The sequence below is a fragment of the Physella acuta genome, unplaced genomic scaffold, assembly GCF_028476545.2.
Source record: "Physella acuta isolate Inbredline_101_S28 unplaced genomic scaffold, ASM2847654v3 ptg001115l, whole genome shotgun sequence".
Taxonomy (NCBI): domain Eukaryota; kingdom Metazoa; phylum Mollusca; class Gastropoda; family Physidae; genus Physella; species Physella acuta.
In genome coordinates, this window is record NW_026732632.1 from 1 (window position 1) to 254,392 (window position 254,392).

The window sequence follows — 254,392 nt, forward strand, 5'->3', positions numbered from 1 at the left end:
ATGCGATCATTTAAAATACATTTTACTCAGCAGACATTTGTAAGCTGGTGTGTTCGTCACGTGACCTTGACCTACGCGCTAAAATAAAGTTTACGGTTTTAACGGTTAGAGAAAAAACGCCAGTTTCCAAACACCGTGGGGAGGGGGGGGGGGGTGGGGTGACGAACAAGCAGTCGGCGATGCTGCGCTAATTGCTGTGATTTCACATCGCTTCCAGCCCCCCCCCCCCCCCCCCCACCAGCAGGCCCACCGACTTAATTACCTTGAAAGGTTACGTCTAAATACCAGCACTTGGCTGAACGTGGCGAAAACAAATGTTTTCAGCCGATTGGAGAAATTCTACATTCACGTCAAAATGCTGGCAACTGTACAACATCTTGGTTCATCATCAAGTGCTGGTCAGTGACTTGTCCACGTGACATAGCCACGCGAGTCTACGTGACATAGTCACGTGTGTCTACGTGACATGATCACGAGCACCAAGCACAGCCGTGTGAACTGTGTGAAAGCAACAATTGATTACACACAAAAAAAACCTAACAGTTTTTTTTACCAATGTCTCACTACTTAAAGCCGTCGTTGTTGTATTTTTTATTGAAATCATCCTCATGATCTTTTTCTGTATATGCCTAAGACACATGGGGCAGATGAAGTAGAGTTCATGTTTCGATGACCTCAGCAGACAAAGGGATAGTATGATCAGCACTATGCCCGGCCGTCTTTACTCCCCTGCGTTAGGTACTCATCAGAAATAGGTGGGCTCAGGTACGTTCTATAGATTGAACCCGGATTCGAACTCGAGACTTTCATGTTAGCAGTCTAGAGTTCTACCGCTAGGCCACTTTCTAATAGCAACATAAAAAGATGTTAGCTGGTTCGTGGCTTAAAGTTTATAGATTGATCAAACTTTGATCATTTAAAAAATGTGCCTTTAATTTTAGTTTTAGAAACATACGCAGGCCTACAGTTTAGTATGATAAAAAAAAAAGTTTAAAATAAAAATAATTAAATAAATTCAAATAATTTTTCCTGAAGCTCCAATTTTTTTTTATAAATTCAGACACGTGATCGTCTGTCCACACTCTCCCGCCCGCCCCCCCCCCCCCCCCTGTGTCTGCCACCCAACTCTCTCCATTAGTGAGTTAAGCTCCCCAGCATAAGGAAATAGAGCCACGTATGATTGATTGCTCAGCACAGTAATATCTCTAGCAATAATATTTATCAATTAACGATCCGAGCCGCATTACCCACGGGGAGGAGGGGGGGGGGGGTGATCATTCATTCATGGAGGATATGTGCTGAACGTGGTCAGGTGATTTTGGCACACGGGCGGGTGTTGATTGTAATCAATTAATTGCTGGCTTAGTGTGAGGTTAATTGGTCGTTTTACGTCACCGTATGTGGTGGTGTGTGTATACATCCACATGTGGTGGTGTCGATTTCAACCTGCTTTTCTTTTTGGATTTTCTTCCATAGCCTTTGTCCAACCTAAAACAAGCTGATTTTGGAGTTTTCTCTCCTTAATGGGTCGCTGTCCGGGGGTTTGAACTCCGGACTTTTGGGGTTAGCAACAACGAGCTCTCTTGCCCACCACGTCGACCCCTAATTAGTTTTCCAGATGAGTTAGTTGTTCAGTAAACTCGTTTCTCTGTCAGTTTCTGAAATAGCCGCATAATAGGCTATTGGAGTGGGCGTTATAAAGTCTATAGTCTTTCAGTGAGTTTGTATAATATCTAGTTGAATACTCGTAGGTCAGTGTGTCGAGGGCTGATCGAGGGCGTCATTAGCGTGAGTTAGTTATTGCGTGAGAGCGTCATTAGCGTGAGTTAGTTAGTGCGTGAAGTCGTGTGCGTGTGGAGCATGAACCCAATTATACATGTGCGTGATGAATGTATAGTTGTGTTAACATTTCTGATTGGCTGAAACAAAAGCTTTTGGTTGTCCGGGTTGTCCAACCTTGAGGTTGTCAGGACAATCACTCATACGGGGAATAACTGTTCAGTATATTGGGGGGGGGGGGGGGGGGCTGAGAGACATTATGTCTTGCTGGCAGGAACCATTTCCGGTTGCTTATCCGGTTGGAAACAGTTGATTGGATGATCGTCGGCCAATAAAAAAAAACGGCGATGCCAGTATAAAAACATCAAAAGATCTTTTTCTTCATTTCCGTTGCGAGATATTCATCTATTCTTATTTTTAATTAATCCTTTATTTTTTATTTTTTTTTTCAATTTAAATTTTTAAAATTTTTCTAAAAGCGGCACAAACCAAAGTTTTATTTGGATGGAATGGGTTGCGGTAATGTTTACATTTTGATAATGCTAACCTTGCTCGGCGTAAATCGATAACACCAACAGATCGATAATGTGTTCTACTGGACTCGATAAGTTAACTACTCATTGGTTGGTTGGTCAATGATTGTCCAGATAACTTAACTACTCATTGGTTGGTTGGTCAATGATTGTCCAGATAACTTAACTACTCATTGGTTGGTTGGTCAATGATTGTCCAGATAACTTAACTACTCATTGGTTGGTTGGTCAGTGATTGTCCAGATAACTTAACTACTCATTGGCTGGTGGTCAACCCACCCCCCGCCCCCCCTCCCCCCCCCCCCCCCCCCCCCCCCCCCCCCCCCCCCCCCCCCCCCCCCCCCCCCCCCCCCCCCCCCCCCCCCCCCCCCCCCCCCCCCCCCCCCCCCCCCCCCCCCCCCCCCCCCCCCCACCCCCACCCTGCTCTACAAACGTGTCGTCAAACCCAATAAAAAGACCTGGGCAATACCACAGAAACATATCGATCCCACAGATAACCGGTTTACCTGGACAAACACCTGAGTGCGCATGTAACCGTTTCCTCCTGCCTCAACATTCCCGCGGTTACAGCAGACACAGGAACCTGTCGGCTGCTTCCCTGATCAACTGACCTTGACCGACGTGTTTCTCTTGTCTCCGTGAAATTACGACAAACATTTCTTCCGTCATTAATTATGACCGATCGATGAAAAATCGATTATAGTTTGTAATCGATACTGAGGGTTTATTTCTCTTGACGCGACTCGTGAGTTGGGCGAAAACTAGGTCATCACAGCCGGCTCGGTTTTCTAAATACATCTCTCGTCTGCTGGTTGGTACCTGGTGGTACCGATTTGTTATCGATCACTCGGGTATACAGTGGACACGGCTCTAGAAATACCTATCTGGAGATGTTGATTTCATGGTTTAATGGAGCCATCTTGTGACGAGTGAATGTGTTCTATTTATAGACATCGGGAATTCGCAGCGTTTGACGGGGATGTTTTAAATCGGGACGTCGTGGAAAAATTCCAGAGATGAAATATTTCTGACATGTGGATGTTTCTTCTTGTGATGTGGATGAGTGGATGTTTAGTGCAATAAGGTTTAGAGTACATTGTGATGTTTTGGCTGTATAATGATGTTAATTACGTGGATAACCTGTGATTACTGTGGACTATGTAGACTTAGTATTCCCCCCGCCCCTACTGAAACGTTCAGTTTTGTAGATTAACTCACCTATTACTGTAGTCATACATAGTCTGTGTGTTTACGTTAGACAAGTCACTAAGTCTATGTGTCTAAGCAAGACCAGTGACTAACTTAGTCAATGTGTCGACACTAGACAAGTGACTAAGTTAGTCAGGAAGCCTACACAAAGTGTGTGACCAACCTAGTATATCTGTCCGACTTTTGAAGACGCCCCCCCCCCCCCCGACTTCCCCACTTATCTCCGATATCCCATAATATCCTACCCATCTGGCCAAACCCTTGTGGCCTGGTCACCTTGTTTGCACAGGTCAAATTTGTCACGGACCTTCCGTCATGGTCACCCAGTGTCCATTCAATCTTACCTGCCTCAGGTAAACATTGTCTTTAGTAAAGTACGTATCTCTCAGTCCGTCCACTACACCGTCATTGTGTTGTAAGTCTCGAGGTGGTTCGTGGAATATTCTAGTGCATCGTGCTGCGGTTTTCTGACACTGTGGTGTGGTTGGATAGGAAGATTTAACAATTGCAGGGGACTTAACTCTATTTAAATGATTGCATTGTCGAGTCGAGAATGATGGATTTAAGACAGAGAAATTTGCTTTTTCTAGGTTTGTATTCTTTTAAAGATTTGTGGGTTTTTTTCCCTTCTAAGTTTACCCTAGTGGTAGCTATAGAAACGGCGTTAATCTCCATAATGTAACAACTCGTCACTCGAGTAAGTCTCACATATTTCGAGCTGTCCCAAAAACACACCTCAAATCTCGGGAAATACCGGCTTTATCACGCGATGTTTTAACGCACGATCATTCAATGTTAACATCAACCCGTTGTTTTTTAACAGTTAACATCATCATCATCACCGTTAACAATGTGTTAAAACATTTTATTCTTCAGAGCAACTGAAGAAAGCCAAGACGATTAAAACTGGACCTGACCTTGACCGTCGTGTGGGCGTTTCAAATAGCGTCAGGTCAGCCCTCACGGCTCACAGTGAGGATTCGAACCCCGCCCTAAGCCACTACAGTCACAGTAGCTACGACCGGACCTTAGGCCACCACGACAAAGGCTTGACCACCAAGCCTGCCACTTCACCCTCTCTACCTCATCAAGGTCTTCGCTCCTCCGTCCACTCTGACGCTGCCTTAACGCATGGAAGTTATGAAGATGGCTACACCCCCAAAACTGATGGCTCGATCCCCAAGACTGACCCCCTCATAGACGAGTCATCCCGGGTCCTTGAGGAGGTGAGGGCGCGACTGGAGAACAGACGGGCCAGTTTTAACCCGGACGTCAAGATTTCGCTGTCGTCTGCACACTCAGATGGTCAACCGGAAGTGACGCCAAGCTCCGTCTTCACGCCAAGAAGCGATGGAGTCTTCCGGTTCCCTGACTCGGCAGCGGGTTCTAGACCCTCCGTGTCCGACACCACGAGACGCGAATCTCTGGGGTCGGAAAAATACCGGGAGAGTCGGCAGCAGATTCTAGAATCATCTGGTTACGTCAAGAGACAATCACTGACCCCAGACACCGTGAGACAATCCCTGACCCCAGATACGATCAGACAATCACTCAATCATGATAACGTCAGACAATCATCGCCCCAAAACTCCCCACAGCCTGTAGAAAGTTTTAAAAAGACGTCCATCATGACGTCACAGCAGGAAAACCACACAACCGGAAACGATGAGCGAATGTCTGTCGACAGAACAAGACAACACGACGACCGCCTCGGTCTGACCCAGCATCATACCAACTCACTCGTGCAAGTAGACAACAAGGGCAGTTACTCTGCTCACAAAGACACCAACGGTAAATTACTTGCGTCAGACTTCAACGATTTCTCTAAGCTCACAACGGAGGTGAGGTCAGATCAAGTAGAGCTAACCAGACCATCAGCTGACGAGATTAGGCTAGGTCTGGGTTTGAGCGCCGTCACGCCTCAGAGAAGTTCAGAGCCGATGAGGTCAGTGCAACTCATCCATGCTATTACCGACAACTTTTCTAAAATGGGAAATTACCTGGACAAAATGGAGGGGCAGGTGGAGGGCTCTAGAGTCACGAGAACTCAGAGTTTACACTCGCATGTAAGACACGAGTTGCCTCCCTCTGTAGACCTCAGGACTGACGTCACTGTTCACAGTACTAAAGAGGCTATATCAGATCTTTCTGGCAACCAACACACTGGGGAGGTAGTTCAAGGTCATATGTCTGTACTTCCGGCAATGACAGCTCCCCCTGAGTGTCAAGACATCTCAAAGCTAGCGATAGAATCAGAGCAAAGTGACGTAAGCAGTGACGTAGATTACCGAGACCCTGGCGAGGGTTTAGTTCCAGAAACCGATTCTCCCACTGAAACAGTCGAACCAAAAACCACGTTGTCCAGAGGTCGTCCGGTTGGCCGGAGTCTGACCGAGTCCCGGCTGTCCCGCCCGGACAGGTTCCGGCCCGACTTCACCGTCCTGGACAAGATAGACGAGACCAGCGAGTCGTCCAAACCAGGGGCGCCGCGAGCCCGCCGGGTCGCCGTGGCCATGCCGGGGGTGGAGTCGACACTTGAGACCGAGTTCAACAGCAGGACCGGTGATACTGGCGACAGGACCGGTCAGGCATCTAGCGAGGTGACCGGTCACCATGACGAGCTGACCGGTCACCCTGACGAGCTGACCAGTCACCCTGACGAGCCGGCCCCCAGCCCGTGGCACCATGACTACTCCATCCACCAGGCGGAAGCCGCTGACCAGCTGGCTGACCTAGACTCCAGAAAGCCCGTCAACCAGGAGGCGCTGGCCGCCCGACGGATGCGCTTCTCCGCCCCGGTGTACGGGCTGAGCCCCAACCTGCAGCTGTTGGACGCCGCAGCAGACGACACCCAGCCCAAACGTCGCCACTCCGAGATCTACAACAAGATGGAGGCGGCCAGGATCGAGCAGGCGTTCAGCAGTCTGCTGGACGACCTGGACAAGATCAGCAACTCGGAGGGCACCGTGTCGGACATTGACCTCAGCGATAACGACGACATTCTGGCCCTCAGTGACGGCTCGTCTGGCTCGTGCGCCAGCACGCCGCACCGTCCTAAACAGACATCTACGTCACTTCCGACAGGAAACGAGTCACCAATGAAGAACTCGCATCACGATGTTGTTCCATCTGAGGACATTGACGTCACGGATTCTATATTTAACCTCGACCAACTAGCTGTAACAACAGTTCTAGATTCTACCCCACGTGATCACCAGGATACCCAAAAACAAGCCGTGACCCCGGAAGTAACCCTGAAGCCGACTTCAATGACCGACACAGTGCCGAGTGGCGACATTGTGGTCAGTTTGGAGGATACCTTCACTGGACATTCTGTTAAGGTAAACATTTTTTTTTTCTTTATTTCTTGATCTTCCTAACTTTTTATTTTAGCTGATCTTATCAAAGTTTTAAATTTTTAGACATGTTTTTAAAAAATCGTATGCTTGTTCTAGATCATACGGCCGTTCACAACCAGTTAATTTAAAGTTACAGTAACGGTACTGTAAAGTTACTGTTACGTTACTGTAAGAACAATGTATGTTATTCTGGCCTCGTTTAGCTCTCTATACTGCATCTTTGCTAGTTAAATCGTATCGAATGACGGTAACTGACATATGAGAGGGCAGAAATGACCCAGGAGAGGTAAGACCTGTAAAGTCAAGGTCATCCCACATACCAGAGCACGAGCCACACCTGACCATGACCCACACCTGGGTGAACGACTCTCTGGTTACCTGGACGTCAGGGACATGTCTATTTCCTGACCCAGTCCCTCGTATCGTCATGTGGCACCAGCTGGAGTTGAACTGACCAGCGGTCAACTAGGAAGATTACACCCATGTTTTGACACGCTTACTACTACTGTCACCTCAGTTGTCTGCATGCCTCTTACAGCCACTACTCAAACATCCAAATGTGTCTAGCCGTTTAACACTTTAATAAAACAATATTTGTCGTGCGACCTGCAATCATTCATACGTGTCTACACAATTTATGATGGTAACTGGTTGATGTGGGTCTACACAATTTATGATGGTAACTGGTTGATGTGGGTCTACACAATTTATGATGGTAACTGGTTGATGTGGGTCTACACAATTTATGATGGTAACTGATTGATGTGGGTCTACACAATTTATGATGGTAACTGGTTGATGTGGGTCTACACAATTTATGATGGTAACTGGTTGATGTGGGTCTACACAATTTATGATGGTAACTGGTTGATGTGGGTCTACACAATTTATGATGGTAACTGGTTGATGTGGGTCTACACAATTTATGATGGTAACTGATTGATGTGGGTCTACACAATTTATGATGGTAACTGGTTGATGTGGGTCTACACAATTTATGATGGTAACTGATTGATGTGGGTCTACACAATTTATGATGGTAACTGGTTGATGTGGGTCTACACAATTTATGATGGTAACTGATTGATGTGGGTCTACACAATTTATGATGGTAACTGGTTGATGTGGGTCTACACAATTTATGATGGTAACTGGTTGATGTGGGTCTACACAATTTATGATGGTAACTGATTGATGTGGGTCTACACAATTTATGATGGTAACTAGTTGATGTGGGTCTACACAATTTATGATGTTAACTGGTTGATGTGGGTCTACACAATTTATGATGGTAACTGGTTGATGTGGGTCTACACAATTTATGATGGTAACTGGTTGATGTGGGTCTACACAATTTATGATGGTAACTGATTGATGTGGGTCTACACAATTTATGATGGTAACTGGTTGATGTGGGTCTACACAATTTATGATGGTAACTGGTTGATGTGGGTCTACACAATTTATGATGGTAACTGGTTGATGTGGGTCTACACAATTTATGATGGTAACTGGTTGATGTGGGTCTACACAATTTATGATGGTAACTGGTTGATGTGGGTCTACACAATTTATGATGGTAACTGGTTGATGTGGGTCTACACAATTTATGATGGTAACTGATTGATGTGGGTCTACACAATTTATGATGGTAACTGGTTGCGATCAAAATATTGATTCACAATTTTAGATCCGAGCCTAGCCGAGGGCCGGGTGAAGATAACGAGTCTTGGTATAACCCACCCCGCCCGTGCAAACAACGTTGTTAGAGATAGCAGTAATCTCTACTCTAACCGATAAACTGGCAATTTGTCAATTGGAACATTACACATGTCCGTCTATTTCAACAGCTCATCTGTCATAGTGAACATTTCGCCTATCTGTCAAATGCACAGCTCATTTGTCCGTCAAATTGACCATTTCGTATGTCCGTCAAATTGACCATTTCGTCTGTCTGTCAAATTGACCATTTCGTCTGTCTGTCAAATTGACCATTTCGTCTGTCTGTCAAATTGACCATTTCGTCTGTCTGTCAAATTGACCATTTCGTCTGTCTGTCAAATTGACCATTTCGTCTGTCTGTCAAATTGACCATTTCGTCTGTCTGTCAAATTGACCATTTCGTCTGTCTGTCAAATTGACCATTTCGTCTGTCTGTCAAATTGACCATTTCGTCTGTCTGTCAAATTGACCATTTCGTCTGTCCGTCAACTTGAACAATGTCTTATCCTCCACACTAACCTCAAGCAGACGTCAAGCAAAAGTTGAAGGCCCTAACTGGTGGTTACAACGGTAGCTAGCGGCTAACTGGTGGTTACAACGGTAGCTAGCGGCTAACTGGTGGTTACAACGGTAGCTAGCGGCTAACTGGTGGTTACAGCGGTAGCTAGCGGCTAACTGGTAGTTACAGCGGTAGCTAGCGGCTGATCTCGTATTGACAGGTTGGGACCTGTTGTCTGCGCCTCAGTGAACACCGACAGTTTGACGACAACACCCCCACCCCCATCCTCAGTCCCCTATGACAAGGTGAACTCAATAGTGCACAGACGATAAATCTTAATGATGTTGGACCCTAATGTAGGACCTTAATGTAGGACCTTAATACACTGCCTACAGGCGCTACATTCGTGCAAAATGTGCAAGTAGGTGAACCTGAACAGCACCAAGCTAAAAAATTAAATAGATTTTTTTTTTTTAAGATGTTATATACATTCTGATAAGCAGAATATGTTTTGCTAACACGTGTTTTAAAACTACCACAACACATCTCCATTTCATAAACCTAATCTAACTAAATATAGCCATACTCCGTGAAACACATGTAGTGTTTACGTTTATGTTTTTGTCAAGAGTTGAAAGGTCAAGTTATGACGTACTACCCACCTACACTGTGTATAATAAGGGAAGTAACTTATGAACTACTTGAGACTATTAGTTCCCCTAACGATACATCACAACTCAAGTGCTAGCTTCGCCAAAGTTCTCATGACCGTGTAATGAATGAAACAAGTTCATTCAACAAAATCTACCAGCCCATTGGATCATTTCCCCATACATTTCTTAACCTTTCTTAGTCTTGCTAATAGTTAGTCTTAGCTTAGGGTTAGTCGGAATCGCGACGGATTCATGTCTCTAACATGGTAACTAAGTGACGCTATTCTGCCCTAATTAATGAGCCTATACCATTCTGTATTGTTGTGTAGAGCTATACTCTAGTTGTTGTATTGTTGTATCAAACTATACAACTGTTGTATTTATTGTCGCAACGTTTAAATTATTTGAAATATGTTCAATTAGTGCGTAATTTAACAGACCCCATCCCATGGTTTATTACAAATTTAGAATGCTAATTGAGTAAGGTTACGTTTTTTTTAATTCCCCCATCTCCCCCCCCCCATTATTTCTTCGTATATTTTCCCCTCTCCTCCCTCACCCCTCTCCCTCCCTTCTCCTCCCTCCCCTAATTAGAATGACTGAGCAGAAAAACTCCCCCCCCCCCCACGTACATACTGTTGGCTCCACGGAAATATATCTCTGTCCCATTACAAACTGTTGACCCGCTAGATAAGGAAGGGGGGGGGGGGTTGTGTCGTCTGTCAAGTGTGTGTGTGTGGGGGGGGGGGGGTGTCGTCTGTCAAGTGTGTCCAGGCCGACCTACAAGCCAACAACCCGAATGTGAAGTCTTGCATTAAATCTTAGAGGTCAGGGGTCACCGCGTTTCTACTCTAATTATTTACCGAGGGCAGAGGGGTGTTTCTATCATGTTAGGTCTGGTTAGTGGCAGCTTAAGGTCTCTGGTTAGTGGCAGTTTAAGGTCTCTGGTTAGTGGCAGTTTAAGGTCTCTGGTTAGTGGCAGCTTAAGGTCTCTGGTTAGTGGCAGCTTAAGGTCTCTGGTTAGTGGCAGTTTAAGGTCTCTGGTCAGTGGCAGTTTAAGGTCTCTGGTTAGTGGCAGTTTAAGGTCTCTGGTTAGTGGCAGTATAAGGTCTCTGGTTAGTGGCAGTTTAAGGTCTCTGGTTAGTGGCAGTTTAAGGTCTCTGGTTAGTGGCAGTTTAAGGTCTCTGGTTAGTGGCAGCTTAAGGTCTCTGGTTAGTGGCAGCTTAAGGTCTCTGGTTAGTGGCAGTTTAAGGTCTCTGGTCAGTGGCAGTTTAAGGTCTCTGGTTAGTGGCAGTTTAAGGTCTCTGGTTAGTGGCAGTATAAGGTCTCTGGTTAGTGGCAGTTTAAGGGCTCTGGTTAGTGGCAGCTTAAGGTCTCTGGTTAGTGGCAGCTTAAGGTCTCTGGTTAGTGGCAGTTTAAGGTCTCTGGTTAGTGGCAGTTTAAGGTCTCTGGTTAGTGGCCGTCTAAGGTCTCTGGTTAGTAGCCGTCTAAGGTCTCTGGTCAGTGGCAGTTTAAGGTCTCTGGTTAGTGGCAGCTTAAGGTCTCTGGTTAGTGGCAGCTTAAGGTCTCTGGTTAGTGGCAGCTTAAGGTCTCTGGTTAGTGGCAGTTTAAGGTCTCTGGTTAGTGGCAGTTTAAGGTCTCTGGTTAGTGGCCGTCTAAGGTCTCTGGTTAGTGGCCGTCTAAGGTCTCTGGTTAGTGGCTGTCTAAGGTCAGTCAGACAGGTCTCTGGTTAGTGGCAGTTTAAGGTCTCTGGTTAGTGGCAGCTTAAGGTCTCTGGTTAGTGGCAGTTTAAGGTCTCTGGTTAGTGGCCGTCTAAGGTCTCTGGTTAGTGGCCGTCTAAGGTCTCTGGTTAGTGGCTGTCTAAGGTCAGTCAGACAGGTCTCTGGTTAGTGGCTGTCTAAGGTCAGTTGGTCAGGTGTATGATGTAAGTTTGTCTCTAGTCGGACAGTAGCTGTCTACCTGAAGAAGGTAAGGTTGTTTTAACCCTAATTTGACCCTTAACTTGCAATTAAACATTTGTTTCGTTACATGATTTTTTGATTCCTAACATGACAACCCGCATCCCATTCAATAAATTCAACTTTTGACTGGTGACGTCTGCGTGCAAATAGTTGAACGTGGTGTGTGTGTGTTGGGGGGGGGGGTGCAGCTGACAAACTGTGGTAAATAAACCACTGGTCTCTCGCTGGACACCTGTCCGGATATTTTAACGACTGTAATTATAACACTAACCAGAGCCCTATCACTGACCCTAACACCAACGTCCACCACTGTTCCTGATATTGATTCTACATTTAAAAGTTGATATAACTGATGGATCGACTTAATTGGGGCGCTGGTTGGGGGGGGGGGGTGTGCCCCGAGACTTGTACACCGACAAAGGACTCCCATCACAAAGCTCCCAGACCATAAAACTTGCTTCTAAGTCAACTATATAGTAAAACATTCTTTTTCAGCTTTTCATATTCTAGTTTTTTTTATCCGCCAAAAACGCACACGACTGTCAAAATTGGTTTATGCAAATTAAATTAAACTCCACATCCCGGGCAGACGATCTGACGTCTGCACCAAAAACCGGCAGTTTGTTTTTACCGTAAGATGACGGGACCTGTAGCGCCACCTAGTGGGAGCTCAGTGGGACGTCTATTATGGTGGGGATGGGGGGGGGGGGGTCTGTTGTGGTGGTTTTTTTAACAGTGTAACAATTTTTACTAACATGGGGGGGGGGGGCAAACAGATTGTCACAGATCCAGAGGAGTCACAAAATCCATGAAGATACAGTTTTGACGTCACGTGGTATAGGGGAGTCACATTGTATGGAGTCATGGAGCTAAAGGAGTCACAGTTTAAATAGTAAGATTCAAATTTTTAAAAATATTACTTCTGTAACAGTTATCATTCGACTCATCTAGTTTTTTATTAGTGCTTTAGACGGGGGAAAAATTCAGAGACTCCGTTGGGGGGAGGGGGGGGGGGTTTAAACCGACAGTCATAATCAAGTGAACCCCTAACCCTTAATTACACCAGATTGAACCTATGTCACTTTTAAGGTGTGATTGAACCTATGTCACCCTTCTGGTGTGATTGAACCTATGTCACCCTTCAGGTGAGATTGAACCTATGTCACCCTTCAGGTGAGATTGAACCTATGTCACCCTTCAGGTGAGATTGAACCTATGTCACCTTTAAGGTGTGATTGAACCTATATCACTTTTCAGGTGTGATTGAACCTATATCACCTTTCAGGTGTGATTGAACCTATATCACCTTTCAGGTGTGATTGAACCTATGTCACCCTCCAGGTGTGCCGTATCTTCTGGCATATTTTCTCCCACCCCCACACCATCAGCAGACGTGACCCTAACAACATCTGAACGGACCCGACGACACAACGATCCCCCTCCCGTACCTCGTTAGTCTGCTATCTGCTGTGTCGTCGTTATCAGTTACCTGAGGGGGGGGGGGATCTAGGGGTTAGGCGCGAACGTTGCTGATGGGGGCCTGCTGGGGGTGAAGGTCACCGGGGTCAAGTTTACAGCTAGTGTAGATGCTTCCTGCAACTGTAAGACCTCTAAAAAAATTTGTCCCCCGTCGCTACGAACCAAACTATACCATCACAAATACATTTCACGCATGACTGACCAGATATTGTTACATACCGGTGACAAGATTTTCAACTGTCAAGTTGTTTTTTTTTAAACCGCCGTATGTGAAATTCGGTTACATTTTTAAAAACTAAAACATCCAACTGGGGATGTGTTTACCTACTTTTTTGAAGTGACGAGGAGGGGGGGGGGGGGAGTAGATTATTCGGCGAATAGTTTTAAGGTGCGGGCACTCGGCCTCTCACCTCACAATGTTAGCGTCGACCATCCTCGCGTAGGATGGCAGTAGTGGGACGTAACTCTCGCATACAGTGACGTACAAGTTATCTCACCCAAACACATGTGATGTAAACACGGATTATCTCTGCGGACATTTCATCTCAGCGACGACGTGGTGAGTTAAACACTGAGATCTAATCATTACTAACGGTCGTGCTTAATAAAAATATTTGTGTGTGTGAGAATGTATAGATTAATACGTGTATTCAGTATCGTTACGTTTGGCTGATAGAACCTTGTTAAACAGAGACATTAAAACCTTATGTTCTGGCCAGCGCATGACAATAATAATTAAAACATTTAATTAAATATTTAATTACCATACGACCGCCTGCATATTTATCCGTGTTACAGCTAATTAGAATCTATTAATTACAGCTTTGAAGTTACCTAATGTAGTAATTTACAATCATCAGACTAATTAAGGCCACGTTTTAAATAGCATTGGTTGTCATCTTAAATTGGTTGTTGTTGTTTTTATACGCCAGATGTTGAGTTAGACCGACTAACCGGCCTACCTTGTGTGTCTTCGCTGTTATAGACGGTCGTATCAAGCGGGTTCTATTACATACAGCTATGTTATAAAACTATGTTACACATCAGAGCTACATTAAGACATAACGTTAGCCTCAAGGTTTGTGTTAAAACTGAGGTTACGTTTGGTGCCTGTGTCTGTTTACTTACGGTTATCACGTGTTCTAATAAGCTGACCTGGTTATAACGTACGATATTAAGATTGGCCGATATTTTACAATGAACCGAAATATTTAAGTTACTTAACTGTCCATTAACTGACCAGCGAAAATAAACACCAGAAATCGCAGTGATGTATTACATAAATTGATTATAACTTTTCTCGTGCCTATGTTATTAGGATGTGGTTTAGAGTATATGTAAGCATTATGTAGAATTAGTAAAGGGTTGACGTAGTAAGTTGGACGTATTAGGTTGGACGTATTAGGTTTGCGGTATTAGGTTGGATGTATAAGGTTGGTGGACGTATTATTTTTGACGTATTAGGTTTGACGTAACTGTAGTGTGTTGGCAGGTGCTAGCACACCGTTGTATATGCCGCTGCTGTCACCCCCTCTCACGCCCCCACACCTCCCACCCACAAGATTAGATAAGCCAGGAACTCACGTCGATGAGGTCTGAATGTACCAATCGACCCTGGTCAGTTTAGAACGTTAGCGGCCATTCGTGTAACAGTTCGTGTCACCAGGTGGCGCTCAGTGTAACAGTAACATTTCATCAGAGTTTTTACACCCGATAAGAAAATTCGACGCAAAAAAATGGTTGAATGACTTCATTGATATACTGCCAGACGAAGCCACGCCCACATTTCATTCATGCCGCGGCCGGGTATCATGTGACCAATTGACCTCTGGGCCGACTAGAGCCCGGCCTGGGATGATACAGCACGCCACGAGGGGAGCTTTGATACACCCGGCCCTGACATCCAACTCGTGAATCAAAAGCCCTCGACATCGCCGCGGACAAGATTGACATTGTAACCCAACGCTGGTGTTTTGTGGCGTGTTGTTCAATGAACAGATTCATCAACTGCCTACCATACAGTCGTCTGAAATATCAGCAGATCTAACAGGTGTGTTCATGTCGTTCTCGCCTACCTGTCTTAACGTAACGTGGCTTCGTTAAAATCATTACATGTTTTTTTTTTCGCAAGACTAACGACCACGTAATAGTACCCCCCCCCCCCCCCCCCCCACCCAAAAAAACCGCCACTGCAACTGCGACATCAAAATTTGTAATGAAAAGCAAAACATTCGTGCTTGCATGGTATGACCTGGTGTTGATAAATGAGGTGACGTCTGCCAAAGTCCCCACACCAACCACCACCGCCAGAGAACTTCCCCACACCAACCACCACCGCCATACGGGTACACCTGGTTAGGTGTGGGTTAACCGGTTAGGGCAGGTGGTTAGACGTCATGGTACGAGGAGCTACCTGTAGGAAGATTAATTAATTAATACACTAATTGCCACTTTTTTTTTAACCCACTTAAAACTTTTAATAGTTGTTAATTCAAATAGAATTCTACGTCTGTTATTTATTTAAATGTGTGTTATACCATACTAATTCGTGTGGAATGTTTAACGTATTTAAAACACATAGAATCCCAAACTAAAAAGAATATCCATCTATAAAAGACATGCACGTTTGATCGTTGAATGATTGTAAGCTTATGTTTTTTTTTTGTTTTTTTTTTTTACCCAATAATCGAATACAGCTTAACTAGGCTGTAGTTGGTGGACATTTCCGTTGTCCAGTCGTGTCCAGGAGATTGCCGTTGTCCAGTCGTGTCCAGGAGATTTTTGTGATCTAAGAGATGCTCCTTGCCCGTGTCCCGCTACTGACAGTTGTAGGCCTAAGATCCACACATCACACGGAAACAATCTATGTCGGCTCACACGCTGAGATGGGCGTGGCACATGTAGACAGTGCCGGGACATGACCCAGGGGTACAAACAACATGTGTGGTGGATCTATTGAAAGACCGAGCTTTGTGCGTGGGGCCTTGGCTGGACAAGGTCTGAAGGTTCATGGTAGGCTGGTTATAACCAAGTGTTCAGTTGGTATATTGTAAAAAAAAAAAAGATAAATGTTTATGTACTTTATATTCATCTTTACCTAATTCTTTTTTTATATAACTAATTGTACTAATTAATTAACATATTAACGAGCCGAGTTGTGCCACTTGGCTGCAGAGGCGTAGCGACCCCTCCCGGCGCCCGGGGCGAACATTCAGTTTGGCGCCCCCCATATATATATATATATATATATGTATATATATATATATATGTATATATATATATATATATATATATATATATGTATATATATATATATATATATATATATATATATATATATATATATATACATATGCGTGTGTTTGTGTGTGCGACAGTCTGGAAAAAAATTAACAATTACGCTTATTATCGTTCCCTAAAATTTCACTGGACGCCAATTAAATTCCCCATAAGACGCCGAAACAAATAAAAAGTAGAAAATCAAAAGAGCTTAGAACAGTGGGCTCCATCGAACCCGAGAGGTCCGGTAATTCAGTCTCAGGGCTTTCGCGGAGGTCAAGACAGACACCCGGCTCATAAGATTCACGATCGGATTTTGTCGGTGTGGACGATACAACTATTAAAAAGTGTTCGATGATTGAAACTGGTAGGGTTTGGTACTCCAAAAAGTTAAGAACCACTGCTTTCGAGTGTATTTTGTAGAAGGTGCAAGCCTTATTTGGTCTACTTTTGGTCGTGTCTTCAGAACAATGTCGATAATAGTAGGCCAATATTGCAATTTTGAATTATCAGTTAGGTTGAACAAAGTAATAATCAGTACAATATACTAATTTTCTTCTCTCTTAACATTTTGGCAAAGAGTGTCGCTTCCCATCCACCCGCATCGGATAGCGATACAAGAATCTATTATATTTATTTCTCTTTAATGCAGTGATCCAGGCAAGATGTAATGCAATCAAGTAAAAGTATCTGATCTATCACGATGAAGTTGAGAGAATCGTAAGAATCGTACAAAGAACTATTCGCGCTATTACTTAGCAAAACTGGGTAGTGAAATCGTACATTAAGTGTTAATACAATACATTTCTTTTCTAAGTGTTAAAAGAGTTATCTAGCAACCGATCCAGTACAAATCCTGCGGGTTTTTTTTTTTTTGTGAAAAGGCACCCCACCATCTTGGACAAAAATGGTAGAGCGGATTCTTAAACGTCACTAACTTTTTTTTATGTTACACAATCGTAAAATACGCTTTAGTTCAATGGGTTTCTTTTCTGAGTGATATCGGTTATTTATTCCTTAATCCGGTGTGAATTTTTCCGATTTTAGTCTTCGAAAAAGCGCCCCCCCCCCATCTAGGAAAGCTGGAAAGCGGTTTTTCCGGTCACGGTTTCTTAAAGATATACGTTTTACAGTTACACAATCAAGGTAGAAAACAGTTAAATCAGTATGCAAAGGCTCTCAGCCGTTAAATTTTTTTACTTTGACTGTTTATAATTCAAAACTGCAGCTTAAAATGAGCTTTTAATTATTTTTTTCTACCCCTTTTGGCGCCCCCCGTAGGGTCGGCGCCCGGGGCGGCCGCCCTCCCCGCCCTCCCCTAGCTACGCCTCTGCTTGGCTGGTCAGCTCACTAGAAGCCTAACTACAACATACACCCATACACACGTATTTTTTCATGTCACACAAACCTAACCTGTCTGTTTATATGACACAAACAGACGGTGTCGTATTAAATTAATTCCCAGTACATTTTCCCACGGTGTCTGCTTGATTTAGTCATGTTCATTTGGCAGTTGGATATTTTGTTTTGGAAAGGGAGCTGACAGGTTTTAAAGCATTACATTTTAGACAAAAACCTGGAACAACATAGGTTTCAAACTGGCAAACAGACCGAAGACATAATTAGCCACAACGCGACATTGTAAAAGAAAGAAAAAAAATCGGCTGTACAAAAATCATGGATTGTTTTGTTTTTTTTTGGCTTCTCTTGTAAACGAAAACCTGGCCACTTCAAAAAAATCCCTTTGAAGATTATTCAAACCCTTGAGTTATCTTCCCTTGAAGGAAAGAGTTGTTTCGGTATCTATCAGGGGTATACACTGGCCGTCTGCTTATATAAGACCCCCCCCCCCCCCCCACACACACACACAAAGAGGTTCTCAGACTTTATCTCTCTAGCGAACAATTTTGATTTGATGAGGGGATCTGTACAATATAAAACTAGCACCAGTAAAATTAATTCTTTGTTTTATTATGTGTGTGTGTGTGGGGGGGGGGTATAGCACTGGATTTCTTCCACAAAAACTACTAACATTAGCCTTCTTTTGTCGAAATGAAATTAACTTTCAATTGAAACTTCAACATCAAGACCGGGTGAGTTTTATCCATACATACAAAACATTCGGCGTATGTGACATACCACCCTCCCCCCACTTCTACACATAAACACGTGAAAAGTTTAACCGACATATGCCACACTCATGTCAACCTATGTATGGCTAGCCTATTCAGGTTCTTACATGAGAATAATTTTTATTGTTGGATTAAAAACAATCAAACCTGAACCACTTTCGTAGAATGTAGATCTTTTTTAAACTTCGCACTGACAGTTGTGTTTATCTGTCATTGTTTTGTCAGTCTTTTGTCATGCGCGCCTGCCCTCTGTCTGTCATTCAACAAACTTTTGTTGGACGCCGTCTGTCATTCAACAAACTTTTGTTGGACGCCGTCTGTCATTAATAAAAAAAACTGAACCCAGATGTTGTATCCAAACGTCCACAGCAAGAGGTCGCTGGATCAAATCTCCCCGTACCCTGGGCCGCGACCCAACCGTCACCAAGATCAGGTCACCAACAGTCACCAAGATCAGGTCATTAACAAAACCATCCATCACGTGACACGGGAAAACCATCACCTTTTCTGTCAGACGATTAACTTAATCCTTGGACAAACTGGGCTATAAATCTCGTGGTATCTCGTTGTTTCTATAAATCTCTTGGTATCTCGTTGTTTCTATAAATCTCTTGGTATCTCGTTGTTTCTATAAATCTCGTGGTATCTCGTTGTTTCTATAAATCTCGTGGTATCTCGTTGTTTCTATAAATCTCGTGGTATCTCGTTGTTTCTATAAATCTCGTGGTATCTCGTTGTTTCTATAAATCTCGTGGTATCTCGCAGCGAATATTTCTAAAATATGTTTTAAAAATAATTAGTTTACTAAACAAAATTTTATTTTTGCTGGAAATATTCTTCTACATTATGTTTGTGTTTTGTATATAAAAAAATGCACTCATTTTACATACGTTTTTTTAAATTCTTATTTAGGAAACCAATTAATCTTTAAAATTATTTTTGTCTAACCTTGATTCAAGATTAGAAGAAAAAAAAACTAATTTATTTTGGGTATTATCTCCCCAGGAGGATGTAGAGTTAACACCTGTCGTCTCACCTGGTTCAAGTTTACCGTCACCTGTTGCCCAACACTCAGGTGAGTCTTGTAAACTCTGGACGTGCAGACATACGTCTGCTACACACCTCAGCTGTATTGAAGCTTAGAGGTAACCTAACAATCGATACTTAATCTCTCTCTCCCCCCCCCCCCCCTCCCGGACATTACTTTGGTAAATACAGGTTCAATCCTTTCAAATATATATATTAAGAAGATCAATAATAATGGTTGGGTTATTTTAATTTTTTCATTTTTGTCTTCAAGTCTCTCAAAGAAAAGACCACCTGTAATAAAAACATGTCAATCTGAAAGACCCTAATCCAATGTCCTGGTCAATAATTTCATTTTATCTTACAACAGTCTCAGCAGTTGACCACACGTCGACAATGACGGGCGAAAACTCCATCGAGCCGGGATCGAAAACAATGGACACCGACGCGGAAGTCATCAACAACAACAACATTGTCATGAAGTCAACCTCCACCCTACAACTTGTCACCGCGCCCCAACCCACGCCCCACCCCGCGCCTGGGGTGCGCACCTTCCACGTGAACAAGGAGGAGGACGGGACCATCACGATGCAGGCCGGTGCGGCTGACGAGAACCAGAACCGCGTCATCACGGTGCGCACCAAAAAACAGCGCACGCCCAGTAACGCGGACGAGGAACTAAAAGACAAGATCGTCAAGAAGACGATGGTGTCCCCGGGGGGTGCCGTGATTGAAGAGACGGGCGTCGTCCACACCAAGAAGAGGATCACCTCCAGGGGCTCTAACTACTTCACACGGAGGGAGTACACGACACGGACCCGGAGGGACAAGGAGGGGGGCGAGACGGTGGAGCATGACGTCACTGTGGAGACGGATAACAAGTCGGTCAGTCAAGGTCAGTCGTGGGGCGACAAGGTCGTCACTCGGGTCAACCTAGAGGATGCTAAAACTGTCAATGGATTATCGTCCGTGCAGTCTGTGGATGATCTCCCTTTCGCTGATGAGGAAGACACACCCGCTGAAGCCATTCCTAGACCGGAAGTAGCCAGCTCCAATAAACAGCTACACCTTACAGGTAAGCCAAAACTGTTGTCTTTATAGATTATTATTAGATTTTCTATTATCATTATATCAATTTTTTGTTCCTTTAATAGTTTCAAATTTCATACGGACTAATATATTGTCATATTTTTCTTATATGTCTGTCCCTTGGTTCAGAAGCTTTTTATTATTGAGTACTTTAGTTATTATGTCGGTACTTTCATTTCATGAACTTGTGCGCCGACTCAGCCATAATTAGTACATGTCCTAGTATTGAGAAGTGAGAAGACTAAATTCTAGACTAAATAAAAAAGACCACTTCTCCTGTCAAACCTGACCCCCTTGAGTTAAATGTGTTCAAAAAGTTAGAACGAGCATTGCAAATCTCCAGATCTCTTGACCTCCCTGTAGTCTCTAGTCCTGTCGATTGTAACTACAGTTCAATCGATTTTCTCTCATTCTTCATCGAATCTAACTCAAAATCTAAATTATATTCTGTATGAGCATATGATTTGAAAGTTTGATCTAGCTAACTCAGCAGAACTGGTGCACACAACATTACCAAGCCGGTAGTTGTGTAAACAATCTTTGGTTTTGTTGATGTCCAGAACAAAAACTTTGAGAAGGAAGTCACAGGGTTGGTCTGGCCCTAATCCCTGACCACGTCTGGACATCACGTCCACCTTTTGGTCTGATCCTTTGCTTATTTAAACTCTCCGTCATCCTACAGGGGTTGACATGGTCTAGGGTAGTCTTCTGTGCTAGTCTGTCCTTGGATTATCTACTATTTCACGATTGCGTCCCATTAATATCAATCTGTTTACAATCGCAAATAATTGTTTTACGTCAATTTCAAACGTTTTGTGTTCAGTGTAGTAGAGTTTTAGAATAGGAATGTAATTATTCAATGGACTAGCTGTAGGCAAGTTAAATATAGTCGTGGGTTGTCGAACCTGTTTCAAAAACTGCCATCAAAGGAATGCAAGTCGGGACCTATATTTTTATGTGACACCTCATGATGAGTAATTCTAAATTTGTGAGTGTGTTCCATGTCACGCTTCTCTCCCCTGTGATGCAGGTAACAACAGGTACTGTCCCATTTACACTACCCATTTAAGTAATGGCCGTTTGTAATAACATTACATCGCAGGTCTGCTGTTGGTAGTTTTACTAAATCTGCCACCCCCCCCCCCCCTCACCACATCCGTGTACCCAAAAGTTAAAGTGTACTTAGCCTTAATGGGATCAACCATTATGTAAAAAAAGGTGAAGCATCTATGTTGAGTTGACCTTTAATTTAAACCCAGCGAAACCTTTTCCAAATTTACACAAGACGTCCCGCCGTGCAGTTTTCATAAACTTCTGTTTGAAGTTGACTTAACATAATTACCCCCCCCCCCCTCTCTCTACTACCTGCCCCGGGGACCTAAAGCTCCATCTTTACCCAAGCTCCGTGCCCACACAATCTACACATAGCCCCAGTGTTGATACACGATTTTAATTTTCGTTATGCAATCAGTTTTATTTGTTCGTCTTTTGTTACATAAGTGATGATTTTTATCGCTGTCGTCTCTCTGTAGATCTACGGGTAATTTAAATTTGTGATTGTCGGAAATGTAAAATATTGTGTTTGACGGAGTTAAATTAGCTTTTCATGGCGCAGTTATAAATGTGAGGCAAGGTCTTGCTTGATGTAGCACACTGTTATATATAATTATCTGCCCTTGTTGTTTGCTAAATGTCTGAATATATTATGCCTCATTTGCCCTACCACAGATCTGATTTTTTTTCTATGTCCTGATGTTATATTATGCCCTAAGTTATATTCTTTTGTCTAATGTGTTATCCTTAAGTCCTGTCCTTTTATATGTCCTGGATCATATTATGTTATGTCCTATTCTCAAGTCCTGAGTCCTGTTCTTTTGTCCTAAGTTCTATTCTGATGTCCTATGTCCTTTCTGTTCGTCCCTTGCTCTGTTCTTGTAAGTCCTATTCTTAAGTCCTAAGTCCTATTCTTGTCCCGAGTCCTACTACCACAGCTCATATTACTTCCACAGGACCGCCGGAAGTATCCCAAGCCCTGAAGGACATGGACGCCCTAGAGGGGCGCCAGGTCGTCCTGGAGTGCCGCATCAAATTCCCCGACACGCCCCACATAATCTGGTTCAAGGACGGTCAGGAGCTCACAGAGGCTGACCTTTACATTGGCCGCTACGACGAGCTGACCGGCAGGGCCACGCTGACCATTCCAGACGCCACCACCTTCGACACCGCCCTGTACACCTGTGTGGGTCAGAACCAGGTGGGGGAGGCAAGGACACAGTGTAGAGTCGTCATCAAAAGTAGGTGCAGGGGGGTGATGTCATCAAAAGTAGGTACAGGGGGGTTCATGTCATCAACTGTTGGTACAGGGGGATCATGTCATCAACTGTTGGTACAGGGGGATCATGTCATCAACTGTTGGTACAGGGGGTCATCAAAAGTAGGTACAGGGGTCATGTCATCAACTGTTGGTACAGGGGGGTCATGTCATCAACTGTTGGTACAGGGGGATCATGTCATCAACTGTTGGTACAGGGGGGTCATGTCATCAAAAGTAGGTACAGGGGGTCATCAAAAGTAGGTACAGGGGGGTCATGTCATCAAAAGTAGGTACAGGGGGGTCATGTCATCAAAAGTAGGTACAGGGGGTCATCAAAAGTAGGTACAGGGGGTCATGTCATCAAAAGTAGGTACAGGGGGGTCATGTCATCAAAAGTAGGTACAGGGGGGTCATGTCATCAAAAGTAGGTGCAGAGGGTCATGTCATCAAAAGTAGGTGTTGGGGGGGGGGTCATGTCATCAAAAGTAGGTGCAGGGGGGTCATGTAATCAAAAGTAGGTGCAGGGAGGTCATGTCATCAAAAGTAGGTGCTGGGGGGGGGTCATGTCATCAAAAGTAGGTGCAGGGGGGTCATGTCATCAAAAGTAGGTGCAGGGGGGTCATGTCATCAAAAGTAGGTGCAGGGGGGTCATGTCATCAAAAGTAGGTGCAGGGGGGTCATGTCATCAAAAGTAGGTACAGGAGGGGTCATGTCATTAAAATTAGGTACAGGGGTCATGTCATTAAAATTAGGTACAGGGGTCATGTCATCAACTGTTGGTACAGGGGGGTCTTGTCATCAAAAGTAGGTGCAGGGGGGTCATGTCATTAAAAGTAGGTTCAGGGGGGTCTTGTCATCAAAAGTAGGTACAGGGGGGGTCATGTCATCAAAAGTAGGTGCTGGGGGGTCATGTCATCAAAAGTAGGTACAGGGGGGGTCATGTCATCAAAAGTAGGTGCAGGGGGTCATGTCATCAAAAGTAGGTACAGGGGGGTCATGTCATCAAAAGTAGGTGCTGGGGGGTCATGTCATCAAATGTAGGTGCTGGGGGGGTCATGTCATCAAAAGTAGGTACAGGGGGGTCATGTAATCAAAGTAGGTACAGGGGTCATGTCATCAAAAGTAGGTTCAGGGGGGGTCTTGTCATTAAAAGTAGGTACAGGGGTCATGTCATCAAAAGTAGGTTCAGGGGGGGTCATGTCATCAAAATTAGGTACAGGGGTCATGTCATCAACTGTTGGTACAGGGGGGTCATGTCATCAAAAGTGGGTACAGGGGGTCATGTCATCTAAAGTAGATTCTGGGGGGTCATGTCATCAAATGTAGGTGCTGGGGGGGTCATGTCATCAAAAGTAGGTACAGGGGGGGGTCATGTAATCAAAGTAGGTACAGGGGTCATGTCATCAAAAGTAGGTTCAGGGGGGGTCTTGTCATTATAAAAGTAGGTACATGTGGGGATCATGTCATCAAAAGTAGGTATAGGGGGTCATGTCAAAGTAGGTATAGGGGGGTCATGTCATCAAAATTAGGTACAGGGGTCATGTCATCAACTGTTGGTACAGGGGGGTCATGTCATCAAAAGTGGGTACAAGGGGTCATGTCATCTAAAGTAGGTGCAGGGGGGTCATGTTATCAAAAGTAGGTACAGGGGTCATGTAATCAAAAGTAGGTACAGGTGATCATGTCATTAAATGTTGGTGCGGGGGGTCATGTCATCAAAAGCAGGTACTGGGGGTCATGTCTTTAATTTTAAGCAAAGTAGGGGTTGTGTCAACATAAAAGTTAAATGTATTTAAACATAAGTTGAGGTGTGTGGTAGTTAGAGAGGGGGGGGGGGGGGCAAGTCATCAATAGTAGATAGATAGTCATGAGCTATGTCATTAAAATTAGGTTGATATAAAACACGAGAGGTTATGTCATAAAAATCAAGTATACCGAAGGGGGCCCATGTCAATAAGAAAGTTAGTTGAGGGTAGTGGGGGGTCATGTCACCATGAGAAGACACTTGTAGTTAGAAGACAGGTAACGGGAGGTACCGCTACAGGAGAGGTTGGAAGGGAGGTAACCGATGGCACGTCGAGTGGTGTAGTTGTGAGATGTAACAAAAACTCGACCACTCATCGCGGCTTTTTTTTTTTCTCACCCCCTCCCCCCCCCCCCCCCCCATATTCATGCCTATCCCTAGTTTCATGCCTGTCTGGTCGTGTTAAATCATATCATCTATTAATTAGCCTGAATCAACCAGCGACCTTGGAGGTTGTGAAGTGAATGAAAAAAAGGGGGGTGGGAGGGTGGTTGGGTGGCGGTAGCTAGTGTTGAGTCCTTTCAAATGTAAATTTTGAATGTCTAAATTTAGACCACAAATGTGTGTTTAATTAATTAAAAGAAAAAACATACCACGTGACGCCCGTCAAGATTTACCCGCTCTTTAGCAGACGCCTGTTTGCCATGCATGACTCAATCAAACGACCAGAGATTAAAACTCAAACACGATTTCAGGACCTCTGGTCGCATGACAGCAAATTACACAGCTAAAAATTACTTCGGAATTTCCCCTAACCACTGTTTGACGAATTTAAACAGATCAAGTTTTTAAAGAAAAAAACTGCTAATTCATTTTCAGCTATTTTGGTTAAAATTTAATGTCTACGTTTTTCCAAAGAGGTCTGAAATTAGACCACCCCTCCATTACATACCTCCAATTTTCACCTGTAGTTTTACATAAACAAATTGCCGTCATCACCTCTTACTTTACCGACCCTTTCCACCCCCACCCCTTTACCAGCCCCTAATCCCAGTGCTCACATACTCAGCTCTCTCCCCCCCCCCCCCCACCCACCCACCCCCTTTAGCAGCCCCTAATCCCAGTGCTTACATAGCTCTACTCCACCCAGGGAGGCCGGACAACGTACCTGTCTTCGAGAGGGGCCTGTGTGACGTCACCGTGGCCGAGGGCAACTCTGTCCTGCTGTCGTGTCACGTGACGGGGGCCACCAGCGTGACCTGGCAGAAGAATGGCGTGCCCCAGAAGCACTCGCAGGATGCCAGACAGAGCTTCGACGGGCGCGAGGCTCGGCTGGAGATGAGTGACGTGTACGTTGATGACGCGGGGCTGTACTCGTGTCTGGCCCAGAACGAGGCTGGGGTTCAAACCTCGTCGTGCGAGCTTATTGTCAAGGGTAGGTCAAGCTCAAGGTCATTGTCAGAGTTGCCACTCTCTTTTAGAATACGGAAGTTTTTGGTGTAGGTCGTGGTTTACTGGAGGGGGGGGGGTATCATTGTCAAACTGATAAACGGGTTTAAGTACTAGAACGCCATATAAGGAGGAATTTGATAAAGATAAGTACGTGTGAAAAGGAATGTCTAGGAATTTTTTTTACTAATGAAAAAACAACCAACCCAGTTTCCACTGGGTAGGTTTTACGATGATGCTGACATAAAAATGGACCATTAATTTTTATGTTAGGTGGCTTGTATTTTAGGAACATAACTCATTTAAAAAGATAAACAAATACAGTATAAGTTACTTCCCCTGTCTAGTTATTTATAAATTAAACATCAAGACTCCCTGATTTCCCTATCTACCAGCCAGTGGATCTGAGAGTACAGTGGTCCCCATGTTCTTGACCAAGCTGACCAACGCCACCGTGTATGACGGGGAGAGTCTGATCTTGGAATGTGAGGTCGTAGGGTCACCTGAACCCAACGTCTTCTGGTTGAAGGACGGCAAAGACCTTCCACAGGACCTAAGCTTCAGGTAAAGACCTTCCACTAAGCTTCAGGTAAAGACCTTCCACTAAGCTTCAGGTAAAGACCTTCCACTAAGCTTCGGGTAAAGACCTTCCACTAAGCTTCAGGTAAAGACCTTCCACTAAGCTTCAGGTAAAGACCTTCCACTAAGCTTCAGGTAAAGACCTTCCACTAAGCTTCGGGTAAAGACCTTCCACTAAGCTTCAGGTAAAGACCTTCCACTAAGCTTCAGGTAAAGACCTTCCACTAAGCTTCAGGTAAAGACCTTCCACTAAGCTTCAGGTAAAGACCTTCCACTAAGCTTCAGGTAAAGACCTTCCATTAAGCTTCAGGTAAAGACCTTCCACTAAGCTTCAGGTAAAGACCTTCCACTAAGCTTCAGGTAAAGACCTTCCACTAAGCTTCAGGTAAAGACCTTCCACTAAGCTTCAGGTAAAGACCTTCCACTAAGCTTCAGGTAAAGACCTTCCACAGGACCTAAGCTTCAGGTTGGCTAGGAGTTTTCTTTTAGACTTTTATTTGATTTTAGACCTGTACTGAAAACAAAATGGCATATTAAAATAATACATACGCTTGCTGATTGGTGTAACTATTTTTTTTAAATCCAAAAAAAAATTATTTGGATACATTAGGGATAAAACAGTCCTGATTGGTTAATTTTATTTTTAGCACCGCCTACGATGGACGCCAGGCCAACCTTGACCTTACAGGTCTGAGAGCAGAGGACGCTGGGAGGTACACGTGCGTGGCCGAGAATTCTGGGGGCAAGGTCACACAGGACGTTTTTGTCACAGTTCAAGGTCAATATTTGTTTTGTCTCTGCCGTCTTTTAAAATGACTTAAAATTATATGGTTGCTATTCCATTTTCAAAAGCAAATAGAACAGATTCTTCTGTAACAAAAACCACAGTCTGACATTTAAGGTATTGATTTGAATATGCACGATACAGCTTTCCCTGGCAATGATCGTAGTCCAAATCTCAGTTTGTAAAGGATGACAATGTTTTGGTCAGCCCAGGTAATCAAATGTCCAACTCTGTAGAACTTTGGCCTTGGATATATATGTAAGATACACATTTAAAAGACTCGTTAATTTGGCTCTGGCTGTCTTATGTAATTTTTGTTACAGTTCACGATGTAACACATCAGAATTAAAGTGTGCATTGATTTTGTCTAACTGTGTTCCTACAGTGACCACACCCCCAAGTTTCACCTGTAGCTTACAGGACGTCACCACGACCCCAGGGAAGGGTGTGCTGCTCAGGTGTGAGGTGTCAGGTGTTCCCCAGCCAACGGTGGCCTGGAAGAAAAACGGGGCCATGCTGGGGATGACCAACAATTACATTCACTCCTACAACAACGGGGTGGCCAGACTAGAGGTGTTGGCCACTGGGGTAGAAGATTCTGGAAGATACGAGTGTGTGGCCAGAAATGTGGTTGGCGAGAGGTCGTGTGGCTGTGTGCTTACAGTTCAAGGTGAGGATGTGATCACATTACTGCAGTGGTCCTCATTTTGTGGTTACCTTAGCACCCATCAACTCTCTAACTTGTGCATGCTGTACATCAATACTTTTATAAGTTAAATAGGCCTACGTTTCACTTTTAGTGATTTTTTTTTCAAAATTGCAATAATATAAGAAAAAATGTTCGGTAATATACCTGTACATCTATATATATCTAAAAGATAAAAGCGGGTAATTAATAATTAAATGACCCCCCTAATTTCTACCAGCTCTCAAGGCTGTGGAAACCAGAGCACCTCAGGAGGAACAGGTGACAGTGGCGCCCCCACAGGTGAGGAGGGTCTTCAAGAAACTCTCCGACCCAACACCTGTGTCCATCATCTCATCCATGCTGCAGAAGGCGGAGACAAAACCTGCAGATGTCACATCAACCCTGCCCAGACCTGCAGGTCTCATATCAACCCTGCCCAGACCTGCAGATGTCATATCAACCCTGCACAAACCTGCAGATGTCACAGCAACCCTGCACAAACCTGCAGATGTCACATCAACCCTGCCCAGACCTGCAGATGTCACATCAACCCTGCACAAACCTGCAGATGTCACAGCAACCCTGCACAAACCTGCAGATGTCACATCAACCCTGCCCAGACCTGCAGATGTCACATCAACCCTGCACAAACCTGCAGATGTCACAGCAACCCTGCACAAACCTGCAGATGTCACATCAACCCTGCCCAGACCTGCAGATGTCACATCAACCCTGCCCAGACCTGCAGATGTCACATCAACCCTGCCCAAACCTGCAGATGTCACGTCAACCCTGCACAAACCTGTAGATGTCACATCAACCCTGCACAAACCTGCAGATGTCACACCAGACCTGCCCAGGGCAGAACCCAAACCTGCAGACATCATCACATCCGTCCTTAAGAGGGCGTCCACTGTCCAAAGGTCGCACACATTTACCCCAGGCTCCAGAACATTCCAGCAGAGCACTGTAGAGGTCAGCAGGGAAAAGGTGGATAACTCTGGTCTACAACAGCCGGAGAGAATTGTCGCCCCACAACCTGTCGGCGTCGTCAGGACGACCACTTCCATGACAACCCAGTCAACAACAGCTCGCGACACATCTGGGGCCGATAACCGGGTCCTCGCTAGTGCTGCTAGTCTGGAACTTAAAAAACACGAGGCCCCGCCTGTGTCCTTGACCTTCAGCCCGAGCCCGGCACCGAGGGCGACAAATCTGTCGAGATCTGTGTCCTTGCACGTGGTTAGAACCAGCGCCACGTCACCAGAGAACAGCTCGCCCGGCGTCAAACCGGGCAAGTCGCCATCAAGGGAGAGCATCGCCAAAGCAGGTTCCCTTGAAGTGATTACAGAGTCAGTGCCCTTGCATCTGATCCCCGGGTACCGGTCCGTCTCGCCCCACTTTCTTACCTCCCCTGACAAACATCTATCCAGCAGTGACAGCAACATTGGTCAAGCTCCGGTCACCCGACTGGACGCCTCACACAGTCAGACATTGTCCGGATCTTCTTCCTCGTCCTCTGTGGATAACACGTCATCTAGTTCCTCATCTTATAAACAGTTGTCTACCTCATCGTCACACCTCACAACCACAGCATCAACAGCATCACCATCCTTGAGGTCATACAACAACACAGACGATAATACGTCAACAGCATCCACGAGAGTTGAAAGCACCGTCACGTCTACCTCATCCTCTCTAAGGATAGACAATACGCCAACAGCATCTTCAACGGTACACAACAACACATCCACAGCATCACCCAGCACACAGACTGAGCACAGCAACACGCCCGTGACCAAACTGTCCAGGGTTGGTCAGCTCCAGCGCCAGTTCCTGCAGAATGACCAGGCGGCGTCCAGAGACCAGCAGACGACAGGGGTGGGGGTCAGGAGGTGGCACTCCCTGCCTCCCCAGGAGTCCAGGCCAACGGTCATCAAGGTAAGGCTGGGGTGCTGTAAACATGGGCTCTCACGATAGTTGTGGTTCTATACAGTCGGTGGGTGGGTGGGTGTGTAAAATAGGGGTCAACGCTCTCTCGTCTACCGCCTGCCTTTGGTGGTCGAGTCGGTAAAGCTCATGGTTGCTTAACCGAAAAGTCTCGAGTTCGAACAAGGCAGATGAGGCTGGGGACAGCCACTCTTCTAGGAGAGACAACTCCAAAATCAAACAACTGCTGCTTTGTAGTTTGTTCTTGGTTGGACAAAGGCTATGAAAGTAAATCCAAAAAGAAAAGCAGGCTCAAATCGGAGTCAATGGCCTCAATGGCGCATAACCATGAAATTAAAACATGAACCAAACACAGACACAAATTTACACACAACTTACATCCTTAGGTAAAAACTTACGCACAAACCAAATGTACTGTACATCCAAACATGCATACAAACATTCCAAACCTCAGCTTAACTTCACCAAGCGCAGGCAAACCATCAATCCAACATGTCTTGCCGTCCGCTATAAAATCGCTGGCAGATTTAGTATGGATAAAGTTTTATTAAAGCACGACTTACAGGTAGCAATACACTAGTGGACATTGATCGGAGTCAGGGGTCATTTTGTCCAAGTTCACTTAGCCATATGTCTGACTGCCTGGTCGCATTGAGTCCGATCTATCGGAGACGTATAATGAAAATAAAACGTTCAAAGTAAAAGCCAGTTTTTGCCTCTGTTTAAAAAAAACCACCATCTCATACATTCAGGTATTCCATACTTGACCTGTCCCGTGTTAAAATGTTTACCTGCCGGCCTCATGTTTACCTGGCTTGCAATACCTGTGTACAGGTAATTCTTGCGTAACCCGTGTGTTGAGAGGTGTTCCGGCCTGACTATCCCTCAAATTATTTTTTTTTAATTTGAAAAACCTCCCGTATAATTTTAAAACAAATTCTTTTCTCTAAGATGAATCCCTGATTACCTTGTTTATCATTTTGGTACGTGCTGTGGTCGGTATGACCCTTTGTTGGTCAGTCCATAAGTCTGTTTGTCTGTCATATGGACCGCTAGTCTGCTATAGTCCAACTGTGTAGTTTGAAGTTTTTAGCTCACTCAGTTCACCTAACACGTTTATCAACATCCAAAGGAGCTCACAAACATGGTGCTTTAAAAACATAAATTCCATACAACACAGTGCCGACACCTCACCCCTACACATACACCTCACCCCACCCTAGACATACAATAGATATACGCCACCCTGTACCGACACCACCTACAGATACACATCATATACCCCACCCTTTACCTACACCCCCCCCCCTATACCAACACCCCCCCCCCCTAGAGATACACACATTAAGTCCCACGCACGTACACAATAGAGAACTTTAAAATAGGTCGCCGACTGTTTCTGTTTGTAAAATGAGAACCCAACGCCCCCACACCACCTCCCCACACCACCAACGCCCCCACACCACCTCCCCCACACGAGTACCTCCCCCACACCACCACCTCCCCCACACCACCACCGCCAGAAACAAGGCGCACACTCTGGAATAGGAATTGCCTGCTATAATTAGACATTCCAAAGTTGTGATTCCCACCGGGGCTACACGATTAACAAAAGTTTCAAAATAACGAAACAATTTCAGCGGTGAAGTGGTTAGAAACAAATTGTCTCGTAATTCTCTGGGCGAGTCACGTGTTGGACTGTTGATCTACTGTAACAACTGGCGGTGTTCTGCCTTAGGTGGGGCTCTGGTTTAGTTGGGGCTCTGGTTTAATTGGGGGTCTAAATTAGTTGGGCTCTGAATTAGTTGGGCTCTGGTGTAGGTGGCGCTCTGAATTAGATGGCGGTGTTATGTCATTGATGGGGCTCTGATATAGGTGAGTTTGCTGGTAAAGCTAATTGGTGAGTTCTATACAATGACAGCTAACTGGTCAGTGACTAAATGTTGCACACCTCAGTCACCACCCAGAGATCACCAGTCTCACAGGTGACAGCCTGATGTCAATTTGAATATCGGGTTTTGACATCTGTAAGGTGTGACATTTGGTCGTGAGATGTGACATTTGGTCACGAGGTGTGACATTTCGTCACGAGGTGTGACATTTGGTCGAGCCCTAGACGAGCATGTCGGACCCCTTGTCTGCTTGCTGCCAGTATATCTAAAGACAGAAACGAGAATGCCAGACCTGGCTAATTAACGGGGTCATCCCATAGCTAATTACAACGTCATCCTTCATCTAAGCACAACAATTTTAAAAAGTATGTAGGGTTTCATTGCTTTACGAAAACTGTACGCGAGATCCTCTAGGTTTTTTTAGCGTAGGGGAGGGAGGTGGAGAGTAGAGTTCAATCTGCTCGTGTATCTTTTTTTTTTACTTCTGGAAGCTTCTAGAAATAGAAAACAGCATGAACCGGTTGTTTCCCTTTCCAGCTACCTGTTGGTTACCTGTTGGTTACCTGTTGGTTACCTAGGAAACTGCCAAGACGGCGATTGTATTAGCTCCCTATATTTTGCTAAAAAAAAAAAATTTTCCTTGAGAAAAAATCTGTACGCTACGAATATAAGTGAACGATTTTTAGCCTTGTTATTGTCGTAGTTAACCTACTTACTCAACTTCCGGTACCAGCTGGTATATCAACTTCCGGTACCAGCTGGTATATCAACTTCCTGTACCAGCTGGTATATCAACTTCCGATACCAGCTGGTATATCAACTTCCTGTACCAGCTGGTATATCAACTTCCGGTACCAGCTGGTATATCAACTTCCGGTACCCGCTGGTATATCAACTTCCGGTACCAGCTGGTATATCAACTTCCTGTACCAGCTGGTATATCAACTTCCGGTACCCGCTGGTATATCAACTTCCGGTACCAGCTGGTATATCAACTTCCTGTACCAGCTGGTATATCAACTTCCGGTACCAGCTGGTATATCAACTTCCGGTACCAGCTGGTATATCAACTTCCGGTACCAGCTGGTATATCAACTTCCGGTACCAGCTGGTATATCAACTTCCGGTACCAGCTGGTATATCAACTTCCGGTAGCAGATGGTATACATCCCTGGTTAGACCCCAGACTTCCTGTCTATAGAATAAATAAATAAAATTTATTTTTTGGGGTGTTAAAACAACAACATGTTCAGATTAGGATGCGTGTGTCATTACGATGTTTGTAAACTAAATACAAAATATTGTTGTATCTTATATTTTTTGTAGCGATTTTAACATTACATTAGACCTCGTCTCATTAAATATCTTACTTAGTGGCATTGGCCTCAGGGATTCAGTATCAAACATCTTTTCGGCTCCGTTCATATAGTTTCGGCTTCTCCCAGATCTTCACGGCTCGTCCTACATTATTGCGGCTCCTCACATATTTTTTTTCGTCCCCTCTCATAATATTTTGGTACCTCCCACATCTCGGCTCCTCCCACATAATTACATCTCCTCCCACATCTTTTTCCCACTCCCTCAATATATTGGCTCCTCTCACGTCTTCTCTGCTCCTCCCACGTCTTCTCGGCCCCTCTCACATGGTCAAGGGCTCTGCTTCTGTACCATCGCCATAGCGGCCCCTAAATCCCCACGACTTCCCTCTCCTACACGTCTCCGTCCGTACAAGATCTCCCACAAAAACAAAAAACGACTGGCACCAAGCGTTGCATGCCGAGATGGGGTTTTCCCGAAAAGTTGCCACCACAAAGGTTTGTTGTACGTGGCTAGAGACTCGATGATATCAGCTATTTCAACACATTATCCACTTCCGCTAGACAAACAACTCGCCTCTTGTGGGGCCCTGCACGTCATCTTGTGGACATTAGACGTGACGTAGGGCTGACATAAAACATGACGTATTTTAAGGGCGCCTGACGTCAAATGAGCTAAAGGTCAAAGGGTAATTGGCATAAGAATATGGGGGGTCATCATAAAACATACTTGACATGTGTAAGTGTCCCAGACTCGACCACTAGCTCACCACACTGGACCACTAGTCAGCTTACCCTGAGTCCCACCCACACCAATGTTGAACTGCACACACACACACATACACACACACACAACCACCACCACCACCAGCAACTTTAAAACATCGCCAACGAATTCAGCGCAAACCTTCTCGGCCAACATTTCTGTCATGCACTGAAATGTTTGCTAAACAAACACATTTCTTACTCACCAATCTGAAAACACATGTTTGCAGTTAAAGTAAACATTTCACACACCATTTGAATCGACTGCATGCACACGTCAGACTTCTGCTGAAAGCTTCAATCTTTTCATACAAAATTTAATTGAAAAAAAAAGTTTTCTTACATACCCGTGTCTACTTAAGACGATTGATGAGTAAGCCACAATGTTGTTGACTGGTTTAAACCTTGGCTCTGTGCTCATTAATTTTTTTCGCGTGGTGTTTGATTTCTATTTTTAGATTGAATTCAGTCAACATTTGAGCGGATTTTAGTTTGCTTTCTCGTCTTTTGATAGAGTGGGGTAACGTTAGTGGTTGGGTAGGGACGGTAGGGGTCTTATGGGGTCAGAGGAAGGGCGGGGGCAGCAGGGGTCTTATGGGGTAAGTGGAAGGTTGGGGACAGCAGGGGTCTTATTATGGGGTTAATGGAAGGGTTGTAAAAGTAGAGGTGTTAACATTGAAGTCGTTGGATAGATTTTTAAATTATTGGTGATTACATAGGGGTCAGTGAAAGGGGTCTTATAGCAGTAAATTAAATCAGACTTGCACTTTCCTGGATCAAACCCGTGCAACTAACCTAGCATTACCTGGTCCAACCTTTACCTGGACAAACTTTCACCTGTAGGAATCTTCCCCCCCCCCCACCCCCTACCAAACCAGATCCCCTCAGACGTCATCGTCCGCCATGTTCAGCCCATCCCATAATACCCATCTCGTTTACCTTTCCAATTTTATGTCACCTGACATTGTTATAGCCCCACCCCAGCCCCCACCCCAGCCCCCACCCCATCCCAGCCCCCACCCCACCCCAGCCCCCACCCCACCACAAACCCCAGCAGCACGCCCAGCAGACGCGTGTGGAGCCACATGGACTCGATCACACGACGGTTGGTATGGCGAGATATCCCACACACTGCTGCCCTAATTTATGATCTTTAATAGGAATATTTACCTCCGAAATTACCCTCTCATCCCCGAATACCCTTATCGTTTTGTCTTTAGGCCCCCTTGGATTATCTCCCTTCTTTCAGCCACCTTCTATTATCTCCCCTTGAATTTGTTGAGGCTGAGCCAAGTCTTTTGGCACGTTGAGTACTTCCAGTGGTTCTCAAGTTCTCAAACTTCGCCAAGCTACCTAAGTTTACCCAGTTACCTTTTTTCTTAGTCATTTTTTTTCTAGGTGATATATATTCAAATATAGTGTAACAAATTAATGCAGCTAACAACCCTTAAATGGTTGTAGAAACAACCATTTTACAATCACAACCTAGTAAATCTACTATTATTTAACACTAGTCGTCAACACGTCTGACTACTCACGATGTGGTATATGTTAGTACAGAATTACTTTACAGAAAACAATTTTTAAGTGTTTTAAATTTGGTGTTTAATGGAATATAACCAGACCCCTTTAAAATCCCCTGAGGTGGATTCGTTCCTAGAACTGTGGCTCCTGGTTATAAAACTTGCAGAGGTCGACGCTAATGTTTGTAGACAAGCGAGGTAAACATTGAGCGGGAAAAAATCAACTTCATTAACTTTTATTTTTTTCCTGCAAGCAAAATTATCTTCAGAATTCTTTTGTTGTAGTGATTTTCTGTGCATTTTTTCAAGCTGTTGCTGTTTATTACATACATTTTTACCTCGTAAAAGTCTTCACGCTATTCTTAATTCTGTCCAAAACCTAACTGTGAAGTCTAAAGTCTATAAAAAACCTAACGACCTAGTCCAAAATCTACCTAAAACTTGACAATAAAGTCTATCCAATATCTCATAAGAAAGTCTAAAACAACCCAAACCCTAAAAGTAAAGTCTAAAGTCCACCCACGATCTTACAACGGTCTAAAACCTAGACAAAAACAACAAAGTTTAAAATCTACTCAAAACCTCATTGAAAGCCTAAACCAAACTTTGTGTCGGCAGCATTAATCTCTCGCGCAGGTATTTTCTCCTATAGATAATGTCGGGGTGAGTTTATCCACACCGATCAGGCTCACTGTGAACAGGATGTGGTTACCTCCCCCCCTCCCCGCCCCCAATACTCACGGAGCTGCTTCATGCAGTCAATACAAACCTCGTGTGTCACGTGACTCAGCCTTCTGGTAACTGTGTCTCCATCTTCAGCTACAAACAGATCAAAACATCCATCTTGTGCCGAGACACGGCAACAGTAACTCTACCTCAGCTACAAACAGATCAAAACATCCATCTTATGCCGAGACAAGGTTACAGTAACTCTACTTCAGCTACAAACATCAATCACATAGCCTCACCGTACATCATATATTTAATTGTCTTGCTCTCACCCCTTGCCTATATCACATCTATATGTTATGTGCTTGAATACATCACGTCATTGATTTCTAGATTACCCAAATTTAAACTTGTTTACTAGAGTTTTGGGCCCTGCACCTCTACAACACCTGGAGCTCACGAGACAGTACGACCTCCACTTCTCGAGAGTTCCAATTTATGACGAGCTTTAGCCCTCCCCCTGGATCACCTTTGATTCTCATCTTGCTGTCTGTAGCTTCCTTGTTTCCACCTTAAGGCAGACGTTAAATACAATTTATCTGGCTGATTACAAGATGAAAACGTCTCGCCGATAGGGTTCAAAAGTTGATTTTTCTCGCGGCCACGTCACCGATCTTGTCTTACACAAAAAGATTTATGGCAACTTTTTTTCTGGTTATCTCAAGCCTACGCAATCAGTGGATAGTTGAGGTTCTAGCCTGGTTCTGTAGGCACGGTCCTTCTTGCTAAGGTACGCGTAGCCTAGCCTTACTGGAGTTGACATAGCTTTGTCCAGCTAGCCTGACCTGACCAGCTTTGTCCAGCTAGTTTGCTAGACCCAGTAGAAATGACCACAAAGTTTTCTCCCTTTCCCATCCACTCTCCAACTATCGTCCTTCCCATCATACCCTGCTGTTACTTCCTCTCTTGTCGCCTACCGTGTTCCCTTTTTTCTACTCTAGTAGAAGGGGAACTAATCAGATTAAAATATACACTATCTAAACGGGTTTTTTTTTTTCGTTCTTTCTCTCTAAGGGGGGGGGGGGGGGTCTGTAAGATATTTCCCTAGAGAGCGGGGGGGTGGGTTAGGGGTAGGGGGTTCTGTAAGAGAGTTACTTAAAGAGCAAATAAAAATAAATGCCCAGTACTTTAAACACAGCTAACCTATAACCTTCATTCAAACTTTGACCCCCCCCCCCCCCCCCCGATTGTAGGAAAAAAAGTCACAGGAAAAAAAAACACAGGAAAAAAAAACACAGAAAAAAAGTCACAGGAAAAAAAGTCACAGGAAAAAAAGTCACAGGAAAAAAAGTCACAAATATATATTTGCATGATATTTGTTAATACTTTTATGTATTAAATATTTAGAGAGTGCAAATTAACTTAGGAATAATGAAATGTGATGTAATGTGTCTAGGCTTTATACGCATAGAAATTTTTATAATTCATCTAAAAATATTTATTATGAAGTATGTAGATTGTAATTATTTTAAACTTAAGATTAGTAGCATTTAATAGAATGCTCCAAAGTCCACGTTTTTCATCTTGTTTTTTTTTTTTAAATACCAATATTAAATTACCGTGAAATGGTAAGTTCATCTGACTTGCTGCCCTCAACTCATGGCAACAATAGTTATGATTAGTTCAACCACCTTTACTGCCCACATTTATCACGCTCATTACATAACAAAACTTAGGATCAAAACAGAAAGCCGACAAGGTTCAAAGGCTGTCGATGACGCATAACGTCAACAACACAAAATATGTTCGGACAATGCCTACTGAGGAGAGGCCGACCAGAGAATAGCCTACGCCAAAATGTGCCTAAATTTCTTTTATAATTAACTTTTCAACCGCGTATTTAACTAAATACATAACACATGTTGAGATTGTTGTGTTAATCATCTTAGAGTAATTTTATTTACAATTGTTATAAATCATAATGCTTTTAGCGTCTATAAATAATTTATGCTATAAAAAAATACAACCCACAACAATAAACATACAAAATTTTACAATTCTTAACAAATTAATAAAAATATTTCTAAAAAGATTTTTGTGATTTTTTTTCTGTGACTTTATTTCTGTGACTTTTTTTCCGATAAAGTTTTTCCACTGTGACTTTTTTTCTGTGACTTTTTTTCCTAGCAAAAACTGTGACTTTTTTTCTGTGTTTTTTTTTCCTGTGACTTTTTTTCCGTTTACCCCCCCCCCCCCCCCCCCCCCGCCCTGCTCACAGAGCCCACCCGCCACCTCTATACTCACGTACTTTACCGTTTAGAAAAACGTGTTTACCACGATATCTCCTCCAACTTCACCAGTAAAATGTGTGCACGGTCGCCCTTCGTTTTTTCCTCTTCTTGCCCAAACTTCACGTTTAACTGTAATTTTCTTCGTTTTTATCCTCGGTCGTTAGGTTCCCCCCCCTTCCCCGTCCGTTAAAGTTTACCTCCCCCACCCCACGGAAACGTGCGTGTTTACCTGAAAGCTCCACCGTGAGCAGAAAACGGAGAAAATCTTGGAGCGTTTTTCATCAGACCAGCAGGTAAGTGTGAGTATCCCGTACCTAGATAGGCCGCTGTGGCTCACCTGCGTGCTGCAGTCGAGATTAGCGCCACGCGTTCATCCCCCGACCTTCTTTACTTAGTTTCGGTGCCGCATTTTTCACTTTTAAAAAAAAAATTCTGAGAGTGAAATAACGAGAGCGTGTTCCGTCTGGAAACTTCACTCAAGGAAATATCTTCACTCAGTTTGGGCTCGGGATTATAGGAGTCACTCGTTACCATTCCAAGAGCCGCTTCCCCTTTATTGTCTCCCTTGTGTGATCCTTTATATTTTTTCGTACTTTTGGGTAAGTAGATATACTCTCTATTGCGCTATTTTTAGATGTGTGTCTGGTTTAATTAACTTTGTATCCCCGTGTTGCCTCTCTTGATCAAGTTTTAATCAAGTGGATACGACAGATGTAATACTGGTGATATATAGGCGCGTTAACCAACGGGTCGTTTGACTAGTATTGTTAAAAAACCATGGTTGTAAGCTTGATTTTCCTTTTGACTCTGGTGGGTGAAAGTTTCGTGTGATCTACGTCAATATGTGCATTTTAAATCAATCTAACAAGTGAACTAGAGTTTAGTCCCTTGGTCTCCGTGACTGGATGAGTTAAGTACAGGTAACATAGAAAATCACGTGTTATCGCTTTACGTTAGATAAGGGTTAGCTGGGTATCGATACTTAACCCCGTCTAGCTCGCTAGTCCAAGTACTGAACATCAACTCTGAACGATACCAAGTTTAATAAGTGCTATCCTCTCTGTAAGCCAACACAGTTGGTTTGCATTGAGGGTAGTTTACTGAGTACTGAGCTAGCTGGCACTGAGTTTTAGACCCGAGCATCCAGACAGCCAATAGTGACGTTTTAATCTTGGCACACGGCTCCTGCACTAAGCACCCATATTAGCACCTGCACTAGCATCAACCCAGTTTGCATCGACCCACTGCACCTACCGTTAGCACCATGCACAAACACCCAACAATTGCACCTATTTTTAGCACCCTGCACACACCCCCTAGAAGACACACCTCAACATTTCCTGTAAAAGCAATCATTACCTCAGCCAGCGGACTGTAAATATCAAAGGGAAGCTATTATTGTTCCTCCGCCGTTGTCTCCCTTACACCTTATGCACGTCTAAGCTGGCTCATGAAGACGATTCCTGCCCAAACTCCGCTGCCAAATTCCTGTGTGAGCGGATATTTGTTTTCTTTCTCGGGTGTTAGTGCTCATCCAGGTGGGTTGGCCCAGCTTGTTAGAATATTTGATCATGAAATTATGGGATATTTGAACAAGAGGAACGTGGAAGACAAGATATTTAGTTTGACCGATGTTGAGATACTACACGATTTCGTTACATTGGGTGGAGGTGGTGGATGGGTGGAGTGTAATGGGGATGTCTGGTGGATGTTTTCTTTTTGACCGGACAGATGCTGATGATGCAGGTTGTGTTATCTGATGGCGTAGTACACACTCCTTCACGCTACACACGGGGGTGTCAGCGGTCGTTTATGTACGGGTCATTACACCCTGGCGTGATGTCAAAGTGGGCGCAGTTGTAAGCATCATGGCGTCTACGTGACGTCACGGATTACGTCAGCGATTGCGTTTAATGAACAGCTGAGCTTAAGACGAGGGTTTTTTCTTGTGTCGCTCAAGTAGTGTGTGACCTTTTGATCAGTTTAGACAATAGGTCTTTTTCTTCTGCTGACTGCTTTGTTAGCTCACTAGCTTTTTTCAGCTTTGTATATATATTGCATATGCATCATGTATATATATATATATATATATATATATATATATATATATATATATATATATATATATATATATATATATATATATATATATATATATATACATATATATATACATATGTATATATATATATGTATATACATATGTATATATATATATACATATATATATATATATATGTATATACATATGTGGATGGATATATGGATGGTTGGATGGATAGATAGATAGATGAGAAACTAAACTGAATGCATATGTGGTTAGTTTCCCCCAATTTCCGCCCGTTAGTTGAGTTACGAAGGGGGGGGGGTAGATTTGAGCTCACCAAAGTTTGTTTGTTTCACATTTTGAATGTTTGTTTCCAGTCTTAATATCCGTGTGTTTGAACACATGAGGTCGCGGCATTTAGCAAAGGTCGGCGGGGGGGGGGGAGGAGGAAGGAGGCAGTAGAGTAGGTAAATGATGTAAAAACAAAGCTCGCGAGATACGTGGCCCAACAATAATCTCGGCACTGGGGATACACCACTCAATGGACGAGAGATAGGCGAGGGTTTATTTACCAGCACTTGAGAACAGCAGGGTTGGTTTTTTTTTTTTGGGGGGGGGGTAGATTTTCTTTTAGTTGATTTCTTGTCTGATTCCATTGATAATGTTGTAGTACGTCATGGGGGGGGGGAGGATACTTCTGGCCTGATGGTGGAGGTTAAACATACTGAAGGTGTAGATAGTTGCGAGGGGGGGGGGGAGACTATGGCATTATGGGCAAGTGGGGGGAGGGGGAGACTATGGCATTGGGTTGATGAAAATGTCCACATGGTAAATTACAAGAAAAATATTTTTAATACTGTTCTACTCGTGGCTGTATCTATGAACTGTTATGGCTCTCGTCTTTAGAAGTTTATAACTTTGTTTTGGTAAGCCAGTCTACACTCTACGGTTGAAAGTATCGATACTTGAGTATATTAGTACACTGAGTAAGGTGCAGCGTCCAAATAAAGAACCGTGGGAGATATTTTTAAAGTCAGTATCGATATTAAATATTACGTTTACATACAAAACTACCATCTGTTACATCTTCATAACTCGCTTAACTTGATGTAATAAAGTAGACTTAGGATGAAAGTGTATGACCTTACAGAACTAAATGTAACAAAGTAGACAGGATGAAAATGTATGACCTTACAGAACTAAATGTAACAAAGTAGACTTAGGATGAAAGTGTCTGACCTTACAGAACTAAATGTAACAAAGTAGATTTAGGATGAAAGTGTCTGACCTTACAGAACTAAATGTAACAAAGTAGACTTAGGATGAAAGTGTATGACCTTACAGGCAGGAGTTGTGTACTGTAGGCGTGTGTGTTGCTGTGTGTGTTGCTGTGTGTGTTGCTGTGTGTGTTCGTGCTCAGATTCTACATCAACCAAATACGCTGTCTTTACGCGACGCTTTAGAAAATATTTTAAATGTAAGCTTAACCTAAAGAGTAAGGTGTAAAGTGAAGTCTGTTTACATTATAGCTTCTAAATTGTTTCCCATCGCTAGGACCCACCCCCACCCTCCGGAAAACTTGATGACGTCATGTAAAAAGTCCAACAGCTCCGTGTTGGTGCTGTCCTCTAGCAGAACCCAACTTTCCCGCGCCTGTCGTCCCCCCCCCCCCTCCTATCGCCTGTGTTTGTAAACAAGTTGCCCTATATCTCGCGTCAGTCTAGTTGGGTTCTGTACCCGCTAACCTTTGGGAGTAGAGTGGTCCTAACTGGCCAGCCGGCACCTGGTGTGGTCTGGATCTGCTGATGGCCTGTAAATCTGGCCAGCCGGCACCTGGTGTGGTCTGGATCTACTGATGGCCTGTAAATCTGGCCAGCCGGCACCTGGTGTGGTCTGGGTCTGCTGATGGCCTGTAAATCTGGCCAGCCGGCACCTGGTGTGGTCTGGATCTACTGATGGCCTGTAAATCTGGCCAGCCGGCACCTGGTGTGGTCTGGATCTACTGATGGCCTGTAAATCTGACCAGCCGGCACATGGTGTGGTCTGGATCTACTGATGGCCTGTAAATCTGGCCAGCCGGCACCTGGTGTGGTCTGGATCTGCTGATGGCCTGTAAATCTGGCCAGCCGGCACCTGGTGTGGTCTGGATCTGCTGATGGCCTGTAAATCTGGCCATTTGTTGTGGAACACGTTAAACACTTTCTCTTTGGATGATTCCAGAGTATCATGTTTTTGTTGAGTTGGCTTGTAACGTTTTAATGTTTCCAATAATTTTTGTTCAAGTTTTTTTGTAATGTGAATGTGTGGTAGAGCTTCAGGTAGAGCTACTACTACCACCACTACCCCGACTGCTACTACTACCACCACTACTAATATTACCACCACTACTACTACAACTACCACCACTACTACCACAACCTCCCCCTCCCCCTTTTGATGCCGTCACGTGACCTAGAGTTTTGAAAACAAACGAATCATTGTGGGTCCCCCAGCTCCCCAGGTAGAGAGGGGTGGGGTGGGGGGGAAGTGGGAACCAGCTGTGAGCTCTGACCCCAGTCCTGCTCGTGCACACACCGACTCTGGTGAGTAGTGCCGCTCTCTGCTGACTCGACGGCTGGGATCTGGGAACGTTAGTGGTGATACGTGGATCTCAGTGGTGATACGTGGATCTCAGTGGTGATACGTGGATCTCAGTGGTGATACGTGGGTCTCAGTGGTGATACGTGGATCTCAGTGGTGATACTTGGATCTCAGTGGGGATACGTGGATCTCAGTGGTGATACTTGGATCTCAGTGGTGATACTTGGGATAGGATCAGTCGATCTCAGTGGTGATACTTGGCATAGGATCAGTGGATCTCAGTGGTGATACTTGGATCTCAGTGGTGATACTTGGATCTCAGTGGTGATACTTGGATCTCAGTGGTGATACTTGGGATATGATCCCGTTGTTTTTATTTCCTTGAACCCACCATGGATCTACATAAGTAGTTTTTGTTAAATCGCAGTGAGTAAAGGTGTGTATACATTCTAGTTGTGAGATATCTAAGGAGGTTTAACCTTACAATGAATCGATCAGAGAATTGTTCTTGTCACCGTATATGACTTGACAATGTCACTGTCAATACCGTCCTGACATGTCAAGTTTTGGTGATCTCTACATTTACAGAAGTCACTGACTCAGACCTTCTAGCACGAGTTTCTCTTCTAGCCTCTATACTTTTCCTTTGTTCAACTCTTAACGTCTTCACTTTAAACCTAGAGCTGCTCGCGTTTGGAGCTGTGAACATTGTTAGTCACGTGACGGGCCCTGGTGTCTGATAGAACTTGTTAGCAGACGACACAGTCAGCCATCTTGTCAGCAAACTGTCACAATATTGAAGGAGCCAGTGGTCCCCATGTAGTTCACTAAGTACCCGTGTCCTGTTATGAACTCGAGGTTCTCACATTGTGGTCTGTGTCGTAGACTAGCCATTACACCTGGAGGGTTGAGGTAGAACACCTTAGTGTGGAGTACAATGAATGACCTAGTCTTTACACCTGATGGTAGACCACCTCAGTGTGGAGTACAATGAATTACTTAGTCTTTACACCTGGTGGTAGAACACCTTAGTGTGGAGTACAATGAATGACCTAGTCTTTACAGCTGATGGTAGAACACCTTAGTGTGGAGTACAATGAATGACCTAGTCTTTACACCTGATGGTAGAACACCTTAGTGTGGAGTACAATGAATGACCTAGTCTTTACAGCTGATGGTAGAACACCTTAGCGTGGAGTACAATGAATGACCTAGTCTTTACAGCTGATTATGGAACACCTTAGCGTGGAGTACAATGAATGACCAACTTTGTAAACGTCAGTTTTAAACCGTGTCGTGGCTACAGTTGTCTGCTTTACCAGACATTCTGTCTATGTTGACATTAGCAACAAAATGGCGCGGGTCTGTAGTAAATGGTGAGCGGTAGAAAGGTGTGCTGTGCTGGTATTGTGAGCGGTAGAAAGGTGTGCTGTGCTGGTACAACACACCCTACACGTGCGCTTGTGTGTAGCGCGAGTGAGTTCAGGTTAGATACAGCTGTGGGGAGAAGACGATCCTAGCACTTTCTTTACGTGTGTGTATATTATTTAATCATGTCTTTCTGAGTAACTTTCTTTACAATGTGTTTATAGTTTATATTATTTAATCAACCCATGTCTTTTTGAGTAACTTTGTTTACAACGTGTGTATATTATTTAATTAACTCGTGTCTTCCTGAGCGTGTTTAAATATACCCAGCCATTTGGTGAAACTTCTGACGTCACAGCTCATTACGTGTTGTTTACATTTGTTTAATTGGCCGGTATGATCCTTAGGCTGGGAATAATGCCGTGTTTATGTGTTCAGTTTAAACACTCAGTTGATGATGTTTGACATTTAATCGTGTACAAACACACACACTTACATACAAAAACACATACACATACATGCACGTTGATTCTATGGCGTGTTCTGTTGTTGTTTTGTGTGTCTAAGAATTTTTTTAGTGTTAGTGTTAGGATTTATTGATGTGGGTTGTGGTTCAAGTTTAGAGTTAATTACTATAAATATCTATGCCGATATAATCTCGTATTATTGATGTAATTACGCTTAATCTTCCAGTACAATTTCTATTGATAATCTTAATCCTATCAAGAAGACACGCGGTCAATTGCCGGACACTAGATTTTGAAATAGTTGTGTGTGTCCAGTTAATTCATTCCACAGCTTAACTCACTCCGTCATTTTTTGGGTTACATGTCATTTTTGTGACATCTATACGTGTACAAACCAATGACATTGCCACCTATATGACATGACATAGTGACATCCATGGTACCCAGGTAAAGACCTATCATAACAATTTTATTTCATTTTTCAGAGGGATAAGTCCGCCCTCCCCGCCCCTAAATTACCCACAATGCCTTCATATGATGACATCACAGATGAGGAGGAACTCCACAAGTTGGTGAGTTCATTTAGTTGTCATTTGGTTGTCATTTGGTTGTCGTTTGGTTGTCATTTGGTTGTCATTTGGTTGTCGTTTTACTTAACTAGATTGTCATGTAGTTGTCAGTTTGTGTTTTTTATTAGATTCCTACAAGCCTATAAACAAACATACATACACAAGTACGTGCAAAAATACACACTCATAATACCCAAACATTATACATAGATCACAAAGAGGTTACTAAATATATTTCGTGTCGTTGTTATAAGAAGGTGGGGGGGGGGGGGGGTGGCCTAGGTGAACAGGTCATTTGACCCACATCTTACAACATCCGGGCATCGTTTCTTGTTTCTCTTTTAGCCGTGTCCAGGTTTGTTATCACACCCACCCAGCTTGACCTGCGACCTTGAACTTGTGTGCACACAAGGGTGGATTATTTATTTAATGTGTCTGGACACCCCGATACAGTCCGTTATGAAGGTGTCATGGTGTTTTGAGTGTAGGTGTCTCTCCTGCTCCAGCCAGGATACAGACCGTTATAAGGGTGTCACTGTCCGGACACCCCGATACCGATATAAGGGTGTCATGGTGTTGTAGGTGTACATTGTACTGCCGCACACCCCTCTACAGTCCGTTATAAGGGTGTCATGGTGTTGTGAGTGTACATTGTACTGCCGCACACCCCGATACAGACCGTTATGAAGGTGTCATGGTGTTGTGAGTGTACATTGTACTGTCCGGACACCCCGATACAGACCGTTAGAAAGGTGTCATGGTGTTGTGAGTGTAGCTTTCTCTCCTGCTCCCACCAGTTGTTTGTTGCCTGGATCTCGCATGTGTTTGTACACCAAAGTTTATCATTACAAAAACTCAACCCGATATCTCAAGTTTTCAGCTGCGCAAGCAAGCCGAATCTATTTTTAGATTCGTTCCAGTTTTCTTCATGTTCCTCCACAACAACAAAAATATTTAATATTTTTTTTTACGTTTATTTTATTTTGTTTCAATTCTTTTTAAGGAGTTCTCAATGTTTACTTACATTTTACTTCGAGGCTTAATTCTTGTATATTTACTTGACAAAAAAACTGATGCGTCTAATACCTTGCAGTTGCGACACCTGAAGGTTTACTAGATTTATCTTTAATTACCTACCTGCTATGAGTTGCCTCCCCTCAGACGTCGGATTATTTCCCCTCATTACCTACCATCACTTATTCCTCTTAGATTTGAGCTGAACTGCGTTCAAATATGCACCTGCTTCTAGTGTGAGTAATTCAAAGTGTCAAACTAATTTGATTTAAAATAAGTGAAATTACCGTAGATCAAATTTTAAAGGGATTACGGTTACAGCTGCCGGTAAACTAATCCAACTATTTATATTAAAAAGCTTGAAAGCTACTTCATCATTATGTCTGTAAAAATCAGTTGTGTAATCAACAAAAAGAATGGCGCTGTTATAATGGTGAGGGGGGATGATAAGTCCGCCACATAAAAATGTGTAATGATTATTTTAGCTTTCATCCGTTTTATGATACGTTTTACTACAGTTATTAATTCCAGGTGTCAAAATAATTTAATTAAAACAGCAGAAATAAGGATGGATGAAATTTTAAAAGTATTAAGGTTCTTGGTATGTGCATGAAATTAATGGGCAACGGAGCAATCCTTGTGTCGTGGGTAGGGATAGTTTGGATAGATTTAGTTCAGTTTTTGTCAGTGCATCTCATATATTAGCCTACACTACTAGTATATAGCTTGTGAGTACACCTGATATAGTAGCCTACACTACCAGTATATAGGTTAGTGCACCTCATATAGTAGCCTACACTACCAGTATATAGCTTGTGAGTACACCTGATATAGTAGCCTACACTACCAGTATATAGGTTGTTAGTGCACCTCATATAGTAGCCTACACTACTAGTATATAGGTTAGTGCACGTCATATAGTAGCCTACACTACTAGTATATAGCTTGTTAGTGCACCTCATATAGTAGCCTACACTACCAGTATATAGGAAAGTGCACCTCATATAGTAGCCTACACTACTAGTATATAGCTTGTTAGTGCACCTGATATTGTAGCCTACACTACTAGTATATAGCTTGTTAGTACACCTGATATAGTAGCCTACACTACCAGTATATAGGTTGTTAGTGCACCTCATATAGTAGCCTACACTACCAGTATATAGGTTAGTGCACGTCATATAGTAGCCTACACTACTAGTATATAGCTTGTTAGTGCACCTGATATAGTAGCCTACACTACTAGTATATAGCTTGTTAGTGCACCTCATATAGTAGCCTACACTACTAGTATATAGCTTGTTTGTGCACCTGATATAGTAGCCTACACTACTAGTATATAGCTTGTTAGTGCACCTCATATAGTAGCCTACACTACTAGTATATAGCTTGTTAGTGCACCTCATATAGTAGCCTACACTACTAGTATATAGCTTGTTAGTGCACCTCATATAGTAGCCTACACTACTAGTATATAGCTTGTTAGTGCACCTCATATAGTAGCCTACACTACTACTATATAGCTTGTTAGTGCACCTCATATAGTAGCCTACACTACTAGTATATAGGTTAGTGCACGTCATATAGTAGCCTACACTACTAGTATATAGCTTGTTAGTGCACCTCATATATTAGCCTACACTACCAGTATATAGGAAAGTGCACCTCATATAGTAGCCTACACTACTAGTATATAGCTTGTTAGTGCACCTGATATAGTAGCCTACACTACTAGTATATAGGTTGTTAGTGCACCTGATATAGTAGCCTACACTACTAGTATATAGCTTGTTAGTACACCTGATATAGTAGCCTACACTACCAGTATATAGGTTGTTAGTGCACCTCATATAGTAGCCTACACTACCAGTATATAGGTTAGTGCACGTCATATAGTAGCCTACACTACTAGTATATAGGTTAGTGCACCTCATATAGTAGCCTACACTACTAGTATATAGGTTGTTAGTGCACCTGATATAGTAGCCTACACTACCAGTATATAGCTTGTCAGTGCACCTCATATAGTAGCCTACACTACTAGTATATAGGAAAGTGCACCTCATATAGTAGCCTACACTACCAGTATATAGGTTAGTGCACGTCATATAGTAGCCTACACTACTAGTATATAGGTTAGTGCACGTCATATAGTAGCCTACACTACTAGTATATAGGTTAGTGCACGTCATATAGTAGCCTACAATACCAGTATATAGCTTGTCAGTGCATATAGTAGCCTACAATACCAGTATATAGCTTGTCAGTGATCTTCATACAGTAGCCTACAATACTAGTATATAGCTTGTGAGTGCATATAGTAGCCTACACTACCAATATATAGCTTGTTAGTGCACCTCATATAGTAGCCTACAATACTAGTGTACAGCTTGTCAGTGATCTTCATACAGTAGCCTACACTACCAGTATACAGCTTGTTAGTGCACCTCATAAGGTGGATAGATTCGGTGTATTACACCTCATAATTACATGCTAGCGTACATTACAGACATACTTTAAGTATATAAGATGTATAGCAGGTATAGCGGAAAACATTAGAGGTTAAGACATAGACACCGATCCAATCTAACAGTTTAATCTGAACAAACAAAAAAACTTCTTTACAGTCGTGGTTAAAATCTAAACACTTTAGGTCGTTAAAACTGAAGTTCAAACGTCGTTGCTGACTAGTTTATGTTGACTAGAGAAAAAACTAATTCGTATTTCAAGCATCAAAGAGCAGCTTTTTTTAATGTGCTCAAGTTACTTGCGGTGAGCAGTATTCAATCCTCTGATACCCCCCTCCCCCGGACCCCACCCCTATGTGTGCCAGCTTACCTTTTCAACGTGTGCTTACCTGTTCCTTGAATTCCTGGCCGATGGCGTGTTTTGTTGAAAGCATTGTGTGCATGTCGCAATGTTAGACGAGCGTGGGAATACACCGGTGGGGTAGTACTCACTTCTGCTAGCTCTCTGGCTGGGCTAGAACAACACGACTGGGGAGGGGGAGGGGGTCTCTTGTCAGGAGCATCGGGGGGGGGGGGGGGTAGAATTGACGATAACTTCACCGAGTCACAGGCGGTGCAAGATGGTGCGGCTTAGTAGAACCGACGGCGGTGCGCAGATATCAGTGTAAACCATTGACGGCGGTGCGCAAATGTCAGTGTGATCCATTGTCGGTGGTGCGCAAATGTCAGTGTGAACCATTGTCGGCGGTGCGCAGATATCAGTGTAAACCATTGACGGCGGTGCGCAAATGTCAGTGAGAACCATTGACGGCGGTGCGCAAATGTCTACATGTAGCATTGTCGTCACATCGAGCCTGTCCTAAACCTGTACAAGAACCCAGACGTCAACCCAAACGTTTGCTAAGTAACAGTTTTAGGTTAGATGCTCCTCGTCACCAGCGGACTTTAGTACTAACGAGTACATACATGTTTACATAGTACACATAGACTATATATATATATATATATATATATATATATATATATATATATATATATATATATATATATATATATACATTAACACATAGATATATAAGTATTTATACATCTGTTTACTTATATAAACAAGAAGTTTGTTTATGAAATTTATAGGATAGTAAATTGCGTATTAAAAATAGGAATAAACTGTTATTTTTCTGTTATTTTATTATTTGTCGTGAACTTAACGTGCAGACAGCATTTTATTCCGAAATATTTGTTGTTTTTTTAGAACTATAGATTTTACTATGAACGCCTGTGATTAAAATACCAGCCTGGAGCTCGCTATGTGAAGAGACATTAATAGGCTGCGCATATAAACAAACTAACCAAAAAAAAATTATGCTAGTTCTATTTCATTGGAGATGTTAACGGGCGAGTTAGGTGGGGGGGGGGGGGGAGAATTAATTTGAGAATCTCTAGAGTGCAGCGGGGAAAAGGGAATCCATTTTTAGCTGCCAGGTAAAGATGAGCAGACTCAGCCTAAATAAAAATGTAATGTTGCCAATTAGGCTTTGTGTGTTATACAAAAACTAAGAAATAACATTATTTATTTAGTTCACGGATAGCTCATTCTTATGTAAAGTAGCTAAGTCCACATCTTGTACTATTTTTCCTATAACATATAATCAATGTGTCTATAATTCACTCAACTACGCATCATAATGTTTTTTTAAAATGCTAAACAAATGGATGTCTCAGTACACCCAAGAGTTAGATCTTGTCTACAAAACAATATCATTCATTGTTGGCTTCACTTTTTATAACCTTTTCATTTGTGACCTTTTACTCTGAATATGTGCCAGTAACGTTCCGAAGGGATTCTCTGTGGGCTTTAGTAGGGGTTCTATATGGGCTTTAGTAGGGGTTCTATGTGGGCTTTAGTAGGGGTTCTATGTGGGCTTTAGTAGGGGTTCTCTGTGGGCTTTTTTTATGGGGGGGGGGGGGTAGAATATGGCCTTTTGGGTGAAACTACATGGGCTTTTGTCAGGATTCTAAGTGGGTTTTTGTAGGAATACTATATGCGATTTTGTGGTTAATATTTGTGTAGAAATAATGCTATGCATTATAAACCTAGACCTAGAGCTTATGATGTATCAGATCAGACTTGGGCGACACAAAATTTGTGGGCATTAAAAAACGTGAGTTGATGATATTTGGGTACCCTCCACAAGTAACGTAACAAGCAGGCAACTTTCCGCTAGGTGCCAGAGTAAGTTACTTCCATCATTACTGCTGTGTGTCAGAGTAAGTTACTCCCGTCATTCCCGGCGTCAGCTAGACGAGCTAGAACACAATTAACGAGTACCCCTAGCCCCAGGTAGTAGCAAAAAGGTGTTGACCTCTCGGGGTGTATGTCACGTGGTGCTGGTGTATCGGGGATGCCGGGAATTCCTGCTAGTGATGTATGGGGCTTTTCTTGTCACACTCACACATACACTATGCACTCATAACGTCATACTCTCTTCCACGCACACTCAATCGCTCACATGTAGGTGACGCTCATATAGGGCGTACATGTGTGTTTGCATATATATATATATATATATATATATATATATATATATATATATATATATATATATATATATATATATATATATATATATGTTTATATCTTACATCTTCGTATACCTTAATGCATATTATATACACAACACACGTATTAATGGGTGTGTATATGTGTGTAGCAGTGTGTACTCGTATATGTAGTTGTGATGACAAGCGTTAGTAAGGACACGACGTATAATGACGCTACTTCAGAGGCGTAGCGACCCTTCCCGGCGCCCGGGGACAAACTTCAAACTTTCAATCTGGCGCCCCCCTTGGGAGCAAATTTTTTATTTGCACCCCCCCCCCCCCCCCACTCAAACTTTCGATTTACACCCCCTTCAAACTTTATATTTGCACCCCCCCCCCCTTAAACTATTTATAATGCAAAAATGCAGCTAAAATGACATTTTAATTTGTTTCTCCAACCCATTTTGGCGCCCCTTAAGGTCGGCACCCGGGGACATATGTACCTCCCCCCCCCCCCCTCGCTACGCATCTGCGCTACATCCCTATTTTGTTTAGGTGATACCTTTCATCATTTTAAATCAAAGTGACGTTTGTGCTCACGCGAAAGTTGTGTTTTTTTATACACCTATCTCCTTGTGAATCCAATAAGACGCTAAGATAATTTAAACTATTTTAATTGGCTGATAGCTTAGTGTAGTTTAGTGAGCCGCTTAATCTACCCTGACACGCATCTTCTCTGGTACCCGTCACATTAACAGGATTCGTTTTTAGAATTTCTCAGAGTCGCATTCTTTAACTTCACAGAAAATTATTTTGTAAGGCGGCTTCCATTGGTGATCTCTCGCTACAGTTAGTGTGTCTATAACAGTAAATTATCATCGGTATAAATGTTCATTAAATGAGTGTCATTGTCACAGTCTCTGTTATCATAAATCTGAGGGTTGTCACTATTCACAGATGAACAGCACAGAAGATTTTGAGGAGCGAAAAAAGATCAGGTCGAGATTACGAGAAATCCGAGATAAACAAAGGGGTAATTACTCTTTCAATTTAAAATTACAAGTAAAAATTCATGATTGTGTCCCCGAAGATATTTTGTTTTAAATAAGATTCATAGCTTAAAAGTTATCTTTTTTTTAAATTGTTATTTATTTGTTTGTGTGTGTGTGTTATTGATTTTTTTTTATTTCTTTGTAGAACAAATAATTTTCTCTAATTTCCAAAATGGCGTATTATACAGGCAACTTCATTTTAGTATTTTACAAATCTGTAAGGCATTTTAAATCAGGATATATGTTGATTTAATGGAAAGTCTATATGCTTTTGATTTTATTCATCCAAAAAGGAAATTTTAAATAAATGATTAACCAGATTAAAAATTGATTAAATATCAAATGCAAAAGGCCAAAACTAACTGAAGTTTTAATATGTTTTTTCAACAGAGGACTATGAAGCCAAACGTAAACAGAGGGAGGCAGAGGCTGAAGATTTGGTAAAGAAAAAGTTTGAGAAGGCTGAGGAAGAAAAGAAGAAAAAGATGGAGGCTTACAAGCAGCAGGCACCCACACATGAGAGAGAGAGCAAATACCATGAGATTTCACAAAGTCTGATTACAGACAAACACAAGTTAGTAGATCACAGACACAAAGTCTGATTACAGACAAACACAAAGTCTTATCACAGACAAACATAAAGTCTTATCACAGACAAACACAAGTTAGTAGATCACAGACAAATGCAAGTTAGTAGATTACAGACAAACACAAAGTCTGATTACAGACAAACACAAGTTAGTAGTAAAAACACAGACAAAATCAAGTTAATAGTACAAACACAAAGTCTGACAACAGACATACACAAGTTCAAACACAACTTAGATCAAACTATAGAAAACATATAAAATCATTGTAGAAAAACAATTGCCTGATGCTATCTATGGTTAAAAAAAAAAGAGATGATCTTTTAAAAAACAAATAGGTTTATGTGTTCACATTTAACAAGAAGCTTTTCTAAAATAAGCTGTGGTAGACCTACTCAATTTCTTTTTCTTCAAAAAATGAACACTTTTTGCACAAGTATTATGGTCTGCGCTTGACTTTATTTAAAAAATAAATGCAATAAAGATAGTTGTATTTTGTGAATTTTAATTCACTTACACTTTAAATTTACTTGTCTTAGTGAAAGTTGACCTAAAGTAATTTTCCTTCACTGAAGAGTTCCTTTTTAACCCCAGGGCAGCAGAGGATGAGAAAGCTGCCAAGTTGGCCGTCTACTCCCACATAGCTGAGAGCACAGGGCCAGGTGGGGAGAAGACCGTCACTAAAACCACAACCACATCTTCTTCAGAGAAAACTCCAGGTGATCACATCTACTTCTTTACACTTCTATTTTTATAATCAATGGTTTAACTAGGTCAAACTATTTAAACTTTGGTTTAAAATATCCATGTTCATTAAACTGCTGATACAAATATATTTAAAACTTTGAAGAAAATCGTTTTCTCAATATAAATATTTGTTTATATCTTTTTATATGATGAATTTTTTGAAACTGAGATAGATAATTATACAGAGTGAAGGCAAATCAGGTTATTATTGTAGTTATTTATGTAAAGTACTGGTCTGTCTGGTGATGTTTGTTTGTCCAGTCACATCCAGCTGATTTAACCTTTTCTCTGTGAGCAGGTGGGACTAGGACTACCACAACAACAACCAAAACTGAGACGTCGACAAAAAGTTTTGGTGGCACATCTTACGGCAAACCAGCAGGTAAAATCTATAGGCTTTTGCATGTTCCTCCAACTTAATACAGCTGTAAACACAGCATTAAAACAACTTCAAAAACAGCTGCAAAAACAGCATCGAAACAGCTGTACAACAAAAATAAAAATGGCTATTAAGCCCAATTTAGAAACAAATGACAAACTACTTAATATTTGTGGATTATATAGAGGTGACATTACAGTAAAGGTTTGTTTTAAATGTCATACAACCAATGTACAAGTGACATTGTGGTATACATCAAGGTAAATTGCCTTCTGAGTAAAACATGGTTTTTTATAGAATATTTTTGTGACACAAGATTAAATCAGATTCTGAGATTTTCAGAGAAAAAAATGCTGCCATTAAAAATCACATGTCTCTAACTGAATGAATAACTTGATGTGTTGTATGTGTTTGTGTGGGGTTGACCAGCTAGGTAGTGGTTTCTTGTGTGGTTTCTTGTGTGGGGTTGACCAGCTAGGTAGTGGTTTCTTGTGGTGTGTCTTGTGGTGTGTCTTTTGTTTACACCTAACAGCATGACATGTTTCTAAGATACCAGGAACAGAAGCCAAAGTCAGAGATGGAAAAAAAATTTAACGTTGGAATACTAGGGTCATAGGTTTTCCCATTTTAAATTTATTTAAAAAACATGAAAGTCTTATTAAATAAATTTCAAGAAATTAACAAAACAAATCATTTTGACTAAGTTTTTTTTTAGTAACAACAAAGGAAACATTATCTAAGTCCTTTGCGTTTCTTATTTTAAAAAAAGATTTTAAAATATAATTGAAAAAGAAATTTTGAGAAACTTTAAATCTTTAGACTTTGACTTATCCTGCAGTATATTCTCGTCCCATAATTTGTGCTCTCCTGCTTCAAACTTAACATGCTAAACTATATCATGTCTATCATCATTGTAATCTTCATATGTCATCATCACCATCATTGTGATCACCATGATCATCACAGAGGAGACAGCTCAAGAGCTAACCCAAAGGTTAATGAGTGCGTCAGGGCCTGGCGTCTCAGGTCGTATCACTGTAAAGACAGAGTCCTGGAACAGTGCAGATGGGAAGGTGCAAAAATCTGAAAAAATGCAAACATGGGGAGGTAGTTTCTTTTTTCTCTCAAACTTTTCCAACTCTTCCTAGCAACTGTTTCACACTATAATATATTCATCTCAATTAACATATGATAACCCAGTAATACAATTATTACCCAGAAACCATTAATGAATCATAATTGATACTTATTAACTAATAATATCACCCAAAATTTGATAAATCGTTTGCTAGTTGGATTCAAAAAATTGAAGAGGGGGGAAAAGGTTGTAAAATTTTCTTATGACAAAATTTTGTGATGAAAAGTCCTGGTGTGTCTATCTGGTCATGAGTGCCCTGACCAGTGGCTACTCACAGAAGGTGTTTATGTCACCTAGACCTGTGGAAATATTTCCATGGCTACATTTGTTAACTCATCCATATCAACACAAGTGTTTGATTCATCTGAAATATCTTTTTCCCCATTGGTTTGAATTTTTCTGCACTAACCCAAGCGCTGCATGACCTATCTTGAAAGTCCCCCTCATCCTGAAATTATTTGGTGATAGCTACTATTTTATGTTTTGGGTGAATTAATCTTTGAATGATGCAATTCCTGAATGTATAGAAATTAAAAACTAAATTTAGCTGCATGGACTAATTTTCTAGTAGCATATCTGTTTCCACAAAGTGAAGATTTCTGTATTGAAATGTGTTCCAGCCAAACCTCAGAGTGCCATGGCAGCCTTCAAACAGATGGATAACGCCAACGCCCCCGCTGGTGGAGTCAAGCCTAAGTATGACCTATTTTATTTCATGTTGTCTGCTATACCTAATGTAAACACATGAGTTCTTAAAATAGGTTTATTTTATTTGAAACTTCTTTTAGTATACTAAGCTCAGAGGTAATTTTTAATTGTGTGTTTGAGTTAAGATAAGCAAAGGTGGTGGATGTAAGAGGCGTTAAAGTTAAGTTTTGAGCTCCAGTTCATATCATTAATTCTAATTTGTGTACAAAGTTCTCCTATACAAAGCTAATTTAAATATGACATTCTTTTAACTCAGCAATTTGTTTCTAGCTCAGATGTAACATGCCATTCAAATGTTTCTAGAAATTGTGGGATGGGAGGGTCAGATGTTTGTGTCATGTGACAATAATAATATGTCATGTGACAATAATGAGCGTGTTTAAAAATTGCTTTCCAATTTCCAGTGTTTTCAAACAAGTCCATTTTGATAGGTAATTGTTGTGTTAACCAAACTTGCTTTACCCATACACATGTACTTCATTCTATGATACTCAATGCTCTAAATACTTTTGTATTTTAACATGTATGAGACAAATTCTTCTATCAATAACAACATATCTATGAAGTCACATACACAAATTCTTCTATCTATAACAACATATCTTTGAAGTCACATACATAAATTCTTCTATCTGTAACAACATATCTATGAAGTCACATACATAAATTCTTCTATCTATAACAACATTTCTATGAAGTCACATAGAAGTCATATATATAAATCATGTCTATTGTCATATTTCTAACACAGCTTTAACTTGCCTATAAAGCCTCTAGTCTACAAGGTATAAGTGTCTATATACCCCCCCCCCAAATTATAAGTGTAAGGTTAACAATATATTTGTTTTCAGCATAGATATTGAGACAGTGCATGTTATATTACAGTTGTCTTCACTGCTTTGTGTTTCAAGAACGCCAAACATTTTAGGAACTATCAATTGTAAAAGAAACTATGCTTCAAAAATTAATAATTACATTAAAAAATAATATTTTATGGCGCATCTAACAAGAAAGATATATAAAACATATCCCAACAATATAATGCCACCATATGGCTCTGCTGATGTATCATTTTAACCCTCTACAGTCCAGCATAGAAGGAGAAAAATAATTTTGTTCTAAAAAGAGTAAACTTTATTTTATTACTATTGGCTATAAAAAACAATGTTGGCTCATCAACATTAGGATATGTATGGTCTATAAACATATGCACATAAATGTGTGTGTTTATGTATGCATATACACCTGCATTTATTTATAATTCTAATGCCAAAACCCTCAGTATAATCAAGTAAGCTTTACTGCCTTATTTATTAAAAGAATTTAAATTTGGCTTCTTTAATTGCTATATTTTATTATAATACATTTTGGGAAAAATTTATATTATTAAAACACTCTAGTTTTTAAAAAGTTAAATTATATTTTTTGTACTAAGGCTAAAATTATGAAACTCACAGCTGTTGAATATTGGGCATCTTTAAGAGGTAAAAGTAAGAATGGTAATATGTCTTAATCTAACCATACTAAGCTCGTAATTTATTTTAAGTGTAAAGAAACTAGACACTCTCTTTAGGTTTTTTGTGTAAACTGTTTGAATACACTACCATTACCATGTTCTAATAGCTTTAAAAAAAATGCAACACTTTAAATGTTATAGTTTACTAAAGATTTTATTTTCATTTTATATTTTTAATATTCAATTTTTTTAAACAAAGTTTTTCTACATTTAGTTTAGTATGCAGGAAAAGTTTCCATTTAAAAATATTGATGTTCTCTCCCCTTAGTGGCCTTGTTACAGTTTCCCTTGTGAAGAGAGCGGCCACTACAATGAAACGTAATGTAGTAGAAATTAAGGAAGAAATTCTCAATTTCTGCCGAGCTAACACTGCAGAATATGAGGTAGACATTTATAAAACCTGGGAACCTTTGCTTTTATATTAGCACTAATTTCTTCAGAAAAATATACCTTTGAACATATGAATTTGAAACTTACATTTTATTTCACAACTGCTTTGGGAATAGTAAGTCAAACTAAAAGTTCAAAGGTTAATTTTCCTGAATTTTTCTCAAATTTCAGTTTCTAGCCAACTTGGATCTTCAACCTACAGAAACGTCTCTGTTCATTCAGCTTGCATAATAAATGATTCTGTAATGATTAATTTATATATTCTTGCACTATTTTCTTCCCCCCATCTCCTTGCACATCTAACTCTCCCGCCCCCATCATCCAGAGCTGCACTGGCACGCAGCCCCTCTGCTATCAAACAAGTTCTCTTGGACTGGACCAAGGCCATGACTAGAGAGTATCCGGTAAATCTACAACACACAAAATGGCTGTTGTTTATTCCTCATGTATCCACTACTAACACAAATAAATAAATCTGCATGTAACTGGTTTCTTGCTTATACCCATCTAACATACAGGCGTGTTGTCATATTAATAGACCTGGGCTCAACTCTTGACTTAAACTAGCTAATGCTAGCTGCTACACTACTATCTATATCATTTTTTAAAATTAATGTTCTTTTCTTAAAGACAATCCCATATAAAATTAAAATTCATTCAAATAATGCCTCTTCTTATGTTATCGTACAAACATATTTTATTCTGGCTCTTCTTAAAAAGCAACAAATTTGTGATCTAAATGTGTTAAATAGAAACTTCAAAATATCAGCTTAAAAATAATCTGAATTTATTTACTGAATAAATTATGGAGAAGGGTGTGAAAGCCTTGCATGCTATTGTTATACACATTAAATTTAAAAAAAAAAAAAAAAAGTTTTATATTTATTTTCTGTATTTGCATGAAGAAAGAATTTACATTGGTTTAAGCTGAAGGCTATAAAATAGATGAAAAACTAAAAAAGCATGACATAGCTATCCATGAATTTGTTTTCTGTATGTTGATTGTTAAATATTCTGATAGAGAGTAAACATGTCTCTTAGATGCAGTGTTGCTTGCTCTTCAAAATTTTTATTTTTTTCTTCACAAAATTATAAGAACTTGGGAAAGAAAAAACTCAATTATAATGTACTTTTATACCTTTAATTTTTATCTCTTAACTAAACATAATTTTTAATTTAAATAAGATTAACTAGGGGTATTTGGTTTAACAATGAAAGAGTAGTTGTTATTAGTGAGAAGATTTTTAAAAAATTAACCAGTTTTGTTTAAATTAAAAACAGTTTGAAACTTGCCAGATTTGAAGTAACTTAACATTGGTAATGGGAAATAATGCATTCTTGAGTCATTTTATGTTTGTGCTTTACAATTTTATTTTTGAAATTGTTGTTTGTTCCTTTGCTAAGCTAGTTATAAAGACATGATAGTTTGTATTTTATTTAAGTTTTAATTTCTTTTTTTGATTTGCTTAATGTAATGTGTGATTTTAAACCTTTCCTGAATGTATTATATTAATAATATTCGTAATATCTCATTTAAAGATTGCAAGCTAAATATTAAGTAGTATTTAAAGCTATTTGTCTATTCAAATTAGTATTAGTATAAACGTAACTAAAGTTTGATTCTTAAAATTGCATAAGTAAATATTGAAAATAATTTGTTATTTTGCCCACATTTAAAATGAGCAATCACAATATTTTATATTTTTGTTTTGAACATCATTCAACAAAAGTATAACTGTTACAAAAAGTTGAGATTGAATGTTCAAATATTTTGCTGACAGAATGTTGAGATCACCAACTTTTCCTCAAGTTGGAACAATGGAATGGCCTTCTGTGCTCTCATTCATCATTTCTTCCCCAATGCTTTTGATTTCTCTGCATTGGATCCCACCAAGAGAAGATATAACTTCACACTGGCCTTTGACACTGCTGAGTAAGATCAACATTTCATTTACATTTCTTTTATTTAGCTAGTTTTACAGATCTTTTTCTGGCAATTTAATAAAAAAAATTTAAGTTTCTATTTATCTAATATTTAATTGTTTAATTATTCTATTAAATATTTCATTGCTGACTTGTTGACTGCTGTTCAATAACACATCATTAAAATAAAATAAATGTTTTGATTCAATTAGTACAATTAAAAAGTACCAATCTAATTTCAATGTTGAAGTTTATTTTTTGTACCTGTATTTTAAAATACATCAATTAATTTTGTCGCACTATTTATCAATCCAATTGAGTTCCCTCATGTGTTATTATTTTATTGAACTTCAGAAAAGAAGCTGACATTGCTCCCTTGTTAGATGTGGATGACATGGTGAAAATGAAAAACCCGGATTGGAAGTGTGTGTTTACCTATGTCCAAAGCATCTACCGCCATTTGAAAGACCATGAGAAAAACAAAACAGCTGCTGTTGAGCAGTAAATTGTTAGAATAGTATATTTATGATCAGGGCACTAGAGAAAAAGTTTCATTATTCATGTAGAATTGGTTAGCATTTATTTCTAGAATTTACCTCGTCAAAACCTATATTTAAGGGTTTGCTATTTTTTTTAAATAAAACTATGGAACCAAATATTTATTTTGAGTTCTTTTGTGCAAAAAATTGTGTCAAGACTGCATTAATATAGCCCAGTGATATTTACTTTATCTGTGTGTGAAAAAGAATTGGCATATACTCTCATTTGTTACTTAACAAGTGATTAGATATTTTTATTTTTCCATATTTTTATTTCACCTGGATAGGCTTAGGTTTTGTATCCCATGAGTTAGAATGATCATGAATTTTCTCACCAGTATAACACAGCATTAAGATCTGCAACACTCAGCATTATTCCAGGAGAAAAATTCATCCTGTGTAGAGCCGCTAGAATATTAAATAAGGTCCTCATTTGCAAGTTGTATATCGTCTGTTACATGTATAATTATATTAATATTTATGCTTATAATTTGTTGTAACTTTTGTACATACAAGTTTTCATTTTTTGCAAGCTAAATGCATAAAATACATAACAGTAATTTTGAAAGATTTTTTTCAGAGGAAGAATATATGTGGTTGACTTTTGTTTGTATATGGTTGATCAGATCAAACTCTTTGATGCCTTGCACTGAAAGCTTTAAGAAATGATGCTGGTTTGGCCAACTATGAGATCTGGAAACTTGCAGTAACAGGTCCATAAGTTGGTTTTAATTCGATGGGTAATGGCTGAAAGTAACTATTTTTTAATAGGCTTTTATGTTATGCAATAAAAAAATATTTTGACTATTTCTTAAACTGCATTGTTTTAAGAAGATCATTTTAATGTCCTAAATGAAAATTTGTTTATATCTGAAAGGCTGTGACAGAGAATAACTTACTTTGTTTTTCTTATCTTCTACTAAATAACTTGCAACCAAAATTATCCTGTCTATACACTGAACTTGTTGGAGAATGTGCATCTATGAATGTCTAAAAATATAACTTGTACTATAGCAGCCTTTAACATTGCTTTATGTAAATAATAAATTTAAAAGAGAGTTGTTGATATATCTTAGAGATTTGTTTTTGACAAATACTCTTGTTTTTTTTAATCTACTGACATACTCTGGCAATATAAATGAGAAGATCTGTTGTGGAGAGATTAGCTAGTGCAGCTTGTCTACTAAGTTGTGTGTTAACTGTAGCTTGATCACTGGATTATGCAACTTCTTGTTTGTAAACTCAGTTTCCTGTGATAGATTAGTTTATGGTGTGACACCACTTTAGGTCAGAGTAGGAATAAAACACCAGCGTCTAATATAGACCAGTTAAAATATCTTTGCTAAGACTGATGTGTCATTATTTGTATGCAGGTGTTTTTCAGTCATGAATTACCAAAACTCACGACATCAATGGCCTAAAGAGGGCGCCATGTTCTCTGTAACAATTGTAAAAAAAAAATATTATTTTATTTCAAATGTTTATTTAGCTATTTTATATTTCTTGCTATTTGTGCATGTTGACAAATAACACTTTCAAGATTTGTGAGCTTTAGTGTCAATCAGTTGATACACGTATTTTTTAACCATTTTTATTTCTTTGGTGCTTTATTTCTACACTTTAAAAATTGCATTAATAATTGGACAAAAATGTTTTGATAAAGTCTTCTTACTCATGTAACTTAAAGAAAGAAAACAAAGGTCAAAATTTTATTGCACTGCAAAAACTATTATTTCAAGGTTTAATAATAATTTGAAATGCTACCATCTTGTGAGGGCAAACACTAATTGATTATATATCATCAATGCAGCCATCCATTATAAAAATATTTATGCACAAAAATATGACCTGTTCTAATAAAAGCATATTGTAAAATATCCATTAACTAATTAGAATAAATTAGATGCAATAATTAGCCATTTTATACTGTGTAATTCACATGTAGTTTAGGGTTTGCCTGTGCAACAATTATTTGTTTTTAATTTAATAATTAACTTGGTGTAGTGGCACAAACTGCACTCTGTTCACCTTATTCTCTAGCAACTTGAGTTGTCTATCTTTACTAAAATGTGACACCATGACAATACCATCACCTCATGAGATTGACTATAGTCATGTGACTGTTCACCTTATTCTCTAGCAACTTGAGTTGTCTATCTTTACTAAAATGTGACACTGACAATACCATCACCTCATGAGATGGACTATTGCCATGTGACACCTCTAGAGTGACAGCTCTATCATCTGAAATTATTTTATAAGTTTCTGTGATTTTATCTCCAAAAAATATAATTTTTTTTATATTTATCTGGAAAAAAAATGTATTTGGCCAATCAAATAGGATGTAGTATTTAACAGTTGTAAGATTAAGAAAAAAATTTAGGCAAATTAAATAGGCTGTTGTAAATAACAGTTGTAATATCAGGAAAAAAACTGTTTTCAAGCCAAGTTAATTCAACTTTTGTCTGTCTTTCGTTACTATAATAAACTTACATTTTAAGATTTTATTTTGTGTTGTTTTGTTTTTAAATGTGAAACTTAAGTTTTATTTTATAGATATTTTTTTCTTGTGTGCTTTAATAAAACATCAAAGAATTCTTATATTTAATTATAAAAACAAATACTGTTAATCAGTGATATTTTATTTGACAGAATCATATCAATAAGCTCAATCAAAGACAACAAACTGTTGGACGGTGAAACTTGACACAAAATTTTCCATTAACTATCAGACATAAACCATCTTCGGCATACACAAAGTTTAATCATGTAGCCCAATTAACAAATACACTATGGACTGTAAAGTGGTGCTCATCATATAGCTGAATGTTAACTTTAAACAGGCAATAACATTTAGCTGACATTTAACAGACAATCATGCAAGCAGCACAACTTCTATGCAATAATATATCACAGAAAATATTTGAAGTAGAAATGTTATGTCATATGATCATATTGTATGAAATCAGAACAAAACATGGTTCACACATCAGATAGTTACCACTCAGACCCATACATGTTATGTTATAGGATCATATTGTATCAAATCAGAACAAAACATGGTTCACACATCAGATAGTTACCACTCAGACCCATACATGTTATGTCATATGATCATGTTGCATCAAATTAGAACAAAACATTTCACACAGATAGTTACCACTCAGACCCATACATGCTATGTTATATGATCATATTGTATCAAATCAGAACAAAACATTTCACACATCAGATAGTTACCACTCAGACCCATACAGAGATATGTGGACCATTGCTTCGTAGACATGAGGAGATGATGACTTAAACCATCAGACACATGTGTAAACTTTGAGTTCCTTCTACATAGTTCTGGTCTGGTCACAGATGTGATTAAATCGTCTGAAAACAGATATAATTAGCATGAACCATTTCACCTAAAACCTTGATTGGTGCCAGCGATAACACCTTAGTCTATGGACATCACAGGTGAGGTAACACCGTAGTCTATGGACATCACAGGTGAGGTAACACCTTAGTCTATGGACATCACAGGTGAGGTAACACCTTAGTCTATGGACATCACAGGTGAGGTAACACCTTAGTCTATGGACATCACAAGTGAGGTAACACCTTAGTCTATGGACATCACAGGTGAGGTAACACCTTAGTCTATGGACATCACATGTGAGGTAACACCTTAGTCTATGGACATCACAGGTGAGGTAACACCTTAGTCTATGGACATCACAAGTGAGGTAACACCTTAGTCTATGGACATCACAAGTGAGGCAACACCTTAGTCTATGGACATCACAAGTGAGGCAACACCTTAGTCTATGGACAACACAGGTGTAATAAAATATTTACCTGGCATGCTCAGGCTTGTTGCGCTGTGTTCTACAGTTTTTACCCCAGTAACAGTTTGGCCTTGACCTCACTTCAGCTGAAAAGTTTTAAAATGTAACAACCCAGTTCAAACTTTCTTAACAATTGTAAGTGCTTAGACAACAATGTAACAACCCAGTTCCAACTTTCTTAACAAATGTGTCAAATGCAATGTGTACCTGGTAACTCATCATTTGGAATGTTTTTTCTGTAGTAATAAGCCAAATCTTTGAAGTTTCTCAGCCCACAAGCATAACAAACAGGCGTATTGATTCCTCTTTTGGACATGAGGTCGGCCTGATCTACACAAAGACACAACAGACAATCAACTTGGTCAAATACATATCACACCATCAAGTATTTCAGACACATGACATCATCAGTTTGACCTAAGACTCATCACACCATTATCTTAATCTAAGACACTTCACATCAACTATTTAAGACACATCACATCAACTATTTAAGACACATCACACCATCAACTATGTAAGACACATCACATCAACTATTTAAGACACTTCACCCAACAGTACCATAACACTGTACCCTGCCATTAAAAACGTTGACTTTCCCTGACACCCAATATGCAGTTGCAGCAGTAAAAAAATCTTACTTGTACAGACAAACTCTCCTGCCACCATCTTAGAAAGACAGTCAGCTAACACTGCCTTTACAGACAAGCCTCTTCCCTCTAGATAATTCTATCACAGGAAATAATTTAATTAATTATGACAGCTGCATAAATAATGAAGCAGTCTAAGATTGTAAACATGAATTCATCAAAGGCTATTCCTAAATAATTATTTGTTTCTTCAACTAAAAAAAGCATGTTTTTCTAGTTATTAAGCTACTTATTTTTAATACTTGTTATGGAAATTTTCTTTAAAAGTTAGATATTTTAAAGTAACATATTGCTGATGTGGATAGCAAAGATAGGGTTAAAGTTAGAGTGGGCATTGATTTCTGACCTTAAAGATCTCAGACTCGAACTGGTTATCAAGAATTAACGATGTCAGGCACTTCTTCCCAAAATTCATATCTGCATAAAATAACATCTGCATTTAATTGTAGCACACAGGAAATGATGTCAGCTGAATAGTTTATAAAAAACATGAATTATTTACCTTTGAATTTTCCAATACATCCATTACAATCTACTTTACGACAGCCCCAGTAGGCGTGGCAGAAAGCCCTGTAACAAACTGAACCTAAACAAAAACAAAGCAATCTTCATCAATGCTAGTCTTAAAGCGAACAATATTTTTTTAAAATGTGATTAAAATTGTATTTTAGATAGGAATGTAATGATTTATAGAAATGTTCAAGAAACGTGTGAGTGGTTACATTGCTGAGGGGGCAGCAGTCCGTCTGCCCTTCTGTCTGGCATGGGGAGCATACAACACAAACACAGCACATGGTTGCCCCCTGGTGGACATGTGTAGTCTGGTGCAGCTGGCATTGTTTTCACATCTGGGTCAGCAGCAGCCGTTTGGCCTGGAAAGTTTTTTAACACTTTTGTTTTAAAAACCATCTTTGTTATTGACTTGTAACAAAGTTTACAGTATAAGATGGGTGTGCTGATATTAAAAACTTGACAATGTAATTACCACTGGTTGAAGGTTGAGCATCTGTGGTTGCTGCCCCTGGACCAGGGTTTGCTGTTGGTGGTGGAGCTAGCAAAGGGAAATAAATTACTTTGACATATTAAATCTAAAAATATATTTCTGAAATACAAAATTTGTTTATATCATATACTAGTTTGTATTGTCAATTTAAAATTATCAATCGGATAAAGTTTGTTTAGTTCATTATAGCATATAAATAAAATGTTAAAAGAAGGGTTAAGTGGGTTTTTTTAAATGGATTACCTCCCATAATACCCAAATCCTGGCCAGCAAGAGGATCAACATAATCTGGACACTGTCTGCAAATAGGTCGGGCAGCTCTGAAAAACAAGTTGTTTTTTTTTAAATTCCAAACAATCATTTGACTAGAGAGCATTCTTAATAATAATTAACGTTTTATGCAAATAATACTTAAATTAATTGAATATGGTACAAGCAATTATTTTGTATGAGGAGGTAATTAACCCAAAGTATGCTAGGATTTCTGGGTATGTGTAACAAGGCAGCAAATTTTAACCAAGGACAGAGTTTTTCCAGCTCCTCTGGTAAATAAATGCTGAAACAAACAAAATGTGTTCATAAAAAGTTGTATCACCTATTGATAGCTGTTCCAAAAAATGGTGTTCCAAGTCCAAATACCAAACCACCAGGGTTAAAAGCTGGAACAGGGGGGTTAAAAATTCCTCCCCCAGCCCCCAAGAAGAGACCAGCTCCTGCACCAAAGTTGTCTCCCCCAGGTGTTCTGTCATCCTCATCCTCATCACTATCACCCTCACTATAGTCATCATCATCTGATATTCTCTCCCTCAGTAATTTGGTTGGGTACAGCTGAAAATACATAGTAGACTTTAAAATAGTCTCATATGCTGGCTAAAATAATAATATTAAAAAAAGATAAATTGTTAGATAGTAATTTAAAATTGAGCTTTTCATTGATGTTTAAAAATGGTTAAAACAAAGAGAAGTTTTCCACATGACAAGTTTGTGTCTAGATTTGAAGAAATCAGACCCACCATATCTCTGGTGATTTTGTTCTTGTCATTCAGCATTTCTATCTCATCTTCTGGCCGGCGCTTCTCTACAAATTAAATTTCACACAATAGGCTAAATTATCACATCAATTTTAGAACTGAACACTAGTTTGTTACACAACAAAAATGAGATTTAAAATGTTATTTATTGTAAAAATGTCTTAAAAGATAACCACATGTTGGTACAGTGGTTTTTTAAATTTCTAAAATTTTTACTTCTTTACAGCACTGACTTACTGGAGCCCAATTCAATGTTTACATCATACATATTGCAAGCTATTCTCCTCAAATGTCTTACATCACACATAACAATTTTCCTCAAATGACTTATACCACACTTATAACAAGCAAGTACCTGGTTTAACTTTAAGGTAAGCTTCCACTAGATTATTAACAATATGGTTCTTGTTGATGCGTTCTACCTTCATACGACACTGGAGAAAAACATATGGGACAACATATCAATAAAAATTGCTAACCACTTTACAAGGGAAATAACAACTTTAAGTAAAATAAATCTATTATTTATTTAGCTCTCGTCAAGGCTTTTTAGCATTTTAATTAATTGTATTTCATGTTTTCATAAAAGAAACAATGATTCTTTTAATTTTTAAAAAAAAATATTTTTTTTTTATAAAATTGATATTATTTATTATCCTTATCAGTGCTAGTATTTCTTTTATTTGTAGTTGGCAAACGACGACTAAACGTCAAAAATTCAAATCACTACCACTGTAGTAACTTAAAAGTAAAGTTCCCTTTTCAAAGATGACAGTCCATAGGGCAGGTGAAGTAGAAAGTGTAGAAACTTACCGACGGACATTCATCAGACTTTTCCATCCACTCTGAATAACATCCAGAACAAAAGGAATGCATACAGGGCTGAAGACTAAATAACAAAAACAAGAATAAACATAAGGAATAACTAAAGGCAAGAGATGAAGACTAAATTACAAAAACAAGAATAAACATAAGGAATAACTAAAGGCAAGAGCTGACGACTAAATAACAAAAAAAAGAATTTAAATAAGGAATAACTAAAGGCAAGAGCTGACGACTAAATAACAAAAACAAGAATAACATGAAAGGTTCAACGAGTTTAAACCACATAGATAAAAATTAAATTAATTACCAATCATTTAATTTTTAGTAATAATATAAATGTCATGTTTTAATTTAATTAAAGTCCTCAAATTCAAAACAAATTGTTAATTTGTTTTTTTAGTTTGCTGATGAACATTTATCTGGAAACATGTTCACAATTTTTTGTCAGATTTTAAAAGATTATCTTCCATGTTAGTGGGACTTGTTTTATTTTGCCATCAATAGTCTGTCAATGGTTACATATAAGTATATTTCTCTGAACAAATGTAAATCCCTAAAGTAAGAAAATCTGAACCTACTGTCTTCAAAAAAAAAAAAGAAGTCAGGACCTAATGTCTTGTAAGAAAAGTCAGGACCTAATGTCTTGTAAGAAAAGTCAGGACCTTATGTCTTGTAAGAAAAGTCAGGACCTAATGTCTTGTAAGAAAAGTCAGGACCTTATGTCTTGTAAGAAAAGTCAGGACCTAATGTCTTGTAAGAAAAGTCAGGACCTTATGTCTTGTAAGAAAAGTCAGGACCTAATGTCTTGTAAGAAAAGTCAGGACCTAATGTCTTGTAAGAAAAGTCAGGACCTAATGTCTTGTAAGAAAAGTCAGGACCTAATGTCTTGTAAGAAAAGTCAGGACCTAATGTCTTGTAAGAAAAGTCAGGACCTAATGTCTTGTAAGAAAAGTCAGGACCTACTGTCTTGTAAGAAAAGTCAGGACCTTATGTCTTGTAAGAAAAGTCAGGACCTAATGTCTTGTAAGAAAAGTCAGGACCTAATGTCTTGTAAGAGAAGTCAGGACCTTATGTCTTGTAAGAGAAGTCAGGACCTAATGTCTTGTAAGAAAAGTCAGGACCTTATGTCTTGTAAGAGAAGTCAGGACCTACTGTCTTGTGTATCTCACCTGATGCAGTCATGAAGAAGCCCTTGACAAATGATACACAAAAGAGTCTCTGCTATAGCATCTTCTGAGGAGTCCGCTGATGTGGAAGCTGCCGCTGGTTTGAGTTTAAGATCATCTTCTGGTGCTGTGGCAACAGTTCCTGTCTGTTTACTTTCAGCAACTGATTCTGTTTTTTCTTGCTTCTCTACTACAACAGTGTCTTTACTTTTATTGTCTGTATCAGAAGCTGTTTTATTTAAAGGAAAAAAAAATAGATAAAAAAACTTTTTTTTTAAATAAGTGGTGTAAAGCTATGAAATGAATACATTTAAAGTGATTGGAAAAAATATAAATTATTCTAATCCAATATTTCACATAAAACTTGATCTTTTTTGTTTTATTTAAGAATTACCTATTTTAAACAATAACACAATAAAAGATGCAAATATCAAAGACTAAACACAATTTTAATGAGAGGTAATATAAGAGGAGAAACCTATTGTTGCTGGTGATTCCCCAGGCAAATCATGTTTGGCTTTTTTAAAAGCTATGTAAGTTATCTCCCTTGACCTCTGTTTGGAAGAGAAATTATTGATGAAAGAAATGTATTGACAGTAATTTTTAGGCAATAATTTCACTCAATTTTAAGAAGATAATTTTTTTTTAAGAAATAAAACATTTGAAAAATTAAAATGAACCTTTTTTTTCTTTACTGGGGAAGGACTTGAAACTTCATTAATTGCATCATCTATAAAGAATGGAAAAAATTAGTTTGTCATAAGTGTTTTAAAATGATTGTCAGTAATAATTTTAAATGTACAGTACTTTTTTATGTTGTTTTTTTCTACTGTTGTTTTCTACTGTTGTTTTTTTTTAATTAGATTTTTAACCTGTTTTTTTCCTACTATTTATTTAAATTTTATTTTAAGTTTTACAGTTCATTATTTTTATCACCTGATAGAATTTTTCATTGTTAATTTTACTATCATCTAAGCCATGTGTAGCATAAACTAATATCCAAACTGACCAGCCAAAGTCAGGTCGGCCTCTCCACATGTATACGAGTATTCCTGGGTGTCATCAGTGTCTGAGCTGGCTTCAGCTCTAAGGGACTCCATGTCTTGGAACATGTAGCCAATATCTGCAAACAAACTTGTTTTTTTAAACAGTATATAAATTAACAATTACTTCTTAGACTTCAAAAACTTAACCTTTATTATAACATTATATTTTGGATTTTTATTTTTTCTCCACTGAACTTACCAAATTTTGTATCACTCTTTTTATGCACTATATATATTTCATCCCCATGGTGAATTTCTTTTCGCTAGACAAATTAAAACAAGGTAACATAGGTTTTTATTTTATTTAAGTTCCTTCTTAAAACAGTCTAAGGAGGTTAGTAGGCCTATTTGATTACCTCAGCTTCTCGGATATTACAAACATTTCACTAAAGAATTTAAACACAAAAATTTTGCAAACAAATATTTCAGAAAGTCAGAATATTCTCTCAAATAAACTAAAAAAAAACATTATTTTTTTTTAATAGTGAAAATATTAATTGAAAATTTGCAGAGGATATGTTCAACACTTGAGCATTTGTATAAACATATGGACTACCCAGAATTCTATGAGCTAAAAAAGAAATAGTGCACTGAAAAATGTCTTACTTCCCCTTTTGTCAGTTTAATTTTGTTGTTAAGGAGGGTGCCATTGGTACTGCAAACAAGAGAAAAAGTATGCAAATCTTGTTTTTGTTCATTAGTTTTTTAATTGTTTTAATTGTTACATGTTCATGCATGTGCTAGACAAAAAAATTCCACAAACATTTTACAAATTACCTTGTATCATAAAGCCACACTTTTCCATTAAGATCTTTTTCAATATAGCAATGAACACCGGAGACAAGTTTATTGCCTGTGTGAGGCAAGTCACAATCTACAATTGTATAAATATTTTAAGAATTAATAAGGTCATTAAAATGGTTTTCAAGCAGAAAACAGATAAGACAGTACATATTTTTATTACACAATACAATAAAAATAATTAAAGATGTCCAAATACAGTTTAAGATTTATAAAATCTAGCCAAAATACTGATACAATTTCAATCCTCAAAATAAGAATTACTGATGAGGATATATTGATGTTTTATTAATATTAATGGCAATGTGTAAAATATGTTGTTAATGGTAAGTTCATGATATGTTAATGATGATGGAGACTTTTGTTTTTGTGTCAGGAAAATCCCATTCACTATTCTTTAAGACCTAACTGTTTGTTTGTACAGTGAGGAAAGCAGATCTACCATTCTTTACAATGTAAGATATGTGCCAGTAAATTTGCCATTGAAACTTTATTGACCAAGAAGCAGATAGGCCTATAGATCATAATAATATAATATATCATAATGAAGTATAGAATCTATTTCACAAACCATTATTTCTGCCAATAGTAAAACGGTTGAGGTAAATTGGAATAGCAGAGGATTCCAACTCCGTCAGTGATACCAGCTGTGCCCAGGCTGTCAAATCTTTTGTTCTGGCATCCATTTTATGTCAGATGCCAATCATGCTGAGAACAAAGATTAATTAGTTGTATTTATAGATTTTATATGAATGTTTCACATATATCTGACTATTTGTAGAGGTAGATAGAGTGTAGATCTCATTCTTTCTTACACTTAATTACACTACAGTAAAAAATATATTTAATGTTTTAGATTTTTAGGCTTATTGTAGGCGAATAAATAAAATATGTTTAAATTGTTTAGTATTGGGAATTTGGGGGGGGGGGGGGTGGCAAAGAATGGTGAGAAGGGCTAGAGCAGGCTAGAGTCTATAATATTCTATATTCTATACTATACTATATCGAGTCTATAATAATAATTATAGGCCTATAAGTTATCAATAACATTGGCAAAACACTGACCTATGAGCTATGACTAAAAAAGTAAACAGGTTCAAAATTGGCAAAATTTTAAAATTGTATGTGTTTTACAGTTTCCAACTAGAATCTACATCTAGGCAATATCATGATTCAGTAAACTATCGTTTTAGGTACGCTAATTCTGGCGAGGCTAGTAATGTGAAAAAAAGTTGTCTCATTGTTAAGGCTTTAATAGATGTATATTGTGATATATTTGTGTCAAATATTATAGATAAATGAATAATCAACCAAAATCAATGGCTAAATATATCAACATAGGCTAGAAATTAACATTAAACAGCAGTGTTTGCGAGCAAGATTTGCTATATATAAAATCTGTACATTAGAGTAGATTCCCCTGAATCCTGCACTATAATTTTATTAAAAAATGTATACAAGATATCTGCTAAAGTTAATGAGTTTGGTTGCATCTGATGAAAACATCGCTAGTCTTTATTTATTACTGAAAAGTTTAAATACAATTTTTTTTTAAAACAGGTACATGAATAAAACTTAAAAACATTTTTGTAACTTTCAAAACATAAAACCTTTTTAAAAATGTGAAACAATTACTAAAATTTAATGAGTCACCTTTTTTTCACATTACAAGTCTCAGCCAATTTTACGTGCCTAAAATGATAGATTACCAATGTTTCTTGCTAGATCTATGTTGTCTAATAATCTATATATAAAATTCTCTTCTTGGAGACCATAGAAAACACCAAGCTGTAAGCCCGCACCTTACCATCCCCACCCCTACATGGTCTGGTGAGCTGTGGTTCACGCTAAATGTTTACAATCATAGAGCCGGGTTTAGTGATTGCTATTAGGGGCTGATAATTTAGTTTGAAACTATTTTAAACTTAGGGGAGGTAACTAAGAGGAGGCTGCTTTCACTGGGGTGGGGGTGGGGTAGGGGTAAGGAGGGGGTGGGGGTTATCATCCTTAACGAGCTACTGATAGTGTTTTAAAGCAAATATGGTTAATTGCAATCATCCACAATTTTATAGAATCTAAATCTTTTAAAAACAAATTAGAGGGGCCAAAATATCTATTAAAATTATTACTTAAATTAATAAATAGTAGGGGGCCTAAATATAGAATAGATTTTTTAGTGATTCTAGTTGGACTAAAACAAAAAATAAAATAGCGACCAAAAAATAGCCTAATGGCCTAATCATTAGGCCACTTTTTGGTCGTTATTTGAATGTCAAGAGTACACTGTACAGTTACAGAGTAGGGTACTCATTAACATTAGTGATCATTAGAGAGGGCTGAGTACTATACTATAAAATATAATATTTAATATAGATCTATGAGTAATGATTCATTACTAAATACTAATGATTCAATGAATGACGAATTCCGAAAAATGAATCTTTAATAAAGGATGCTCCTGATTAAGCCAAAGTGTTTGTGTACGATCAACTTTGATTAAGATTCTACTAGACTCTAGATCTAGACTTCTAGATATGATTTAAATCTAGATCTAGATCTAGATCTAGTATTTAGATCTCTGAAAAGTGAAATGTAGTCGGATTCTGATCTAGATCTAGAGTCTAGATCTAGATTTGGCTGATTTAGAACTAGAATCTAGCTCTAGGGTAAAATTAAAAATAGAATATTTGTTATTTTCCGTTTACTATTTTTAAATCTAACTCTACTCTCTAGAGTTTAGCTAGGCTAACTGCCCGGCTGAGATTCTAGATCTATTCTAGTATTCTAGATCTCCTACGCCCGTTAAAAATTCTGAATGCCCTGTTTAAATTAAATATCCATTTATATTATATAGATATAGGCCTACTTTTATAGCCTAACATTTTTTTTAAATAAGTTACTGTAGGCCTACACACAAATCCTTTTCATTTTTCCGATTATGTTTTTTTTTTCTTTCATCGTTCCATGTTTTGTAAAACGAAATTATAGTTTTTGATAAGTTGTCCCCTAGTAAAGACAAAATGGCTTCAAGAGCTAGAGCTCTCAATCTCGCCCTCCAAACTTACAGAAGATTCTACTCTGCTAAGGCTGCGGCAGGAAGTCACGGTGGTTCGTGATAATTTATTTTGAATTAGTTGTTGTGTTTAAAAAACATTAGAAACTCCTTTTTTTTACCAACGCACATAGAATCTAGATCTACATTTTGAAGAGCTGGCTGAGGTTTTGGCTTTGGACTGGCCTACGTGACAGATTTTATAACATTAGGTTGTCTTATTACAATTTTTTAATTAAAATTTTCTGTCACTTATCATATATCATTACAAACCATATCACTTACTGGTTAATTTGAGACCAAATTTAATGGTCTAGCTTAATTAGTAGGTTAAATTATGGATTTTTTAAAATAAAATATTCTGTTATTTCAAATACACCATTAAGTTCCTTACCCCTTAAGAGAACATTTGACACCACATTTAAATATCTAGCTTACTCGGTTGACGAGAAAAGAGAGAATTTGAAAATTAATCAAAATTGAAAATGAATGACAAAACAGCGTTCTTGGCATAACATGATGTCGTCGACTTGTGTACACGAGCTTTTAATTCCCGCCATGGTAATTGCGTCAGCTTAGGTAATTTACTCACCGGAAAATAACAAAAAGCAACTGGTTGATAATAAAACTAGATCTAGTTATTTTATTATTTATTAAATTCTACTCTACATGTTATTCATACCATTTTATGAAGTAATGAACACCTGCATAAATCAAATGACCATAATAAATATTTTTATTTCAAATTCTAATTTTAAATAATAAATAATAAATATGCTTAAAATAATATGATAGTAACAGTTATGATCGTTTATAAATACAAATACATTTTACACTCAATTCACATTATATTGAGTCAACAGTGTGGCAGCTGAGGTTCATACATGGTATTTTTTTTTTTTACATTACATTTTTTTTCATCTTGAAAACATGACGTATGTGATTTTTTTTAAAAATCTCCAAACATCGTCACTCGCGTGATTGCTTGCTTACGTTTACTATCCTGTGGAAGAAAAATCCCACCACGGTCGCGGGTCACCGTGAGTTCAGCAGGCCTATAGTACACGTCATAGCATGAACACGCGTACACGAGATGGTCGGTGTCTTCACTTCTCTCTCTCTTCCCCCCCCCCCCTCCCTCTAGCCAATTGAAAAACAGACCTACTTCCCTACTTCTGGTCATTTTTTTTTAAAGTTCGGTCATTTTTTTTTTAAGTTCACATATCAGGCATGCAAGACAGCCAGCCAGTGGCGTAGCGAGGTCGGGTGTCACCCGGTGCGGCACTTAATGGTGTCAGCCCCCCCCCCCCCCAAAGGCGATTTGCACCCCCCCTCAAGTTTTCGATTTGCACCGCCCCCCCTCAAACTTTCGATTTGCACCCACCCCCTCTAACTTTCGATTTGCACCCCCCCCCCCCCCTGCAGCCAGCTGTATTAAAAAGTATTTTTTAAACTAGATCTACGTCTAGCTTAAAAAAAATAAATAAACGCTTAAAATGCCCGTAAACAGATTATTTAGCGCCAAAAAAAAAAAAAAAAAAGGCCGCTGAACGAGCATTTTTTAAAATACGCAGCAATGAAAAGGGCTAACGGCCGATCAATTAAGTCTAAAAAACGCCCGTAATTAGGCCTAGCTCTGAAAAAGGCCACTGAACGAGCATCACTAATTATATAAACGAATAGGCCACGCAGCGTTGACGAGGTTAACCACCGGTCACGAATTAAATTCAATGCAGCTACTGTCGGCCCACAGTGAAGAAAAAATCAATATACTAATAAAATTACTAATACAAAAATAATTTCCATAATTTTACTTTTTCTGCACACGCTACAATTGAATTATAATTAAAATACTAGACTTAACAGTTCATTCCGCAAAAAAACAAAAACGAGTTGTTTCTGTGAGGTAACTAGCGTAACAATGACGTCACGATAGTAAACAAAGCGGACAGAAATGTCTGCATGGGTACCTCATATGGAAATTCGATATAAAATAGGCGAATCAACATAACTGTAATTACTCATTATAAATATCTCAATTATATATTACTACTTCTGTGCCGGGGGGTTTCGACCGAGTGCTGGGCCGTTTAAAGCGACAGTTCAGTTTTTCCCAAGAGTACTCGACAAGAATAGCATGTATTAATTAAAACCACATATCTGGCTATTTTTTCGGCCATTTTCAGGCATGGCGTCCATTTATATAGCATGTCTCATTAAAATAATGATGAGAATTAGCGAGATTAGCAGTTTTTTCATTTGTCGTGTATAGGACCCCTAAAATAAACGTAAAAACCGTCAGAAAACGACGCGTGACGTTTCAGGGTCAGAGGTCAATCCAGCCATATAAGCAACAATCCGGCCTATTAATTAGGGGCCGAGAAAACAAACAAAAACAAAATGACCTAAAGTATTAACATCTTAAAATGCGAAACTCTTTTTCGCCATCAAAAGATATCAAAAAGTTACGTTGGTTTGTGTTTTCCATTCGTAGCATGATGTCATAGCAATTACGACAACATTGGGTATTTTAGTTACCAAAAAAAACCAAAACATTTTGTTAGAAATAAAACTTTATATTCATTATGTTTATTAAGGAAATATCAGACATATTTATTATAAATTCTATGTACAATGTACAATTTTAAGACATTAGGCATTCCATGATGAATTGAACAATCAATACCCATGAAGATGACAATAAAATTAATATCCAAAACTAAAAATAGATCTGACAGAAATCTAGATCTAGTCCTTCTAACTGTAACGACAATACAGTATTATTAGGTAAGATGATAAATGAACTTTTTTTTAACTTTCAAATTAAATACTCTATAATTAGTATTATCTTCTGTAGTAGCATTAGGTTAGGCGAAGTTTTCTTTTTTTTTTTTTTTTTTTTTTTTTTTTTTACCAGCTATGCGTAGTAAATCTACAGTCCTGTAAGCTTGCGTGAACTTAAAATGACCCTAAGTTGATTTACAATTTGCTTGGTTTATGAGGGGAGGGGTGGGATTGCCCACCGACGATCTCTAACAGCAATAGTTAATGCTGTGACGTATGTATGGTAGGCCTGCTGAACTCACGGTGAACCCTCGACCGTGTCAACATTTTTCTCCCGCAGACAAGAAAATGTAAGCAGTCGATCTCGCGAGCGATGCGAGCGACGATGTTTGGAAAATTTTGAATAATTATTTTTTAAAATATTATTTCGTTCAAAAAAATTTTTTTTGAAAAACAAAGAAAAGAAAACCGCTCGTGGCATTTCCCATGTGAAACAATAAAATAACGCACAACTGATTTACGTCGGATTCGAACTCGGAGATTCTAGGTCACCTACCGCACCGTTCTGTTTACTCTGCCACACACCACGATGTATTGGAAAATAAAATATTAGACATTTTGTATCAAAATATTTCTAAAACTAAAAGGAAATAATTACTACTTCATTTATTGATATCATTCTACGTAGTAACTGAGTAACTGCGTAAATTTTACACACAATTCCTATATTTTTAACTAACACAACAGCATTAACGAGGTTGACCAAGTCTAAAAATAAAAAAAATTGCCAGTAGGCCTAATTACATCTAGCACAAAAAGGCTCGGAATGAGCATTGTTTAAAATACAATACTAAGGCCTAATTAAAAACTACATATAATTTCATATAAATTATACAGTCGGGTAGGCCACGAAGTATTAATATTAACAAGGTTAATGACCGGTCACGAATTATGTTCAATGAAACTAACAGTGCAGTCGGCCTACTTGGCTTGCAGTGAAGAAAAAAAATCAATATACTTATAAAATTACTAATACTTTAATACAATAATAATGCCCACAATTTCTGCACATGCTAAAACTGAATTATAATTAAAATACTAGACTTAACAGTGCATTCCGCAAAAAACAAAAATTAGTTGTTTCTATCTGACAACTAGCGTAACAATGGCGTAACGTTGCTAAAAATAGCAGCGGCATGGTATTTCTATGGGGAATTGGATTTTGGCAGAAGGGAAGCAGCATCATTGTAATTAATCATGGTAAATATCTCAAATATATATTTAACTAGGAGCTGTCGAGCGCTGATGCCCGGAGGTCGGTCGTTTTTCGTTGCAGTTCAGTTCCTAATGAGAGTGCTCCATAAGAAATGCTTGTATTAATTATTACTACATATCTCGCAAATGTTTCTGGCATTTAAGCCATAGTATCCATTTCCTTAGCATTTCGCATTAAAATAGTGATGAGATATTGCTAGATTAGCAGTTTTTTCATTTTTTGTATATAGGACCCCCCAAAAACACTTAAAATGCGAAAACTAAAAGAGCATGACGTTTCAGGGTCAGGTTCTGACTTCCGGTTTTGGTAAGGAGATCGACTAATAACATTGAGCGGAAAAAAAGAATAAACATTGTCATTTCTGTGTAACTTTCTATCATTTTAAAAATTTTCTTATTGAAATATTCCACATTTAGATCTATCTTTTTCTATAATTTTTATACCGGTGTCCGATAATCATGGAATCTTCTTGGAAAAAGGGGTGTTAGGTTACTGGCAGTTAGCCTTAGCTAACACAAGGCTGGCTAATGTCAATGCTAACCCGTAGTTTTTCTTACTAAATCTAGAATTTACCCAAATTTCAAACTAAACATGACTACTGAATGATGGACATCCATATTTAATATTTAATCCATTAGGCACTAATTTTGAAGTTTTTAGTTCGTTTTAAACTAAATTAGGGCCTACTTAATTTAATATTTATTGACACTCACATGCACAACACACCTCTCCATGACAACTCTTTTTACGCTTGAAGCTAAAGAAAACCACAAATTCTGTTAGACTTTTTAAGTGGCCATGCACAAGAGTTCCTCACTAGTGATCACCAAATAGTGGTCACATGGTGTTTTTTTTTCTGGCTGGTCTTATAAAAAAACGGTTGACAATATTTGATTTATTTTTTCATAGACTGATAAAACTAATAATGCTTTACTGTGGTAATCAATTTTGTAATATGGAAATCAATATTTTAAAATTTCTAGTATTTTTATTGAAACCAACTTTTGAATTTAGCCTCCGTTCTCCAAACCAAATTTTAAAATGCTTTTCTGGCATATCTAACCCTGCCACCTATGGTATGTTGTTATGACATGGAAATCCCGCCATTTTGCGCATGGTAAACATTTTTAAAACTAATTAGTAGAAGGTCTCTGGAATTTGGCCGAAAAATCGTTGGAAGTCAAGCGTCCGGTCCAGACGCCTTATTGTTAGCAACCGACCGAACCTCCAAGCTAGTGTGTAATGCTACTAACCGGGCCTGTCCCTAAACCCAACCCTGGTCCTACCATATGCCTAACCTTAATTTCTAACCATAAAATTAGTCATGATTACAATACTACTAACAACCCAACACATCTATTTTAAGGAAGAGTCTTTTATCGGAAATTGGTATCTAAAATCATATGCCGGTTTAATGACACAATATCATGGCTGTTGAAAAAAAAACAGAGGATGAGCTTTAAAAAACGCGATGTTTTTGTCCACGGAAAACATGTTTGTTGGAGATAGCTGAGGAACTTTGCCCAGAAAATTCAAAACAATTGGAAAAAGAAGCTTTGGGTGCAAATAGCATTGCCTGCTGTGTTGTAGACATGAGTTTTCACGAGTTTTGAATTGCAATGGATTAGTCGCTGGGCAGCTGTTCCACCTCTCAACTGCTTGTGTTCAATAGAATTGTGGATGAAGACATGAACATAACACAAGAGCTGGCTTCCCTGCATAACATGTATGGCACTGTTACCGGAGAGATATATTCAATGAGTTAAAAAACATTTGCTGATTATAACTTGGACTGCACTGACCTGACTGTTGATGGAGAAAAGTGGTACATGAGTGGCATAAAGAAAGGCTTTGTTGGACAAGCAAATGAGGAAAGTATTCTACAACCAATGTTCCTGCACTGTATCATTCACCAGCAAGCTTTGTGTGCTAAATTTTTGGCTGACAGTCCAACAACGTGACCCACTTTCAGCAGTGCAAGGTCTTTATGGCTGAAGCAACAGCTGAGTTCCCCACGTCATTTCCATGCAAGATCATCAAAGACCTCCAGCTGCAGTTTCAGTGGTGGTTTTCTGACTTGGAAACTGTCCCCCGAACTGATATTTGATAGTTAATGCAGCCCTCGGGCTGAAAAGACCCCTGATCTATGAGATGGGTAAACCTGAGCAATAAATGTATTTTAAAAAAGTCTTGTTGATCTAAATGGAAGTTTTAAGAAAAAATATTCAAGGACCAAACATTGTCACCAGCATGATTGCTACTCGGGTTTTCTTTTTAGCAGGAGAGATCAGCAGCTCTATAGCATTTAGTATTGTATGAACAATTGCCTTTTTTCTCATGTACTTGAGTTCAGCTTTCATTTTCTAAAGCTCTATTGCACTGGAAGTGCCATACCTTACTCAGTTATACAAAGTTTAGGGGAGCTTGCTCCTGCTCTCAAGTTTACTGATTAAACTACTTGTAAATTATAATCAGGGTTGTGTTGTAATTCATCACTGTTTAACAACTTTCTCTCATTAGTGTTTGATGTTTCATAAAAATAAAAAGTAGCAGCGATATTACTATTACTTTCCTTAAATTTTAAATATATTCATTTTCTTTTAAAAGCACATATGTCCATAGTAGTTCCAAACAAATTAGAATTCTTGTTTTAAAAGTTGTATTATGCAATAATATTTTTCTGATTTTTTTTTTGTTAAAAGATTGGCATTGTCCTCAGGAATCAGTATCCCAAATACCATGATCTTGTGAGTGGACTAACCTTATTTTTTGCTTCAGTCTTCTCTATTATTCATTCATGTTTATCGTTACAGAGTCTGCAAGTACATGGAAAAAAGCTTTTATCTTTGGTGGAGTTCCAACTGTAATCTTGGTGTACTACAATGCTTTTTATCTGATGCCACAACATCCTGAGAGGCCAGAATTTGTAGCCTACCCCCATTTACGCATAAGGAACAAGGCAGGTTTTACTTGTCCTCACAAAGCTTTCATGAAACTTTGTCATATGACAGGTTATATTTTAACAGTGACTTATCTATTTTAATTTTTGTGTCTGTTCATCAGGGTTTTCCTTGGGGAGATGGAGAACATTCATTATTCCACAACAAATACTACAATGCAACTACTCAAGGTTACGATGAGGGATCAGAGGAGCTACACCCAGGAAAACACCACCACTAATTTGTTAAAGTTGCTGATACCTGTGGATGGTTGTAATCTTTAGATGTATTTCCATTTAGAAAATTATGAATAAACTAATTTTTTTTTGTACTTTGAATTTCTTTGCTCAAGTAATGATGTATGTCAAATTTTCCAGTAAGGTATGACTGCTCATGTGGGTATAGTATAACAGTTTTGGCAAATTAGGTCATTCACCTAAAAAGTGGTTTAAAAGAAGAACAAAAAAAATTTCTTGTGTTCACTCATTGCTGAATAAAATCTTGTTCAAGTGGGAAAGGCAGAAATCACTTTTTTACATGTGAAAATAATTTTCCTTGGGGTTCAATAAAACCTAAAAAATATATAGGTTAAAGAACTTGAGTCAATCTCTCATTTGCAAAGCAAGATGAGGTTAAGACAAGCACATCAATAATGACGCTTGAGGAAAACAATCTCAAAATTGTTTACCAGTTTTACTTTCTCGTATAAAGTCTTGTAATCATGCAAAAAAAAAAGATTTTTACAAATCTCTGCGTTTTACACCTCACTGATACGGTTAAACATAAGCAATCTTGTCTGTGTGTAAACACGATAACTTGAGTACCGTTTCAGCTAGGTTGATGAAATTTCATATATAAGTATTTCATCAAAATCGTAGATCTGTATCAACTTTTGAGCGATTTCCGATAACCGGAAGTGGTACTTTTTCTACTTTGAATTTTTCAAAAGCCTATAACTTGAGTACCATTTCAGATAGATAAATGAAATTTCACATGTAAGTGGAAGATCTAATTCTCTACCTTCTTTCAAATTTTGAGTAATTTCCGCTATTTTCGTTTTCTCAAAAAAAGCATGTAAATTTATAAAGTACTAATAATATTGCGCACTATTATGCACATTTTGTTTTGGCGTTCGCTTGGTGCGCAATTCTTTTTTCTATGAGATTCTATTCTATTTTTAGAAGTTTAAGTAATTAAAAATCATGTCTATATTTCAAGTTATATAAGAATATTTGAGAAAGTTTAGGGGAGATCACTCCCGGTTTATTTTTTTTTAAGAATATTTCCCCATAATCTAGGACTTTAAAGTATAGAATCCTCAAGACCTAGTGATCCATTGGCAAATAAAGCACAGTTCATGTTTCGTAACCTCAGCATATGAAAGATTTGCTCAGCTACCTTTACTTTCTCAATGAGTTCGGTGACAGACTTGGTCCCAGTTTCACCTCCAGCAGTCAAGCACTCTATTGCTTAGGCCACACTGTCCTAGACCCCAGTATTTTTCTATAAAATTGATGTTAGTATAATTATGCTTACATCAATTAATTTTTTTCTGCTGGCCAGAACAAAAAAAAAACTAAGCAAAATTTAACAATTTATTTATTAATAAAAACAACATACAACTGAGTTCAAAAGGTACAAGTGATACATTTCAATTTGCTTACATAACATTCAAACTAGCAAATAATTGCTGATTATATAACATTGATGTCTACTATTACGCAGAGAGTACAATATATACAAGTTTATACAACATTCTAAAGATGTGGGTGACATAAATTTGCAACTTCCATTTGGTCCCAATGATATTTACAAGAAAATGTGGCTTAATGTTTTGTGTTTCTAGTCCTCATGGCATAGGGTGATGCTTTCTGAGCTGCCCCTTGTGCAGAGTCTGGCTGACTAGTTTGTGTAACAACTGTTGCCATAGCAGCAGGAGTAGGCACATTTTGGGCAATGACTTGGGTTGAGGATGTCACATCAATTGCTGGTGTGGCAGCTTGAACCTACATTGAACAGATATTTGTGATATTTTTAACTATTGCCCAAATAAATTAATGCAATCAACTGCAGCAAACTTTGAGATGAGCAAACAAAATTACCTGAACTGCTGAAATAGTTGCTGTTACTGAAGTTGGTGTGGAGGCAGGGACAAGGCTGATTTGTGTGGGTGTCTGAGACCGAGAGGTTGATGGTAGAGTTGTTGCGGTGGGTCTAAGAGTTGCAGCAACAAGACTTGCAGGCAATGTCACTGTAGTTTGTTGTTGAGGCTGTTGTGATGTGGACTGTGATTGGACAGTGCTAGGAGTCACCTGTAAATATGATGTTCCTTGTGCACTCGTGACCTGTTGCACCTGAAAAGTTTTCATTTAAAACATTTTTAACCGCAATTTCACTTGCCTGAAAATTACCACTTATCGACCTAGGTTAAACTCACTGGTTTCTATTTTAGGGGAAGCACATAATATTCTGTCTTGACATTTTCTCATTGATAATGATAATTGTATTTTGTTCAAATTGACAATCATACGCAAAGTCTTTATTCATAAAATCTTTACACTTTACCCTCATACCTCTTAAAAAAGAGTTAGGAAACATTTTTGGGTCTAATTAAAAAACAAACTTATTACCTGTACTGTCTGTATGTTCTGAGGCAAGCCAGAAACAGATTTCTGTCCAGGTTGAACTGAATGGACCTGAATTCCTGAAGTTCCGCCATCAAGAGAAGTGATTGTTGCAGTTTTAACAGCACCTTGGCCAGCTAGACCCAAGTTACCAGTGGAGCTAACATGAGTGACTGTTATAGGTGTACCAGCAGCAATGGTCTGATTACCAGACTGGAGTGAAACCTGTAAAAATGGTAACATACCATCAGTTGTAAAGCTGAAAACTGATACTAAAACACAATAGGATAGCAAGACCTGATCATCAACACAATATATTTTCTTGTCTATCAATCAACATTTTTACTTATCATATTAAAAGGAACAATGTTTATTATTCATATTAATAGTTAAACAAGTTTAAAAAACCCATGCAACATCTGCAATAAATACATGCATGCATTACCTTGGCTACAACTTGCTGTATGGGCTGGCCCCCAGCTTGAGACACCTGTGTTATTATAGTAGGTTGTGCGCCATGAGTTATGAGCTGCTTGTTTACAAGACCAATTTGATGGAGGATTTGGTTGCCAGCCAGGACAGTATTCAACTTTGTATGTTGGTTGATCAGTAAAGGTATTTGCTGCCCTGGTTTCCCAGTAGCTAATCCTAAAAAAAATTTCTTATTTTCAGCATCTGGGTAAATTCTGCAGTTATCTAACAATAAAAATGATTAGTAATGTAGGCTACCTGCTACTTTTTGCTGGGCACCAACTTTGCGCTGTTGTTGTTGAAGAAGCTGCATGCGTTGTTGCTGAATCTGACTGACTGTTGTTGCTCGGGATGCAGCTAAAAGAATTTAATCTATTCAGTTTCTAAAAAAAAATTTTTTTGGAAATGATGCAGCAAACAGAAATAAAAGCTTTATTTCAAGAAGTTGCGACGCTTAACTTAGGACTGGGATACTGAAAAATGCAATGCAGTCAGAGAGACAGGGTTAAATACCTATTAAAATGTACAAATAAATCTAAATTCAGTTTACCAACTACAGTTCTTTGGGTGGCCACATTAATGGCAGTGACAGGAATAGTCACAGGAACAGTGACAGCAGGAGATGCTGACACCGACTTGACTAAAGCAACAGGTGTTTGTGATGGACTTGCACCTGTTGGGTTAATGGTAGCCACCTGACCTTGCACAATTTGGGCTGTTTGAAGCTGGAACAAGGAATAAGATGTAGACTTTAGATGTACATACTTGATGTACAGTTAACTTCAAATGTGACACAAAAAACAATCATGACATGTTTATGATTAGACTATTTATTACTTTTAACATTTTAATAAATAATTTAGTTTTATTACTCAACATGGAGTAGTTTCTATAGTTAAAATAAAGGATTAAAAATTGAAAGGATGAAAAAAGCTTAGATTATGTGTAGGAGATTTAATTTAAAAAAGAAAACAAAATTTTTTTGGGAATAAAACCTAAATTTTTCCAATTTTGTCCATTCACACCTGTTTTCCTTGCTGAGTTTGTATTTGTGTCCTCATTCTGAGAGCTTGAAGCTGCTCATCTGTCATTTTAGGTATGGTCGCAGTTGCACGCAATAGCCCTTGCTTTGACAGGATAGACTGTTCACATTAAGAAAATTCTTAATATATTTTTTAAAATATCACGGATAAAAACGTAACAGAATTTAAAATTGATGAAATAATATAAATGAAAATTTGATCTGTTCCATGAAAAATATATAAACTTACGTGTCCTCTAAATGGTACTAATAACTGTTGTGTAATAACTTTAGGATGTTGTTTAATTTGCTGTGCTCTGAGTTGGTCAGTGGTCAGTAACTTCTGGCCACGTATTTGCTGTGTGCCTGTTGCTGCCTGAGCACGAATGATAGACTGATTTTGTTGGCGCAATATGTTTATTTGTTGAGGGGTTAAATTGCGGGTCTGAACAAGTTGAGGCTGAAGAGTTGTAGCTGCAGATTATAATAAAAGTAATTAAACCATGTGAAAATCTAAAATCTATAAACAGCTAAAACCAACACATTTTAGAACACAACCCACCAGTAGCAGTTAATGCAGCCAGTTTCTGACCAGCAGCCAAGCTTGAGGCTACAGTAGTCTGCAGGGCAGACCTAGCAGCTGCAGCCTGAGCTGCCACTGTGACTGCTGTTGAAGTGACACCTGTTACACCTAGATCTTGCATGGTTATGGTAGGTGTACCTGCCACTGCTGGCCGCTGCCCACGAATTGTTGGAGTTAGATTTGCAGAAACAGCCTGTGGTTTCAAAATCATAATATTTGAAGAATAGCAAACAATGCTTAAATATTGAATCTTGGGAGTTTAGAATTATGAAACTTAAGCTAAGTGGTTAGAAATTTATATGTATTAAAAAACAGGGTAATGTGTTCTTACAATAGTAGATGGTAAAGAGGCTTGAGACATCCGTTTGTTGATCGCAGCAAAAGGGCCAGATTGCAATCCTGCATTGACAATGATGTTACCAGCAGCAGCCCCAAGTGTTCTGGCGATAGAAACAGCTGTCAAACCTGGACCAACTGTAGCAACTTTTGGAACTTGACCTGCCTATGGTGATAGAAAATTTTTTTTTTTAAAAACATGTATAAGACCAATCCATTGGAAAACAAGTTTGCATAGAGTAATTTAAATGTGATGTTATTAACATGAAGGAATACATTAGCAAAGTACTTAACAAAAGCTTAGTTTGTTCTGAAACTAGAAGTATCTGAATTTTACTTACTATAATTGTAGTTGGTGTAACAGAAACAATGGATGAGAGTTGCTGACCCTGGATTGCTGGAGTTACCCCAGTGGCAACAATGGCAGCTTGGACTGGCCTCTGAGCAGCAACTGTTGCATCTTGAGCTGCAGCATTCTGTGGACAATTTATTCCAGTTATATTTTGCTTTAAGGGCTTGTAAAAGAATGAAACTAAGCAGAAAGAAACTTACTGCTGAAGCAGCCTGTGCTTGTGCTGCTGCTGCTTGTTGCTGCTTCTTTTTATCCAGGGCTATTCTCTCTGCACGTTTTGCTGCAAGTTGACTAGGCAACATGGGGCTGTCATAGTTGATACCATTATCTGCCAATATGGCTGCATGCTTGGTTGGTTTTGCTGCTGGGTTAACTATGGTTTGTCTCATGGCAGCTGGTCTTTTAGTACCAATTTCTGTCATAGCAGCAAAGCGAATGTCAAACAGCTGAGAAAAGTTTTTCAAGCCTTCTTGTGAGTACAGCTGTTCAGTCCTCAGTGGTCTTGTATTTTTTGACTGTTAAAATTTGTAACAATTCATCTTTAAATTGGACTAAGTAAACATATCTGTATTTAAGTGTCAGAATATTAATAAAATCAATGCTGATTATAATGCTGTGATTTCAGATTTTTTTCTAATCAAACTATTCATAAAGACTGAAGTATTAAATAATCATCATTACATCACTGCATTTATAATTTGCATAGTCTTAGAAGTATGCATAATTTTAAACTGGTTTCATTAAAATTACTTCACTTTAGCTGCAAAAATGTAACTGACAACAATAAAAAGCATAGCCTGGATAGTTTATGATACATCTTTGTAGAAAGAGCAAGTGAGAAAGCTGTTAAGACTTATGACAGTTGTGCTGGGATGGAGTGTTCGTTAATAACATACAATTATTTAATTTAGATGGGGCTGGTCCAAGCTAATACTTTCTTTTCAAGAGATTTATGTGATTCAAAGTTATTCTGTGTTTTTAAAGAGGTCTATGTTAGTTTGTCTCTCTAGAGTTGTACATTATCACAACATACCTGGGCTGTAGTGTATGACAGCTGATGCAGTGATTCAGAATACTTTGTAATCACAGAAATCAGAAAGACTGAAGTATTGAGTGAATCATCATGACAACACTGCTCAGAACAAACACTACTCATCATGCAGCGGTTAATTAAGAAACTCACCTTATAAATACTTTTGGGTGTTTTCTTCTGTTTTAAATTGTAGAGTATCTTGCCATCTTCTCGTGGTAACACAACATACTCATATTGGTATCTGCAATGTTTAGCTGCACGGAAAATACGGCCTACCACACTGACAAAGTCAGAAACAAAATCCCAATTCACTATTTGTGCTGGATTGTCAATCAGCAAGTCAGGGTTCAGCTTTTGTATGTGTTGCACAGCCTAAAAGTAAAAAATTGGTTTAAATAAAACATGTCCAGTAAACAATACTGTGGACATATCTGGTCTAAATAGCAGTAAAGTTTTACCTCTAACAGTGCCCATTCTTCATGAACCAGCCATTCTGGATAATTGGGATCTGGTTCTGGTTTGGCAACAACGGGAGTGGGAGGGGGTGGTTGTTGCTGCTGTTGCTGCTGACCCAAAGGTGCCCTGCCTGGCATTATTTTTGTTGATACCTGCTTGGTGAATATTAAATGAAAGTACAGCTATATGACAAATGGTCCAACTCTCTTATCATCATTATGTCTAGCTAATAAAGTCTGTTAATAATATTTTATGGACCTCAGTAAACAAATTACATATTTAATTTGCGATATTATGGTGGCACTCTATATATTATGTATTTTGTTTACTCAATTTTTTTGCTATTACATTAGTGATCAGAGGTCTAACAAGTAAATTACCATTATTAACAGTCTTTTGGTGTATTTGTAAGTTACTTAAGAAATTAACATCAATCTTTGTTATACTAAAAAAAACTTAAGATTAAAAAACAATAAACCAGTCATGATTAAATTTATCTCACTTGCAAATTTTGTCTTAATCTCTGCATCTTGGCATCTCTTCTTTGCTTCATGACCACTTCTTTTGGTTTATCAAATAAAGATCTCGGTACTCTAGGCTGTTCTTCTTTACGCTGTTTCTGTTTGCGAGCTATAGCAAAATAATTTTCTTTTAGCTTAACTTGTGATAAGAAAATAATGTAAGTAGCTTTTCTAACCATGTAGATTTATATAAATTTTTAAAAATACTGACTAGTGATTGCTTCTGTCTTTGGTTTCTTGTGTGCTTTGGGCACATAAACAGGTGGCAATGTTTGTTCTGGCATGACACGTGGCTCATATAAGAATGATAAGGTCTCATCCATGTAAATATCATTATCATCTTGTGGGGGAGTTGGAGGACACCACATCTATTGAAGGCACAACCATATCAATAAAACATCAAACCCAGTGTTTGGTCTAAAATAAACTTCCACAAACTAGTACAATAATACGTGTTAAGACCGTGCAGGCTCATACAGCTTGTGAAGGCAGTGACTGCTTCTATAAGAACAGCTAAGTCATTCATACCAACAATATCTTAAAGTTATCTCAAAATTATTAAACAATAAATGTCCTCATTTTTCACTAGCTTATTTCAAAATAACTTACGGGCATTTCAGCTCCATCAAAACCAGAGACGAACATCTGGGAGTGAAAAAAAAATATTCTGATAAAAAATAACCTACCCCTTTGAGGAAAAAAGAATATGATTACAGTCACTATAGATGGTTTTACTCATTAACTTCGCACAACTACTCAACGAGTAGTGAAGTACTTTTCAGCTATCAAAAAAAAAGTTACATGGTGGTGTATCAACATTTTGAATTGGAAAAGGGTATGTTGTATCTTTTATACAGTTTTTTTTTATTGAGGAACATCATATACTGGTTCGTAACTTAGTGATTTAAGTGTTTCTCCAATTATTAAATATTAGGAGGTACAACTTGCAATTTTTAAAACATTTCATTAGGGCCTAATAAGTTTTTAACCACAACTTAGATCTTCCAAAAGAGCTTTTTTCCAGTTTACTTTTGCAAGTGAATTCCTTATGATAAAGAAATTTCTTGCAACTTCCCATTTAAAACTTGAGTTAGCGACAGTAAATACTCCAGAACTGATCTGTTTTGCATTTGCCATTAATGGTTACAAAATTTTTTTATTTTAAAAAAAAAGAATTCATCATAAGATATGATAGACTGCATCTCATATCTGGTGATGTGTGCCATTCATTAGGTAATGGTGCCTCATAAAATATAGATTAAAGACCTAGCCTTAATTTCCGTTTCTTAAAAAATTAGCATTTCTGATGGCAGAATGAATGATGCACATCACCAACATGAGAGCAAAATTTTATTTTATTTAACTGAGAATTTTTTAGAGTGATAAGAGGAACTGTGGTCAAGCTTGACACCATTACCTATCTTTCAAAGTAGTCTGAAGGACACACAACACAACAAGATATCAAAATGCAAACAATCATAATCCACTGTTTTAAAATATAATCCATTTTATTGAGGTCATAAAGTAACAAAAATGTGTATCTAACAACAAGCAAATAATCAAATTTACATACAATATATTACAGCTGAAAACCTGACTGATGGATGGGGGGGGGGGGGGAGAGACAAAAAGTTTAAATGATTAATTTGATCATTACAATTTTTGCCCTTATAAAAACCCACTAGCAAATGGGGGAATTTTTTTTTAAAGTTGAATTTACATGCAAAAAAACCAAGTCACAATAGAACAAAATAAATGAAATGATTACCAATCTCATTTTCTGAACAAAAGTTTCATAAGTTGTCCACAGTACTAACACTTGAACAATAAAAATCTTGTAAATGTGTAATCAAGAAAAGGAAACTAAAAAGTGTTTTGTCATTAAGAAAAGGGAAAAAAATTATTGATCATAGTTCTTCATGAACAAAATGTTTTTTTAAATTCTGTAGACAGTATCTGAGAACAATATTTTAAGGACACCAACAAAGATGCAAATTTTTTACATTTAAAAATTACAATTTCTTTAGTCTAAAAAATACAATTTGCGTTTTTTAATTACATATATTAAGTTTTGTTCTAAATAACCAAGATACTGAAAACCAGTTGATAGATATGTCAAGGTTATCACTTTATCGGTTGCCCCAATAATAAAAACATTGAAAAGTGACTTTGGCCCCTCTATCTTGCTTTACATGAGTTTTAAAAGTTACAGCACCATTTTTGATTGTTGACATTTTCAAATATATTTACACCTGAGAAAAAATTATCTTAGTCAAATTACTAGGAGACAAAAAAAAACTATGTCCCATCTTTTTTTGCAACACCATTTACATTAGGATTTGGTTGATGTGGTTGCTGTGTTGGCTGAGCAGTCTTTGGAAGTTGGGGCTGAAGTGCTTTCTGAACTTGGGGTTGTTGCATTACTGTAGCCCCTGAGGGCACCTGGGCTAAAAGATGTACCCTTGCAGTTTGTAATGATTGGCCAGGAATTGTTTGCACTAGAGATATGGGAACTGTTTGTGAAGTAACTGGCAAGTTACCAGGAGCAGGATTTCTTGCCCTAGGAGTTATTAAAACATAACCTGGTTGCCCAGCCACCTGAGCTAAGGATGTGTGTAGGATTTGTGGAGACCTAACAGGTAATGTTAGCCCTGTATTAGTCTTAATAATGTTTACAGCATATGGTATTGAGCTTAAACTTTGAAGGGTAATAGGAGAAGTCAATCTAGTTGTATTTAAAACCGCCCTACCTCCACCTGCAGTATTGGTAAGTAAAGTGGCACCTCCAGCTGGTATTAATGTTTGACCACCACTAGCATTAATTACAGTAGGTACTAAAGTAATATTTGACACAGCACCTCCTACATTTGCTGCACAAGGTTTAGGTGCAGCAGAAACTACAACAGAAGGTTGACCAGCAACTCCAGTGGTTATAAATCTAGTTCCAGCATTAACTAAAGAAACTGAATTGATAACTGTAGCACCACGGAGTTGATTTATAACAGGTGTAGCAGAAACCACTGGGCTAACATGCCTGATTGTTGGCGTGAAAGTAACATTTCCCCTAGAGGTATTAGCAGTAAAGAGTTGAAATATATTTCTATCTGGCGTCAACTGGATTTTACCAGCATTAACTGATGATGTGGGATTTGATGTAAATATTGTTGTTGCAGGAATGGTATTATATGTAGAAGTTGTATTTGTTGTATATAGAGTAATGGGATTACTAACAGCAGTAATTGTAGTTGTGTTTATAGTTACAGGTTGACTAATAGGTTGTTGAAGGGCAGATTGAAGAGGCTTTTGAACTGGGGGCTTTGACTGTGCTACTATAACTGGAGAGTGTACAGCAGCTTTACGAGTGCGAATTACAAGATTAGGATTTGACCAAGGTGGGGGAATATTGGGATCTGAAGGACTTTTGGGAGTTGCTGGTTTAGTGGGCAATCTTGCTGGTGGACTGCTTAAAACATTTGTGACAGGTACTGTGATAGAGGGTGTTGGAGGTGTAATTAAAGCTGTGTTATTGGGTGAAACAATAATGTGAGCTGCTTGTTGTGCCTGAACTTTAAGTAAAGCATTTCTGGCTTGAGTTGTCATTTTACTATTAATGTTAGAAAGTGATGGGCTATGTCCATTTTGTAGCAATTTAGGAGTATTAAGGACAACAGTTTCTTTCTTTTCTTGATTTGTATCAACATTTTCTACAGGAACTATTTTTCTAGGTCTACCTCTACGTATAGGCTGTCCTAAACTGTTTAGTCTAACTGGTTTCTGATTTACATTTGGATTGCTCACACCTTTTTTCCTACCCCGTTTTTTAGGAACATTTTGGCCTTTTGGTGTATCATTTGACAATTTTTCTGATTTTTTAATCCCTAAATTAATTTTTCCAACCCCAGATTTTGTTTCAGGGTTTAAAGTATGACTAGGAGATTTTTGGGGTGAACCACTGGCTTTTCTTCCTCCAGTTACTTTGCCACTAAAGCTGTCTTCTAAATCTGACCCAGATAAGGATGCTTTGCTACTAGTTTTAGGTTTGGGCTTTATCTTTAAAGGCTTCCTCCCTTTCTTCACCTGTGACTCATCCTTAGAGTAGATGTAGAGCATTTCATCTTCTTCTAATTCTGCTCTTCTTTCCTCTTCTTCTTTCAAAGCTTTCAACCTCGCCAACTCCCAGTCCTTCTTAGAATTCTCAATATCTTCCTATAAAAACAAGATAAAAATCTAATAAAAATGTGATCTAAATGAAACCAATAATTTAAAAAATTGTACAGCAATATGGAAATTAAATTTTAACTGCCAAGTGAAAATTCAAGGCTACTGATAATATAAACAGGGTTTGAAATCTAATATTCAAATTACTAGCAGTACAAGCAGACATGCCTACTACTGGCAACCAAAAGTAGGAACAGTGATATCTAAAAAGAGGAATTTGAACCCAAAAATTGGAACATGCAATCAGATGCTACTGTACTAAGTCGAAATTTTTTTAAAAATATGCTTAAGTCTAATGACATGTACACAGTAGCATACATATAAGCATAGGTAAGCGTCTAGTTATATATAACTAGTCTCTAGGCTGCATCTAAATACTGCTTAATGCCAGCTTATATTTTTAATAAAAAAGCTAACCAGTAACCTGAGGACCCCCCCAATAAAAAACCATAGCTTATACATAACTGATTTAATTATTCCTACTTCAGTACTTTTCTATATTCTAGGTCATATGAACAAAAAAATGCTGAATGCTTTATATGTAATATAAAATATTAAGTTGACAGTTAAGACCTACCTAGCTAAAGTCCTATTTACATCTTAGTAACTGTTAGTAAGTTACAAGATTGAAGATAGTATAGATTTAATATCTAACCTAGATATGAGAGTGTTAGTCATGATTTTATTGTATTTTTTCTCCCTGCAAGTTATGTAAGGCATAATTTAAATCTACAATTCAATTGCAAATAACAAAAAAAAAAAAACATCCAGAAGCTAGCTTGTCCACATTATCTATTAGAAAATCTAATATTAGATTATACTCATTGTAAATATTGCAAGTAAACAAGGAAATGCAAACTTTTGCCAAAAGGGAGATAATCCCTTTTCCAAACAAAAGCTAGATGGCAGAACAGGACAATTCCACTTTTGGTAAGATGGTAGGCTTGTCTGTACCAGCATTTAAACAAGAAAAAATAATTTAAGTGTAGCACAAAAATTTAGCAAATACCTCAGCTATTTTTAGCTCTTCTGCGGTCTCTGGTTCCATCTGAGCTTCCATAACTGTTACAGCGTAACGTTCTATTGGTGTTAGCTGAAGGCAAAAGTTGCGTGTTATCCATAAATTAAATAAGTCATAAAATATACTTTTGACACAGAAAGCAAATTTGGTTACAAATCAGTCATAAAGTATGCTTTTTTACAAAGAAAGCAAATTTAATTACAATGCTATTTCATTTTACAAGAAGAATAACAAATTATAACTCGCAACTTACTAATCTTTTGACAAAAAAAGATGGAAATTTTTTTTTGGACCAGAACTCATGATTTTACCAATTTTTTAAGGCAGTTAAAGCAGTCCCACACTATTACTGTACTAATTAATTGTTTAATAGAGCTAATATTTTAGAAAAAAGAATAGGGTATTTTAATCAATTGCTGTTACAATTTATTAAAACAGTCTCCTAAAAACAAAATAACCGCTAAATTCAGCTTCTAGCATTACTTTTTAAAATGCAATAATATGTGGTCACAATATCTGACCACCATATGTGACGTCATTTATGGAAGACACCTCATTAAAAATAGTCCGCATCTTATTTTCTTATTCCACAAACAAGACAAGCTTGGAGTCAGGTTGAGTTACATGAGTTTTTAAATCAGTAGGCCTATAGCATGTCATAGCAGTTAGGGCAGTCCAACCTAAACATAGCTATTTGAGATCAACGTGAGGTCACAAGAGCCACCATTGTAACAAAGAAAGTCGGTAAGTCTAGTCCTCAGTCACCTTTTGCAAGGATTTCAATATTATTTGAGATTGCGAAGTAAAATAATTAGAAGCTGAGAGAAATGGTAGATTAGAGTTAAAATTCTGGTAGATTAGGCTATAGTCAGAATACATCGCAAGCAAGATTCATGGTAAAGAAACCAGGCTTGGGTGATACAAGTTTATAATTTTAGATAGCTTTTCCCCATGTTTTTGATAAATATTCAACTTAAATTTCGTGGAAAATTTGGACTAAAAAAATTTGTGTTTTGAAAAAAATTAGGAAATCTGCAAAGATTTTGAATCTTGACCTACAATTTTACTTATGTATCGCACCGTCAGACCTAGAGCATATTTGATTGTCCGTTTGAATTAAGTACTGTAATACTCAATTTTAATAGGAATATGTGGAATGCGTGTGTGACCTGTTTCCGTATAAGTCATTTCCGTTATTTTTTTCTGAATTTTTTTTTTTAAACTTCCTAACAATTGAAATAAATTGAAAAATCGGTGGAAAAATTTAGAAAACAAAATGAGCGGCGGAAATTGCAGCTGAAACGGAAAAATTGGATTTCCACTAAAAATTGGAAAATCACATCCCTGCTAAAAATATATTGTTTCAATTAAAATAAATCTAACTAAAAAATCTTATGCATGTACCTCTTTGTCTATCATTGCCAGTTCAATCTCAACCCTAGATACTTCTTCCTCTTCTTTTCTAATGTCAGCTTCTCTCTCATCCCATGGAATGTTTTCATCAAATTCAGCCAATTCAGCTTTTTGTTCTGCTTGGACTTGAGTGGCAGCAAGTGCATCCGTCTCATCCTCTGCTTTGCACAGCGCCTTAATAGGCAAATGATGTCTGTTAGTTTGTGAACTTTATTTGGTAGCAAGAAACATTTGGTTCTGAACTAAATGATTATTCCTTGTGTACAATTAATTACAAACTAATTGCAAAAGAAGTACAAAATTTAATGTGACAGTGAATCATTAAAAATGTTCAACCTAAGGATTTACCTGCTCAAACTGTGATAACATGGCTGCTTCTTTTTTGCTTTCTTCCCTTTCACGTTTTTCCTCATTTTCCCTTTCTTGTTTTAAAGCAGCTAGCTTTGCCTCTCTGTCTTTCTCCTTTGCTTCCTTTTCTCTTTCTTTATCTTCAACAAGTGATTCAAGACCAGAAGGTTCAGCAAACAGGTCAGTTATTGTTTGCTAAAAGAGAAAATTTATTTTTCTAAAACATTTAGTAACTATTTTTTTTAAAATTAAATCATTTAAAATTTTTAACTAAAAGGTGTTAGTTGTTCCAGGATTCCATACTGATATATGAACAGCTAGAGTTTATAAACAATTATTTTCTGTACCCTTTATAAATACCTGTGTATGAAAATAATCTCAACACAGCTGTTCTTACAGGGTAAAAAAGGACAAAACTTTTTAAAAAAATTAAAAAGCTGATAAAATATCACCTCTTTGAAAAATGCTGTTGTGAAATTTCCTCCCTCAATAGCCAAATCCCCAAGTAATCTTTTTTGATTTGCTTTCTTGAGAATATTTTCTTCTACTGTCATTTCACTAACAAGTCTGAAATGTTAACAGTAATTTTAAGTACATTGATCAAAATGTTTTATTATAGTCCTGATATTTAGGAAATTCAATTTCTAAGTTACACAGAATTAATGCTAATAAATGTTTGTAGTTATTGTAAAATTGCTTAACTGAAGACAAAATGTACCTGTAAATGTGAACATCTCTTGTCTGACCAATCCTATGACATCTGTCTTGAGCTTGAGCATCCATAGTTGGATTCCAATCACTGTCATAAAATACTACTGTATCTGCACCAGTAAGATTAACACCTATTCCTCCAGATCTAGTGGAAAGTATGAAGCAGAATATGCGAGGATCTGCATTGAAGCGGTCCATAAGATACTGAAAATATACAAGACATTTTCTCAATCAGGACTGCCGGAAAATTGTTGAATGCTAAGAAAGTTTAGTTTACAAATCTAAATCATTAGGTGCATCGTTAATTGATGAAAAATTAGTAGCACGGTTAAACTGCCAGAAATAGAGCACGAAGTGAATAATAATTTAAAGCTCTCAATTCCAGATTTGATACTGCTGTGGTGGATTAGTTTTTAAAAATGCATACCAAAATAAAAAATGCATACCTAAATAAAAAATGCATACCTAATTAAAAATGCATAAGTAAATAAAAAATGCATAAGTAAATAAAAAATGCATACCTAAATAAAAAATGCATACCTAAATAAAAAATGCATACCCAAATAAAGAATGCACTTTGTGTTTGTATCTGAGATTCTCAAAGTTGTAAAAAAAACTATTTCTACAACCCTATCATCAAAGACTTTGTTATATGGCTAAGGTCACAAGAAGTCACAAACTAGGTGACTGACTTTTGGTAATTAGCCCAAGAGAATACAACTGTTACCATGTATATTATAATGTGTTAGCAATGTAAAGGGATAAAATAGTTTACAGAAAGTTATGTATCTCAGATTCTCAAAATTGTAAAAAATTACATTTACAACTCTATCATCAAAGACTTTGTTATATGGCTAAGGTCACAAGAAGTCACAAACTAGGTGACTGACTTTTGGTAATTAGCCCAAAAGAATACAACTGTTACCATGTGTCAAACAACAATGTAAAGGGATAAATTAGTTTACTGAAAGTTATGTATCTTGGATTCTCAAAATTGTAAAAAATTACATTTACAACTCTATCATCAAAGACTTTGTTATATGGCTAAGGTCACAAGAAGTCACAAACTAGGTGACTGACTTTTGGTAATTAGCCCAAAAGAATACAACTGTTACCATGTGTCAAACAACAATGTAAAGGGATAAATTAGTTTACTGAAAGTTATGTATCTCGGATTCTCAAAATTGTAAAAAATGACATTTACAACTCTATCATGCAAGACTTATTATATGGCTATGGTCACAAGCAGTCACATGAAGTAAATGACTGATTTTGGTAAATAGCCAAAGAGAACAAAATATAATTTATGGGCAACATAAAGGAATATTCCAGTCATAATATTTCTATAGAATTAGGATGACAATACTTCTTTAATAAAAATGGGATGTCTAACTACTATATAAAAATCATGATGCATTGAATAAATACTACATGACATAAATACAAACATAATGGTTTTAAAGATGTGGTACAACATTCAGAATATTTAGAAAATTAAGATTGATTTAAAGGTGGTACAGCTCAATATTTTTTTGCAGTAATCTTTGTAATATATTATCAAACTAAAGTAGTCATGCCTATTAAGATTTAGGTTTAGTTGTTTAATGTGTTTACTCTGGAGAACTATTTTTTCCACTGTTTGGGTTTTTTTTATAGGAGACACCTTACTGTACATAATGAATATATGCAGTAATAAATGTGAAGAATTGAAGTTATGTATCTGAGATTCTCAAAGTTGTAAACAAAAAAAAACCGTACAACCCTTTAATCAAAGATGTTAATATCTGGCTAAGGTCACAAGCAGTCACATGAAGTTGGTGACTGATTTTGGTAATTAGCCAATGGAATATGTACTCTATCTAAAAACTTTCCTCAACTCTTTAATTTTTTAATTGCACAACCACATTATGAATTCATTATAAGAATGATAGCTTCCAAGACATACTTTGGAACGTGTTCATGTATTATAAAATATATTTCTGCCATGTAAACAATTTTTGCAATAATTTTAAAATGTGAAAAAGTTCTTTATCAACAAAATGATTAATTCAATAACTGAAGTCACAATGGCAGCTCTAGCTATCCCAGTGGATCATTTAAATGAACTAATTATCAAGATGTCTCAACCTTAGAGTAATGCAATAAACATAATATTCTCTAAGTTTGAATAATTAAAAGGTAGAATAGAAAACGATTGCTCTATCTAATAATGCAATTAAATGTTAGGGCTCAACATAAACTTAATGTATCTGAGATTCTCAAAGTTGTAACTATAGACCTTACAACCCTTTAATCAAAGAACTTAATATTTGGCTAAGGTCACAAGCAGTCACATGAAGGAGGTGACTGATTTTGGTAATTAGCCAAAACTATTCCACATTAGGTATGCAACATATTTATATATAATTGGGGAAATTAATGTTTAGCTTAAGCACAAAGAAATTAAAACTTGAGTCCATCCAGCCCCTACATGTAAAAACTTGCTCCCACTACCTATCAAAACTTGCCATTGAATATACTAATTCAATAATGTGCAGTCTATGGTGTACCTTGCAATGCTTACAAATTATAAAAGGTATGTTAAAAATAGCTAGGCTCGGTAATTATTTACATTATTTTTAAAGGGCCTTAACTAGACCTAGCTGCCATAATTTTCCCTATCTCAGATCAGGTACCCCAGAAGAGCTGGACGGACTAAGGGGTTGACTAAGGGATGGTTTATGGCCTCTAGCCTGTAAACCAATCTCAAGACGGGTTAGCAGTCACGGACTGCTGCTCAACTAAACAAAATAACCTTTTTAAAAAATTGTGAGCAGTATATAATTTGTATAACAATTTTAATCAAATGTGTCTGAAGTTCTCAAAGTTGTAGAAAAGGAATTCTACAACCCTATCATTAAAGACTTTACTGTTTGGCTAATAATGCATGTTATCACACAATAAAGGTGACAAACTTGAGTAACTAGCCACAATAAGTAAAATTCACATTCACAATTTTATTATTTGATTAACAATAATGTATTATACAAACCTGTCTTTGTTCCACTTTTGTAGTTCCATCAAGCCTCAAATATCTATGTCCATGAAAATTAAGAAATGATTCTAAAACATCTAGCATTTTCGTCATCTGAGTAAATATTAGAACACGATGTTGACCAGATTTTAACTGTCGTAGCAAAAGATCTAATGTCTGCAGTTTTCCTGTTGAAATAAAGAGGGCACAAAAAATAAAACATGTAACCTTTCTAACTTAAAAATGCATTTTAAATATCTGGGTCAAAAAATCATTACCGCAATCATATTGAATAAGCCTAAGCTCTGGGAATGTAACCATTGTCCTTGATTGAATGGGATGTAAATTGGCAGACTTTTCAACTATAACTGGTCTAAGTTTTGCTTCCATCCAGTTCATCTTTGATAAATGTGATGGATCTGGACAAGAAACTCTCAGGGACACAGCAGGGGAGATCACAGTCGGTGTCACAAAAACAAACCTTAGGAAATAATTTTGTAACTCAGTATTGATATTTTTTTTTTATAAAAACAATGTAAAATTTTAATTGAAAAGATAAAATTGTTAATTGTTCCAGGATTCTAAACTATAAAAATATAGTAAGAGTTTTTTAAACAATTTTTTTTTTTACCCTTTATAAAGATCTATGTCTGGTAAGCATTGACCAAACACAGTTGTTCTAAAGGGGAGGGGGATATTGCAGAGTGTCATTGCCTTCTGACAGTGGCTTATCATACATAATAAAAAAAAAAAATTAACTTGTTATGCCATTGAAAGCATTTTAAGGCTAAGATAAAAAAAATTGCTAATTACCTTGAAAGAACATCTGTCAATTCTGAAAGCCATTCTTCAGGAGAATTAACTATTTGCTTTAAATGTGAACATTCTCTCCAAAAAACATCAGGATAATTGTGATTTATTAAACGATTCTGTGCAAATAAGCAATCAACATATCCATGCTTTCGCCAAACATCACATGCCAAATTGGTCACACAACTAGATGGGTGAGGTGTAGAGCAATTTCCAGCATCTAGGCTTTTCACACAGTTTACAGTGTCGTGTGTGTCTGGTCCATAAACTGGAAATCTATCACATCTTGATTGATTCAATCTTGACATGAGAGCTAAAATATGTTGCCTACGTTCCTCTTTTTTGCGATACAAGGATTCCTGACCAATGAAAATGAAGTGGGGCAATAAATACTAGATTAAAATAACTTATTTTTTTATAACAAATATACAAGTAATTTGCAAAATTATATAATTATAACATGAAAACTACATACCAAGAAAAGTTCAGACTTTTTCATTGGCTTTTTGGGTACTAGTTTTATGGGTTGACTATCTGTTTTGAGATTAGTGCTAGGAATCACAGCTGTTTGAGGAGGATCTATAATAGAAATTAATTTGTTTCAACTAAGTAGCAATAGGGAGGAAAGCAAAAGCAATTAAAAAAGAATTAATGTCATGAAGTGAATAAAACCTGCAAATCCTAATGTAAAAGTCATTTTAAAGTCTAGAAAGTCATTAGGCAATAAAATACCAATGTCTAGATTGAGATAACTAAGTATTGTGGTTAAAACTTACTGAGAGGGCTTAAAGGTTTAACATCACCAGCAGATATAACAAATGGTGACACTCTCATAACTGGTTTCTGTTGTGAATGAACTGTTGACAGCTTCAATAGAGAAACATTAGTATTACTTGTGGTGGACAAAGGTGTTGAAGATAATGCTGAAGTTGTGGTTACTGAAGAAAGTGATGAAGAAGAGGTAATGCTGGCTGTTGTAAGAATTTGATGGCCTGTTGATGTTTGCACAAGTTGCAGAACACCACCTGGAGATGAAAGTTTCATACATTTTAAAAATAAATGTAGTTTCTTCATTTGCTTACCTATTTCTGATTTACTTAAAAAATGTTAAAGAAAGAAAAATAGAACCACACAAGTTTTAAAAACAATTTAGCTATTCAATCAACTTTTGCAATACAACAAGTCAGAGCTTTATTAAGTGCCAATGTAATAAATTGTCCTGCAGAAAGCAAATGTATTGAGTCTGAAAACTGAATCATTTACCACAAGATTGGTCAACCTTGTTCTATGAAGGAACAATGCCAGGCCAAACAAAATGTCTAACAATTCACAATACCTACAACTTACTTTGCAGCTGAGAAGAAATTAATTTTGCCTGGGCAATAGCTGCAGATGTGGATGATGATGAAATGGAAGACAATGGCAAGATGATAGGAGGGCCTGATCCATTTGGATTAGGTATCAAAATAGTTTGTTGAGTTGAGGATGAAGATGGTGGTAACAGCAGCTTTATACTATTAACAGTTGCTGAGGAGGAAATGGGAGACACTGCAATAATAAAAATCTTCACATTGTCAAGTGACAATGTGAAATGCGACACATTGAGATATAAATAGGACTAATTCTCTTTGAATAAAAAAAAAAAATCCCAAATAACCTAATGTAATTAAATTACTCAGAAAAACTATCTGAAAACCATGATTGCATCAGAGAATTTGAAGCAACAAAGAAGGGGACCCATAAACCAGATGAATAAAGTGCACAAGATGGAGCAAAAAAAGTTCTTACTAGGAGTTGATTGCACTGTTGTGATTGCTGTCTTAGCTGGAGATGCAGTATCTGACAGTGTGCTAGCAGATGTGATTGTTGTTGAAAGTCTAGCCATCTGTAATAGTTTTGAAGTGGGTCTTTAAAACTATATTATAAAGCTATACATAACAATTTTGCAATACTAAATTATGTTGGATATAAATTATTTAAATAAAAGTTAAATCAACGGGAACTAAATTTGTACTAAATGTAGGAGTATATATGCATTGTAATTGTACCTGTGGGGCCAAAGAAGGAAATGTTTTAATGTTTTTTAAAGTTCCAAGTGGTAGACGAGTTGGGGGATCAGCCAGATTGTCAACTTCTTGTATCATTTTTCCAGTGGCTTTTAGCTGTTTTACCCTTTGAGCAACAAATGCTGGAAGATCACATTCCATTTCTGCCAAGTTAGGGTACAGCGAATATAAATCGATATCCTGAAATAAATTACTTTATTAGATAAAGAGTAACAGAGTAGCAGCCTTACATAAAAATGTTTCTAGTAGTACTTATTGCTTATTTCATTTTTTGTTTGATAGAAACAAAAGTACATATAATGGATAAAAAATTATGTTACTAACATTGTGTTGAAAATGTGTATCAGTCATTGGGTAGCTGGTTTTGTGCATTAACAGCCAAACCAGTCATACATCTGAGTTATGTTTTAGACTTAGGGGCACCAGCAATATAATAAAATATAAAGCTAATGACTCTAAGCCTCAACGCACAACAATAAATTTTACTCAACACCAAATCAAATGAATGTCTTACCCGTAATGGATCATACTCCAAAATTCTTGTGACTAAAGATGCTGTACTGTAAACAATACCTTCCATCTTAAATGGTGAGACAATAGGTCGAGGATCGAACAGATCTGGATGATTACATACCTTCCTTAGTTGCATTAGTATGTTTATAACACTCATAAAATGACCAGTAGCTAATGTTTCTTTAGTCCTGGTAAGAAAGAAAAATTCATAAATTATTGTAATTGCTTTTAAGATTGTGTAAATCAAGGATTTCAGCATCCCAATTACATGCTAAACAATAACTGCTATAAGGACATCTTATTTTGTGACATAAAATCATAAAGAAATCTTTGTCTCTTAGATAAGTATCTTACTTTGTCTGTGACATGAAATCATCATAAAGAAATCTTTGTCTCTTAGATAATCTACACATGACAACATGCTCAAACTTCTGAGGCATCTGCTTCTCTACTTCATTTTTTAAACGTCTTAGAAGAAAAGGCCTCAAAACCTGAAATAAAGAAATCAATCAAGAATTAACCTGCTAAAATAAAACAAAAAAATTTATATTTAAAAGTATGATACAAACCTTGTGCAAGCGTCGCACCAGACTCTCATTATATTCTTGACTACCCTCAATCATTCCAGTAAGAGGATTTGAAAACCATTCTTTGAATTCAGAATGGGACTGGAACACATTAGGCATAAGAAAATGCATTAATGACCACAATTCCATGAGCGAATTTTGAAGTGGAGTTCCTGTTAACAACAGACGCCGCTGACTTGAAAAATTGAGCAGCATTTGCCAGCGCTGTGACTTGAAATTTTTTATGTTTTGGGCCTAAATGAAATATATAAAAAATAAATTTTTTAAAATTTCGCATATCCTGGGAACATTTAAAAAAAAAAAAATTAAGTTAATATTTGCTAGAATTTTAAAGTGTATACACAACATTTTGAACCAATGTTTCAGAAACCCACCTCATCTAATATAAAATATTTCCATTTTTTTCTCCGGAATGCTTGATGATCCTGAACCACAAGTTTATAAGAGGTAATACATACATGGAATGCATTTGTTTTCGTCCAGCCCTATATTTCAGAAGATAAAAAGTAACTGTTAACAAATGTTAAAACAATTCTTGTTGAAATGTAATGAAAAATCAAATCGATGTAAATCACCTGTCTTTTGAGCTTTCTTTCTTTAATACTGCCATAGTATGTAAGAATTTTAAAAGCTGGACACCATTTCTTGAACTCCATTTCCCAATTCAACATAACACTAGTAGGTACAACAATAAGATGTGGTCCCCAAATCCCTGTAAATCAAACACTCTTAAGTTACAGCAGTCAACTTTTTCTTTGAAAATGATTTAACTACTAAGCTTAAAAATCAGCAAGATATATAACAGAAAAATAATGCTAATGTATGTGTAGTTGCAAAGTTATTATTAACAATACTAACCTTTGTCACAGGCTAAATGTGCTAACATAGCAATGGTTTGAATAGTTTTTCCTAATCCCATTTCATCAGCTAGAATTCCATTCAACCTTTTATCATGCATGGTAGCTAACCAGTCCAAGCCAACATGCTGATATTCTCTCAATGTATGTTTCAACAAAAAAGGCACTTTAGTTTTCACCTTAAAATAAAGTTAAAAGAAATTTACCAATGTTTAAATTTGAAATGTCAATGCACAAGCAACAATTTAGCAAGTACCCTTAAAAAATTAAATACCTCTGTTGTTTCCAGTGTGTAGCCTTTGGGCTGTAAGCTTTGGGCAGCAGCTGCAATATCATTAAACTCTTTCCCAGGACCTTCAGTACTGCATTCAATAGCCTAAAATTTTTAAATGTTGAAAAAAATTCATTCTTTTTAAAAGCTCTAAATTTTCCAACTGGAAAATAACATATTCTGAAGACCAGGACCTTCAGAAGCTAGTTTTTAGCAAGGTAAGAAAATTACGTAAATGATGTAGTTAATATATGCAGCAGATTCTAAATTTTGAAATCATACATACCTGAGTTTTTTCTTCCTCCTTTACTAAAAATTCTAAACCAAAATCTTCCTTCTTTACAGGGTCTTCATTTTCATTAGCTTTCTCTTGTACCATTTCTTCTTCCTCTTCAGCTGAGGACTCCTTTTCAGACTCTAAAATATTAAAATTTGTATTTGATAATAATTTAAGCATTTAGATCATGAAGGAACTAAGCTTTAGTATTTTAAGTTTTAGATGACAAACAAGCTTACCTGTAATATCCTCATCACTATCTCCACTACTTTCTTCATCTTCTGATGATTCCTCTGGAACTTTCAAATCTTCTTCATATGCACCAGAATATTTTTTAAGTAGTTCTTCAACACTCATTTCACCTGAAATCATTGTGTAAACAATTTAACAAACAGTCAGACATAAAAAATGTTTTCAAACATTTAACATACATTAAAACAAACCTTCAGCTTTCAGATCATCCAATTCAACAGTATAATCTTTCTTCTCATGAGTTTCTTGTTCTTCAATTGTTTCTTCTACATCGTCTTCATCTTCATCTTCAATATTGAAATCAGTGTCTTGCTCCTAAAACAAATTTAAAAATTCCAATAAAAATGTAAATGACAAGGTACAAAATGAATGTTCCAAAATATTAAAAGCTGTTTTAAAAAGAGCAAGAAAACACTTTTCTGAAAGCATAATCCAAGATCCTTTTTGCACACTAGTAACAAAGGTCCAAACTGGATCCAAAACTAAGGTCTGACATATTTTCTAAATTTAAAAGCTAATGGTGAAATAAAGTGTTCTAAAAATGACGAAAATCAGCATAAATTTCTAAACTAACTTTTGGCACTGTAAGAACAATGCTCAACAGGTGAATAAAACGCAAAAACTGTGGCAAGTTATTTTCTAATCCTTTAGAATAAAAATTATGAACCTAAGAACAAAATAAAAAGTTCCAGAAAGATACTTTCTTGAAAACAGGACTAGTAAACATTTCTGATATATACTGTAAGAGACTTTTAGCACCATAGTAACAGTCAAAATGGTGACTCTAAAGCTCTAAAAATATGTTTGGCATAACAAAAATGTAATGTTTCTGAAATAACATTGTGATCTCAAAAAGCAGATCAGGATCATTATGTATATTACTAGAAGTTAATTTAAGAGACTTTTAGCACCAAAGTAAAACAAGTCAAAATGGTGACTCTAAAGCTCTAAAAATATGTCTGACATAACTTCAAAGGATAACAAAAATGTAATGTTTCTGAAATAACATTGTGATCTCAAAAAGCAGATCAGGATCATTATGTATATTACTGGAAGTTAATTTAAGAGACTTTTAGCACCAAAGTAAAACAAGTCAAAATGGTGACTCTAAAGCTCTAAAAATATGTTTGGCATAACAAAAATGTAATGTTTCTGAAATAACAATGTGATCTAAAAAAGCAGATCAGGATCATTATGTATATTACTAGAAGTTAATTTAAGAGACTTTTAGCACCAAAGTAAAACAAGTCAAAATGGTGACTCTAAAGCTCTAAAAATATGCAGGGGTGCCACTCATTTTTTAAGTGAATCCTGAAAATGAATCCCAAAATTTTACCAATCCTGAAACTAAAATTTGAAATTTTTGAAACCCTGAAACTTAATTCCGCGCGGAATTTCAAAATAAAATGGACTGTTATTTCATTATTTTTTTAGACATTTGATTCATATATTATTATGTTCAATTTACATGTCTTTAAAATGGATTTATTTTCTTTGTAACAAGCTTCAAATAAAAATTAATCTTTAAAGGATTGTGCTTACAACAAAATTAGTTTACAATGTTACTCCCATCTCTAGGCCTACCCCATAATGTGCTATTGTAGAACTCCCCCCCCCCCCCCCAACCCCCAGACAGCTTTTATAACATAACTATTTAATTTTCCTAGCTTGAGTTAAAATGTGTAGTCAGCCAACTGTTAAGTAACAAATATTTTGCTAACCTCTACGTCTTGTTGTTGAATAATAAGCCCACTATATGCAGACCTCTAATAAGATTGTCACTGTATTAAAATACAGGGTTGACTTACTGTAGCTATTCAAGGCTTTAATTATTAACAGCCACAACAAAAACCTTAAACCCTTTTTTCCCAATCAACACCAATGGGGTCATCCATAAATGATGTCACGCTTTTTTGACGATTTTTACCTCCCACCTCACCTCGGTCACATATCGTCACAAAAAGCCAGACCCCGCCCTCTAAAATGACGTCACACCTCAACCTACACCCCCCCCCTAAAAATTGCAGTCGAATTTTTCTAAAAATACGATATTTTTCCAAAAATCTTGTCTGACCTCTGTCAACATAGAGTATTTTAATCAATTCCTATTACACTTTATTGAAACAATATTCTAAAACGCGAAATAACGGCTAAAATTAGTTTTCTAACATAGCTTTTCGATAATGCAAAAGTGTGATGTCACACCATCTGAACCCCTCCCCCTCATGACGAAATTACGGACCCCCTCCCCCTACGAGTGTGACGTCATTTATGAACGACCCCAATGCCCCCACCTTTGATATACATGATGACGTGAAGAAATATTGTGGAAGTTTTAAGTTCATATCGCGGAATAACAGAATTAAGTTAATTTTAAAAATAATTTTAGAAGTAACTACGCAAGTAATACTCATGTCAGAGATGTAGCCGCCCGACTAAGTGAAAAGCTGTTTTTTTTACAAGCGGTTGGGAGGGGGCAGTGATAGCGGCTATTTTCAAGGTTGTTTAAACATTTCAATGACGTTTTACCAAAGTAAAAAAAAAAAAATTAGATGTAGACCCTGCTAGATCGTGTAACTAAATTATAGCAGGCCTACATATTTTTTTTTACTGATATAAAACGATGCAGATCTAAAAAAAATTTCTTGAATTAAAAATAACCACGTTAAAATTAAACAGCGCTTGTACTTGTAGAACTGCCTTGACCGAGAGACACGACTCAGACTGTGCTTGCGTGTTCTCGTGACGTAGGTCTTACGGTCAGCGCGACCTTGAAGAAGCGGGTACGAGGTGGTAAAAAGTGACGGTAAAGTTGAGTGAAAACAGCACAGTTCTATTTCATACATAAAATAGTCCTCCAAATAGATTTTTTCTTTTCTTTTTGTAATACCAAATACAAAAAAAAAAAAAAAAAAAAACTTTTTTCGGAGCAAAATCTTTGTTTTTTTAAAAGACGATCGGCGATGCTAGTGAGCTAGATCTAGTAATTGTAGAATTTAGTTGTTTTATTACACAGCCTAGCGGTATCCCATTGATGACATCACGTAAATAATACGAGTTTTACCCCCAACCCATATCGTCATAAAAAATAGCCAGACAGCCACACCACGAATGACATCAAAAAGTTTCGTTTACAGCCTCACCCATCTGATACAGCTGATTTTTATTTGGTCCTTGGCGCACGCGTGAGATTGTTGCTGACGTCATTTACTATTCTTTTTTTTTCGGAAAAGGCTATTAGCGGGAGTGTTGATGATAAAAACAATTTTTACAATACCAAAATTTTCAAGCTTAAAACGATCAAAATTTTTTTTTAAACTGCAAACCCGGAAATTTTCAAACTCAAATCTTGCGAATCCGGAAAGGGAAAAAAATATGATTCTCGAATCCGGAAATCCGGGATATCCCGGAAAAGTGGCACCCCTGAATATGTTTGACATAACAAAAGGATAACAAAAATGTAATGTTTCTGAAACAACATTGTGATCTCAAAAAGCAGATCAGGATCATTATGTATATTACAGGAAGTTAATTTAAGAGACTTTTAGCACCAAAGTAAAACAAGTCAAAATGGTGACTCTAAAGCTCTAAAAATATGTCTGACATAACTTCAAAGGATAACAAAAATGTAATGTTTCTGAAATAACATTGTGATCTCAAAAAGCAGTTCAGGATCATTATGTATATTACTGGATGTTAATTTAAGAGACTTTTAAGCACCAAAGTAAAACAAATCTAAAGCTCTATATATGCAAAATGCTTCTTTTGCCCAATAAAAGAAAATGCCTCTCCAAGGTGTGTACTTGGGTATCAGATGAAGGTTGCCCATGCATTAATATTGTCTCTTTACAGTATAGTCAGAAATTCTAAGTATTACATTTGTCAAGTTTTTAGAAACCCCTACAACACATTTTCAATTAATAAAGGTGAATAAGAAATAAAGATATGTGTAAGAATGTTTTTTTTTTGTCAATATTTGTTATGTATTTATATATTATAATAAATCTTGACTTTCAGCATCATAGTTTTAGGATGGTTGAAAATTTTTTACATTTCGAGTATCCCGCATTCGGCAGTAAAATTGTTACGCTCTTAGTTAAATATTTAGTTTAGATTAAGTTTCTAAAATAAATCTTAAGTGTTTGAAAAAGACTAAAATGTTACAATACTGTGGACCATTGTTTTATTTATCTCAGAATTCTAAAATAACACCAGTTTAAAAACAAGTGTCTCAAAAATGATATTTTGATCTCAAAAACAAAACAGGATCAGTTTGCATTTCTGAAAGTAATATAAGAGACTTTTAGCACCATAATAACAAAGGTCAAAATGGTGACTCTAAAGCTCTATTAAAACTCATTTACATTTAAGTAGGTAATAGCCATACTTACTTTTTACCATACAGTCAGCCCCTAAATGTCCAGATATTTTGTCATGTACACAAAAAAGCCACTTAGTTGGAATTATTTGGCTAATTCAGAGAAGCGAGAAGAGGATACAAACTATTAAATAAAGCAAGTCAGTACTCCATACCTTAGAACCAATAGACTCTTCACTACTTTCATAATCAAAAGGAATTTGACTTGATGGCTCATCTAGCATCTCCTTAGGTAAAGTTTTCAAAAGCTCTTCCAATGGTAGTTCACTCTCTTTTTGCAGTTCTTCAACTTCCCTCTTAGTAGCATTCTAGAAAGACAATTAGCTACCAATAAACTATTTTTTACTATTAAAAAAAAAAATTCCTAAACAAATTAGTCTGAATGAATAAGGCAAGCCAAACACAGTAAAATGCATACTTCATCTAAGCCAGATTCTATTTCTTCTCTTTCAATTGTTTCCTCATCATCACTAGCTGTACCAACTGGTTGAAATTCTGAAAGTAACAAAATAGTTTAATATCTAGACCAAATTTTAAAAATTCATAATACATTATGCACCAGTTAATTTAAAAATAATCTAATCTTTTCATAACATACCATCCCCACTGTCAATTGAAAACTCTACATCTGAGGATGTTCTGCTACCTTCAGCTTTCTGTAAACCTTCCGTTAACCAAGATGAATATTTCTCAGTTTGGTCAACAATAAAACTAAGATGGAGATCAAGTGCTTTTTTTTTCTTTTCTTCAAGCCTCTGGGTCTGTTTGTATTGTACAACCTTAAAAACAAAAAGTTATGTTATTTGATGCACCAAGCCTAGTCATGGCAATATTGGACTATTCAAAAAGATGAACAAAAATACCTTCTCTATATTTGTCCAAAACTCTTTAACCATCTTTGCCATCTGGCTAGCTATTTTTTTAAGTTTGATGGCCTCTTCTTTCTCTGCCCTCATTTCTTTTTGTTCTTGTTCCCTGAAGTGATTTGAAACCATCCTTGCAAGCTAAATAAAACAAAACAGAATTAGTCATTTAGCATAGACCAAAAAGACATTAAAAATACAAAATTAACTTTACAAGTTGTACAAATATTTATCAACTACTAGTACTAGGTACACCTAACGAATTTTTCAAATCAGACACACAACCTTTCTGCAAAGTACTAATGATTTTATTAATGTGGGTACCAATTCTATGTCTATAGGACAATTGGAAAAAAGTTATGCGCTTAAGAAACTGGTTTTACACTTTGCTGCCCTATTAGGACCTGACTTAAGCAACAATTATCTCAAACCTAGACAATTTTTTTAGAACAGGTATAACGTGCCTAACTTATACCGTGTCTTAATCCTACTTCGTTTTCAAAATATTTTCAATTGCATCCACAACAATCACCTTCATATCAATTTAAAGAGGAAAACCACCTAAGTATATAAATTAAAATAAGTTAAATGACTCAATGAGAAAATAAGGGGGGGGGGGGGGGGGGGGGGGGGGGGGGAAATTAAGCCATAACACAGCTTCAAGTCTGTATTTTAAAATTGACAAAAAAATTACTAAAATAAAACTGATATGTAAAAAGGTTATTTATTTGTAACTAAAGTTAATGTACATTTAAAAAGGAATATGCTTGGTAAAATAATTTATTAAGAGTTGAAAAACATTAATAAAAATGCACCATTTCTTAATTAAATTCTGGCAAAATGTAGCAGTAAGGACCTATTTTTTGACAAAATTACGCTCAGTGATGTGGCAATGTTTTTCAAGCTACAAAAACATGTATTCTTCCTTTACCAATATAAAAACAAAAAACTTATTGAAGAGCTGAAGTTAATACCATTTTTATTAGTATAGGCTAATTTTTTATAAAATAACTAAGTGGTGGAATAAAATAACTAAGTGGTGGGAAGTAGTGAAAAGGTAACGAAAATTAGCAGAGACCTCTATTTTTGGCAGTTTGGAGTATCTTCTAGTACAAACAGATAGTAAAAAAAAAAAAATAGCTTCCTTCTCAATGGACAAATGTCAAGATTAAATTTTCCTAATTGAAATGTATTTTCTCACATAGAATGTTAATTTTTTAATATAAAATTTAATACATTTTCTCTATCTTGATCAAATAAATCATTACTTGAAAAAATAAATGTGAAGAGCATTCAATTAAAATTATTAAATATATATATAGAATATACATGCAGTAGGTTTAAAAATAAATGGGAGTAAGTTAATAAAAATTATAAGAAAAAACTATGACAAAAATGTGAGAAATGTTAAGATGGCGATAAAAGTACCTTTTTGGATGCAGCCTTCTTCCATTTCCTTTCCTGAATAAAATCTGCAGCTAACCATGTCATTTCTTCCAATAAATAATCCCAGTGAGCCTTTTGTCGTGGTGGCTCTTGAACCCTTGGCAGCCTTTTAGCAGACCAAAGACCTTCTTTCCTCAGTTCATTTACTCGCTGCAATACTTGTGCTTCCTTGTTTGAAAAATAAAATGTGGAGAATTGTTCATGCATATAAAAACCAATATACAAATTTAGGTTCACAAAAATCTAATGTCAAGCTGTCATTTACAAATGGGTATTGACCCCTCAGTTCAACAACAGCATTATAATGTAGCCACATGGTAATTGAAAGATAATATGCCATAGCTTCCAGAATGAGTTAGTGGCATTTTTAAAATTAAGGGTTTTTTAAATATGTAGTAAACAAATAGGCTACCTGTTTGGCTCTTTCTACTATGACATCTTGAGATCCCCCCGTAACACTTTCGTAAACAGAAGATATAGACTGTTGTCTGGACCTACTTGGTGATACACTTGTAGTTTTCTGGTTCTTTGCAGATAGTGATTGCCTAGTAAAGAGAATAAATTTATTACAAGCTAAATATACAAATACACTGCAACGGAAAAAGCAGGTAAGATAAGGCAAGAAAAAAATGTTGTCATCACTCATTCAAAAAATACTAAAGCATTTTCAAAACAAGCACATGAACTTTAATCTAAGGTTGGTGTTTAAGGCAACATTTGATAAAACAAAAGCATCTCGGTAACCAACCCATAATATTTATACCTATATTACTTGTGTAATATTCAGACTACAATTAAGTTAAGCTTCGCACTTAAAAATATGAATTTTAGGTTTAATTTTACATAGACTTGCATATTTCAGACATACCCCGATGAAATACCAGACTTCAATATCTGTGCACTTGGTTTTATATCAATCATTTTAGTCAAATGATGCTGAAGCTCTGAAGATGAAGTCATTGGTAATGATGTGCTGGCCAGATTCACAGCTGTTGTTGATGAATTTACAGCTGTGGAAATTTTTTACGGTAATACTGTTATCAATGCACAATACAAAAATTGGAAATGGACAGACATAACATTCGCACTAATAATTTTATTAGCAATAATAAACCTGACACTTAAGGGTGAAAAGCAACAGCTATTGAACTAGATTCATGCATATAGATTTTTCTGAAACATCTCGAAAATAAAAAGAACTCTCAATTAGTCATGATTGTTAATTAGCCAATAAACAAAAAATAAAAATAAACTCAAGCTATTTTGGCAGTAAAAACAAAGCTGGAAAAAAAAAAACTGCTTAAAGCTGCATTTGACTCGTATTTTGAAGTTAATAAAAATGAACCAAATAAAAAAGATAGGAACTTGGTGACCATGCTAACAGTAAAACAACAAAGAAGCTAAATCAGGCAGTTAAAAGAAATAATTCCTAAATACAACATCTATCATATAAATGAGCAAATTAAAATTAACAAAATGAACACAGCCAGAAGTGCCAAAATTGTAAAGACCCTCGATACCCTTGACATAGGCAGTGAGCTGCCTAAGAAAGTCATCAATTCCCGAGGCGTGATTACCCAGCAAGCTAGGGTTAGTGTTGGTGAAAGATGAAAAAGAGGCAAGGGACTCGCTACTACCTTGCTGATTCAAGGCTGATACTGATGGTGGAAGCGTAGTGGATATGGCCACTGGGGTGGCTAGTGGAACATTACTGCCTACACTGGTCAGCACCTTAACCTGCAGAAAGAAAACTTACCATTTAGAAAAACCAAAACTAGACTAAAAATACTGCATAAAATTGTATTTTCATAATTTATCCTTACCTCGTCATTGATTCTCTTCTCTAACAACTCATCATCATCATCACTATCAAGTTTGCTACCCTCTAGAAAGTTAAGCAAAGGCTGAGTTGGCCGCTTTTTCCATGTATGGAACTCTGTTATATTTCCCCCACCTTGTAAATAAAAAAGTTCTGTTAAGTGCTCCCTGTACCTTCCTTTTATTTCTTGCATAAGACGCCTTTTGTGTGAGCAAACAGAGGACCTAAATTCATCTACTTCTTTATTAGGAGCAGGCTTCTGTTCAAGTTTAATTTTTTTGGGAGAAGGTCCTGTTGAGGTGGGTGAATCTGACCGCTGTGGCAAGGTGAATAGTTTTAAATCACTACTCATCGTTACTATATTGGTGTTTGAATTTGAAGATGGTAAAGATGTTGCTATCATCATAGCACCAGCGACAGAATTATTTCTTTTCTGACCTGCACCAGTGGGTGACTGTTGCAAGGCACTCATACTTAAATTCTGTTTAGTATTCTGGTTGGAAACATGGTTGGCAGGACTTGCTGTGGCCAAGTGATGGATAGTACTGCCACTGCTTGACACTGAGCCAGACTGAAGCTTATGTTGAAGAAGCCTAGCTGTTTGCTGTTGTTCAATAGCAGCAGCAGTCCCGGGATTTGATGTAACAAATGTGAGAGGGGTGCCTGAAGTCTGCAAGAATTGCACACCTGGTGCAGACACTGTCGATAAGCCAACAATACCTGAAACAAATATCAAAATTAATGTATTCTGGTAACAGATGTATTAACATTTGTTCAATGCATGCTTCTTGATTACAAAAAATGTGAATGTCACTTATCCTACTTATAAAATATGCACACCTGTTGGCAATTGGTGAATCAGATTTATAGTTTGAGGTGACACCAAACGGGTATTAGACAGAGATGCATTAGAGATTAGTAATGGCTTATCTGTAGTTGAGCTATTCCTTGGTAAGGTGAAGGTGACTGTGGTAGGATACAATCCCCCAGACAGTACAGCTATAAAGAATTAAAAACTTGTTACATAACATTTAGCCTAGCCTATACTTAGTAATTAGGCCTAATGATCTATTGTAATTTTATCATATTTATTTAAACAAATGATTTTCCTTCTTTAAAAAAGTAACTAGCATTATTCTCTCAAATTTAGAAATGAATCTAAATATACTCACTAGTTGGCTGATCTGTACTTAATGCACTGTCAGATGTTACCACTGAAGGAAAGACTGCAACATTCTGCTGATCACTTGTTGCAGGAAAATTCTGAACAACCTGTTTATCAGCATTACTTTTCTGCATCTTAAATCTTCACCTAAAAATGTAAAAATTAATATTTAAAAGAAAATGTTTTTATAATGACCAGCTGAATAAATTAGCTAACAAGTGGTTAAGTATAGTAACTGCTAATAAAATTGTAGACAATTCTGCACTAAATAGATATAGACTAGTCTAGATCCTAATTCAATCATGCCCTGGTGAAGTCTAGATCTAGAAATCTTAAGGAATGATGGCAGAAATTTTACTCCGAACATTTTTTTTTCAGTTTTCTCTCCTCTTGGGTAGTCTTGGGCCTTGGGGAACATTGTGATCAATGCTGCTATTAGATCTAGTAGGCCTACATCTTAATTCAATCATGTCCTGGTGAAGTCTGATGATCTTAGGCTTTAGGGCAGATGGCAGTAATTCTCCTTGGGAACAATTTTTTTCAATTTTTCTTCAGTCTCTTGAGTAGTCTAGTCTTGGGGTACACTCCCTTATTCATTGATTGTTCAAAGTAGATCTAGAAGCCACAAATGACTTTTTGCCAATTCCAAAAAAAAATTGTAGACCAAAATAAAGATTATGAGTAGATTCTAGATCTATCACTCGCCAAGAGGGGTAACTAGAGTCTAGATGTAGAATATTAGATCTAGAATCTAGAAATCTAGATCTGCCAAGCCAACGTCAACGTGCGCAATGTGGCCCATTCGATGATGATACGACCTGTCCTTTATGATTAATCTTTTTAAAATAAAAACTACTGAAATCATGGTCGCAATACAACTGGATCAAGTCCAGGTCTTGAGGCGGATACCTAAGCTGAAAAGTGCACTATTATTTTCTGATAGAAAGTTCCATGACTGTAATTTATAACGTTTCTTTCTCCCCATCTTCTCAGTAGCGTTCTCTGGATCTGCTGATAGTGGACACGGCGTGAACGATAAAAACCCTCGCGTCTTTCTATATTCTTGTGCGCATATCTTGTGCGCATTGCAATGATGAGGAATATATAGGACCGCCATTTTGATTGATAATTTTTCTACGGCTTACCTGAAATTTTTTACAAATTTCTCTCACATTTGTCGTCCATCATGGCCAAAAAGCCCAGTTCCAACCGAACCAGATATTTAACTGGACATTTTAACCGTGCGTGCACAGTGGCGGATAAGAAAAATCGTCAAAATCTAAAAAATTGTGCCTTCTAATGCTCAACGGTTCCTCACGACATAAGTTATGTCTAGCCGCAATGCACGTACGCATGCGCCTATTGCTACTTCTCGGAGTCTCCCATGATAGCTTAACGATTGGCTGGTTATTTTGGTATTTCATTCCCATTGACTTGGTGGATTACAAAGCGGAAGCAGCATGGATACTTCACTGGTGAAGAAAATTGTAAAAAAAACAAAACTAATCATTAAAGACAACAGCAATGCAAACAAGATAATGGATATATTAAAATACACACAGGTATCCTTATATTTAAAGAAAAAAAAAACTAGATATTGGAGATCTAGATAATGTCTAATATAATAGCTTGAGAAGTTAGTGACAAGGCCTAAGAATAAGATTGGTTATCTTAAGAAGAAGATTTAAGACCTCAGTAGCCAGAGTACTTAAACTTGGATTGGAACTGATGTCATGATTGATATTTGATAATAAATTGATATTAAATAATATTGATTTAATAGAAAAAAAACATTTTACTAGTGCCTAGGTAGATTATATATTTTATTTAAGTTATAATCATAATCATTTAATGATTCTAACTTTCTAACTATTATAGATAGATACTCTACAGATAACTAGATCTAGCAGCTAGCTGCTAGCAGATTCATTAGGGCCTACTAATTTTAAATTTAATATTAATTATAATTACTATAAGTATATTTAGCCTATATATTTAGTATATATGGCCTATCATAGTATAGGCCTAGATCTAGTTCCTTACTCATTTATTAAATTATTAGCTGCCTTTTTAGTTTTTAGTGAACTTGGCCTGTTTATAATAATAGGGCCTAATTATATTAATTAGCTTAGGGCCTAATTGATAGCCTCTGATAGCAATTTGATAATTTTAATTTGATAGACTTTAAAAATGCAACTAAAAGTAAATGCTTTCCCTTTTTTTCTTCTACAGTGTAAAAATATTCAAGTAATCTGTCTAGCCTGCAAGTCATTGGCAGAGATATTTTCCCATTATATTTCGACCAAAGCTATTTTGAACACTTCAAAAATAACTGCAGCTGAAGAGGGTAAGTTATTTTCACTTAAATTAGCAGTTACAGGCCATTGCATACAATTATTTTACCTCTCTTTTTTATTGTATCAATGATTGTTTCTACAGATTTAAGTAAAGAAGATCAATTTTCAACTTGGCTTAAAGAGCAGTTTGGAACTACTTGTGATGTTTTGTGTGAATTTTTATCTCATAAAAATGTTGAAGTTCAGGTAATAGCTTATAGGCCTAAAATATTTATTAATAACCATTTGTGCTAGGCACATATTACTGTATTATATAGTGCCCTATATTATATGATTTTTTCACATATTTTTGGTTATGGTTCTTCTCTAATAGCCATGCCCTTAGCTTGACAATAATAATACTTAAATCCATAAGCTTAAGTGTTAAGTTTGGTTTGGAGTTGAAATATCTTTTAAGCAATGATTGTAGATATTTGTATTAGTGTTAATAACTGATAGAGAGTGAAAGCAGATTTTTTTCCACACCATTCTTTATATTATAGGAATCTTCTTTGGCAGCAATTGTTACACTACTTCAAAGTTTATTTGAGTGCAATTGTGATGATATCAGTGGACATTTAATTGGAGTAAGTATGTGCTAACACTGAGAATAAATAACTTGGTGTTTTCCTTTCGCAGTTTTATAACTAAAAACCATTTACATAAAGCAGAGGACTATATTTTGATAGTTTCATTAAACTGTTTTTTTTTCTTCAAGAATTTGATTACTCAACTGTTGAGTGAGGATGAAGATCGGTCAGCCATAATAAATTGCTTACCATCAGATGTATCGCATTGGGAAAAAGGAACAAAATTTTCCTCAGCCTGTTTGACGCATATAAAAAACCAGATAAAGCATAACAATGAGGTGAACCTACTATTGTTTATTTTGTTGCCCATTATTTTTTGTTAGTTATTTGTGCATTATAATAAAGTTTAGATTGTAAATTAAATCTATCATTTTTGTTCTTTAGCTACACACGAATGTATTTTTATTCAACTGCTGGAGGTTGATTAAAAAAGTTGCTTCATATAACATGGGTATGTATGGTTGAGTTATCAAAAAAAAAAACTTTTCTGTCTGCTCTTTAGTAATTCGAGAAAGGGATACTTAAGTTATAGTATATTAAACCTGAGTCATTACAAAATTTGAATTAGATTTTGAAATTCTATTCACAGATAATTCAACATCTCGTCAGCTTACTGGAGTAATATGCAATTTCTTATCTTACAAGGTAATGGTTCCTCTTCCAAAAATACTAGTGTTTTTTATTACCTTTTGACAGGCACTTTAAATAAGAATTAAAACAATTATTGCAGTAGAAATAAACCTTACAGTCTAGCTTTCATATTTTTCCAGTCCTCAGTTTCTTACTCTCATTGTCAATTGCTTTGTAGATTCTATTCCCTCAAACTGGGATGCTGAAAATGTTTTTCTATTGCCATAAAAATTCATTTTAAAAAGTAATGTATTTTCAGATACCTACTGAATTATATAGGGATATTCTAACTGGTATATCGCCTATAATGGAGAAGATGTCTACGCCACAGAGGCTGACAGATTTTTTGTCACATTCATTTGATATTGGTAACTAGTTGTGTTTTTTATAGCTTTGTTCGTTTAGATCAGGGGTCTCCGAACTTTTCAGTCCGAGGGCGGCATTAACAATCAAATTTCAGTTCGGGGGCCAGTTTCTTCCAGTCATGTCTTTGATTTTTCTTGGCAAAGTTCCTCAGCCATCACCAACACACAATTTTTCCTTGGACTAAAAGATCTCCGCGGGCCGGGTGAGAGGACTTCGAGGGCCGCATCCGGCCCGCGGGCCGTAGTTTGGAGACCCCTGGTTTAGATTAAATAGATAGTTGTAAAGGTTTAACATCTTTATACATTGATTTCTTTAAATTAACATGTTGAAATGATGTTTCTGTGAGCTTGTTGATCATGCTCTTTAATTAAAATATCCATTGAGACCAGTCAGTCTGAAGATGAAGTAGAGTTCAATCTTTTTTCTTTTACCCATGCATACGAAGAGATTCTGACTAGTATAAAGCCTGGGATTCTTCACTCTCTGAGACATTGGTCAGACTCCCTGGTTTAGCACCTATATACTGGGACCAGTAAACTCTTTAATGACCCAAATTTACAGCACAATTTTTTTATCTTTTTTATTTTATTGCTTTTTTTTTGTGATTTCACTGTTGTGTACATAAAAATATGTGTGTGAAATGTAGTGCACTAATTTGTTGGTCAATTTATTTGCTTTTTTTTTAAATTGTAGGTGGGGCTATCAGTTTGATGAGCTTGCATGGGCTTTTCATCCTAATGCATAAGCATAATCTGTGAGTATTATTTGTAACATACACATTAAACCAATTTTGCAAATTTAGGTATAAATTATAAATATACAGTAAGACACCTATTGTAGACCATCTTCAAAATAGACAAGTTGCTGGTCATGTTTGGCAGGGTAGTTCAGTGTTGGTGATAATAAGCATTAAGGGCCACTTGAATTCAATCTATTATTTATGGAGTAATCTGCATAAGTCTCAATATTTATTATTTAGAGATATGTAAATGAATAAAAATTTAATTTTTCATGTAATTTTCCAGGGACTACCCAGATTTTTATAACAAACTCTACTCAATGTTTGAACCTCAAGTGTTCAGTGCCAAATACAAAGCCAGATTTTTCCATTTAGCAGATACATTTTTATCATCAACGTATGCCACCCTTTGTTTTTTATATATTTAGGTTATAACAATAAGCTGTTGACCATATTTAGATTCAATTTACTATGCCTAGTATATTAAAGATGCATAAATAGAATAACTGTAAATTTGCTCCATATGTAATTTTTTTCTTTTTTTAATTGGAGGGAACTAATTTTTTTTTGCTTTACATTTTGTTGTAGGCATCTTCCCTCATACTTGGTGGCAGCATTTGTAAAACGTCTGGCAAGATTATCTTTACATGCTCCAGCGTCTGCTGTATATATTATTATACCATTTATCTTCAACTTAATAAATCGCCACCCAGCTTTAAATGTCATGCTGGGTAGATCAGATGGTCCCACAGGTAAGTCAAACAGCCAAGGAGTCACTGTTAAATTAGTGATGGTCAGTTCCACCTTCTGGGACTTTATACTACAAAATAATTTTAGAGTTCTCACAAATAAATAACTTTGTTGATGTGCACTCTCTGCTCCATTTTCAGAACTTGATAGTGATCCCTATATGCCTGATGAAAAAGATCCATGTAAATGCAATGCCTTAGAAAGCTGTTTGTGGGAGTTACAAGTAAGTATAACAAGTTCTGTATGTTTACAGAAGTACAAAACATATTGCAAGTCAATGAAAAATGTTGAATTTGTTATCAAAGTTAAACCATTTTGTTTCATGGTGGTTGACATGCTAGTTAAATCAGGATTTAAAGCTACAGCTTATATTTTTAAGGAACCCACTTGTGTATGAAGAATGAATTTATATATATATATATAATTTTTAAAAGTTAAATTCTATTTAAATAGATATGTTCTTGCATTAAATTATCCACTATATAAACATGATGTACTGAGACAAGAATTTTAAAGCCGTTAAATTCTATTTAAATAGATATGTTCTTGCATTAAATTATCCACTATATAAACATGATGTACTGAGACAAGAATTTTAAAGCTTTCAAAACTTGCAGGTATTAGAGAGACATTATGATCCAGATTTGTCATTGAAAGCCAGCAAAAGAAAGACTGAAACAGAGACAGATTTGTCAACTTTATTAGAAGCAACATCTACTGATGTAAGTACCTTTTTTACATAAAGTACTGACTCGTCTTTAGACCTAGTGATCCATTGGGCTGATGAAGTAGAGTTAATAACTTTGCATTTATAGCTATTTTTTTTTATGGAACAAATTAGAAAGAAAACTAAATGAAAAATTTTTAGCTCAAATATATTTATTGCTTAATTATCTTTAGGTCTTTCCTATATTTATACATTTTTAAGTTAAAAGAGAATTTTACCATTCCACAGATAATTGGAGCATATGGAAAAAAGATAAAGAAAGACAATGTTCCAATAAATTTTATGAAGATTGGTGGATTATATTTATCAGATGGTTTTGTTTTATAAATCATTGACTAGAAATAAATAATTTACTTTTACTTCTGTTTACGAGTTGTTGATATTCAAAATCTTTAGGAATAAAAATTTTAAACAAGAATTTTGATAGTAAATTTTGTAAGCTTTTAAAAGATACTAACAATTCAACAAATATTTTAAATCATTTAATAATAAATATGTTCAATATAGTCATTATGTACATTTTTAAAATTAGCTTCAGATGTATTAAAGAAGTAAGATAAGTATATTTACACCACATGATAGAATATTGGACATTCTTTTTTTAAGTATTTTAGCTCTTTAACACAAGTTCATACAAACTTTCCCAAGATAAAACTAGTTTGCATAGCATATTTGTTTACTGGATGAATAAAATGAAATGTACTAATTGTAAAACTGTTACGTACACTATGCCACGTACACTAAACAGTTTGATGTTGAACAATCAAAAATGTTAAAAAAAACACTTGTTAATTATGATATGCTAATAAATCACATGAAAGATGGCTGGTAAGAATGAAATCAATATATATTTCAGTAAAAATAAACTTTTAAAAAAAATAAATCAACATTATTTCACTCAATTTTAAGCAAAAAGACATTTTAAGGATGCAATAAAGTAGGCAATATTGGAAAAGACTGCACTAAGATGCTCCAGATTTGACAACATCTTTGGTACCAACTTTTGCTGGTGGATCCACCGTCATTGAGAACCCTAGTATTTCATTTATAAGAATCTCGGCATTGATATCAAATGGTAGCGCATCATGGATAAAGTGCCCATACTCTTCTGATGTCTCTACATGATCCTCTTCAGCTGATCCACCTTCTTTATTGAATCCTAGCAGAGTAGTCAGGTGGTCTGTTAGCTCTTCCTCTGTCATGTGCTCACCTAAAATAATGTCAGCAGTTATGATTTAGTTGTATTAGAAGACTTGCTCAAATTCTCTAGACATTTTATATCTTAACGTCAGGAAAATAGGTGGTAAAAACTAAAACCAAAAACCTTTTCTCTCAAGCATCTGAAGGAAATCTCCTCGCTCTATCATTCCTCCTTTCCCCAGTTCCACAGATTCAGCCAAGGTTTCAAAAGCCCACAGCAGCTTTTCAGCAGATAAACCAAAGGCTGGCCGGTGGTTCACGTACACTGTTAGCAGCAATAATAACAAGTCAGATTTATTAAGAATTTAATCAATTAGAAAGTCGTTTTTTTTACAAAAAACTTTTGATTGAATATATGCAAACACCAGAGAAGGTACTCACATTTTATAAACCCCCCAAGGTCAATGTCCTCTTGGTAGTGACCCAGATTGACATATTCATCATATTTGATTTCATTAAGCATGTCTTCAATCTGAAAAGTTAAAAAAAACTTTATTCAAAAAATAATTGAAGAAAATAAAGTACTACATTACTGGTGGTTACTGGGACTACTAGTCAGGCACACAGTTTGAACAGAATGTTTGCTTTAGTATTACTCTGATGCTAAAAAAAAATGTTCTTTACATTTACAGTTTAGCTTCAAATATTATTTCTAAGTTAAAAATTATATTACAAAGTTAAGTAAAATTTGACCACAGATCATTCAAAATAATGTGGATTGCTCTGAAAATAAATAATAATATTGGAATAAAAAAAAGTAGTCACCTCTTGTTCAGAGGGATAAAACCCCATGGCTCTCATGATATATGGCACCTCAGTGAGTGGCACTCTGTTGCTGATTTGTCTTGTATCCAGACAATTTATACCTTGGCTATTAGAAATTTTAAAATGTTACAGTACTTATTGTGATAAATTTAAGAAATATTCACTCATTATATTCTGTTCTCAAAATTTTGCAGAATAGTTCTATTGAATTGATAAAATTAAAGCAAATAAACAACTTTTTAAGGTAGGGGGTTATTATAACAAGAAAATGTGAATTATTTTTGAAGAGTACAAATTAGCAAAATAATATATAGTATGAAAACATACTATTAATGTTGCAGTCACGATACATTGTAAAGTAAAAATGAGAGAGTAACAGTGAGGCTACTATGGATAATAACAGACAATATAACTAATACAACAGATCTAAATTTAATATCAACTGGATCTGCTTCAGCAGAAGAGCCATAGAAAAATCCAAACCATGTAAGAGCAGTACATTTTGCAATAATTTGTATTGATAGAAGTCACGCTGAACAGCAGCTAGTAAACAGTCTGAGTTGATTGATAGATGCCACATGGAACAAATACTTACTGTCTGAGTTGAGCATAGTAAAATAAATCTTCTAGTTCTGCAAATAGTTCTCCATCTCTTCCTCCCTCTAGCAACCCATAGAATGGGACCAGATCTTCTCCTCCAAGTTTAGCCTGGGCACTCAAGGCCCTTATGTTTGTAAAAAAAATAGTTTTAGATATCATTTTAGAAAATAAAATAAAGGACTTAAATATTTTCAAATTAAAACCCAGGACTAAATATTTTTAAGAGCATTGTATTTTTCTAAAAATAGATATAGCAGTAGAGCGCTAATCTGCTGACCAAAAAGTCTCAAGTTTGAATCTGATTTCAAGTCAGTAGAACATCCCTGGAAAGCAAAGGATGCTGGGCATAGTGCTGACAACACTATCCCTTCATAAGTTGACATCTCTGTAACAAATGAACTCTACTTCCTCTGTCCCATGTGTCTTGCACACAAGATTTTTCTAACAGATTTTGAGTAAATATTTTTAACTACAGGGACTTACGCAATGTTTATTTCCCACATGTGAACTGCAAAATCTGGTCCACCAGCTGTAAACAAATATGCTCCATCAAAACTACAAGTCAAGTTGGAAACCTGCAAAGAGAAAATTTATATATAAGAATTAAATCATATATATATATATATATATATATATATATATATATATATATATATATATATATATATATATATATATATATATATATATATATATATATATATATATATATATATATATATATATATATATATATATATATATATATATATATATATATATATATATATATATATATATATATATATATATATATATGTAAACAAAACTCCTAATATATAAAAATGTTGACTAACTCCACTTGGATGTGCAATGAGAGCCATAGCAAGGTGTGGATTGCCAGTTGCTGGCAAAAAATGCAGTCCAATTTTATCATCTGTGATGTATGCAAGGAATCTGTTTTTGGTTTCATCTTTGTCAGTTGGGACAACCATCATTCTGTAAAAAAACATGAAATGTGTTGTTCATTCTTTATGAGGATAAATTGATAATTTGGTTCTTTTAACTACAATTAAGAGCTATAGATATAACCTTACATTGTGTTAGATTTATATAACGGATGTTATATCAATAATTAAAACTTAAAGTTGTGGCTCTATTAACTACAGCTCATTTTATTTTCATATTTTAAACCTTGTTAAAAAAAATCAAAGGTTTGAAATGTGGTTGTTTTTAATCCAAAGCTAGTTTTTGCCTAGATGCAATGAAGCTCTAAAGATGATCTTTAAAAAAATTTCTAACATACAGTTTTTAAGAAAAAAATGTTATATAATAAGTTAATACTTTCTGATAGGAGATCCATATGTTGGTCCTAATACTACTTTTCTGCACATCTTGGTTGTACTGTTGTAGCATTTAAACTTGTACTGTTCACAAAAATATTTGGGGAAAAAACATTTATTATAATACAAATTTAACTCAACTTAGAAAGATTCTTTCATATTTATATTACAGGTATTTATGCTATGGTTGCAAAATTGACAAAAAACGATTTTTTCCATGTCACCAACAATGATGGAAGAATTTTTGTCAGTTTGTTGATGTCCATTAACCATCGGTTGGGAATGGATTTTGTCTTACAGTCATAAGTTAGAGATAAGTTTAGGTTTTAAACATCTTACTTTTTAATATACATAGTTGATGTATATGCCTGCTTACCTGATCATTTGCTGTAAGGAAAAACTGTTCTTTAGTGATAGGGGGATATTTTGTCATGCATTGAGGAATAGCAGCTTGTTCTATTCTATCAAATGCACATGGTACAACTTTGTTAGTCTTTCCATGGTGGAAAAGATCATACTCAATCTGCAAAAAACATAATAATAATAGTTATGTTTTCATAACCCGCAAACTCCATAATTTGTGAAACATTAATTAGCTAATTTAAAAGTATGTATGAATGGTTCTCTAAAAAATAACAATAGTTTCTACTTGAATACTTTTTAATATATTACACTAAACATTTTTGTCAAGGAAATTTTCTCCAGATTCTTACCAACATTCTGTCTTCTCCAAGTGATAATAGCTTAGGCATATTAGTGTCTAAGTGTATTTCAAAAAGTAAATCTTTTATAGGTTTGTAGTGAGATCTGTATCTTCCATGCCAAATGTAAGGACTTCGCATTTCCTTGCGCTGGCGTTTGTATACAGTAATTGTAAAACCAGCATCCTGGACACAATAGAAATTTTAACTGTTTTAAAATTGTAGGTCCTATACAGAAATATGGTACAATAAAATGTAAGCCTCTGTGTTTGATTTATTGTTTTACAGTCGTTAAAAATAAAATAATTGAGTTTTCAATGATAACTTTTTCTGTGAATTGACCTAGGTTTGGAAAACTCCTATAATTAACAACTAATTATTGAAATATTTTTACATTACTAAAAACATCAATCAATCTATTTCTGTATTTCTAAAACAAAACAGTAGGGCCTACTACATTCATTGGCTATCATATTTTTACAAGTTAAATTACGATTCTTACAGCAGTTGCCATGAACATGGAGTTGTGGCTGAAAGCTATGTGGGTGATAGCATCTCTGGCATACTTGAAGGGTTCTTTTAGCTGATCTAGCAATGCCACAGAGTCAACAAGAAAGAGGGCGCCATTTGTACATCCAATTGCTGAAGGGAATATAAATGTGCTCTTGTTATACCAGAGTGTTTTTTTTTAAAAATCACACCACATTACCATTAATACATTATTATATGTATAAAATTTTGTTGTATAAGATTATGTAAAAGTATTCATGGTTAAGTAAATTAATTTTATATTTACAACAAAAACACATTTTCATTTAGCAAAACTAGTTTTACTAGTTTAAATTGTAAAATAAGAATTTTTGATACAGCTCACTCTAAAAACTCCAAATTTTATACTGCAAACATATTACTGAAGTTAAGATAAAATAAGAAGCATTTTATTTGGCAATATCACTATTGTATATAACAGTGATGTGTTGTCCATGGACTCTCAATATTGAATACTAAATTTTGGCTAATTGGTATGTAACACACCCCCAGACCATCGACGTGTTGGAAAATTTCCAATTGGAAATCCCTCTAAACGCTACTGATATATCAGCTACAAAACTAGTAGACTTTTGATCAAGGAAATACTAGGTGAAAAAAATTATAAATTTAGTTTTATTTTTAAAATATATGATGTAACATTTCTATATGCTGGCATACACCATATTCCATTATCACCTACCAATGTTGAATCCTTTAGGATCAAATGTGCAACACTGAATATGTGACTTTTCAAATATTTTTGATGCTACAACTTCTCTGTGGGAAAGTAAAAAGAACAATTATTGAAAAGTTACAGAAAAATATTTCTTAAATTAATATTTTAAAAAGTTGGCAATAATTTTCTGTTTTTAAATAATTGTTCAGAATCCCCTTACTTTGTTCTATAATTCCATAGCTTAAGTAGACCTGAGTAGCTTCCTATGGCCACAATAGGCCTGAAAAATAAATCAGGAGTTTAAAAGATAAGAATAAACAAACCAAAACAAAATGTAAAGAATATAATTCAGACCAATGGTATAAATATATAACTATGATTTGTTCTCCAACTGTTATATAAATTGTTAAAAAGAAGTTCACCAAATCAATTTTTTAAAATATTTCAAACAGAAATTAAGCCAAAGGTTAAGAACACAAGAAGAAAAGTTGTTCATAACAAATTATACAGATTTTCTAAAAATGTTCTTACATATTTTACTATCATCTTTAAATTTAAGACACTTACAATTTTGGGTGAGCAGCTAATGCATGTACAGCTGCATCATGCTCCCTATGAATTATCTAAACAAAAAAATGGAATTGTTACATGTATCACTGAAATACTGTAAAGTAAAATTATCAATTGTGCATTGCACTATGAATATATTTACAGAAGTTTATTGGACATTAACAATTAGATGTAGCGATTGTTATATTTAATCTTGCTAGAGTTAAATAATGGAAAAAAAAACACAATTTTTGTAACTAAAATGTATTTAATAATGACTTTTAAAATAAATCTGGAGAAAGTATATGAGAAAGTAAAAATGAATAATAATTAAAGTCTATTCAAGGAAATAAGTAAATACAATAACAATTTACCTTTAATTTACTTCCATCTGTGTTAATACTGCAGTAAATGGCTATAGCTGTTCCTACTATAAAATCTCTAATGACAAAAGGTTTTGCCTGTTTTGTTGCATCTGATGGATATTTACTTCCTTCTGTTGCCCTATTATAAAATTATTAAAAAAAAGAAAACTATTAAATAAAAAGTTATTTTTTAATAACAGAATACTACTTCATGTGTGTTAGTGTGCATCAGGCAGTTTTAACTAATGCAATCACTTACACTGGAACAAAATCTGGCATATGAGCAAAGGAGATTGATGTGCAAGAACCTGAGTGGAATTCTTGATACCTAAAAAATATACAAAGAGTTTTTAATTTGTATAAAATAGAAAATAGAAAATGAATTTATGAGTTACATATCATGAAAATCCTTACCAGTATATCAGACGCAGGCCTTGGTCATAAAATTTTATATGTCCTGCAGTGTCACCAATCACAATATAGCTGTGAAAATCAATTAAGTCAATATCATGGACAATATTTTTAGGCTTACAGAAAAAAAAATTTCAAATTTAAATTTAAGTGTGAGTCGTAGTATTCTAATAGAATATAGCATATAGAATTTTAGACCTCAACTCACAACTGCTAAGTATCCTAAGTTACCTGCTTTACACTTACTTATCAGTATTGGTCAACACATTAATTCCCTTGTCATGAACTTTAATAATCTTAAGTGGTTTTTTATCAGCACTTTGGTTTACATCCATGACTGAAAATATTAATAAATAATTTTAGCACTGATTTAAAAAAAAACTAATTTTTTACATCATTCTCTAAACTGTATTCCATTCAAATTTAAGATTCAATAAAAAATTTTTTTGGACTGAAAATTGAAAGTAGAATGTTTTAAATTAAAAATTTAAGATAACACATGCCTCTTTTGAATCGTCAAACAAAATATGTAGATATACAAAGAAGTGTTATTTTAAAAATAATTTCTTTTGTATTTACAATATTTCTTGTTGTTTTTTTTTATCAATTTATTCTAAAGTTTATAATTATAACTTAAAAGAACCATAATTTTTCAGTTGAGATATATAAAAAGACATATATATTGTGAGGGTTAAACCTCCATCTCCCCATTAGATATTCCCCTAGCTACACAACTGTAAATTTTATGCACAGCGTAAGGGTTATTGTTCTTGAGAACCCTACGTGGAGAATAGGTACAAAGCATTTTATACACATAAAATATTTTTAACCTCCTCTCCCCCTATAAACTTTTTTTATTTTTTAGAGGGATGTACCCCAAAGCAATTCCCTAGATTAGCCTATGACAAAAATGAAAATAAAAAACAAATTTAAAAATTCCAAATTGGAACAGAAACAGACTACAAATGTCGAACAAATGAACAGACAGAAACTGAAAAGAAACAATGGACAATTTTACTAGGCAGGCCTGTCCATACATCTATCTCTGGTCTGACGTACACTATATTTCAAAATTGAAATATAATCACATTTTAAAGCAAGTTAGACCTATGATAACAAATATACTAAATAAATTAAATTAATTGATAACCAGATTTAAAATATTTAAATTTTTTATGAAGACAAACTTTTAGATAAAGGTCTGTTGTTATCCCATACAACAAGATTGCCAATTGAGGTAGCTGTAAGGGCCCTAGCAATCCCAATCTGGAACATGGACTGGCTGTATCGGCCCACTGGTTTATTAAAATCCTCATCAGAGAGTGGTGGAGCATAATATTTTATACTGTTGTCCTCCTGTGGAAAATATTAATAAAAACACTTTAGCTTAGTCAACTTTCTAAAATACAAGGTATATTACTTTTCAAATTACTCTGCATAGCTAGGTTTTATAAAAGCATTCAGTCAGTAAAGTATTTCTTGAAAACATACATAGTGGTCTAGGCTTACACTTTGGTTTAAATGATATTTTATAAACTATTTTTATTGTTTCTTCCACTATACATACATTTCTCTTAAAAAGAATCATCAAATCAACCACTACAATGTATTAAAATTGTGTTTTAAAATAAATTTTAAGAGCTACACTTTAACATACATATTGGTAATCAATGGGTTAAAATAAAAAAATTAACAAAGCAACAAAGAGCAAGATAAGCTATGTAAAGTGTAACATATTGGGATTTGTGAGGTCAGGGGAACTCACTCTTCTTGTATTAGTTATATTTATAATGTTGTTATTGAGTGATGTCCCTTGTATTTATCTATCATTGCTCCTCTTCCGGTTAACAAATAAAGATGGCTACATGCTGATGGCTTCTGTCTCCGTTGTTGAATACCTAATCCATTATATCTGGCGACGAGGATAGATAATCCACTAGAAAGAGCACCTACTTACGCAAAAAAGAGGTTTGCTAGAGCATATTAGCTAAGTATTTCTAGAATAATGGCGCTGTATGGCCAAATAAAAGAATTTGATTCGAATGATGAAATCATTCAGGATTACCTAGATAGGTTAAGCTTTTACCTTGAAGCAAACAACGTGACGATAGAAGCCAAAAAGAGAGCTGTTTTGTTAACAGTCATAGGGCCTCAACAATTTAGGCTACTAAAGGACTTATGCGCACCAGCTAGTCTAACTACCAAGAGCTTTAACGAGCTGAGCAAACTGCTAACAGACCACCATGCGCCTGTACCATCAAAGTTTCTATGTAGAGCTAGATTTGACGGTAGGACTCGTCAACCAAACGAGTCAATATCAGAATATGTTGCTGCTTTACGTCATTTAAGTAGATTCTGTGAATTCGGAGACACGCTGTCTGACAGACTATGTGAAAAGTTTGTGACAGGTGTAAACAGTCCTGATGTTCAAAGAAAGTTGCTGCTCGAGTCAGATCTAACATTAGAAAAAGCAATACAACTAGCAACTTCATTCCAGCAGTCATCAGATGCGGCAAAATCTCTAACGCCTTCAGGGATCCATGCAGTAAACAGCAGGTTAGTCAATAAACACCAACCCCATCAGAGCATTCCAACTTATGCTAAACAGCCTGCACGTTTAAAGCCTAGATCTAAATCTAGTAATAATTATCAAAAATGTCATCGATGCAAAGGTCCCCATGCATCTCATCGGTGCAAGTTCAAGTTAGCAACTTGTTATAAGTGCGGTAAGCAAGGTCACATTGCCAAGGCCTGCTTTGCAAAGTCTTCGTCTGTTGCTAAATCTAGCCAGTCAAGACAGTACCGCAACCAAAGGCAGCACTATGTTAACTCTCACCAAGACTACCTAACCCAACCAATGAACCACTCTACCTGTGAAAATGCTCAAACTGATTCGCAGCCGGATTTCAACCTGTTCTCTGTGAAATCAATAAGTCATGCTCCCATCAATGTACTAGTTAATATCAACGGTAAGAGCATCAGCTTCCAACTTGACACTGGAGCATCTCTAACAGTCATCACAAAGAAAGATTTTGACGCTGTCACAGGAGGATCAGTGCCTCTACAACCATGTCACAAGTGTCTAACAACATACACAGGTGACAATGTTCCGGTAATAGGAGAGTGTATGGTTCATGTAAGTTATAATGGTCAAAGTGTTAAACTTCCTCTTCTTGTGGTTGAAGGAAATGGACCACCATTACTAGGTAGGAACTGGTTAAGTGATCTTAAGTTAAATTGGAAGAGTATATGTTCATTGAACAATGCAAGAGAATCTAGTCTTACTTCAATAGATAAAGTAATATCTGAAAATAAAAGTGTTTTTGGCAATTCAGGTTTACTAAATGATAGAACAGTGAAGATAAGCATTAAAGACACAAATCCAAGATACTGCAAAGCTAGAGTTCCACCTTATGCAATGAGGAATAAAATTGAAAATGAGCTAAGTAGATTGGAATCTAATGGCATCATAAAGAAGGTAGACTATTCCGATTGGGCAACGCCCATTGTGCCAGTGTTAAAGAAGGATGGTTCTATAAGAATTTGTGGAGACTATAAAACTACACTGAATAAGCAAATAGAGCTAAATAGGTACCCTATTCCTAACATTGAGGAAATTTCTTTGAATTTGGCAGGAGGAGACAAATTCACTGAATTAGACTTTAGTCATGCTTACACTCAACTAGAACTGCATCCAGATTCAAAAGTCTATACGACAATAAACACACATAAAGGACTCTACCAATATGAAAGACTATGTTTTGGCATATCATCCAGCCCTGGAATTTTCCAAGCTGTCATGGACAGTATTTTTAAGGATATTCCAAATGTTTGTGTTTACCTTGACAATGTGTACATAACTGGTAAGAATGACACTGAACATCTTAAAACACTTGATAAAGTATTGAAAGTAGTTGGTGAAAAAGGTTTAAAGATAAACAAAGATAAATGTCAATTCATGTTGACAGAAATTAGTTTTCTTGGTTATATATTGAGCAAACAAGGTATCAGACCTCAACCTGAGAAAACAAAAGCCATTAAAGAAGCACCCAAACCTGAAAATACCCAACAACTAAGAGCTTTTTTGGGCTTGATAAATTACTATGCAAAGTTCATAGGGAATCTGTCTGGTAAACTATCACCACTGTACAAGCTGCTACAGAAAAATGCAACTTGGCACTGGGGTAAACAACAAGATACTGCTTTTAATACAGCAAAAGAGGCTTTGTCTGCTGACACCTTACTAACTCACTATGACCCAGGGAAAAGACTTATATTAACATGTGATGCTTCACCAGATGGTGTAGGAGCAGTCTTGTCCCACATGGATGAGAAGGGTGACAGACCCATTGCTTTTGCCAGTAGATCTTTGAACCAGGCTGAGAAAAATTATTCTCAGTTAGATAGGGAAGGCTTAGGCATCATTTTTGGTGTTAAGAAATTTCATAAGTTTCTGTTTGGTAGGAAATTCACCATCTTTACAGATCATAAACCATTGCTAGGTTTATTTGGAGAAAACAAAACCCTACCTGAGCATGCCTCACCAAGAATTCAAAGATGGGCTATCACACTAACTGCATACAATTATGAATTGAAATACAAACCTGGATCTGAGAATAGTGCAGATAGTCTTAGTAGATTACCTTTAAAAAACCAAAGCCTTAGCTATGTACCAGAAGATAACTCCAATATAAATTTGAATGATATTAAAAGAGAAACACAAAAAGATGAGTGCTTAATAAAAGTATATGAGTACTGTAAGAATGGTTGGCCTGAAGAATCTGTGAATAATGACTTAAGGCCATGTCAAATAAGAAAAATGGAATTAAGTCTAAAAGATGGAGAAGATGCAGTCCATTATCAGTCAGAGTTGCCTAAACAAAGTATTTGTAACTTAATAAATGATTAAGGTGATATGGCAATTTCAAATGCTTTAAGTAAGAAGGAATGTGATCATCAAACAACCTTGCTAACATCATTAGCACTTACAGAAACTAAAAGGGTAACATCAAAAGAAAAGAAAAAAAAGATTTTTGCCATTTAATACACCCATTTCAAATACTGGATCACAGTTGCAAATTGATATGGTCCAGGATAGTACTTTTAAACAGTATTTTTGGTTACCAGGAAAGCACTATCAGAGTACCTGAGAAAATTGATCAATCAAAGAAATCTATGTCAGTCAAGGATCTGAATAACAGCATAATACTTCCAGATGCCAATTCAAAAATAGTTCCATTAAATCATGACAAAACATGCATTGAAAGAGAATTTGGTGTTAATGAGAATGTGTATCTGAGAAATTATGGGAGAAAGGAAAAATGGATACCAGGTCAAATTGTTCAATGTACAGGACCTGTGTCTTATAAAGTAAAAACAAATGATGGACTTATTGTCCGTAGACATGCAGACCAGTTAAAAATAACTTGTGCAGATAATAAGTGTGAATCTGTCAATCCCACCAAATCTGAACAGTTCACACCAACTCAGTTTGTTCCACAACCAAGTTCTGTTGATATGAGTGAACCAAGTTGTCTTGAGTCAGAAAATGTAAATTCTGGAATTAATGATTTAGATCCTAGACCTCCTGAGATAGAGAATCCATATGGTCAGAATCTTGAGTCACCAAATCAAAAGCCACTGAGAAGGTCAAACAGGCCAATCAAAGTCCCAAATAAGTTAGACCTATGATTTTAAAGGTCAAAAGGACTTTGACATCATTGTTTTGTATTTTAATTATGTTGTAACATATTGTGCATTGTTTGTAAGGATGTAATCTACCATAGTGTTCATGTTACAATATAATTGGTGATTTTAGGATACTGTAAATTGTTCTATTGAGAGATGTGTTGTGTTTACTAAGGGTAAAGGGATGTAACATATTGGGATTTGTGAGGTCAGGGGAACTCACTCTTCTTGTATTAGTTATATTTATAATGTTGTTATTGAGTGATGTCCCTTGTATTTATCTATCATTGCTCCTCTTCCGGTTAACAAATAAAGATGGCTACATGCTGATGGCTTCTGTCTCCGTTGTTGAATACCTAATCCATTATATAAAGAAAGGCTTACCCAGTGTAGAAACAACACTTGAGTTTCACTATTGGTCACTAAATGGTGGCAGTCTGTAGAATCAAAGCAGATAAAGTTTTGTAGTCCATATTCAGGTTTCAGATCTGCTGAACAAATGGGAACATCTCCATCAACTGTCCAATCCCATATGGCAAGTGTCTGTAACAAAGTGGAAAGAATTGATTTTAAAATGTTCTTTGAAAACATTACGATAAAAATAGTTTTATGATGGACGTAATTTTTTATGCTGTAAAAACAAGTGAGAAATTAAATCATTTGTACTACTAAAGTGATTCTAAGGGGGGGGGGGGGGGGGGGGGGGGGGGGAGATAGGATCTTGAAAAGCAAGCTAAAAAAAAATTTGCATTAAGTACAGTGCACAAGTTAAAGTCATAAATAAATTCTTGATGAGTTTTAAATGGCTACATTATTTTATTTTTGTGAAAACTAATAGGATTGATATAACTGCTATTCAAAGCTCTGATTATGGGTAGGCTATTTACTGTCAGATAAAAGTGGCTGAGGCAAATAAGAATTTCATCCACACCGATAAAATCTGCTTCATCTGTGGTGTCTTAAAAGGTAGGTTACTTTAATAAGGTTTTAATTAACACAGCAACATACAAGTGTAGCCAGGTATCTAGAGTCTGGTGTTAGGGAGGTTACCTGGATAGGTAAAGCACTTAGGTATATATAGAGTCTGGTGTTACCTGGATAGGTAAAGCACTTAGTGTGGCCAGGTATCTAGAGTCTGGTGTTAATGCAACAGCTACAACTCCACCTTTAGGGTTGGGATCAAACATTGTCTGTATTGGAGTACTGTAAAAAACAAACATTTTAAAGGTATAAAATAATGAAAGATGTAGACCTAATGGTTTGTTTTCCTACAAGCATTAATTATAGTCCAGGTATTTTTAAAATTATACTATTTATTCTGAAAAGTCAGTAAAAATATTTCAGAAATTAGTCAAGATTGAATACATTTTTAAAGCTCTACCAACCCAGTGTAGGTGTCCCATATGTTAACCATGGCATCAGGCCCAACATCTCCTGTGACTAGCCATCTCTTATCATGTGACACAGCTGAACAGGTAATAGGATTTAGCTAGAAGAAAAACCAAATATAGATCAGATAATTATTTTAATTGAAAAATAAATAAATAAATATACTTACGCTTAATACAAATCAAAATTAATTTTTTAAGGGTTAAATGATACTCTATTTTAAAATAAGCCTCCTTTTCTCATCATTCTTACTAAGCTACCTTGTTTACAAATTACAACATGTTCATTTAAATTTTAAAACCAAGGGAAACTCATATTTATGCTTACTTAATATAATACTTTTTTAATTTGTAAATTTGATAGTATTTTGTAAAAGATAGAAAAATCTAATGTACCACATACATGAGCTTGGAGAATATGTTGTTTGTTGTTTTTGTAATCATACATAATTCCAACATGTGCACAAGGGTACATAATTGCATGTCGTACACCATCACTGAGGTTAAGAACTGGAACGTTGCGATTCAAGCCAAAAGACCAGACAATATTCTAAGCATGTAGATCATATTAAAAGTTAATTTTTATCATTAATAAATATCTATATATGGATAGATGAAAAGGATTAATTACTATAACATTCTTTACATAATTAAAGCATATTTGTTCACAGTAAAATATATACATATATGCTTTTTTAAAAGGTATTTCCATGAACATTTGATTACTAAAGAATTAAAGCTGCAATGAATTACCAATGCTGAGGTTGACATTTGACCTTCAATACTTGTGTATGATCTAGCAGGTGTGGGTAAGTTTGTTTTAGGTGACTGGGAAATCTTTGAAAAAAGTACAAAAATTTAAAGGACTTTTATTATTTAAAGCAGTTTGATATCAAGAAGCTAATTGAAGTTTCAATTAGAATTAAGGACTTGAAAGTCACAATGCGTAACGTTACAAGAAATTATTGTGAGTTTATTTGTGGCGATACATTTGGCTTATAAATATTTACTTATCACACAAGGTTAAATCTTGGTCAGTGTAAAAAATATATTCAAATACATACAATTGTTTTGCATATGATACTAGCTTTTACTTTTATTAAACATAAGTTATTTTCTTATTACTATACTTAATGCTTGTCATTAGCTTAACTTGAATTAAATAGAGCAGAGATTTACTCCCATAGAAGTTATCATAAATAATAATTTTTTTTTATAAAAACTATACTTACAAGTGTATCAGCTGTGCCTATTCAAAGAATTATAATATGAGCATTTATTTTTATTAAACAAAAAGGTATACATGAGTAAAATAAATATTTTAATACATAATTGTAAAGGTTTCATTTTTAAATATACATTACTTTCTGTATGCTTTCTATGTTATATATTATTATAAATGTTTAATATATAGCTATTTTTTAAAATGATTTTTACTTACTGGCATTTTTATTTGTGTTTGAGGTTTCCTGGGAAATAGATCAATTAAATTTAACATAACATATTTTTGGAAAAGATTCATTTCACTTTTTACATGAAGTACCTATGTGTGTAAAAAAATATATTTATTGTGTATAAAAGTTATAAATTAAAAAGTTTGAAAAAATAAATGCTTTAGTTAGACACAATGACAATTTCAATTTACCTTGTCATACAGAGTAGAACTGGATTTTTCAGCATCAAACTGAATCTCTTGTCCAACAGTGATGTTAGATTCACCATCGTTCAATTCGGGCAGGTTTGTCTCAGTACCTACTTCAGTTGTTGGTGATTTTATTGGCTCTTCTGACGTTCTTCCTGTTTCATTTGCCTAATGTTTGTTTTTAATTAATAATGTTACATAGATATTATATTTCTTCTTTATGTGTAAGTATACATAATCTCTAGTTAATATTTTAAAATCAATGAAAATAATCAATGTGTAAAAAAAAAATCACCTGATTATCATTAATATCCTCTTCAGCCGGAATATTAGTAGATAGATGGTCATTTTCTGATAAAAAAGTATTTGAAAATGTATTTTTTTCAGTTATATCATTTAATGCTTCAAGCATTGAACCAAACAACATTTAATTATAATAAGTGACACACAATATACCAGACAAAGAAAAGGGAAAATATAAAGAAGAGCTCTAATAAATAAAGCTCTATCATATTAATTCTCAATGCCGACTTTACTGGGCTCACCTTAAATTTTGAAAATAAATTAATTTAATAGCCTTTCTAAAATGTTCACATAATGCATAAATACCTTCTTCATTTTCAATTAGCTCATTTTCATAATTCTTTTCTTCTTCATTTTCTCCACCATCAACATTATTATTATTATAATTTTGTTCTTCATCATTATAATATGAATATGCATCCTGTTCAGCAACATCTTCCTGACCAGTCAAATCTTCTTCATTATCCTGAACTAGTTCTTCATCATTTAAAATATTATCTTCATAACCATCCTGATTAATTCCTTCATTCCCATCACTTCTTTCATTGTCAGCTGTTTCATCATCTATCGGTTCAGTGTATCCATATACTTCTTCTTCATTTAAGTTTTCAGAATCCTCTATATTATTTTGAGCAGAGTGTTCATCATTGGAAAAATTATTTTGAGAATCATCCTGATTTAAATCTTCTTTCTCATCCTGTTTCTCATCGTCCACTGCTCCATCTTCTGTTTGTTCTCTAAAAAATTCCTTTGGACTTTCCACATCTTTTTCTTCCTGATTCTCTTGATCTTCACCTGCTAAAGCATCTGTGATGTGGATTAAATGAGTTTTAATTAAAATATATTAGAAAAGAAATATGGATATTAAGAAGAACGTTAAACTTACTTTATTTATTTTTCCTTTTCAAAAATGTTAGATAACATTTATTTGAATTGAAATAACTAATTAAAATAAACTAAGTAACTTGACTCTATACACACTGATATAAAGATTGAAACAACAAAAACAGATTATAAAATTTTAAAAAGTGTGTACATATCCTAATACTGAAAAAAAAATGTGATGCTCAATCGTTTGAAAAATTAAACTTTGAATAAATTGTATCTGTAGGATCTAACTTACTGCTAATTGCTGTGTATGTTATTTTTGCTTATTATCATGTGTTCTGGGATGTTTAACTTATTGGTAGACAAGTGCCTTGAATAAATCAAATGTATATGTACCTTCTTCATCATATTGATAATACTCCATTCCAGCATTTTCTTTGCCTTCAGATGCATCATCTGCATTCACTTCTTCATTTTCAGCATCATTGTATGAAGTTTGTTCAAAGTATAATTCTTCATTATCTTCAGTTTGTTTTTCATCTAATTCAACTTAAGAAAATAAATAAATAAAGATAATTATAGGGCTTATATATATATATATATATATATATATATATATATATATATATATATATATATATATATATATATATATATATATATATATATATGTGTATAGAGCCTATATAGGATAATTATTTTATATATTCAGTTTTAGTAGTAGTTTTTTTACATGCAAACTCTACCTTGGTTTTCACTTTCATCTTGTGTTCTTTCGTTGTTCTCATTATTTTGATCTTCTTCATCTTTTCCTATAGCAGAGTTATTCTCATTTATGTCTTCTTCTGGATCTAAATGTTAGTTATATAAAAAATGTGTGTTTGATAAATATTCCATATTCACTTGTTTTTTCATAATATTATTATTATAACTTTATTATATGATCTATAAATATTTTCACTATTATTCCTTAATCTCCTGTTTCAAAATATATTATTATAAATTTAAACTTCAAACTAATAAATTAATAAAATTAATATAATAATATATAGGCCTAACTAAGACCTAAAGTTTAAGAATATCAACATTAAATATTATTCAATAGGCCTAAGTTTAATAATAATAATAATAAAATATAAAATAATTAATAAATTAATTAATAAATTAAATTAATTTAAAAAATTAGGGCCTTTTTTTTTAATGGTCTAAACAAAATTTCCATTTAAAATTAATTATATTTTTAAAATTTACCTTCCTTGTGAGATTTCAGTTCATCATCGACCTGTTGATCTTCGTGGTCTGCCATTTATTAGTCTCTCATGCGTTTTAATATTAGTTTTAGGAAGATTTATTTTAACTAAACATGTATGAAGCAATGAAAACATTCATTGAATTTATTGTAATAGTTTGTTGCTAGGAGTCAGTAGGAGATAACTCGGGAAATAATGAATTTACGACATTCGTTTGCATTTGAAATATTCATAAACTAGGCTTAAATCCATTATATTTGATGCCGTTTTAACAGTATTACAATTACTGTGATAGTACTATGAAACCAATTTAAGATTAGATTTTGTGTGTTATAAACTTAAATAACTGCACATTATGTTTTGTAAATAAAATAGCGACATAACCTATACGTTTTATTTTGGACTAGCCTAAGGTAAATATAGACTAAATACTAAATACCATTCAAACCCGAAACCTTTCTTTAATTATAGTTGTCTCAAATACAAAATATGTAAAATCTAGCTTACTATATTAAAGCGGATCTAAATATAAAGGTTTTAGACCTAGTTTAATTTGTCTTTATTATTTTTTTTGTTTATACATTTTTAAAAATATTGATAACAACTAGATCTACTAAAAAAAATGTGTTAGTACATTGACATTTAACATCTTCTGACACTTAGTAAGACCAAAAAAAAAAAAACAAAGTTTTGTAAACATAAAACTTACTTAAATTAAACAATAAATATTAAAAAATGAGCATCGACGTTTATTATCTCCTGGTTATTTTAGGCACATTAGTCTTAGCTTGTTTACTTCTATATTGTTTAGCTTCAAGAAAAGTTTTCAAATTTAATAGGCATAGTTTCCCCCTTAGGAGTGGTATTGCTGTTATTACCGCGCACCCAGATGATGAATGCATGTTCTTTGCACCAGCTTTGCTTGAATTATCCGAGACATGCAACGTTCATATACTTTGTGCAACAACTGGTAGGATTATTGATCTAATAATAATTATAATAACATACTTTAAAATTATAAGTAAGGGGATGGCATGGTTGAATGGTAGAGTGTAGAACTAGGGATTTTGGTAAAAAAGCACTAATCATCATATAAAAATAAAAATTACATATTCTTGTAGAGCTCAACAAAATGAAAACAAAACAAAAAATATTTTTTGTCTAGCTCAAATAGTTTTTTTTTTGCGAATTTTTTTGTAAGGGGTGGAATCCCCTTACTTTTGCATTGGCCAATTGTGACAAGTCATGGTATACCTGAATAAATTGAGCATAGTTATTTTAATTGCAGTTGTATTTTGTTCATATTTGCAGAGTTTAGCTAGAATGATATATAGAGTCTAGAACTTGTAAATGTTGTTGAAATGAATAAAAATAATACAGAACTTATATTTTTGTGTTGGCTTCCTCCCATAACCCCAAAAAACTGTGTGCTGCGCAAATATGAAAATGTTTCTAAAGCCATATTTTATATAAATACAGCAAATGAAAGAACTACAAAGTTTGAAATCTAAAGTAAATGACTTGAAAACTGTTATGTGCATATAATATTATAATTGCCTCATTATTTTGGGCAGGTGAAGTAGAGTCCATCTTTAAGCCATTTTGTTATAAAACTGCTGCGCAAATATGAAAATGTTTCTAAAGCAATATTTTATATAAATACAGTGAATGTAAGAACTACATAGTTAGAAATCTAAATGACTTGAACACTGTAATGTGTATATAACTGCCTTGTTATTTTGGGCAGGTGAAGTAGAGCCCATATAAGCCATTTTGTAATAATTTAAATGAAGTTATCAGATCAATGTTTTTATGTGTGAATTGTGTATGGATTCTGATTTTCAGCATATAACTATATCTAAGGGTAAGTAGAACTTGAATACTTAAAATTACAGTTAGCACAATGCTAGTGTATAGCAACAGACAGGTAACCTAGATCTAGGTCTGACTCTTGTCAGTCTAGTCTGACAAAATTGGATTTTAGGAAAAACATTCTGCAAAACTAGAACTAGAGCTGAAAAAATTAAAGATGGGTATGTAAATATATTCTGAAATAAAAAATTAGGAGATTTGTTTGCACATTCCATAAGAATGCTGTTGTTAGTTGATCAAACTTAAAGGCCGGAAGATCGGGATGAACAAATATAACAATGGTGGCAACGCGACCTACATACAGTGACCACCTCTAAACGAGTATATCTAATGTCAGAGTCAAAATATCCAAAAACAAATATCATTTCCACATATATAAGATATGTCTGCTCAGTAATCTTCACTCATCTAGAATAACCTTTTAAAAAATCGTGATTCCAACGTATTTGAAACTAGCCTTCATACAGGGGGAAGACCAAGGCAGAGACAGCGTGCAATCAGATCGCTAAGCCATCAAAACAATGGGAAAACCATTCTACTTTTCATTTAACATTAGGAAATGACCTTTTAAACTTAATTAATTACCATAAATTAAAAACTTATTAGTATGCAAAACCAAATCTCGTGCGCCCGGTATCAGAAAGTAATGGGCGATTTCGGGTCATGTTTTTACCGCGATCTCGGCCGATACCGACAACCCTAGTAGAACTCACTGCTAACCCAAAAGTCTCAAGTTCAAATCCCGGTAAAATCACGATATACTAGTAGTAGTATAGCGTCCTAAATTATCCGGTGATTTTTGTTGAGTTTAGTAAACATTTGTTACCATAAACCATAAACCATAGTTTATTTGACTGTTGAAATAAAAATAAAGTCATGTGCATTAAATTAATTTTTAAACTTAATTTAAAGTTTAATTGACAGAAAATGAGTAGCAATTAGTAAATCTAAATATTATCGATAAAGTCGAGTGTAGTAATTACTAATTAGGCTAAAGTTTTTTTTTTTAAGAAACAGAAAAAAAACTTGAGGAAGATTTGCAACAACTAGATCTAGATCTAGTAAAATAAGACAATTAGATTTACTAAAGTTAAAAGTAGTAAGAAGAACTAGTCTAGAACTAGAACAATGTTTAGACATGTTTATTTTAGAGTTTCAGTAGAATGTTTCTGAAGCCACCCAACTCTGAGTGAGGAATACCTGACATGCCTAAGTAAGGCAGATGGGCATAGTGCTGCCCACACTACCCCTATTCAGAGATAGCTGAAACAGGTGAACTATATTTCACATGCCCCATGAAAACCCTTATCAGCCTTATCAAGTTATCAGCAGGTCAAATGTGACGTCTAGCCATAACAAATAACAATGGTCATACCATTCTGGTTTTTCCTGTACCGTCTGTTAATATAGTGGTCTTCACTTGGATTAATTAATAAAAACACATCTAGTCTTGCAAAATCTCCTATGGCAGAAAAAAATTGCGCTATAATTTTTTTTAGTATATAATGAAAAAATAGTGTTTTTTTTTGTCAGTCTCTATACTCTACAATCAAAAGTGAAAAGCCTGCTCAATTAAGTGCTATGGTTCCTTACCTCAATGCTAAGCTAAAAGTAACAAAAAATAAGCACTGGTCTTCATGGGATGGGATTAACAAGTCATTGAGTCTAATTTACAAATTGTGATCATTATTTTTAAAAAATTCAATATTTTTTATTTTGATGTTATTAAATATTGAATTCTATTTTTAAAATAATTGGCCTATACTTTACTTTTATGGTTAGTCTTTGAAGAGCTGAAGTGTAGACTATACTTACAATTTGAATGCATATTTGTATCATAGACATTTGAGCATTTTTAACTAAGGGTTATTCAAAATATTTGGGGTCATTGACAGGAAGGATATTAGAGATGACATTAGCCAATTATATTCTAAATAAATTATGTTTTTTTTTATTCTTAGGTGACTATTACAAACAAGGATTCCTTCGTAAAAATGAGTTAATAAATAGTTGCCAGATTCTTGGAATAGATAAAGAAAATGTCAAGATATTGGATGATAGGTAAAGGTAAAAATAAGTAATTTTTTCATAGCTGCACGTTTAATTTTTGAAAATGAAAGATGTTATATTAAAAAATTAATCATCAACCAAAATGAAACCTGGGAAAAATAAAAAGGATTATTTACTATTTAAATCATCACTATACTATTTATAAATACAGATGTTTCAACATTAAATAGTAGCTTACTTATAAGAATTTGATAGGTTCATACTTATTCATTCTATAGAACCAAGCAAAGGCTAGAACTGAATTTGGTAACTATACAGTTTATCTGTCTTTTAAATTCTCCACTTTAAAAAAAATTTCATTTTTTTTCCAGCTCATTTCCTGATGATCCTAAAGCAGTTTGGGATTTAAAGAAACTGAGTGTTGAAATAAAATCTTTTATTGCAAAAATCCAACCCCATTGTGTAGGTACCTTTACATTTTAATAGAGAACAGTTTGATTAGTATATGTAAAATTGTTTCATTTTCATTTTTTGACTAATTACAAATGTAAAATATTTTTGTTAACAGATTTTGACATTTGATTTAAAAGGAGTCAGCCATCATCCAAACCATATAGCCATCTCACAGTTAGTAAGGTAAGTTTTAACAGTAATTTAAAAATAAAAATTTGCTTAATTTACTATTATTAGGCCCAATTAACTTAAAACCCAATTGTAAATCAATAAATATTATTTCATCTTCTACTAAATCCTGCATTGTTCTTTTCAGAACTATTTACAGTACTGAAAGTAAGTAGTCTGTATATAAATAATTACAGTTTTAACACCTAGGGTTTTTCATTGAGGATGAAAGTGCTGTGATATCATTCTCTATACATACCACTTGTATTTTAATGTCAGATGCCAGTAGTGTTGTGATATCCTTTGCTCTACAGAACTAATGTCAGATTTTATATTCAATTAATAATGGTTCAAGTAAAATTTTAGTATTACTACATTACCATGAAAACTGGTAATTTTTTTCCTTGTGTTTGAACAGAGAAAATAAAGGTTTATGAATTGGAGAGTGTTCCTTTGGTCAGAAAGTACTGTGGCATTTTTGATTTACCTTTAAGCTTAGCTTCAGGTCAACTGATGTTTGTTTCCTCTCTGTCAAACATATTGAAAGCTCAGGTATCTCTCCTGTTGATTTATTTATTTACCTTTATCACTCCAGAATAAAGTTTTTATTAAAAACAAAAGTGAATACACATTTGTTTAATGTAATGTGAATTCATCTTACTTAAACTTAAAAGTTGTACTATTTGTTTTCAGCGTGCCATGATTGCCCACAAAACCCAGTTGGTGTGGTTCAGAATACTGTACATAATTTTCTCTCGTTATATGGTGATCAACACATTTACATTGGTAAAGCCTTGATGCTAAACTTGCTGCCTTTATTATTTGTACAAATATTACTTGCAAAATGTTGTAAATAAAAGGAACAAAAAGAAACAACCCATCATTTTGCTTGATTTGTTTATTGATGAGACTTTGCTACAACATACAAAGCTTGAAAGCCACATCCATTGAAACAAAGTTACATTAAATCACTAAAATAATCATTACTCAATTTTTTTAAATTGGCACAAAATGAAAACTGTACACTAAATCTTATGGAGAGTTGTATGATTTATAAATAATTTGGCCCTTTCAAAAGGTACAGTGAGTTTCTGCTGTTTTTGGGCTAAAATATAAATTGTAAGTTGAGCTTTTGATATACATTAGTAAACAAGCTATTTTTACAGCTACATTCTTACAGTAAATGTTTTTAGTTGTTGGCAGTTTGTTTAGGATATACAATTTATAAAAATAAAATAAAAAAGAAATAGGTTCTAAGGTTTTAAAATATAAAACTACTTATAAACAGAATTATTCCTTTTACCTTTTTAAGGAAATTAAGGTCACAAAAAATTGTACTCAATTTAGTAAGTTTGATTTAAACTTGCTGTTTTGTGAAAAGTGTACAATATGTTCTTGGAGGTATTTCAAAAATGGACTCTTCCAACCAACTATTTGTAATTAAGATAATACTAAAAGAGTGACTAGAAATTAAAACAGAAATAATTTAACACATAAAAATATGAATGACTAGACAAAAAATATTAATATTTCTATTCACAAATTGTAAACAGTTTGGCCTTAATTAAATTCATTTAAAATCTGTTGTAAACATTTAAAAGTCAAAGTGTGTGAACATTGACATGAATTAAAACTATTTGCTAGAGTAATTTTTAGACTGGTAACAGAAGCTTTAATCTATATTCAAATAATAGAATTCGTCCTGGGTTATACAATAAAAATTAGCCCAATGATATATTTGTTCTTATCTTTTCTTTAACAGTAATTCTAATGAACTTTGTTACAACACATAAAACTTATGAAATTGGATATCATTACCTAAAAATATAAAATCTTTTTCTGATGCATAGGACTTATCAAATAAGATAGTATTGTTTGCTAAAGTAATGGTTTAAATAAAGCTTCTTTTAAAAAAGTGGGCATTTTAAAAAAAAAAATCTATTAGCATTAGTAGCATATATCAATTCAACAGTTCAAAGTCTACAATACCAATAACACAAAATCCTTGTCCTGAACTGAAACAATACACAAGAATCATAAAGCATGTTAGAAACATCAGCAGCAAATATCTAGAATCAATCACCAGAAATGGATATAAATGCAGAGATCTGAACACTGATTGGCACACATGACAACACTGGAAAGTTTTTTCTCAAAATTCTTTAACGTCTGGATTTTACAATATTGGGATGATGGGGCTGGACAAATATTAATGAATCAACATTTTATTATTTTCAATTATCACTACAACTGAAGCACGTCTGTCTTTCTTTTTTTTAATGCCTATCTTGCAAAAGGCTAGAGTTAAATTGGCAATGTAAATACTTTTTGTTAATTTTAAAAGACAAATTGAACTGATATAAAGTCACCATAAAACCTACACAATTACTGGATCATATTACATTAAACTACCCCTACACTATACCAGTCTAAAGGAATGCAAACATTAACTACTGAATCCATCAACTGGACTAGTTCCTCACTTTAAGCCTTGACAATGTGATATAGATTTATTTGTATATAACATAACCTTGGATTTCATGCAAAATACTAGCTACCATGCTATGTGGTCAGTTTATATTGTTTGGTATCACATCAATGCAAAGTATAAGATGCTGCAAACAAACTGTTCCTTAGCAAATACTTGAACAACTTTTTTTTTTACACCTTCCCCAACTTATGTTTAGCAAAATTGAACAATACTATTGGTTTTTAAAACAAATACTGAAAACTTACAAAATATGTATATACGTGACCATTCAACATGCACAAAGTTAACAATGTAATTTACTTATATCACCAAAAGTAAACTATTTTCTTATATTTCCAAAAGGTAATATACAACTGTACAGAACACTTAAATCAACATTTCCCCCCCTTGATACAGCCTGTCCAAAGATCCCAATTCAATATTGCTTTTTATGGACACAATTTCTGTTGCAAAACTTTTGTCAGTTACACTGTTTTTCCCATGATGTTATATTTTAAAAGGTTGACTCCCCAAGCAGGCAGAAAATATTCTTAAAAACTAAAAAATTCATGACCTCATGTATATATCTCATTGAGTGATCAGCTGGGCATGATGCTGACAAACACTATAATCCCTTCATATACAGAGTTCACAGAAAAGGGTGAACTCTACTACATCTGCCTGATGGACACATTAACTTTGAAAAGTATTGTGGCCTCAAAAACTATAAAGAAGAGGTTTAAATATCAGCCATAGAAAAGGAAATCTTTTTGTAAAATTGCTAAAATAAAAGATGGATTAGTGGTGCATCTTCACTAATCATTTTAACTAGAAGCTAATAATAGCACATCTCCAGATGCTTGTTTCCTTACTGAAAAAAGGCCAGCTTTTCTGTCAGCAAATGTCTGGCTTATATAAAAAATACTTGTTATGACTAAATATGATTAGATAAGCACAGGTTTCACCTCATTCAACAAGATATAATAAGTATCTCACAACTGGTTTGTAAGAGAAACATAATTTGGTACTTAAAACTTTACAATTCTGTAAATATCTTTCAGCTAAAATATACAATGTCTGGAAAAAAAATGTACATTTCTTATTTGTGATTTACACAATCAAACTGATTGAACAAATAATTAGTTTTTATGACATGTTTGAATATAGCAGACATACATTTAGCAACAGTAATTCAAGGTACAATGTAAATACACAGCAGGGGATGGGAAAAGGGAGATAAACAGTCGGTTGAACAGAAATCTGAAGAAAGAAAGAAGTGTAAGGGCAATGAAGCAATAAAGGCTGGACCATGAGGTTACATCAACAAGTGACTAGCAGAGAAAAGTAACCCAAGTCCTTTACATGAATGATTGGCCACAAACTTGAAAGTAGATTTCAAAAGTAAGTAACAGTGATCCACCAGGTATATGGAATGCTTACAAGATAAACAACAAATAACATGTCAGAGGGGGGTAACTCTAGTAACTTTTTCCTGATTAGTTAAGGAGAAAAACTTTAAACATGATTTCAGCAAATTGTTTTAGTATAATTAACTCAATTTTATAAGTTTTCATTAACAGAAAAAGATATTGATTCCACTAGATTAGGATTTTTTCAGGTTTTATCAAACGTAATTTAAAAAAAAAAAACCGCCTAAATTATCCATAAGAGTTGTTTTTATGAACAGAGAGAACAGTCTAGGAAGTATGACATTATCAACTTGGATTTCACTTTGAGGATATACAAAAATTAAACAGTGTTTTATCTACTTGTGTTGACTATCTCAACACAAAAAATATCTGTCAAAATATTTGGCACTAAAATATAATACGAGAGAACTTAACTGCTGTAGAAATAACCAGAGGATAAGGTTTAAAAAGTTATGAGCTTAAAATGGTTAACCCCATCACAATCAATGTAAAAAATGAAGTGATGGAGTTGACTTTCAAATAAAATAGTTTTTAATTTAAGATTTTCAGAAAAATTAAAAGGAATGAATCTAAATAAGATACATTGTTAAAAAAAAACATACAAAGTAAAAGCATTTTTTTAAATGTGCACTGAATTTTAAAAATTTTCTTAACAGAAGAAAACAGTCATTTCTATGGGTGTATTGTGTAAATCAGAGAATCAGAACACACAATGGATACATATGTATGGTAAATACATATACACATCCATGTGACTATCCAATGACCAAAATAAAAAATCACTCAAAATTTCACCATGTGTATTGAATCAACTAAAACATGACAGTGTGATCCTGCTGTATATTAACTCATTATTTTTGTCAACCTTACTTTGTACTTCCATTTCCCAAGATGTTCATTAACACTCACATCTGAGATAACAATAAGGATATAATTAATGTAATCAATTCAGACTGGAGGGAAACAAATGTTATATTACCTGAGATTTATTTTCACATCAATGACTAGTAAAGGATTTGTTTTCAATAAAAGTTAAACAAGGAATGATTTCCAGGGGAGATAAAAGAATGGAATGCAGTATATAATGCAGTGTAAATTAAGACACATGGATGTAAGAAAAAAGAAAAACTGGACCCAGTTTTGTATGTACATGTTGTCACAATTCACCAACATTTATCTGGCTGTGGTCAACACAGACATGCCAACTTGGAAAATAAAGCAAAGCACATAATTTTGGCTCATCTTAGGTTATATTATAAAAACTATCTAGCAATGTAATATTTAATAAAGCAGTTTGATCTTAACAAGGCAGTGTAGTGTTTTGATTTGACTAAATTAGGCAGTGTCTTAGCTCAGAGTAACATTAGGAAATATAATTTCTTCCCTACTTTTACTGTCAAACAGTGAAATAAGTATATAGAAGAACATGGCATAAGCAAATAGTGATAGCTTGCTTCCAACTCTAAAAATGTTTTTAAAGTTACAAGTTGGCAGATCTGATAGAGTAATCAAAGAACAAAAAATCAAGGATGTGTACAAGGAATGGGAACTTGTTAGAATACAAGGTGTTTTCATGACCATAACCCAGCCACAATCCCAACCCAAATAGTCATACTATTACTAACATGCAGGAAAAAAAATATTATTCCAATTCTCTCTTGTACTGGAGTTTGTATTCTTGCATTTCTAATGTATTATTATAATAATAGACTTCATTCTAAAACATTTTCTTATCTTGGGTCTGTAGCTTGGGTCACCCTTGAGATTAGTATTTTTGGCTTGTCTGGTGCCAGGTATCCTTCAACATCTGGCGGTGTATTAAGCCATCCCTCAAACCCATCCTGGCATAACCAGTGAGAAAATTAAGTTGTTTTCTACAACTGTCTTCTCTCAAGGTTCTACAGATGGCCAGAAAAGATATTTAAAATTATAGCATCATCAAGAAAATGCATGGCACACAATTTAAAAAAAACAAAATTCCTCAATGAGATTCAATCTAATCTTGGTAAACAAGTTATGGCTGAGAAGAACAGATAAAAAAATCCCCCAAAATTCAAAGACATTAAAATCTTTAGGCATCACTATAAATCAAAGAATATTAAAACAATAATGAAAAGAATCAATCTGTCATGAATTCTTCCTTAAAGAGTCCTACACCAACAACAAGGAGGGGATGGTTAAGTAGATAAGTCAATACATGTCTATGGTATTATAAATAGAGAAAACAGAAAACTTGGGTTATAGAAAACATGGAAGGAGGAAGAAATGGGAAAAATATAAGGGAAAAAAAATCTGTTAAACAAAGCTGTACAAAATATATCAATAAGTTAGCCAGGGTTTACTAAAGCTGGGATAATTCTGTTCTTATGTAAAGTTTCTTCAAGTGTGTAATACTGACTTTTTTAAAACTGTTTTTTTTTAACTTTATTTTTTTTTGTACATTTAAAAGACAGTGAAAAAAATACATGGATAATTTCAAGTAATGTTTTTCAGTGCAAGCACATGTAAATCAATAGTGTATAGAGCTGCTGATTTGCACTCACCCTAAATATAGCTTGTTTTAAAAAGCTTGTGTGCTCATTACATTTTTAATTTTCAAAGCAAATCTTATTAAAATCTCTTATTAAAGATATTTTAAAAATTCTCAACCTAGTGATGTTTTGTTTTTAAATAAACATGGCAATGAAACCAAAATAGTCAATGGATATCTTCCTACAATTTACACACAGTCATGGAATATTTGTGAAATTTATCCAGAATGTGGTGTTGGCATTAAAGAGTGAAACTTTCTAAACATATTATGCAATAAAACATTTCATCACAATAAAAACAGTTGAAATAAATAAGCAGGACACCAAATACTCCTGGTATGGTCCTAATACAATTATGTCATTACTTAAAAGAAAAGCCTCCCAAGGCGTTTTGTTTCATTTTGGATCCCAAAATACAAATAATTAACTGTGGGCAATTTATATTTATTATGAAATAAGTTGTCAAATTAGCCTTTCCTGCCAAATACTACTAAGGAAAATACAATCCATACAGTTAACTTGGTTTTGTAAATTATGCAAGCAACAACAGCAATCAGGTAAAGGGGAGGGTGAGGGGGGTGACATTAACACCAACACAGTGCAAACAACTGACAAAGTTTGAGAAGCATTGAACACAAAGAAAAAACATGAAGAGTATTAATTCAACTCTCAGAATCCCAACAGCTAATGCTATAGCAAGACAACTTAACTTCCCCCTACTTGAGCTCAGCTCATCTTGGGTCCAACAGCTAATGCCATAGCAAGACAACTTAACTTCCCCCTAATTGAGTTCAGTTCATCTTGGGTCCAACAGCTAATGCCATAGCAAGACAACTTAACTTCCCCCTACTTGAGTTCAGTTCATCTTAGATCCAACAGCTAATGCCATAGCAAGACAACTTAACTTCCCCCTACTTGAGTTCAGCTCATCTTGGGTCCAACAGCTAATGCCATAGCAAGACAACTTAACTTCCCCCTACTTGAGTTCAGTTCATCTTGGATCCAACAGCTAATGCCATAGCAAGACAACTTAACTTCCCCCTACTTGAGTTCAGCTCATCTTGGGTCCAACAGCTAATGCCATAGCAAGACAACTTAACTTCCCCCTACTTGAGTTCAGTTCATCTTGGGTCCAACAGCTAATGCCATCAGCAAGACAACTTAACTTCCCCCTACTTGAGTTCAGCTCATCTAGGATCCAGCCCTGTCTGTGAAGTTATTACTGAAACACTTGTGCATTTGTTTTCCTCCATAACTTTTTCACCCTGTTCTTTTGCTAATGTATCTGCTTTCGTCAAAGCTTCTTCCTGTTAAAAAATAATAATCAATTACTAGGATTTAAAAGATTTAGAATGTACAATGACTTCCTAGGTAAATATATAAAACAATAAATTTTAAAGTTTCAGCAAGTAAAAAAAAAAGTGCTTTACTTTTTCATTGGTCAGTTTGTCAATACACAATCTCATCTGGGCAACAAGGGCCAGTAAATCTTCTGTAGTAACCTGCTCCTTTTCTTCAACTACAACTGGTTCCCCTTGGATTCTCACCACTAGTTCTTTAAGCTGCCTGCAGGCCTCTGTCAGCTGTACCTGCTGTAAACCCAACAATAAAATGTAATGCAACAACTGCTTCAAGGATAGAAGGTCAGAGAGCTACTAGTAGAAATAAAACTGTCAGCTGTACCTGCTGTAAACCCAACAATAAAATGTAATGCAACAACTGCTTCAATGATAGAAGGTCAGAGAGCTACTACTAGAAATAAAACTGTCAGCTGTACCTGCTGTTAACCCAACAATAAAATGTAATGCAACAACTGAGTCTAGGATAGAAGGTCAGAGAGCTACTAGTAGAAATAAAACTGTCAGCTGTACCTGCTGTAAACCCAACAATAAAATGTAATGCAACAACTGTGTCTAGGATAGAAGGTCAGAGAGCTACTAGTAGAAATAAAACTGCTAACTCCTCACATTTAAAATGATGCTGACATAAAAACTTGTGTATTTTTTCATCAACAGCGTCCTTTGTTCAGAAGCAAACAAGCAAGTCAGGATCATTCATGGAAAAATTTAGCTTTGTACAAATTCACACCCACATATTCAAACACTGGATATTATTCAACACTGGAAAGACTTTGCTTAATCTCTCATGAAGTGTTAACTACAGACTTGTGATACAGTGATGACTGCAATGTTTACCTCTTTGGTTTTGCCACAGACATTGCTCTTGTCATGACTGTCGACCTCAGTCATCTCCGGGGTACTGTGTTTCTCCATATCCACAGGCCCATCATAGAAATGATAGTTGAAATTTGTTCCTGTTATTTATACACACATTTGTATATGACTGTTATATAGTGAAGCTAAATGTCTTTGATCAATAGCAATAGAATATGAAAAGTTTTTTAAAGAAACATTTTTCCATTAAAACTTTGCATATACTGTACATTATTTACGAGCTGATTGAAGTACTTAGAATAAAGGTAAAAAAATTAATTTGCATTAAGTTTACATAAAAAAAAATACAGTTTGGGTGGATAACCTCCTAAGCTGGATGACATTCTGCATAAAGAAAAGATATCAACCCAGCAGAACTGATTGTGCTTTACTCTACTGGAAGATTCATAGCCTGTTATGTTAACCATCCATTAGAGACAGCCAACTAATGAAGCAAACCTAAGGCCAGCATTGAACCCTTCCTACATCATAATGAATCAAAGCTTACCACAAACCTAATGAGAAGATAAATCAAAACTTACCACCACCTCCATCACCAATGGACAGGGTAGTTCCCACCATGTTTCCCACTAGAAAGTCATCATCATCACACTCAAAGTCATCTTCTTCCAGCATCTCAGCAGTAACAGGGGTCATGTAGTACCAGTCATTAGTGTAGCTCTGGCAAGGTCATTACAAACTTTTTAAAATTTGGAACGTTTTACACTAGACGGACAAAATTCTGTCAGCACCAGTTTTGTGTGCTGATACTCAAAATATCCTTACACTGAGGATACTAGTTATTCTTTGTTTACTAATTGATACCGTTTAGCTACAGTTCAACACGACTTAATATTGATGTACCACCAGTTATATTTCCATTGTTTAAAACTTTTAACTTAAAATCAAATAAATAAGAGATTTAAACAATAAAAAAATTGAAGATGAAAAAATAAATTTAAAATAATTACCAAATCAGATTCCAAGCGTGATCTCATTTCCATTGAGTGATTCAAAGATTCATTGCTCTGACGATCCCCTTCTTGAGAGTGAGAATCCCCACCTGAGTGAAAGTCGAAGACGCCGAGCATGCAGTTTGAAGACGAGTCGGACCCCGACCCATTTTTATCATCAAACAACCTGGAAGAGAGCTCAGTAAACAGAGACTGCTCCTGGGGCTCCTGGAAACTTCTGGAGTGGAGCTCATATTCTTGAGCGTTGAGCTCGGAGAATAAGACTGGGCTGTTGGTGCCACTGTAGGAGTCAAGTTCAGCAAACAAAGACTGCGGAGAGTCATCAGTCACATTTTTGGAGTAGGAGGAAGAGTCAGACAGAGTATCTTGTGGGTCAAATGCTGTTTGTGATTCGAGGAAAAGTTCTGGAGACTTAGATATAGTTTTAATGCCACTCTTTGATGTCCCCAAGTTGGAGGACTCAATCAACAGGACTCTGTTTCCATTTTTATCCGTGGATGCTGTGTTGACATTCCCCAGAGTGAAGCTGTGATGGTAGGGGGCATCAGGGTTGGAGTACACTGTCTGCTTGCAGTTGCTGTTCCTGTTGCATTTGTCTGCCCCTCCATCTGAGTCGTCATCGCTGCTCCCACCAATATTGTTGTGGTGGCGCTTGCGAGAGCCCTCGGTGAGTGATGACAAACTGCAGTCACTGGCGTTTCTACAGTGGCCATGGTGAGTCGAAAACTCCGCCAGCAGTGATGTGGCACTGAGCTCACGACCTTTGGCTTGTGAGCTGTTGAGTTCATCAAACAACGACCTCTCAGACGTGTGTTCACCTGATGGCATAGCGTCTGGAACTGCCCTGGAATGCTTGTTACTTCCCTCAACAGACTGTTGTAGCTGGAATTGTTTATGTTTCTCCTGAGTCAGTTCAAAAAACAGAGTCTGTGGTCTGGTATTTTTCAGGTTGTTTCCATTGAAGTTCCCTTTACTGCCTGCCCTGCTGCTGTAGTGGCGGTAGAGTGGCTGCTGTTGCTGGTGCTCAAGCTGAAGCTGTAGATCAGAATTGGACTCCTGCAGCTCTACCATGTCGTTGGCTTGCCGGTGAAGCTGAAAGGTTCGACAATTTAAAACTCCAATTCAGGCTCTTTTTATATTAACAATAAAAAGAGTGCACAAGTACCATAATTTAATCATTATAGTTAAAACAATATGCGATGGTGAGGTTAAATGGTAGATCAATTGACTACTGATTCAAAAGTCTTGAGTTCAAATCCAAGATGCCAGGGTATAGTGCTAACCACACTTTCCATTCATATGCTGAGGTCACTAAACCTGGTTAACTCTGCTCCACCTGCCCCATGGACTGTAAGGTTACTTTACTTTTACTTAACTAATATTTAAAACAAAACCAGGAATGATTTAAATGTTTTTAAAAAAGAACCTCTCCTAGACAAAATCAAATAAAAACTTTATTGATGAGTTTCACCTTTTCCTCCTGCAGTAAAATCTTGCTCTCCAAGGACTGGATCTGCTCCTGTGTGGCCTCTATAGAGTTCAGCAGTGTGTCTCTCTCCCCCTGAACTTCTATTAGCTTTTGATTTGTCTCCTTCAATTTTTCACTCAAATATTCTACCTATAGACATAATATCAAAAACATAGAGCATGTGCAGATTTCCATATGATCACTGACTGGTAAAAAAAAACCAACTATAAAGTAAAGAAAGTACTGTAAAATTGTGTTTTTACCTGGTCTCTTAACATAGCTATATGGTCCATCTGATCCTTGATGGTGGCTGAACTCGACTCATTCTTCTCCTTCTGTTCATTCAGTTCCCTCAAGAGTTCCTCTTCTCTCACAGCTGCCTACAATACATTTAAATTTTATAATTGTATAATAGAAGCAAATTTATGCTCCAAAAACTAACAAAAATGTGTAAAATACTGGTCAACGATTGTTTTTTTTATAGATAACACTTAAGATTTTCTTCTGGAATTTTTTTTAATGAAATACATTGAATAAAAAAAGCAACACATTTAACCATAAAAACTACAATTTATTAAATCAATACACACTTTTTTCACTTGTTCTGCTAGAAAGTCTGAGTTACGCTGTGCTTCACGTAAGGACCTAGACCTCTCCCGCTCAGAGATCTGTAGATCGTCATTTGTTTGAAGCTGTTTACGGAGAGATATGATATCATCTTGCAAGTCTTTGATAGCATTTTGATATTCTGCCTCCATTTTTTCAAGTTCAAGGTGAAGGTTGTATTTCTCTTGTTGTAAATCCTGTTTTGATTTAAAATAAAAAACATAATATTCAATTTTGAATCAGTGTTAGTGTTAAACTTTCTATTTTTAATATATTCAAAGTGAAAAATAAGCAGAGACAAGTTTTGAATATTCCAACCTACAAAGTAACAAACTTTTCCAGGATTTTATCTAAATACATTTTTAAATTCAATTCAATTATGCTCTTTCCTTTTTAAATTTAGTTGAAATGTCTACTTAGTTTAATATTTAATTCAAATTTATCTAAAATAAATGAATGTGTTACCTCCATCTTGTGTGTGAAATCATCAACAACGTGGTCATAGCGAGACTGCAGCTCCTGATTGGAATCTAACAAGGCTTTTCCTAATTCTGCAGCCAAAATTAGGTCTCTTTCTTTCTGGGCCAGCTGTGCAAAGATGTCGTCTTCTTCTGTCTTGCTCTCTTCATGGTCCAGACCAGCCCCCAGGCTGTTGTCTGTGGAAGGTGATTTATGACTTCCAGACATGCTTATGGAGAGCAGAGGAACAACCACATCATATAGATTACATGGCAATCTCCATTCAAGATTTTTCTCCACAAAATCTGAAAAAAAATTAGAAGTATGTTAATGCTATTCAGTTAATTATTTTATTAAACCAAAGCAATTGTAGGTTTATCTTATCTTAGTTATACAATCCAAATTAAATCAATATTTGTATGTATCCATCCCAAAACATTATTTTAAAACATATTACTGTAGCCTAACACTTTTTAAATAAAAGGTTATTTACAAACCAGGCGTGCCACTCATGAAATTAATAATTAATGTTAGTAAGGTAGTTTATAAAGTCAAATGTGGTTACTTAACTCTCTTTCTCTCCCCCCCCCCCACCCCCCCCCCCCCCCCAGGTTATTTATTTAGTTGGGCTTATTATTTTAAAATATTGCATAGCCCACTAAAAAATAACAGGTTTAAAAATTAGGACGATTGAAGTACAATAGGCCTAAATACTATAAATTATTATGAATAGTTAAATACAAAAAACATTGTGGTAAAAACAAAATGAAGTTTCTGTTGGCAATAACTAGCATGTCAGATTAAATAAATAAGTTTGTTACAAAGTGATTAGATCTAGTAGTGTTAGGTAGGGTAGACAAGTAGTCGGTAGAGTAAGTAAGTACACAGTAGATGAAGAGTTCAGCTTAGGCTTTTAGTGAGTTATGGAGTCAAAGATCTCTTCTGGGTAATATCACGATATAGTGTCGGTTATTATTCCGGACTAAAACAGCAGTAAAAAACAGTAAAACCATGGCGAAGTCAGTCAGTTCTGGAAACCACAGGAAATACTGTAAACCATCATTTATTTGGTGCCATATTATTTTTAATACACAATGTTTAAAAATATGCATAGATTGTTAAGTTGCATTTTAAATACGGTTTTACTAATTATTTTGTATTCCTAATTATTTTAAGTAGGCTCTCTATATGAGCTAATTATTGCTGCTACTAAACATTGTTCTGGTTCTTCTTACTTTTTTAAAATTTAGTAAGTCTAATCGTCTTCTTAAGAAAAAACATTAATTATTACACACAACTTTATTAATAATATTTAGATCTACTTATAGATCTATATAATATATAATATATAAGTATAACCTATAACTAATTGTTACTAATTTAGTAATTTTCTGTCAATCAAACTTTAAGTTTTAAAACATCAGTTAAAACATTAATTTAATGCACTTGACTTAAGTTTTATTTCAATTAAACCAGGGTTTACAGTAGCGAATGTTAACTAAACCAAACAAACATTACCGGATAATTTCCTACCCTACGCTATATCGTGAGATACCCTCTTCTATACTAGTGAATAAGTGATAGATCTACTTCTACATCTAGAATCTAGATAGATTCTAATTCTAGTTAACTACTAGATCTAGATCTATATCATCATCTAGATCTAGTACTGAAAGTAGAATAAGAATTTGATTAAATTTTAAATTATTTTTAAAGATTATCATTCAGAATTCAGAGAAGTAAAATTTAAATTTAAATTTATTTTTTACTAAAAGATTTAGCCTAAATTTATCTTTCATTATTTAGGCGTACATTTATTTTACAACAGCATTAGACAAAGTTCATATCCATCCATTGTTGCTGCATGTTGATCTGGATCTATCTCAACCTGATAATACAAATACAATCCGAAAGCTAAAATTAGAATCAATTGTTTCAACTTCGTTGTTATGAAAATGACTAGCCTAGGTTTGTAGGAAGTGACATATACGATCAATAAATTTCATGAGTACTTTCCCTTTACTTGAAATGCTTAAAACTAAATGACGAGAAATGTCAATAATAACCTGAACATCTAGATCTAGTTGCGGAAGAGTTATTCGAATCTTCTATAGCCTATATATAATTCTCTTCTTAAGCGCGCTCCCTACCACCCTACCCCTACATGGTCTGGTGAGCTGTGGTTCATGCTAAATGTTTACAATCATAGAGCGGGTTTAGTGACGGCTATTAGGGGCAGATAATTTAGTTTGAAACTATTTTAAACTTAGGTGAGGTAACTAAGAGGAGGCTGCTTTCACGGGGAGAGGGGGGGGGGGGTATTGGGTAGGGGTTGGGGAAAGGAGGGTGGGGGTAGTATCGTTCTTAACGACCTACTGATAGTGTTTTAAAGCAAATATTTTCAGTGGCAGCATTGGTACTGTTGAATTCACAAATTATGAATTACTGAAAAGTAGAAAATAAAACAACTAAATAGCGGCATATGATATGCCGCGGGTCAGCTCGTACGGTACATTTTGTTACACCACAAATGTATTAAACAACAATGAATAGTTTACAATAATTATCTTACATTTGCATCATATAGACTACGACAGACAATTGTAGCAATTTTCCAGCGTCAGCTCTACAGTCATTTATTTCAAGACTTACTGACCACTCGTCCGTTGCTGCGAGAAAGATAATTGAAAGACACTCTCTGTGATAACATACAATGTTCACGGTGTCAATTTTACAATTGAAACTTATTATTCATTTTCAACATGGAAAACAGTTCAAATTGTCGTTTCAATGTTATTTATTAAAACGAGTGCGTTTTGATAACTGGCCACATACTTTTCAATCTGCACGAACTGTCCAAAATCTAGTCCTAAACATCAAACTGACACAACATTTTTTGTTTCATTTTGGGAGGGTTCTGTATACCTAGTGCAGTGGAGCTCTTTGAAAAGAATTTATGCGCCATAACGATCTTTATGGCTAATGAAGTAGAGTTCATATGTTGTTGACCTCGGCATTTTTAGGGATGGTATCACTTTTACTTTATCCATCGTGAGTCAGGTAGGCTACCCATCACAGCTGGGTCCCGAGATCCGAACTCGAGACCTTCGGGCTAGCAACCGAATGCTCTACCATACAAAAACGCCGTCCCATTCCCGTCGATAAGGCTATCGATAAAAGACCGACAATTGAGCCCCCGTCAATACGGCTCCCTACAACAAGTCTCCTAGCGAAACTACCTCATTCAATATTACCCGGTACCCCTACCAGTGGCACTCCTTCATCGATGCACCTCAATAAATAATGAAGTATGATAGTTTTTGTTTGGGCATAAGCAGAGTTTCTTCCAGGCATCTCTTCGGGGGGGGGGGGGGGGGGAGTTAAAAGTCTGGAAGAAACACTTGGGGATAAGGATAAGGCACTTATAAGGATAAGGCACTTATCTTTACATTTTTGTTTCTTCTTTTTAAGAAAAAGCTTGTTTAAAAGTCAACAAGTTATGACGTCAATACAAACGCTTTTATTTGACGCGTGTGGACGAAGTATGGAAAGGGGACGGTGGTGGAGTACATTCATAAGTTATTTATACGACATTTTTCTATATAGGCTACATACATACTGAGTGTATAGGCAATATTAAAATGTATGTGCTCGATCCTTTAAAAAGTGGTCTTAAATAATAATAAAAAAAACATTCTAATTATTTTAGATTAAAATGTTTGGGTGGTCGCTGAAGTGTGTTCATCTCACTATGGAGGGTGATTAACGGGTGAGCGGAAAAAAAGTCACAGGAAAAAAAAACAGAAAAAAAGTCACAGTTTTTGCTAGGAAAAAAGTCACAGAAAAAAAGTCACAATGGAAAAATGTTATCGGAAAAAAGTCACAGAAAAAAGTCACAAAAATCTTTTTAAAAATATTTTGATTTATTAATTAAGAATTGTAAAATTTTGTATGTTTATTGTTGTGGGTTGTATTTTTTGATAGCATGAATTATTTATAGACGTTAAAAGCATTGTGGTTTATAATAATTGTAAGTAATAATACTCTAACATAATTTACACAACAATCTCAAATGTTGTTACGTATTTAGTCAAATACGCGGTAGAGACGTTAATTATAAAAGAAATTAGGCACATTATTGTGTTTTGCATATGTTTTGCCGTAGGCTACTCTGTTGTCGGCCTCTCCTCAGCAGGCATTGTCCGAACATGTTGTGTGTTGTTGATTTTTTGTGTCAATGACAGCCTTTGAACCTTGTCGGCTTTCTGTTTTGATCCCATGCTTTGTTATGTAATGAGCGTGATAAATGTGGGCAGTAAAGGTGGTTGCGATGAGTTGAGGGCAGTAAGTCAGATGTTGATATTTAAAAAAAAACACGATGAAAACCGCGGACTTTGGAGCATTCTATTGAATACTATTGATATTATGTTTAACATAATTACAATCACACACTTCATACTAAATATTTTTAGATGAATTATAAAAATTACTATGCTTATACAACCTACACACATTACATTACATTAAATTAATCCTAAGTTAATTTGCACTCTCTGAATATTTAATACATAAAAGTATTAACAAATTCCATGTAAATATATATTTGTGACTTTTTTCCTGTGACTTTTTTCCTGTTTTTTTTTTCCTGTGACCATTTTTCCTACAATCGATTAACGTACACTCTAGGCTTTCACGCGGCCGCCCTGGGGCGTCATGGGCAGTAATCTGGACAAACCCGCCCCTCAACAACTATGATCCAAGAAATATAGCGGCTGCTTTGCTTACATTGAAATAACTCGGTTGTAGAAAACAAGGTCACGCGTTTAAAAATACAGGATTGGTAACGCATTGATGAAATCCTCTTGAAATATTTCATCAGCCTTTCTTCTGAGACCGCAGCATTGTGCGGGGACGGGCACGCTATAATAGTTATTTATAAGAGGCATTTTGAAAAAAAAAAGATTATTGTGGTAGTGGAGGGAAAATATGTGTGGTTGGTGGGTTGGGTAAATTGGTTAAGCTACATCTCACTAAAATTGGTCATAAAGTGTTGACCTGTTTGTCTGGAACCATATCTATGAAATCATTCTGTCGTGTCAATAATATGTAGGAACCCTCAGCTCATTTGTCGGGAGCCACTAATGTGGACATAATTTGTTATAGATTTACTCCCCTTCCCTCCACATCACACGTTTATTTGCCAACTGTTGCTAGATTTAAAAACGATTAAAAAAAAACAAGTAGCACTTTGGTAGTACTAGCTTTCAAGTAGTAGCCTAGCGCTTTATAGACTGACAATCATGTTATTTAAAAGTAGATCCTAACAAGATCAAAAGAAAATGGAAAAGGGGAATGAATACAAAGTAATAAACATTTATAAATACATTTATAAATTCGAAATAGCTCGTTAATAAATTTAAAATAATATATACAATAGTAACATGTTATATTTTATTAAAACGAAAAAAGTAGATTTTTACAATATTTGTTTTTATATTTTGATATTAGCTTCGAACTATATGCAGATTCGGAGATAATTTTCCGTTTCTTGCGATCTGTAATACGGCCCAAAGATGGCGGATTATTGGTAGAATAACACTAGGAACAGTGCCTATCGAAGGAAGCGAGCACCTTTCGCTGGTCAGCGAATTGGGTCATGCACGTACATTCTGATAGACGCTGTATTGATTGCATTTGATATAACGAAGATTCAAAGATATATTAATTAACCATGGCTGAGAAACCAGGCTATACTCTGCTCTCTTGCTTGGTTGTTTTTGTTTCTTTTGGTAAGAACTAAAAAAAAAAGAACAGGTTTTTTTCTGTAGTTTGATTGTCTGTCTAGATCTAGAGATCTACTGTGTAGATAAGATCTAGAAATCTAGATCTAGATCTACATTCACTGAACTTCTGAGGTCCAAGACTAGCAGTTGTCTAGATCTAAATATTAATAACATTAGATTAGGCCTATAGCCTGCCTACTAAAGCCCTGCCTAGGCTAATCTAATGCCTGCTGCACTTATTCAACTTAATGCTGTGGTCATGGTATTGTTACTAGATTTCTAGATCTAACACCCAGACAGTGCCAGACACTGTTACCGTTAGTTTGGTCTTAGCCCCCTTCCCCCCATAGATCTAGCTAGAATATTTTCTAGATTAGATCCTCATGAAAAGTAAGTAGGCACCTATTGAAAATAGATGTCATTATATTTATATATTAGGCCCATAGTGCTCATGGAAGGAGACTAGTGTAGTCTAAGTGTAGTAGTCACAAGTAGTGTCAGCTGCCAACCAATCTAATGCGCACTTTCGCAGCATTTTGGTTGGTGCCTGACATTATTGACTTAATTGACTTAGTCCTCTTTGCTCTTTATTGAACATTATGCCTCCACCATTTCCTTCCATTTCTTCCGATCCCCTGCTATTAATTTGCCTGACAATATGCAACGTGTAAAATTGGCTAAAATGAGCAGTAAAGCCTTTTTTTCTCACTGTTGTTTATTTTGCTAAGGCACGACACATTATTTGTGTGTGGTATGTGGCCTGACCTATTTATTTAAATTAGATTGTTTATATTATTACTTTGAATTATCTTACTGTGTGCTACTTTTTTACAAATTCAGTGTATTTTTTATTATATCTGTATGTCATTTGGCACCAGACCGGAAATTACCTTTGAGCCCTAGTCTAACTATGGCTTGGTAGGTTGTTGCAGTTGAGTTTTGACTGAAAAGGGGTGAGGGTCCTCACTGGATAAATGTATGAATTTGCTGACCTAGCAGAATCTCATTCATTTTAATCTAGATGCAAGAATATAGAAGATAAAGTTCATTCTGGTTTTCTTGATTTTTGTAGGCTATGAATAGAATTTAGAGTTTTTAAAACATAATTTTTATTTGGGCTTAAATTGTTTTTTTTTTCTTATAATTGATAGGCCCTATATTTTACAATGTTATAGGTTAAGTTAGAAAGCAATTTAATTAAAAATGTAGTTAAAAAGGCTAAGTATATATATTAGGTAGACCCAACATAACTAAATATTTGTAATATATAAATGGACATAGGGCCTAAATTACATTAATTATAGACCTATAGTAATTAATTTTCATATTGATATTTCTAACACGTAACTTTAATTAATAATTTAATTTGTATCTATGTTTGAAATTTTTTTTATTATTACGATTAAATTATTTTTTCCTTTCTTTTTTTAGGATGCTTGCAGTGTATAAACTTAGATCTTGATGATAGTAAAGATGGATTCTTTCTAAAATCACCATACCACAAACTGAGAATTTCAGAGCCTAATGTGGTGAAAGAATCCTTGATCCTAACTCATCCAGCTGAGGTGTATAAACTTCGAGCAAGCCATGGCCCGTTTGAAATGTATGAGGTGGGTACTGTATAATATGTAATATTTTTAAAGTGTGCTATTTATATTTGATCTCTTCACTGACTTATAATAATTCTGTTTCATTCAATGCAGGTTGTGCCAAATAAAGTTCTTGCAAACATTTTAAAATTTGATGAGACAAGTGACATTGAAACTGATATGCATAGACATATAATTCACAATATGGATGTTAGTGCACATCTTGTTTCTCGGAAGGTGTCATATTCCAATCCGCTTGTGCAGGTTTTAGTCCATGTATCAATAGCCAGAAAACAGAAACAGGAATTCAATAATGTTTATTATGTTTACAGTCAACGTTGGTGTGCTCAAATCTTTTTGACCAGAGGGAATGAACAGTATACTTCAGTGTGTGTACTAAACGGGGACAGTAATGCGTGTGTTGCAAGCTTGACCATCCCAGAGCATTGGTGGGATACATCCAACACATCTGTTTTTGACCAGGATGTTCAAGTCTTCTATGATTTATCTAGAGTGGAGCAAAGTCAAGAATGCGCTAGTGTGTCCAACACTATTGTACCAGCTCGTGTTGAAGCTCAGTCCATCAACAAAGAGAAAAAACTCATCTCCACCTTCAAGCTCAAGCAGGAGAACTACAGCTATGAGGAGCATAGAGATAAAGACCTAATCTTTAGGATCCCCAAGACTGACCTTTTGCCAAATTCCAAATTTGAAGTACCTGTCCTTTTGGAGAAAAATTCAGCTTTAAAAGAGTTTGTTGTGCAGTAAGTAAATACTATATATATATATATTATATATATATATATATATATATATATATATATATATATATATATATATATATATATATATATATATATATATATATATATATATATATATATATATATATATTTATTTATCACTTCTATAATTTTATAGCATTTGTTATATAGTAAAATTTACTTTGATATGTTTTCATCATCTTTTTGTTCCCAAGACACCTGTAGCAGACTGAAGTAGAGTTATATCTGTTTCAATGACTTTGGCATACAGGGGGATAGTGTGGTCAACACTATGCCCAGTCGCCTCTGTTTCTCTAACGTAAATCAAAGCTGGGTAGACTCAGGGACATCTTTCAGATTCTAGCATTGGATCTGTAATTTGAGACTTTCGGGTTAGCAGATGGAAGCTCGACCATTGCCAACAACGTCCGTTTGATGAGTTTTACACATTAAAAATTAAATTGAGTGTATGAACTGCCTGTAAGTAGCCAACTGATCATTACAACATTTTTATAGAGTAAAAATCAGAGGAAATATTGCTGTTGAAGGAGCCTATACAGCTAAAGATGGCCCTTGGAGTTTAAAGTTTGAGTCAGAAGGAAAAGATGGGACTTCAACTGTTACAATTTTTCAGAAGCAAGATGTTAAAAATACAAAAACAACTAAGTAAGTATAGTGAAGAATAATTATATCTTTTTACAATTAGTTAAGAATAGGTATTGCAACTACAGTTGTTAAACATACAGAAAAAGAATTAAAAAGATTTTTCTTGCATAGCACATTCTTCTATTATTACTTTTTAGTTAATTAAAAAAACTTTTATCATCAAACCTCAGAGTCGACGAAATTATGCGATGGCAGTTTCGAGTCCTCTCAAGTACTAGTTCTACATCAGCTGCCAGAATTGTGTGGAATGTTGATTACGAGAAGAATGGTTTGTCCAGGAATGCTTTTTTTAACCCTGAAGGAAGCCGTATAGTTGCAAAATTTACTATTGTTAATGGAAAAACAGATCACATAGTTACTGTTTTGAAGGTTGGTTTTTATCATTTATTTTAAGGTATTTTTTACATAGACACCTTCTTAGAATATTTCAAGTTTTTAAAATATACATATATGCATCAATGATTTATATATATTTTTCTTATAACAGGAGCGCAATATTCTGAATACAGCTATTCTAACTGGAACTGCTTTGACTCATGATATGCTAGTGTATTCTGTGTCCTACAATAACACCTTCAAGGAGATAACAACAGATTGCACATGTCGCTCATCAGATTATGAAGCTCTTCAAGTAAATATTTTTTTTAGCTTGAATTAAAGTTAAAATAGAGTATTTATTTACAGGGAGAGAAATGGACCATAACTAACCATTTCAATCTGTTTCAGTCACCTGCTTTGTTAATGTTATTCATTTCCTTCACAATGCATTGAATTCTATTATTAGGTGTCCAGCTCGTGTGAAAATATTTTCTTGGATGGCACAGAAACTCGTGGAGCCAAAAATGTAACTATCATGGTGAGAACAGCTGACCAAATCGCACTTGTGGGCGTCAGAGTTTGGGTTCCAGACCCACGGCTGGATATCCAACTCTCAGATATCAAGCTGAGTCAAGTGAGGGGGTGGAAAGTCAATAAGCCCAAACACATGTAAGCTACCATAGTAACAGTTTTGTGTGTGAATAAATTTAAACCAATGTTTCTAATGTAGTTGGTTAGCTGTGTCTAATGAAACATGTATTTGTCAGATCAAAAAGAAGTGTTGATCTTGGTCTTTTGACCCACTCAAGAGTCATAATGGGGAATGAAAGTGAACAAGCTGAGTCTCCAACCTGCCGCAACAAGTATCAGCAGTCTTTAATTGATGTCTTTGCCAAGTTTACAATCAATGTACCAGGTGAAGCCACCCTGTACTATAGAAATAAAAAGACCGCCTTCAAGGTTACAAAGTTTGTAATGGACAGGCTGAAAGTGAAGAACACCAATATAGCCACAATAGTGAGAGACTCTGTTATAGGGTTGTCACCAGGTGTTACTGAGATTCAGGTACAGCTGTTTTTTTTAACAACCAACCTAGCAGATCATTTTTTAGCTTTCATACTTGTGATTGCTTTTGCTGTTATATGAAGTAATACAATGTGGTAGTTCAAACTTATTTATTGGTTGATTATTTTAGGTTACTTCCGCTTCTGGAAAAATACTGGGTACTAGGGAGATCAAAGTTGGTGAAGATAAAATAGCTATAGAGCGCATGATGGTGCGCGTGGTTAGTGGTATGAAGCTGCACATTTCAGAGGATAAAAATATACCTGGTGCTTTGTTAGCAACTGTTTATCTCAGAGATCAACTGAATTCTAAATCACAGGTTAGTACAGAATAATGTAAAAAATATTAGTATTTAAACATCAAAAAGTAGTTGAATAAGCATTTTTTATTTTGTTCTTGTTGTCTCCACAGGAAGCTTTGCTTGACATTGATATAGAATTTAAAGATGGGACAACTCTGCCATTGTCTAGTGTAGACCCAGAGGAGTATGAATTGGTGGTGACCTCAGTAAATACTGATATAGTTGAAGTGACAAAACAACACTTTACTGAAGCAAATTTTCCTCCTAGCATTAGAGCTGTTGGTAATGGCAAAGGTGAAATAGTCAAGGTCATCTTGAGAGAAACTAAAGCATGCACGAAAAAGAAACCTCGCACACTGGATGCTGAGTATGTCCATGTTCAGGTAAGCAGATTTATAAAAAAAACAACTTCATCAAAAACAAAGCAATGTTCTTTTTTTAGGAAGTATACCAATATATGATTACAATCTTAATATTCAAGCTAAATTCTATTTTATGCTATCGTCAAATAGCACATTAAAAAACAACAGAGGAAAAAAAGTAAATTATTTCATGGTAGCCATTAATAAATAGATTTTTACATGTTTATCAAATATCTGGATAGGTTGAATTTACTAAAGATATGGACAATTACAATGCTGCGATTCAAAGTGATGTGAATGTGAATGATCATCATTCAGAAATTATGAGCAAAGATGAATTCTTCAGTTTAAAGCATCAAGAGAGTAAATTTATAAAGCCTGCTCCCAAGGTAATATATATTTTCATTGTCTGCATTAAATAACTATCAAATTTTTATGGTACTGTAGGTTATTCATTTTTGGTTTTATAGTTCTTAAACTTAAATGCTTTTTCATAATTAAAAATTAGCTATAAAAAAATTAATTTTGTTATTAATGAAATCATTTTATGGTTAAGAATTTTCAAAAGATTGTAATGTTTTAAACATAAGGTCTCCCCTGTTGATAAATTTGACACCCACACTCTGCCTGATGTTGATGATGACGAAGTGACCCAGGAGCCCAAGTCAGAAGCCCTAGAGCAGCCTGTCAGTACTAAAGTAAAGCATCCATCTCCACTAGAAATAGGCATGTATGTCTTGGTGGCTGTTTTTGTTTTTGCCATTCTAGTCTTCACTGCCAACTGTGCTGTTTTCATGGTGAGATATCAGCGAAAGCGCTCACCTAAAAATTCACGAATCATGACGGGATCCATTTCTCAAGCTCCTGATTGGGTGTGGATTGGGCGTGCAACACTGGAACGACACGGTGCAGCAAATGCTGGCTGCAATCATGCTTTAATGGCAGAAGAAGATTTTAATGGTAATCAAATGGTTGTGCCCAACGCCTTACCCACTGAAAGACACCGCCATTCTGCTAGAAGACCTGTAAGTAATGAACTCAACGATAGCAAATCTACTAGCGGAGTTACTGGAAGTGTAACAGCAGGTTCTGAGAGTAACCGTAGCAGCATGGTGTCCACTTACAAAGGGTCAGAATGCAGCATTCGGATAACTTCCAACCCTCTTCCAGATAATGACTGTGGTATGGGGTACAATGAAGCTGAATGGGACTACGAAGCAATGGGGATGACATATGAGCAGCTGATGGAGTATTTTGACAATCTTAAGGAGTCTTCAGCTTAAAGCAGAAAGCTGCTGCTTATTGCAGACTGTGTCAATGAAGAAAGATGGTTGTTTTAGTTATAATTAGCAATGTTATTACTCCGATAATTATATATTTATAAACTCCAGCTGATTTAAACCACATATTTAGGAGGTTTGATATAGTTTTAGTCACACAAGTTTTTATTTTACTTGCAACATGTTTGATTTTAAAAAAGAAATACTTTTCTACCTATATTTAATAAGAAATGAACTTTTCTTTGAAAGTTACTACATTTCTGTCTAAATAATTGCACAGGACTTGGTCCAGTCTGTGAGCTTTTGATAAACTTGAACTCTACTGAACCTCCCAGTTGATTCTGTATCATAAGCTGCTTAGTAGTTTCTAACATCTGATACCTCAAGCTTAGGAATCCACATTCAACAATAATATGATGTTGTGTTTGATTATATCCATCAAGTTTAAAGTAGTAAATTGTACTAGTGGTTATAGAGCAGTATAATAATTCATGCTTTAGAATACAAACAATTTTCTCTGTAATAGGTTTTTAATGTTCATATTTTGGGAAATCAAATGTTTTACATCAATTTTACAACTTGAGATTGATATTTCAAAACAATTCTATGGATAGAGCCTTATATCAAATTTTATTTCTGCATTTAAGAGATTTATTTTAAATTTTAGTATATTTTTTGTGAGTGGTTTTGTTTGTATACAAAAAGTTTCTCATTCTTTTAAGTGTTACTATAAAGTGCATTTTATTGATGTAAATAATTTGTCGTGTATGTAAAATAATGGCATCTTGTTTTTAGTGATATCTAAGTCAGTATATCTTTTCATATGTTCACACTTTTTGTACGCCTAGTGTATATTTCTTTTCTGTACTTATTTAAGGCTACACAATTTCTGCTTTCTTGTTTTTTGACTTAGTTTTTTTATACAACTTTGCTTAAATGTTGTATCTTTTCTGTGTTAAGCTACCTTTTTGATACATATATATACACTTTTATCTATTTAAAATATGAGAGCATTAAAGAAGAGATCACTGTTATATGTGTTACCTCTACATAGAACTTATTCTTTTGACACTTTTACTCAGCAGCCATAGGTTTTTAAAAATATCCATACATGGTTATAGAACATAATTACTGGTTTACCTGTTATTTTATATACTGAAGAGAAACTTAAAACATAAAAAGCTTGATAATTGGAAAGTTTGATTAATATTAAAGTGGAATAACTAGTAGAGTTGATATATCTCACAGGTGGCATGATTGTGCTAATGAGTACTTTGTATCCTAAATGTATTGATAGATTGTTGCTTGGTTAGATCAAATCAGTATTTGGGTGAGCAAATACTTCTAGTGCATGGTAAATTATCTTTAAGTTACAACCTGAAACCTTTGTTTTTGAACTGTTTTGAAGAATGTAGTATAATGTAGAGGTCCACATGTAGCTACCAAACAACGATGTAATATGCTGTAATTTGTTTTACTTTTTCCATGACATAAAAAAACTAGGACTAAAAAGAAAATTTCATCCAGAGGTTTACATCATGGTTTGAATTGTTAAATTATTTAGGCAGTGCTTTAATTATAACAGCACTATAATGGCTTTGTAAAAAAATTGGCTAGCTAAGGTATATGTTATTTCCAATACAAATGTGGAATAGAATTAAAATGTCTATTTCTCTCTCTGTGTATATTTATATGTATATATATGTATAAATTAATATATATACATATATATACAGACAGACAGAATTGCACATAATTATTAGGGAATACGAACACATTGTTTTTATGTATTTACCTAAATAACAGTACTACCTATACTCCCACCTATATTAGGGAATTAACTTGATCTGATTGATATTAATGTCTACTAAGTTTTATGCTACACTTTTTTTCCAAGTTTTAAAATGTATATAGAATTTTACCAGTACCATCAAGAACACTAACAGTATATATGATTGTAGATTATGCTACAAATGATTGGTAATATTTAAAAATTGTTGTATGCATGGTGGCAAATTTTCTCTATTTATTTAACTATACTGATGTGTTATCTGTCTATTAAAGCATAGCGTATTTTTAAATGTAATTTCAGTGTATGAAATAACAGATAAAGATGTGCAGTAAGTCTAACAGCTTTTCAATTCTGTCTAGAGTTTTAAATTTCACAATGGCAACTCTAATGCTGAATACTGTATTTAATATTACTTGTTTAAAGTATGATTTATTCTTTGTAACAGTATTATTTTATTTCTAATCTAGCTTTAAATCTTGCAGATTTGTGCTACTCTGCAAAAATCAAGAGAATTTTTTAGTTTTTCTTTGTGTGAAATTATCAGCACTTATGTAAAGCTTTCAGTTATACGTTGGCTGCATGTATGAATGATTAGATAATATGAAGGGGATAAAATATTTATTAATTTTTGTGACGCTGTGGATCGGTAATGGCCAGACTTAGAAAAGATTCTTTTATTTCCAACACTAAATGTATTCAACTTCATTTCTTAAACTGAAACAATATTTGAATAATAAACATGAACTATTTTGTTTGTAAATTATAATTCCAAGTATTTAGTTAATTGAAATGTTGAAAGAGTTGAATAATAGCAGTGGTCTCTTGAAAATGTACACAGTACCTACTCCAGTTGAACATCTTTTAAATGGCTGGCCATTACTGGGATAGATGTTGTGTATCATTCATTGATCGGTTGTTGTTTTTTAACTGCTAAATAAACAACATAGTTGTAGTTTTTAAGTCCATTTTTTCATGTGATCTTTTAAATTGTCATCCTTTTTTTTAAAGATGTGTTCAATTTTTATAAAGGGTATTTGCACTAATAGATTACAAAAAAACTTTAAAGTGTTATGGAATTCTACAAATTTAAATTGTCAAATTAATCTGCATGAGAAAATCTTGGTTACAAATTTTATGTGGCTACAGTTAACTTCTCAATTCTTTCATTATACTGTGATTTTTAATGTTTTGACATGCACGTTTACATTGTCAATCACATTCATTTTATTTCGCAGTATAAATACCCAAAAGAAATACACATAAAAATAATTGCCTGTGATATTTTTTTCAGCACGGAAAGGGGAGCAATTAGTAATTAACAACTATTATTATATAAAAAAAATATTCTAAAACTAAAAGCGCAGTCATTTGTTTAATTATCAGTTTATAAACTCCATTTCCAGAGTTTTTAATAGTGTATTCTTTTTTCCTTTCATCAAGTTGAGCTTCATCATAATTTCAGTGTATTTTATGACTGTTCTTGTTCATATTAAAATTATAGTATGATTATAATATTTAGTTGTAATTAAATATGATACTCTCTCGATATAAGTTTGTAATTCCCTGTGTATCTGAGAGGTTGTCAATTTTTTGGAAAATTAATAAAACACCTGTCGACCTTAAGTGGTTTTTAAGTTATTAATAATTACATTATGTCTATAAAAGTTAAGTGGTTAAACAAATATTTTTTAAAAATTACCCTATGCCAAAACAGAATTTTCTCATTATATTTTAAAGCCAGGTTAGAAATAGATAAGAACTCCAGTGAGTTTATGCCTGTTGTTTCCCTTGTGAGTTGGTAAAGATCTTTGTTGCTGAACCAAAATGTCCAGAGTTTGAACCCCAGGCAGATAAGGCTCAAAAGCTGGCAACAGCAACCCATCACGGGAAAAAAACTCCCAAAATTCAAACAAAAGATGCTAACGCTGCCACACTGGTCACCTGCCAGGGGGCAAGAGTTCCTAGACTATCTTTGATGGCCACGTGTTTGTGACCAAGGCAAGCCACCTATAAGGACACATCCAGCTGTGGTCAGGCATGGAGAGAGGTGGCCACCACCATGGAACAGCCCTTGACACACCAACAAGGGTTAAGGGATTATTTATATTATTTTACATTTCTCTTGGGTATAAAGACCCATGCACGACAGTTTGGCAGCTTCTCGTTGGAGGAAAGTAGATGTCAGTTGTCTTGCAGGCTCACAATAATAAATCTGTCAAAGCGACACTAAAATTAACCTTAACCTTACATCTTCTCTCATAATGTTGCTTTGCTTTTTACAAGTAAAAAAAAATTCACATGAACCCTGTGTTTTACCACTTAATATAAATTTAAGTTTGTAGAACATGACAGATTAGGGATCACAAACACAAAACTAAGCAAAAGCTAGTTTTAAAATTTATTTTATGAATAAATGCTCACATTAAACAAAATTTTATTGTCACAAGTTTTCAAAATGTTTATAAACATAAAATTTAAAAATGTGCATAATAATACTACACAAACTTGAAGGCTTGTTAACAAACAAAAAAAAATCTCATACAAAAACAAAACTTAAAAAAGGAGGATCAACTTTTAACACAACAAAATTGACAACAAAGTAGCACAACACGTTTAAATTTATGATGATAAGAAGAGATTCAAAACAATTCAGACACTTATTAGCCAAATGTTGTGCCATTCCAAATGCACCAAGCTGCATCAATATCATGAACATTGATGTAGAACCTAAATAAAAATAGGTAAACATGCACTGTATTAAAACACTTTTTTTAATCAAACAGTTAAATGTGAGTGGACATTTCAAAATAAATACCTACTTGTGTGGCTTAAATATGAAAATAGAGGTAAAAAAATGTGTTTTCCCAATATTTGTTTAGTGCTAATAGAAGGTTAAGTGTTTAAAATAAAAATATTTAATCTTATAAAGCAACTCCTACCTATTCTGCTTAATTCCAAGATGCTGCTCAATAAACTGGCATAACTTTGAAGCCATCTTACGATTTTTATCAGCACAAACCACACCAATACTGCTCAAAGAAATGTTAGCACACGGTTCATCACTGCCACCAAATGTCATTAACTGATCAGGTGAAATTTGTACCAATACATACTGGAAAATATAAGAAATAGCATCTTTTGTGGTAAAAATTAATTGAGATTGATTTGGTGTTGTAGTTCACACTAATTATGAAATCCTCTTAATATATTGCATCAGGCTTTCTTAGAGACTGCAGCAACTAGCAGGATGGGCACGCTAGCCTCTCTCTCTATAAATAAATGAAAGTATGTCTGTCTGTGTGTCCTTTATGCACTGCTACACTTTTTATTCAATTGGCATGAAAATTGGGGAAGTAGGGTGCTGTTTTGCACAGTGAGTTCACCAGCTGCTACTTTAGCACCTGGAATCTGTTAATTGGGCATACTACACAGGGAGTCAAGTGTACTATTTGATTCAACTGTCAAACTGAAACACTATGGCACCTACATTCATTTTGAAGAGCACCCTACACTTCTGACATTGTGGGCTACAACATTCAATGACAAAACCGAATCAGGAGTCACACTCGGCGTCCCTGCAGTAGTGTAATGAGTGGATCCTGATAGCTTCTTTTGATGACCTAAACACCTGGTTGGTCGATAAGTTGTTTTCTACCTCTCTATTACACAGGGTGATTAACACACACTTATGGCTTTCATACAACACTCCCTGGGGTGTCTAGATGGTAGTGTGGACAAACCTAGCCCCAACAACTAGGATCCAAGAACTATATTGCTAGCATTGTTTGGGCCTACATAAATAACAAAAATGTCAATTGTCTAAATTACATGATTGGTAACACACTGGTGAAATCCTCTAAAATGATGCTTTAGCTTTTCTGTAATCTATCGTTTTAAGTGCGTAAAATCGTAGGAGGCTAGTAATGTCAAAAAAAGTTGCCTTATTTTTAAGGCTTTAATAGAAGTATATAGTATATTGTAATATATTTGTGTGTCAAATATAGATAACTGAATATTGATGAAAACATCACTAGTCTTTATTTATTACTGAAGTTATTAATACAAATGTTTAAAAACGGGTAAATGAATGCAATTTAAAACATTTTTGTAACTTTCAAAACATAAATCCTCCTAAAAATGAGAAATATTAGCATGCTAAAATTTAATGAGTCACATACATTACTTAAACTAGTCTCTGCCGATTTAACGTACCTAAACTAAATAGTAAAATGATAGATTACCAGCCTTTCTTCTAAGATAGCGGCAACGCACAGTTTGGGTACGCTAGTAGAATCTATTTAAATAAAACGATGGTAGGCCTATACAAAACAGATCAAAACACAATGTCGACAGTAGTGAGTAAATTACCGCCCTTGGCATGGCTGTCAGTGTCAATAGATTATTTAAAAAACTAATAGTAATAGATTTCTCAAAAATATGATCATGCTTACAGATTCAGGCTTTTTAAGTTCTGAAGCAATAAATTTTGAAGCCTCTCGAACAAAGTTTTCTGGGATCTGATCCCGTTTAAGATTTGTTGCAATGCTAAAAACCGGCATTTTGACAAGTAAAACTCGCAAGTTTCCAGAAAGATTTGTTTTCCTTGTATGTTTGTACAGCACTTAGCAGTCTAGAATTAAGATGCCTTAATTTAAATAAGCTTCTCTTGGGGTTTAAAGTAAACTGGCTTAAATAGTAAATAGCCTATTAGGCTTCGAGGTGTAAGCCACATGTATTATTGGATATTATCCAATATACCCGATATACACAAATTGACGATTACAACCCTCTAAACTTTTGGCAGTAAGTATTTGTTAACGTTACAAATATATAGATCTACACGGCAATAGATTCTCTAGATCTATACTATAATAACTTTGAAACCTTTCTACTTCCTGGCACAGTCGCTAGTTGTACTCGATACTTTCTGTAATTATCATGTAGATCTACATTCGTTTTACAGATAAGATATTTTTTATTTTTTAACGAAATTTCACACCATTGACTATTAGAATGTAATGATAAAAAAATTATGTCGTTATAGCTGACAAAAATAGTACCAAAACATAAATATTTTTTTTCTATTATTAAATGATTTGGTATCGTATACTTGGAATCGTAAAAACAAACCTCTGCGAATACATTTCTCAGGATTCCACCCTATAGTAAAGTAGTATCTGTAAATAAAAATTTGTATTGATGTTTATTAACTTATTTTTATGTGTAAATGGTTTAGCTTAATTAAACAACTTCAGAGAAAATCACCTGTTTCTGTTTTAAAATGACCTATTTAGAAATAGCCTAGGAGATAGATTCTAGGTCAATTATTCGGATTAAGACTTAGGCCTATATTATTTTTCTGGGTTAGCTGTTCAAAAAATATTTTATTTTTATTTATTATTATCTATTTCCATGGAAACTAGGGCCTATAACTAACAAATAAAAACAACTTGAACTTGAAAACCTGGCAAAAATATTAGTAAACTAAAAATAATCTTTAGTTAAATAATTAATTATTAAAACTTAATACCAATGTTTTGTAAATTGTGAAAAAATATTGATTGATCAATTATAAATAATTGTCGGGTGTGGGGAAATTGCGAGACGCGAAAAGCGAAATGGCGAGGCGGGAAAATGCGAGAAGGTAATGCGAGACATACCTGCGGAATTAAGGGTAAATAGCGAGACACTTTTTGCGAAAAAAGTTTTTTCCTTTTTTTTCCATGTTTATTTATTTAAATTATTTTTTTTGTTTTAAAATAAACAAGCATTTAGCCATACCCTTTAACACGAGTGTTGTATGTTATTTTTTATCTAGATACTAAGAAGATAGAGAGGATCTAGATAGATCTATATCTAGATCTATCTATTTAAAAATCCTAACATCGTTGCTGTGCTACTGTCATCGCCCGCTCTTGTTAGCGAGAGGAAATTCCCGTCTCAGTCGGCATTAATTTAAAAATCTAGCCCGCTCATGTTTATACAAACGTGAGCTGTGTCATTGTGAATTGGTATAATCTTGTCAGCAGGAGAGATATTTTGCAACATCTATTTATGGATTTTTGTACTTGCAAAAAGTGTAAAAGTATAAACAATTCTAAAAAGTGCAATTTATTTTTTTAAGTAATTTTAATTACAAACAAAATTTACAAACAAAATCTTCTGAAACAGTCCTCAAACACACCTAGTGACACCATATTTCACACATAGTACACCCAACCCAGTTCATTAGACTCCCATTTATACATTTTTCTTTTGCTACTTCTTCCAATCCACATTCACAACATTTCATATTCTCATCACAGTTGACCTCCTCGTTCATCCCACAAACAACACTGGCACCCATGTTCTCATCATCATCATCCGCACGCTCAACATCTGTTTTCCGTTTTTTATAATTTTTATTTTTTATCATTTCTGTAATTTTGGCAATGTCTTGCTCATTGTTGTCACCAGCAGTTGAGTTTTTTTTAAAACATCGATATTTTCCCAAAATCTTGTCTAATTTCGGTCAAAATAGAGTATTTTAATAAATTCCTATTACACTTTATTAAAACAGTTTTCTAAAACGCGAAAAAACGTCTAAAATTCTTTTTCTAACATTGCTTTTTATAGTGTGACTTCACATCTACCCCCCCTCCTCCCCCTCATCACACATCGTCATAAAATTACAGACCCCCCCCCCTTTTACGAGTGTGACGTCATTTATGGAAGACCCCAAATAACACCACCACCAAAACCAAAAAATTCAGATAAGTTCAACTTAATTTTTAAAATATTTGATGTAGGCCCATAGCTTACCATATAGCACGAGCAACTGATAATATCGGTGACGTCACTTTATTTTGTAGTATCCAAATGATGTAGGCATTTCCTTGTGCTTAGATTTATATGGTAAAAAAAAGCTAGAAAAAAATCGTAGGCGGCGGCTATAATACAAAATTTCTATGCAACAATAGAAAATATGTATGCGGCGGCAGCGGATCCGGGCACGGCGATCTTCAAAGACGGTAAATCAGGCGGCCTCGGCGTTCCACACAAAAGACAGAAGTTGATCTATCGTCGGCGGTATTTCCGTCAGTTTCGAACAAGGTGGTATTCTAAGTCGACACAAAAGATGGGGGGAGTTGACAAATCATCAGTATGTCTAGCGACGGAAAAATCGGAAGTTTTAACAATGTAAACGAAACGTCTTTGAAGTCTGGACCAAATACCACTGAAAATCGGGTGCGGTAAATTTTTCGCAGAAATCTTCGCATTTCAACACCACCCAGCGTAAGTATCGGCTTGTGGTAAAATGCGAGACAAAAAGTCACGTGACCGACCGTTTTCGCGCCCTTCTCGCATTTTCCCGCCTCGCCATTTCGCTTTTCGCATCTCGCAATTTCCCCACACCCATAATTGTCAGCACAGTTGGTATTTATAATTTAAGAAATAATGGCTTTAATTTTAAGGCTTTATTTAAACAAAGATTTCTTTCTCTGGAGGAGGGGGGATGTAGATCTAATAATAAGTCTAAAGTGTGACATCATTTTGTGAAGAGGGATCTCTGATTTGTTATAATGATGTATGATGATGGGGAAAGATAATTAAAAATTTGCCAAAAAGTCTGAAATTGTTTTTGGAAGAAAATTTTTAAATTTAGAGATGTAATTGAGAAGATTTCAACACAACAGCTGAAGACCAACTGTCCATTTCTTACTTTTCCCCTCATTTAATAAAAATCTTTTTAATAGGTTCTTGTTATGTATACTGAACTATACTGACACTGACTATATTTTCCTTCTCTTCATCTTTAGGTGTTAACCATCTGCTCCTTAATGATTCCTATTTGCTGCATAATTAGGAATTGTTATTTTAGGAATATATGTTATAGACCATCTAAAGACATTCTTATAAAGTATCTGGCACTGCCTAACTTACAGTTATATCGCAATTCAGTGATAAGTATAATAAATGCCAAAAGTATAGGAAGATCCACCAATACGTTTGCTAAGTATCCCAAAGCATCAGTATCTTCTGGGACCAGTATTCAGCTGTTACAGAAGGATTTAACTAAAAGCTTTGAGATGGTCAGTACTTTTTCTTTTACATACATAAATAATCCACCCATTAATTTTTAAAAGTTTTAATAATTAATGTTGTATCTCATTGGATTGCAATGTAGATATTATTCATTGTCTATGTGCAAGGCTAAAAAATAATCACTTCAGTAGAAATTTGTCAAATTTGAGTTAGAAAATAATGACAACAAACATTTTGATTTAAGTAAAAGCTTATAATTCATAATTCTTTACCACTCTAATTTTAATTGTCAGTACTATTGTATAATAATACACTTATTTCAAAATGTACTACTTTTTAAAAAGATGATAAAATTTTAATTTTACAGGAAAACAAGGCGCCCAAAACGCACATAAAAGCAAGGAGTAAGGTTAGTGCTAACCGTGTGTAATTTTTAAACAACCAGTGCAGGACCAACTAAAGTGAATGGGAACCTTATGGTTCTCTGATTGTCTTGGTATACTTGTGTCATTTGCATTTATTTTGTGAATAAGTAATAGTTTAGTTGAAGTGAATAAGATACATTTGCTGTCAGTTTAAGCAAGGGGTGCATTTGCTATCACTCCATAATTTTTAAAATAACTGTTTTGTTTAGCTTAAACAAAAACAAAATGTAGTAAAAAAACCTCAATGTTTTTCACTTTAAAGCCGTATCCTCGTTCTAAAGAGGACAGAACACCTGTTAAAGATGACCAGGTCAGCTGGAGTGTGAAGTTTGATCAATACGAGCCACATGAATACACCTCAGACACAGTTTCTGGTAAAAGTGGGAAACCAATTCCTGAATGGGCTGATACAGGGAAAGTGAGGTATGTATCCAACATTTTGTCTCTTCAACTTTGCTTATCTTCCTAAAAAAAATGAAAGCCATAAGAATTTAATAATTACAATTTACAATACATATTTTACTTACTGGTTTATTTTGTAATTTTATTGATGTAATGATTAAATAATCTTGATGTATGTTTTGTATGACAACTTTAATGAATGTGTTTGAAAAAAACCTTTCATTTTAGTCCGAAAAGGTTTAACACAGTAGATGGGGACGTGAACAGAATCAGCTATCATGGGACATATGACTTGGATGGATCAGATCGTCCTAAGTATGATTAAAATAATTTTTCTCCTACAGATATTTAAAAAAAATATTTATACTTAAGATTTTATGCAAAAGCCTCGGCATTATTTTAACCAATTTACTGTATGTTAAAAAACCAGTTGTGTTTTTTTATGAAGTTTTTTTCCTTCATATTTATTATTTAAAAAAGCAAAGAGAATGTTGATTTCATCATTTAAACCCCTGCTATAAAACTGGTTTGTTTTAAAAATGTTTTTTAAATTGAGCACAGAAACCCTGTGGGACGAACTGGCATCAGTGGTCGTGGCTGTTTGGGTAGGTGGGGACCTAATCACGCAGCAGATCCTATTGTCACTAGGTTAGTATTAGAAAATACTGCAATTACAATCATATAACTGCATCAAAGGAAACAAAAATGTATATACAGTGTGTTTATCATAAATTGTCTATGAATGTTTATTGGTGATTGATTATACCATATTATACCATATACCATTATATCCTTTGTATTCAAAATATTTTGCCTTATACTTGATTATAGTATGAAAATTTGGGCTTGCAGGTGGAAAAGAAACGAAAAAGGAGAAAAATTACAGAAAGATGGGAAATACATTCTAGAATTTGTTGCTGTCCAGAGAACTGACAATAAGGAATGGGCTATCCCAGGTGTAAGAGGAACTCTTTCACTTTTATAAATTAAGAATCATAATTATGTTTATTATAAAGGTATTACATTACAATATAAGGAATTAGTTAATGCTTAAGGATGAATTTAAACAAAATATTTAATATATTTTTCAATAAAATAATTTGAGCACTAATCAATCATGTTTTCTATTCATTGGTTATAGGGCATGGTTGACCCAGGAGAAAACATCTCTGCCACACTGCGCAGGGAGTTTGGAGAAGAAGCGCTCAACTCTATGCAAGTTTCACCAAAAGAAAAGGATAGAATGTTGAAGGCCATTGACACGGTCTTCAACAATGGCACTTTGGTAATTATTTTCTTTTTAACCTGTTGATTTTTAGGTTTTAAAATGTTGTCTTTAGTATTAACACTGAAGTGGTCTCAATCATTGATGTAGTAAAATACATAAGTAAAATTAAATTAAACTCTCACAAGAAGGTGAGAGTTTAAGTGAAATGAAAGATGAATGAGTTTGATTTAAAACTATGGTAATGATATGTTTGTTTAGGATCTGTAAGGCTGTATTAATTATTATTAATGCAAATGTTGTAGATTTATAAAGGCTACGTAGACGACCCTCGGAACACAGACAATGCGTGGATGGAAACCGTGGCCATGAACTTCCATGATGATGATGGTAGTTCTGTAGGAATGTTGAAACTGCATGCTGGTAAGTTTCAAATTTTCTAGTTCTGTAGGAATGTTGAAACTGCATGCTGGTAAGTTTCAAATTTTCTAGTCCTGTAGGAATGTTGAAACTGCATGCTGGTAAGTTTCAAATTTTCTAGTTCTGTAGGAATGTTGAAACTGCATGCTGGTAAGTTTCAAATTTTCTAGTTCTGTAGGAATGTTGAAACTGCATGCTGGTAAGTTTCAAATTTTCTAGTCCTGTAGGAATGTTGAAACTGCATGCTGGTAAGTTTCAAATTTTCTAGTTCTGTAGGAATGTTGAAACTGCATGGTGGTAAGTTTCAAATTTTCTAGTTCTTTAGGAATGTTGAGACTGCATTATATTTGAACCATTAATAAATTACAGTTATAATTGAGTTTGAGAGTGTGTTATGAATTTCTCTAAGGTGTCTGACTTTAACAACACTACTCACAATGAACAATTCACATTTCTTCAAGGACAATTCTGTTTCTCTAAGGTGTCTGACTTTAACAACACTACTCACAATGAACAATTCACATTTCTTCAAGGACAATTCTATTTCTCTAAGGTGTCTGACTTTAACAACACTACTCACAATAAACAATTCACATTTCTTCAAGGACAATTCTTTTTCTCTAAGGTGTATGACTTTAACAACACTACTCACAATAAACAATTCACATTTCTTCAAGGACAATTCTATTTCTCTAAGGTTTCTGACTTTAACAACACTACTCACAATAAACAATTCACATTTCTTCAAGGACAATTCTATTTCTCTAAGGTGTCTGACTTTAACAACACTACTCACAATAAACAATTTACATTTCTTCAAGGACAATTCTATTTCTCTAAGGTGTCTGACTTTAACAACACTACTCACAATAAACAATTCACATTTCTTCAAGGACAATTCTATTTCTCTAAGGTGTCTGACTTTAACAACACTACTCACAATAAACAATTCACATTTCTTCAAGGACAATAATTATTTTGTTTCAATCTATGCTAGGCTCCGATGCTGCCGGAGTTAAGTGGATGGAGCTTAATCATGAGCTGCAGCTCTACGCCAGTCATGTTCATTTCCTGGAGGAAACAGCCAAGAAGTTGAATGCTTACTGGTAGATGGGGGCTGTCTAATCTATGCACCTGGTCAAATCATTTTTTTTCTTGTCGTTTGATCAGTTTTAATTAGCTTTAGATTTATAAAATACATTTCTAGGTTTACCTCAATTTCTTATCTTTATTGGTGCTAAAAATAGTCTAGGGCGTAGATGGTGTGGGTGTAGTTGAATGTCATCAGTTTTTTTTTCTTTTCAAATCTGGCCAAAACATGTAAATCTTGTTGTGAAGTGTGTTGGGGACAGAATGGTTGAATGGGCTCAACGGGTGCCAGAAACCTATTTCACAAGATCAAACGCAGCTGGGCATTTTGTTGACCACACAATCCCTATGACCACAATGTTGTTTAATGTCACACATATCATGAATGTTTCCTTATACTGATGATGTGATTCTTGTAAATAGTCTTCACACTGTTATATTTTTAAGTTCTTTTTTTAAAAAAAAGTTCTATGTATGTATACATTTGCAATATGTATAATTTCACTTTTTTAAAAACTGTTTAGTAGTTGCTTAAGCACTTCAGTATAAATTATATCAATGTTTTTTAAAAAAATCACTAACATATTTAACTTGTTTAAAGTAGCTAAGTAACAATGATCTGACTAATCCACCAACACTATGATGTAAACTTGGCAAAAGTATTCTAAACTCTAAAAGGACAAAATGATTTGATATTGTTACAAAACTTTTTAACTTAATTTGATCTTTCTATAATCAAAACTTGACATGGCTGTTCCTTTTATCTGATTATGTAAACCCCCCCCCCCCCCCCCCCCCCCCAAAGTATTGTGTCAGGTTTACTAAACTTGTAGTGTTGGTGGTGATTTCATTTGTTTACATTGGGGAATAAAAGGGGACGTAACTCAAATATTTTTCTTTCTTTTTAAATTTTAATATAGTTTATGAGTCAGGTCTCTCTCTGCTGAGTGTTAGGTTATTAAGTTTTGTTGTATTTTAAGATATTTTTTAACAAAGTACTTATTGTAAAAAAAAATGACATAGTTTGAAAGCAAATCATAATTCATTCAACCTCATTATACTTTATGATCACTGTCTATTTACATTTAACACAAAAAGCTAATTATTATCATGTTATTATTTTGATTTGGTTTAATTCAGCTGAAATCCATTTATGTTCTGTGTAGACATGTTGAATTTATTTAAAATGTAGATCGTCAAGGGGGATAATTTAATGAATTGTGTGATAACATTTTACATTCCTTGACAGTGCACCAATATTTAAAAAAAAAAGCAAACTTTTTCTCATGGTGTTGTAATAGCAATAAGAGTTGTGAACAATCATTTCTATTTCAATAACAAAATTAAAAAAATCTAAAATGACATGGTTTTTATTAAGTTTTTATAAAATAATTATCACTTGTTGCTGGTTTGATACAGATTGTCCACAGTTATTGTTCTAATTGGTTGGCTTCTACAAACTATTGGTGATCAGTGATAGAGATATAGCTACTAGCTACAAACTATTGGGCATCAGTGATAGAGATATAGCTACTAGCTACAAACTATTGGTGATCAGTGATAGAGCTACTAGCTACAAACTATTGGGGATCAGTGATAGAGATATAGCTACTAGCTACAAACTATTGGGGATCAGTGATAGAGATATAGCTACTAGCTACAAACTATTGGTGATCAGTGATAGGGATATAGCTACTAACTACAAACTATTAGCGAGACTAAAAAATAAATAAGTGCATTTTTCAAATGTCTTTATTTAAAGAAATTTAGACAATTAATTAAGGGACCCAACTCTAAATTCATACAATTTACTAGCATGATTTCCCTTATACCATTTTTACACGTGTTTCATAACGCTCCTTAAAACAAAGTACAGGATTTAAAATAATGTCATAATTATCGTAAAACATATTTTTAAAAATATTGATTTGAAGATTTGTGTGCACTAGTACAGAAATAAAAAAGACTATTAAAAGAATATAGAACGACCACTTACATTAAGCATGAACTATAAGGGAAGTAACCCACTTAGCATGTCATTCGGCAGACGGCGCGAAATGAAATCTTTATGATCCCGTGATTCCGTGCTTATGTGCTAAGTTATTTTTGCTGGACAAGAGTACAGAAGACTTAAATTATCAGAGACAAGAAGTTTCAAAAGTCTTGATCAGGTTACTAATCATTGGTCGCAAAACTAAATGTTATAGATCTACACCCTTTTTTTTATCAACGCCACAGTTAAAATATAGCGGGGTGCATTTGAAGGGTTCTTTCAGACATTTTTTACTCCTGAGGGGGTGGGTAATGGCAGATTGGGGGGGGGGGGAGGTTAGAAAAACATTGGTACTTAGTATGTCTAGTACGGCCTTATAGAACAACTTGTACGGCTCTATAGAACAACGTGTACCGTGTACGGCTCTATAGAACAACGTGTACGGCTCTATAGAACAACTTGTACGGCTTTATAGAACAACGTGTACGGCTCTATAGAACAACTTGTACGGCTCTATAGAACAACTTGAACGGCTCTATAGAACAACTTGAACGGCTCTATAGAACAACTTGTACGGCTCTATAGAACAACTTGTACGGCTCTATAGAACAACTTGTACGGCTCTATAGAACAACTTGTACTGCTCTATAGAACAACTTGTACGGCTCTATAGAACAACTTGTACGGCTCTATAGAACAACTTGTACGGATCTATAGAACAACTTGTACGGCTCTATAGAACAACTTGAACGGCTCTATAGAACAACTTATAAAGGCTCTATAGAACAACTTGAACGGCTAATGTACCGCCCCCCCCCCCCCCCCCCCTTGCTCTATCTATAACCAATTAGTTTTTTAAAACCCCTCACTCCTACAGATCGACAAGCCTATACTAACCCATCCCCTAAAATATTTCTTACTTCAACCTTCTTAAGGTGGTATAAAAATGTGAACACAATAACACATGAACCATATTTAACTTAACAATGTACGAGAAATGTCAATAAAGAATCTATTTAGGCCACCATCTAAAAATAGATTTAAGCTCTTTTTAAACCCCGGTGCATATAATTTTAGACTCGGGTTATACTTATGACGTAAATGGAATCTCGATATGCCAGTTAGGATGAAAATGGATGCGTTGGGCTTACGTGGCTTCTAAACTTTAAGCCAGGGAGCTTGAATAAAGAATTCCGCCTTACGCGGCCGGCAACTGACAAGTTTGAAAACAAACGAGCGAATCAAGGGGAGGAAAAGCTGCACACGTTGATAACGTTGGCAAGGACTGGCGAATAAATCTGGCCAGTTGTCTGGGGCAGCCGGGCTCAGTCTGATAAAACAACCCGGATTCCGGTTGATGAGTGGCGTAATGGGTCGGGTACACGGGCATAGGCGTCTTCCAGAAGTGGTTAGGGCGCAGTGGCGTAGGCAGGGGGGGTCATAACCCCCTCCCCCATAGACCCCTCGGTATATATATAAAGTATGAGGGGAGGGGTGCAAATCGAGTTTGAGGGGGGGGGGGGGGGTGGTGCAAATCGAAAGTTTGTCCCCGGGTAAAAATTGGAACCCCCCCCCCCCCCTTTGAGACGATCCTGGCTACGCCACTGTTAGGGCGGGTGGGGGTCATGTGACCACCTTTCGAAATGATCAAGGAAAAGGGGGCCGTGAGGTGTCAGACCATCTCTCAATACGGTCTCAGTACTGTGTGACCATCACTATGGCTACTTACTGGAACCAAAGTCCAAGGCGGTAAAGAACGAAAGCTCCCCCCCCCCACCCAACAACGGCTGTTCCATCAAACGAATTTGTACGCCCAAATTATCTTCCGCTTACGACGTTTTGTTTCACCTGGTAAGTTATAATAATCTGTATTCTTCCAGGACTTCTAGATAAATAAAACAATGTAAATTTGTAACATTTTTTATTGCCTAAATGTTCTGTTTAGAAAGCTCAAAGACCAAAAATGTGACTGTCGGTCAGTTTTTGTAAAGTTGAGCAGCTAACTTTTTTTTTTTTTCTGTTGAGCAGCTAACCAATGAAAATAGAGCTCGTGACGTACTCTAAAGCACTGTTAAAGAAACTACCAACATTAAAAAAAAAACAAACCCCGTGCTTAAAAAAATGGGGGAACGTCCAACGTTTCGTTTAAATTAGTTTATTTACTCACAAAATATTTTCACAGCCAAGTCATTTTTTGTATATTTAAAAAAAAAAAGTTGTAATAGCTATGGAGACAAGGTAAGGTGTTAGCTCGGCCCAATGAGTTTCATCTTGGATTAAGATTGTCTTCTGTTGGCGGTTACCTCCCCTGCTACTCATGTTGTTTTATGATGATCAATTAGTCATTGAGAAAATGTCGGCGTTTAAAGATCAGACTATAGAGTGATGTTTACATACATTTAGATATGAAAATGTTTAGGTGTGTACTAAAAATTCAATGATTCTTTCTTCTTCTTCGTTCTTAATTATTAGTGTTGAAGGGGATCGAGATTTATCTGCCAGTGGGTTTGAACTCGACTATTCGAATTTATCAACCATGAGCTTCTTTTTTTTTTTTTTGCCGACTCGACCACGCCTCCAACACAATTAAGCGTTACGTGTCAACAGGTTATGCGCCATTGAGGCCATTGACTCCGATTTCAGCCTACTTTTCTTTTTAACACGTTTTTATTAACTCAGCTTCGCGTTTGTGTGTTTGTTGTTAAAATTGACATCGAAAATTAGACCACTTCTGATTGCTCTATAGATCTGAAATTTGGCATGCAGGTTACTTTCGCCTAACAATTTCAGATGCAATCATAAAAACTAGCAATTAGAGACCGTAATTAGCTTAATTTAATTACGCCCCAAGGACCATAAAATTGAGGACATGATTTCTAAAGATACCGACAAGACTGGAGGCTTATTGACACAGTTACTTCGGCCCCAATCGATGTGAGCGCGCTGGCCGTGATCGTATAGTGGTTAGTACTTCTCGTTGTGGCCGCGACAACCCAGGTTCGAATCCTGGTCGCTCAAGATTTTTTTAGTCCGTGTATTTATAAACACTTAGTCAATTCATACTTAATCAAGTCATTAGATAAAGTAGAAAATAAACTATATAAAAAACTTTTTAAAAAACCACGTTTTTCATGTGTAGCAACGGACTAAAAAGGAGAAAATAAAATACTTAAAAAAAACTTTTTAAAAAACCACGTTTTTCTTGTGGACTAAAAAGTAGAAAATAACTATTTACATACATTTGATGACAAAAAACGTGGGTCGGGCAGATGGGTCGGGAAATTTGATGGAGCGACTGACGATGTTTCTTGCTAGCTATGACGTCTCAGTCAGCCTTGTTAAACGTGGTCAGCCATCCGTGAAACGGTTTGTAAACATATCCCCATAACCACACATACAAGCGGACATACCTAATAAACACACATATATACCCAATAAACACATATATATATCTACATATACATAATTATACACGCAGATATTTAAACACCTAAGCACACACAAACGCATAGGCATATACAATTGACAAGAAAATAAAAGCCATGAACTACACTTAGTTAAAGCCATGAACTACACAGTGAAACACATAGTTGATGAGTTTAAAAAATAATGGGGGTAAAAATAAAATTCCACGACAATTTTTGTGGTTTTTTATGTAACATAAAAATATTTATAATAATGTTTTTGCTTTAAACAAAAACACTATGCCGATATTCTTTAAAAAATACTGGTCAGGAAAATGAGACAAAATAAGTTTAAAATTGTGTTAAAATGTGAATTCCATAAAGGTATTTGGCACGTTGATAAAATAATAGGTTGATAAAATAATAGGCAGGTTGATAAAATAATAGGCAGGTTGATAAAATAATAGTCATGTTGATAAAATAATAGGTTGATAAAGTGGTGTTTTTTAAAAGGTGTAAAAGAAAATCACTTTTAATAAAAAAAAAACAAGAACAAACCCACAAGTGTTTGTTTCATAAAAGCGGCGTCAGATTCAAGAAATGGGGAAAAGATTTTCTTGACAGATTCAAGCAATGGGGAAGAGATTTTCCCGATAATTCCTTTGACTCTTTCCACACTAGTCGGCCTACAGTGGAAGGCTTTAAGGCGTCACCAGCTGACTCCTTCCACACTAGTCGGCCTACAGTGGAAGGCTTTAAGGCGTCACCAGCTGACTCCTTCCACACTAGTCGGCCTACAGTGGAAGGCTTTAAGGCGTCACCAGCTGACTCCTTCCACACTAGTCGGCCTACAGTGGAAGGCTTTAGGGCGTCACCAGCTGACTCTGGACAGTACTATTCCGTCTTTAGGTGCGCATTCCACAAGTTAGAGTCAGCCAGTGACGCTAACTGGCCAGTGACGCCGGAGTCAAAACCTCATAAGAAGAAAAAAAATTCCTTAGCCAGTTGATGAATGAGTTGTGTTGTGGGCTGGGGAAACTGGGGTGGAGCTGATACATGGTGGGGTGGGGGTGGGGTGTGAGAAAGGGTGGGGGTAGGGAAAGGGGAGGGAAGAGATGGTGTTCGAGATGGACGGGATGGTAGGTTGGGGGTGGGACTCGGTGTCTGAAATGTTGCTTGTTTAACCCAATCTTGTCTACAATCTTGTCTACAATCATATTTTTCTAACAGGACGGAGAAAACATCAGTCTCTCAGCCCATCAACGGTCCCTTCACTACATAATTATCCCCCTTCATCAACAACTATTTCTTCACTGTCGAATAATCCCCCATTACCAACAACTTATTTCTTCACTACAGAATAATTCCCCTTTCCTAACAACTGTTTCTACACTACAGAATAATCCCCCTTTAGTTCGAAACATTGGCCGGGGGGGGGGGGGGGGAGACTAAGACGTACAGTCACATTCCAAGCAACTGGATGACGTCACGACAGAGGCGTAGCGACCCTTCCCGGCGCCCGGGGACATACTTCCAATTTGGCGCCCCCTCGAGAGCAAATTTTCGATTTGCACCCCCCCTCGAACTTTTCATTTGCACCCCCCCCCCTCAAACTTTCGATTTGCACCCCCCCCTCGAACTTTTCATTTGCACCCCCCCTCAAACTTTCAATTTGGCGCCCCCCCCTAAGGTCGGCGCCCGGGGACATATGTCCCCCCCCGCCCCCCCCCTCGCTACGCTACTGCGTCACGAGCTAGTTCACCCCACACCATGCCAGCTGACTGTTCACTATTGCAACACTCGTAGATGGGGGGGGGGTATTAACATTTTACTTAATAAAAAAAGTTATAAAATTATATTGATGGGTGAATCCATACCTCAATCTCCCCCCCCCCCCCCAATCTTTCATTCATCCATTGTACTGGCTGGCCAAGGAAGGATAATCCTTAGAGCCTCGCTGTATATTATAAAATCACATTTTAAAAATCCATCAATGGAAGTTCAAAGTGAACGTGTGAACTGGTGTGTCGCCGCGAGCCGTGTGTGACAGCTAGTGTGACACGCGTCAAGTAGGTCACATGTGTAGCTGGTTTCTGAACTCGCATGTGCTGGTAACTGTACACGCCATCTCTTGTTGTCTCAACACACGGGTATCACGTGACTTGGTGTCTCAACAAGTTAAATTTGGACTGTGTCAATTTTTCTAAGCAAAGGGGATTTTACATAATTGATGTTGCGTCGGGACGAATTACCTCCCCGCTAGGTGAGTTGTGTCCCTTTATTGTGTTGTGATTATGTCATTCAATCTTGTATGATTCATGCAGCGAAAATACAAAACAAACCAAATCAAACACAATTTAACTAGACACCTATGCAGTCCATTGAGAGAAAGTTTATAAGAAAGATTAATTTATAATACAAATTTTAGCTAATTACCACATAGCATGCAGTGTATTGTGCACCAATAATGACATGTGGTATGGGATGGTGGTTTAATGTTGTGTTGTACTCGGTGGTAATATTGTTACTAAATTTGGTCGCCATTTAAAATGTTAGCTGCTGACACAGCCGACTGATGTTCATTTGTATTTTTAATTTGAAATCAGCTTATCGTTTGTTTGTCAGTTAACGGGAAACGTGTGATATTTCTCTAAAATCTCGTGAAGTCCATGATGTAAAAACAACAAGCCGCAGTTAATAAAGTCAGGGGCGTAGCGAGGGGGGGGGGGTGCGGATCGCACCGGGTGACACCATTTAGGGGGGTGACACCAAGGCAAAAAATAGCAAAATATATAGAGAAAAACTCGTGGGGGGGGGTGCAAATCGAAAGTTTGAGAGGGGAGGGGGTGCAAATCGAAAACTTGAAAGTTTTTCCCCGGGAAGGGTCGCTACGCCTCTGGGGGGTGACAACATTAAGTGCCGCACCGGGTGACACCCGACCTCGCTACGCCACTGAATAAAGTGTCTACTAGTTGGTGATATGGCGGGTCAGTAATGGTGGTACCTAGTGACTCACTAGTGTCCTAGATGTTTATGTAATATGAGATGTATTGGTCTCAGGAGATTTTATAGTGTTACATATTCTATGATGTAATATGTGCAAGAACCAGACATATTTCTGACCTGACCTGAGATCTATATCATGCACTATTTGAGGCATCGTTCAGATAATTACCTGTTACAGATGATGAAATTATTCTGAATATGGCTTGGAGATAGTGCTGTGTGGAGGACGAGGGTGGAGTGGGTGGGTGGGGTGGGTGAAATAAATGATATGTTTTAAGGGCGAATGACGCACGTCTGCTATGGACATGCACAGCTTCCTTATGCTGTTGATGGATGTGTGTATCAAAACGATGGCGTGCACCATCAAGCATCTAACTAATACATCAATAATTGTTTCATCCTTTGGTCTGCCTTCGTGATTATTTTCTTATTTTGTTTTCCTCCATGATTGTCTGCCTCCTCTGGTGTTCCTCCATGATTGTTATCTGACTCTAGCACCAGCATCTTGTCCTCTAAACCTTAGTGCACTGAACAACTCATGACCAAACCTGACAATTTAGAATCCGTTCCCAGGAAACTGACAATTGGCATTTAACTGCTAAAAAATCTGGCACAGTTATTGCGTGTATTGTACTTAAAACGACGGCAAATTACTCTACCAGTCAGGTCGGGAACAGACGGCAAGAATCTCGTTTGTTTTCATTAAAAAGTTGCTCTCGTGCAGGGAACTGCCTCCCACTATCATCTCTTATGGCACCGTTTGAGGAAACTGATGACTGCGACCTCAACTAATCAGCACTCAGTATTCGTCTCAGCCAATCAGAGATCAGGATTAACAATACTGATCCGTTTTCTAATTTTAAAAAATCGGCATTACGTTTAGTTAAAAATTTGTCTTGTTTTTAAAGTGAGTCTTTTTAATATGTCGGCCATGATGATACTGGCAGGGTTGGGCGAGCAATAAAAGAAAAAAAGGAGGGGGTGGAAAGGGGAGTTGAGAAAAAAAAATGACCATGCCGCGAAGGGAAAGGCAGAAGGGCAGTTCTAGGTGTAGTTACAGTTCAGGTATAACTGATTCACGTTTACCACTGGGAATGGGGCGTGGGGGAGGGGGGTTGATTCTTGTTTTGGACTATCATTATTACACACAACCTGTCTCCACTGTCCCGATTAACCCAGCCTACCACTCTCCCCACTACCCAACCTACCACTCCCCAACCTACCACTACCCAACCTACCACTCCCCACTACCCAACCTACCACTCCCCAACCTACCACTACCCAACCTACCACTCCCCACTACACAACCTACCACTCCCCACTACACAACATACCACTCTCCCCACTACCCAACCTACCACTCCCCAACCTACCACTACCCAACCTACCACTCCCCACTCCCCACTACACAACCTACCACTCCCCACTACACAACCTTCCACTCTCCCCACTACCCAACCTACCAGTCCCCACTACCCAACCTACCACTCCCCACTACACAACCTACCACTCTCCCCACTACCCAACCTACCACTCTCCCACTACCCAACCTACCACTCCCCACTACCCAACCTACCACTCTCCCCACTATCCAACCTACCACTCCCCACTACCCAACCTACAACTCCCCAACCTACCACTACCCAACCTACCACTCCCCACTACACAACCTACCACTCTCCCCACTACCCAACCTACCACTCTCCCCTCTACCCAACCTACCACTCTCCCCACTACCCAACCTACCAATCTCCCCACTACCCAACCTACCACTCTCCCCACTACCCAACCTACCAATCTCCCCACTACCCAACCTACCACTCTCCCCACTACCCAACCTACCAATCTCCCCACTACACAACCTACCACTCTCCCCACTACCCCCACTACCCAACCTACCACTCTCCCCACTACCCAACCTACCACTCTCCCTACTACCCCACCTACCACTCTCCCCACTACCCCCACTACCCAACCTACCACTCTCCCCACCTACCACTCTCCCCACTACCCCACCTACCACTCTCCCCACTACCCCCACTACCCAACCTACCACTCTCCCCACTACCCAACCTACCACTCTCCCCACTACCCCCACTACCCCCACTACCCAACCTACCACTCTCCCCACCTACCACTCTCCCCACTACCCAACCTACCACTCTCCCCACTACCCCACCTACCACTCTCCCCACTACCCCCACTACCCAACCTACCACTCTCCCCACCTACCACTCTCCCCACTACCCCACCTACCACTCTCCCCACTACCCCCACTACCCAACCTACCACTCTCCCCACTACCCCACCTACCACTCTCCCCACTACCCCCACTACCCCACCTACCACTCTCCCCACTACCCAACCTATCACTGTCCCCACTACCCAACAACAACCTACCTGTCTATGACAACCCTTTTAGTCACTACACCACTTCCAGTTGCCCGGTAGTTGTCAGCTTTTGTGGCCTATTAACAGTCGAGCTGTTGCCCAACAAACTGTTCATTAACCCTTTGAGTCTTAGCTTATTTCCCCCTCGGATCAGCAGGGTTAATCTATTACGTGAGAGTGGCTGTCACATTACCCGAGTTTCTCCCCTCCCGTCCTGGTAGGGTTAACTCGACTTTAATCGGGAATTCCAGTCCCGCGTTGTTTCGCTATAGTGTAGCGAGTCCTTGGTTGAAGATTTTGTTGTAGTCAGTGATTTGTGGTGTAGTATAGCTGAGTCAGGGTTTACTCAGTTTGTGTCAGTTACGTCTAGTTGCATGCTTGGAGAGTAGGGGGTCTAGGGGGTGGGGGTGGCGTGAGGATCAGGTTTCATCTAGAAGATTGTTAGTTACATGCTCACGTCTGATCCTGCAATGATTTTTTGTGTGAGTGATGTAGCCTACATGTAGTGTTTGCGTAGTTTAGACTTTTCTAGCTGCAATTTCCAACCTTAAACTTTCTTAAACCTAAGCTTAAACCTAAACTTAAACTTAAACCTAAACTTAAACCTAAACTTAAACTTAAACCTAAACCTAAACTTAAACCTGAACCTAAATTTAAACCTAAACTTAAACCTAAACTTAAACCTAAACTTACACCTGAACCTAAATTTGAACCTAAACTTAACCTAAATTTAAACCTAAACTTAAACTAAACAAATCGTCTTGGTAATTTTTAACATGAACATTTTAAAAGTACACCCCACTGATCACTTTATTCCACGAAAACATCAGTTTTCGTTATACAGTAGTTTTCGTTACATCTACTTGACAGTCTGCTCGCCTATTTCCCGCCAAAAGTTTCCAATATCTGAGAGGAAGTAACAAGGCCGGGGGCGGGGACATTCGTCTAGTTAAGTCACCTGCTCAGTCAGCTTGACTGCAGTCATTAGTTTGTAGAACAATAGGACAAATGACTGGCTAAATAGGACAAACTTGTTATCTGCTCAATGAAGGTGATTGGTTTTTTTTTTGTAGCGAACAAATCTTTACATTTTAAACACAATATGCATGAAGAACAGAAAATATTCGTATTGTGTGTGCCGTGTACGTTTAGTGAAACTTGATCCCGAAAAGAAAATGCGACAAAAAGATAATTAGACTTGTACACACGAAGCAATAAGTAAACGACATTCTTGCGCGTTCGAAAACTGTCTCCAAAACATGGTGCGATGGTAAAATAATCCCACATCTAAGGGAAAATAAACCCACATCTAGGGAAAATAAACCCACATCTAAGGGAACATAAACCCACATCTAAGGAAAAAAATAACCCCCCAAATCTAAGGGAAAATAAACCCACATCTTAGGGAAAATAAACCAACATCTAAGGGAAAATAAACCCACATCTAAGGGAACATAAACCCACATCTAAGGGAAAATAAACCCACATCTAAGGGAAAATAAACCCACATCTAAGGGAAAATAAACCCACATCTAAGGGAAAATAAACCCCACATCTAAGGGAAAATAAACCCACAGCTAAGGGAAAATAAACCTTTCATAAACTAAAAATAAATAGGACACAGTGTACTACTAAGACATTCGCGCTGGTGTCTGTATGTTGCTGGAGTTCTATAGGGGTGGTATGTAGGGTCTGTATGGGCGATCCCATGCTAGACTCAAACAATGTAAGCAACATCAGCGACCTCTCCAGCATTATGTAAGCAACATCAGCGACCTCTCCAGCATTATGTAAGCAACATCAGCGACCTCTCCAACATTATGTAAGCAACATCAGCGACCTCTCCAGCATTATGTAAGCAACATCAGCGACCTCTCCAGCATTGTGTAAGCAACATCAGCGACCTCTCCAGCATTGTGTAAGCAACATCAGCGACCTCTCCAGCATTGTGTAAGCAACATCAGCGACCTCTCCAGCATTATGTAAGCAACACCACCAACCTTTCCATAATTATGCAAGCAACACCACCAATCTTTCTATCATTATGTAAACAGTTAGATGTACCACCTGGAGAGAATTAACATAATTACCTTTAACCGTCTGAAACAGATCTCGCATCCATTGATTTACAGCTCACAATCAAATCGATGTTCTTACAATGGAGTAATTTGATGCTGAGATTTTCAGCACACAATCAAATCGATGTTCTTATAATGAAGTAATTTGATGCTGTGATTTACAGCACACAATCAAATCGATGTTCTTACAATGAAGTAATTTGATGCTGTGTCAACACACAATCAAATCGATGTTCTTACAATGGAGTAATTTGATGCTGTGATTGAAATCCTACCTGCTATACAGATTCTAAACGTACTTTCCGGGTTGACGGTATTGTAATGATCATGTCGGTTTTAAATAAACCGTTCCGGGAATCGGAAGTTTACATCAGAACAAAGCTACTTGAAGCTATTGTATAACCAGGGGCGTTGGAGTTGGGGGGGGGGGGGGGGGGGGGGGGGGTCCCAAGGGGACATTTACAAAATTGTAATGTACATCAACAAAAAGCCTGGCATGTTTGAATATATCAATTATATTTTAATTAGAAGAGACTGTCTTAAGAAAAGCTTCTCTGGGTGTGTCTGCTAAGTTACTGGTCGATTAGGCCGTCGCATGGATACACTACCGGAAGTCGGATCAGTCACGTGCACAGTTCTCAGAATCGGATGTCGAAATAAACGTCTCGTAACCCGGATGATGCAACCAGCTTTCTGATTGGTCGGAGGAAAAATAACGAGATTTCTAATTCACGGAATTCCGGACAGTGAACGAACTGTTGGGTGCGGTGTCTTTAGTCCGTAGCCCCGACTCCCCTGGGTGCCAGGCATGATTGGGCGTTCCCGTGGGTCGCTTCAGTGGAGACGGCAAGAACAGAATCTTGTTAAACCTGATGATCTCTACGTGTAAATGTAAAAGTAAAGGTAAAAGTAAAGATAAAAGTAAAAGTAAAGGTAAAAGTAAAAGTAAAAAGTAAAGCCGCAACTGTCTCCCCGAAAGATATATTTTATTTATAAAACTACATCACCTTACATATCTAACATCACATACAATTCATCAACGAGACTATCTATAAGTTTCATTTGATTAAAAAAAAATATATATGGTGTAAAAAAATCTGTAAGTTGCAGGTAATCAGTAGTCGTTAGTTGACGTCATTAATCAATACCGGATATTGATTTTTAAACACAGGGGCAACAGAAACTCAACAAAATCAATTTTCAAAATTTACTTTAGCGGAATTACCTAGTGGTCAAAATTATAGGTAGGAGAGGGATTGGGTGAGGGGGGATGGGGGTGGGGGCGGGGTGGGTTGTGGGTTTTGGGTGATGGGGGGGAGGCGTGGTGGTGGGGGTAGTGATTGTGTGAGGGGGTCGTGGTGGTGGGTGGGGGTAGTGATTGGGTGAGGGGGTCGTGGTGGTGGGTGGGGTAGAGTAATTGTGTTAAATGGTAAATGATAGGTAGTGAGAGGGGGGGGGGATGATTGGTCTACAGCAAGAGAATGGCAGATACCTACTATGTAGTCACATTTTTTCCTCCCCCCTCCCCATTAGTGTTGATCGCACAACATCACAAGGGTAATGATTTCCATGTCATGTTTTATAGTAATCCTCTCCCCCCTCCCCACTTTACCGTTGGTCACATATTGTCAACTATTGAATGATTCCCCTGTTGTATTTTATGAGTAATCCCTCCCCCCCCCCCACTTTACCGTTGGTCACATATTGTCTGCTGTGTATTGACTCACATGTCATAAATAAAGCTCCCCCCCACTATCCGTGTCGTATTTTATGAGCCCCCCCCCCCGCCCAATACTCACCATGTTGTGATGTAACCAACCTTAACCTACTACACACCTGGTCTAGTCGTGCCCTTGGTCCAGCACGTCTGTATTCACATACCTGTATCTATGTAATCATCGACCTGTATCTCTCTCATCATCTACCTGCATATGCCACCCACCTGCTACCTGCACTAATTAAGGCTGATTCCAGTCATTATTTGATGACGTGGACGTCTGATTACATTAGACGCGCACTTGAATTAGGCCAGTTCAGAAACCCGTTTAGAAAGATCACACAACCCTTTCACCCAACCCGCCCATACAACCCTTTATTGGACCAACCCCCCACGGCAATGAATACACTAATTTCATCAACCCTTCAATGGACCAACCCCCACCGCAATGAATGCACTAATTTTATCAACCCTTCAATGGACCAACCCCCCACCACAATGAATACACTAATTTCATCAACCCTTCAATGGACCAACCCCCCATCGCAATGAATACACTAATTTCATCAACCCTTCAATGGACCAACCCCCCACCACAATGAATACACTAATTTCATCAACCCTTCAATGGACCAACCCCCCATCGCAATGAATACACTAATTTTATCAACCCTTCAATGGACCAACCCCCCACCACAATGAATACACTAATTTCATCAACCCTTCAATGGACCAACCCCCCATCGCAATGAATACACTAATTTCATCAACCCTTCAATGGACCAACCCCTCACCGCAATGAATACACTAATTTTATCAACCCTCCATTATTATGTTTAGGCACTTCAAGGGCAACAACCGTTGTTTGACAAAAACACGAGAGTGCAATAAGTTGACCCCGAGTTCGTGTTCATGATTTATTGTGTGTTGACGTTTGTTTAGCCTGCAATCAGTTCCGTTAACGAGTTGCTCAGGTTTATTTACAGAAACTCGTGAGTGAGAATTTGTTCTACGCACACGTTTTTCTATTTTTAACTGTAACCTCATTTTATTGTTCAAAGCCAAACTTTAACTATTAGCTTTATTTTAAGTGCGTCTTTATGCCAAACCTTTCTGAGAAAAAAAAAGTTTTAAAACATTTTGAATGTTTAACCTAGTTTTAATTTTACAACTTACCTACTTACTGATGTTATGCATTCACCGTTGACCTACTTACCGATTAATGTATACACAGCTGACCCACTTACTGATGTAATGTTTGACAAGTTACCCATTTACTGATGTAATGTTTGACCATTGACCTATTTACTGATGTAATGTATTCATCGTTGACCTACTTACTGCTATTATGTATGTAGCCAACAAAAAATTGTCAATGGTGTGCGTCTCATTGGGAGAAAAGAAAATGTCGGTTTCTAGCAAACATTAAAAGCGCTAAAACATTCAATGATTCTTTAATTACACACTAAAACTACGTGCACTGTTTAATTCACATCCGACACAATCTTCATTTATGCATGATCATTCAAGCGGAACTGAAATCATCCAGAGAAAAATGTTTTGAAAGCGTTGAAGCCGTAAGGTATAAAGCCCCCAGGTACGAAACATCAATGGTAAGTGGCGCTTAACGCAATTTGTCGCAGCGGTGCGTAACATTATGTCCACGCCATCCAATTCTTCAACATCCGGTACATCAACGGTCGTTTGTTGTGTGGGTATACTGCTACAGGCTACTTGTGTGGGTATATTACTACATGCTACTTGTGTTGGTATATTGCTACATGCTACTTGTGTGGGTATACTGATGTAGGCTACTTGTGTGGGTATACTGATGTAGGCTACTTGTGTGGGTATACTGCTACAGGCTACTTGTGTGGGTATACTGCTACAGGCTACTTGTGTGGGTATATTACTACAGGCTACTTGTGTTGGTATATTGCTACATGCTACTTGTGTGGGTATACTGATGTATGCTACTTGTGTGGGTACAGAGCTGGAGGCTACTTGTGTGGGTATATTGCTGCAGACTAGTTGTGTGGGTATAACACTCACTGATTGTGGTTTACAGAAAACAGATTGTACAGTACAGAAAAAAATATTCTCAACACTTTTCCCAGCGCCCTCGTCCCTAGTCAAACATGGCCTGTAGTCTAACTGTGGTTCAACCACGGATTAACCGTTATCTAATCACGGTTTAACCGTTATCTAATCCTGGTTTAACCGTTGTCTAATCCTGGTTTAACCGTTGTATAATCCTGTTTAATAGTTGCCTAATCCTAGTTTAACCATTGTCTAATCCTAGTTTAACTGTTGTATAATCCTGGTTTAACCGTTGTCAAACCCTGGTTTAACCGTTGTTTTATCCTGGTTTAACCGTTGTCTAATCTTGATTTAAACTTTGTCAAATCCTGGTTTAACCCTGGTTTAACTGTGGTCTAACCGGCCTCCAACCTATCTAACGAATGCCGTTCTGTCTGATGACCCATGACCCTATGTGGCGCGTGCACTCTTACAATCTCTAATTAATCCCTAGACTAATTACAACAATCTCTAATTAATCCTTAGACTAATTACACCAACCTCGGCTCTAATCCAGCCATGTCCCACATCTTGACGTCCAACACTGCTTTATAAAATATGTCGTTTACTAAAAATGTTTTTATTTAATGTCGCTTCATAAGAAATGTCACTTTATAAAAATGTCACCTTAAAATTAATGTCACTTTAAAACTAATGTTGCTTTTAAAATAATGTTGCTTTATATAAATGTCGCTTTAAAATGATGTCACATTAAAATACGCGTTGCTTCATAATAAATGTCGGTTTATGAAACATTTTACTTAATTATAAATGTGGGTTATATATGTTACCGAGTCTATTTACTTGCAGTGCCAAATGTTACCGAGTGTATTTACTCGTGCTATCTTTGACCAGCACACAACATCGACTACAATACAGATACTCGGAAGTGCAGGTTTACATTGATCTCTTTATTACATGAATCAATAGAAATGCTCCACATAACAATGCATCAATGTTCCACAAGAATACAATGAACCAACTGACCCCCACTGTCCTCACTAGTCCTCACATATCAGAATGCACGTGTCCATCGTTCCTATTCTCACAAATCACAACAGGTCTACACAGTTCAGTCTCCAACTCGGTTCTGCGCCTTATCGTCGTGCCGTCCTATTATATCCCACGTATTCGTAATACTTCCCATTCGTTGCATCAGAACTATGAACTACGCAGCGGCTTTGTGTTCGTTATCAGTCCACATCGTTGCGTCAGACTGTATTGAGTTCTTATCAATAGTCTCTAGTAACTACACTAGTTACATCTAAAATGTTATTTAAAATTGCATCATTTTGATAAATACAGCTTTTTAATAAATGTCGATTTTAATAAATGTCTATTTAATTTCGCTTTTAGAACATCTTTTTCATGGAACCATATCTCATTTTTAATATACACGAATTGCTATTTATACAGTTGAGGCCATCTTGAAAAGTTGGACAATAGTCGTCTGTATGTGTATGTCCTTTTGAACCATACATTTGGAGAATTTTAATTTTTCACGGGCCACTAATTAATCAACATGATTAATTGATTTAGTTTTAAAGTTCCTCTCACGAATGAAGTAATTTATCTCTAGATCCAGCTCGTGAAACAAACAGTGTGAGAAAAAATGTTGCTAATGCATTCGCTGACACTAAATACACGAATATATCATTAATTAAGCTTGAATTCGTTTTAGCGCTATCATTATTTAAGTATTAATTAGCTTTCGTGCAAATAATTGATATCAATAAAAACACAAAAAGTGTGAATGATGTTGTTTACATTTGGGGTGACGTGGGACTAAAGAAAGTTATAACAGAACTCATTGGATTTAGGTTACATATTCGTTTTTTTTTAAAACCAAATGTCAAGAAAACTGAGAGCCTTGTCCGAAATTAGGAGCGGAAATCCTGTAAGTGAACTGTACGTAACATAATTCTAAAATGTTTACTTTGTAAGGATAAAAACAAACAGTCTCGCCAAATGCGGCATCAGCCAAATTTTAATAAGATTTTGTCTCTTTCCTGGTCGTGAAGTATTTAACAATTTTAATGCTTTGTTGTTGTTGTTGAAGAACTTTTTTAACAACTCTAATGCTTTCAGTTTGTACTACTTGAATATGAGAAAAATAACTGACGTTAAGCTGACGAAGACCTTAGGTCTAAACACTAGTTGTGTCACGTTCTATTTGCCCACGGCATACATTTATTTATATTCGATGATCGAAGCTAATCGAATTTCGTTCATAGGCCGCCGTTAATATTTATTTCATGAACGTTCTAAGAACACGTCCTCAATGAATTCAATAAGGTATTGTTTGTGTGTCTAGGAGCTGAATAAAAAATCTTTATTATTTTCCGCGGAAGATTCGAATGGAAAAGGCAGACGACGAATCAATAAATTGTTTCTCGGGTTGGTCATTACCGGGTTGTTGAGAGAACTGTTGTGTGGACATCTGGATATACGCCTTAGGTTATATTTAGACGCCAGTGACTGTGGTGGTCATGTTCTCGACAAACTTAATTAGGCATGTGTGGGTGTGTGGGTGTGTGGGTGTGTGGGTGTGTGGATGTGTGGGTGTGTGGGTGTGTGGGTGTGTGGGTGTGTGGGCATGTGAGTGTGTGAGTGTGTGGGTGTGTGCGTGTGTGGGTGTGTGGGTGGGTGTTTGGGTGTGTGCATGTGTGGTTTTTTCATATGGGCGGCGGTATGTAGATGTGGATGCCTGTGTGGGCGTGTGGATGTTGAGGCATTTTTATATTGATCTCTGTGTGTATGTGGTGTAGATGGGGGAAGGGGCTTGTCAAACTTGAATCAGCGATATTGTACAGTATGTGAGCTGGGGGTGTGGGGGCGGGGACGGCTAAAACGTATAGTGTGTGATACAAGGACGACTTCACAGTCATTCATAAACAAGTCCCATCTCTCACTAATTTTATGACTTAAAATAATCGTTCACGAGTTAGAGGCCCTTTAAAAAATCAATCACTGCAATATTGAGAGGTCTGAGAAATATGACTTGACCGTCAGTAGGACTCAGCTAATGACTCAGTCTACATTGACGCAGACACACACAGACACACGGAGACACACACAGACACACACAGACACACACACAGAGACACACAGAGACACACACACACATACAGACACACACGCAGACAGAGACACACACGGACACACAAACAGATACACACACGGACACACACACAGATACACACACGGACACACACACACGCACACACACATAAACACATAAATCACATGAAAAACAAACTCAGAGATAAACACATATAGATACAGATAATAATAAACCATCAAAAACATCATTATGGTACACTGACCGGCCTCTTTAGCTGACCTCCCACACGAGATCCCCCCCCCCCCATCCGTTACCTATAAAAGATCACATAAGATGAGGGTCAGACACGACCCACAGAGGGCGCTGCAACATTAGATTGTAGCATGTCAAATCAAGGAACGATAACTCTCAAGTTGCCCAACACTTTTTGCACTCCCAGACGGTGTCATTAAAAACTTGGACGTTTAAAAAAACGAAGGAAAAATCTGAAACAAAACCTTATTAAACGTCCGTCCGTCAGATCTGCATATCCTTAAACTTGGAGACCTGCCCCAGTTAAAATAGGCTTGAAACTCTATCGTCTGCTTCTCTGAATGGTGCGGGTTTATTTTAACATCTGACGGGCTATGGGACAGAAGAGTTCATTGACCTCGCCATATAAAAGTATTGTGGGGTCATCAGTTGTGGGGTCATCTTTACTGTCCAGGTACTCGCCAGTGCTGAGTGAACTCACTTCTCTAGCCAGGGAACAGAACCTGTGTCCTCTGTCCCTCACCCCCCTCCCATTCACCCCCCCCCCCCCCCCCCATGTCCTATTGTTTCTCCTTCTGTTCTACAACCTGTTCTGCTCAAATAATATTCTACTATCAAAGTGAAATATTTTTGCTCAGTAAAAAGCCAGCAACATCAACGATACCAGTCCAGCAAATGACAACGCGACCAGTACAAATGTCTAGACTTTGACTGACCACTAGTCCTATAAAGCCACCCAGACCGTAGACAAAACCAATCACGAATGACCCACGGGAATAGCAAACTAAAACTTGGATCGGATCTCCCACGTTGAGATCGTGTACCAGATAGACGGTCTGGACTTAGATGGTTGAATGAGTTGAGGGGGGGGGGGGGGGGTGGGGGATTGGGTGGAGGGTGAAGGAATATTAATTACTAATTAATTAGTTGTCATGTTGATAGCTGATTAATTCCCACCTATATTTTAATTGTTGGGTGTGCTATATATTAACACGCCAGTTCCCCCCCCCCCCCACGCACACACCTTCGAGGTTATAAGCAGCAGATTTTAATTAATACCCCCCCCCCCCCCCCACCACCCTCAAGCCAGACTATAACAGACTATATTTGCCCCACTCGAGGCTGATACTGTTGTGATCTCCCCTCTCTGCTTCCCTCTACTTACTTATCCCCCTTGCTCGCTTTCTTCCCCTGGCTTATCCCCATTGTTTGGTTTTCGCTAACAGTTTACCCCCCTTGCTTGTTCTGCTCCTCTGGCTTATTTCCCCTTCCTTACAGCCCTAAGTGGATACATGAAGAAGAAAAAAATGTCGACAGGATTAATTACACGGGCTAATTTAATTTTCACATGGGACATAACTGCTCGTTATACCTTAATGTCGTTATTAAAAGAATTAAAACGTGAATAATTTTCTCACATGCATTTCTGTAATTGTCGATTAGCTGTACATACATATTTACATAATACATTGTCGATAGTATTACTCAACCATCGCCACTATCCCTAACCCTAACCCTGGCTCTAGACTTCGCTAACCTGTACCATAAGGCTAACAACCCATAAATGTTAAATATATGGGTTAAATTATCAAGTGGACGATACCATCTATGGGATTATAGGGGTAGGGCTATGGGATAAGATCACTTACATAATCTGACACAGCTTACCGTGTAATCAAACCCCTGTGTTCATTTTTAAATCTGAAAGAATCAACGACGAAATTAGGATTAGGGTTACTTCAAAGTTTCGATGCAAGGTTAGCACTGGAGTATCGATTTTTAGCGATAGATAGAAATCGATTACGGTATGAGGTTAACAAAAATGTGATCTTACTTTCAACTCGACACACTCACACACACACACACACACACACACACTCACACACACACAGACACACACACACACATAGCTGCACTAAAACACCAGTCCAAAAACTGGGTGTAAATTAGCCCACATTAGCACCCTCCCCTCCACACCATGACGTCACGCCGAGTCCATTAAGTAAAAGTGAAGCAAAAACTGTGTGAGTTATCTCCCATAAACCAACCAGCAAGGATGGTCTCCCCTCTTGACAAAATAAACAATCTTCTGGAAAAATAAATTAGCAAAAAATATGGCAAAATGGTGTACAGATTATATTCAATCAAGAAGTTTAAAGACGACTGGTGTTACCAACAGAAAACATAAGAAACGAAACCACGTGCTTGGTATAATTTAATTGGTCAAGTTTTGATGAACGTCTTCATACCCAGACGTCATGTTGACGTCACTCGTTTGTGAGATAATTTTTTAAATAAATTCCTCACACAGGCTTGGTAAAAGCCCTCACACTACTCACAGTATGATAGGAAATTATACGTATGATTCCCTAGACACGTGCCTCTAGGGAAATTATACGTTTTTCTGGGTCGTGGCGAAATAAATGAATGTTTTAAGATGGTGAGATATTTGTACTGATGTGGTGAAATATTTGTACCGAGGTGGTGAGATATTTGTACCCAGGTGGTGAGATATTTGTACTGAGGTGGTGGTGAGATATTTGTACTGAAGTGATGGTGAGATATCTGTACCGAGGTGGTGAGATATTTGTACCCAGGTGGTGAGATATTTGTACTGAGGTGGTGGTGAGATATTTGTACTGAGATGATGAGATATTTGTACTGAAGTGATGGTGAGATATGTGTACTGAGGCGGTGAGATATTTGTACTGAGGTGGTGGTGAGATATTTGTACTGAGTTGATGGTGAGATATTTGTACTGAGTTGATGGTGAGATATTTGTACTGAGTTGATGGTGAGATATTTGTACTAAGGTGACTTTGTTGATAGAACGTGACGTTTTCCACCCAACACGACTGTCTAGTTAGCCCTGTCTACTAAAGTAGCTACATCTGTTAAGTAGATTAATTATAGGCTTTTAACTACAGTAAAGTTAAAAATGAAATTTTAATCTTCAGTTAAAATAATACTACAATTCTTAAAAACGTTGATCACAAAATGTATTTAAAGATTTCTGGATAGATAACAACTTTTTGTGTTGGCATCTAATCTTACCTGTAGTGCATCCAACCGCTTGTTACTCTCAAGGTTTTTATACCTGTTTTATTGTAAGATTACACTATCAAGGTTTTTATACCTGTTATATTGTAAGATTACACTATCAAGGTTTTTATACCTGTTATATTGTAAGATTACACTATCAAGGTTTTTATACCTGTTTTATTGTAAGATTACAGTACAGGATTTCCGTGTGTCAGCGCTTTAGAATACAGGTATCATTTTCCAGTTGACGCCCACCGTCTCAACAAAGGGACCTAACTCTGGGCTTAGGGTTGCTTTATTGCTGACTACTTCCGGTTCTTGGGGCAAGCGTACTAGCAGCTTACAGGATCAGCTTCAAGCTTAGCCTAGTGTCATCCAGTTGCGTACTAGCAGCTTACAGGATCAGCTTCAAGCTTAGCCTAGTGTCACCCAGTTGCGTACTAGCAGCTTACAGGATCAGCTTCAAGCTTAGCCTAGTGTCGTCCAGTTGCGTACTAGCAGCTTACAGGATCAGCTTCAAGCTTAGCCTAGTGTCATCCAGTAAACGGCTGTAGTCAAAGAGTTAAGGTTTTGTTTAGTTCGATCTTTGCAAACAATTTTTTTAAGATTCGCAAAGGTTTAAACTTTTTATTTATTTATAAGATCATAATTTGCTGTGGTTGTAAAATTTAAAATATGTCTTCTACATTTTTAATAAATAAATAACAACTATGCCTCACCAACCAGTAGAATCAAGTAGAGTTAAGTAAAATACACCCATATAAAAACCAAGTCCAAAGTTTGAAATGTTTTAACTATAATTATAATCGACCTGTATCGTGATCGATAATGCAAACTGATCGATTCCTCTCTCATAGATCGAAGAGATCGAAGCAGATCAGATATTTATTGTCGGCAATCAAGACGTGATCTGTCTTGTAAAAAAACTGAATCTGATTGGAAACACGATCGATTTTGATCGATCGATCGATTAATTCGAGTATGACGTCAAGATTATAGTCATAATGTCATGACGTCATGCTTTAAGACCTCACGATGAGAGGAAAACAACATGACAGGCAGGAATACAATCTAACGCTGGCAAGAAATGTTTTTAGTTCAGTGTATCAGGGCTACAACACTCAGCGTTCCAGGGTTCGAATCCTTTCGAATATACGATTAGTGTGGGCTGTCGTTCTTGTTTTTATACGATCAATGTGAGTTGTCGTTCTAATCATTATACGACTAGTGTGTGTTATCCTTTTGTCTGTATACGGTCAAAGTAGGTTGTCGTTCTTGCTTTATACGACCAAAGCGTGCTGTCTTTCTTATCTTTATACAATCAGAGTGGGTTGTCATTCTTGTCTTTATGCAAACAGTGTGGGTTGTCGTTCTTGCCATTATAGGATCAATGTGGGTTGTCGTTCTTGTCTTTATACAAACAGTGTGGGTTGTCGTTCTTGCCATTATAGGATCAATGTGGGTTGTCGTTCTTGTCTTTATACAAACAGTGTGGGTTGTCGTTCTTGTCTTTATACAAACAGTGTGGGTTGTCGTTCTTGCCATTATAGGATCAATGTGGGTTGTCATTCTTGTCTTTATACAAACAGTGTGGGTTGTCGTTCTTGTCATTATAGGATCAATGTGGGTTGTCGTTCTTGTCTTTATACAAACAGTGTGGGTTGTCGTTCTTGTCTTGCAGGTTATTAGTTGCTGTTACCCACGCCACACGAGAAAGAAAAAAAAAACCTCTGCTCCACCTAATACATAAAAAAAAACCGTTCGGCCTTTTTGAAAAACAAATTATTACAGTGCAATAAAACTGATGGGAAAGTGTTAAAAAACTTTGAGAGACAAAAAATGATCTCATTGAGTGGGAGTTATCTTGTAAGCTAATCAGCCGTGTCTAGTGATTGAAAAAAAAAATCAGTGAGATGTAAAATGTCGGACATATTGTCATTGGTGCGTGACTGTTTTGCGGAGTCGCGGAGGGTATTTTTAGCATCTTGATTCAGAAAAACATTACATTTAAAAAAAATTCTTACACAAAACTTAAGATTTAAAAACTAAATTTCACCCACCTAAAACTCCCGACGTTCTCAGCCCACCGTGTGCGTCTTCAAGTTCTACAACTGCATCTATTCTAGTGATCAGACACCCCCCCCCCCCGGCTAAAAATGTGTTTCCAAAAACTGCTAACTCTTGTAAACAATTTTACTTTTAGATTGTGTTTGTAAACCTGTTTAAGAAGATTTAACACGAAGATTATTTGAAAGAAAAATGTTATTTACGATTGGAAGGAATTCGCCAGATCAGCCATAAATAGAGACGGTATGATCTGACGAATTTTTCGCGAGTTTTGTGTACAGTAAGGAAGGAATTGCCGTTAAGCTATTGCGAATGTGTGTATGTGCGTATATTTGTATGTGGGTATTTGTGTGGATTGTAAGGGAGGAATTGTAGTAAAGCTATAGTGTGCGTGAGTGTGTGTGTGTTTGTGTGTGTGTGTGTGTGTATACATGTGAGAGAGTTGTAAGAGAGGAATAGTCGAAAAGCTATAGTGTGTGTGTATGTGTGTGTATGTGTGTATGTATGTGTGTGTGTGAGAGAGTGAGTTGTAAGAGAGGAAGTGTCGTCAACCAAATGTTCTGGCCATCCAACAACCAGCCCAGCTGACTTGCCAGTCTGGCGTGTGTCTACCAGCAGACGTCAAGTTTTTTACTGCCAGTTTTTGTAAGACTGAGTCACGTGAACGTTCCCGCTAGCAAACGACATCTCCGTCCAGACGGCGGGAAAACATTCGATCAATTCAGCGCTACCTGTTGGTTACTGGCTCTAGACCAGTGGGTCTCAAATTGTGTCTCAGCTCTAGACCAGTGGGTCTCAAATTGTGTCTCAGCTCTAGACCAGTGGGTCTCAAATTGTTTTAAGAAATTTTAAAAATAAAAACACCAAGCGTTTAAACAAAAAAAAAACTGCTGGAAAATTAATTTATAATGCTCTCCACCAAATAGCATAAACTATATCAGCAGCATCAAATACCTGCCGGTCAATCCACGGACTAAGTCGTCAAGTTCCTGATGTGAGCGGGATCGAATCCTGTCTAGTGTGAGTCAGATCTAATCCAGTCGAGTCGAGTGTGAGCCACGTGGAGTTGTAGATACAATCACGGCATGCGCACAGACTACAACATAAAGCCTTTACTGCGATAGTATCAGAGCTGTAGTACGGCAGCCATAATCCAACTTCACAATCTCATTGGAGCTATGAAAAGAGGTTGACGCTGTGATGGTTGATCAAAAGTGGTTGACGCTGTGATGGTTGATGAAAAGTGGTTGACGCTGTGATGGTTGATGAAAAGTGTTTGATGTTGTGTCGTGCTTGAGACCAATGTGCTTTATGAGTTAACAAATTACTGCCTTAAGACTTTAGTCAAGCAGTCATTTGGGAAAACCAGGGACCTTATGTGGGTGATTCCTTTTAGCCGTCTGTCAGAGCTTATCCAATGTGTTTTGTAGCGAGCTAACCCTAACCCGATTAGCAAACATGGACTTAATCATCTGGCCTGACGTGACCAGCTCTCATAGAACTGGTCAGGTTAATGGTTGGGTTGGATAGCGCTAACTTCATAACCCGCTGGCGTGTGTTCAAATCTTGAGCAGAACTGGTTGGGTTGGATAGCGCTAACTTCATAACTCGCTGGCGTGTGTTCAAATCTTGAGCAGAACTGGTTGGGTTGGATAGCGCTAACTTCATAACCCGCTGGCGTGTGTTCAAATCTTGAGCAGAACTGGTTGGGTTGGATAGCGCTAACTTCATAACTCGCTGGCGTGTGTTCAAATCTTGAGCAGAACTGGTTGGGTTGGATAGCGCTAACTTCATAACTCGCTGGCGTGTGTTCAAATCTTGAGCAGAACTGGTTGGGTTGGATAGCGCTAACTTCATAACTCGCTGGCGTGTGTTCAAATCTTGAGCAGAACTGGTTGGGTTGGATAACGCTAACTTCATAACTCGCTGGCGTGTGTTCAAATCTTGAGCAGAACTGGTTGGGTTGGATAGCGCTAACTTCATAACTCGCTGGCGTGTGTTCAAATCTTGAGCAGAACTGGTTGGGTTGGATAGCGCTAACTTCATAACTCGCTGGCGTGTGTTCAAATCTTGAGCAGAACTGGTTGGGTTGGATAGCGCTAACTTCATAACTCGCTGGCGTGTGTTCAAATCTTGAGCAGAACTGGTTGGGTTGGATAGCGCTAACTTCATAACTCGCTGGCGTGTGTTCAAATCTTGAGCAGAACTGGTTGGGTTGGATAGCGCTAACTTCATAACTCGCTGGCGTGTGTTCAAATCTTGAGCAGAACTGGTTGGGTTGGATAGCGCTAACTTCATAACTCGCTGGCGTGTGTTCAAATCTTGAGCAGAACTGGTTGGGTTGGATAGCGCAAACCTCATAACCCGCTGGCATGTGTTCGAATCTTGATCAGGACATCTTGTAGACTTCAATGCAAGTGACTGGGGAATAGTGTTAATTAAACGTGAGCTAGTTAGTGTCACGTGACACTGCGACGTCTGACACTGTCAGCAGTTTTGCTGCACTCATTTAACGCTGGAGGAAGTTTGACAGACGTCTGGGAGTCTTTAATTTTTTGGGTAATTAGATGAGGTCGGACCAAACAATTAATGAAACCGGAAACTTTCCGGCATAAAAGCAAAAATCTTTACGCGTCAGGGCCTAACACGACGACACGCCATCAACGTGACAGACATCAGCAGATGTGGGTGTGTCCTCTCTGCAAGGATCAAAAGATCGTATGCACAAGTATGCAGAGTTTTATGGTAATTTAAAAAAAATGTTCGAGTTACCTAGTTTTCCGTCAACTTGAATGTATATTTTAAAAAAGTAAAAAGAAAGGGAGGGACAATTATACACTAGATCAGATACACGGAACTTCTTGGTGGTATAAATAAGCGGATCACGTGATGAGGTTTAACGTGGGCTGCCTGAATAAGTAAAACCGGTGCTTGTATTTGACGAGCACCAGCGCCGCTAGACCAATGTTTACGGACGAGATTAGGTTTGATTTATTTCTACACCCCCCCCCCCCCCCCCGTCATACACAACAAATCACTCAAATGGTCACAGAACTCCAGTCACACCCTCGACTTAAAACCTTCACCTACTTATCTTCCTTTATTTCTCCAGTCTTCTCCCCTGACGCGGAGCACCTCGGTACGCTTCGTGACGTCATGTCGACGAGATTATGACAGTCCTTCGTCACTTCCGGTTCACCTCCCGTGAAATATGACCTGCGCTAAGTTTAGTTTTTTAGTGGTCTACAGTCAGCCGTCTGGCGCACATAATTCAATCGCCGCCCGTGATTTATTTCAGTCGGTCTGCCGGCAGCAGCTGTGACTGACGGCCAACACCATCAGGAACAGTCGGAGGTCAATCTGAACCTGGTTTGCACTGAAACTTAAAAAAAAAATAATTTAGAAAATTACCATCGTTTCCGTCTTTGGTAAAATAACAAAAGCTCAGAAATCTTTTAGGTTTGATTGATTAGTTACTTCAAAAGTACAACAGTTTGACATTTTTAAAATGAAAATTTTATTTTTAAACTTTATTTTGCATTATAATTAGATATAACTAAAATGTATGATTGATTTTAAAAACAATGTGTTTAAAGTTCTTGTTCAAATGTTTAAACTATTTTTAAAAAAAAATATTTTTCGATTCGAGAAAAATATTTTTAAAGTAAATAGTGCATGTTTTTTAAAAACACGACCAATGTTCGTACATAGGCAATAATAATGTGTTAAATTATCAGAAACTAGATCAAATGATCGGACTAGCCAAATGGATAGTGCACCTGACAACTGTATAGTGCACCTGTGGATAGTGCACCTGACAACTGGATAGTGCACCTATGGATAGTGCACCCGCGGTAGTGCACCTACCAACTGGATATAGCACTAGCTAACTCTAAGCCTTCACTAGTACCTGCTGTACCTGTTGTACTGTCCTTTACAGCTTCCACGTTTTGCCGTTGTCTTCTCTAGATTTCTACCTGTCCTCTTTGACCTGGATCTAAACCACAAACTTCAATCAATTACCCTAAAAGCCCTACCTCTATGCCACCCCCCCCCCCCACGTAATCTCAGGGAGATCTTGCCTCCAAGCCGCACCCACTCGCCCTAGTCCACCATTCTCCTCCAGCACTCCAAGGGTTAATGCGGAAACTTGTCTTTCATAACTCGGCGCTTCTACGTCACACAATGGCGGCGTCGTCACGTGACCGGCCATACAAGGGTTAATGCGGAAACTTGTCTTTCACCGTCTGACGTCACACAATGGCAGTGACCCGCAAGCTTTTAGTTGAGTGGTACTGACCTCCCTTTATCGGGAGTAACTTCCCTTCATTGTCTCGAGTAAAGACGGAAAAGATTAGATGAAATAAGCTTGTGGTCGATATCATTCGTTTGATTTCATCTAAAGCAACCGACCTTGCTCTATATGTCTGCCTCTCCGCACTAAGAAGTGGTCCAGTTCAAGTTTTCTATCAAGTAACCTTGACCTCAATATTATATATACGAAGTACTTACGCGGAAGTGATGCGCTTGTAATGTACTTTTGAAATCTACTCTTTTAAACATAGGTGCTACACATATATCTAATCTAGATAATTATGTAGGATGTATATTTTGGCATATTTTTTTGCATATAAAAGTAATTTTTAAAAATACATTACAAAAAAGTTTTTAAAAAAAAGTTTAAAATTTCTAAAAATCGATTTCCCATCGAAGTGCTGTGCTCGTTCACTAATTAGCTGTGTTTTTATAATGCATTTCGGTAATTTATTTTTAATGACACCAATCAGGAATTTTCAAGTTTCCTAATAGTTTGCGTACTCGCGAACCGGATGTAATGCAAGCAGACGACCATCAGTAGACACCACTCACACTGTTACCTCCCAGTTACCCCCAATTACCTCCCAGTTACCTCCCAGTTACCTCCCAGTTACCCCCCAGTTACCCCCCAGTTACCCCCCAGTTACCCCCCCCAGCTACCTCACAGTTACCCTTCAGTTACCTCCCAGTTACCTCCCAGTTACCCTTCAGTTACCTCCCAGTTACCTCCCAGTTACCCCCAGTTACCTCCCAGTTAACCTCCAGTTACCTCCCAGTTACCCCCGAGTTACCTCCCAGTTACCTCCCAGTTACCTCCCAGTTACCACCCAGTTACCTCCCAGTTACCCCCCAGTTACCTCCCAGTTACCTCCCAGTTACCCCCCAGTTACCTCCCAGTTACCTCCCAGTTACCTCCCAGTTACCCCCCAGTTACCTCCCAGCTACCTCCCAGTTACCTCCCAGTTACCCCCCAGTTACCTCCCAGCTACCTCCCAGTTACCTCCCAGTTACCTCCCAGTTACCCCCCAGTTACCTCCCAGTTACCTCCCAGTTACCTCCCAGTTACCTCCCAGTTACCCCCCAGTTACCCCCCAGCTACCTCCCAGTTACCTCCCAGTTACCTCCCAGTTACCCCCCAGTTACCTCCCAGTTACCTCCCAGTTACCCCCCAGTTACCCCCCAGTTACCTCCCAGTTACCCCCCAGTTACCTCCCAGTTACCTCCAAATTACCACATGTGGTCAAACAAGAACGACAGACAAACAGACAGACAGTTGTATTCAGTAGCAGACATTGGCCTTGGCCCACATAGCTAAGTTAATTAAAGGTCCAAATAACTTTTTTTCAGCGAGTAATGTGATGACGTCACATGATTTATGCAAGATCCGTGCTAAGTGTGGGGGCCTTTAGTCTGTGGCCTTTGTGATGCTGGCTCTATAGGCTAGTGTTTATGATCACCGGTAGGACGCTTTAACTAGACTGGTGACCACCAAACAATTACCAGGAAGGTGTACGTTCAAAATATGGCCAGAAAAAAATGTTTACAGCATCCCAGAGCTAACCCAGCCCTATGTAGTACCCATCTCTAGTTTGTGTAGAGCCCATGCAGCCGGACATTGCACTGGTCACGTGATGCCCGTGCTTGCTAAGTGGATAATGATCCCACACGTCATGTTTCCCTTCCGTACAAGATTGACAGAGTTACGCTGCTCGTCTATGGGAGTTACTGCCCTTGGGTCACGCACGTGCTGCCCAACGGATCTGTTTATGCAACACGACCTTGACCTTTCCCATTTTATGCTACTCGCGTTTCCCTGCGTGATTTATGGCGCTGCGCATTTCCGGTTTTTATAATTTCCTTGGAGGGTCTAAATCTCACAGCCGACGTCAGGAAACATATATTCCACAAGATTTTGTCAGAGCATGTGTGTGTTTGTGTGTATGTGTGTGTGTGTGTGTGGTGTGGAGGGGTGCATGTTGTAAAATCTTAAAAAGTAAACAAACAATGTATACATTTGAAAAAAATATTTGGTTCTGATCTCTCAAAAAACAAAAACAAAAAACAAAACAAAAACAAGCAAGATAAAAATCTTGTCAAACAAATCACCATTGCGCACTTTTATAAGCTTGTATTTACCAGTTAGAGAATTGGAGAAAATATTTACCGCCTGCCTAATTTCACGTTTGAAAGAAACCCTAGTTTGGGCGGGAAACTTTACAAGCCGTCTGCTATGAGATCAGACAACATTATTTGACAAGAGCCAGGCTATCCGTTACATATTTTTGTGACGTGACGGCTTGACCAGGGGTTCAAATAACGAGGGTAAACAAATATTTACTGGGGCAGAGGTCAGTGGCATGTGGTCAGTGGCATGTGGTCAGTGGCATGTGGTGAGTGGCATGTGGTCAGTGGCATGTGGTGAGTGGCATGTGGTCAGTGGCATGTGGTCAGTGGCATGTGGTCAGTGGCATGTGGTTAGTGGCATGTGGTCAGTGGCATGTGGTCAGTGGCATGTGGTCAGTGGCATGTGGTCAGTACATGTGGTCAGTGGCATGTGGTCAGTGGCATGTGGTCAGTGGCATGTGGTCCGTACATGCAGCTTTGAGTTAATTAGAGATACGTCTTGCATCGAGTAAATGAGCCTCAATATAAAGGAAAGCAATTTATTTACTTGAAACGGTGTCTCAAATCCTGTCAGAACTTACGTAATGAAAAACAAGGTCCAGGTTGGTGTGGAACCCACGACCTCGTCTTGTCAAGGTTCAAGCTGAAATGATACGGGACTAAAAATAAACGTGTTTCCTAAACAATACCACGGCAGTATCGCGTCACGTTCGACCACAAACACCCTCACGACGGGATAGTCCTAATCCTAATCGTCAACACCAAACACAAAATTAACCCTTTAAAGTCTATTAATCCCAACCCCAGTTGGAGGTGTGTACACAGAAAGATCCTTGTTCTGCCAAGATAGAAACGAAAATTAGATCGTAAAAAATAATCGTAAACCTGGTTAATAATAATTTGAGATATGGAATAAAGCTCGTTAATAATTAAACTCCGTAAACTTTACGCGAATCTGAACAACGTGAATATCGAAACTCAAAGTTCGCAAACAACCAACATTCACTGCCTAGAAAGTCTATTGAACCTTGCCATCGGATGTGACCTTGAACCTTGCACTTGGATGTGACCTTGAACCTTGCAATTGGATGTGACCTTGAGCTTTGCTGAAGGCTGAAACATGTTCGCATTCTCGCTGGTAAATTTTTGTTGCCACAAAAAAAAAACGTTGAGAGGAACTAGGCCATGTCGAGCATGTAAGACCTGGAGCTATCGTCTGCTACTGACCTGGAGCTATCGTCTGCTACTGACCTGGAGCTATCGTCTGCTACTGACCTGGAGCTATCGTCTGCTACTGACCTGGAGCTATCGTCTGCTACTGACCTGGAGCTATCGTCTGCTACTGACCTGGAGCTATCGTCTGCTACTGACCTGGAGCTATCGTCTGCTACTGACCTGGAGCTATCGTCTGCTACTGACCTGGAGCTATCGTCTGCTACTGACCTGGAGCTATCGTCTGCTACTGACCTGGAGCTATCGTCTGCTACTGACCTGGAGCTATCGTCTGCTACTGACCTGGAGCTATCGTCTGCTACTGACCTGGAGCTATCGTCTGCTACTGACCTGGAGCTATCGTCTGCTACTGACCTGGAGCTATCGTCTGCTACTGACCTGGAGCTATCGTCTGCTACTGACCTGGAGCTATCGTCTGCTACTGACCTGGAGCTATCGTCTGCTACTGACCTGGAGCTATCGTCTGCTACTGACCTGGAGCTATCGTCTGCTACTGACCTGGAGCTATCGTCTGCTACTGACCTGGAGCTATCGTCTGCTACTGACCTGGAGCTATCGTCTGCTACTGACCTGGAGCTATCGTCTGCTACTGACCTGGAGCTATCGTCTGCTACTGACCTGGAGCTATCGTCTGCTACTGACCTGGAGCTATCGTCTGCTACTGACCTGGAGCTATCGTCTGCTACTGACCTGGAGCTATCGTCTGCTACTGACCTGGAGCTATCGTCTGCTACTGACCTGGAGCTATCGTCTGCTACTGACCTGGAGCTATCGTCTGCTACTGACCTGGAGCTATCGTCTGCTACTGACCTGGAGCTATCGTCTGCTACTGACCTGGAGCTATCGTCTGCTACTGACCTGGAGCTATCGTCTGCTACTGACCTGGAGCTATCGTCTGCTACTGACCTGGAGCTATCGTCTGCTACTGACCTGGAGCTATCGTCTGCTACTGACCTGGAGCTATCGTCTGCTACTGACCTGGAGCTATCGTCTGCTACTGACCTGGAGCTATCGTCTGCTACTGACCTGGAGCTATCGTCTGCTACTGACCTGGAGCTATCGTCTGCTACTGACCTGGAGCTATCGTCTGCTACTGACCTGGAGCTATCGTCTGCTACTGACCTGGAGCTATCGTCTGCTACTGACCTGGAGCTATCGTCTGCTACTGACCTGGAGCTATCGTCTGCTACTGACCTGGAGCTATCGTCTGCTACTGACCTGGAGCTATCGTCTGCTACTGACCTGGAGCTATCGTCTGCTACTGACCTGGAGCTATCGTCTGCTACTGACCTGGAGCTATCGTCTGCTACTGTCGGGACATCAATCTCCCGTCATGTGACCGCTGACGTCATAGATGCCGAGAGTCAGGACATAAAACACGAGACTCTCGTCTGCTTGTCAATAGATCACAAATTACGCTCCATCATTGCTGGGGTCAATGACCGCTCCATCATTGCTGGGGTCAATGTCTGCTCCATCATTGCTGGGGTCAATGACCGCTCCATCATTGCTGGGGTCAATGTCCGCTCCATCATTGCTGGGGTCAATGTCCGCTCCATCATTGCTGGGGTCAATGCCCGTTCCATCATTGGGGTCAATGACCGCTCCATCATTGCTGGGGTCAATGTCCGCTCCATCATTGCTGGGGTCAATGTCCGCTCCATCATTGCTGGGGTCAATGTCCGCTCCATCATTGCTGGGGTCAATGTCCGCTCCATCATTGCTGGGGTCAATGTCCGCTCCATCATTGCTGGGGTCAATGTCCGCTCCATCATTGCTGGGGTCAATGTCCGCTCCATCATTGCTGGGGTCAATGCCCGTTCCATCATTGGGGTCAATGACCGCTCCATCATTGCTGGGGTCAATGTCCGCTCCATCATTGCTGGGGTCAATGTCCGCTCCATCATTGCTGGGGTCAATGTCCGCTCCATCATTGCTGGGGTCAATGCCCGTTCCATCATTGGGGTCAATGACCGCTCCATCATTGCTGGGGTCAATGTCCGCTCCATCATTGCTGGGGTCAATGTCCGCTCCATCATTGCTGGGGTCAATGACCTTTCCATCATTGCTGGTGTCAATGTCCGCTCCATCAATTCCGGGGTCAATGTCCACTTGATCCACATATCCTAACATCGAGGAAAAACATTTTTGTCGAAAAAATAAATTTATGTAAACGTATTTGCCTAGGCAGTAAGATGCAGCAAAAACTGGTTTAGATTCCTGAACAATTTAATGAACGTATTTCTGTTTTGTCGCAACTAATGTTTTTAACTTTTTATATACCTCCCTTATACCGTACCTCCCTTTTCACACCTCCCCTATACCTACCTCCCAAGATACCTACCTCCTTTATTCCACATTTCCCAGACCACCTCCTCATTCCACCCCCACCCGCTGGTGTAAGCCCCTGCTTCCTACTCCCGTCAGCACCAAACGCCATGACGGTCATCACGTGGTATAGACGAGCTAACAAGAGACACAGCTCTTACCTCTACACCTATACAACCTTTCTCACACCCCCACACCCCCCTTCCCCCATCTCTAACCACACACATTGCCACATCGGCTGGTTAAAATGAAACACAAAAAAGAAAATTATAAACCTAAATTTTTTTTAAACATTTGGTAACGTGTGCAAAATTTAGCACTCAACAAGCTAGTCTGAGAAATATGTACAATCAATGAACCACGATGCAATATTTTTCGCTCTTCATACCCTGTTGGGTATTTGTCTTCATTTCGTAACTCTCTCTCCTCCCCCTACCTCCTCTGCATTAAAAAAAAACCGCTACAAAAAAGTAATTCATATTTTAATACAATTTTTCTTAAACTGAATATCAATATCAATAAATATTGATGGCGAAATAAAAAGGCTGAACAAAAAAAAGCTGGTTTTAATTTCCAATCCTTTTTATACCAGAGCTCCCCATGACGTCACGGGTGACGCGAGTAATCTCCCCTGCACTAATCATCTCCAGAGAAAAAGTTTTATTTCTCTTTTGTGGGCCACAGGAACCCTTACTGGTCAGTTTTTACAGTCTATCATAAAGAATTGAGGAGAGTAGACTAGGTAATTATTTGTTCGTGTCTAGGTATTAGTGGACCGTCTATGTACTAGCCACTGGTCACACTGTCTAGGTACTAGCCACTGGTCACACTATCTATGTACTAGCCACTGGTCACACTGTCTATGTACTAGCCACTGGCCACACTGTCTATGTACTAGCCACTGGCCACACTGTCTATGTACTAGCCACTGGCCATACTGTCTATGTACTAGCCACTGGTCACACTGTCTATGTACTAGCCACTGGCCACACTGTCTATGTACTAGCCACTGGTCACACTGTCTATGTACTAGCCACTGGTCACACTGTCTATGTACTAGCCACTGGCCACACAGTCTATGTACTAGCCACTGGCCATACTGTCTATGTACTAGCCACTGGTCACACTGTCTATGTACTAGCCACTGGTCACACTGTCTATGTACTAGCCACTGGCCACACAGTCTATGTACTAGCCACTGGCCATACTGTCTATGTACTAGCCACTGGTCACACTGTCTATGTACTAGCCACTGGCCACACTGTCTATGTACTAGCCACTGGCCACACAGTCTATGTACTAGGAACAGTCAATATAGATTTCACCAAGCATTAAACGCATTGTTTTTTTTTGTCTTGCTTACGTGTTACACGCAAATCGTGTCGTCACTCGAATCACGTGACTACAAATACCGATCTAAATATAGCAAAAACATCGTCATCGTATGACGTCAGCAGCATGAGCCCTACAGCATACAGAGCGGGAAAACCAGGCTGAAATAAGCAGCTTAAATAAAGGGCAGTTATTCATCAACACAAGATCGAAGTTTTATTGGTGCTGTTAAAGCTATCTTTTGGTTGTATACAGTAATTTAATTTAATATCACACATAAATAAAACAATATCTCGTTTTTTTTATTGAAAAAAAGTATTTTAAAAATCTAGAAACACAAACATAAGGCAAACGAAAATAAACTATACACTAAGATTTAAATAAGTATAAAGAAAAGTATGGGTCACTTTATTATCTATTGGATACCTTTACTAATGTTTAGGAAGAGACCCACGCTTTTCTTTATAGTTATTTTAATTAATTCATAAAAAATTAACCAATTAAGTAAAATTTAATGTCATGTTGCATTGAGACAGTGACTTAAATAAAAGCTTGTAAAAAATGTGGACTTCGACATTACGTAAATTTGGACGTGTGCGTGTGTGTGTGAGAGAGAGAGAGAGAGAGAGAGAGAGCGTGTTTGGTGTGTGTTGGTGTGTGTGTGTGTTGGTGTGTGTGTGTGTTGGTGTGTGTGTGTGTGCGGTTAAGCGGATGGCAGTTGTGTGTTGCAGGCGTTTGTCTAGTGGTAGTAACGATACCACTACAACATCACGTAACGATACCTCTACAACAGCACGTAACGATACCTCTAAAACATCACGTAGCGATACCTCTACAACAGCACGTAACGATACCTCTAAAACATCACGTAGCGATACTATCACGTAACGATACCCCAACAACATCACGTAACGATACCTCAACAACACCACGTAACGATACCTCTACAACAGCACGTAACGATACCTCTACAACAGCACGTAACGATACCTCTAAAACATCACGTAGCGATACTATCACGTAACGATACCCCAACAACATCACGTAACGATACCTCTACAACAGCACGTAACGATACCTCTACAACAGCACGTAACGATACCTCTAAAACATCACGTAGCGATACTATCACGTAACGATACCCCAACAACATCACGTAACGATACCTCAACAACACCACGTAACGTTACCTCTACCACAGCACATATCGATACCTCTAACACATAACGTGACGATACCTCTAAAACGACACGTTTTTAACTGTTATTGGAATGTTGAAGTCACATTTTTTGACCAGGAATTTCCCATTTTGTCATAAAAATTCCAGGAAGAAAATCGTTTTTTTTAAAACCCTAGTAGCCGTCCGCTCAATGGATCGATTTTTAAACTTCTCATTTGGTTAATGTCTAAACCTGCCCCCCCCCACCCCACCCCCAGAGTTTCTTCCAGGCATCTCTTCGGGGGGGCGAAGACCCCCGAAAAATTTTTACCGCCCCCCCGGACGAAATGAAATTTATATAATTTATATAGAAAATATATACTTTTAACAGTGTCCGCCCCCCCGAAGAAAGTTTACCGCCCCCCCCCCCCCCGAAAATTTCAAGTGCCCCCCCGGAGAAAAAAGTCTGGAAGAAACACTGCCCACCCCATCGTCCTTCCGTCAGGTCTGATCCAACAACATCTAGTGAATGATTTCTTGTGTCTCTGGGATATTCAACGTCACTCGTTATATCTGTAAAATACAGGGTCAAGTCTATGGGCGCTATCTTGGTCTATGTCAAGTCTATGGGCGCTATCTTGGTCTATGTCAAGTCTATGGGCGCTATGTTGGCAAAGTTCAGTAACCTTTTGTTTGTACGAGAGCTATGTTTGAAAGTTTGAGTTGTGGGCTTTGTGTGGGTTTTAGGTGGGCTTTAGCTGGACTATGTATGGGCTTTATGTGAAGCCCCCATACAAGTGTGCAAGACAAACGCTGACTGACTTAACATAACTCACACAGACCCACACAGACCCACACAATTCCAAATTTACGTAATGACGTAGTTCACAATTTTTACAAGCGTTTATTCCAAGTCACTGTCTCTGTCTAGATCGAAACGCCCGAACGAAATTACGGACACTTCAAACTGACAGATACGGTTCGAAGTTGGTCTTTTGGGTGGTAGGTTGGCTATACAATCCACGAAAATAGATCTCTGTACAATCCACCGAATGGGTATTTCTATACAATCCACCGAATGGATATCTATATACAATCCACTGAATGGATATTTCTATATAATCCACCGAATTAAATACTTAATTAGAACTTTGTCCACACGACATTTGACAAAGTGACGACAATATTATGACTGAAATTGATGATTAACCCAATTAGTTCGCTGAGATTAATAATTGCTAAGTTTAACTTCCCAACTAGCCTTATAAAAAGAACTGTTGTGTTAAATCTCGTGTGAATAGTACCAGCTGTGTACGCACTTCCGGTTGTGACGTAAGAGCCGGATATCATGGTGAGAAAACACCTTTTGTGGTGTCAGGTGTAAATTGTCCTAGAAGGACGGGACAATGGTGTTTGTGTGTGTATGGGGGGGGGGGGGGGGGTGGCAACAGGGCGGAGGGGAACGTTCAATTCGCTAAAACTTTCCACTCATCATAGCACATAATACAACGATTGCTAAAACATGCTGCTATATTCTATTTGGGAAGGGGGCATTTCATACCTCATACATGTTCAATAGCGTAATGTAATGATAATTAAGCTTTAAGATCAATTAGGTTGGATGTACCCAGACTTTAAGATGTTTTACGGTACTCACACATGATGAGACAGAAGCACTAGCGAATGTATGTAGGGACTTATTGGTACGCAGGTCTATAAGTTATGTAGAGGTCTATACAGCGTTTACACTTGTGACTTGTATGCTATACATGTCTAGAGAACTCATATCAAGTAAGTAGACATGTCCCGTGTGAAAATGCTTTCTGATAAAATTGACTAGTAGCAAGTTTTTTTTCTTCTAGAAATGTATAGTTTACATCACGCAAGTGTAAAGGTGGTATTACGGTACCAGATACTAGCATTTCTGAAGAGGTCTTACGGTACGCCACATCGCCTTAAGCCCTATGTATGACGTCAACATGAAATGATATCTGACGAGATACACAAAAATGCCAAAAAAACTCGTTGGAATGAGTGACGTCATCAGAAACATGACCTACACACAAGTCAAAACAAGGCTTGCTTGTGGGTGTCGGATTAGGGTAAAGTTATTAGGTTTCTTTCTCTCTTGAAAGTATGTAAGGGGTAATCGAGTAAGGACACGATTTATTTATGTCAGGGACGAAGCGATAGTTGTATTCTTATATGTTTATCACAATTACCTTGAAGTTAATGATAGGGGGGGGGGGGGTCGATATTCAAGAGTTAATTAGTGCTGGATGATCGCAACACAAAAGTTAATTAATACCGGGGGGGGGGGGGGGGGGTAAGATTATTTATAATTAGACGAACGCTTTGGTCGGAAGTTAATTAGTATTTGATTGAGATAATTTGAGAAAAGAAAACATTTTTTCCCCTGCGACAATGGTGAAGTTTATATATCGACAAGATCGATATTTTTTTCAATCAATAATTAGCCAGTCTCAAGGAGTTGTCTGTCCTCGCGAGTGAATGACGTAGGTGGATCGATTGGTGGTGAAATGTGCGTCTATCGCAGCTCCAGCGGGAACTAAGTGGGTTTTAAACTGCTGGAGTTTACCACACAACACCGGGACTTTTTTCAGCTTTGTTTCGTTTTCTTGGCCAGGGGAGGAAACTTGGGGTGAGTACGTGGTTATTGATGGGTTTTTTAATAGCACCGTGAGTGCACTAGGTGGGGAGTTCAATGGGGTTAGGGTTCATGGGTCATGGCGGGTTGGCGTTTGATCTTTGTTTTCTTCCGGTCTGGTGGAGCTGGTGGGATCTTGTAGGACCTAGTGGGACCTGCTGGGACCTGTGGGACCTGGTGGGACCTAGTGGGACCTGGTGGGACCTGGTGGGACCTGGTGGGTCATGGTGGGACCTGGTGGGGCCTAGTGGACCTGGTGGGACCTAGTGGGACCTGGTGGGACCTAGTGGGACCTGGTGGGACCTGGTGTGTCATGGTGGGTCATGGTGGGACCTGGTGGGGCCTAGTGGACCTGGTGGGACCTAGTGGGACCTGGTGGGACCTGGTGTGTCATGGTGGGTCATGGTGGGACCTGGTGGGGCCTAGTGTACCTGGTGGGACCTAGTGGGACCTGGTGGGACCTGGTGTGTCATGGTGGGTCATGGTGGGACCTGGTGGGGCCTAGTGGACCTGGTGGGACCTAGTGGGACCTAGTGGGACCTAGTGGGACCTGCTGGGACCTGGTGGGACCTAGTGGGACCTAGTGGGACCTAGTGGGACCTAGTGGGACCTGGTGTTTCATGGTGGGTCATGGTGGGACCTGGTGGGTCATGGTGGGTCATGGTGGGACCTGGTGGGGTCTAGTGGACCTGGTGGGACCTAGTGGGACCTGGTGGGACCTGGTGTGTCATGGTGGGTCATGGTGGGACCTGGTGGGGCCTAGTGGACCTGGTGGGACCTAGTGGGACCTGCTGGGACCTGGTGGGACCTAGTGGGACCTGGTGGGACCTAGTGGACCTAGTGGGACCTGCTGGGACCTGTGGGACCTGGTGGGACCTGGTGGGACCTAGTGGGACCTAGTGGGACCTGGTGGGACCTGCTGGGACCTGTGGGACCTGGTGGGACCCTGTGGGACCTGGTGGGACCTGCTGGGACCTGTGGGACCTAATGGGACCTGGTGGGACCTAGTGGGACCTTGTGGGACCTAGTTTCGTCAGGTCTGGTCCAAGTCTCTGGCTTAAGGGATCTGACACACGTGTCTGCGACATCATGATATAGACACGACCGATGTAACGCTAAGACACACCCGAGGTGTAAGACACGCCTTACTTTTTACTAAGCCACGCCCAGATATATTAAACTGAGCGCAAACATTGGTCATTATAAAATTATATCGATTTAAAAACCCACAGCAAGTGATTATTTTATGTGTAGTTTGATGTTTCAGCCGGATTATCCCAATCTTTTGATGTTTCAGCCGGATTATCCCAATCTTTTGATGTTTCAGCCGGATTATCCCAATCTTTTGATAGTTTTTTATATCTTGTCACACGAATACATTAGAATGAAAGGGGGATAACCTGTAGAGCAAGGGCATTAACCTGCTGGCATTAGTACATGAATACACAACATGACAGGGGGAATAACCTGCTAGAGAGAGGGGAATGATCGGCAAGATTTTCTTGACATAATAAAATATTTATTACCCCAACCGTAAATATTAAATCTGTGAACGTTGAAGGGGTTAGTGTTATGGTTTAAGTAATGTCAGAAAATGTGCCTTACAGTTTGCATGTGATTTTGTTTTTCAATGAGTGGGTAGGATAATGTGTTACTGTCCTTGTTGTGTCATTCAAATAACACGCATCAGTTTGGTGATAGCGCTGGTATAGTGAAGTGTTTGGGGCGCCCAACTCATAGTTACGCCACTAAATGACAATATGTAGACCACTGAATGCAAAAACCTGGGCCGGACGACCCCCATCACCCCCTAGCTACGCCACTAGATGACAATGCATGTAGTTGACCTACAATACCTATGTTAGATGACGGAACTTGCTGTGTTGCAACATCGTGATCGCTGGAGCGTGAAATACACCTCACTGCATGGATTGCATCATCTGATCAGTTCGATAAAAAAAAATCACGAGTTGCAACACCCAAGTCACAGTGAATCCCAACTTGACACTTTCAGATTTTTATTTCAAAATAACCCCCCCCCCCCCACAAACATCAAACACATTATTGGGTTGGGGAAGATCAAACTTGTTAGATAGGATATCGCTCGAGGTTTTCCTCAATAGCCTTAGCTGTTATGTACTTTAGTAAACAATCATATGTGTTCTTTTAGTAAACAAGCATGTGTGTTCTTTTAGAGACCAGTCAGATTTTTTTTCTTTTAGTGTAAATATCTGATGTGTTCTTTAAGTAAACAATCAGATTTGATCACCTAACGAACAGATTATCCGTGTTTCACCACATGACAACTATAATAAATGTTTCTATAGCTTTATAGTCCTATATGTCCTTCTACGCCTCACCTAGTCCCCCCCCCCATGCACCTAACAGATCCCCACCCTACCCAATACTTACCTAGCATCCTCCCCCACTCCCCAATTTAAGAAAGGTTTCCTGAAATAGCCCAGGCAATGGCGTAAGCACGGGGTGCATGCAGTAACATTTTTACAATAATAAATCCCAAAATAAATTTACACCGGAAGCTCTAGTATAGAGTCACATAGCCGACAACTTTTTTTTTCACCAAATTTTTTTATAACTTTTGTTTTTAAATTTTAAAAAGCAGATGGCTTTCAAGAAAAAAACTTGAAGAATTTATAAACCAATCAAAAACCTTTAAGAATTTATAAACCAATCAAACTTTGCTTTCAGTGCAGACGATGAGCAAACGTCTCTCATGCTTCTCGCTCGGCGCGTCTTGACGTTTTGACGTCATCGAGGCTCTAAATGGCCGGTCTACTCAACGGTCGGGGGGTAAAAGGCAAATATTTTCCCGCGGCCAAACCAAACACTCATCAAATATATTTTCCTTGAACCCCCCCCCCCCCCTAATATGATACATTTTACATAGGAAACCCGAAAACACACACAGATCAAATGCATGTAACATTGAAAAACAGTTTTAGATTCGAATTTAAAAAACAAAATACCACACGGTTGTTAGAAAAAACTAAAACAGGATTTTTAGGAATCCCAAGAAGTGAAAGGAACATGTTTTTTGCTGAATGTAAAACTACACTCTCTTAATGAAATACAGAGATTGTATCGTCTATACGGGGCCAAATTATGCGTGTTATTATACTGGTGGTGGTGTGACAGCAGGACACGCCATCATACATATTATGCTACTACTGCACTAGTCGAATGTAACACACCATCATACATGTTACTACTACACTAGTCAAATGTAACGTTTATTCAGCGGGGGGTAGTGGTGTGAAGGTGGGGTGGGAGGTGTTATCTATGTTCTCCACGGTCTAGAGACAGCAGGATAATCAGCCGTTATGTAAGACGAGTGTCACGCTTGAGTGACTTTAGTGAAGTTGTTTCTGTTACGTCACATGAGTGATTAATTTTTACACTGAACCAACCATCATTAGATCTTAGCACTGCAACAGCCATCTTAATTTACAGTTTGTATCTACCATCTACCATCCTAATTACACTTTGTAGCTGCCATCTACCATCCTAATTACAATTTCCATCTACCATCTATCCAGCTGAACCAATATATAGCTGCACCCCAACCCCCTCTCATCAATCTACTGTGCATCCTTAAGCTCCTATAAGCTGCTGAGCTTATTCTAACTTGCACCACACACACTCACACACACGCTTATTTTAACACGGTCACGTGACGATTGATGCAACATCTTGATGTTAGTTGACATCCACGGTCACGTAGTTGACATCCACGAGTCACGTGACGATTGATGCAACATCTTGAAGTTAGTTGACATCTACGGTCACGGACGATTGATGCAACATCTTGATGTTAGTTGACATCCACGGTCAGGGACGATTGATGCAACATCTTGATGTTAGTTGACATCCACGGTCACGTAGTTGACATCCACGAGTCACGTGAGATTGATGCAACATCTTGAAGTTAGTAGACATCTACGGTCACGGACGATTGATGCAACATCTTGATGTTAGTTGACATCCACGGTCAGGGACGATTGATGCAACATCTGGATGTTAGTTGACATCCACGGTCACGTGACGTGTGACCTGAGCTGGGATGTGATGACGCGCTGCCCACACGTTGATCAGCCCAGTGGTTCTCATCGGGTAAACCCGGACACGAACATAAATAGATGCGGGATTTCCCGGTTATCTTTTAACTGAGAGTTCAGGAATTGTGTGTTTAATGAAGGGGGGGTTGGTGTAAAGATTGACTTCTGCCAAATGTAGTGAGCGATAAAGTACCAGTCATATGATTGGGATGTAATACTCGAAAAAGTTTTGTCAAAGAGATACCCTTTCCCTGTAGTAAAAAAAAATCACTTTCACAACGACCTATGTAAATAAAGGTTAGTCAGTTATTTCTTTAATGAACCTTGTTTGTACATCTATTCTCGACAGTATCCACACTTTCACCGTAAAACTTCAATTAACCCTTGTCATAATCTTATATGTATTCATGATTTTGTTGTCTCATATCAAAATTTGGCCATAATCCCTTGCAGAATGTGAGATAGATGTCTATTTAAAACTGTCGGCCCCGACTGCTATGTTGTGAGAACCACTGACAAGTCGCGTGAACTAGCCTGTCACGGCTGTGAGTGACGCATGCCACTGACCTACAGATTGTGAGACCCCCTGACAACAGCTGTGAGTGACGTCTGACCTACAGATTGTGAGACCCCCTGACAACAGCTGTGAGTGACGTCTGACACTGACCTACAGATTGTGAGACCCCCTGACAACAGCTGTGAGTGACGTCTGACACTGACCTACAGATTGTGAGACCCCCTGACAACAGCTGTGAGTGACGTCTGACCTACAGATTGTGAGACCCCCTGACAACAGCTGTGAGTGACGTCTGACCTACAGATTGTGAGACCCCCTGACAACAGCTGTGAGTGACGTCTGACCTACAGATTGTGAGACCCCCTGACAACAGCTGTGAGTGACGTCTGACACTGACCTACAGATTGTGAGACCCCCTGACAACAGCTGTGAGTGACGTCTGACACTGACCTACAGATTGTGAGACCCCCTGACAACAGCTGTGAGTGACGTCTGACCTACAGATTGTGAGACCCCCTGACAACAGCTGTGAGTGACGTCTGACCTACAGATTGTGAGACCCCCTGACAACAGCTGTGAGTGACGTCTAACACTGACCTACAGATTGTGAGACCCCCTGACAACAGCTGTGAGTGACGTCTGACACTGACCTACAGATTGTGAGACCCCCTGACAACAGCTGTCAGTGACGTCTAACACTGACCTACAGACATCATCATCCGAGTTATTAATTTCATAATGCGTGAACACAATATGGCACCACTCATCAGCAATTAACATACATCTGTTGTCAAATTAACATAACATTACTACCAGTGTCCTCAGTGACGTGATGATTCCTATTTGTTTGAAACGTTTGCAGAAACACAATTTTAGAAGCTGCAACTTAAAAAAACAACATGAGAAGCCTATATTAGATTTTTGTTTTAGAAGAGAAGCCATCGACATGAAATAACCCCCCCCCACCCATACACACACACAACCTCCAAGAAATATGAAATATTAATCGCAACCGACGGCTACCTTATGAAGAAACAAACAGCGTACAAGCCGGCATAATGGGATCAATTGATTGGAGCATCTGGCCTGTGCACCACTGCAGAAGGAAATCAAATCGTCTCGATGGCTTGAAAAGATTTCTCAACTCGCCGCGGAGCCTCGACTTCGATTTGAGGATTTTCCCGAGTACACCAGTGACGTCATACATTGACGTCACGCGATGACGTCAGACGAAGTGAAATACCATCACAGTTTCGTATCTGAGTTGAACTTTAGGTGATGTCAAGTGATCGATCTTTATCAAATAAGAAAGGACAACTCTAAATTGTTAACTTGGCCATTTAGTTCAAGGATTCCTAAGGAGTAAGTCGGTCATCACATCATACATGGCAAGTAGAGCCTTTTAACAAATCCGTTTGCTTCACATGAGCAAAAGTGCAGATTTTAATTACATTTTTACTCGACATTTGTTGCGCTGTTGGCTGCAGCTATGTTGTAACCCCCTGCTCCCAAGAAATGAACTGTCCGAAAATTCACTTAAGAGTTTAGGCAGGGCCCGCTGACGTCATACGAAATTGAAAGAAATTCTCACCCACCCACGCCAACAACCGGTCTGGGCTGATTAAAAAATGTGCGGGATGGATGTCCAAGTTTTCTGCTAGATAAATAGAATGTACGATCTTTCCTTCATCCCACATCACCACATTACCACATCACCACATTACTAAATCACCACGTCACTAAATCACCACGTCACTAAATCACCACGTCACCACATCACCACTTCACCCACTGGCCTACACACACCACACCCACATCAGCTCACATCATGTACTATCCACACGATACACCGCCATTCCCTTACCACAATAATTTATACCAACATTTTGTTGTCACATCAACTCACACCCATTGTTTAATACAGACAATTTCTCCCATTTTTTACCACAACTTATATCCCTATTGTTTAGACGTACAGTATCACTTTCAACTGAATCTAAATGGTTTCTAACACAACGTAAACTGATCGATAAAAATACACTTTTGACTTAGATTCTCAACAGTATTTGTCTCTACCAACGATTTATAACAGATATTTCTGTTTATTTAATCAACGTTTATTTTTCGTCAATTTAACAACACTTGATTGTTGAAAAAAAAATGCTTTTTCTTGTAGTTTTGTTGATATTTGTGTGGTTACCAGATATTTGTGTGGTTATCAGATGTTTGTGTGGTTACCAGATATTTTACACAATATAAAAAGACAACTCGGACCAAATGTAACCAGTGAAAAGTGTTAACACGGCAATGACTAGCGCTAGGAAGAAGCGGCAGTAAGGAAATAATTTGTCTTGTAATCAACACCCAAGTCTGTCTTGACAAGATGGAAGCCAGACCAAGACAGCAGACAGACTTGTCTTGGTCAAGTGTTTGACGTCACATCCTGGTGTCCAGTGCACGTGCTAGCACTGACCTCCAATGGCCGATATTCCAGAAGCCTCTAGAATCGCCAGAAGCCGTATCGTTTCTTTGACAGCGGCTCAAGTAATCGCAGCTATGAATACAAAAAGTAATCGGATCTAGTGTTGACACGAGCCAAGACATTTTGTTTTCCCGTCTGCTGTCTTGTTGCTACGTCTGGAATTGTTTACTTTGACGGGACAAATCAGCCGAATAAACAATACATTTTTACTTTCAGCCAATTTTCATCCAGCTCGGTAGATCGGGTGCTAGAAGATGACTTTTGTTTCTCTAGAGCTGGATGATCTTTTGATAAAGTTGTGTAGACGAGGTAGAGAAACTATCAGTGCTGTAGCTGGTGGGCCGTAGTTAATGGCGTGTGATGGTGTATGTGGGGTAGATGTATGGTATGATGTCCAGTTTTAACGGCGTCTTGATGCTTTCTATTTAAGTAACCATCCTTTCAATGTATGGAGCGTATATGACAGTCGGTCATTCAACTCAGTCGGCCATTTCAATGGTCTTTGTTGGTGAACATACTTGGTCAAGAAATTCGTCAATTTTTCAACTACAGATTGGCTTGAAGCCAGGTCCCGAGTTCTAGCTAACTGACCAGCACAATCTGAACTCACTTCTAGCTAACTGGCCAACGCGCATCTAAGAAAAACCCTTAATCTCTGAATTTACTGAAGTCTGTTTTTACCTTAACTATTTTTCCTTATTCCTGCGCTGGTTTTGAACTCCGTTTACCGGGCTGGTAAGTAGGTCACCAACCAGTTCTATGGCTCATGCAGGTTTTATTGAGCCGTGTAGCTGGTTGGTGACCTACTTACCATCCCAATGTACAAACCCTGTAGGATCGCATGATTCACAATTAAACATTATCTCTAAAATGTAGCCAACATTCTCATAAAAATTTTAAAAAATAATCTATGTAACTTGTCCTCTATCTTGGAGCGTTCGATCAGTCCCAGCCAGCCGTAATTAAGTTCCAGCAGCTAATTAGATCAGTTGATAACGAGCGCCCCACGACAGCTATTAAATGTACTCAATTCTCGTTCAAGTTTCGATCACCTGATCACTCAGGGGAGATCACTCAGGGGAGATCACTCAGGGGAGATCACTCGACGGGAACTAGGTCGGACGTCAATAGGCGGATAGCTGGAGCCGGAACGAGAGCAGTCGAGATGACGTCATGGCTTCAACCAGCTGCGATTGTCCCCCTTACCATCTCGCGCAGTCTCGTGCAGTCTCGTGAAGTCTCGCGCTGTCAGTCATCACATACGAGACTAAAGATGGCGACACAAGGAAATTGGGCTCTGATTGAAATGACGGGTTGTGAGCACGATAAAAGGACGAGACTGATGGGTTGGCAACTGTCGCAGGCCTAGATGCTGGGGGGTTGGCAACTGTCGCAGGACTAGATGCTGGGGGGGTTGGCAACTGTCGCAGGTCTAGATGCTGGGGGGGTTGGCAACTGTCGCAGGTCTAGATGCTGGGGGGGTTGGCAACTGTCGCAGGTCTAGATGCTGGGGGGTTGGCAACTGTCGCAGGTCTAGATGCTGGGGGGTTGGCAACTGTCGCAGGTCTAGATGCTGGGGGGGTTGGCAACTGTCGCAGGTCTAGATGCTGGGGGGGTTGGCAACTGTCGCAGGTCTAGATGCTGGGGGGGTTGGCAACTGTCGCAGGTCTAGATGCTGGGGGGGTTGGCAACTGTCGCAGGTCTAGATGCTGGGGGGTTGGCAACTGTCGCAGGTCTAGATGCTGGGGGGTTGGCAACTGTCGCAGGTCTAGATGCTGGGGGGTTGGCAACTGTCGCAGGTCTAGATGCTGGGGGGGTTGGCAACTGTCGCAGGTCTAGATGCTGGGGGGTTGGCAACTGTCGCAGGTCTAGATGCTGGGGGGTTGGCAACTGTCGCAGGTCTAGATGCTGGGGGGTTGGCAACTGTCGCAGGTCTAGATGCTGGGGGGTTGGCAACTGTCGCAGGTCTAGATGCTGGGGGGTTGGCAACTGTCGCAGGTCTAGATGCTGGGGGGGTTGGCAACTGTCGCAGGTCTAGATGCTGGGGGGGTTGGCAACTGTCGCAGGTCTAGATGCTGGGGGGTTGGCAACTGTCGCAGGTCTAGATGCTGGGGGGTTGGCAACTGTCGCAGGTCTAGATGCTGGGGGGTTGGCAACTGTCGCAGGTCTAGATGCTGGGGGGGTTGGCAACTGTCGCAGGTCTAGATGCTGGGGGGTTGGCAACTGTCGCAGGTCTAGATGCTGGGGGGTTGGCAACTGTCGCAGGTCTAGATGCTGGGGGGGTTGGCAACTGTCGCAGGTCTAGATGCTGGGGGGTTGGCAACTGTCGCAGGTCTAGATGCTGGGGGGGTTGGCAACTGTCGCAGGTCTAGATGCTGGGGGGTTGGCAACTGTCGCAGGTCTAGATGCTGGGGGGTTGGCAACTGTCGCAGGTCTAGATGCTGGGGGGTTGGCAACTGTCGCAGGACTAGATGCTGGGGGGTTGGCAACTGTCGCAGGTCTAGATGCTGGGGGGTTGGCAACTGTCGCAGGTCTAGATGCTGGGGGGTTGGTTTAAAGGACATTGACCCGTATATACACATACATATCTATTTCACGGGTGTAGGGGAGGGGCAGGTATATGTGTTAATCAACATATTTCAAACGCTATTTGTAATTCATTAACTTTCTTTGATGATTTTATATACTGGTTCTTGTTGATAGGTTTTCTAACCGTGATGACAAAAAAAGGGGGGTGGGGGGCATACACAGGCTTTTTTAATATGCAGATTTCTACGCAGTTAAAAATTGTGTTTGTGTGTTTGTATGTGTGAGAGTGTGTATGTGTGAGAGTGTGTATGTGTGAGAGTGTGTATGTGTGAGAGTGTGTCGTTCTGTCAACACTGCTGGCGAAGAACTAAAAACGACAGCAACACTGACACGCACCACTGAGCTTGACCAGTAATTGCAGTGGGTTGATGTTAATTGATACCCCCCCCCCCGTCCTACGCCACTTGACCTCCCGGGGTCATCCAATATTAATCACACAAAAAGTCAGCACAGGCCAATATGTTGTTTACGACTTGTTTACAACATACTGTATGGCCGTGTTTACGACATACTGTATGGCCTTATTGTAAGGCATTGTTCACAAAATAGATTACCTCACCATATTGATAACAGTTACAGCTTATAGATTGATTTCGCTGTGATTTTAGTGGCGTAGGTTTTGTGGTCGTGTCTAATGATATTGAGTTGGTTCAAGTTTAGTATCAGAAGTGGTAAGGACAGGTTGGTCGTAAAAACTATTGTCTGTCGTACAAACTTTTTTTGTCATACAAACATTTGTCTGTCCTACAAACATTTGTCTGTCCTACAAACATTTGTCTGTCCTACAAACATTTGTCTGTCCTACAAACATTTGTCTGTCCTACAAACATTTGTCTGTTTTACAAACATTTGTCTGTCGTACAAACATGTGTCTGTCCTACAAACATTTGTCTGTTTTACAAACATTAATTATTTTTGTCGCTAATACACTGCCATACAAATATTTGGGATGGGAACGGCCAATCGGTAATAACCTTTTATTTTTTCACTACGTGGTGTAAATGCAGGATGTTAAAATAAAAACCTTAGCAATGCAAAAAAAAAAAAAAGTAAGAAAACCGAACCAATTTCGAATCTATTTTAAACGAAGTCTTACTGTGAGTGCCCCCCCTCCCCTCCCCTCTCCCCTAGTACATCCTATGAGCGGCGGTTGCGGGAATGGATTTGGAAAAAGATAATGTTCACGCTTCATTGACTGTCAAACCCATCAGGCTTGCAAACTGCGGTGCCGTGCTATCACTCGAACGGAATTTCCCGCAGCGAGCTTTGAACAGTCGCACATCATCAACATCAACAGCTGGTGCGCAGACTGTTTTAATATGCCAGGTCATCAAATATCATGGCCAGGGTTTTGTAAAACCACTTCAGCAGTATCGATGTAATTTTAGTGCCCGCTATCTTGATCCCACAATAGGGCTGGTGGTATTTGCTTGTAATTACCACTTTAGCGCGGGCAACAGGTGTACGTGAGTGCTTACATAGACACGATAGCACAGAGAGGTACTCACGCCGAACAGACTAGCGACATGCATGCTTGATGTTGTATATACTCTACTCACGCCGAACAGACTAGCGACATGCATGCTTGATGTTGTATATACTCTACTCACGCCGAACAGACTAGCGACATGCATGCTTGATGTTGTGTATACTCTACTCACGCCGAACAGACTAGCGACATGCATGCTTGATGTTGTGTATACTCTACTCACGCCGAACAGACTAGTGACATGCATGCTTGATGTTGTATATACTCTACTCACGCCGAACAGACTAGCGACATGCATGCTTGATGTTGTATATACTCTAACTTACTCACGCCGAACAGACTAGTGACATGCATGCTTGATGTTGTATATACTCTACTCTACTCACGCCGAACAGACTAGCGACATGCATGCTTGATGTTGTATATACTCTAACTTACTCACGCCGAACAGACTAGTGACATGCATGCTTGATGTTGTATATACTCTACTCTACTCACGCCGAACAGACTAGCGACATGCATGCTTGATGTTGTATATACTCTACACACGCCGAACAGACTAGCGACATGCATGCTTGATGTTGTATATACTCTACTCTACTCACACCGCACAGACTAGCGACATGCATGCTTGATGTTGTATATACTCTACTCAGACCGAACAGACTAGCGACATGCATGCTTGATGTTGTATATACTCTACACACGCCGAACAGACTAGCGACATGCATGCTTGATGTTGTATATACTCTACTCTACTCACACCGAACAGACTAGCGACATGCATGCTTGATGTTGTATATACTCTACACACGCCGAACAGACTAGCGACATGCATGCTTGATGTTGTATATACTCTACTCTACTCACACCGAACAGACTAGCGACATGCATGCTTGATGTTGTATATACTCTACACACGCCGAACAGACTAGCGACATGCATGCTTGATGTTGTATATACTCTACTCTACTCACACCGAACAGACTAGCGACATGCATGCTTGATGTTGTATATACTCTACTCCCGCTAAACTCACAAACAACTAAAATAAATTGTTTATTTGAGTATTTCGGTGGCTCGCCATGTGCTATTGTATGTATGTGTGTGTGTGTTAGTGTATTTGTAAATGTGTGTTCGTTGGTGTATTTGTATCTGTATGTGTGTTGTGTATCTGTATTTGTATGTGTTGGTTGGTGTATTTGTATGAGTGTGTGTGTTGGTGTATTTGTATGTGTGCATGTTGGTGTGTGTTGTTATCTGACCACACGATGAATATGTATGTGTGGTGCTGTGTGTTATTGTCTGCGTTATACGTACGTATGTGTATGTCTGTCAGTGACTTCACTATACGTACATGTACGTGTAGACCCACACCTCTCCCAACCTACAAGCACAACGAAGCATCAAACGTGAGTACTTCTGCTACCTTCATTATTTTAAATTATCGCCTCACGCTTTGAACACATGTAACAGACTCGAGCTCAGCTCTATAAAGCTGAGCCGTTAAGCTCCGTGAACCTCAGCTTATGAGATCATCCATCCAGTGGCTGTCTCAGACCTGTCTCCACATCTAACCCTCGGTGTGCCCATAAGTCGTTCTCTATGACCGAGAAGTTTTATATATATCTATAATATAACGCTGCTTGTAATGTGTCAGTCCGTCATCGCTATAGATTTTGGAACGGGTTTCATCTATTTTACCTAAAAACGTGAGCTGTTACCTGCTTTAACAAAAAACAACTTGTTTATTAATTATAAGTTAGACCGAAATTTTTATTTTTATTTTTTGATAACAATCAACTGTGCTAAGTTTCAGGCTATTAGTCTCGTAGGCCTATTTGATATTTCAATATTCACATCGATTTTCAATTTATTAAAGTGTAATTGCTGTTTTTTTACGTCTGGACGAATTGAGCGCAAATTGAGTTCTGCCATTGTACTTTATTTTTATTTAAGCAGCTGTGTTCTCAGTCACACCAAAACAACGGCCCGGGGGTCACTGGACTAGCAGACCCGTCGGGGTGGTGGGGGGTAACGGCTGAGGGACCGGCTAGACGCTAGAGATGGCTCAGTGATTGGTCAGTTGTTGGTCAGTGATTGGTCAGTGATTGGTCAGTGATTGGTCAGCAGAATCCGATCAGCGTCCATTGACCTGCCACAATCTGTGGACACCAGGTGGCGATTGGATCGCTGATGTATGCCGGGACACGGCCGGCAAGGGAGGTTACACAAACCTGGGCACCAGGCGGAGTGTCAAGGGGAGTAACTTTGGTTAAAGGAAGCAACTGCTACGTCAAGTGGAGTAACTGTCAATGATAGTAACTTAAGAGAAGTAAGATACGTCGAGGGTGGTAATAGAACAATCACAAGAAGGAATGCTCCACAAGGGGAAAAACCTCCACTTGTAAAGGGGGGGGGGAATATGATGGTTGAGCCTACTAACTGTACCACCAGGTAAGTAATTGACCTACCAGGAAAGGCCTGTACACCATCTGGTTGTGAGAGTTTTTAGGTTTCTCAACATCTTACAGTCATGTATCATCTTTTCCTGTTGGTACCCAAGACACATGGGGAAGGTGAAGTAGAGTTCATCTGCTTAAGAGACCTCGGTAGACTCAGGGACTTTCGGGTTAGCAGTCTAACGAGGTCATGTCGCCCCAAAGTCACGTATGCGGACGGTAAACGGAACAGCCACAGAAGACCGCCCCCCCCCTCCCGAAAGTTAGGGTATAAGATGCACCACAATCCCTTTTCAGGATTGTATCGCGTGCTTATCGCTTGACCTAATTAGTTGGCGAAAAGTGGCAGCCCCAAATCAATCAAGTCCTTGAATTCTCTAGGCAATGTCTAAATAGTAAGGACCCCCCCCCCCCCTCCCTCCCGCTTGTTAAACTTTTCTCTACCCTGAGTTAGAAATTAAAAATGTAATAGCTGCACAAATTACTGGACGAATCAAATTGGTTGCACTTTTTCAAACAGTTTGATAACGTGGTCAAATTGTAGCCCACTGTATATTAGTTTACACGCAATTTATTTTTAAATTCAGATTTAAAAATACCTCCAGCACATTTGCCCCTTATCGAAACGGTTCAGATTTCAATTTTTCTGTAGGGAGTTGTCGCTCTTGGAGGCAAGGGAGGAAATAGAGTTCAGAAAAAAAAACTTGTTCTATTAAATGTACAGGCGTTTCACAAGGGAACGGAAGAAGCTGATGACGTCACTGGCAACTCTCCGGCTAGGGTGGGATCGATCCCTGAGATCATCAGACTGTAGCCGGAATATGGTGTGTGTGTGTGTGTGTGGGGGGGGGGGGGTTCGGGGGTCAGTTTATGGGAACTAAGTATCGTGTGGGGGTCGGGGTCGTTTTGTAAAAACTGTGTGTACAAAATATTGTATTTAAAAAATAATTGCTTGTGTTCGTCTTTGAAGAAATAAGGAGGTGCTGGTCAAGGGTGGCTCTAGTCATGTTTGTGTTGCTTAATTGGTGTCAGTTACCGTCACTTCAAGCAAGAAACAAACTAATACATGCTGTGTGATGCCCTTGAATAAATCAGTTATATAACCGTTGTATAGCCATTGTAAAATACGATTATTTAGCAGCACTGTATAACACACTTTTATATAATACAAAACTTTTATATAATACAACACTTTTATATAACACCGTTGTATTACAGCGTACATCAACCCCTACCGATACCCCACTGCCCTCTACATTCCTATGTAAACATGTGTACATTCAACCTTATGTCTATGTCTATTTATAAACGATGTACTTCTTGCTAAAACATCTATAGATTTCTTACTCTGGGATCAGGCTAGGTTGGGCAGGAATTTAATGAGCCGTTAAACGGATGAATCGTGTCTGGTGCTAGTTCACACCTGCTGCTACATGTAGTGACAGCCGTGCCCACCTGCTACTTACCTGTCACCTACCTGCCACCTACCTGCCACCTACCTGCCACCTACCTGCCACCTACCTGCCTCCTACCTGCCACCTACCTGCCAACTACCTGCCACCTACCTGCCACCTACCTGCCACCTACCTGCCACCTACCTGCCACCTACCTGCCACCTACCTGCCCCCTACCTGCCTCCTACCTGCCACCTACCTGCTAGCTACCTGCCACCTACCTGCCACTTACCTGCTAGCTACCTGCCACCTACCTGCTAGCTACCTGCCACCTACCTGCCACCTACCTGCTAGCTACCTGCCACCTACCTGCCACCTACCTGTCACCTACCTGCCTGCCACCTACCTGCCAACTACCTGCCACCTACCTGCCACCTACCTGCCACCTACCTGCCACCTACCTGCCACCTACCTGCCACCTACCTGCTGCCACCTACCTGCCACCTACCTGCTAGCTACCTGCCACCTACCTGCCACCTACCTGCTAGCTACCTGCCACCTACCTGCCACCTACATGCCACCTACATGCCACCTACCTGCCACCTACCTGCTAGCTACCTGCCACCTACCTGCCACCTACCTGCCACCTACATGCCACCTACCTGCCACCTACCTTCCCCCTACCTGCCACCTACCTGCCGCCTACCTGCCACCTACCTGCTAGCTACCTGCCACCTACCTGCCACCTACCTGCCACCTACCTGCTAGCTACCTGCCACCTACCTGCCACCTACCTGCCACCTACCTACCTGCCACCTACCTGCCACCTACCTGCTAGCTACCTGCCTGCCACCTACCTGCCACCTACCTGCCACCTACCTGCCACCTACCCGCTAGCCACCTACCTGCCACTTACCTGCCTGCCACCTACCTGCCACCTACCTGCCACCTACCTGCCTGCCACCTACCTGCCACCTACCTGCCACCTACCTGCCACCTACCTGCCTGCCACCTACCTGCCACCTACCTGCCACCTACCTTCCTGCCACCTACCTGCCACCTACCCGCTAGCCACCTCCCCACACACACAAGTTGACAATACCACCTCCCCACACACACGTTCACAATACCCCTCCCAACTGACATAACTGTATTCGAACCCCCCCCCCCCCAAACGACAACACGGCACCCACCCCCACCCCTTCACATAACAACACCACCGAAACATTTTACTAGAACTTTCTGCGCTCCACTCGGGCACGCAAGGTCACGACCTTGAGACGTCACTGGTGACGACACCCCTGGCACGGGCCAGAAAGTGCAGCCTGTTGACAGCAGACGACACCCGTGGCCATATTGTTTTCATCGTCACGCCGACAGCCTGGGTTCGAGGCCAGGCCGGACATTAGCAGCCACAGGCTGGCGGTTAAAGTCTCAATTACTTGATGAGTGTGTTGATTATTTTAATTACCCGACCAGATGTTCAATTAGAGTAGAGTGTGTGCGAATGTAGGGTTGAACATTACTCACCTTCTAGCTTGTTTACCACGGCGGTTAGGTTACAGGTCAACGACATGTTGGGCATCATGGTTGGTGGTGGGGGGGGGGGCAGGGGGTTGGTTGCTGGGGACGGGGAAAATTCCTTCTTTTGTCACAAATTGCTGATTGGGTCCAAAAGTCTTTCTTTAAGGAAATCTTGAGGCTTCAGTGGGTAGTGCAATAGCTGATGGGTAGAGTGGTTGTTCGCACGCTGTAGTGCTGTGTGTCTCCTCTCTTTATATATACATACATACATACATATATATATATATATATATATATATATATATATATATATATATATATATATATATATATATATATATATATATATATATATATATATATATATATATATATATATATATATATATATATATATATATATATGTATACGTATGTATGTGAGTGCGTGTTTGGGAAAATGAGCTCATACATTAGTAACTAGTTATGGTAGACAATGAGTCTAGGCTGCCTGTCTACATCACTGAGTGCAACAACACATCTTTACTGTCAACTGTACATGTGAAAAGCTCAGTAACCAGATCAGTAAATAGTTGTGTAAATAGTTGTAAAAATAGTTTTGTAAATAGTTTTGTAAATAGTTGTGTAAATAGTTTTGTAACTAGTTGTGTAAATAGTTGTGTAAATAGTTGTGTAAATAGCTGTGTAAATACTTCTCTAAATAGTTCAGTAACCAGATCAGTAAATAGTTCTGTAAATAGTTCTGTAAATAGTTCTGTAAATAGTTCTGTAAATAGTTCTGTAAATAGTTCTGTAAATAGTTCTATAAATAGTTCTGTAAATACATCTTTAATTTGTTCAGTGGATCCAGATATCTTTATAAAAAATGTGTACACTGACAGATCAATGTCAGCCCTGTACAGTAGACACTGACATCCCTGTACAGGAGACACTGACTGTCAGCCCTGTCGACTCACCAGCCGACTGACACGACAACATCACCACTGATCCAACAACAACATCCTACAGCTAAGCCGTTGATGACACGGGGGTAAACTCTACCCACAAAAATTGTTTGTTTAGCCCGCTCGGATTGTTTAACTTTCTATTCACACACTTGTTGTGTACACACCAGTGACTTCTGCCGTCTGGTCGACGTCTGCCCGAGACGGCAGAAACCACGAGAAACGACGTCACACCGCGGGTTAATGACGTCACACTATTGACGTAAGATAAAACAGTCAACATTGTCAAACTCTTGTCTACCTCAGCGGTCCTCAATCATCATATCCACCCTACTCCCATCCCCCCATCCAGCACTCAGTCCTGGTCCCACGCCATATGTATCTTGATATAAACTTCATATCCTACGTCCTTCCCTACACTGTTTTAATTTAGCTTTCTTTGACGTCTAAGGGTAAGACTTTTAGAACAGCTGTAACAATGTAGACACGAGTGTATGTATATCAAATACAGTTGACATTTTGTATAACTCTGTTTTTGTTTTCTTGTACAACTCATGTTGTTTGTTTTTCTACTCTGGCTCAATCTTGTATGTGTTTGACGCGAACACCTGATTCTTGTACCCCGTCCTTTTTACAACTTGAGGACCGTTGGTATAAAAAAAAAGATGGAGCTATGTCATGACATTTCTGACATCCGATGCCATTTTTGTTCACTCGAAATATTGGTGCATTTCTTTGAGTAAACGATTACTTCCAGTAATCGACTATGTTTAGTAATTGACTACTTTGAGTAATCGAATATTTCCTGGCATATTTTTTTTAAAACAGACCACGCTCTGCCAGCTGACACTGACATCAAACATTGTTCACTGACACAACTGACTGACATCACAGACTGACATCACAGACTGACATCACAGACTGACGCAAAAAAATCTTAAAAGTACTTGACGTCATGTAGACCTAAGTCCATTATTAGAAGTCCTACAAGTTTAACGAACAGTAAATTGGTAGGTCAAGGCCACTTAGACTTAATCAGGATACGATGGGATAAATGGAAGTGTGCAATCTTCCTTGTTGAGACTTAAAATACCATTTTAACGTGAAATTTTTGTAGGTCAACTCCCCAGCGAGCTCTGGTAGTCTCGGTACGTGAGGGGACAACAATTTTTGGCAATCTTTGACAAGTTTTACGGCTTGACTAGGACAACAATTTTTGGCAATCTTTGACAAGTTTTACGGCGTGATTCCCGCCTTTTATGAACTTTTAAAAGCTTGATGATAGATCGATTACATTTGTGGAAAATGAAATGAGCCGTAAAAATGTCGCCTCAGGGATTTTTTTCGTGGAGATGTTGCAACACAACACCGCTCGTGTGAAGTGTATCTGATTAAGGTGGATAATGAGGGCAGAAGTTAACGAGGCTTCGGCAGACACGTGACCCAATCTTTGATGTAGGGCACGGAGTGTGTGTGTGTGTGGGGGGGGGCACGGGGGCTTGAGGGGAGGGGGTTAGGGCTGGATTCAAAGTACGTCATAAAATCATTTATGACGTGATCAAAATCGATAAAATAATCCTCTTTTCTTATGCTAAAAATCGATATTTGTGACGTTAAAAATCGATTTTCGTAACGTTAATCAAGTTTCGTTAAAATACGGAGATTTGAGTGTTGAGAACATGTATCGTGTTCACATCGAGGCTCGAGGCTGTCTTTAAGGTCTTCTTGTCTTGAGGTCTTCAGCAACACGACTCATGTACAAGGTCATGACCAACACATTCATGTACAAGGTCATGGTCAACACACTTATGTACAAGGTCATGGTCAACACACTCATGTACAAGGTCATGGTCAACACACTCATGTACAAGGTCATGGTCAACACACTCATGTACAAGGTCATGGTCAACACACTCATGTACAAGATCATGGTCAACACACTCATGTGCAAGGTCATGGTCAACACATTCATGTACAAGGTCATGGTCAACACACTCATGTACAAGGTCATGGTCAACACATTCATGTACAAGGTCATGGTCAACACACTCATGTACAAGGTCATGGTCAACACACTCATGTACAAGGTCATATTCAACACGCAAAGTAATACCCAGAGTGTACAAAAACCTGGAATAAAAAAAACAAGCACCAATAACAGTCCCAGGATCAACGTCCAACACAAACAAGCATCAACAACATCCAACACAAACAAGCGTCATCAACAGTTTAAGGATCAACGTCCAACACAAATACCAATTAAGCCTGCCACATCAAAGTCTGACTATGATCATCTGATTTGAATAAATGGCACCCCCCTCCCGTCCCTCACCATCGACTGACATTACGAGACAGGCAAACAATAGACCAATTTCTGTGTGAACTTATCCCAGATTGTCTGCCCTTGTTGGTGGTGCCAAACCCGGAAGCCCACCTTAGACATGAGCCCCACCCCCCCTTACATGAGCCTAACCTCCCCTCACACACGCCCAACCCTACACGAACCCAACCCTCCACCCCCCCCCTCCTTACATGAGCCTAACCTCCCCTCACACACGCCCAACCCTACACGAACCCAACCCTCCACCCCCCCCCCCTCCTTACATGAGCCTAACCTCCCCTCACACACGCCCAACCCTACACGAACCCAACCCTCCACCCCCCCCCCCCCCCCCCTACATGAGCCTAACCTCCCCTCACACACGCCCAACCCTACACGAACCCAACCCTCCACCCCCCCCCCTCCTTACATGAGCCTAACCTCCCCTCACACACGCCCAACCCTACACGAACCCAACCCTCCACCCCCCCCCCTCCTTACATGAGCCTAACCTCCCCTCACACACGCCCAACCCTACACGAACCCAACCCTCCACCCCCCCCCCCTCCTTACATGAGCCTAACCTCCCCTCACACACGCCCAACCCTACACGAACCCAACCCTCTACCATCCAAACCAAAAACCTTTTTACTGAAGTGCTAGAAATCTGGACATTTTTCTAACATTAAAAAAAAAAACTTCGCTCAGCTCAGTAAAACCTTAGTAGCTCCACACTATCTTGTTGCACTACAGAAAAAAACGGATAAAAATAAATTTTCTCATTTAATTAATTCATTAATTTTACAAAAAAAATTATTCACGTTTTCTAAACTTTTAACGCCAAATTCCCCCCCCCCCCCTTGCTGTTTTGAATCACAATTTGGAGATTTTTGTCTGAAATAGGTTGAAGGTCATGTCATGTTGCGGTTGAAGGTCATGTCGTGTTGAGGTTGAAGGTCATGCCGTGTTGAGGTTGAAGGTCATGTTGTGGGGGGGGGGGTTGAAGGTCATGCCGTGTTCTCTTTGAAGGCCATGTTGTTGTGTGGTTAAAGGTCATAACCTGCTGGGGTTGAAAGTCATGACCTTTTTTCCCCCTCTTCATCAGACCAGGACAGACGTCAGCCACAGGAAGCGGAAGTAGCTAAAAAAATCTCCCGCCATTTAAAGCAGAATGTTATCAAACATCAAGTTATTGGGTCGTGTCAACTTTCTTCTAACTTTCCATCCGGGGTTCATCACCTTTTTCCCTTCGTGACCAGGACACCTGGGGGCAGATGAAGTAGAGTTTGTCTGTTTCAACGACCAAGGCAAGGGTATAGTGTTATCAGTAATACGCCCAGCCATCTTGGTGTCCCCCAACGTAAGTCAGGTACCCATCAGAGGTGGGTGGACTCAGACTCGATCCTTGGATCCGAATTCTAGACCTCCGGGTTAGCTATCGTGAACCCTACCACCCGACCACGCCGTACCTTGTCCGGATAATTGAATGTGATAATACACCACTTTTTTTATAACTATTCACAAAGCGTAGAGTACATGATTATACAGTTATCCCCCTGTTATTTTATGAGTACAAAGTTAAGAACTATATTATATATATATATATATATATATATATATATATATATATATATATATATATATATATATATATATATATATTATATACTGGACCAACACATGTCACATTACGATTCTGTGACTGACAGCATGTATTGTAGTTACAGAAAAAAGATTGTGGCCTTAAGATTCCCTGTTTCATAAGGTCTGACCTGTCCTATCGCCCAGTCCACTCGTTATGTGATCGGATATCGATTTCAGCGAATGAAGAGCGTTCTAACGAATTTCTCCAATTAAAAATAACGAAGCATGGGATTTATAAACGCACCGCGTCATGTGGAGTGTCGTAATTCATGCCGGACACAATTAATTAATTTTGATTAGTTTTGCCGTGACGTAGATCCAGCTTTGAAGTTCTTGTAGAACTCAATCAAAGACATTTCTCTGGCATTTCAAAATCTCCGACACATTTTCTGTGTTGGCGGCCCAAAATGTTTCAAGCCGGATGGAATATATTAAAAAGCAAACATTTGAAAGACAACACACCTGGAAGACAACACACCTTAACGCAAGGTGTGGAAGGAATCCGGGCGCTGACGTCACAACGATTCCAGACCTGCGGTTGGTTTTTTGTTTCTTGGCCAGGTGGGGCCAAAGGTAACAATAACAGGGGGGACAACTGCTTACTCATTTAGGAACAGGGGGGACAATTGTGTATTCATTCAGTAACGGGGGGGGGGGGGGGGAACAATTGTGTATTCATTTAGGAACGGGGGAACAATTGTGTATTCATTTAGTAACAGGGGGGGGGGGGGGGAAATTGTGTACTCATTCAGGAACAGGGGGATTAATTGAGTACTCATCCAATAACAGGGGGGACAATTGCGTACTTATACAATAAGAGGGGGAACAACTGGGTACTCTTATAATAACATGGAGAACAACTGTGTATTCATATAATAACAGGGGTAACAACTAAATTATCATTAAATAACAGGGGGACAACTGCGTACTCATATAGTATCATGGGGAACAACTGTGTTTTCATATAATAACAGAGGTAACAACTAAATTATCATTAAATAACAACTGCGTACTCATACAATATCACGGGCTAAATAGCGTCGTTATGCGCAGTACTGAATCAAAGCTGATGAAGATATACGAACTCCTCCCCCCCCCCCCCAACCGTCCCGTCCGGGAATCACTGAAATTAATCACTTCACTAATTGAGTTGTTTAACTCGAGCTTCGATGCCCTGTTTACAACTTGACCTTAATCCCGCGGGTCAATACCGGTATAAAAACCTGTTGATTACACCCCGATTGCCGGCCCTGGCGCGAGTTATTTCCCATGTTCGAGTCGAGTTACGTCCCCTGATCACTCTTCCTTCCCCTGCCGTGGTCTGTCAAGCATAAATCTCGAAAAGTTCAAATCACAACTTAATATTTAGCGGTGCAGTTTTTTAAAACTTCTAAAGCGAAAAGCAGTCGGTTATAAATTGTGTACCCGTCGCAATATCAACTGAAAGCGGTGTTGTTTGAGTCGAGCTTGGGTGTAAACTTGACTGATACTGTACCTCTCCTCTTGGATGTGTGTTCATCAGTGGTGTTCATTACGACAGGTAAGATTTAATTAGTTAATGACTTGTAAATTTGCCTGTACATTTTCCCGGTGAAAGAGCGAACTGATCTAATCTCCAACAATTTAGTTTGATAAATGGACCACTTGAGGTACGCGTCCATCTACCTTCACTGAGGTGATAATTAAAATGAATCGTAATGTGTTGATGGGGGGTAACTCATTAACCCTAATTAACCCCCAGCGATCGCCTGTCCAGTGCGGGCCATACGTTTACAATCAGCGATAATCTAGATAATCCATCACCACTGGAGCGTCTGGTCTATAGCACCGGCCATGGGAAAGGTAAGGCTGGAACAAAGGATGTTTCGACCTAAAGCCTTCGTCTGTAAAACGTACTGTTTATGTACCAGTGTACCCTAGTTGTTACATACATTTTAAAATACTAGACGTCCAGTGGTGTCCATTTTGTGTCAACCGGGCACCAGCCAGTAACCGAACACCAACCAACCAGTAACCGGTCGCCCACCAACCAGTAACCGGTCGCCCACCAACAAATAACCGGTCGCCCACCAACAAATAACCGGTCGCCCACCAACAAATAACCGGTCGCCCCACCAACAAATAACCGGTCGCCCACCAACCAGTAACCGGTCACCCACCAACCAGTAACCGGTCGCCCACCACACAAAACGTATTGATAAACAAAAAGCACTTTCAGATTTCCGTAGCGTAACGGACGAAACGTTGAAGTTTGAATACATCAAAAGATCGGCGCTCGTCTGAAAGTTACTCTAGATGTCGACGGTTCTCAAAATGTGACCTCCAACTTCACCAAACGACCCAGAATTTAGCGTGTGACTGAAGGACCTACTGGTCTCAGAGAGTGACCTTTATGTCCCATGAAAAGATTAAATGGCGTCTGACCCCTTTCACCTCAGGAAAATTTCCTGGCACCTGTTATTTTCGTCAATGAACAAGATGGCTTTCTAGAATAAATCTGTGTCACCCCCCCCCCCCCTCAAAGTCAACGCTGCCTTATACCCCCCCCCCCCATTTTGTTCTCACCTCTAAAAGCTGTTTTCACTAACTGGACAAAAATCAAATCAGCCTGACTGACAAGTAACCCATGACCAGAGGCCAAACCCTGACAGTGAATTTAGGTCTCAAATCTGGAGCAAACGAAAACCTTAGCTTCGTCCTTCGAGATCCGATTTCTTGTTTATTGTCATTGCTTTAGGATCCGAACCTCTTGTTTATGGCTATTGCTTCGAGATCCGAACTCTTGTTTATTGCCATTGCTTTAGGATCCGAACTCTTGTTTATGGCCATTGCTTCGAGATCCGAACTCTTGTTTATTGCCATTGCTTTAGGATCCGAACTCTTGTTTATGGCCATTGATTCGAGATCCGAACTCTTGTTTATTGCCATTGCTTTAGGATCCGAACTCTTGTTTATTGCCATTTTTTCGAGATCCGAACTCTTGTTTATGGCCATTGCTTTAGGATCCGAACTCTTGTTTATGGCCATTGCTTCGAGATCCGAACTCTTGTTTATTGCCATTGCTTTAGGATCCGAACTCTTGTTTATGGCCATTGCTTCGAGATCCGAACTCTTGTTTATTGCCATTGCTTCGAGATCCGAACTTCTGCTTTAATGCGACGGATGAACAACAAAGTGCGACAACCTGCGCCGTAATGATGGAAACATCTGCTGCTTGTGGTCGTTCTATAGCCGACCATGTTGGTATAGCCAGCCATGATGCTAGACGGGGGAGGGGTGAGTGGGGGGGGGGGGGGGGAGGAATGCCGCAACAGATCCTGTTTTTGTTCGCCAGCGAAAAGAAAACATTCAAATGGTGTCAATCGAGAAAACTTTTGCGGACCAGAAAGAAAAAAAAATCTAACCACTACAGTGCAATGACCCCAAGCACCTTAGAGAAAAAAAAAGTCAGACCTTTGAACGACTAGAGAAATGGCACCTTACCGGAAGTCAGGTAATGAATGAAAACTTCATTCAATTTTCTCCTCGCCGGGTGCGGGTTTTAACGAGATGTTTTCTCGCTCGTCCGCGGGTTTGTGTCTGTGGTATGATGGATGGGCGGCTCATTACAATTTGTTAATTTGTTTCATGGGCGTTTCCATGGGTGGGTCAGTGGGTCAGTTGGGTCGGTTAGGTCACGTAGTCGAAAAATGTAGATAACTTTCAACACAGGTAGTTCTAAGGTGTAAAGATAACATTATAATGGTTACTGAAAACGCTAATTTTAACTTAGGGTCATTCATAAACGACGTCACACATCATCACAAAAAACCAGACCCCCCCCCTCCTCACATAAATAACGTCTCACCTCAGCCCATAACTTCCCCTGAAAGTCGCTGTTTTTGGTGTAAGTATATACATCAATTTCTATTACAATTTACGGTAGCTGTCTTTTAAAAACTCGATATGTTATATATAAGTTATAACGGATATCACTCTGCCCCCCCCCCCCCCCCCCGAGGTACCCCACTATAGCTGTAGCCAGTGTGTTCACATTGTTTCAAGCTCGCTGAAATATTTATCGAATTTCGAAAGTCTTACACCGAAAATACAAAAAAAAAATCCCGGTTTCAATCCTTAAAAGTCTAATTCCCATCATATTGCAAAAGTCTAATTCCATCCTATTGTAAAAGTCTAATTCCCATCATATTGTAAAAGTCTAATTCCCATCATATTTAAAAGTATAATTCCAATCATATTGTAAAAGTCTAATTCCCATCATATTGTAAAAGTCTAATTCCCATCATATTTAAAAGTATAATTCCAATCATATTGTAAAAGTCTAATTCCCATCATATTTAAAAGTATAATTCCAATCATATTGTAAAAGTCTAATTCCCATCATATTGTAAAAGTCTAATTCCCATCATATTTAAAAGTATAATTCCAATCATATTGTAAAAGTCTAATTCCCATCATATTGTAAAAGTCTAATTCCCATCATATTTAAAAGTATAATTCCAATCATATTGTAAAAGTCTAATTCCCATCATATTGTAAAAGTCTAATTCCAATCATATTGTAAAAGTCTAATTCCCATCATATTGTAAAAGTCTAATTCCCATCATATTTAAAAGTATAATTCCAATCATATTGTAAAAGTCTAATTCCCATCATATTGTAAAAGTCTAATTCCCATCATATTTAAAAGTATAATTCCAATCATATTGTAAAAGTCTAATTCCCATCATATTGTAAAAGTCTAATTCCAATCATATTGTAAAAGTCTAATTCCCATCACAATTGTAAAAGTCTAATTCCCATCATATTGTAAAAGTCTAATCCCCATCATATTGTAAAAGTCTAATTCCCATCATATTGTAAAAGTCTAATTCCAATCATATTGTAAAAGTCTAATTCCCATCATATTGTAAAAGTCTAATTCCCATCATATTGTAAAAGTCTAATTCCCATCATATTGTATAAGTCTAATTCCCATCATATTGTAAAAGTCTAATTCCCATCATATTGTAAAAGTCTAATTCCCATCATATTTAAAAGTATAATTCCAATCATATTGTAAAAGTCTAATTCCCATCATATTGTAAAAGTCTAATTCCCATCATATTGTAAAAGTCTAATTCCCATCATATTTAAAAGTATAATTCCAATCATATTGTAAAAGTCTAATCCCCATCATATTGTAAAAGTCTAATTCCCATAATATTGTAAAAGTCTAATTCCCATCATATTGTAAAAGTCTAATTCCCATCATATTGTATAACTCATTGTGCTATATCTTTGGAAAATATGAAAGCCTTGATAAAGGAAGTGGAAATGATCAGCGTAGAAAAAAAAATATCCGGTGACTATCGGAGCGTAGGGGAGATTGAGCGAGATTACACAACTGTTGATTGTTTTGTGTGGATGTATTGACAACACAGCATATTCACACTTTGATCTTCTGGGGTGTGTGTGTGTGTGGCTGTGTGTCTGTCTGTGTGTGTGTGTGTGTGGCGGTGTGTGTGTATATATAAGGTTGTGTCGTGTGTTGTTGTATGTGTTTGTGTCGTGTGTATGTGTGTCTGTGATTGTCTTGTGTATTGATGCGATTGCTTCTGGTGTGAATGTAGTTGTGTAATATATGCTTGTGTTTGTGTTGTTTGCCGTGTGTGTTTATGGGATTGCGTCTTGTGTGGCTATGTTATTGTGTTGAATGTGTGAATGTGATTGCATTATGTGTATCTGATTGTGTCGAACAAATCGAACACAGTACGGTTATTTTTATATTCCACCCTTCCAACTTAAAAAAATACATTTTTTTACTTAAAGGATTGAAATAACACTATAGTGTATAGTTATATTTGCTTGTGTACAATTCACTTTCTAAATATCATGTTTCGAAATCACAATTTACAATGGCTGTGAGGTTTTAATAAAATCTTGTACCTCTGTTTCGGCTCGCATTTATCGGAGTTTGTTTACACATTTTTATTTTGATGGTGCATCACCGGTGACAATGCCTGAATATCTAATTGTTAATCACGTTCGATACTAAATTATCCACTAAAAAATAAATACACAATAACAAAAAGGTAATACCATGATGATCATCCGTCATGCCATATGGTGTTCACGAATGTTGTTTACACGGCCTAGAGATGAAACAGACGCTAACCAGGGGCAGATAGTTGTCAATTAGAAATGAATATATCACAAGCTATTGATCGTTTTAATTTTCATTTCAGCGGATTATCGGTCGTGACTTGTCTGAGATCATAATCCAGTCTAATTGGCAGGTGAGTTAATTAGTCTGTGTGTGGTGAAACTGGTAACACTTTTAATGACCGAGACTGTTGTTGTGTTTGGTAGGGTGGTGTTGGTGATGGTGTGGGGGTCAAGCGGATTATGTCTTGAGTAGAGAGAAAATCTGTTGGTCTATTGCTCCAACATACATCAACCATGTAAACTTTAGCCCCCCCCCCCCCGGTTCGCATATGTTGTTCTAGAAGCACTAATATCTTAACCTTCTACTGAAATAGACATCTCTCTTTCATAGAGAGAGAGACACACACATATATATATATATATAGAGAGAGAGAGATAGAGAGAGAGAGACAGAGATAGAGAGAGAGGGGGGTCTATCGTCTCGTGTACATCTCCATCTGTTAAGGTGCGATGTTCCAGGATCACCTTTACGATTTGTTGCTTTCCTTCAAACAAACATGTATTGCTGTTGCTCGCCAAAAGCAACAAATAATATCGAAGGTAGTTGTCTCCCATCATATCCCATAGACGTGTTTTAAAGCGGAAGGGAGATAATCCACCTTGAAATTGTGTGACTTATAAACGTTATTACAGTACATAGCCATGGGCCAGAACCAGACCATGAGTGCTACAACTGACCAGACGAATGTGGGGCACGTCTCATGACGTGTGTGACAGTCGTGTGACGTGTGTGACAGTCGTGTGACGAGGCGTGACGTCATACTCTGGTGAAATTGACAGTCCTGGTTGAACCCGACTTGCCAGCTATGACATTAAGTGGGCGTGGCCGCAGACAAATTGCCAGTTGTCATTCTCTTCCTGATGACAGCAGAGAACTATACGACTGTCGGGGATACAGAGGGAGGGAGGGTGAGGGAGGGAGGGAGCGAAGATATAAGCGTGAACATGTTAAGTCACAACTAGATGTCTTCCGCTTTAGCGGCGACCTACCCAAAGAAGTTTCCAGAAATTGTCTCAGCCTTGATGTGTGGATGACCCTTGACTGCCAGGTTCAGCCAAGGTCACCTTCTCGGCATAGGGCATGGGGCAGCAACTGTTCAATGGCAGCTCGCCTCAGCTAGGCAGGTCATTGCTAAGGCATCTTACTTTTACTGGTTTGAGATTTAAAGATTTTAATCTTTACTGTTTCAACTTCCACAGTTTTAATCTTTACAGTTATAATCTTTACCGTTTTAATCTTTACCGTTATAATCTTAGCTGCTTGAACTTGTCCTGCCCAAACCTTACCGTTTGCGTGAAGCTGGTTCGTACTTAGCCGGCTATCATTTAACCACAAGCCGGCTATCACTTAACCACAAGCCGGCTATCATTTAACCACAAGCCGACTATCATTTAACCACAAGCCGGCTATCATTTAACCACAAGCCGGCTATCATTTAACCACAAGCCGGCTATCACTTAACCACAAGCCGGCTATCACTTAGCCACAAGCCGGCTATCATTTAACCACAAGCCGGCTATCATTTAACCACAAGCCGGCTATCATTTAACCACAAGCCGGCTATCATTTAACCACAAGCCGGCTATCATTTAACCACAAGCCGGCTATCGTTTAACCACAAGCCGGCTATCATTTAACCACAAGCCGGCTATCACTTAACCACAAGCCGGCTATCACTTAGCCACAAGCCGGCTATCATTTAACCACAAGCCGGCTATCATTTAACCACAAGCCGGCTATCATTTAACCACAAGCCGGCTATCATTTAACTACAAGCCGGCTATCATTTAACCACAAGCCGGCTATCACTTAACCACAAGCCGGCTATCACCTAGCCTCACTTTGGCTTAACATCACCGCTCCATTCAACAGTTTTTTTCATTCAAGACGAGGCAAAGATCCCATGACTTGCTGGACTTTGCCAAAGTGTAGGTTCGGATCCCATCTGCTCCCACAATAGGATAAAAGTGTATGGTGGGGTGGGGGTGAGGAGGGGGATATAATCACCGCACTTTTACATAGTGTAATGGGAAAAACAAGAAGACAATGGTGTGCTGAAAACATCTGTTGGATGTGTCAAATGGGATGAAAGAAAATTCCAGAATCAGTGGTCGAGTGGGGAAGAGGGGGGGGGGGGGGGGAATCTGCTCTAAAATACCATGGCCTCGATTTGAGACTGTAAACATTTCAAATATTTTTTGCCTTTCAATTTTACTCAATTGAAATAATCACCAACATGAATGATTATTGACATCTTTAGATATTTAGCCCGCGGGTTAATCCGGCACTGTGTAAGCGATTAGATTTAGAAGCTAAACGTCGACTATTTTGAAATGAAGTGTATATGAATGTGCGTTTGTGTTTGTGCGTATGTGTATGTGCGTATATGTATGTGCGTATATGTATGTGTGTAAGCCAATGAAAATATCCAACGTGTTTTATAAACGAAACAAGATCCAGCATATCAGAGAATAAAATGGAGCCGGTGTGGTCGGGTCGGTAAAACGTTGCCTTAAACCGACAACTCCAGAGTTCGAACCCACTGGAAGAGAAGTCTGGGAAAGACAACTCCACAATCAAACAACTGCTGCCTTGTAGGTTGTTCTTGGTTGGAAGCAAACCTCAGACAGAAAAGCAGGCTGAAATCATACGAGCAATTTAACAAGTTGTGTTATCGCTTCCAACATTATAATTAAGAACGAAGAAGAGGAAGACAAGAGTATTAAAAAAAATGGAGGCCGTTTGATATTCACACATTACACTATGTATTGAACCTGTAAGATCAGCCTTTGTAAATTTTGTATGCCGTTTGATATTCGTACATTACACTATGTATTGACCCCTGTAAGATCAGCCTTTGTAAATCTTGTATGCCGTTTGATATTCGTACATTACACTATGTATTGACCCCTTTAAAATCGGCCTTGTAAATCTTATATTAACACAGGGGGTTCAAAACGAGGCCGTATGACGTCACAGTACGATGTAGCAGAGGTGGGGAGTAAAGAGGATTAGGCTGGCTATAATTAGATTGGAGATAACGCGCCCGTACGTCACACGTCGTAACCAGGCTGAGATTAACTCCCTTAAAATCGAATTTTAAAACATGGATGTGTACGTGTGTACGTGTGTGTGTGTGTGTCTGTACGTGTGTGTGTGTGTACGTGTGTGTGTGTCTGTGTTAAGGTGCGAGGATTATAATGGGAAATACACGACCCAAATATTTCAAACGATTTCGTACTCTTAAACACCTGATTTCAAGAGATCGCTCCCCCCCCCCTCCACGTAAAACATGGTTGCAAGGGGAGAAACTTAATCGTCGTCAGGGGAAGTAATTCTCCAGATTTAAAACCCCTGCCGTTTTTTTATCTTATTTTATAACCCATCACGTGAAAAATGACGCAAGTGAAGGTATGCCCTTGTGAGCATCACTGCTGGGTAAATATATGTCATTGGTTGTTTTTTATAGATGAGCAGTCAGTGTGCGCGTGCGTGTATTTGCGTGGGTGATGCGTGTATGTACGTAGGTGATGCGTTCAGCTACACTTGTATAAAGGACAGGGGTACTGTTATAAATATATAACTTTCAGATTTGAAAAAAAGTTTTAAGTTTTATGGAGGTTGAGTGTCTGTACGCGTGTATTAAACGTCAGCTGGATCAACTATTGGATACATCAACACTCACAACGAGGCTCACAGTGTGAGAAATTTTTTTTTAGAGCACGCCACACTCTCGTCACGAGTGAAAAAATCCACGAGTTGTATCAAGGGGAGACGACTAGGCGAGAGGGGAGAGAAAAAAGGGGAGAGAACCACGGCGATAGGGGAGACAAACAGGGTAGATAAAGCGGCTGGCTGAAAGTTTGGCGACTTAAAAAGTTGTGCGAACGACTGCGGGGTTGACGTGGTGTACCGTGGTGGCACTAGTATCGTCTGTAAACCCAGAGATACGGGGGTCACGTGAACAGGATTCTTGTAACATACATGTCATCATATGTGATTGTGTGGTGAATACTTGTTTATATTTCATTGGACAATATAAGGATCCATTTTCACTATTTGGTATGTTGACTTTTTAACTTCATTTTTTTATACTGTCATGAACTAGTGGTATTTTTGTGTGTTTACTAAAAGTTTATTTATTTATTCTCAAACTAAACACTAACTATAATCTTAAACCTTACCATCAATGTTAAATTATCGTTAGTGGTGAATAGGTGGGTACCACGGTACGGAAAACTTTGTTTACTTTATAAGTGGATGTAACTAGTGTGGCTTGTACATAGTGTTACATAGACTTCTGATCTGGGTTCGAACCATCGTAGGACCCAGTGCAATACTTCCCGTTGTATATTCGACATTAGTTCAAAGATCTGTTTGCTCGACTGGTGGAAGCGTGGATGGGTGCGTGGGTGAATGGGTGGATTGTAGCGATGTACTGGTTGGGGAGGTAGAGCGAAACAACCTGTAGTTGTATGCCCGGGGTTCGATTACTGATGGTACATGTCACAATGCTGGACACGGCGGACATTGAGTGGCCTTGACCTTAATGTTTAACGACGAGTTTAAAAAAAATAAGGTTAACACCAAAGTTAAACAACACATTTAATAGAAGGGCAAAATTTACAGGTCGGGTGTGTTTTGGGGAGGGGGGAAAGGAGGGGGGGGGGGGCGTAATTCCTTCTACAGGAAATAATAAAGTGCTCGGTAGTGAAGAAAGTAGAAAAACCTCGCGGGGTGTACGTAGTCCTAGTGGGACAGGGAAGTGTTTTTAACTGGGGGGGGGGGGGGGGGGAAGGCAGCCGGGGGGACGGGGTTTGGCAGTCAGGCACGGGTGTGAGAGTCAGAGACTGTGGTTTGTGTCTGACTGACTGACAGACACACAGGCTGACAGATAGACAGAGGGTCCTCCAGCCAGACATAGAAAGTGTTACTGGAACCAACACCAGACAGCTTAGTCTCATCAGCTCAAAAAAAATGTCTGCCCGTAGTTACAACCTTAGCAACAGTAACAACTAGAGAAGCACTAACAACAGCTTATAAAACAGTCACAATCTTCAATTCTTTTTGCACTATAGGATGAAACAAAGCGTCACAAAAACGTCACAGACCGTGACGTCACAACCTGATGACATACCCCCCCCCCCCCCACACACTGCGGTTATTCTCTATTTATTATTTTTCTTCCTCCCCTACTATTACACCCCCCCCCCCCCCCACACACACCACTTGTGTGAAATCAGCCATGCGTGTCTAAAATCTTCGAACATGGAACAGGTTTCTTACATTGATGTGTCATGAATTGAAAGCCTTTATCCCAGCGTTATCCATGATCTAACGCCTACCGGTGGACAGCTGTGTTTGTTGCCCGTGAAAAAAATCCACCCAGTGATGGTTGTGTAAGGTCTGACCTCCTTT

The 254,392-nt window shown here is 37.8% G+C and overlaps 11 protein-coding genes across 22 annotated transcripts; 6 read left to right on the plus strand and 5 right to left on the minus strand.

Annotated features, from left to right (window-relative positions):
* Window positions 1-4,397: 4,397 nt before the first annotated feature.
* LOC131955918 (serine-rich adhesin for platelets) lies at window positions 4,398-63,224 on the plus strand (the record flags this gene model as incomplete). The annotated part of the gene is made up of 20 exons (XM_059320237.1): window positions 4,398-6,862; window positions 19,611-19,680; window positions 20,002-20,706; window positions 22,730-23,014; window positions 25,929-26,213; window positions 26,623-26,791; window positions 27,454-27,584; window positions 27,976-28,260; window positions 28,517-30,219; window positions 45,632-45,718; window positions 52,696-52,771; window positions 53,181-53,364; window positions 53,972-54,096; window positions 54,423-54,506; window positions 55,470-55,610; window positions 56,262-56,337; window positions 56,754-56,780; window positions 58,134-58,248; window positions 60,037-60,188; window positions 60,533-63,224. Coding segments are annotated over 20 exons (7,316 nt in total), but the record flags the coding sequence as incomplete, so codon positions are not given.
* A 128-nt stretch (window positions 63,225-63,352) lies between these two features.
* Window positions 63,353-73,762, minus strand: LOC131955912 (E3 ubiquitin-protein ligase CHFR). 2 transcript variants are annotated; one of them, XM_059320226.1, is made up of 22 exons: window positions 73,482-73,762; window positions 71,650-71,786; window positions 71,055-71,151; window positions 70,884-70,932; window positions 70,477-70,540; window positions 70,241-70,354; window positions 69,912-69,961; window positions 69,710-69,785; window positions 69,235-69,460; window positions 68,054-68,129; window positions 67,596-67,674; window positions 67,223-67,287; window positions 66,805-67,037; window positions 66,453-66,529; window positions 66,192-66,257; window positions 65,929-66,078; window positions 65,709-65,792; window positions 65,553-65,623; window positions 65,198-65,285; window positions 64,761-64,883; window positions 64,564-64,639; window positions 63,353-64,095 (listed from the first exon to the last, which is right to left on the minus strand). In XM_059320226.1, exons 2-22 carry the CDS (start codon window positions 71,762-71,764, stop codon window positions 64,056-64,058), a joined length of 2,019 nt encoding a protein of 672 aa, XP_059176209.1. In that variant the 5' UTR covers window positions 71,765-71,786; window positions 73,482-73,762; the 3' UTR covers window positions 63,353-64,055. The 2 variants fall into 2 exon arrangements, with proteins under 2 accessions (XP_059176209.1, XP_059176210.1); XM_059320227.1 differs by lacking the exons at window positions 70,884-70,932; window positions 71,650-71,786; window positions 73,482-73,762.
* A 265-nt stretch (window positions 73,763-74,027) lies between these two features.
* On the plus strand, window positions 74,028-81,460 carry LOC131955914 (cytochrome c oxidase subunit 6A, mitochondrial). The gene is made up of 3 exons (XM_059320228.1): window positions 74,028-74,186; window positions 81,004-81,149; window positions 81,254-81,460. The coding sequence occupies exons 1-3, from the start codon at window positions 74,099-74,101 to the stop codon at window positions 81,368-81,370; spliced, it is 351 nt and encodes a 116-aa protein (XP_059176211.1). The 5' UTR covers window positions 74,028-74,098; the 3' UTR covers window positions 81,371-81,460.
* A 1,252-nt stretch (window positions 81,461-82,712) lies between these two features.
* LOC131955908 (helicase domino) lies at window positions 82,713-115,884 on the minus strand. Of its 6 annotated transcripts, none has more exons than XM_059320219.1 (53): window positions 115,700-115,884; window positions 114,562-114,701; window positions 114,230-114,388; window positions 113,394-114,109; window positions 113,208-113,307; window positions 112,439-112,580; window positions 111,983-112,115; window positions 111,553-111,738; window positions 110,125-110,265; window positions 109,860-110,040; window positions 109,680-109,756; window positions 109,417-109,569; window positions 105,075-105,198; window positions 104,871-104,993; window positions 104,641-104,771; window positions 104,358-104,459; window positions 104,085-104,262; window positions 103,802-103,938; window positions 103,601-103,711; window positions 103,209-103,460; window positions 102,994-103,130; window positions 102,641-102,827; window positions 102,109-102,306; window positions 101,849-101,945; window positions 101,408-101,587; window positions 100,837-101,085; window positions 100,536-100,639; window positions 100,064-100,419; window positions 99,529-99,731; window positions 99,269-99,438; window positions 96,245-96,441; window positions 95,979-96,093; window positions 95,527-95,721; window positions 95,170-95,352; window positions 93,754-93,837; window positions 92,604-92,732; window positions 89,136-89,171; window positions 88,738-88,894; window positions 88,508-88,635; window positions 88,008-88,157; window positions 87,700-87,921; window positions 86,717-87,031; window positions 86,506-86,640; window positions 86,160-86,330; window positions 85,808-86,021; window positions 85,496-85,719; window positions 85,250-85,366; window positions 84,775-84,973; window positions 84,483-84,581; window positions 84,199-84,401; window positions 83,760-83,978; window positions 83,232-83,483; window positions 82,713-83,135 (listed from the first exon to the last, which is right to left on the minus strand). In XM_059320219.1, exons 2-53 carry the CDS (start codon window positions 114,686-114,688, stop codon window positions 82,956-82,958), a joined length of 9,078 nt encoding a protein of 3,025 aa, XP_059176202.1. In that variant the 5' UTR covers window positions 114,689-114,701; window positions 115,700-115,884; the 3' UTR covers window positions 82,713-82,955. The 6 variants fall into 6 exon arrangements, with proteins under 6 accessions (XP_059176202.1, XP_059176204.1, XP_059176201.1 ...); XM_059320221.1 differs by having other exon boundaries at window positions 84,775-84,949; window positions 88,008-88,160; XM_059320218.1 differs by having other exon boundaries at window positions 88,008-88,160.
* Window positions 115,885-115,902: 18 nt separating this feature from the next.
* LOC131955911 (nucleolar complex protein 4 homolog) lies at window positions 115,903-121,055 on the plus strand. The gene is made up of 14 exons (XM_059320225.1): window positions 115,903-116,116; window positions 116,787-116,901; window positions 116,994-117,097; window positions 117,394-117,477; window positions 117,609-117,758; window positions 117,865-117,931; window positions 118,070-118,125; window positions 118,370-118,478; window positions 119,170-119,230; window positions 119,502-119,612; window positions 119,804-119,967; window positions 120,106-120,188; window positions 120,583-120,687; window positions 120,921-121,055. The coding sequence occupies exons 1-14, from the start codon at window positions 116,015-116,017 to the stop codon at window positions 121,017-121,019; spliced, it is 1,410 nt and encodes a 469-aa protein (XP_059176208.1). The 5' UTR covers window positions 115,903-116,014; the 3' UTR covers window positions 121,020-121,055.
* A 39-nt stretch (window positions 121,056-121,094) lies between these two features.
* Window positions 121,095-139,099, minus strand: LOC131955910 (cilia- and flagella-associated protein 251). 2 transcript variants are annotated; one of them, XM_059320222.1, is made up of 33 exons: window positions 138,913-139,099; window positions 138,408-138,512; window positions 138,058-138,210; window positions 137,140-137,640; window positions 136,826-136,881; window positions 136,534-136,698; window positions 136,330-136,357; window positions 136,121-136,137; window positions 135,642-135,725; window positions 135,292-135,438; window positions 134,886-134,989; window positions 134,595-134,703; window positions 133,885-134,043; window positions 129,000-129,168; window positions 128,831-128,872; window positions 128,059-128,149; window positions 127,816-127,884; window positions 127,661-127,729; window positions 127,411-127,540; window positions 127,055-127,110; window positions 126,708-126,767; window positions 126,512-126,588; window positions 125,783-125,922; window positions 125,293-125,466; window positions 124,956-125,102; window positions 124,581-124,663; window positions 124,094-124,235; window positions 123,741-123,832; window positions 123,253-123,381; window positions 122,658-122,763; window positions 122,274-122,364; window positions 122,017-122,157; window positions 121,095-121,902 (listed from the first exon to the last, which is right to left on the minus strand). In XM_059320222.1, exons 1-33 carry the CDS (start codon window positions 138,965-138,967, stop codon window positions 121,655-121,657), a joined length of 3,939 nt encoding a protein of 1,312 aa, XP_059176205.1. In that variant the 5' UTR covers window positions 138,968-139,099; the 3' UTR covers window positions 121,095-121,654. The 2 variants fall into 2 exon arrangements, with proteins under 2 accessions (XP_059176205.1, XP_059176207.1); XM_059320224.1 differs by lacking the exon at window positions 128,831-128,872.
* Window positions 139,100-139,590: 491 nt separating this feature from the next.
* Window positions 139,591-144,292, plus strand: LOC131955915 (N-acetylglucosaminyl-phosphatidylinositol de-N-acetylase). Its single transcript, XM_059320229.1, has 7 exons — window positions 139,591-139,881; window positions 142,745-142,844; window positions 143,165-143,255; window positions 143,362-143,429; window positions 143,563-143,582; window positions 143,833-143,966; window positions 144,108-144,292. The coding sequence occupies exons 1-7, from the start codon at window positions 139,647-139,649 to the stop codon at window positions 144,210-144,212; spliced, it is 753 nt and encodes a 250-aa protein (XP_059176212.1). The 5' UTR covers window positions 139,591-139,646; the 3' UTR covers window positions 144,213-144,292.
* A 6,560-nt stretch (window positions 144,293-150,852) lies between these two features.
* LOC131955906 (uncharacterized) lies at window positions 150,853-157,530 on the minus strand. The gene is made up of 10 exons (XM_059320214.1): window positions 157,378-157,530; window positions 155,572-155,870; window positions 155,091-155,303; window positions 154,764-154,880; window positions 154,504-154,650; window positions 153,030-154,124; window positions 152,601-152,739; window positions 152,041-152,159; window positions 151,276-151,437; window positions 150,853-151,152 (listed from the first exon to the last, which is right to left on the minus strand). The coding sequence occupies exons 2-10, from the start codon at window positions 155,791-155,793 to the stop codon at window positions 151,033-151,035; spliced, it is 2,334 nt and encodes a 777-aa protein (XP_059176197.1). The 5' UTR covers window positions 155,794-155,870; window positions 157,378-157,530; the 3' UTR covers window positions 150,853-151,032.
* Window positions 157,531-161,123: 3,593 nt separating this feature from the next.
* On the plus strand, window positions 161,124-171,108 carry LOC131955907 (transmembrane protein 132E). Its single transcript, XM_059320215.1, has 12 exons — window positions 161,124-161,354; window positions 162,780-162,958; window positions 163,052-163,701; window positions 164,218-164,367; window positions 164,538-164,736; window positions 164,855-164,998; window positions 165,152-165,354; window positions 165,453-165,750; window positions 165,881-166,069; window positions 166,162-166,434; window positions 166,656-166,802; window positions 167,004-171,108. Exons 1-12 carry the CDS (start codon window positions 161,297-161,299, stop codon window positions 167,694-167,696), a joined length of 3,183 nt encoding a protein of 1,060 aa, XP_059176198.1. The 5' UTR covers window positions 161,124-161,296; the 3' UTR covers window positions 167,697-171,108.
* A 761-nt stretch (window positions 171,109-171,869) lies between these two features.
* On the minus strand, window positions 171,870-174,176 carry LOC131955917 (macrophage migration inhibitory factor). Its single transcript, XM_059320236.1, has 3 exons — window positions 173,937-174,176; window positions 172,425-172,597; window positions 171,870-172,212 (listed from the first exon to the last, which is right to left on the minus strand). The coding sequence occupies exons 1-3, from the start codon at window positions 174,042-174,044 to the stop codon at window positions 172,146-172,148; spliced, it is 348 nt and encodes a 115-aa protein (XP_059176219.1). The 5' UTR covers window positions 174,045-174,176; the 3' UTR covers window positions 171,870-172,145.
* A 435-nt stretch (window positions 174,177-174,611) lies between these two features.
* Window positions 174,612-181,844, plus strand: LOC131955916 (ADP-ribose pyrophosphatase, mitochondrial). 5 transcript variants are annotated; one of them, XM_059320235.1, is made up of 10 exons: window positions 174,612-174,650; window positions 177,285-177,557; window positions 177,878-177,919; window positions 178,198-178,358; window positions 178,566-178,652; window positions 178,899-178,985; window positions 179,190-179,295; window positions 179,479-179,622; window positions 179,868-179,985; window positions 180,980-181,844. In XM_059320235.1, exons 2-10 carry the CDS (start codon window positions 177,306-177,308, stop codon window positions 181,090-181,092), a joined length of 1,110 nt encoding a protein of 369 aa, XP_059176218.1. In that variant the 5' UTR covers window positions 174,612-174,650; window positions 177,285-177,305; the 3' UTR covers window positions 181,093-181,844. The 5 variants fall into 5 exon arrangements, with proteins under 5 accessions (XP_059176218.1, XP_059176215.1, XP_059176216.1 ...); XM_059320232.1 differs by having other exon boundaries at window positions 174,632-174,664; XM_059320233.1 differs by having other exon boundaries at window positions 174,634-174,655.
* Window positions 181,845-254,392: the final 72,548 nt, after the last annotated feature.

Excerpts from the sequence above, each read along its gene's own strand:
- LOC131955912 (XM_059320226.1), bottom strand. The coding sequence starts at position 71,764 with ATGGATGCCAGAACAAAAGATTTGACAGCCTGGGCACAGCTGGTATCA. Across the intron at positions 67,038-67,222 it reads ACAAAATCACCAGAGATATG|CTGTACCCAACCAAATTACT; the intron begins GTGGGTCTGATT and ends ATGTATTTTCAG. Across the intron at positions 64,096-64,563 it reads AACAAGCCTGAGCATGCCAG|ACGATTTAATCACATCTGTG; the intron begins GTAAATATTTTA and ends ATCTGTTTTCAG.
- LOC131955914 (XM_059320228.1), top strand. The coding sequence starts at position 74,099 with ATGGCTTCAAGAGCTAGAGCTCTCAATCTCGCCCTCCAAACTTACAGA. Across the intron at positions 74,187-81,003 it reads TGCGGCAGGAAGTCACGGTG|AGTCTGCAAGTACATGGAAA; the intron begins GTTCGTGATAAT and ends TTATCGTTACAG. Across the intron at positions 81,150-81,253 it reads ATTTACGCATAAGGAACAAG|GGTTTTCCTTGGGGAGATGG; the intron begins GCAGGTTTTACT and ends TCTGTTCATCAG.
- LOC131955908 (XM_059320216.1), bottom strand. The coding sequence starts at position 114,688 with ATGCAGAAAAGTAATGCTGATAAACAGGTTGTTCAGAATTTTCCTGCA. Across the intron at positions 102,307-102,640 it reads TGGAGTATGATCCATTACGG|GATATCGATTTATATTCGCT; the intron begins GTAAGACATTCA and ends AATTTATTTCAG. Across the intron at positions 83,979-84,198 it reads TACAGCAAGTTGTAGCCAAG|GTTTCACTCCAGTCTGGTAA; the intron begins GTAATGCATGCA and ends CCATTTTTACAG.
- LOC131955911 (XM_059320225.1), top strand. The coding sequence starts at position 116,015 with ATGGATACTTCACTGGTGAAGAAAATTGTAAAAAAAACAAAACTAATC. Across the intron at positions 117,759-117,864 it reads AGATAAAGCATAACAATGAG|CTACACACGAATGTATTTTT; the intron begins GTGAACCTACTA and ends TTTGTTCTTTAG. Across the intron at positions 120,189-120,582 it reads GCTGTTTGTGGGAGTTACAA|GTATTAGAGAGACATTATGA; the intron begins GTAAGTATAACA and ends CAAAACTTGCAG.
- LOC131955910 (XM_059320222.1), bottom strand. The coding sequence starts at position 138,967 with ATGGCAGACCACGAAGATCAACAGGTCGATGATGAACTGAAATCTCAC. Across the intron at positions 128,873-128,999 it reads CAACAGACCTTTATCTAAAA|TGTACGTCAGACCAGAGATA; the intron begins GTTTGTCTTCAT and ends TTTGAAATATAG. Across the intron at positions 122,764-123,252 it reads TACTATGCTCAACTCAGACA|CCAAGGTATAAATTGTCTGG; the intron begins GTAAGTATTTGT and ends AATTTCTAATAG.
- LOC131955915 (XM_059320229.1), top strand. The coding sequence starts at position 139,647 with ATGAGCATCGACGTTTATTATCTCCTGGTTATTTTAGGCACATTAGTC. Across the intron at positions 143,256-143,361 it reads CAAAAATCCAACCCCATTGT|ATTTTGACATTTGATTTAAA; the intron begins GTAGGTACCTTT and ends TTTTGTTAACAG. Across the intron at positions 143,583-143,832 it reads AACTATTTACAGTACTGAAA|AGAAAATAAAGGTTTATGAA; the intron begins GTAAGTAGTCTG and ends GTGTTTGAACAG.
- LOC131955906 (XM_059320214.1), bottom strand. The coding sequence starts at position 155,793 with ATGTCTGGAAGTCATAAATCACCTTCCACAGACAACAGCCTGGGGGCT. Across the intron at positions 154,125-154,503 it reads TTTTACTGCAGGAGGAAAAG|CTTCACCGGCAAGCCAACGA; the intron begins GTGAAACTCATC and ends CGAACCTTTCAG. Across the intron at positions 151,438-152,040 it reads TCTGTGGCAAAACCAAAGAG|CAGGTACAGCTGACAGAGGC; the intron begins GTAAACATTGCA and ends TTGGGTTTACAG.
- LOC131955907 (XM_059320215.1), top strand. The coding sequence starts at position 161,297 with ATGGCTGAGAAACCAGGCTATACTCTGCTCTCTTGCTTGGTTGTTTTT. Across the intron at positions 165,751-165,880 it reads CAGGTGTTACTGAGATTCAG|GTTACTTCCGCTTCTGGAAA; the intron begins GTACAGCTGTTT and ends TGATTATTTTAG. Across the intron at positions 166,435-166,655 it reads CTGAGTATGTCCATGTTCAG|GTTGAATTTACTAAAGATAT; the intron begins GTAAGCAGATTT and ends ATATCTGGATAG.
- LOC131955917 (XM_059320236.1), bottom strand. The coding sequence starts at position 174,044 with ATGCCGGTTTTTAGCATTGCAACAAATCTTAAACGGGATCAGATCCCA. Across the intron at positions 172,598-173,936 it reads AACTTAAAAAGCCTGAATCT|TATGTATTGGTACAAATTTC; the intron begins GTAAGCATGATC and ends TATATTTTCCAG. Across the intron at positions 172,213-172,424 it reads CTTGGAATTAAGCAGAATAG|GTTCTACATCAATGTTCATG; the intron begins GTAGGAGTTGCT and ends ATTTTTATTTAG.
- LOC131955916 (XM_059320235.1), top strand. The coding sequence starts at position 177,306 with ATGATTCCTATTTGCTGCATAATTAGGAATTGTTATTTTAGGAATATA. Across the intron at positions 177,558-177,877 it reads TAACTAAAAGCTTTGAGATG|GAAAACAAGGCGCCCAAAAC; the intron begins GTCAGTACTTTT and ends TTAATTTTACAG. Across the intron at positions 179,623-179,867 it reads TCTTCAACAATGGCACTTTG|ATTTATAAAGGCTACGTAGA; the intron begins GTAATTATTTTC and ends CAAATGTTGTAG.